The following is a 288358-nucleotide window of genomic DNA, read 5'->3' as shown; positions in this document are numbered from 1 at the left end:
GAAATCTCTTCGCTCTTCGTTCAGATTTTTCATGTAATTGAATTAGGCCACCTCCTATTTTCCAGAAACAGAATAGATTCAATTTAAATTTTTAGCACATTTTAATTAAGCGTTACATTTATCGATACTGTAGGCATATCAAGTGTTGCGCTTTACGAAAAACTTACGAAAGAATCTCATCTGGGTGCAGTCTTTAGGACAGTATGACCCAACGCCTTCGACCTACATTATGAAAGTGCTAAATCCGAACTCCTTTTCGGCCACTTCAAAACCAGCGCTGGTACAATTTGACATATGAAAAATCGAATTAGTTTCTTCATTTGTAACTTCATTTACTTTTACGAATTTTCTACATTCCATTCTGACGATTCGGCAAGCTTTCGTATTATGCAATGTCACAGGACAGTGTTAATCAAAGATGTTTGAGAAGCCAGATATCCTGAAGAAGAAAATTGGTAACGTCAAATTGGATTTGATCATATCTATTAAAGTTTTACTTTTTTTCTCTCTAATTCATAAAATGATAATAAGTGGGAAATTGTAGTTTCTATTTGATTACGGGAAGCGAAAATGTCACTTTCATTGTCATGGGCAACAATTGTTCGGTGCTTTATTATCTAAATCGCTCGTCTCGATATAGGAAACGAGGATATTCCTTCGATAACATTGGCGTTTCCATTAATTCTTTACATTTAAAACTTGAACAGTAATTTTTGCAATAATTGACTAAGAGATTCTAATTTTTACAGAAATTCTAGTTTAATATTTTTAAACATTAACTTAAATGGACGTAGTCTTAATCCGATTTCTGAAAGTTTATTTTGCACGAAGTCATTATCCATTACATAATTTGTTGTTTAATTTGCGACGATGTAATCTATTACTGTTGCTACAACGATAATCGATTACTTCGTAACATTACTCTGCTTATATGCTGTAACTAAAGAATAATCGATTATTAAAAAGCAATTATATAATATATGGTCTGATATTCGTCTTTTTAAAGTAAAATTTGAACGGTGTCGAATGAATGATTCATTTAACACCCATTAAAATGCGGGTCTTGTTCTATTTTTCTTCTACTATGTCAACATCTTTACGAAAACTTTCAAACTTTCTCGATCTGTGAAATGTTATATGTCGATAAATTTTGTTTATTGCAATGTTTTTTTTCTTTACTCCTCCCCTTTTAGACGATAAGATATTTGAATAATTGCAAAACATTCTTGCACATTTTTTATATTAATAAAATTAAGAACTGTATGTAATGAATAAAATTGAGGTTAAGGGAACGTCAACTTGGAGGTTAATGTATAGAATGAATCATAAGAAAGGAAGGGATATAGGTTCTTTGAAAATCTAGGTCTGGCTTGTGTTTTATACCTATTGCACGAACTATCCAAAAAATCTATCTGATTGGAATTAAGAACTCTTGGCAACTTCCTGGAAAAGTTGTTGAATTTTCTCGATTTAACGTTTTTCAGAAACCTTTTTCTAAACTCTTTCGATTAAATATACTCTATTTAAATGCTGCTCATATATATATACGTTTAACATCATCAATAATAAAATAAAATATGTATATATATTTTATTATTTTATTATTGATGATGATGTTAAACATTGTAAAATTAAATCAGAAATTTAATAGTTATACAGTTTAACAAATTATATACTTAAATATAATTAAATTGTTTTTTTTAATAGAATTATCAAAATATTTTAGCATCCGCTATAGTTTGCTATTGGCCTCGTACATTAAAGAAACCAGAAAAATGCCTGTATATATCGATATATATGCAATTCATTCGTTCGCATTCAGTGCATTTATTCTTTCTGCTTATAATTTTATTTAAAGTAATGTGGTGAAGCCTACCATCTCATCACTCGCTAGAAAGTTGGCTTATTGTGTATATAAATGGCATTTTTTCCAACGAAACACGTTAATCTTCTTATACGTCTGAAAGAACGTGAATTAAACTAGTTTCAATTTGTTACGAATTAATATAATCTAGCAATTTTATAATAGCACATTTGGTAATATCTGCATTAGATCTGTTTTCGATATGTATATTAAAACACCGATTCTGTGGAAGATGATATGTAAAACATTCTACTAGAGGGTTTTATAAAACTAGTTTTCAATTATAACGCTTTGCTATTTGTGTTAGCTTTCGTCTAATTATATAGAGGAAAGTGATAGAGACTCAAAAATCTCCAAAATGATTTATTCAATGTTCTTTTTGCGATGAAAAAATCCTCTTGCAGCGAATTGCCAGTTTAATGTTCTAGTTAGATTAAGATTTTATGAAAGATCGTATCGGTATCTGATTAAAACATGTCGTCTTAGTGGTTATTAAACTTGTTTTTTTTTTTTTTTTAAATCATAAGTTTCATCAGGCATGAAATTCCATTCATACAAAAGATGGGAATTGTCAATACCAATCTTCGGCGCCATTTTGAAACCTTAAGCACTCTATCGGAAATCACTTAAAATGCCAATTCCCTTTCTCCGATTTATGTCTTGTGGTAGTTAGCGCTGTCGGAGACTTTCCCCCTCTTTAAACTCTGTGTTTACTAGTTAATTATTAGATTAAAGGAAGTAGCCGCGGGGTTTAGGAGCTCTGACCGACTTGTGTAATTGTCTCGCAACGATATTTTTTACTATCGATCAAAAAATACATTCTGGCTCAAAGAATTAGTTCAGATATCGACGCTGCCCGAGGATGATTTCTAATGGTTCGATGTCTAGGAAACCGAATCCTCCTATCATAAACGTTGTTAAGTTCACGCGTGTGTCACCGGAGATTGAACATTCCTTCACTACTTTAAATTTGTGTTTTTCTTCAGAATTTTTAAATGCTTTTCTGCGTAATTTCGAACAAAAATGGCTCAAATAATCAGGCGGAACTTTGAACAATGGCGGATTGTTTTATATGCAAAAACATTACTTATTTTTTGTTTTAACGTTATTAATATGTAGTCGTGTCGACCGATCTCTCGCTGTCTCTCTCCCCTTCCGACCAAGAGAGAGAAGGTCATCGAATAGTTGTCATGGCAACAGAACCTCGCTGTTGCTAGGGCTTACTCGGTACGAATATAATCGAGAAAATGCGCCATCCGGTGTGTATTTCGTGTACTAATAGGTTCTTCTCTTCCTAGTTATAAGTGTCGAAAAGCTCAAATTTTCTTGCCTTTCCGTATTTAAAGGAATTCTTGCAAAATTTCTAGATAATTCGCGCACGCGATGTTCCAAGAAATTTGAACAGATTAATAAATCACGCTTATTATTTATGTAATAGTAAAGCGCATACTTCGATCGACGGGTTGGAAGATCTCACCTGTACTTTCAAATTTGTTATGTGTATCAAACAAGTAATAAATTTTTCGTACTGAAAAAATTATATCGTGACGAGTCGGTATTGATAGAGCTAATAAAGAATGTTATCACATAACACGTTATTTAATTGCATTTAAATGGGTTGTCGCAGTAACCGTGTCGAGTATTTACAAATTCAATATTCAATGGATAAAGTCTAAACGTCAAGACTGATTTTTATTGACTTTTCCCATTTAAATTTTTTTAATGGATTCGAATTAATTGAATTTAATTCGAATGAAGGACTTGCAACAAGTTTCTGTGGTGACCTTTAAATAATTAGTGTGTATCTTCTAGTTACTTAAATATAATTTACATAAAAATTGGGATAAATGTATGAATATATTAAGAAATTTCACAGCATAACTCGAAATCTTTTTTTTTATAACTTATTTGATTTGTCACTCTCGGGCCTGCTAGTATACTCTTGCTTGACGCTTTGGTACTGAGTTACTATGGTATTTGTATCAGAATCGACGATATCAACCAAGATTTCAGTTTCTTTTGGATCCTGAATTAGCATATATCAATATTTGGTATATAATAAACGTATTTTATGGAGTAATTCGTGCTTCTTATCGTTTTTTAAGGTGTGCTGCTTAGAAATTCGTTTATAAATATAATTTTTCTGATTCATCCGTTAATTACTAGGTGTAATTTGGATTTACACAATTTCAAACCAATTTCTATGTACAGAAACCTGAAAATGGCGGATGAGTAATGTAGAAATCGACTTGAGCGTGTATCCCTTTTTATAATAAAATAGTAAATTAGCAAAATATGAATTTAGAAAGTAGGGAAATTAAGTTGATTCGACTTTCCGTTTTAGATAAGATGACCAAAGAACCGGAAGATAAAACGCTTCCAGTTACGCCGTCCAATTCAATTCAACAAAGCTTATCGGCTGCTGCGGAGGCTTTACCACCAGAAGTTCAGACGGAAGAGGACGTAGCCGAATTAGATGATGCCACATCCGAAGTGGGGGAATGGGTGGACATACCCGAACCACCCGACGGAGGATGGGGATGGATGATCGTCATTGCTTCTTTTCTCAGTAACATGGTAGTGGACGGCATCACTTACACCTTTGGAATATTTTTTATGGAATTCGTCAAATATTTTAATGCGCCCAAAGGAAAGACTGCCTGGGTTGGTTCTCTTCTTTCTGGATTCTACCTCAGTGTGGGTGAGTATCTTCTTTATTTTGATTATTACTTATATCTGGTTTCAAAGTAGTAATTATAGAATTGTTCTTTACAATAAAACTTTCATACTCTAAATTACGGGTTTGCAATAATTTTATATACGAATTTATAGCAATATTTTTTATTCACAGTTGTAAAATTCGGGTATTTGTTGTTCAAATCAGTTTTATAAAACTACAACTACTACAGAAAGTGGAATTTATTCATACTTCATCACTGTAACGTGATGAAGTATGAATAAACGACACTAAATAATTACGTAAAATGCTTATTGCAAAAATGATGTAGTGGGTTTAATCACAAATGATGCTGATGCTGACCTCGGAAAAGAGAAAAGAACTCTTATAAGACGTCCATCAGCTAAATCTAATGTTTCCATTCTGTCATATTATATTGAGTGCTCTCTCTAACGATTTAATGAAAGCTACAGGTACGGATCTCATAACGGAGAGAGAAGCATCGAATTCTGTGCTCGTTTCCAAACGGAAGTGTCTCGTGCTATTGCTAATTTATGTGAATAACAAATAAGTACTGTACGATGGAGAATAATTATCCATTACAATAATTTTGTGTTTCTTACACGTAACACACTGGAGGTTTTCTTATTACGACAACAATTTTATAATCGCTATATGTCGTTACAAAGATTTTATCACTGCTTGTACGTGGAAAAATATGAATAAAGCTTTTAAAAACTGTAAAACGATATTTTAAATATAGTTAGGTATAATATACTTAAAATATTAATTTAAAAATTTATTTTTAAACTAAATTTAAAATATTCTAATCAGTTTTTTAAATTAATTTGTCTCGATATTTCTCATTTATTTTAGTAATATTTGTATAGTTTGTGTAAATTTGAATATATTAAGAGTTCAATGACTCGTGTTATGAGATTTCGGGGGAAGAGATTATGTTATGGTTTTTTAAGAATCAAGTAACTATATTTGTCATTTTGAAATGATTGATTGACAATTATGTTTTAGTCAGATTTAAAATAAAAAGTAACAAAAAATATTGAAAATAATTTTATTCTTGAGGAATTCTTTTGTTTTGTTTTTTATTTTTTTTAATTTAAAATCTCAATTATTAAAGAAAATTCTTAAACTTTATCTAATTTATTTTTAATAACGAAAAATTTTCCATTTAGGCCTATTTATTTTGTTTTTACAGTTTTATTTACTGTAATAATTTAAATTATGAGTAATTATGCCATAAATTATGAAATTATAGTTTTTATTCTTTTTCGATGATTGACTAATTTTTAAAACTTAATATCTATAATGTAAATAGCAATTCCTTAAACACTTGCGATTTTGATTTAAATTTATTACTTAAACAATTTATCTCACGAATTACATATTAATTAGTAATGATAGATTATAGCTAACTTGTAAAACTAGAATGAGTCGTGATAGCCCGAGACTTCTGTGATTGACGACAGATGGCAGTATATATATGCATTGTGGTGCTCAGTTTTTATGATTACCATAATGCTTTATTTGATCTTTTTGCCATTGAAAATTATACAAATATTTATTTTCAAAAATTTCAAATAAATATAAAAAATATAAAAATGATAAACTATTTAGACCAGAGTAGGCAATAAGATTTGAATCTTTAAATGTGCACATGATCTCCATAAAACTTCGAAAGATACTAAGTAAACATTTAAAAATTATCTATCTTTTAATAATTTACGTGAGCGAGAAATTGTAGAAAACTGTAATTAAAACGTAAATTTTACTTTTAAAATGGTTCTAAAATTGCTTTTGTAAGAATTGTTTTGATTGGTTAATTAACGCGCGATATCGGCACGTTTAATGCCAGGGGTGGACAAGCAAGAGTTCAGTGGGAGCCGAAATGTAGGTTTTGCAAAATGCATGGGAGCCGCAGTTCTGTACTGTCGTGGCGGATAGTATGGTAAGGCGCGCGATTTTATTATATAATATAAATATAATATAAAACAAATATTGAATTTTTTTAAATAAACATATTTTCACAAAATTATAAAAATAAATTTGTAAAAATAATAATATATAACAGAAATTAACACTTTCAGCAAGAGCCGCATGTAACTCAAAAAGAGCCGCATTTGCCCATGCCTGTTATATGCTGTTATTATTGGCCATCGTCACGCATTGCGAACCAATTCGACCCACAATACGGTCGACCAATATGGGTTGAGTGATGAAAAGACACTCCGACTCGAATTGCCTACAAGTTAAGGATCCTCTTTGGTAGTAGGTTAACTCCTTTAGGCTACGTGTGCCATCACGAATTAGTTGCAACGAATCTTTTATTAAGATTCAATCATCTTAATGAAAATTTGAAAAGGTCTTTATGGATTTCAAAGCGGGTGGTCCATATTGGGGAAAAATGAATAAGGTATTCGAAAGTAATGATTCATAAATTTAGAAAATTCACAAAATCCTTCAAGAAGAGCATATGTTGTTCTGCTTTTCTTGGAGGACTTTGTGGTCATTTTTAGCATTTTCCAATATATATTTTTAAATTTCCGATTATCTAAACAGATTTTAAATAAATCCTATTTTTGCAGGACCTTTAGTGAGTGCCTTGACTAATCGTTTCGGATGTCGTCCCGTCTGTATGGCCGGCAGTATAATTGCGTGTTTTGCGTTCCTGCTCAGTACGTTGGCCCCGAACGTCGATGTCTTGATGGTTACTTACGGAATGATGGGAGGTAAGCTAAGCTATTGGACCATATTGTACGCTTTACTTTATAAATATAGAATTTGATAACTCGAACGTATTCAATGCAATTTCAGTTAGATTCTTATGATTATTCTGCCGAAATTATTTCATTATCATAGTGATGATGGCATAATTTTAACACTTCGAATCGAAAACTTTAGTCAAATTTGATCGTAAATATTTGGAACTTCAGTTTAGTTTTTTTACGGCTTATGAAAACTGTTCTATTAAATCATTTTAAAAAATAATGTGGACCAAAAACGATTTTGATGGATTTTTTTTTATTGATATGTAAATTATGCCAGAAAACTTCTTTGTTACTGCTAAATAGTGTGTACAAGTTTTTAGAGTACAAAATATATAGGGATGAGCCAATTCTTAACTTTCGTCTCACGAAAATGTTTTAAAAGTTAGTATTACAGTAGATTCCGCTTAATGGACCACATCGGGAATAGATCATTTGGCCCATAAAATATATTAATTTGTTTGGTTTCTGCGTTTTGACCCAAATAAACGGCCCATATTAATCGTTGGCCCAATTAAGCGGAATCTACTCTACTTCCTATAAATTAATTCTAAATCATATAAAAATGAAAATTGTCGTCAGTTTAAAAAGAATTGGTATTTAGGGTTTATATTATACAGGAAAATTTATTAAGATATCGAAAATCCAAAGCGATTTCATATGATCTGATCTCCACATATGGTGAACTTACTTCGAAATTATTTCATTGTTATTTGAAATCATAAAGTCTATTTAAAAATTCAGTTGTCAGTTGTGATACTTAAAAAATACTTTAGCGCATCAAATAATATGAATAACAATGCTGATACCAATCAGGTATAAGCATTTTGCTGTTTAAATTGCAACTATCTCAGAAGTCTTGTAAATGTAGATGACCATGATGGGAAAATAGTAATTTCCTATTAATTTAAACTCTAACGTAATAAGGAAATACTATGATCAGCACTTCGAGTGAACGAATTAGTCGTAATATAAGAATGATATGAGATCTTATACATTGATTTAATTCAATTGTTCTCAACTTTTTGAACTAGTGATACATACAACTTTTGTTGGCATAAAAACCAGTTAGTGTCAAATTAAAGATGCTGTTGTTTGTATCAATGGCTTTGAAGATCTGCATTTTTTTTAATATAAAAAATATACAACCAATATTAAAACGTTAATAATTAGTATTTTTCAGTTATTTTTGAAATTTTGTGATCCATATGAGAATTCTGAATGAGAGCCACTGTTCTTTTTGGCTTAGATGTAATGTTTTAAATTTGCAAATATTGCATTAAAGGATTTACCGTTAAATTGAAATAACTCCTGACAATTCAGTCCCTTCAACTATTTGCAATGCACCAAGCTGCAATTTCCAATAATGAAAGCATTTCTGGAATTATTCGTTTTTCTGAACAAATTTCCAAATGTGTTTCACGATAAGACGGGATAATTAGCGAGGTTGAGATCGAAGTTTTAAACGCGAAAACGAGTACGTCGGACGTTCGGCGCCGCTTTTTTCTAAGCCTAGAGGTTTGACGACGGCGTTTGGAATGTCGAGCATGATTCCACTGACTTTACAAACGCCATCGTCAAACTTCTAGGCTTACAGGAAAGCGGCGCTGAACGTCCAACGTACACGTTTTCGCGTTTAAAACTTCGGCCTCAACCTCGCTATTGAAGTAGTCCTCACAGTGGCAGAAAGGAGGCAAAAAAAAAGAACAAGGACTTTGCAAGAAACTTTTGTTGAAACAGGTTTGTGAAGATCGATATCGTCAGTTGTCTATGATCAATTATTAAAAATTTACATTTTCATATGCAAATTTTATTGTAACTAAGTATGGTTTGCTTGCTTAATTTGGGAGATTGTCTTAAATTATATGCAAGTTGTTGAAGCATAAAGATATTTTTTTATTTATGTTTAATCTAGTTTAAAATTCTTAAATATAAAACGACGTATGCAAGATCATATTAAATTTAAATAAATAAAAATTTTTGATAGGATCTAATTTATTTTACCAAAAATTGCAAATAGATAGGAATAGTGCTACTAGATACACTTTAGTTTCAAAAATTTGCTACTAGATAAAAATTTATTTTGATTAATTTGAGAATATTCTTTATTAGAGATTGTCATAATTTTTGAGATGAAAATATTTTACAAGAATATAATTAATTGCTGATTAAGTAGAATAATTTATTAGAATTAGCTTCGAAATATACTCTAATAATTCTTTAGAATCGAGAAATCTAGCAACTACGTGAGAATGAAAGGATTTATGTAAAGTTAATTTTAAGAGTCGAAACGAACAATGACTATGCATTTACTCATTTCCTTGTTCATTCCTTTTGTCTTTAATAAACAGGACAAGTTTAGCATTAATTATTGGAATTTTAATTAGATAACTTTAATGAGGTATAAGTTCAAAATTAGATAGTTTCCCATCTTGTTTTTTTATTAAAAGATGGATGTTGAATGACGAACACAGAGAATGGGCCTTGTCGACCACCTTAGTTCGTATCATTCTAGATGGTCATTTATCAATGCTCCTTCTCAACAGGTATGACTGATATTTCTTCCAACGTCCAGGTGTTGGGCTTGGCCTCATCTATCTGCCTGCCATTGTCAGCGTTGGATACTACTTCTCTACGAAGAGGGCGTTTGCCACGGGAATTGCTGTCTGTGGATCCGGCGTCGGAGCATTTATATTCGCTCCCCTCTGCCAGAAATTACTAGAGATATACGGATGGAAAGGAGCGCTGGTAATCCTCGCTGGTTTCACCTTGAATTGCATGGTGTTTGGTGCTCTGATGCGCCCTCTAAATGCGACAGTCCCCAAACAGAAGCCATTGCTACAAAGAATCGCCGAAGAGAAAGAAAGAAGACGTCTTGACTCCCTCTGCGACAGCCAGTTCATTTTAATTCAACACGCCGATGGAACTGTAGAAAAGAAACCTAAATTGTTGCTGAATATGGAACCGGGTGTTCATTCGACGCTGTATTTAGACCAATTTGGCAAATCGCCGGCGGACACGCCTGTTATTACCTTATCTCCAATTGAAGAAGCTCATAAATCGCCTGCCAGTTCCAAAGAAGACGAAATGGAAGAAAAGAAACCAGAACAACAACAACCCACTACCCCTGATACTTCTTATCCCCCACCCGTAATTTCCAACGGTGGCTTAGCCATTAGAGAAATTGCCAAACGCAAAGGTCTTGTACCAATCAACGGTGCCATGAAACTTAGTCTCAGCAATATAACTGTTAATAACGACTTGAAGAAACATAATATATCCATGAAATATTCGTCGAGTGGTATCCTCTGTCCTGGACATCAGAACAATAACTATTTAGCCGAAGAAATGTGGAAGAGGTTACAAGAAGAGCAAATGCCATTGGACGGTAATCGTCGATCGTCGTTGAAACGTAACAAGAAAGATTATACTCGACCTCTGTATAGGAAAGATATATTTTATAGTGGAAGCATCGTTCATCTACCGGAATATATTCACTCTCAGAAAGACATCAGATCTTACGTTGCCAGTGTAATATCGATACCTCGAGAAGGTGGCCAAGGAAACGTAGAAAAACCTAGACCTCATCTATGCCCTACTTTCCTGAAGCTTCCTAAGAGTATGACTGATACCATCGACGAAATGTTGGATTTCTCTCTCTTAAAGAACCGAATTTTTCTTTTGATTTGCATCTCTAATGTCATCGGAATGGTCGGTTTCCCGACTCCCTTCATTTATCTCACCGATAGTGCAACGACAAAAGGAATATCTCCCGACAAAGCGGCATTTCTCTTATCCGTCATCGGAATCACGAACACCATAGGCAGGCTCATCTTCGGTTGGCTCTCCGATAGACCAAACGTTAGCGCCTTGTTTGTGAACAACGTTTGCCTGTTCTTATCCGGAGTTTGCATCTTCATTATGCCTTTTTGCCAAGATTACGTCAGCATTGTTCTTATTTGCGTCGTCTTCGGCCTCTTTGTTTGTAAGTAATGTTTCTTCTGTGTTTTCTGTAGTGGAAAAACAGTAAATTAACGAAGTTACCGTATTTTTCAGCTGCTTATATCTGTCTGACATCCATCATCCTGGTAAATCTGTTAGGTTTGGACAAGTTAACAAACGCATTCGGACTCCTCAGTTTATTTCGCGGAGGTTCCTGTATGATTGGCCCTCCATTAGCTGGTATGTTGAAACATTTATTAACATTATTATTGAAATTTATATGACGAATCTTTACAAAATATTTCTTTTTCAAGGTTCCATATCGGATTGGACTGGAAACTACAACATTTCTTTTTATGTTTCTGGTATTTTACTGATAATTTCTTCCTTGATCACGTTTGCCATTCCTTGTTTGGCCAAAAATGAAGCCGAACAACCTACCTGTAATTTGCCGACCGTTATCGAAGAACCGGAAGAGGAAGCCGAAGCAGTCGAAATCGCACAAGTGGAATCTGTCGTTTGAAATTACATCCGAGTTGGAAGAATTTGCATCCCGTTTTTCTTCCGACCGTTTTGTTTCTAATCGTGATAGTCGTCGACGACCACAAAAATTGCACAGGTTGACTACAACTGGCGATTAATGACAATTACCTTGTAACTTTATAAACAGAGCAGAACGAGGAACAAATGTATTCGTCAAGTAGGACTAATTGTTCTTCCAAATATAATCTTGTGTGATTTCAAAAAGTTCCAGTCAGATAATTTGAAGCCAAATAAGTTGCTGTCTTTAAGAGCTAGTAAGAAAAGAATCATTTCTGGCAATAACGTAGCACAAAACTACACCAGAAAATTCGGACTGGTGCAATTAAATCTCAGTTAAAATACTCTTATTTCAGACTTTAGAACTTAATTTTCAGGAGACGAAGAATGTTTTAACAAATTAATTTTTATGACACGAACTTTTTCTTTTGCAAAAAGACAAAGATGGAGTTTTCAATGTGAGGAATATTAGGAAGATGGAACAATCAGTTGCAGACTGTATCGAAGAAAGGACCAAAGAAGAGGCATTCAAAAGTAATCTGTGATATCAGAATTGCACGTAAATTACTTTCATATGACGCAGTACGAGTTCCTGCGCGTAAAAGCGAATATGCAATCCATTGGTCTAATCGAGTGCCTTGTTTGAACGCATATTTGCGAGAATGGATTAGACAGGTAGAAAAAGAGAATATATAAATATAAATATATATATTATATTCAGTATATAGATATTCACAGTATACATACATTTTAACATACATTCCATATACGAATATCCTAACATATGAAAGTATTCTCGGAGTAACTCCGTGGCTATTGTGCAATACAATATATTCACGATATGTGCGTAATGTGTTAATAAGGGCAAATAATGTTTCACTGTGAATTACGTTTATATAGTTTTATTGAAGTTCATCCACACCAATGGATTTGTTTTTCCTCTTTTCTTTTCGGCCAGCGTGCGTATGAATGCTTATGTATGATTTTTCTCATCCGCGATCGAATGTTGTGTATAAAAAAGACATGCTGCACAAAATCAAAATCATAAATCTACTACTGTATTTACTCCGAAATGTTCTTATCTACTTAATTCTAAACTTGTAGTATTAAATAATTTAAAATTTTTATCGTAATGAGTTATTAATTTTGTCGATTTGTTTTACACCCGTGGTTCTCAACCATTTTTAGTTAGATACAGGTTAGCAATTCAAATTTCTGGTGGTGCTCTGGCTAATTAATGTCGTACTGATGCGTTTATAGGGCCGACAAGAGGAAAGGAAACGGAGATGTAGCCCTGGTGAGCGATCTGGAATCTGTATAATAAAATTTAAGTATAGAAAAATGTTTAATTTCGAGTGCATAAAAGGTGAAAAAAGAAATATAAACAGATTGTGTCATATTAGAAAGACTAGAGGACCCGATTGCTCCCTACGGTCCCGTGCGCTTATAAACGAAACGAGATGTCGATTTGAATGTTTTGAATGTAAAAATTATACTAATTATATGAAAAAGGTACCAATAATTAGTTTTTTTTTGAAATTTTGTAGCACACAGGTTGAGAATCACCGATTTACACCATCCACAAAAAATTAATTTAATCAAATAATAAATCGACTTTTTGACACGAAAATAAGCAATTTTCTCATAGAATCTATGTAAAACTGCTTTTATTTATTTTTGACGAAATTTCAGTACTGCAGTTATTGGAAATAAATACGGTGGGTGCACAATTTGCGAGTACAAATCGATCAAAGTAACAGTAAAATTAAGATCTGTATTAGGTCTTTCAGGTGGTTTTCTTGTAATAAAGTCTATGCATAACAAATTACAGTATTTAAATCAATTTTCATAAATTTATACACTATTATTATTACATAGATTTAGAATTTTATTTCTAAATAACATTTAAGATTATTTTAAATCTTATAAATAATTCAGCACGAAACATATTACTTTAAACATTTATTCGGTAAAATCGCAGTTAAAGCATTTAGCCTGTCTGAAAATATTATGTAGAAGGGAAGGGAAATAACCTACTAATTATTTGATTACTTAAACTCTTCACATGATTTTGTAGTATTAATATCTTAATTCATGATATTTCACTGTTTATAGAATTCAAATCAAGTTTTTCCTTATGAGAATTTATTCTTGAAGTTGTGTAATAAATCTGATATTGTGTCAAAATGTATTATTACACATTTCAATCGTTACTTAACCTGAATACAAATTTCTTTTGCATTATTATATCATAGAATTAATAATTTCAGGCAACAAAATAATTTAAATTTTAATTTATGCTAATATAATCGCGGTTAAAGCATTTAGCCTGTATCGGTTAAACCATTCTTGACTTTTAAAGGCCTACTCTTGTTTCATTTCAATAAATGTATGATTTTAATTAAAATATTTAAATTATAATGGGGAAAATGAGTTGCAACTCGCAGAAAAGGCGCACTCGACAAAAGATATTAATTTTAATTTAAAACAATGCAATGAGTATAAAAACGTCAAGTTAGTGAAGAGAATCTTTTAGAAACACGTTAAGAAATTTAATTTGCATACCTGCAATTTACAGATAAATTACAGATTACATCAGACACAGCTATGTTGCCTTAACAAATGGAGTGAGAGCAATTAAAGTAATAACTTTTTATGTCAGAGAGTGAGTCATTCGTTTTATGGAAATTCGTCGAAGCTATAACTCCTATAAGCATGTGGTTTCGAAGCCTGTCGAAGTTAATGTTTGCGTCATTAATCATCAACGTCGTTATTATAAAATATTTGCGTTAAATCTTTGTACATTTGCAATCATTTCGACAAATTAAAAATATGTTTTTGAATTTTATTGATTTTACTTTATCGAAGTATAAATAAAAATATTATTAAAATGTTATATTTTGTGCAAGTAATTTTAAAGGGTCTAACATGCAATGGAAACTGAAAATAGAATATATAATTATTAATTATATAATTATTTGTTGAGAAAATATAGAATTGGATGTGAAATTTTCAATAAAGTTGAGATATAATGGAATAAGATGAGAGAGAGTTTAATTTTGAATATTAAAAAAAAAGTAAGAATTTCAATAATTTCATTCGATTTTGAAAAGTTTTCTATTGATCTTAACACGTTTATTAAAATAAAATTCAAATTTTATAAAATTTAGCCTAAGACTTTTAAGACTCCGTTTGGTGTTTTAAAAATGTTAAACACAAGTTGCGAAATATCCGGTTAAATTTCAAATTATAAATTAATTAAATTGAGAAATTTTCTTGAAAAACTATAATAAAGACATTTTTAGTTATTTGAAAATTGCAATTTTTAAATAAAACAAAATTTATTGCGCGATTAGTGTGATATTTATTTATCATAATCGAAAATGTTCATGCAAAATCTGTTGGTAAAAATTAAGTTTAGATGCTTGCTGATCTCTAACACAGAATAAAGAATGGTATAACTTACAATTTCATATTAATTGTTAATTTTATTCTGCTGCAAATTTTCATAAAGACTAATAAGATTATTCATATTATAGCTTGCTTTTACGTTAAATCCGATTCGAAACTTGAATTTGCAATTTCAATTAGTGGATCATTTGTGTACTTCGTAATAAAGTATCACTGAGTCAGAATCACGAAAAAATTATTCTCAATTATATCCACGTTTTCCAAAATACTGTACATCCATCCACGTGTTCAATGCAAAGATGTTATAATTGTAAGCATTACTTAACGAAAAATTGCACTTAGTTGAAAAAAATAATTAACGAATTATTTCAAGATATGACTCATTATTAATATGTGGAATGATTTATGAAATTTTGCATCTTGGTCAGACATTTTGAAAGTGTACATGAGTCGGTTGTTATAATCCATTACTGTAGTTGAACCTGTCTACCTCGAATCTCACGGGAACGAGGAAAACTTCGAGAAATAAACATTTCTATATAGTAAACAGTAATAGGTTTGATTGGTAATAGTAATAGGTCCAATAGGTAGGATTGACTGTATTTTATTAATACAATAGCAAGTACAGCACATACCTGAATTAGGTAAAAATAATACATTTTTGACATATTGCAAGAGATGTTTCTCAATTGCAATTTATGCTACCAAAATGTAGTCGCTGAGCTTTGAAATTGTAATTGACACTTCAGTCCCCAATTTTGAGATATAGAGGTTTTGGGAGAAAATTGTTTGAGATGAATATGGAAAATATGTTGAATTTAGACTGAAAATGCAGGGGAAAATTTTTTCTAATTTTTCTAACGGTAATGTTTTCAGATTTTGAAATGCTGAATTCTTCTGTTTTCTGTATTTGTTTTATAAGTATGTGTATCAAAATAAAAATAAGTATTATGTTTGTCATTTTTACGACTGTGGCTGTATTTTTTATTTTTTTTCTCCTAAATCTAAATAATACTTTTGATTTTAATTTGAAAACTGAGATACAACCTTTTTGAACTCGTTCTGAAAATAAAAAAACCTATATATTAATTGAAAGAGGATTTCACTTTGTCCAACTTAGTTTGAGGAAATTGCTGCGACTAAAAATACGGTTCAGGTTTCAAATTAAAACTGTTATCCTGTAGATGATGTCGCCGAAGAGACATTTGAGAAATGTGCAGTGGTTCAGGCGTGGCAAAGCGGCAAAGGTAGAATGTTAAGTCTATGAGACAAACATATCGCGGTCGTACTGCCCTGTCGACTTAAGCCCGAACAATTTTTTTGTTTTACAATTTTGTTATTGTAAATACCAAAGTCAATAAATGTATATTTTAGTTTTTAAGACCATTGTTTATATCACCCTCTTCCAACTCAACCTCCCTAATCTCTCAAAAGCCCAAGCAATGCCGGGTATCAACGAAAAAAACTGACTGCAAACTGAACAATGTGACGGTGTGTGCTGATCACAAATCTAGATTATTGTGTTTATTGCATCTATACGCCAACTTTTGCATTTTTCAATGAGAATAAAAGTAGAGTTGTTAGAAGGTGTGTATTATACACGGACTTTCTGTCATTCATCGGTAAATCGAAAAAAGAGAAAATTTTCTTGGCATTTAGAACTCTTAGCGTGTAGATACTGTTTTCGTGTACAGTTCATTTTATTTTATTTTCGCACATAAACCTAATAGTGTTTGAAAAAATACACAATTTTACATTGAGAACAGATACAGTATAAGATATAAGGCGTATAAACTGCTCAATCTCCCGAACTGATTTGCATTTTATTAACAGAACATCAAAAAGTCATCGCTAAGCACGAAGAGTTTTCCAATATTTAATATTGGAAAATTCTTCGTATAGTGATAATTCTTCACCGAGTTCCGTTTACAAAGATGATCTAAGTAACTCAATGATAGATGAGATGTCGAATTTCATCTTCTTTTCTGTCAACTTTTCCGGAAATTTAACTTTCTTTTTATTTGTATACTTTCCTACCAATCCCTTCCGTTCTTTTTTACAGAAAGATTTGCAAAAGCCCAAAAATTTCAAATGACTATAAAAATTCATTTTAGCAAAAACGAATCTATGACATCACAGCCTACAATCCGATCCGCTATCAAAAACCTGCAACACACTTAACTTCGCATTCCGTTACTTTCATTTTGGAAATAGCAAATTAATAAAATAATTTAACTCTTAAGAACATTTTATACAAATAATGACGCTGGACTGGCTAAAGTTGGCCGCGATGTCGTTACTATGTATCGATGTCCTTCCGCCCGAATATTCATGTAACATATCATGGAAAGAGTCAAAACTAAGTAAATAACAAATTTTATTAAGAGACGGTCCAAAGAAATACGACTAAATTCGTTGATACTGCGACGGAGATTGTGTTTTAGATGTAACGTTAATACACGTGATGATTAACATGATTGTTAGATGGCACTTAAAGACCATTTAAAAAATTATAAGCACAAATCATATTGAATCGTCATAATCAACGCATTGGACGATGTCTGTAGGACTAGCGTTCCTCAAATAATCTTTTCTAGATGTTTTGATTCTGCCTATCTGTATACATCCGTAAAGAGTACAGAAATCCATTTAATATGAATTTCATCAAATCAGACAAGCTCTTCCCCGTCAAATGAGTAAACGAAACACGTGTCATTAGTATTCCTGTATGAACGTCATATTTGTTAATCCTCCTGCGTACTGACGTTCTTGATGCCGTTAAGCGATCAAGAACGTCAGTATGTAGTTTTGCAATGGCCAACACAGTCTGCCATTTAATGAAAACTGAGTTTTCATTAATTGCCAGACTGCGTTTGCCATTTTCTGATTTGTACCATTTGTAATAAAACTCTTCTTCAATGACGTATCTTTGTGCTGTAATGTTGTTTGCAACCAGAAGTTTTACTCTATTCAGATTTGTTAAATACTTTGAGCTGCATTTAAAATTTATTTTTTGCTTATAATCAACAATTTAATCAATAAATATATTTTATGACAATATACATACTGTGTATATTAACTTAAATTTTTTCCAATCTAAAAAGTCTTATGCTTAGCATTGTGACATATTACAATTTTTCAGATTATGCTAGTAATCCCTAAATAAATATTATTCAAAACTAACACAAATTTTATCAAAATTGTAATTTTTTCATAAAGGAACTTGTAATAAATTACTTATTTTTTAAATATCATTCTACAAGCAGAATTTAATTACTATTACACGTCGACTTTAAGGTGTGTCGAGTTTTTTGCATCAGTGTTTTTGAGGTCATCATAAAGTTTTGGGAAAAATGCTTAAAAAATCTTTTCAATATTCATATTCGGACGTATTTCTTCCAGAATTTTCTCTAAGAAAAAAGTAACGGTTTGGCGAAATGGATCCGAAAATATATTCTCTGGATATAGTGTACGAAAATTCTATACATAGTATAGCTTGTTAATAATTACAGCCTTGGATGATATCCTGCAGATATCGTTTGTCTTTTGTACATTTATATATTGATATGCAATTTTCCGACCGTATGGCAGAGTAGGTTAAGGCATCGGCCTATCTCTCTGGGGGGATTCGGGATCGAAATAGCAATCGAAAAAGAATTTTTCGGGTGTTGTCTGTCCCAGATTTGTCGGGCCCCATTTCTCACCACTCGGCCGTTTTCATTGTGGGCCCGAAAAAGGTTTTCTTAGTGCCCACAAGGTGAAAAGAGTCAATATACGCGCACACGCATATATAATTACATAAAATGTACAAAACATGAAATTAAAATAATTAGAAAATGCTCTAACTTGGTATGAAGAATCATGTTCGTGAGTGATCACAAAAGAAAACTGTAAACTTCGATGTAATACCATCTTCGATGCAGTGCTCGCCCTCTGAAGTTGACAAACTAAATCGAGTGTACTGTTAAACAGAAGTACTTCAAATAATAAGAATTATATATAGTAATGAAGTCTTCATCCGAGTTTGAGTTTGAGAATCATAATTTGGTGATAATTTCATTTTTGCATTTACAATGCAAAATCGTACGTATAATAATTCACAGAAACTAAAAAGTTTTCTATTTAGCATTTACGAGGAAGATCAGTTAACAGTTATCATCCTCTCAAAGAGGGTAAGGCTGTTTAGGATAGTGCTAGATTGAGTTTGAGTGTATACAGCAAGTTCTCAAAGTCTTTTCGTTCGTTATAACATCGTTGAGAAAGATACAAGTACATTTATAATCATTTACAAATGTTTTAGTTAATTTTTTTTATAAACAGTAACATTGATTCTACTAGGTGAGAAATAAATGCTGGAGGGTGCAAACGCGATCCAATTATTACTAATATAAAAGCTGTGGTCTGTGTATGTGTGCGAATTCCTTATAACTCCTGCAATTTTGTCCAATCCAGATGAGATTTTTTGTTGCTCTTTATGTTACAACACAGTATAAACTACTTCGTTTGTATTAATATTAACAATTCTTCTTAAATCTCTACTCATCTCCATTCTTCAATCTCTACTTTCTCATAAAAAGTATTTCGTCATACTTGACGGGGAAATTTCTAGTTAGAATAATATTAACCAAATTTTATCTCATTTATATCGATTAGCATATGGCAGTGGTTTCCAACCTTTTTGTACCTGCGCCCCCCTTAAAAAAATTGTTGCGCTCCCTTAATTTTTCTAACAATCTTTCATAAATACTCAACTGATATTATAATTTATTTAATGGGCTACAAAATAATATACAATATTATGTAAAAATATACATAAAAAAATAATTATTTATTATAAGAAATAATAATTTTAAATGTACTAAAAATAATGTACTATTATAACAGTTATGAAATTTACCTCAATATTAATTTAGAAGTTACCAAAGCGAAGTGTTTCATTCTATATATCAACGTGGTTATCGCAAGCACTACTAACGAACTAATTCTGTTCATAGACAACAGAAAAAAAAAAAAACAGATGCTTCTGTTTACTGAAGTTTGGCGCGAGTAAGCACGAGAATACCCGGGATGTTCCGAGTGATTGTCTTGTTTCCTCGCCCCGCCGGCGCTCGGCTCCAAACGCGAAAGCGAGATGTTTTCGTTCCAGCAAGAGTATGGATGGATGTTTTAGCATTTGTACCCGAAAAATTCGCGGCGAGGATTGTGGATTACGTATACCTATTTTGCTGATTCATTTTTTGACACCTATTCGACTTTTTTGGTTTGTATTCGAAAATGATATTTTGGAAACAGCTGCATGCCCCCCTTGCAACAGTCTCGCGGCCCCCTAGGGGGGCGCGCCCCACAGGTTGGAAACCACTGGCATATGGTATTGTAAAATTTGTTTCGTTATACCTCGTATGTCGTTTCGCTTTACGTCGCAGTTTGAAAGAATCTATCGACGACGTTAAGTGACCTTTTATTTGTAGACCTATAAATAAAAGGTATTTAAAAAGAAAGAAGTGAATCACATTTTTGCAAACAAATATTCAGTTCAATTCTATTCAACGTCTACATCGTTCGAATGATATTAAGAAAATTAAAGAAATCGATATTATCCGAATGGTGTAGACGTTGAATTGATTTTATTCTTTTTCATAAAAATTTTCGAGTATATTTTATGAGGGATTGTTTAAAAGGAATCATGGTTAAATTCAATTATTGTTTATGGTTTATAATTAATTAGGATTGGGTTGACTTTGGTTATACATTTTTCAAGACGTTTTTCATTATTGATCATTATCGAACTTACTAAAATTTATTACGTTTTGTAATAGCATTTTAAGTGTTATAATAAAGATTTATTGTTCAAATGACTAAGTGAAAGTTTTATTTTATTATCCTTTATATATATATATATAAAGCTTTTTAATTTAGAAATATTTTTGAATGAATTTTTTTTATAAATATGAGAGTTATTGGTTAATTGAGACGTGTGGAATGAAGAGTATTTAATAAAGAATGATTTTTCGGTGATTAATTAACATAATATTTCGACTCGATTTTGAGTTATTTTGAGAAACCAATTTTACTTTTTTTCGGCTATTTTCTCAATTGCGGATTATTTAAAATATTCTTTAAAGCAAAATGATGAAAAACTTTAATACTTTGAGCTAGACTAATTAATTCATTGTGAATTAATTATATTACCGGTATTTGCTAAAGGTCTAGATAAAACGTATAAGAAAATATGGTTAATGTTACTTTAGGTGCCAAGATGGCGGCTCGTCTCTGATTCCAGCAAGGAAACAGTGGGACGCACGTTCTAACCTAACCTAACCTATTGTAATAATTTGGTTGCTAATAATTATGGTAATTTATTAGAATAGGTTAGGTTAGGTTAGAATGTGCGTCACACTGTTTCCTTGCTGGAATCAGGGACGAGCCGCCATCTTGGCACCTAAAGTAACATTAACCGAAAAGATTATTCCTTTTAACGAATTTTTATCTATACAGGATGGCCCAAAAATTAACTAACCAAAATAGAATCTAAGATTATTTTAAGAAATATTTAAAACCTGTTTTTACTTAAAATAGCTGCATGTTATCCGAGGTCCAAAACTCTGTGTGGATCAGAACTCACGAGTCAGTTGAATCATTTCTTTAGTAACCCTATATTATTTAATATCTTAATTAAGAAAATTTTAAATTCTATAAAACATATCTTACAAAATAATTTTAGTTACTGTTTAATCAATAAAATAATTAAAATTCGTCCCGTTATTTATAAAGGAAACAATATTACAATTTATATAGGTCTAATTAAGATTTATTACAATATTATAATATAGGCTTACATGTATTTATGTAATTATCGAATCGATAATCAATATATTAATTAATCTACGAGATATCCAATATTCCATTAGTTTAATAACATGTTCTTGGATTGATAGAATCGTGTTTTGCTTCATCTTACATTCATCACACGCGCACCAATTATTTATGATAATAATAAATAAAATTTAATAAGTATTATATTATAATTTAATTTAAAAACTATTTTTAAACGATAAAATATGAGATTAAACACGTTTCTCCTTCAAACTTCAACCTAGTGACATGATAGATTTCGACCGAATAACCCCGTAATATAATGGAACGATTAATCGACACTCAAGTTATTTCCAGCAATACACTCGATAAATTTCTATTAATAGAGACGATCTTGTTGTTTTCTAAGTGAAAAAAGAAGAAGAAAATTGTTCATAAACACCAATGAGGTTTTCCTTATCTTCAATTTTATCCAATGTACGTAAACTCCCTGTTTAACTTGTTTATCAACGAAGAGAAAGTAGGACACGTTGAAAGAAGTAAAAGTTTTGCTTATTTTTCTAGTTACTTATAGTAGCAATCACCAGAGAGAATATGTGTTTTCCCCCTTCTTCTTGTTTTTTGATGAATCTACGTAATTAAAATTTCGTCACGTACACCAATTGGATTACATGTTTCAATATTTGCGGTTTCTATCTAAAGAATTAAATGTTTTTGTTTTTGTTTCGTAATATAAGAATCGTTTATTTGTTAATTGATATAAATTATTATCAAATAATTTAGTAAAGATTTAAAGTTGAATAAATATTTTATGGATCTTTACATAATACAAATGACTAGAATTAGTAATTAATTTTTTAGAAATTTAACGTTAACATTCTTTCTTTCTTTTTTTTCCTTTATCTTTTTTATCCTTATCCTTCCCTTTCTTCATTCTTTTCTTCTTTCTTCTCCTTCTTTTTAAAATTTACAGTGGACTCTTTATTTAGTGGTCACTCGATATAGTGAAGTTTTGATGTAGTGAATAGTAAATGATTTAGATCATTCCTTTCAAAGTTTGCTATATCAAGACTCCAATACACATTTAGCTTTGAAACATTATAAGTTTTTATAGTTTCATCATTCTTTAGGGGAAGCATAGATTTAAAATATCTTAACATTTTTTCATAATGGCAGTTTGTGTTTATGTTTTAAAAGAAAAAATATCTTTATCTAGACATTCATTCCTCTTATTTTGCATGCCAAAAATAAATAAAGATAAGAAGATTATGTTGTAATTGGACGAAAATCTTTCTTAAAGCAATCATAGTTCACAATAACAATCCATGCCTGGATAATCGTGACTACCATCATTTTATAACACCAATAAATCAAAGGAAACGTAGTGTAGCAGTTGCTGCTACGTGACGGCATAGAAGTAACCACTACACTGGTTGGTGTTGATAGTGTTTATTTTATTATCTTTGTATTTTTCTGATGAGTTCGAGACTGTTTTCGTATACTATTGTACTATTTTACATCATTCTTAAAAGTTTCAAATTTTTTTTTTTTTTTTTTTTTTTTTATTTTTTTTTTACTGTGGTTAGAAAATAATATCTAAACCAAAATAAAATACTTTGCTAAGAATTGTTTAGCTTTCATGTAAAAGCATCAGTTATATAATAAATACGTCTACGGGTGATCCATTCATATTAAAGAAATTTATTAACAACATTCGTTTTTTGTACTGTACTGTATTTAGTCTTGTTCTATGAATATTTGTTAAATTTCATATCGAATCGCTTTCTTGTAAATATTACGAAGCATATTCTGTATTTAAACATACAAATATTACAGAAAGACGAGAAACATATACAGATAATTTTTATGCCATAGTTACCATAAAAATAAAGCTGCCATATTCGTGATAGATAATATTTAAACAACACCTTTTAATGTGTACAATTAAAAAATTATGTCAGCTAGACCTATTTCAAGAAAAGTGACACGTATGAAATTAGTGAAGTGCAGTCTGGATCAACTTATTGGTGCTTGCTGATGTATTTCTTAACGCGACATTTGGATTATTAGATTAGCTAAATCCATCTTATCAGGAATCACGGCAGTGATTCCCCGCCAAGTAAACAACAGACTGACTATATATATATACAGGAATCAGTTTCCGATTTTCGGGGTTCGATTTTGAGTTTCCGATTTTGAGTAAGTAATTCCGAAATACCTGAAGTAATTCCGAATATATCGTTCGAAGGAAAATCGTTTTCTTGGTTAGGGTGCAAAATTTCAAGATTTTCCATAAAGTGGTTGTCGAAATATAAGCAATTGAAAAATGCAAAAGTCGCCAAAAAAGCTCTATTTTCTTCTTTTTCTTCATCCATGCAGACGCTCGTAGAAAAAAAACTATTGAATCTAGAAAGCTCAAATTTTAAACTTAAGTCTTTCTTATTTTCAGTGAGGTGCTTGCAAAACTTCCGGGTCGATAGGTCAAAATTTATGGGTGTTTTCCATAGAGCTAATTCAGTTAAACGGCTTAATTTTTATGCTTATAAAGATAAAATTGCGAGGAAACAAATAAATTTTATTCAAAATGTTACTCAGAATTACAAAAGCTCAAATTTATTCCAATTAAAACTTTTTAAAACGATTTTTCTAAACGGCGTATCGAAAGCGTCGGTACCCACAAGAATTTTTCCTGAATTTACCTTACATTTCGCCTTTCAGCGCCAAACTTATCTTTTCCAAAGAAAAACTACTAAGAAAAATTTTGACCGTCGTCTAAGTTATAAATTGCTTGGCATAATTTTTTTACATTCCAGATGTTTTTGTTTGAATACAAATACAGTAATACCCCGAGTTACGCAAGTAATGCTCACCGTAGATCTTTACGTAACTCGAATTTGTAAATTGCTTAAGTGTAACTGCGTAATTAATAACTCAATACTGTATTTATTATTTTATGTGTATTGTACATATATTATTAATTATTTTTTGTATAAAAAAAACGATTTACAAGAAAGAGTGCCCTGTACGCTTGCGTACCTGCTTACAATTAGACCGAAAAGTAAAGGATTAGCGGAGCAATAAAGTAATAAATCGGTACAGTGCGAAAGAAAGAGAGGAAGAGAAACAGGGAGAGAGAGAGAGAGAGAGAATGAATGAATGTTTGAAATTCTTTGTAAAATTACATGTTACTCTTCAGATTCTTTTCCAATTTTTGAGATTTACATTTTATGCTGCGAATTTACAGAAGTCGCGTGTTTCGTAACTTGGGGCATTAGGCCGCGTCTCCACTAGCGGTAAAACAGCCGTAAAACCCCTCGCCGTAAAAGCTTTTAATCACGTGACCTATTTGCGTTTGCGCTCGGATTGCGGTGGAGGTCCGGCTAGCGAAGCTTTTTACGGCGACAGTATTACGGTGTATACGTGATATATCGATATAAAGACAATAATTATATTCTACAAGTTTTTTCGGTACTATAATTACAAATGTAGTAAAAGTAATATCTTTACTTTCATATATTGACTTTTATTATTATATTATTAAGATAATATACAGCACTTATAAGCTTAGCTTTTTTATTATATACTCCTCTAAATTGAAGGATTTTCCTTTGGCCGTTCATATCGCGTGTTTTAGGCATCCATTATTATAATCGGGATACCTCTTGTCATAGATACATGAATACTTTCGGATGTTTTCGATAAATCTTTCCAGATCTTCTAGAGTAGCCACGAGAGAACGTACACAAAAGCTCGTTTTTCCGCCGTTTTTGCACCGTGTCACGATGACCTAGATTTCACTGACTTCTGATTGGTGGATGGTACCGGTTTACGGTCGTATTCACTTCGAAAGTTGAACACTGCTCAACTCGCTTTTACGTTGGTTTTACGACCTGCTCAGGCGTAAAATATCATGGTCACGTGATTAAAAGCTTTTACGGCGAGGGGTTTTACGGCCCTTTTACGGCTAGTGGAGTCGCGGCCTTACTGTATGTTAGAAAGTCTTGATTTTTCGTCGAACTTCTGACGTGCTACTGTCGCAACATTAACTATAGTAACTTTTTACCATCCTTTCTTTTTTTTTCATATCAAAGATAATAAAATAACTTTTAGTTTGGAAACTTCGCATTTAAATGATTCTTCGGTATGAATAATCCAGTTGATTCAGAACTTTGAAAGCGTGGAAGAGAGTTCTGATATTGGTGATGATCATGCGATTTTTTTATTGCTATTTTATTTAATAGTTACAAGTGATCCAAACCTTCGTGCTTTGTCTATATACTTCAAATAGAATATCTTTTTTCGTCCGCAAAAGTGATTCTACTCAAACATCCGAAATGTAAGATACCAATGTAAGTAAATATGAATTGAAAATCTCACAAAATACCAATTTGTTCAAACATCTTTGGCATGAATTATTTTTTCAGTAAAGCAGTTAAAGTCGAGTAAATTGAAATAGCTTATAATATTGAGAGATGCCATGCAAATGGATAATATTTTAAAATACAATAATAACTTAACATTGGATTTAGCACGTTTTGGAATAAATCTCTCAAATATGAAAAAATTTTCTTCATTTGCATTTACTAGAAAATTATTTATTTGGCATTTATGTCATTGTGGCATTATGGTATTCGAGCATGTATCATCGCTGGAAGAAGAATTTTTCCAACAATTTCCATTCTTGTTTTTGACTTCTTTTTGTTGATCATTGTGGATCAGCAACATTTATGATTTATTACTTCCATCTAGATTTTAGTCTTTCTTCCTCTTGGTTTTTTATCAATTGGTTTCCATTTGGTTAAGGTCCCTCTTCATCGAACATCATCTATTTTCATTATGTCGCCTATCCTTCTTCATTTCTGAGATTTAGCATGAGTTATAATATCTTTTAATGTTTGTCGTCTTAGCCAAGTATTATGTTTGCTGTCTTTTAGAGTAATTTCCGAGGTGCATCTTTCTTCTTTTTTCTGTGCATTCTTAGTTTGGTAATAATTTTCTCAGCTAAAGACTAAGTTTCAATTCTATATGCCATCACAGGAAGTAAACTATAGTTTATTATTTTTCCCTGTAGGCTTAAAAGTAATTGACTCTTGAAAATGGAACTGATTTTCTATAAACTGCGCAGGCAACCAAAAAATAGTGTTTGACAGTTGATATAATATAAAAATTTTTTTTGTTTTTGCTTTCTCTATTCAGTTTATAAACCATTTCATCAAGTTCTTCAGCTGTACTTACTATTAAAAGAATAACATGCATATCTTAAATGTGAAAAGATTTTTGTTATTAATTTTAGTCCGCTTCTGGCTTTAGTTTAAGTTTTCAAAAATTTCTTATTGCAGACTATTAAATAATTTGGGGGAGAGTGAGTTGCGTTGTCTAACGCCTCAATAGACTGTAAATACACTTATTGCCATAAAATTACACATCGAGAAGGAATTGTCGTATCGCTGCGAAACTTGGCATGAAGATAAGTCACAATCAGATATGGAAAAGATTAGAGTTACAGCGTGATGGCTCATTGCGTAATGGCAACAGATGGCGTTAAAGCACGTCTTCCTTGGCCTATAATAAAAGCGCGTAAATGCATCCTGTCCATATTGCAAAGGGGCGCTGTATCATTAGAGATGCCTTTACGTCGCAATCAAAGACCATATGAACAACTAACTGAGTTTGAGAGGAGAAGGATTATCAGGTTGGAAGAAGCCAGATGGTCATCTCGCCGAACAACCCGCCACCTAGGTCGTTCTAACAATATCGTAAGGAGATGTTGGGACCAGTGGACGAGAGAGAAAGCTTGCACACACGCCTTCAGGCTTAGGACGCCCTCGACAGACACTAACTTGATAGGACTGCTGATCCGCTAACAAGTACGAACACAGCCATCCAGACACAGGTGGTGCCATCATTACAGGATCCTGTGTCTATCGGCACTATTCCAAGACGCCTGGGTGAGGAACATCCAGCATCGAATTTTGTGCATTCAACTTAATAATTTTTTCTTATGGCGCCCTACTTTATCAATCACTTGAATTTCTTCGTTGCGAGTTAAATTCCAGTCCTAAATTATGTCGAATAAAAGTTAACAAAAAAACAATACTTAAAAGACTTTATTTCTTTAGAATCGTATTTAAAAAGGAGAAAGCGTAGCATATGTAGCAAAAAGTTTAAATTTAAAAGAAGCAACAATCAATGTCATAAAGAAATATGGGGGAACAATTAGAACTGCTATTGCAACACGCTCTATTTCTTCAAATTTCACAGATTTTTGTTAATGTTTAATTAAACGTAACTCCTTGCTCTTACTAATATTTAGTCCCGTATAACAGTTTTCACTACACAAGATTTTATAGAACTCTAAGGCTGTAGACACTGCGATATTTGCCTCTGCGACGTTTCGTTGCTTGACCGAATTACATAGCAATATATGGGAGTGCGCACATTACGGCGACATGCAGTAACGGAGACAAAAATTCCTGAAAATGGTAACAATTCGGCGACGACACTTCCTCGTGCCCTATGTGAGTACGCGCATTGTGATTTTTTTTTTTTTTTTTTGTCGTCACGCCGAGTGTTGCAAGTGCCTAGACAAGCAACAAAACGTCTCCGAGACAAAATATCGCAGTGTATTCAAAGCCTATCAACCATGTTTTAGGAGGTTCTCTGTATTTAGAATTCGGTTTGAATTTTTGAATAAATTAAGTTGCACCTATATTGAAAGCGCTTTGGAAGTCTTCGGAATAATTTATTTTAATAATATAGCACATTTACATTTACATTTACCAAAGGATTAGAAGGCCTCCACCAATTGGTATAGCCTTGGAAATATGAAGAGTTATAGAAGTTAGAAAAATGAAGAAAAGAAAAGAATAACAGGAAAGTGTGAAATATGAGACTACAATGTGCCACCCGAGAGCCAATTGTATAACATCAATGAATACAAATTACAAACATATAGTTGTGTACAGAATGACTGCCTCTACAACTTGAGGCATTAGGAGCCCCATAACGGCTAACTTGCCTTGGTGCTCAACACACAAAACGCGCATGAACAGTCCCTTGGGGGGAAAACAGACAAAGCCCTCCATGGCTTAGGAAGTAACATAATAAAATAAAACAAAACAAATTAATACAGTTGCGTGTGTACACAAGACAAGGCTTCCATGGCTTTGGAGGTAACATAATAAAATAAAACAAAACAAATTAATACAGTTGCATGTGTACACAAGACAAGGCCTCCATGGCTTAGGAGGTAACATAAGTCCTCCAGTTTATTTTCTGAAATAATTTGGTTATTTCACTGGGACTAAAGTCCTTGTCTGTATCAGTGTTCAAAGTGGGGGGCACTCCTTCCTAATCTTCGCTTGACAGGGGCTGTCAGTGTCCTCGTGGTCCCATGGAAAGAGTTCTGAGAGAAGATATTCGTATGTCTCTGTTATAGTTCCTGTGAAGTTGCCATCAGCCTTTTTTACAGAGCACGGTATGTGTGTGTGCTTGTATTTATTGTATACTACTTTGAAAGGTTTACTCCATGGGTCCCTGTTGCATGCATTGGCACAGTACTCCTTCCATGAGGCAGACCTGGTGTCATTAATGAACCTTTTGTACTCTCTTTGTGCGTTGGCATACCCCTGACGAAGGGCCTCTCTGCGAGCGGGATCTATCGTTTTGCGGAAGTCCCTTTTCATTTTTCTGACTTTTCTTCGCATATCCTGGAGGCGCAGGGTCCACCATGGGACTTTGTTTATTTGGTCTTTTGTGGTGGTTGCCCTGTTGTATGCCTGGTGTACTATCACCGAAAGTTCCTCTATTATAGAGTCTATCTCTTCCTTTGTTTGTAGGTTGATAAAAGGAGCTGACTTCCATAATTCCTGGATTAGTAACTCAAAAAGATTCCAGTTTGTGCATTGTTTTCTAGTGGCATTGCCTGGCAGAAGGGTGTGTGATATTACAATCCTTATGTAGTGATGGTCACTATCCGTAATCTTGTCCTCGGTAAAGCAAGAGTAGATATCGCCAAGGAGAAGCTGTTGGCCAGGCTTTCAATCCAGCTTTTTCCTGTAGGAGCAAAGAATGTAGGGAGCCTGCTTGTGTTAAGAGAATATAGCTGTAACTCCTCCATAAAGTCCCTGGCAATCTGTCCCCTTGGGTCTTCATTGGAAGCGAACCAAATTGGGGATTTTGCATTAAAATCCCCTGCTATGAAAATATTGCCTTGTGATAATTGCCTGATGCTTTCCGTTACACATTCCAAAGGAGGCTCTATATCTTCAGAGGGAGGAAGGTACTGGACATCACATAACAGTAGAAGTCTCTGGTCTGGATTTGGATGGTGCAATGTATTGACTGCTGTAGTTAGGCAGGTACTGGACATCAATGTTTTTATTGGCAACCACTATGGCTGTCAGGGTTTGAGTTGTTCCTTGATGGTAGTAAACGTTGGGCTTGCCTAGTAAAGCTTTGTATATAGTAAAAATGTTAAAATGTAAATATTCTCTGTACCTCACCTCGGTAATGCACTGCGGTGCCGAGGCAATTTGTAATAAAGTCTTTTACAAAGTGAAAAAAGTGCCTAGTAAAGCTGGTTTGTTGCCAATTGTGTATGGCTCTTGTATTGTAATGATATCTATTGCCTTTTCCTGGATTTCACTGACTAGTTGAGTAGTGGCTACCTTACACTTCTGCAGATTTACCTGGAGAAAGCTAAGTTTGTGGTCTGAAGCTATGTCTCGGTTCTGCTGTTGTTGGCTGCCCAAGAGACAAGTAGTTGTGACTGTATTATGTGCACTGGTATGCCTAGTCCCCATAGTTGGTTTGTAAGATGATTGCTGTTTTAATTTTTTGCAGGACTGGGCACCTCGTCTGGAATGCATTGTGGTCCGGAGAGTGCCTCTTTCCACCTTGTATGTTCTTGTTGGTATCTTGACAGTTTGTGCACCTCGGTTGCCTATCCTTGTTTTGACACTCGGCAAATCGATGGTTCTGTGCACAGTGGCTACACCGTTGTTCATTTCTACAATACTTTGCATAGTGGCCATAGCCACAGCATTTAAAACATCTCTGAATATAGGCAAAATCATCCACCCTTATGTTATTCCACGCAAACGCCACATGTTTATTTGTTATCAGTATTCTCCTAATCTCTGGGGCTACTCTTAAAATAACATGCCTACTGCCTTCCTTCACATTTCCTTTTTTTAAAATTGTACTTATTCTGCATTTTTGCTGAAATTCCTGCAGGCTGGTTCCCGGCCATATCATATTTTGCTCGTAGAGAGTTTTGGTAATAGTCTCTTCCTGTATGTAGTTCGGAACATTGATCATAATGACTCTTGGGCGCAGCGGTTGGATGGCCGAGCGGTCAAGATGGCAGCCTACTGCTCTGGGGGACCCGGGATCGAATCCGAACGGGTCGAGAAATCCCCAGGAATTTTTCGGGGTGGTCCGTTCGGATATGTCGGGCCCCGTCCCTCACCACCCGGTCGCCCCATTGTGGGCCTGGCCGAACCTATAATGGGCCTACTAAAAGAGGCCCTCTTAGTGCCCGCAGGGCGGAAAGAGTTTTAAAAAAAATGACTCTCGGGCGCCTCCCATCTGAGACCTTGGTTTTAACTAAATTAGCAAGTTTGGGAATTGCTTCAACTGCCTTTTTGAGAGTATCCCCATCTTTGCGTGACGCAACTTTTATGCAAATTCCTTCTCCATTGACTGGTCTGATTGAGCGCACACTGATGCCTAGCTTACTAGGTTGAATTTTTTCCATGAGCATTTCTGTAACCTCTGTCATGTCTGTGGCATTTACTCCCTCTGCCTCCTTTGGATATAACAGGAGGGCTACTTCTTCCCTTGACCCTTCTTTGTTGTACTTCTGTTCGATAGCCCTTGTGATGTCCCTAGTAGTGGTGCTAGGGATTTTCGGGGTTCTAACTGCATTTGCATAGCTTTTAACCATTGGGGTGATTGTCGTGGTCTCAGCTTTGCTCCTCTGATCCTTCAGCTCCTTCAAAATCCCATACATTTGATGAACACATCCGTGGAGCTTTGACACAGTGTCGCGGATTTCCTGCCGTACTTTTGTGTTTGGGCCAGCCTTCAAAGAGGCTGGGCAGAGCCCCATGACCTTTGCCAAAAGGACTGAGGTTTCATTAACAACTTTCTCCTCAAGTGGTTCCATGAGTTCCCCTGCTATTACTCCACCACCACCGTCCTCGGAATTGGTATTAGCACCAGAGCCCATGGTAAATTAATAAGAACCCCAAACCTAGATCTCAAAAAGCCCCGGTAAAATATTAACCCGCCTAAGTATCTTTAAAACTTCTAGTAGTGAAAACCCAAAAACAAAAGAACTTTAAAGTAATCAAATCCACGTTAAACACTATGATTAAAGCAAAAGTACTGTGAGTGTAAAATATCCCCAGACTGCACCCTATTAAACTGTGGATCTACCCAAAAACCCGTTAAGAAGCAAAACTAAAAATTTAGAATAACAAACCCAAGAACTAGAGTGAAATTAAGCGTAAGTCTATTCGAAACCGCGTTAAAATGTCAAAGAAACCGGTACAGTTTAAAAAAAATATATATATAAAAAAACTGATGACAGTTGCAACAATGTAAAACTATTACAACATTCAAAAAGCTTAAAATTGCAACCGAAAACAACGACCTTAGACCGTTAGGAATCGATTGGTCCCGTGTATAACCGTTACAAAACCGTTAGAATTCAAATTTTCCCATTTAACTTAATGTATTGAACTATAATCGTGAATAACTCCTCAAAAACATTACCTAACCCCACCCAAATTTAGGTACTACTATATTTACGTCCCGTGAAAAAAACCCTCTACTGAAGCCCCCGGAAATTTGTTTCCCACTCGCTAGGCTCAGCCGAATTTACGGGATTAAAATTTAGTTACCTCGCCCCCTAATTAGCGTAATTAAACAAGTAACATACCAAATTCCTCAGAACGGTGAGCCGAGTGCAGTGTTACCCCCTGCAAAACCCTATCACATAAAGTCCCGCCGACAAATCCAAAAACTGAAGAGCACACACTAATACTACCTTCGCTCACGAGTCTACTGCTACACAATAATAATATAGCACAGTGCAATATTAAAATATTTTCATATTTATTTTCTGCCAATACAAACTTTGCATAATTTGTTCGATCGGTGACAAATCAGGGAACCGGGCAGGCCAAGGAAGTGTGAAAATGTAGTGGAGGCAGTCCTGTGATACCTTTGTTGTGTGTGGTCGAGCATTGTCCTATTGGAAAATGGCTCTCGGGAGCCCTGCAACGAGAGGCAAAACACGTGATGCAGGATTCACTAACATACCGTTGTCCTGGTCTCTTAGATCGTTACTAGCAAGGTCTACAAACACAAAGTCAGTACACCAATGTTCCCTATGAGCATATTGGATCCTCAGTTCCAAGGTCATGGTATAGATTTCATCTATGTACAGTACGTGCAGTAAACTGCACGTTCCTTCGAGTTCAAGCCACGAAATTCCTTTTATAATTTCAAATAGAGTATCTTTTTATTTAGAGGTTACTCTGACATATAATTAAAGGCTTTAACTAAATAGGTTTCAAAATAAAAAGCTGTCAATGATTCGTATGATAGAGTATAAAGACAAATTTATTTAGTTTTGAAATGCTAAATTAGAGAAGAAATTTGGAGATACATGTATTTGTTAAAATAAGAATATATTTAATTTTCTACATTCACATGCATTTTTGCATTAGACAAAACTGCAAATAAGAGCTCAGAGTAAACATTTTTATAGATTAAAATTAGATCAAGAGAAAAGTAAACCATTCTCACAAACTTTATATATTATGTAATGTAAACTTTCAAAAGTGTTTGCGAGAGATAGGAAGGTTCCTAAATGAGGAAAGTTACGCATGTAAACTAAATTTAATTATTTTTATAGATAATTAAATAAGTATATTTATAAAAGTTTATTAAACAGTAGACAATACCAACAAATAGAAATATCAACTCCATTTATTGTTTATTTTATAATAAAATGATTATTAAACAACATAAGAACATTAGAATATGCAATTTGTACTATGTTATATTACTCTCAATTATTAGGAAATATCAATTTAAATAAGTGAAAGTTTTAATTTCAATTACTGTATTTTATTTTAAATTTTAAAATGTTTTCGGTGCAAAAAACAACACATTATAACATTTTACCTGTTTAATAAATCTGTTATTCTGTTTAATAAGTTACATAATGTTATTACACAACTTGTCAGAAAACTAAAACTTTACCACAAACAGTCTATAGACTAATACTGATCTGATAACCATGTTTTGTTGTAATTTAAACAGGGTTAATTAAAACCATTTTAATGTTGCGTACTGCAAATATTTTAGAATAGTGTTAAATATTAAAACTTTATATACTGGATTTTCGTTTTCATCTAACCACATAAAATATCTAAAAGAAATCTCTATTAGTAACCTGATACTGTATTTTTCAATTTCACTAAAACTGTTACTTCAGAAAATGGAACATGTTCACACTAAAAGACAGTATATGTAGTAAATAGCATTATTTGTATCAAAATATAAAGTTATAAAAGCAATAATAATAATAAAATATGCACTAAATTTCAGTCGAATGTTTCTTATTGAGTATATCCAGGCAATCTTGTACGGCTGTTGTTCTGCTAAAGGAAAACATCCACTAGAAGAGGAAAATAATTTTCCATAGTTTTCTAAGCAAGTAATCATTTATTATATTACAAATTTCATACAGCTGAAATCTCCACAATAATAATTAAATTATTATTATTATTTATTAAATATAAATAAGATGTTTTGAATAATAATTAACTAGTGAATATTTCTTATGATATTAATATGTACTGTAAGCAGAGCATGTTTTTTTCTTAATGTACTAATATGGAATAAGAAAGTTGAGTACAAAATATCACCTTAGGACAAAAAATTTTTAAGACATTTCTTCAATTATTTACGATGAAAACTTATTATCATTCAATTCTAATAAATCTGGCTCTTCTGTATATAATCATTAATGAACCATTACTTAAATTAGAGTGAACGTTGCTCGTAAAGCAGTGGTCACACCTAGCGATTTCCAGCTGCACAGGCAACTACAACTGTAATGAGCGCGTGTTAAGCGTCTTGGTCGTTGTCACGTTGTTTGCTGAAGTTAAAACTCGGAAACACACGACCTTGTAATAAACCAACATCAACGCGAATGATGACACTTTTACTTACTTTCTTACCTATATTTAAAATAATGTTGTCGTTACTAAACTAATAACATTCAACGTTTTATATCCAGAAATCTAAAAATGATACTTACAATCAATGCCGAGACTTTCGCTTATTTCAAGCCATGCTTGTGTTCTTCGGTAAAATGAAAAATTAAAATTCCATAGGCATTCGTGAGCCTAAATCAGCTCGATCAATCTCGAGTCTAAAGCTGTACAGTTATTCTCATTTTCTGCCACGATAACTATATGATATGGCACAAAAGATATTTGCTGGTTGGATGCGCGGTTGTAATCGGCACTAGTAGAACAAACTTTTCTAGTCGCGGTTGCAGTTGTACAAGTTTTCAGAGGGGATTTACTAGTTATCGGAAACAGTCGTCGCGGTTGCAGCCGTCTGAGCGGCTGGAAAACGCGAGATATGATCAAGCTTAAAACAATATTTAATACAGGATCGGCCCGAGGTGAGCTGACACAGAACCCAGCGCTTACCTAGGCCCCGCGTAAATTGAAATATGTGAAACAGATGTAAGAAAATGCAACATAAATGAAATGGGGATGAATATTTGTTTATTTCGTATATAAATAAAAAAAACAATATTTATTTTATCTTATAAATAAAAATTAATCTTATTTCAAAATGTTTAATTAACTGTCTGATAACAAAAAAAGAATCTACTTTGCACAAGACTCCGCAGAAGAATTTTGCACAGAGTCCTGGTTTTGATTAAATGTCAGTGTGAAACGCACGGTTTCTATTCTCCACTTAAAATTTATGTAATGTCCTCTATATTTCATTGGAATTATCAATATTGCAAGTTTTGTTTACAGCAAGTTATAGCGATTCTATATAACAATCTTATTATTTTTTATATTGATACATTTATTAAATACATTGAAAACTCTTATATTACTCGAAAGCAAATGTTTAGGTTTTACTTTTCTTTCTTGTTCCTGATTTAATTCTTTGCTTAAAAACATCGTAAGGAAACCAATTCTATATCATCCATAATAGAAAATTTTCGACATCAATTAACGGTTTCGACATTTCGAGTCGGAATCGTTCCAGAGGCGAGTGGTTTAGGAACGATTTCAAATGGAACTGTTCTGGACTCGAATCTTTCCAAGCCTAATGTTGAAACAGTCCCAATCGGAACTACGAACGTGTTCTCAACTCCACTTTTATGAATACGGCTTTTTGTGAAACTGAACTAAATGAGAATGTTCCACGAGGTTTGAGAAATAATGAAATTAGTTTTGAGTATTTTAAATTTAAAAAGTATATTGGTTGGACTAATGCAAATGATTCAGTCAAATCAGAGTTAACATTTAACAAAGAAAGTTTATTTCTACGTCTAATCCATTCGAAAACAGGAAAGAAAGTGCGCGGGGAAGTGGACAAGTGTTTACATAAAGGTCATAAGTTATGTCACCCGCCTGACACCTGATCGAGGTTCACATACTTAGAGAAAGGGAGTGCAGGGTGACAACAAATTCCACGAAACTTGCTACAAACAATTGCTACAGATATTTGGAAAATTTATGTTTTTATCACAGTTCATAATTATTTGTTTCGATTAATTGCTAGCTGACATGCAACGCTGGCCAATTAAAAAGTAAGACGCAAACATTAAAATGAAAACCATATTAAAAGTTTGGTTATTTTAGACTACCATTACTATGTCTATCACAAAGTGTCAAAGAGATAAACTCGGGAGAATGGGCATTCAGAATTTATGGTAGCTTATATTTTTCGCAGGATCATAGAGAGTCAGTATGAAAAATTTGGTACAGATCGGTCAAACGGTTTAAAGTGTATAGAAAACGGATAAACAGAAGATATTCTATTTTACATAGGCTATACAGACGTATAATTATGACGCATATAAATTGAAACGATCAAAAATATTTTATTTATTATTACATTCTTGAGAATAATGTAATTTAATGTTTCACTTTCGCTGTTCCATTTTCACATACAAAAGTATAGTTTTCTATTCGTTAATTCCATTCCGTGAAACATATTCTTGGTAGTTCCAAGAAACATTCCGTCGAAACAGTTCCAACAATTCTAATTCTAGAAACGAAACTGGATTGCCCACCTCCAGTCTGCTTCAAATAAGTTTGCACTTTATCTTAAAAAAACCCATGTTACTCATGTTCTCATTGTTCTAATTTAAACTTCACCTGAACCTGACCGAAAATGCAAGTTCTAAATGAATCTGTAAAGTAGAGGATAAAAGAAATTTCACTACGTAAATATAAATTTTGTTTATTTGAAAAAAATTAAATTTTCTTTAGAATTTAGCACGATAGCATTCCAGAAATTACTATATACCCCGTATACACAAATTAAATCGTTTCTCGGCGGTGAAAATCATACTCTTCATCTACTGTATGTTTTTTTTTTTTTTAATTAAAATTACCCAATTACTTGAACCGTGCAAAATTAGCCATAATTTTACCCGTCCACTATAAGAAAAAATTGCAAAATACTGGTGTAGAGAATACAGACCGCAGAGCTGACAATTGATTCTGGCCTTCTGGTGATCAAAAATTTATAAATGAAGCGTGCAATACCATAACGGCTTATTTACATCATTTTGATATTCCAGAGAACTATACCATTTTATTGTAAAATTGAATTGAATTCATTCATTAGAAAAAGCGTTTTTTTTACTTCTCCTGAAAAGTTTCTTTTTTGACATTTACAATATTATGGAGTTGCACGCTTCAAATAAAAAAACTTCCTGACGAAGTTGTTATATAGTAAACAAAAAAGAATATATTTGGAACTTGTAGTCTGATTTAACTATTAAAAATTAGTTAAATCAGATTAATGTTATTACTGAATTTTTAATTTTATAATATTTTTAGAATGTGACGTCTTTGATCCTCAGAAGGTTTTATTTTTTTAAATTCTTTCCGCTAACAGGGCCTTTTTTTAGCAAACCTATTATCGACTCAGCTAAATGATCAGAGTGGGGACCAACATATTCGGACGGACTACCCCCGAAAAATTTCTGTTGTTTTTATACTTCTGGACCCTCACAGCAGTAGGCTGCCATCTTAACCACTCGGTCACTGGCCGTATCAGCGGAGAGTCAGAATGTGTTTGTTATTTTGCTCGAAACGAGTGATCCGAGAATGGGTATCACGTGACAGAACATACCGGATTGCTCTCGAAATTTTTGGGAATAAACAAACGGTACTCTTGGTAAAGCAACCTGGACGCATTAACAATATTAAAATGAAAGTCCACATTTATCTTCAATTCTCATATTCCGTTATTCATATTATACAAATAAACTATTTTTAAAATATTGCGTAAATATTTATTGGGCATAAAAATAATAATAAAGATAAGAAATATTAAAATTAATGAAAATTTTTTAAAAAAAGGACAAGAGTCCATTCGCACCTTAATTTCGCAGGTTCAAACTAAATATGCTAATAACTACGCTACTAGGGCCGAAAATAACATCCGCTTTCTCGGCCTAATACTCCGTACGCACCGAGCATTTCAATCTAGATTGTCACCAAGGTCGGCGACTATGTCTTGGTGTGACCTCCCTCGACCGTTTCAATCTCGACTGAAACGAAGTTCAATCGCGATTGACTCAAGAGAGTCCTTGAAACTAGATCCAGTCATAAGAGAGATCCCACAATCCCACGCGCGCGAGAAAATACAAGATGGCAGCGGAACACGTTTCGGGCTATCGACAGAGAAATAAAAAAGATGGAGAAAAGATGGAGAAAGATTGGAGAGACAATGACATCTGTCTATTATTAGATAACTGGCAAGAAAAAAGTACTGTATTTATTTCTAACCAAAACTTCCATTTTGTTTGTTGGTGTGTTCGTGACTTGCCGCGTAGTTATGTCAGTTTTATCATCACGTGTAATAGCCGGGTTGTTCTCAAGCAGACTGCCTGTGCGAACGGCACAACGTTCGACTAACGACAGTCACAATCCAGATTGTAGGTAAATCGAGATCGAAGTGAGTCGTGGATTGTATGCGAACGTAGTATAACATTCCTTTTACGTCAGTCCTGCGATAACAGAATTTTTGCAATTTTCTTATCAACATAACGATCTCATTACAATATTTTCCTTTTGTCTTCCAACTGGTAAATAACTGTACTCAAGATAAAGGGGCGAGCCCGGAAGCAACTAACGAGCTGCAGCTGTACTAATGTCAACAAGGACGCAAATTAGTATAGACACTGGTAGAAGAAAAGCCGTTTATGCCTTTTTAAATGTTTCTGTTTATTCCTATTCTTCACTTAAATTAAAGTAAATTAAGATGCAAGGGCTTTCATAAATATAATAGCACTGTATTTGCATATATATATATAAGATGTCACAAGAATAAACGGGAAAGTAGTCATCGGGCTCCTTCTGGTCAGTCTCTTTAGGTATAGAAAGCCAAAGCATAGAAAGAATGTAGTTAGGAGGCCTGAATTAAATTGACAAATTCAGAACTAACTAAAGTAACTTACTTTAGTTACACGAGATAATTAAAACAAGAAAGATATGAGTAACATAATTATGTAACATCTTTGTTTCATATGTGGACTTCATACATATTTAGCTATTTAATTTATTTAATAAAATTTTCATATACAGTATTTTTCATTACAAAAACTTTCAGCTTAACAAACATTTTTGGAGATCCTCTCAAGTTCGTTACATATACAACGAGATTCCGTTATATATGCAAATACAGTGCTATTATTACGGGTTGGGGAAAAAGAAATCCATTATTTTTATGTTTATTTCAAGACTTTATTTAACGTGGTTTGGATTGTCCGATTTAGGTCAAATATGCACTGTTTTGTTTTATAATTTGTTGCCATTTTAAAGGTAACTTCATAATGCCTCTCTCATAGAAGCCCTGGTCCCTATCGGCAAAAAACTGAACTAAGCGATTTTCACAATCTTCTCTTGATGCCAATTTTTTATCACTAAGGAAGTTTTGCAATGATAAAAAAAAATGGTAATTGCTTGGTGCCAGGTCCGGACTATAAGGTGGATGCATCAAAACTTCCCAACCAAGCTCCCGGAGTTTCTGGCGAGTCACTATAGACGTGTGTGGCCTGGCGTTGTCCTGATGAAAAACAACTCCTTTTCTGTTGGCCAATTCTGGCCGCTTCTGGTCAATCGCTAGCTTCCAATGGTTTAATTGTTGACAGTAGAGGTCCGAATTTAATGTTTGACCATATGGAAGCAGCTCATAGTAGATGATTCCTTTACAGTCCCACCAAATGCACAGCAAAACCTTCCTGGCCATTATTCCTGGTTTGGCCACCGTTTGAGCCGCTTCACTGTGCTTTGACCACACTTGTTTTCGCACAATATTGTCATATGTGACCCATTTCTCATCCCCAGTCACCATCCATTTAAGAAATGGGTCGATTTCGTTCCATTTGGCCAAGACTTCGCAGATGGAAATTCGATCCATCATGTTTTTTGCGTCAATTCGTGTGGCACCCAAACATCAAGCTTCTTTTTGAATCCAGCTTTAAGCAGATAGTTTAAAACTGTTTTGTAGTCAATCTTTAGCTCCTGGGCGATGCTACGACTGCTAACATGCTGGCCCATTTCAATCATTTCCATGATTTTATTGACATTTTTGATGACAGGCCTACCTATGCGAGGTGCATCTTTAACATTGAAATTACCAAAATGGAATCGACGAAACCAAAATTGTGCATAATTGACTGTGACAGTATCGGGACCATAAACATCATTCACAACTTCAGCCGCCTGGCTTGCATTTTCGCCTTTATCAAAGCAAAATTGTAAAACATACCAAATTTTCTCTTTGGTAACTTCCATCTTTTACACCCTATAACTCAACTAAATTGACCAATCAAAAAACTGTAACAGAATTTTTTTTAGTATGGAATGTCACTTTTCCAATGAGCACAAGTCTGAATTTGTTTGATCAATACTTTACGAGATATATATCACTACAGCCATCTAGCAACAAAATAATGGATTTTTTTTTCCCCAACCAATATTTATGAAAGCGATTTGTTGCTCGAAGAATATATCACGATTTTAAAAGATTTGATTCTGGTATATCGGAATCTCGTTGTAACGAAGATTCCGATATAATAAGTCATTTTCATAATTATAGTGAGTTAAACAGATTTGCTTATAAGCCTTTGCATCTGTTGTTAATATTTTTATCTTTATTTTGAGCCCGATCTTATCTTGCACTTTCCTCTTGGGTACTAAAATTTTCTAGATGAATCGACTTGACCAGTAACACGTCTCTGCCCCCTCTGGTTTAGAAGTGTCCCAATTTCGAATCGGAAATATAAGAGAAATCCTTCAGTGATCCGTGTTGTATTTGAAGGGTTTTTCCAAAGAATAAATTGACTTGAGAATTATCAGTTGACAGAGAGTAAGAAAAATTGTTGTTTACATCAACGGTAAGGTGTATCCATTAATTAATTTTATTTGTATAATACAACAGTGCTTAATTCTTGTGTATCTGCCGTTAGATTCATTGTTTCATTCCTTTCTGTCCTATTCACAATATTTTTTGGATTGTTATTGTTTGTAGTCATTTTAAATATTTTATAATAATTTGTATTATTTATATACATCATGTATTGATTCTAGTATCAATTTTTATTCAGAGTAAGATAAATTTGTTCTCGTTCGCAATGTTTTTAAACTTTCATATTCAAGACTTTAAAGATGTAGGCCCAATTACATTTAAAATTTAAGGATATTCCTTTATACCAAAAATATTCTAGGCATTTTTTTACACCAGAATAGTTTTATATTCCAGTGGTATTCTATATTCTACATTTACTTTAACTAATGAGCTTAATGAGTATTAACTATTGTTAATACTCATAATTATGACCAAATGCTGCTTTTTTTATTCCTGCAAAATATTCCTACTGATTTTCGTGGACTTTGAAACCTTTATAGTTAAAGACATGGTACTAAATTGTATAAAACATGCTCCAACTTTTTATTATTCAACATAAAAAACAAATATTAAAGTTTAAATATAAATAAAAGTATAGAATAAATAGAAAATTTATTCTATATTCCACATAAAATTCTGTAGTTATTTTATAAAAATCTGCCTTAAATATTCTTTTAAATCAAAAATGGTTTTAACAAATAAAAAACAAAAAAAGAAAACTGCACACTTTTAGGAAGATTTTTTTAAATCTAAAAGTATCCGTAAGAGAAAACTAATTAAGAATACGATTCAAATTATGTACGTACAGTAAACACCTGCTAATTCGAATTATAGAGGGTAAAAGTCTGAATTTAGGAAAGTTCCGAGTTAACGGGGGGGGGGTTTCTCGGACACATGGAAAACGAGAAGATGGATATACATACAGTAATTTATTACAATCTATACAGAAGTTTTACTGATCTTTATACGTTATACTGCTGAATTTATTACGTTCGGAAAAATTTTAGGATAGTTGTTCGGATAGTACAGTATAAGTGCTCTCAGGTTAGGTTCCCGAGATTTTTTCGTAAGTCGAAAATTCACCTACAAAGTACATTTGTACCCAGAATAACCACTTATTGTTAGTGTTTGATCCTTTAAAGTACTTAACAGAATACATTACGCTCGTTTACTCTCTCGCTACTGTTTAGTAGCAGGAGTTTCAAACACGGCTTTTTTTTTACATAACTCAGTTTTATAATGTCCAGTCTAGTTTAATTTCCATTGTAAAAGAGCGACACTTCTTGCATTTATTTCCATTGCTAAATTTACTATTACGTTTTGGACGTATTTTGAAGCACTAATCGTAAAAGTTCGTAAGAATTGCAAATAGCGAAAAACGCCGTTACTCCAACTTGCCAACTTCAACGCCACCTCACGAGTGGCAATGGAACCCTCGGAATTCGCGCGAAAACGAAAAATGACGATGCGCAATAGAAATAAGCCCACATTAATTATTTATAAAAAAATTTATTTAGTACTGGCCAAAAGCTTACTTCAACGCCACCCTACGATTGGAAACAGAATTTCAGAATCCGCGCGAAATTTAAATTTTAGACGTATGGTCAAATTTAAATTTCGTAAGCAGGGGAGCACCTGTATACAACAATGTACTGTACAGTAACAGTAATCGACTACAGTAATAAAATGTGGTATAGCAAAGACTTCCGGATATCGAAAACACTCGTTATAATTTGTCCAGTTAAATATGAAGTCCACATATGACACAAAGATGTTACATAATTATGTTACTTATATCTTTCTTTTTTTACTTTTCTCATGTAATTAATATTGGGATCTTTAGAATCTAAAGTTTACATCGACTGGTGTTGTTTGATAAATATGCAGGGATTAACAAACACGAAAGAAAAAGAAGTGTAGCAGAGCGGACAGTAAATCTCCTATCACTGCTTTGTATGTTACACATATAATTAATAAAATAATATAACGTTCATTATCCCTTGTGTGTATTACTCCTTAATGCAATTAAGGAGGTGCTCGAGGATAATGCATTCATTATTTTGAGCTGCGAGGATTAATCCAATGCGTTACATGATTTTAGGGGTGGGTATTTGCGACAGCATTAAGGAGCATTACAATGGACGGCAGTTAAATAGTATAAAAATAGGCGTTACATAATTTATGGACTACCCGTTTGAACTAAGTACAAAGAACGATAAAATTTTTAGAGAATTTTTTAAAATATCTGTTTAATGTCGATATAAAAATCACAAATTAACAATAAAATGTGTATAATTTATTCAAATATGTTCAAATTTTTAATAAAAACGCTTAAAGATTACTGCATATACGGTACTATGTTGACGACCTATACTTGTGCAAAGCCGACGAAAAGAAGGAAGAAGCTAGGACTGCAGTTCTAGAGCCAGAGTCTTCATAATGGGAAAGACCAGAGTCTGTGTAATAAAATTTCAATTGCAAAATGTAGAAAATCAGTTTAGTAATTTTAAGTGCAAAATAAAAGATAAAGAAATGTGAGAAACCGAAAAGTGTCACATTAAAAGGTATAAAACATTGACCAGATATCCTTGATGGCTCTATAAATTATAAATTATATATTAGGATAGGATGCGATTAATATGCTGAAAGGTAAGCTTTATCATAGATTTATAGTCTTAGATTTGATTTTTAGAAATTTTATTGGAATTTAAATAATTTATTACGCTTATTAAGAAATGAATATTATATTGTATTTTATTCCATTGTAACAATCAATTCTTATGTATATGTTAAATATTATAGATAAAGAATCACTCATTAACTTGTTAAATCTTGATAAACATATAACTTAGCACATTTTGTTTATAATAAAGTTGCGTAATATTTTCCAATGGTTTGTGAATCATATGACAATGAAAAAATAATAAAGAGAATAATTTATTTAATTTAAAATATATGCTCTCGCCTCAAATTAGTAGTGCCTTGCTCCTGTACATCATACTTTCCCTTTAACAATAGAGTCAGGCTGATCATCTATCTAACATCTTTCGGGGGAAAATTTTTGAATTGAAATAACGTGACTTCCAGTTCATATCGGAAGTTCTTATACAGTTGATCGGGGCTTCTTGCCTCTAATGATTCCGTGTCTGGTCTAACTCCGTTCTCGAGAATAAGGAAAGATAGACAGACGGACGACAGTGGAAATTTATAGGTCTATAATTTTTTCAAATTGCAGCCCAATTAATATTATTATTTTTCAAAATTCAAAATTAAAATGTTTAATTAAGTTTTTTATTTTTGTTAGTTAAATTGAAAAAGAACAATAAAATCACTAAACCTCCCCCCCAATAAAAGGTCCACAAAATCCTCTAAACACAGAGAAGAAAACAAAAATAGATTTTTTTTTAAATTATATTATTATTTGTTTAAAATTTCAACAGAAAAATATTTAAAATGGTAAAAAATTATAGATTTTAATTGCTATTTTTAAATGGCTAATTAAGGATAACTTAATCTTATTTATAATATGACGAGAATAATTACATAACATTTCAGATCAAATAACTTTCTTGAGTAATATTTTGACATAAATGACCAAACTCCTTTCCTTTTTTGTTTTTGATATTTTATTTAACATCTAAAAAAGTTCATTTCGAATGTCAAATTTGAAGGGTTGCCAACTTAGCATTCTTGTTATGATCCCAAGAGAAAACGTCCAATTTAACGATTAAGGATTTTAAAAAACGAAAGGAAAAACTAAAGAAAAATTTGTAAATTATTTTTAAAAATAAAAAATATAGATCTAAAATTAAAAATATGCTTCAAGTTTTACAAAATGTACATTAACCAAGGAAAACATATCAGAGGAAAACTTTCACGTGCCTGATTAGGGCTGCAATTTGAAAAAATTGTAGACCTATAAATTTCCACTGTCGTCCGTCCGTCTGTCTTTCCTTAATCTTGAGAATGTTGTTAGGTAGATGACAGAAGAGAGACAGTGTCTACGTCACTGTCTCTCGTATCCGAGAGACAGTGTCTACGTCAAAAGCCGGTCTCTGATTGGCAAATAATTAGTTTACGTCTCTCAAAACGCGATTCTGGACAACTTTTTCTCTCGAAGATTGTCTAGTCTCCAAGAGAAGAACGGATTGTCTTTAGTCTGTTGCCTCGATTTCGTTACACCCAATAAGAACGACTGGATGCTACTCGCTTTATACAACGTTCTCTATCTCAGAAAAGAATATTTTGAGATAGATAACGCTAATGATTTTTTAAAGCGGCTACTCGGGAACGCAGTAACTCCATCTTTTATTAGTGATCCCACAACAATTTCTGAACTATTGAATATGCTGGTAATCATATCCGTATCTCGAAGTATTTTTCGAAATATTACCATCTAATTTCCCCCTAAATAAGTACGCACGCTTTTCTAACAACAAAGACAAGATCGCTACGAACGACCGGAATCGAGACGAATTTCGTCTGTCGTTTTGACGACCTGCGGTCTCTGAAAGAAGAGACGAGAGATAAGTGACCAGAATACGGCCCCAGATATGGAATCCTTGGAGGCAAGAGGCCCCGATTAACTATTGTATGTACGAACTTCCGATGGAAACCGAAAATCACAATTATTTCAATTGAAAATTTGCTCCCGAAAAGAGTTAGATAGATGACCGACACAACTCTATTGTTAAAGGGAAAGTATAATGTACAGGGACAAGACACTACTAATTTGAGGTGGAGAGCGTATATTTTAAATTAAATAAATGAAAAATATGATTAAAAACTGCAGCCCGACGAAACGAGCAATTATTTATTGATGTCACAATGAACAATTGTTCGTTTCTTTTACATATTTTTACAAAATTAATAAAAGTTTTACTAAAACATATTCTTATTACGAAATGAAAAATGAAGCAGATTTCGTACAAAGATGTTTCGTTTAGAAGTTATAGATGTTTTAAATTGCGTTATTGAACTCTATTTAGAATACGTACGGCAATATCTGCTCAAGATAAAATGATTATAGCAAAAATATGTAAGATACTGAATAAGTGAATACCGTAATATCTAGTTTTAACGGATTTTTTCTCAGGTCCCGCCAAATCAATCTAATTTTATCTCTTTTTGCGGATCCGTAGCTCGGAATAGATTTTTTCTAGCTCCATTTTCGGTAAACATCATATTTTTTTCAACTTTTGATTAATAATTGGATGTATGTGGATACTGAATTAAAACACATACATCCAATTATTAATACATTAAAAATACATTGCACGCTGTGCAAACTAAGCGCATAATCGTTACGGTTCTCACTTCTAACGTGGCAGCCGCGCATTAAAGCCTTCCTTAGCGAGTTTATTAGTGGAGGAAAACTACTTTCTGCTTAACACTTCCAAATATGCACGTGTGTGCAACAAAGGTGCAGCACGCCTTTGTTGAAGACACGTGTTCGGGAATATCACACCTTTAAATCGTGCTCGCATAACAGTAGCATTTCGTACTGACGATGCCACCAAAAAGAGCCCAGAAACATCGCGTTATCAAAGCAAATCAAGACGGGCGAGCTTTTAACGTATCATGATCATACGCAGTGGCGTAGCGTAGTGGGGGGCAGGGGCGGCCCGCCCCGGGCGGCACTTATAGGGGGCGGCAAAATTTCACAATAAATAATAATATCTTGTAAAAATACCTAAATAAGCGGGCGGCGAAATTTTCCTCCGCCCCGGGCAGCTGATACCCACGCTACGCCACTGATCATACGTACTGTACTTTGTTGCTTTTTGGCTTATAATGTATGCAGTTTCTGTCAGCTTTGTTACGATCTTGTAATATACATGTTTATATAAAATAAAGGATGGACATCTCAAAAGACTGAATAATTTCGAGAACAGGTGTTTTTTTATGTAGGGAGTTTAAAAAACAAGTTTTTTCGAATAACTGATATTTTCCCGGAAGTGCCAGAAATCCGTTGTTCGCGATAACGGATTTTCGGAACAACGGATAATTTTTGGAGGCCCGAGCGATCCGTTAAAACGAAATTCTACTGTAGTTAACAAGGATCGACTGCAGTCTTTGAATAAACATTACAGTTATTTACTAAAACGTAACAATTTGAAAGCCCAGAAGCCTAAACTTACCAAATTACATAAACAGAAACGTTTTAATTTTGCCAAATGCTATAAAGACTGGACCTTAGAAGATTGGAAGAGGGTTGTGTGGTCAGATGAATCTAAAATTAATAGGTTTGGTTCAGATAGGCAAAAATGGGTATGGACTACATCGATGAAGTCTATAACTGAGCCGAGAAGTACAAACAATATTGAAATTTGGTGGTAGTGGTCTTATGGTTTGGCGCTGTATTACCTATTTTGGGCCTGGAATGCTATGTTCTATAGCTAATAGAATGGATAACGTTATTTACACTAAGATATACTAGACAAGATAATGATCCAAAACGTACAGCCAGGAGGGCAACGTCATGGCTTTGGGATCAAAATATTAGCCTGCTTGAATGGCCGCCTTAATCGCCTGACTATGCAGCTCCGCCTGAAAGCATCCACCAATTATGGGAACGTGTACAGGATGAGTGGAAAAAAATAACATTGCACGATTGCAGAATTATTATTAATTCTGTGCCTGATCGCATTAGGAAGGTTTTGAAGGTTTTAAATTATTAAACTGTACTTTTTCCACAAATATGATTATAGATTTTTGTCTCCTCCCAATGTATATGTTCTTTGTATGTTACTATTATTAATAAAATAATTACGTTCTTCAGATAATTATATTATATACGTAAACATATAAGTATGCAAATAAATATAAAGTTTTTTTGTACTAAATTTGCTTTGCAACATTTTCCAGTTTTTTAAAATAGTCCCCTGTGTTCTTTGGGTAAATTTTGACGCTTACTGTATCTATGTAGTTCGGCAAATATAACGGTCTAGTCATTGCAACAAGTATGTTTGCTTTAATCACTTTTAAAGAGCACATACCTCTATATGCAATCCAAATAAAATTTAGTCATGTATCTGCAAATATATGTAACTTCAGGCCGATTTTACCATTACCAGGTTCTGTCTATTGAATAAAACAAGAAAAGGCAGATAGATCATTAGAGTTCATTAAAAAAGTTTTAATGTTCATAAACAATTATTTACTGATTACACCCAAACATGGTGTATATGCTTCTGCTTATACCCTTATGCACACATATACCTTATACATTATATATATATGCATATATATGGTATATAACGTACTGTACATGTGCGCATAAATTTTCTTTGCCTAGGTGCTGGACCTCAGATACCCTTGCGCTGGCCCTGCATGCAACTTACGAACGAAGCTTCCATGCACAAAACACTGTTTCACCTTTTCATGGTATTAGAAGGAAGTGTTTTTGGTAATCTTACGAAAAAAATCTGTAAGGAATCGGACATTTACACTTGAGATACTTCCCTTGTATGAATGTATTGATATTTTGAAAAGATTATTTTTACTCAATTCCCACGAAATCTTAATACAGTGGACTTTTGTCAGCCTCAACTATCTTTAGCGTCACAAATTTTGACGTCCGGGCAAATAGCCGATACTTTAGTGTACAGTACACTTAATAGAAACCCGATTAATGATTACGTAAGCTTTTTCTAGTCCACAGTACGCTACACAATATCCGTTAACGTAAGTGCTTACGTAACAGAACTCATATTATTTCTTTCATAAAATTTTTTAAAATTAAAAAAAATTATGAAAGCAATAATATGACTTCTGCTAAATAAGCTTAGCTGATTTTGAATTCGATTTTTCATCATTTTTTCAGGAGTTTTGGCTATCGTTTTAGGGGGTTTAAAAAATTTTACTTGGTAGCAATATAGGTTATTTAATATGAAAAAAACTGAGTGTTTTCAGTTGAACATTTTAAGATTTATTTTAATGTTAAAATTTAAATATATTCAAGAAAGCGACAGTGAAAGATTGGTGGCTAATAATATGATGATACAGCAGTTTCTATTCAAAAGATGCTCTTGTTGACTCTTTTCGTTGATTTACTCAATTCAAGAAAATTTTCAATACACATTTATTTACATTGATAAATTAATCCAATACATCAACAAAGCCGTACTTAAGAATCTATTTGTCAATACATACATATATATATATATATATATATCATAAGGCTCGGTAGAGGCAAGCCATCAAGTAAGCGAGCGACGAACGAACGAACGAACGGCTTAACACACACACACACACACTATTATATATATATATATATATATATATATATATATATAAAAGAATCATTTACAATTCTTCATAACAGAATTTTAAATAATTTTTTCATTTTATTGTTATTATTATTTTTGTTATTTTGAATTTTTCCGCCCCAAACTCTTATGCCTCTAGATCCGGGCCTAGGGATCCTAATGAGCACTACTTAGACTCTAAGGTAGAGGAAAAACAATCGGTGTAATAATGATGAAACTCTGTGGGAATAATGCCGGGAATCTTCTCTAGATGGCACTTTGTTTCTAGGTATTGGTTTTAGTTCTTTAGTCGTAGGCTATAACAGCGCCGGATTAAGCCTCTAGCGGGCCCTAGACAAAATTTAAATTGGGGCCCCATTTAAATAAGTTGCTCCTAAACAATGGGCTCTCGTGGCGCACATTACTTCTGACGCACGGGTGGCTGTTGACCTTTTTTTTTTCAGATAATGACTAGTCGAGCGGAGTTTAGTAGGAATTGTTAGATACAGCCTTTTCTGTCCTATCTAATTTCTTAAATAATTTTTAACTCGTTTTGAAACAGAGAAATCTTCTGCACTGAAGCCGGGCCCCTCCGAATTCCGGGCCCTAGACATTTGTCTACTTTGCCTATTCGATAATCCGGCCCTGGGCTATAATGTAAACGCAGTATTTGGAAAAATGCATATCGTGAATAACTCACTGTTGAGCACATATACGAGTAATTTCCCTTAGGTTCATTCAAGAAACCGCAAAATTCTGTGCTAGCATCATTAGTTTTAAAGTAACTTTATCTGATTAAAGTAAAAAATTCAGCAATTTTGAAAATCACATACTTATAGGACATTAAGTTAGAATTTACACTTTATCAGGAATATGATTAGCTTATTAAAAAATGCTCTCAAGCAAAAAGAGACAAATAAGATGTAAAGATGTAAAAGTTTTGAACTAGTAGTTTCGATCAAAAAAGTACCTTAGAGTTGATGATGAAAAAGATGTGGACTAGAAGCTCTCAAAATAATGCCATTTTACTTTTTTGAAAGCTTTAGATCTAGCTCACAGTTAGGAATCATACCTATGTAGGAATGTGCATCTGAATGAGCAACTGAGCTGTTGGGCTGATCGGAAAAGCATATTTTGTTCCCTCCATGGAGCCACCACTAAAGATCTAATACATTACCTCAGCCTATGTACTTGAAAAATGATAGGCATACGGGAAAATATATGCGTATTTTCCCGTATGCCTACCATTACTATACAAGGGTACCATTAGGAAAGGAGAGATTATTAGATCTTCACTTTACCGGAAAAATGACTGGACTACATGTGCCTCCATGTCTGTAAGGTATACAAGATATAGCCTACAGTTGGGAGCAACATAGCTAGAGAAGTTTTCGGGTACGGGAGTATAACCATCTCTGATCTACAGCATTTTTGAAAAAAGGAGGCGCAAAGTATGTTTTTCCGACCAACCAAACTCGGCTTAGTGCCCATTCAGATGTACGTTCAAACATAGCTAAGGTGACCGTGAGCAGGACCTGAAGCTTTAAAGAAGATAAGCCACTAGGAACTTCTTTGAGAGTTTCTAATCTTTACTTTCTCACCATCAATACCTAGGCACCTTTTTATAGAAAACTATCAATTCCAAACCTTTATATCTTTATCTACTTTTCCTATAAATACTTATTCTACTTTTTTGCTAAAGATTATTTTCGGTAAGGTAGTTATAGCAGTGGTTTTCAACCGGGACGTCACAACGACCTTACGGATAATGTGAAATATAGTGCTGAGCAGCGCCATAAGACTTTTTACGTGTATTACTAAAAGTACGAAAAGTGCGTTGCACACAATTACCGTCTTATATAATTTCATAATATAAGACGAACGAGAAAGGTAGCTACTCTACAATGATAAAGAAATACGGATACCGCAAGAAAAAAATATATGAAGTTGGGATGAATTTATATTATTGATAGTTTAAGTATACGAAGCGATATACTACGCGTATTTCATTAAAACAGTTATTACCTGTGAGAATATCAATTTGTTCTATTTCTGAATTAAGGTCTCAATTATTGATACTTAGTCGTTAGGTCTCAATTTATTCTCAATTGGAAGGTAAATGAGTCAGATGCGAAAGTAGATCCAAACTTAATAGAATATACATGCGAACGTTGTATTTTATGTTTATATGTATATTCTACTTTTCGTCCTTCGGACACTGACAAGCCTTTTTAATCATACACTTTCGTGGATTCGCCCAGGCTTACAATGGGGACGACAGCTGGGGAGCTACGAAGTCCAACATAGTAGGGACAGACTGCCCATGAGAAATTCCTAGGTTTGCTCGCCCGGATACGATCCCGGGTTCCCAGAGCAGTAGGCGGATGTCTTTACCGCCTTGGCCATCGGCCATCGAGTTATTCGATAGAAATATGTTGGACTGTCACGTGGCATGAATCGTTCAGTGAGACCATTCACTTTTTCATCACGTGCACCATCAACACGTTTATGCTGCTACCTTCTTGACTCGCGATTAGACACTCCCATTACTGTCTGGTCTCCCTATAATGGATGAAATATAACCTTAATGTGCTAGTGTCCCGCGTTAACTGAACATTCAAAATCAATGTTCGAATATGTTTTTTGCGCAAAGCCATAGGAATAAGTCAAAGAATTTCATAATATAAGACGAACGAGAAAGGTAGCTATGATTTTTGTTTCGTTAGTAATGACTTTGACTCGAAATGACTAGTTTCGTATCTATTTCATACTTCATTTTTAAACAAGCGACTGTTTTCGGTAAGACACGCTTTGTTATTGGTTATCGATCTGTCGATAGCCAATAAAAAAAGCGTGAACAAAATATTGGAAAAATCGATTTCCTTCGTAAATTTCTGAAGGAAAAACACTCTGCGTGATACGGTATAAGAAAAGCATTGTCTCGATTAAAGATGTATTTTGAGGCAACGTTGACTAGTTTGCAGATAATGCAACTATAAACCAATAAGTATGTTTAAGCAATCTTTAAAAATACCCCACAACCAATAAAGCTTAACATAAAAAGTTTCTTATATCAAAAATTCATCGAATTTTTTCCTATCTCTGTAGAGTGTCAAAATTTTATCACAGTTTACAAATAAGTTGTTTACGTGCCATTTCCGAAATTAGACCACTATACCAACCAAAAAAAAAAAAAAAAAAATCGTGATGCAAATATATAAATATAATACAAGTGTACTATCGAGAAATTGATACTATTATAAACTAATCGTGTTTATTTGTGATTTTCGTAAACATATAATTTTATATACTGTATATGTGACGTGCCACATTGTAAACTATATTTTGATTTATAATATATTAAGTAACACGTAAAAAAGTCATTAAAATAGAATAACAATTAAAAATTTTATCACAAATTTCAGTTTTTTTTATTCATTTCAGCATTTTTAGACAGAAAAATAGGAATTTCGATATATAAAATAGAGCTATATATAGAATTTTGAACGTAAATAGAGGTATATACAGTGAGTTTCTGTACAAATAAAATAAACCATATATAAAGACCTTTATACGTAAAACAGAGCCATATATAATGGTTTCTATCAATATATAAAATAGAGCTATAAAATCTGCAAATTAGTATTAAAGTCTCTTTTTTTTTCTGGTTAGAATTAATGATTTTTCTGAGTATAGTGATTTGTGTACCCGGAAATCTCTGGTTTCTCTTGCGTGATTTACGAGTTGTTTCCAAATTGAATTGTAAGTCTTATATAAAAACAGTAATATTGTAAATTGAAAATATTATTTATGCAAGATAGAGTCTGATTACATGAATAAATTTGTAAACATAAAAAGTGGAATTGCATGGCAACATGTGAAGAAATATGTATATTTTTAATTTTATGTAAGAGGAAGTGAATGATTCCTACATTCTTTTCGATCTAAAGCCTTCTCTTTACTTTCTAAAAAATCTTTCGAATAGACAAACGGATCAACCAAGTTCTACAGTCAAAAGAACATACGTACGAACGAACGGAGACAAAGCGAACACAAATATTAATCTTTTAACGAATAAGTTTTTCAGATATTTTATAAAAATATCGACAAACAATCAAAAAGACTGAGCAAATGAATACAAAAGCTATCATTACTATATCTTCAAATCTTCAAAACATGCAAAATAAAGTTTATTCCTGTGAATGCATTATAAAATGAAAATTTCAGTAATGATTCAAGAATAATTTATCTTAACATACAATTTAAAAAACACACAATTTTGAATATTAAAATATCTAAATTTTTGTTTAAAAAACTCATTTATTTAGAAAGAAATAACTTTGAAATTAGAGATTTGTTAACAATTTTTTTGAAACATTCTTTACGAAATTACGCATTTTTGAAACATTTCTTTAATTACATAACTCTTAAAATAAGAATTTACATAAATTACATTTTAAAATATGCAAAATATTGTAATTAAAATTTCAAATAAGTTTTAAAACTTATACACTAAACCTAAGACCAGAATTTATACATAATCTAACCATGCAAGATTCTATTGTAGCCTCACGTTATGAGGCTACATTAAAGTTTAGGGCTTCAGGTTTTTTTAATATTTATTATTTGATAACGAAGAAAGGCCTCATATATTTTATAACTTAGGGCGACACTTTAACAACTAGACTATATTACGTAAGAGGCCTTTACATGTGTAGACTACAGCTCCGTTTATCGCCCATCCTACGATAAAAAAACAAAACAGTTTTAGTTAAAAAAAGTATATTACGAATAGACAAACGTGGATACAAAATTTTTGTTTAGTTTCCAAGAAATTACACAAACAGACAGTCAAACACACACCATTCGTCTGCATAAAATGAATTTTTTAAATAATCTTTTCTACAGATTTTAGAAGAGAAGCATCCATCTTTGTAAAATATTATGTAAACTTAAAAGAGTGTAAACATTTCGGGACGACCTATATTTTATTTTTTTAAATTAAAAAATTTCCAGGCCACTGGTCCAATGTTAATGAAGACACACGAGACGTTCGTAACAGCTGACGAGGGCATATTTACATACATTAGTTATAAAGAAAGTCGTCGTATGCCACACGTAGCATACGTGTAGTGATGATGTATATGGTTGTTTACGAATTCACTAAACAGGTCTAGGAGTAATACTATAACTCGTTAGCCTTGAGATGTTCAACGTTTACATTCAACACGCTTGCGCCATTTTTCTACTATTTACACGTGATTAAAGTCTTTCACTATATAACAACGTGTCGTTCTTCGTTATCTCTTTAAATATTCCAGCGATAAAACAGTCAAAATTGAATTTTATCCAATCAAAATCTTTGGCATATGTTAATATAAATCTTTAAACAACAGATAATACATTATTATATTGTTCGTAACTTATATATATAGGTTGTAACCAGTAACCTAATCAAGAAATTGTAAGTATGAGTGCGTAAATAATTTATTTTTGAACGTTACAATTTTAATTAATAGGTCAAAAATTGTTAGTTTTTTTGTTATTATTTATATAAAAATATTTACACAGATATAAAGAACGAGTTTATGCTATAAATATATAATACATCCCCACCCCTTTGGTATGTGTTATAACTATTATAGTGTATATTAAAGGGTGAAGTGAGAAGATTGCTTAAATTATAAATATTATATTACATAATTATAAAATAAATTTACGAACAGACAGCTGATTGTTCATTTCTTTTTCTTTTTTTTTTTTTTAAATTTCGAAGTAATGATAATTAAAATGAAGATTTTAATTAATAAAATTCCGAGATATTGTTGCATCTGTCTGCTTTTTTAAAAAATATATAATTACACTCAATTGCTTGATAAGTTTACTTTAATTTGACGTCATTTCGTTAACCTTTCTTTGCGCAAAAAAAGCACAAAATAATTGCTAGATCTTTTATGTTTTCTTCCTTTTCAATGCTGTTAGACAGAAGTTGATTTGCTTCTCTTACAATCACATCAAAGTAAGTCACTTCAATTATATAAAATTAATTCTCTTTCACTTTAATTTTGTGTAAATAGAAGGATAATTTGCATAATCTCTATTAATTATTTATCTATATTTTATCATTATTTTAATAATTAATTTATGGAAAGAGTATTTTAGAAATGTAAAATATTTTCTCCTGATTTGTTTCTCTTGCAATCTCACCAAAGTCACTTTAATAATATTATTTACTTTAGTTTTACATAAATATAAGGATAATTTGCATAATTTATTCACTATTTTCCTATATTTTATTATTATTTTAATAATATTCTAGGTGATGAAATTGAGGAAAGTATTTGGAGTTCTAAACTAAGTAATTTTCCTCAACTTTATCACTTCTATAAAATTTTTCAAAATAAAATAATTTAAAAATAATTACTTACCAATTTGTTTCCATATTCTATGTTAAAGTAATGATTTTATTAATTTTATTCAACAGGAATTACATAAATTAAATTAAATTTATTTATTTTTCCTTATTTTCTTGTCAATTTAATTATAAAAATTCATGTGTAAATTAAACTTTTATTTTGTATAAGTCAATATATTCTTAAAATTCGTAAACAAGGCGTGTAATGAATTAAAGTGTTATATAATAACTTGTATAATCAGTTATTCACTTCACTCTTCTTCTTTGATGTATGTGTAATTAAATAACCTTTATGCTAAACATATGTAATGGTAAACTAAGAAAATATAATAGGTTTTAAATATTTAAAATATAATTTAATGTATACTATATATAATTACAGCGTGCTTAACGTCATCACTTGAGTTTATAATGCCTAAACTGTACCTTCTGTGCTCTTCTTGGTATTACAGGTGGCATAGTTTAGGCATTTAATAAGTTAAATTTCTATATTTTTAAATCAAAATATCTAAAAAATTAATCGAAATTTTATCTCGTTATATGTCATGTAATTTGACTTATTTAAATTTAAATCGATTATGCAAATACATTAATTTTTGTTAGTGTATAACGCGAATACAGTGATTAATTAATGTTTCTTGTGGTCCTAATCGCCAACTAATTTGGAGACCTTTCGAAAAATATTTATAAATGGAATTTAATATACTGTATAATTATTACTGTTTGAGTTTCATAAGTTGGGGAATAGAGTAAGGCCTTGGATATCCTCAGTTTAAGAACTCGAATCCATTTATTTGAGATTCTTAAAGTTGATAAGATCAGAACCTGAGATAGGTGAAAAGGCTTGGAGTAGTCACGAATTCACTTTTTTTAATCATATACTTTACGTAAAGAATAAATTCTGGGTCCTCTATGTTCAGGGCCCTACCCTTTAAATTCTCGCTGCATGAGTGAGTGTAGAGTTCGGAAATTCGAACTTTTTGGAACAACTTGCAAGTATTAAGTTTCAGAATAACACATTTCCAAGTAATTTACATATTGTTTTGTTAGTTTTAGTCATAGTAACCGCAACTAACCGACTTTCTTTTGCCAAACAATGTCATCGTTTGTTTAAGTGTAAAGGTTGGATTTTTATTTGTAACACCAATTTTGACTCATCCATTATCCTTTAGTCTCATGAATACTGCTTAAAATATCAAAAGTAGGAATGATTCCAGTAACCTAGACAATTATTTGTCTAGAGTAAGAAGGAGTTTATTCAAAGGAACGTAAATTACTCCGGGGTGGTTACGTTTATTTATAATTGCGATATTATTTCAGATCTGCAATCGTGCAATTCACTTATTGTAGAATAAACAATTTTCCTAAAAATTATTTCATCAAATAATGTAATTTCTGTAATTTTCAAGGATTAAATAATGGTTTATGTTGCTAATAAATATTTGTCATTATATTTATTAGTAACATACCATTATTTAAGTCTTGAAAATTATCGAAATTACATTATTTGGTGAAATAATTTCTTAATTGAATTTTTAATGATAAAATATGCTCTCGAGAAGACATTTCATCAGTAAAATTATAACATGGACGGTAACGTTCCAAATTTATTATTATTTGCTTATATTACTACAAATTATAAAAAAATATATTTATAAAGTTTGTTATAAATTAATATAGACGAAGATGCTAGATTTTTAAATATGAATTATTTTTAATTCTCCTAAATTAACTGTAATTTTCTGAATTGTTAAATACCAATTTTCGTTACTTAACTGATAATAAAGTGTAGTAAATTGATTTCATCTACATTAATATTTACGTTTCTAAACGATTTAAGTGTGAATTATTGTGATTTGGAAAGTTTTTAAATCCCTCGTGATGTTTTGTACCGCATAATTCTACTTTTATGCCGTTATCAAATGGTACTTTCAACTAGACCCTACAATAGATTATTTTCTATGGACGTAAAACTGAAAGGCCTCCAATTTTGACTGTTGTTCAGGTCTTCATCTTTAGTTTCTCAAATTCTTAATTCCAATTATTAAAATTAACATTAACATATTATATTGCCTAATTCAGCCAGCAGATTGGAATGATTTCATATATTTAAATAAAGATTTCAATTGATATATATAATTCAATTTTATGTAAATAACAGGAAACTTCTCTAATTTTTATTTACTTTAACATAATTTTATCTGATAATCGAACGATAAAATTAATCTTTAAATCTTTATATAAATCTACGTTACGATACAATAACGTAGTTACTACCAATTTGTAATAACTGCAATAAATTATATCATTTAAGAAATTTAGAACGAAAGGAAATTAATTATTTTAAAAATAGATATATTAAGTATTATTATTTTACTTTTCTTACAGTTAAACCATTTTATTTTTTAAAGAAACGATCATTTAAATTCAGTTGTAAACCCGAATTTACCACTTTTTTGTAGGGTGGATAATGTGGCAAACGTCACGTAATAATCAATTTGGGACGAATTTATTTTTAGATCATCTGGTCGTGCAGCAATGAAGTTATTTTCAGATCACATATATTAAAAATACTTTAAATCGTATCATTTCCTCCCTATTATATCTCCTAAATACATCAAGCAGAATTAACCATTCTTAATATTGAAGAATGCTTAATTCTACGGCACGACTCAACTTTGGGGGTTATGCAAATTAAATTCAAATTAAGTAAATAATTATATAAATATTAATAATTTTAATTAGTATTTTTTAAATTAAATTCTATAAATATTTTTTATACTGTAAACTAGAAAAATATTGCTATTTTTAAAAACTTGAGTCGTGACATTCTTACAAGATCTGTAATTGCTGTATAGGAAGAATATAGGAAAGAGAGTGATAATATTCTTTCCTATATACTTTATTACATTATAAGTATAAGAAATATAGATATATTAAAATAATACGCTAGTCCTATATTTTCTGCAGTATATTTATATGGTGTAAGGTATAGAATATAAGAATATAATAATGTCGGAAATATACATTTATTATCTATATATTGTATGAAATAGACAGTATTGTGTAGTATATAGATGATGTAGGGTAAAAAACAGAGGAATATGGAAATATTTTATTTACAAAAATAAATGATAGTTTCTTACAAAAAAAAAATTCTTTTCTTAAAAAGAGAAGGGAGAAGTATTGAGGAAAGACGATATCATAATTCTCCAACCTTGATTATCGTTACAAATTAAATTGGACAAGGGATCAAATTTCATTTTGTTTTATATTGTTGTTATTATATTTACGATATTTAGATGGCAAATAATATACAAGTCATCAATACAGGTGATATACATCGATTGACGAAATCAGTATAAACTTTTTATCTTTGAATCTGGTCAAAGTCGTTAAAGTAAAAACTAAGTTTAGAAACGAATAAATATAAGATAAAACGTTATATCGAGGAAGTGGGAAGAACAAAAGCAAACATTCTATTGAATAGAATGCCATTTTCTTTGCCACTCCATGGATTTTTCGCTTTTTGATCCTCTTTTTCTTCATCTTGACGAAGTCAAAACGTCATCATCTTCCTCCAAATTCTTCACGTCGAATGGATAAATTCGAATTTTTTAAGGTAATTTATTCATTTCTTCTAAATGACTATTTTTAAGTGACTAATTTTCATCTCCGTTTATCTAAAATTTATTTTTAATTGTGAATCTATAAAATTATCTGCCAAAGCTTTGATACCATTAACGAGAGATTCGTCTTTATGAACTTTATCATTTGTATTTTCGTCACACTTTGATTATATTATATGAAAATGTAATAAATTCTTCAGATATTTATCTTCAGAATATGAAAAATTATTATAATAATAATTATTTTATAAAAAAATTATACGCTGATAACGTTAAAAAATTTTTTAAACAAATCTTAAACACAATTATATTAATTCTTAATATCAAATTCAATCTAATGAGGTTATTTAATAAGGTTCAAGCCCACAAAACATTATTATTTGAGCCAAATACTGGTATAACTATCATAAAATATCGATTCATAAACAATTCAAAGTAATATTTATAAATTTTTAAAGCAATTTTAATTTAAAAAATTTGAAAATTTTATTAAGCTTAATAAATAATTAAATTAACACAAATCTAATCACTTATATTAATAAAAATCCCAAAGAAATATTTAATTTTGTATATTATACATTATTAAATTCTGTTTAAAAATATTAATTTTTACCAAAGAAATAATAATAATATCAATTTTTGCTGCAATAATTTTAGTTCATTAGCATCTTTTATCTTCAGCATCTTTAAACATCTGCATTTTTTCGGATAATATTTTTGCATTTTTTAAGTTCTTAAATGCAAAAATAATTGCATTTTATTCTCATAAAAAATATTATTTTTTGTATTTGTTTTTAATTTAGTTTATAAGATATGAAATAAATTAAAATGTTTGTATCAGCGCTTTCTATATATAGCTATATTAGAATAAAGTAGATAGAAAGGGGGCTTAGATTTATAATAAAAGATAATAAATATCCAACCAGATTCCAAGTAATTATCAATTGGCGAGAAGTAACACTTTCGTACTTTGAATGTACACAAGTCATTCCAAAGGCTATTTCTTTGTAATTCTTCTCGGAAAAAAAATTAATAATACCGTATTTGCAAAATGATTCTTTGCGATATCCTCGATGTTTATTACTGATTCATTTTGTTTTTAAATAATAAATAAAAATATAAATATTTAAGTAAAACAAAATTTACATTTATGTCTGCGGCTTGAAGGATAAGGACCAATGTCAAAGGCGAATATCTCTGACATTGGTCCTTATTCTTCCAAGTCACATATAGAATACAAGGTGGCCCAAACGTCATTTAACCCAGTTAATTGAGTTTTTATATATTTTGGATAACTTGTAGCCTATTAGTAATTTAAGATTTAATGAATAACGACTTGAATTAAAGAAATTCCATCGAAAACTCACACCTTTTATCTGTGAAAATGCTCTAAAATTTAACAAATTTTGGAGCACTTTCTCAACCCAACATATCATTTTTAAGCAGTTTTATTAATTTAAAGTGCATCAACTATGAAATCAGATCTAACAGTATTAATTTTAAGAGGAGTAAATAATTCTATTGAACAATTACCGCTTTCAGGCACGAAATTATTATTTCAAAATTTCATAAAATAATCATTACTTAAGTAAAATTAATTGTTTAATATATAAAACATCAATCATGTGTCACTTAAAAGAAATGATTAAATTAACACAAAAACGATTAGATTTGGGAAGAATTTAATGCGTTCAAATTATAGAAAATATAATTAATTTTTTAAAATTTTATTTTGTATTTATATTAAAAGAATTTACTTAAATATCTTCTTTAATTCTTTAATCATTATGTATGATAGAATCTTCACATGTCATTTAGTAATTGGAGAAGGTTCAAAAGTCAACAGCTTCCCTTTGTTTCGTCTTACAAAATAAATAAATTATTTTATATTAGTTTTATTGTTCGAGGAAATTTTTATATTAGTAATATTTTTAAAAAATTAAATAAATTTAATTTCTAATCATCCTTTGATTGTCCAAAAGCCAGTTAATCCTGTGATTCGCTCGAACAATCTATCAAAGGATAAAAGCTATTTTTATTTTGTTACACCTTTGTCGATTTGTCTATTAAACAAGAAATACCTCATCTTGAACATTTTGTAAGTAATAAAATATTTCAATAAGACAGGAATTTAGTTTTTACGGTGATTAACTGACCTTTAGGTCATACTATATTTTAATGCAACAAATTTTAAATTTATTATTCAAATAATTAAAAAATAATAATTGAATTGATAAAATATGAATTAATTTATTTTAATAATATTAATATATGCAAAGATATATTGGAAAGATTTCGTCAGTGTGTTATTTTTCTAAAAACTAAACGTGCCATTTTTATGTAGAGTTGCCAAGGTCTGTTTTGATCTCGTGTTTCTATGGCATCGAAGGGATGTTGTCGGCATTGAGATCCTTAAATAGACAATAATATTAGTATCGAATCATAAACATGGCAATCAATTAGACTCTCGATTCACTACATTGATCCTTTAAGTCTTTTATTTACAAGCCATTTTAATTTTTATTGTGTGTTGTTATATATCCTATATCCTTTCAAAACAATCTTTGACTCTATTTAAATTGTTTTCTAACTTTTACCAGGAAATGATTTTGTTTGTTTGCTATTGAAATTGTCATTTATTTTTTTCTTACTCGAAGCTGTGTTAAATATATAACAATGAATTGGCATTGTTGTTCGAGTTGTTTTTATAATCGTGAGTAAACAACAAGACTTAAAATCCATGAACAATTTCTAATAAACATGCCATATAGTCCATTGTGAAGTACCTCTACATGGTATTTTTAACGATTATTTATTGCTTACTACTGATTTCTATGAACGCTTTTACTGTATATAAATATAGAGGAACGTGTAAAGGTAGTAGTTTGAATACATAAATATGAAAACATCTCGTCCTTGGTATTAAAAAACGAGATAGATCTGTGTTGCTGGACACCCATTCCATTAATAATCAGACCTTGAACTCTCGTCGAGTGACAACTATTACTCTAGATTTTCTTTTTTTCTTATCATTGTTTTGAGGTTTCAACATATCCTAATGACTTCAAATTACTTTGAATGATAGAAAGAATAAACACGATCATTTGGGACAGCTGTTCAATGATATTGCATTGGGTTATATGTTCATTAATAGCAATCGCCATTACGATGAGAGACGTTCGCAATTGATGTCTTCAAAGGATTCGCGAGTTCTTCATATGTAAAACCTCATTGCAACCTATAAATTACGTCATTTTTCAAAATTAAAAATGTTTTTTGTGCAAAATCGTTTACGCTAAGATAACTTATTCAGCCATTTTTTAAAAGAAAATTTATATCACTCTTTTGAAAATTATTAATAATTTATCGATTTATATCAATGATAACATTTCGTTTCTTCACACGATTATTATTTCTCAAACATAAAAAAAATTTAATTTCTTCCACGTTAATGTAATTTTGGGTCAACGATTCGTAAAAATCACTCGAATTTATATTCTGAGTATATGTTACTGCCTACAAGCCTAGCTTTATAATCATTAAAAGCATAAGTTTTGTAGTAAATAAGGAAATGAATATTCGTCTAAATGCATATTTACGTGCTTTTATTATTGTATAAATGATATTCATCAACACGCCACATTCGACCATATAAACGGTCTTCAAAAAACGGTACTATATTCAGCCACATGTACAACACTAACACTGAATATATTAAGTTTTAATTCGCATATTTTCTTGTTTACGTTCGATTTTCAATTTTGAAAGTCATCGCGTTTATTCTTGTCGTTTAGTTAATTCACCCGCAGATCCTTGATTGTAATTGAATTCTATTTTTATATACAGTATCTATAGCAAGTTCGAGTAGAATCAGCAGTTGCGAAAGTCTGTTACTTTCTTTTTTTACGTATTAAAAATCGCTATAATTATAAATTAAACAAATAAACCAATAAATTTACAAATATATAGCATAATATACAGCTTAATTTTTTATACACTCTTCATGTGCTATTACTGTTAAGCATCGATCTAAAAATGCTGAAAAAACAGTCGTTGAAAAAAAATGGAAATGCCCTTTAACAAATTGTAAATTGATAACGATATTTTAATAGCTTAAATCTAAGAAATCACAGCGGTTTGATAATTAAGAATCAACGACGTCGAATTTTTTCCGAGAAAAGTCAATGAACCTGTTTCTTAATAAGCTTGAACTATCGTACTGATTTATAATACCGGTGTGTTTGTAAGGTAATCGGTGCTTAAGTGACGTCAAATACCGCTCTAGATGTTTTTTGACTTATAAAAAATCACAAAAAAGTTTCCAGAAATCTAAAGATATGGCGAAATATATTTAATAATATATAAATTGTACTTATAACTCATTCACTCCCTTCAAGCAAGATTTATATGTAAGCCAAATAAGATTATAGCTTAGTATATGAATAGCTTAGGTCTTGATACAGTCTTGGTCTTCACTAAGCATTGGAACTTGTAAGCTAAAAGCGATACAGCTTAGACTTTCACTCTACGAGAATAAATTTTAAAGTTTTGCGCTTTTAAATTTTACTACAGATAACAGACATGATTACTCAACATGAACTAAATGAAACTGTTAGGCTATAAACATAATAATTTTAATAAATTAACAAAAATAAGAAATAGAAGCGAGAAAATTCCTGTGAAGTACAGAAATTTATATTTTCTTTTATGAAATAAACATGATTTGAAGAAGATTTTAAATAGATATATTTAATATTAAGTTATTTATTATTAATATTATATTTTTTATACATAAGTTGCTGTACTTTTGATAGAGTAATGACATAATTATAGCCATAAATTACTTGTTTTATAAACATACATATGACAAATAGTTGTTGAAAATAATTGCAAACTTGCAAAGATTTCTGTCAAATAAATGTATTAATAAATAAATATGACCGTAGATATCTTTTATTGATAAAAATGGCTTTATCAAGACATTCTTAGAGTTCCGAAAGACAAATTCTCAAGAGAAATTGATAGAGAGGGAGAAGTGGAATTTTATTGTTTACCCAAAAAATATCGAAAAGATCGCCGAAATATTTAGTTTAATTAAATTAAACAAATGTTTTTAGAAGACTTATAAAGTCTTCTTAAAACCTAAAACATAATTTTAACAGTTACAAACCTCAAAAACATAATTTAAATACCCTAACTGATGCCATAAATTACTCATTAGAACATCATAAATTGCTCACTTATAATAATTTTGCGTAACTTAAATGATATTAAAATGATAAAAATACGCATAAATCTATCATCTTGTAATTATATTTTATCGATAATTAATGTTTGTAACCTTTTTAAAGCTATGCTTAAATTAGTAAAACTATTTATCTGTTTGTATTCAACGAGAGGAGAACTTCAAAATTGTATTTACAGATCGATACTTTGATCGATTATGTACTAATTTTGATTATATTTTAAAATCTTTATCTATTAAGAAATAGGACCATCTTGATATCTTTAAAAAAAAAAAAAACTTTACTACAATTAACAGAAACGGTTACTCAACATGAACTAACTGGAACTATTATAAACATAACAAATGAGGCCTTTGGAAGACAACCAACAAGAACGTTGTTGCATCCTCTTAACGTCGTCACATCCTCAGTTACTATGACTTTTATAATTGTGTAGACACTGATCAACTTATATTACAAATTTCTAAAAAAAATATCTATATATATAATCTCCTCCCTGTAAGTATGTTTTCTTTATTCATTTAATATTCTGATACTTAAGGAATCTGATTAATTATGTACTTTCTAAGAATCGTTCAAGGACTAGTTATAGACATTTTAAGAATTAATGATAAAAACTGACCATTAGTTTAACATGTGGTTTTTGAGTTAAATTCTAAAAAGACTATTTTCGTTTCTAAAAACTTGATTATTATATAATATAGAAGGTAAAAGTGATATATTACTCCCTTTCGACACTCTTTCTGAGAAGAGTTATATACTCGATATATGGGTTTTCTTTTGTTAGAAACGCAATTATTCAAATTGAATTTCTTAGAATTTGATTAATTTCTTAATATTTGAGAGAAAATTTGTCATATATTGCTCGACCGAGTTCTCGTTTAAAGTATTGTATTTAAGATGACCGCATTTCCTCTTCGTTATCATCAAATTCCATCTTCGAATGAATGACACCAAATTCTTTCCCCCTCTCTCCAAGAAACAACGATTTGAACATTTCTATTTAAGTATTCTAGTATCTACAAGCTTAAAAATTCAGTAATTATAATTCATTGTCTGTGCCCATTTTTTTATTTTTTAACTAAAGATCTTGAACCTTCTGAATACAGCGTAATTATCTCTATACGTAAAATTAATTTAAATTAACAATTTCTTACATATACACAGTGTTCTTACCTGCACAATTTGAACAAACTGCATAAATTGTGCAGGTTATACGTAAGCAGTAGATTTTTTCAATATATTTTACATATTTATTTTAAAAAATAAATTTATTTCAGAAAAATTCGCTCGATTTCCATATTTTGGAGGGTCGAAAAATGTTCGAACTACAGCCTACTTGAAATTATTTAAATTTATTAAAGGTATCTTTGATAATTTAATACAATTAATTTAGAAAAATATTCGAAATTAAATTTAAAAAATAATGATAAAATAAGCGCGTGTGAGGTGACAAACTAAACACATCCCTTTGCCAAGTTACCAGCTGGTGTTAATGTTACATTTTAAAACCGATGACGTAATGTTTTTACGTAACTTTATTTTGAATAAAATAACACCTTTTTAAAACTAATTCCCCGCAAGTTTTTAAATTGTTGAACCTATAAATTTATTCATGTTAAAATTCTTTCTTCTCAAACTGTTTAAAACGTAAACGAGCATAAAATCATCGACCGTCATTACTAGAATTTAAACGTATTTAAGTTTGAATATTTCTAATTGGTTAAGAAAACCACGTGAAGTGGTAAGGTTACATACAATTCAAAGTCATCATACTTGTATGTCATCGAAAGTGTTAAATCCGTCTTATTATTTGTTTATAACCCTTTTTATAAATCTCACACGATACTTCCGTTGCCTATATATTGAGCAATAACATAACAATGTGTCTGTAACACGTGTTATTGCACATTAAAACGAAACATTACCAGAATAATAAAATCATTACTCTTCTCATATATAAAGAATATTATAAATTATTCGACAGCTCTTCGAAACAATTACTTCTATAATATATTTTATACTCGAAATTACTAATAATAAACTAAATTGACATTAAACCAATGTTTAAATTCTAAGAAAATGCAAAGCTAAAACTCACGTATATTATGTCTTTGTCCACTTCGTGAACTAAAACTTATTATACGGAGGGAAGTGAATCACAATTTCTTGGTAAAATACCTTTAATTATTAAGGACAAGAAGCAAGTATTTAAATGTACCAAACTCACGTTTCTTTGGAAAGAAATTTAAAATTCCTTATAAATAACGATAAAAGAATCTTTTCAAATTTATTATTGAGTAAATAATTTAATATAAATTAAAGCTTTTACTTATAATTAATATTTTAAATTCAATAAGTCTATAACAGGGACGGACTTTAAACTTCTTATGACCTTCAGATATAATATATAAGATGTTTTCCTTCTCCACTAAGTACTAATGAATTTAAAAGTGCGAAGCCCTAAATTTTATTCTCGTAGCATGAGGCCTTAAGTTTTAGCTTGTATAAATACATCTTTGTCTAATAGAGCAGTGTTTTTGAACTGCCGGTCAGCAGAAAAATATTTGACCGTATTAATCCTGGCGCAGTTGTTATTTAAATAGTAATCCAGAGTTACTGTACAGTACGTAACAACTCTAAATTACTATTATTTATATAAAGCTTTTAAGCATACCGGTAATTCGTAATCGCATATAATTACTTGGTCCATGTAAAATTATCCATAATTTTACCGGTCCGCGATGAGAAAATGGTTGAAAAACACTGTAATAGAGTATATCAGCTGTAGAATCTGGATTTGATTTCCTGATGAAAAGATTCTTTTTTATATGAATGGCAAGTTTTAATAACTTTTTTATGTTTAAAATGGAAATAAATTGCTTTTTAAAATATTTGCACTACTGATCACACCTATTTTTAAGAAATAATTTTGAGCATTCTGGCTTGTTTTTACTTTTTAAGGTCGAACATTATGTGAAAATCTCTTTAAACTTTAAAACTTTCTTTACGTTTATTTGATTTGATTTTAATTGAATTTAATTAACTCAAATATTAATAATATAAATAATTTAATTTTTGATTAGTCACGAACGAGTGGACAGTTGAAGTCGGATGAGTGATGAATCCGGTAGAAATCTTCGAGATTTTTTGTGGTTAATCAGACCGGTTCTCTAATTAAAAAAAATCACGAGAATTCGAAGAAATTCAATCTCAATCTGTAGTTAGAAGTAGGAACATCTGGCAGATGAATTTTCATTGTTTATCTTTATAATATTCAATATATCATTTGCCATAGGTAATTAATACGATAGAAAAAAAATAGAAATGTCATAAATAATTGGTTATTTCTAGCATCAAATTCTAATTACACGATCTAATTAGGAACTAGAAAATCCTTTCGTCTCACTCCATTTACTACGTATATCTAAAGAATGTCCATGCTCTTCTGTCAAAAAATAGAAAGTGCTTCATATAGAAAGTCTTTCACTTGTTATATTTTTAACATTAAAATAGAATATTATATACACCAGTTGACCCAAAAGCCAAATTACAACTCTTTAACAAATTCATATTTATAAATGCGCCAGGAATACACTAAACAAAACACGATTAACTGACGGCCATCCTGTTATTTTAATTTTTTTTCTATACAGTGGACCCCCGATATAACGCGCATGTCGGGCGGGAAACAACACCCGCGTTATAAGGTGAACTGCGTTATACCGAGCGGCGCGGTGTAACGAGGTTCACCTCTTTACTTTAGCAATAATGTCAAACTTTTCTTTCACACTGTAAGCTTTTCTTTAACTCATCATGCATACAATAATTAAACACTATTCAAAATACATGCAGAAACTCAATACATACACAATTACTCAATACGCAGTAACAATAAAATGCGCTACTCACTAACGCCGCACAGACCTGTATAAACGTGTTTGAGCTTATCGCGTCGCGAACATCGCCCGCGCTATAACTGAGTGCGCGATATAGTGAGCAGCGCTATAACGAAGGTCTACTGTATTGACAAATGATACCGGTGATTCTTCATTTAATTCCATTGAAAATACGCTGGAAGGTAAAATGTTTTCGTGTTTTAGATGCGTCTAACTTGTGTAATTTTTAAGCAGGACAATAGAAATTTCATTTTTCTGCTTTATGATATTACTATGAAACGTACGGTACAATCGTATAAAATTATGTTTCGATAGATGAAACTGTTCACAAAATATACTCGAATAATTCAAAGCACTGCATTTTCAATTTAACTTACGTGATTTCGATGAAGGATGTTTTTTTGTAATGAACTTTGACTTTTTAAAACATTTTTGCCTAAAATAATTTGATAGTGTGTAATTTACTATGACTCAAATTAGCCAGTTTCATTGTTATTTAAATTTTATGGTTTTTCTGCGAATGTTATCACGTGATATTGTTGTTATTCTCTATTAGTGAAGTCTATTTTATAGACTTCACTAATAGAGAATAACAATATCACGTCTTTTTATTGATGTTTATTTGATATTCCAAAACATTAAAATTCCATTAGTTATGCTACAAAATGATTCATTCAAATATAATAATTCTGTTGTGAAATAATTATTTTATAAGATAAATTTCATCTTTATAATTAACCTAATATTTTGTACATTACTTACAATTCTTTGTACTTAATCAATTCCCCCTGTAACAAGGGCTCCTTTATTATGAATAAAGACTATTATTATTATTATTATTATTATTATATATATATAGTTTTTTTTTAATTAATTACGTGTACAGTTTTTGAGCCACTTTTGATCCCCTCTCTCCCAGCTATGTACAATAATGTACTTCTTTCAGACCCGATCCCGTTTAATTACGTGTTCATGGATCACCACGGCATTGAAGAAATGATTTTAGAAAGTTCTGAAAATATTTTCTGATAATTTATTCACATGGCTAGTAAGTAGATTTACAAGGACAAATGCGTATGCCACTAATATCACTTAAAAACTGTAGGGAACCCGTTCTGAAACAGCGGATTCCACCCCGTCGGTTCGTCTCACAAAATCAAAACAGTCAGATAATCCACATAAAATAACTTTAATCTACACTCAGGGACCACCACTTCGTCCTTCCTCTCTCTCTTGTTCTTGTGTCCCGAACTCCTCTCACCGTCCCTCTTCCCGCCTTTTTTCTCCCTTCCTTTTTATGGTTCTTTGTCTACATTTATTATCCTCTTTTACAACCCTTTATTACCGCGTGTAGGTGGATTGCACCCTTTCCGACCAAACCGCAAGTGAGGGAGGACGAGAAGGTCCGATATCACTACAAAAACGTTCACGTAGACAATGCCTCGACCCCTTCCCCATCGTGTACAATGGTGTGCAGTACTTTACACGACCCTTCCTCCCCTGAAACTGTACACGTAAATCAATGGACCAACCCTTATCTTAACTAATCCACGTTATAAATCAGTATTTAACACTTGCAATATATTTGCATATTCATAATTTGTAGTACGATTATTCAATTATGAAACATTACTTCTTACAATTATTTATCAAAAATATAGTCAAAGGTAAATATTTAAATCGCGGAGAACGTTAAATATGGTGTCAACATGTAAAACTGGGGGATTTAACTAATAGAATGGTGCGGATATTTGTATAAAAAATTGTTTTCTAGAATATATTTGAACAGGTAAAGATGTTAATTGCTGTTTTTGACATATATTTTTCGACTCGATAACATAAATTGGTTCGATATACCTGGAATAATGTCACAAAACATGTTCCAAAAACTTTTATGTTACTCTTTCAAGTCATTAAGCTACCTATTACTAACTTGTACTGGAGTTTTTGCAATATTCTGCATATGGTCTTCGAAGTATTTGCACGAAAACATTTAAATTCTCAGAAATTATCGCATTGCAACAGATCTTAATTGATTTTCTTGATTGCCAACAAACTAATCCATTTACTTAATAATACATCAATTAGGCGAAATTTGTCATAAAAAATAAAGTTTAGGGTACATATATAGAGATTAAAATTTAAATTATTTGATATCAATCATCATTAAGATTCAATATCTTCAGTCACGAAAAACATTCAAAATTTAATTACTTACAATTCTTTGCATAAGAATTCTCTTATGAAAGTATTTAATTAAAACATAAAAAATTAATAAAAAATTCGAGGTTATTTGGTTAAATTAATTATAATATAATTTATATATACCGATAAGAATCTAATTATGTTAAAATATGTATTTATGTTTGTGTTAAGCTATTTAATACGTCTCTGTTAATGCATACTTAAACATAATTTAGATGCTATAGTGCTCCAAAGTTTGGAAATGTTATCTCGATCTCGGTATAACGCTTTTTTATTAGTTTTATTTTCTTAAAATATATATATATATATATCTTAAGTTACTATATAATTAATCCTTAATCGTTTATCGTTTAATTAATATATAATTAAGTTTAGAATATCGTTGTTATCTCGAGCTTCTCACAGGAGAGCGATTTCTCCAAAAAGCTAACGAATTTTCTGAATTTTCATTAATTATAAATTGTAATTATTTAATTAATTTATAAAATTAATTATGTTTAAAGACTATTTTAACGTTAGATTATGCTTCGAATAAAAGTACTATTGATCTTTTGCAGTAGTGGTGTTTAAGTTATGCGACCTCTTGACTAGCAAAGTTTCGTGAGGCACCTACTATATGATTTAAGTTTATATATTATGTGATAGGTACTTTGTACAATATCAAGTATTCTGTGATAGGTACAAAGTAATTGTACGATTTCTTGATATTATAGGTTCCTAACCAGTCTAAAATCCAGGTTTTAAAGCAAGACTCTTGACAAACGTGCGTGTCTGAGGCCTAAGTAAAAGTACAGGTTTATTATGCTCAAAACGCATTGGTTGAACTGCAATTATTCCAAGATTCTAGAAAATGATTTATTGATTTATTTTAAAACCAACTTCTCGCACAATCCCTGCGAAGGATAAATCAACAGACTAAAAACCTTTTCTATATCCCAGTACGAATAGCTTTAGATAAAAACTAACGTTTTCGACCAAAACTTGGTCTTCGTCAGGCTATTGACCAGTATAAAATTTGAAACTGGAATTCGAACAACGTGTTTAAAATTATTTTAAATTCCAAATTATTTAAAAATTGGAAATTAATTTTTACCGTACATGCTACAGAAGTGATAAAAATATTGTTACATCCCAACAAATAAATAATACGATTTATTTGCTGCTGTAGAAACGTTAGCAACAAGCTAGTGTTGTTTACGCTTTTTCTCATAGCACCAGCTCCATGCATACAAAATATTGGCGGCATCTTTCGCATTAATACAGTTGCCGGTTTTGTATATTTCTAACGCTTCAAGGTTGCGAAGATGTTGAACCTGATCTGACATTTTTACCAATTTGGCCCTATGGAGGTCGGCTTTTATTTCAGGATCTGTAGCATAGGCAGCTAGGACGGTGATATGCCTTTAGTTGGCGATATCATATCCGTGTTCCTGTATTCTTTTGCTTAGTGAGCGCTTCGTGAATCCGATGTATACTAGATCTCGCTGGAATCTCTGAAGAACCATATAGACACCCGGTGCTCGACTTTCCTCTATCCTGTCTTTATCATTGCATAGCCCATATATTGTGTTAGATCTCTTATATGCGCTCTTTGTGCCTTTACGGTTAGCAATTTCTTTATAAATTGAACTTAGGTGTTGGCTGTATTGCACCACTGTGCGTGATTGGTTGCAACTATGATTATGGGTGTCTACCTGTGTGCTGTGTGTGTGGCGTGTCGTTAGTAGGTTGGCGTATCTGTGCAATAAATTATGTATCATGCTTTGACCATACCTGTGCTTTACCGCTATGTTTTCAATTCGTTTTATCAGTATCCTGCCATCTAGTGTGGTGCATGCACGCCCTTCTAGTTAGTGCACGGAATGCAGAGATCTTGTAAGAAAAAGGGTCCGCAGAGTTTGATGGAATAAATATTGGTACGTAGCAAAGTTTGTAATGTATGCTGGTTTGCACTCTGTCTGCATCAAGGCGAAAGTTGACGTCTAGGAAATGTGCATTTGTGTCACTCTTCTGCTCCAGTTTGACAGTAAGGCCATACGGGTTGTTGTTCATGTATTCCAAGAAATCATTTACGCTGGGCTCAGTCTTCCAAAGAATGCAGATGTCATCTACATACCTTTCATAAACTAGGATGTTGGGTAGGAATAGAGGTATGACCTTTTGCTCCAATTGTCGCACAAGTCCCCTGAGATGGAGCTACACATAGGTACGCCCCGTTTTTGTAAATACGTAGAGTTGTTGAAGCGGAAGAATGAAGTATAGCATAAGAGGTGTGTTAGCTCTAATACATGCTTACGATGCATACCTGCCCCTTTGCGGCTTAGTAACAGATTCCTGAGTGCACAGAATCACGGGTTGTATTTTAATCTAGGGGTGTAGAGAGACAAAGACAGTAATGCATGCAACATCTGTTGCCTTAACTTGTCGTAAACTATCAATTAGATCATTGAAATTCTTGACATTCCAATCATACCCCTGGTAAGCGCTCAGATATAAAGTTGTGTACCGCATTGTCAAGCAACTTCGTAGGAGATCTGGATTTATCCAGAATTAGTCTCAGGGAAAGTATCGGTTTATGTGTCTTTGCGAAAGCAAATAGCCTAGGAGTTCCGGCGGGCAACCACTACTCTGTTCAACTTCCACTCCCTGACCAAGGGAGTTTGTGTGAATCGTTTCACTCGAGCCTGTACAGTACCTGTTTAAGTATGTATCATTGACGGGTTCACAGTCAGTGTCCATGATGTACTGCTGCATTAGTGATTTGTAAGTATCTTCCTTCAGTAAGACGAGATCTGCTTTTATCCGCTTTGTGCACGGTGTTCATTTGCCAACCATTTCCTGGATCTTCTTAGGAGACGGATTCGCTGGATCTTCTTAGTAATGCAGCACTACATCGTGAACACTGACTGTGAACCCGTTAATGATACATACTTAAACAGGTTACAGGTTCCACGTTCCACGAAGCGCTCACTAAGCAAAAGAATACAGGAACACGGATATGATGTCGCCAACCATATCACCGTCCTAGCTGCCTATGCCACACACCCAGAAATATTAATACAAGCCGACTTCCATAGGGCCAAATTGGTAAAAATGTCAGATCAGGTTCAACACCTTTGCAACATTGAAGCGTTGGAAATATACAAAGCCGGCAACTGTATTAATGCGAAAGATACCGAAAGATTTATGCGAAAGATAAGATTAATTGCATGTTAGATCATTCGCAATTATTGCACGCGGGAGAGGTTCGATCGTTTGAATTTTGAAATAATTCTTTTTGCATTCTATTTCAAAACCGTCGATAAAACCTGACGAAGATCGCGGAGGCGATCGAAAACGTTAGTTAATTAGTTGTTAATTTTCGTATGGAGTACCGGAAATTTAAAAGGCTTAGGAAGTGATATTGGCGAAAGATACCGCCAATATTTCGTATGCATGGAAGTGGTGCTATGAGAAAAAGCGTAAACAACACTAGCATGTTGCTAACGTTTCTACAGCAGCAAATACATCGTATTATTTATTTGTGGGATGTAACAATATTTTTATCACTTCTGTAGCATGTACGGTGAAAATTAGTTTCCAATTTTTAAATAATTTGGAATTTAAAATAATTTTAAACACGTTGTTCGAATTCCAGTTTCAAATTTTATACGGTCAATAGCCTGACGAAGACCAAGTTTTGGTCGAAAACGTTAGTTTTTATCTAAAGCTATTCGTACTGGGATATAGAAAAGGTTTTTAGTGTGTTGATTTATTTTAAGAATTACAGTAGAGAGTCGTTAATCCGAATCAATTGGGGACTGGGGTCATTTGTTCGGATAACCGATTATGTACGAAAAAATATACAGTATTAATCTGTCCGATGTTCAAATTTTTCTCCGTTGCGTGTCGCTTCGTGTTGAATTTTCGTCGATTTTAAGCCTAACGAAAATTTTTATAATAATAATCGAGGCTATTGTATCGTTAAAAATGATTTCTTTATTTCGTACAAACAAAATAAATATATCGAAGAATATAAAAACATGAAAATTATACTTTAGAAGTAAATCTAGTATCAAAAATGTTCGATTCAGTACGACACAGTCCGACTGAAAATCGTTCAGATAACCGGCGATTCGGATTACCGGGGTTCGGATTAACGACTCTCTACTGTAATTATATTTAAAGACTTGTAACATATATTCTTTTAGAATGCAGTTACATAACACTCGGAGATTAGAGAGGGAAAACATATCCTCAATTAAAATTAATCACAAAATACGATCTCGTAAATATTTACAGTAAGAGAATTTTAAATCGCGATAAGAATTTATTAATTAGTATGAATGGGAAGCAGAAAACTGATTGTGTATATATATTTTGTTAAAACAGCAATAAAGTGATTAAGTGAATTATTATCGAATTGCACTTCTTCAATGACCAACGATCAGCAGATGGAAGAACAGAAAAAGGAGAGCGAAGAGGCCGAACCAGTGGTAGAACCACCCGATGGAGGATGGGGTTGGATAGTTGTCATGGCATCTTTTATGTGTAACGCTATCGTCGATGGCGTCATTTTCTCATTTGGAATATTTCTGAAAGAATTTACTCCCGTTTTCAATGAAAGCAAAGCGAAAATTGCGTGGATAGGATCCTTGCAAGCTGGATGTTACCTCATGGCAGGTAATTCTGCTCTTTGTTTTATTAACTTAAAATAAGTTATTATAAAGTTATAATTATAAAAAATAATAAACATTCTTAATGATTTTATTGTTTATTATTGTATTAACCTTATCAAATGGATAATATATTAGAGTGGTTTCATTGTTGATCCAAGATGAATAGATAAAGATTGGTTGGATAACAGATGAGAAAATACATTATAGATCATTTCAGATGATAAAACTCATTAAATATTATTCAGATATTCTTTATTATAATTACATATACATATTTGTAATTAGTAGAAACGTGATTAATGCGTTCTTCTACTTGATATTCCAGTAGAATCATTATTTAATTAGGTTCTATGCAAATAGCTTCATTGAGATCATCCTGATTTCTTAAAGAATAATCTCATTGTGGCTTAAGAGTCAATAACGTATTTTTTATAAGAAAGTCAACAATTTCTGAAAGTATGCCAAAGTGTTATTCATAATTTGTGTTTTAGACAAGGATCTCATTTTATAGGGTATTAGTAAGATATGAACCATTTACACGATATTAAATCTTAATCTTTTTCACTTAATTTATCAAAATAATTCTTAGAAAATAAATTATATTCGAATATAAATATATATTGATTCATCGAAAAATGATATTTATTCTGATAATTTCAACTTTAAAATGTCTTATTTTGTTTTGATAATTGTTATAGATAATGATAAGTGCACATGATCCTGACATTACACTTATAATATATACAATCTCTATCTGTATATGTATATCTCGACCACTTATAAAAGGGAATTAGGATAGATTATTACTTGGTTTTAGAATAACTTCCGCTTCCTGTAGGGAAAATTACACCAGATTCTACTTGAAATCATCTGTATAAAATTTAGTTATAGATTGCAGTGAAAATCTAAGGTCGAGGGTCAAGGATTTCTTAATAGACTTAGCCTGCTTGACTTAATTATTTATTTTAATGTTATAGGATTTATGTGATCCAATTTACTAAACGAATCTAATTATTATGCTGTGTAGATGCTTAATTTATCACTAAGAGCATGCAAAATGAAAGTTTTGATAGAGTAGGAAAGACAAACTTAAACTAAAGATGGAGTAGAAAATGCAAAATTTTATTTTTTTAAAATTTAAGTAATAATTAAAGAACAAATATATTTACACATAACACAACTAATTTCATCATTAAAAATGACATTTTAAGTAAATTCATATATATATAACGTAGAATTGTATAGTATGAGAAGTTTATCTTAGTTCTTTCTGTTTATAGAATGGTGACAGATAACATTTTTGATAATTTTACAAATAACCGAGATATCGGGCATAATTCTCATTCCAGATAACGATTATATTCTATATTATTTGTATTATGATAATAATTTTTGTAATCGTATTCTTCTGTAAACCAATCGAACGATAATTTACCATTTACTACTTTAGAAAATGGATATTTTTTTATTTATTAATAATTCACTTTAGTGTTTTTAAGCTATTTTTTCCGTTTAATTTATAAAGAAAATTAATTAATTTTTAAAAAATGTTACTTTATCAAATTTTTTTTAGAAGTTTGTTAAAGGTAATTTAACAAATCATTAAGATATTCACGTCAGATTATAGTAAAAAAAAAAACATTTTAATCGGCAAATTGCTTGCGTTTTATAGTTTTATTTAAAATATATAGAACTAGATAGAAAAAATGCATAATATATAAATAAATACTTTTAATATCTAGCAATATAAGATTAGTTTCTTAATGTATAATAATTCAAAAATATGATAGGAAATTATTATAACTACATATTAGTTTTAATATTTTTCAAATTTTAATAAATATATTAAAAATGTTTCAATTGCATCATTGCATAGATTGATGCAACGAGGTATTATCTTAAATGGCAATTGAGTCTTTAAAATGGAGGTCAATGCTTCAAGTAGCAATGAATTCTGTGCAATAGAGTCCAATTTTCATTGCAGTAAATGACTCAAATGACAATTTATTCCATAAAATGTCTCAAGTAGCAGAGGAAATATGCAATGGAATTAATGCCACAAGTTGCAATTGATCCTATTGTAAATTTCAAAAACTAATATTTTATGTAGATTTTTAATCTTACATCCTATCAGATATTGAAATAATTTTTAGAAAGAAAGTAAATTTTAATGTTTTTATGTAAACTTTAATTTATCCGAAAGAAAAAAAAAATTCTTTAACACACGTGTACGTGCAATATTAATATGTAATTTCTATAATCTCTCTAATTATTGACACGATTATGCATATCTCTTTAGCGGTTTATTTCGAGATAATTTAATCCATAAAACTAGCAATTAAAGCACAAATTAAACATTATAATATATATTTATCAATTTGATATGTAATATATTACAATAAAATGTCATACAGTTTTGGTATTTAAATATTATAATTCTCTAAAATTCTAATTTTTTTTTAATACCACGTCTTGAGATTTTTATATAGAAATTTTTAATTCTTTTAAATTTCGAAATTAAATTGCACATCTTCAGACAAATTAATATACAAGATAAAGGATTATGTTTATTTTAATAACATTAAAAACATAAATAACATGAGATCAATTATTAAAATCTCTGAATCAAAGTACGATTCTTGATTCTAAAATTAGACGGAAAAGGTTAATCATTTTATGCCAAAAAATCTTAAAAATCTCATATCACATTTCATAATTTTACGACCTTAACAGCTCTTATCTACTCACTTGTCAGAAAAATTTTTTGATTAAAAAAATTAGCATATTGAGTTATAATATCAAATGCAATTGAGTCAATACTTCAAGTTGCAATTGATTTGCCATAAAGAATAATAAATTTTGCGAAACAAAATCGAAATTAGGACAGTTTAGCCTTTGAAAATTAAATATTTATCTTTTTAGATAAGTAGAATAATCTTTGATTATTAAATCGACGTCATTTTTCTGATGTTGACCATCTTTTTAATGTATATAAATGACGAAAGTTCTACGTAAATGTTAATTTCGATAGCCTTAAAATGGATACTTTAAACCTTACAAAACAGTAAATATTTTTTTATAATAGCATCATTAGCCAATGATAAATTTCCTTAAGTTTCTTATGAACATTCCTTTATATATATATATATATATGTATTTTTTTAATTGGAGTTTTAATTAATAATTAATTTTTAAAACTTCATACTTATCATATTTTATATTTAAAAATGTTAAAAGTTTATGTTAAATACTTCAAAATAAAAAAAAATGAAAATTTACAAAAATGCAAATTTTATGTATTTTAATGTATTTAATCGGTTGAAAAAATTAATTTTTAAAATAGATATGTTTTTCATGAAAAAATACTCGTTAACTGAAAGAATATATTTATTTAAATATATTCTAACATTTCTTTATCGTTTCTTGGAAGAAATCCTGAAACGTATTACAGTGTAGAATTAATATCAAATATTTAGTTAAATTGTGTCATGAAAGAAAATATTTCGTCACGTTCTGACGTATTTTATGTGCAAATTTTAAAGAAAATTGAATATAAACATTCGTTTTATATTTATTCAAATATAAAGAATTAGAATAACGAAAATTTTGAAGTATGAAGTATTTAAGCGTGTTCTCCATCTCTCATCCATATCAGACTTATTGTGGATCTGATCAATAATGGGCATAATTTTGACCAGTCATAAAGCGTAACTAATGGTGCTTCGCGTTGACCAATCAATCAATCACATAAAAATATGTTTCAAATGAAAAAAAAATAAGAATTTCGATATCAAAAGTCCACTTTTAGGCCTATATATATATAGGCCTAAAAGTAAATTTTTAAATGGAATATAAAGAAAATAAAAATAGGTATATATATATATTTTTTCTTCAAAGCCTCTTGAAACTAGAAGAAATTATTAAAATTTCTTTGACATTGTACAATTAAAGCATTTCATATTGAATTTTTAAATATTTCTGCATATTACATTCAATAATTACCATTTTTTATATAAAATCAAACGTTTGCAATAAGCAGGATCTTCACCATTCTTTAAGAATTAAATTCTCAGCAATTACATGAAAAATTAGAAATTAAATAGGATGCATATGAAAGGAGAGAAAGGAAGAATTATAAAATAGAAAATTTATAATGATCGATTGATTGTTTCATTAATATACGCCAGGCACTAGAACATATAGGCTATCTGCAGAGATGCCAATCTTCAGGAAAGTAAAATAATGTAAGGTTTGGAGAAAAACGCTGATTTAAGAAGTAAAACGCTGACCATAAAATCGTAATTAATACATGCATTTATTGGGCACAATATTGCATATCCACTACAATATACAAAATTCATTGTTTTTCGCTTCTGAATGTCGCTGTCACAATCGTAAGTGCTGCTTACAGGCAAAAGCATAACTCACAAGAAAAGGCATTACAGTGACAATGTAATAAAAAGTGTAACTTTTGTAATATTACAAAGCAGTAAAAAACTGAGCACAACACATTAAACCATTTAAAATACAGTGATAAAGAACCATAAATAATAAGACTATCTATACTTGAACGCTACAGAGACTTTTAAGCGCTCCCACTGACACACAAACATAAAAATTTATTTCTTCAAAATTCAAAACATTATTTTAAAAACATTTACGATGTAAAATATGGTTTATCTGACCATTCGTAATATAATCGTCTGGAATATTTTAATAAAGATCCTTATTCAAATATTTTTAATTATTGAGTTAACCCTCGCTTCTGGATCAGTCACTGATCTGAACTTAGCCTATCCCAACGGAGTTTACGAGTGCCTTCTCATTGGTGGCGATATTGTCGCTGCTATATCATCCTCCACCTTCCATATAGACTTAGCGTTATCTGCTTTTTCAGCCGTATATAAGTACATGGTGCTCTGTAGGTACTAAAACTCTTTTATCGATAAAACAGATGATGAGCGCCATTTTAAGTAACTTAAATCAAATTTAGTGCTTTGTAAATAGTTGGCCACTTAACTTTAGTAAAACGCTGGCAACTTGAAATAACGCGACACGCTAACAAAGTATGGAAACTGCCGTTGTCCGCGTTTATTTTTCCCCCCAATTAACTTTTGCCACAGTAATAGTTTTCTGTTCCTTAATTGGTCGATTTAGTATAGGCGGAGCTTTCCCGTTAGTAATACGTCACCATTTTACGTTGACGCTACGATACGTATGTTTAGATGTATTTCATTACTCCAAGATTACATCCGTATAAAATTACAGCAATCGCTGAATAATTCAACTGATTTTTGAGTGATAAAATATTTAAAAATTAAAACATACAGTTTAATTTGTTTTTTAAAGACATGTCGCCAATGCCAAAGTTTCTTATCATTCATATTTCTAATTCCATAAATCCTATTTCGAAGCTCTCAACACTCGTAAACTTATCATGAAAGAACAAACTTTTCCCTTAAATTACATATTTGCATTGAATTGCTAATTGGTAGTTGCACAATCACTAGTAACTACAAGACGTCCAAACGAAAATAAACATTTCTTCACCGACATCTTTTCTAAAGCGGAAGCCAAAGCCACCAACACTTATCAAAAGTATTTTTAAGTGAAGAGATTAGCGAGGTTGAGGAGCGGGCGTTCGGCGCCGCTTTCCTGTAAGCCTAGAAGTTTGACAATGGCGTTTGGAATGTCGAGCATGATTCCACTGACTTTCCAAACTCCATTGTCAAACTTCTAGGCTTACAGGAAAGCGGCGCCGAACGTCCGACGTATACGTTTTCGCGTTTAAAACTTCGGCCTCAACCTCGCTATTGCCAGTTTCCACAAACGTGAACTTTACGAAACATCAGTCTTCTCATCTAGAGTACTGTACATCAATCTCGAATTACATAACAACGTTTATAGTACTCAGATGAGATAATTTTTAAACTCAATTTATAGCTTCGTTGCGCTTCATTTTAAATGTAATTTTAATATATTTATTCTATAATGCCATAAGCTTGCACGGAAATATTTTCTCAAGTTCTGTTATCAACGAATAAATAATATGTAAATTTAAAATTTTTGTCATCATTTTATACAAAAATTAAGCTAGATCGTTAACTTTTATTTATTTAAATATTTAAAAATATATTCTATTAATAAATATTTATAAAAAATTACGTTTTAACAATTAAAAGTCCTATTGACAGTTGCTTAGATTATCCCCAAATTGTTTCAGTGGATTCTTGCAGGAATTGCTCTCTATATACAGGGAATAAAATTTTCGAAATACTGAATATCAATACAAAAATTAGATTTTTCATGATTTACAAAGAATGCATTAAACAGAATCATGCCTATCAAAAAAGTCCTCCTCTAAATGGCATCTTATAATGAATTCATTGATATATCGAATCTTATGCTTTTAATTTTTGATACGTTTAAATTTGCATATTTTTATCTGTAATATATCAATTAATTTATTAAATATAAATGAGTCTTTTTATTATTAAAGTTTTATTTATTTTTGTATAGGAGAAAACAAACTTGGCAATTATTTATAAAAGTAGAAAATTATAGTCCGTTCTGCATTTTACTTTAAAATATTTTAAATTATTTTTAAATAACTATACATTTAAGTTTTTTAGAGAATAAAAAAATGCAAGCTTTTCTGCAGAGCACAAAATATTAGCAGGGAAGCAGATGTGAGGCGCATCCAATTGCCACATAACGTTTATACAATGGAACGTTATGTACTTATGTATAATACATAATATTTGCTTTATATTATCTAATTATATATTATAATTCCATAATTTACACAAATTTATCGTCTGAAAAATGTTTTTAATTTAAACGAATTGCGAATTACAACATTCTTGCTGACAAAATTTAATCTAACACGGAAACTTTAAAATTAGAACTGAAGAAAGTGAATATTTTCTGCGTAAATTTTAAATTGTAATTATGGAATTTTATGTAATTTTTAATTACTAAACAATTTTCATTTGTATTTCTCTCTAAAACACAACTTTCAGCTGCAATGAATTGCTCTTTAATACTGAATTGTATGAAAAGGATTGAAGATCTCCCTCTGAGAGATTAAAAGGCCTCTCGCTTCGAGTGATTTTCACTTATATACTTCATTAAAAAATAAAAAAAACGTAAATTAAACATAAAAGAAGGATGCATTCACACTAAAGCAAATGAAATAATTTTGAATCATGAATGCCACTACAATGTGAATAAGCATTCAGCTTATCTATTTTATTAAGACTTGGAGTTGCAACATTCACTTTTAGATTTTATTAATCCTGGATTATCATCATTATAGGTCCAATTGTCAGTGCCCTGGCGAATACGTATGGTTGTCGGCCCGTAACCATTGCCGGAAGTATCGTTGCAGCTGTGGCTTTTGCTTTATCTTACTTTGCAACCAGCGTTAATTTTCTCATAGTCTCTATGGGATTGCTAGGAGGTTAGTATTTTATTTAATGCTTTTTCCTTAATCATAACCTTTATATTTTAAAATTTGGTAATAAAAATATATAAGTTAACGGTTGCACCAATTTTTTAATATAGTACTAATAGTCAAACATTAGCTCTCATATATTTATATGTCCATTGCATATTTGACTTATTTTTTATTTTATTTTATTTACAGGAATAGGATTTGGCTTCATATTTTTGCCAGCAATAGTAACCGTTGGTTTTTATTTCGATCAAAAAAGAGCATTGGCAACGGGTATTGCTGTCTGTGGATCGGGAGTTGGCGCTTTCACATTGGCACCCGTAGTTCAGATTATGGTCAATGAGTACGGATGGCAAGGTTGTTTGCTGGTTTTGAGTGCCGTAATTCTTAATTGCATGGTTTTCGGATCGTTTTTTAGACCTCTGGAACCCAAGAGAAAACCCGAGCCGTTACCACCCGAACCCGCTAAACCACTTTTGCTAAGGATCAAAGAAGCTAGAGATATGTTGAATAAATGGGATTCAGACGAATCCGTCAGCAATGGATTGCTCATAGGCCAAAACGGTTCTCAATTCGGTTCTCAGTGGAAGAATTCAAACGGTTCCAATTCGCATTCTGTGAAAAACAAAACATATACCGATCAGACTAGTGGAGGAAGTAATACCGATTCTACTATTTCTCATGCGGAAAGCAATAATAGTCCACCCCCTTCTTATAGCGAAGTCGTTAGCAGCGATATGCTTCCCTGTCTTCCCTCTAATCCTTACAGTGAAGTAGCGAGAAGGGCTTCTTCGAGATGGGAGAGAAGATCACCGTCTAAATTTTTAAGAAAGGGATCATGCCAGCCAGAAATGTTGCGACCTTTCTACAGACAAGATATCCTCTTCAGCGCCAGTTTACTTCGATTACCGGAATTTCGTTCGCAGCCAGACATGAAACACTATCACGCCAGTGTTACGAAAATCCCAAAGGAAGTTGAAAGTTCGAACAACGAATTATGGTATCACTGTTCCTCCGCCATGACAGATACCTTTCGACAGATGCTGGATCTATCGTTGCTCACCAGTCCAACGTTTATTTTACTCGCAGTTTCTGGTTTTCTGACCTTGGCAGGCTTTTTCGTACCTTTCATCTACATCATAGATCGTGCCGTGTTGATAGGAATATCAGACGAAGATGCAACTATTCTCCTTTCTACAATTGGTATAACTAATACCGTTGGACGTGTTTTTAGTGGATGGATGTCTGATAGACCGCACATAAATGCGCTATTTATTAACAATTGTGCATTGGTTCTTGGTGGTGTTGCAACTGCAATTAGTCCTTTCATCAATAACTATTACTTGTTGATTCTCTACTGTGCAATATTTGGATTTTCTATAGGTAAGTTGCTCCTTTATCTATCTATTTTTCATTATTTTACTGAAAGAAGTCTACTGCATAAATATACTATGAATATCACATATCATGTATACCAGACAGTCATTATAATCACAATACTATTCAATATTAACATATATTCAAATTACAACGTTAAAATTTTATGATTTAAATATAAAATTATACAATTTATATTCCATTTTAAAATAATTTATAAATAATTAAAATTTTTTTTTAATAATTTGACAAATTACATACAGTACTATATTTTATTAAATTTTAATATTAATACTTGGATATATAAAACAAAAGTAAAACAAAAATTACTGTATCAATTGTATGATTACTTTAAATGTCTTTCTTTCACATCTTTGCACATGATGTGAAAGGAGTAAAATCAAATTAAACAGTTAAATAGCTGTCATAACTGCTGATGATAACTGCTTGTTATTATTCTCAGCACATGATGATAACTATTTAATTCAAAAATTATTTTTTACTTATTTAATTTGAAGTTTTAATAACTATACTCTGAACGTGTTCAATAAACTGTATGAATTATTGAACATGATTTTAATTTTCATGAATTCCAGAAACTGTTTAAAGACTTCAGGATACACCTTAATCTTGGCATTACATTTTGAGTGTGATATTTACTTAATATCAACTGTTTTGAATAAGGTGGTGATGATAATGTTATTTTTTCATTAAAGAAAAAGATGGAAATTAACAGATTATTTAAAAAAATGTAGAAAGATAATAATATTGACATATGTAACAATAATGATACATATTACACTATTTTAAAATTTACTAACACCTTTTCTCCCTCTCTTTTTTTTTTTTAAAATGAAAGCTTATTAATTTATACATGCATTTAGTTGTTTGCACGTGGGAGTCAATGATCTTCCTTTTTAAAGATGCAAGTGCATTATCCTTTGTATGCATATTTTGTATCTTATGGAAATGTATTTTCATCCATTAGATCTTAATTCAAATTTCAAAGATATTAATTTAATTTTTTAAGTCATTGGAAGACACAAAAAGTAACTCCTCTCTATTTAAATTTGTCAATTAAATATTGATTTTGAGCAGAACTAAATATTCTATATTTATAATAACTTTTCAATAGTTATTGTAGATAAACTATTGTATTATTATTATATTCAATACTAACATAATAATAATTATAATTACTATTGAATACAATAATCATTGCACTAAATACTTTGTAGTAGTATTTGGAATGGAATATTTGCAGTGACATATTTAGAGCAATATGGCTTGATAACTTTGGAGTAATAATTATGTAAAACATACTTATTTCCTGATGATTAGTATTTTATAATCTCTTAAAACTTTCTTATAAATAAAATTATTGTAATAAATATTTTTATTTTAAAAATCTTTAAGAGATTTTAAAATAGAATAAAAATATTTATTACAATAATTTTATTTATAAGAAAGTTTTAAGAGATTATAAAATACTAATCATCAGGAAATAAGTATGTTAAATAAGTACAAGTGTACTTATAAATAAGTACAAGTGTACTTATAAATAAGTACAAGTGCTCTTCCTGTAATTCTATTATGGGAAACAGCTGATTCATAAATGTTAACATTTATGAATCATTTTGAATGACTTACTATGATAACTGAATTCAGTTATTATGGTAAATCATTCAACTTGATTCAGTGATTGTTAGAAAATAATAAAAACATTATATCTATAGATTTAGAACAGAGGTAGCCAACCCAAGGCCTGCAGGACAGTTCACCACCCACAGCTGCATTTGGAATGACCCCTTGTTATCAACCTCAAAAGTCAATCCTAATATTGAGAAACTGTTAACTGAAAAGCAAATTCAGAAACCACATTGACAGAATTTTAAATTCAGATTCTTTGTTTTTTTAATTAGAATTTCAAGGTTTTTGTTCTCCTTTCAATAAAAAATGTGTTTAGTATTTTGTCACTCAAACTAACCCTAGTAGCTTATTTAATATTTGTTTTTACTCCCACCTAACAACATATTTTAATGATTTTAATGTTTTTATTATCCTTGTTTACTTTTAATGTTATTTAGTTTATCTTTAGTTACAAATTTAAACTGGATGTAGGGGGTGGTAGGACAGTTGTCTGCCAAAAAATTTGTGCCCATTTACACACACATCTGTAAAAAAGGTTGGCTACTGTAAAAAAGGTTAGAATCTTAGAAATATTATATACTTAAATACTCTGTACTTCTAAATCCATGCACCTTATACTTTTATACTGTATAAATGATCAATTCATTTATTACAATATAAGATTGCATAGATTTAGAAATATAGAAGCAAATCATACTTTCAGTTTTCTAAATCTATAATCTTATGCTTCTATAAATTATTTCATATAATTCTTGATCTTTTTTTCTTCTTTAATAATAATAACAAATGCACTATTAATGTTAATGCACTATCAGAGTTTATTTCTCTTAATCTATCTGGCATTAACTTTTACTAGACTTTGATGGTTGCTGCACTTCCTTACACCTATTTAGCAACAGACCACCCCTCTTAACAACTAATGACACATTTTCTTGATAAATGCATCCGGATGTAATTTCATATCTTAAAATAATCAAAAACGTAAGTGTTTTTAAAATTATGACACAATTTATTTCATTTGATAATATAAAAAACACAGTTATATTTTTTATGTAAAGATTTATGAATAAATTATAATATGGTAAAATAAAATAATTATTAATTTCCATCATTAGGTCATAAAATATTGAATAAACTAATGCATCTTTTGCATGAAAATCATAATTATATTGAAAATGCTTTGAAATTAACTTCAACTTTAAATATATAAATTTAGTTTGTTTGAAAAATAAGGAGCTTCATTGTTGAAACAGAGAATTTTATTTCAAAAATGACATATTTGTAACAGGTAGCAAGAGCAGTACTATATGTTATAGTCAACGTAGCAAGGGTTGGTAAACTTTGTGGGGCACTGATATCCCACAAAGTGACAAACCCTTACTACATATTACTATTAGAAACATGTATAGTATCTTTTTTATCTTTTTCAGTTAATTCAATGAATAATTTTTTGTTTTTCTATGTATTTTTCTAATAATATATTGTATAATCTCATATACTTTCAACTTCTGTCTTCTTGGCACACATCACCAAGTGGCATCATCTCTCATTTCCTATTTGTTTTGATTATTACTCCTCTTAAGCTAAATATATGTATATGTATAAATTAATCTTTATTTTAAAAAAATAAAGCTTAATTTATATATATTTAACAAAAGACCTAAAAACACCTTTTAATCTTTAACATTTTTGTTATAACTCCTTACAATTTAAAAGTTATTTCTGTTTCCAATAAAATTTAATCTATACAAGAAATCCTCTTAGGTCACATTCTAACTATAAAATATAACATTAAAAATATAAAATAATATTTCTTATTTAAAAAATTTTATATTTAAGTAAAATTTACTTTTGTATTTGTGACACATTATAAATTTTATCACTAATATTAATAAAGCAGTTCATCTAAAAGACTGAAAGATAAAGAAATTAAACAATTTTCAACCCCCAAATAGATCATATTTTACATTCTATTAGTAACATCATTATTAACATCGAAATTTGATTAAAATTAAAGGCTGAAACTATAGGTAATCAACATAAAACATAATAATGATAATGCTTAATTATCATTAGTTAAAAATGGAATCTCTATGTTTGTCAACAGAGAAATTGGGTATCATTGTACACGTTTTACCGAAATGTAGGTCAATTCACGGATTGTTTCCGCCCGTCACTAATTAGAGAAGCTCCAAAACGTTTCCAACAACAAAATTTTTAAAATAGTTCATCTAAACAGTGAATATTTTTTATTTCGAAACTACTGAATCTATATGATGAGTCATAAAGGATACTCATTACACAAGTCATACACGCGTGAGCAACACTTTATTTGCGTCCTCTTAAATGTGTATTTTTTACATTACTAATCATTCTTTAAATAAAAATATTCGTAATTATCGTTTAATAAGTTTTTGGAAGAGATTTCAATAGCTAAGAAACGGATCAAGTATATTGATTGTTCTTAGTATAATTTTGCATATAAAAATGTACAAATAATTGCCTAATTCGCATTCTCAAATTAATAATTATCCTCCTCACCCTTTATATATATATATATATTATACAGGGTAACGTTATCGAGTTTAATGATTCTTACAGGGTATAAATTATTTAAATTAGCATTTGAAGTCACTTAAATGTGTTCAGTGTTTGTTCTCAACTTCAATTGTCACGGAAAGCATCAAAGAAAGGTCGACTGATCTGCACATTTTTCTTCAACTGAATGACGGTATCTCGAAGATCGAGTGTACTAAATCAACTAAAAAACCGTGGAGGAGCTCGAATTATCTGTCGAGTGTGAAATCTTCCCTATTCTTCAAAGCTAATATCAAATAAAGTTTAGATAAGATTGAAGATGATCCGCATTGAAGTCCACATCAAACATATTGAATGCATTACGACTCCAACTTTTGATTTTTATGATATTTGCGTAAGATTTGTATACCTTGTTTCATTGTAGTAAGGCATTAAACTTGTTAGATACATTTTGGGCCACTTTGAATATTTCATTTAAAGCATGTTAATGAAATGAATCTATTAATCTACGTATGAAATTCACTCTAAATATTCTCAAAAATAATCAATTAAAAAAATTCATTCAAAAGAGTTAAGGGCACTGGATCAAAGATCTTTTATAAAATTTTAATGGTTAATTTTCCATTTATTTTTTTCGACCAATCTTTCAATTAAAAAAATAATAATAATAAAACATTTAGACGTGGAATGATGCATAAATAAAGATCCAAAAGGAAGGAAAACAGATTATAAACAAAATAATAATAATTAAAATAAATAAATACAATAATAAACTGTGAGAAAGCAGGTCAAAGTTCGTGGCATCATTTTTATTGTTTAACATTGATTTATCGCTCAAAAACCTTTTATAAATAGAAATATGTTCAGCTAATACTGTTCTTCCTAAGGAAAAGGATCTAAAAGATCTAATGTTAACAAAAAGAAAATATATCTTTAAAATTAAATATAAATAGTTGAATTCAGTAATTGAATGAAAATTAAGAAAAAATGTCTCTATAAAAATAGCTACATTTTCAAATTTATTCGTTAACATCTTTGTTAATGGATATAGTTTGTTGGATATAGAAATTGCGTGTTTTTGTGAATTAAAATGGCCCTTCTATATCATTTCTGCATTTTAAAACAGTAATCATCTTCATTTATTCAAAATAAATGTTTAAAAGGTCTTTTCGGATTAAGTTTTTAAAAAATTCTTAAAACAGAGGAAATTACGTCACGAAACTTTGACCTCTTTATACTCCAGATAAGAAGTCCGAGGATTTTTTACTGAATTTATATTATACTCTTAATATATAAAATTAATTTTATTCAGTTTACTTGAATAAATTTAATGCTTACAATTATTTATTATTATAAATTTATTTAATGTAGCATTTAATTATCGAAGTAAATCAAAAAATATTCGTACTGTAATTAGTCTACATTAGTGTACGGTAGTTACGATGCTCGATTTAACGCCCTCGCTTTAACGACTGTATCGTAGCTTTCCTCTTGCTTTTTGGGCATTTGTGTGTAGAATTATAGTTAAAACTATTCAGAAAACGTATTCTCTATTTATGAAATTGAACATATATGAATGCGATGGCTCTCTTAACTATGATGTCTACGTAACTATGTCTCTTAACCAAAAAATTGGCTTTCTGGACCTCTCTTAACTTGTTAAGAGAGGTCCAGATTAGGTCGTTTTTTAGGTCGTTAAAACTTTTTTAAAATCAAATATAGAGCAATAATTACTATATCGTCAAATTTTGGCACAATTAATATATAGCCAAGATATAATTATTTCAAATTTGGCAAATAACAATGTTTCCTCATCATAATCATCATAGAGCCATCTAATACTGTTCTTCCTAAGGAAAAGGATCTAAAAGATCTAAAGTTAACAAAAAGGAAAATATATCTTTAATTTAAAATTAAATATAAAAAGGAGCAAAATTCCAGTTTATCTTCTTAGAACATCCTCTTATTCCTGTTAAAAATTATATTGTAATTTCATGGGACATATAATCTAGATAAAGCAAATATTCGTTCTTAACTGTAAAATATTCACGAATAAAACTAGAATTATTTTGAATAATTATGCAAAAATTTGTGTTAGTTAATGTTCAGACAGAGAAACAAAAGTGAGAAAAGATAGTAAAGATATACGTAATAAAGTCGAGACCACTATGCAAAAGATTACTTACTGTAGAGGTAAAGTATCGTTTGACTATTGACGAATTTGTTTCTTTACAGAAAAGTATTTTCTAATAATTTTTAATCAATCATATTAAAATAAAATGATGATGAGATTTTGGAATGTGATTATATTTGAAAAGAATCTGGATGAAAAGAATGAACACGCTTTCTAGAAAGATACTAAAGAGCAAGAGATCATGGGATGATCTAGGGTGGTGATGGAGAAAACAGTTGAAAGGAGGTGTTTAAAAAATTGGAACAGGGCGGGAGGATGTCTAGTTTAGGACATTGAGAAAAAAAAAAATGGAAAAATTGATTCGGCTGATCTGGGAAAAGCCGGAACAGTGGAATGATGATGATGAAATGTAATGTTAGTCTTTCGTAACATTACATTTCATCGAATCACCACAATCACTGTACTACAAGTCTTAAACAGTTAACTTGTCAAATTTAGACGATTAATAAACACCCGATTAATTCTAATCTCAACGTATAAAATGTGTTAATCCGAGATTAACGATATTACTAATCTCCAGATTAGTTTAATCTACAAGTAAATATTAGGCGAATTTTATTTAAAATTATTTTCTTATATCAACATTTATTTTTATTTAAAACAAAATATAAAAAGAATTGCATTTTGACCCGTTCGATAAGCACGAATCAGTTTGTTTTTTTGACTTGATCTGTGAACGTGTTCTAAATCCTAATTAAAGTCCATTTAGTAGATCACGTTTTAGCATATCGAAGCAATAAATTACGTATTTTGTCACGGTTCAAATTTCATTGTTAGGTCAAACGAGAGAAAGATAGAAGTAAATAAAATATTGCTCTCGATAATAAAATCAATTTCGAAAACTAAAATTTCATTCTATTCTTGCTTTTATATATATATATATATATATATATATATATGAACTGGCTGATTTTAGTCCTACTTTTTTTACGTGAATCGCCTATAATTCTAGTCTTACTTTTTATTATAAATTGCTTTTCAAATTAGGCAATTTATAATAAACAAGTCTCAGAGAGATTTTACGTGGTAAATAATCTAAAAATTTGGCTTAAAAACATTCAAAACATTAACTTTTATTAAAATTATTTTATATTTTGCTCGAAATAAAACAAAAACATTGTGAGAAACGATAATTACAATATGTATTTTCTTTATGAATCTAAAGTTCCAATTAAATATCGATGAATCATTAATTTAAATATCAAAGTATCTTTAAAAATTTCAGCTAAAATAATAATAAATGTGCCAAATAAATCAAAATTAAACTGGAAATGTTTAGTTAATTATCATTAGTAAGAGATTATCGTTTGAGTTCAAGGTAAAATCAATAATATAATACCATTTAAACAATTTATGAACGATAATTAAATTATAAAATATTTATTTATGACTTTTAAAACATATTTTTTAAATTCTTTAGCTTGTTTCGCTGCATTGAGATCCATCATTGCAGTGGACCTTCTTGGACTAGAGAAATTAACCAATGCGTTTGGATTGCTGCTACTCTTTCAAGGAATTGCAACAATTATTGGATCACCCGTTGCAGGTAATTCACTTTTTAAGAATTTTTATCGTTAATTAAGTATTTTTATTTAAAATTTATCACTTATTTAAGGTTTTTTCTTCGATTTAACTGGAAGTTACGATGCGTCATTCTTCATTGCTGGAACTCTGATTTCCATTTCTGGATTAATGTGTTTTCCACTTCCAAAAATTTCGCGATGGGAAAAAAGTAGAAAAAGTCGAACTGAATCGGTTCCTCCAGAAGTCATAGTAACATCCGAAATGGATTCATTGTGATCTTGCATAAAACACCATAAGAATCATTAAATGGCGAGTATATCCAAAGATACTGAAGAGTAGATGACTGCAAGAAAATACGAAGCAAAACTCGGATGGAAGCGAGAAATCGCCAATCTAAAAAAAATGGATTATTTAGCAAGGATTCTCTTCGAGAGGAATATCAATACGGACCAAAATTACTGTGATATGAACCATTGTACCTTTAGAAGAAAACGTTTCTTACAGGACCCTTGCTACAAGAAATTAGATCTAGAATCGTACGTAGGAATTAATCCGTTAAAAGGAAAAGGATATCCTTAAAATATTTAGCTCAAGAATTTAAGATTTATTGTATTTATTTTCACATTAGTCCACTGCTTCTAAACTAATCCAGACTTAAGTTGGAATCAATTGCTTTTTATTGCAATGTCATTTTACAAAATTCTGTAAATAATCTGTTGCGTATTCTTGCAACAAAATGCGGAAACGAAAAATGTATAAAAGTGGATCATCTTTAGCTCTTAGCAACCGAATCGTCAGTCAGAGTAAACATTTTCTAAAGATATCGTGTTTTTAACAGCTGCTGCGATGTTAAAAAGATAGCGGGTCGAGACCTTGACAAAGGGAACGACCGCAAATATCCACTTCTAAGTAGAAAATTGTTTAATTCAAGTACATAAAATGCAACAAATTTGCCATCTAGATTTATATTTTGCATAACAGTAATTAATTTTTTGGGTGCTTAAAACGTTTTAAATATACAGGGTACTAAAAAAACAATTGGGGTGCTGAAAATTGTTTTTTTGCTTTAAATAGATGTGAAGTTATATAAGAAAAGTCGGTTAAAAAGTCTAGAAATGGTTTCAAATATTTTTTTAAATTAAAGTTTATAGCATTGTTTATGCTTAGATATTAAATTTTATGCTACACAAATCACACTTGTATAGAATGTAAAACAATGATTTAGATCTATATAGAGAAAAAAATAATTCAGTATAGCCGAATCTTTATGCTTTATATCTATATATAATGAGGTGTAGAGGGTCCCGAATTTATTTACATGATTCACAACGTGTAATTCCTATCTCTTATAACATAAATTTCAACGATAGTTTGCAAATTTGCAATGCCTGTTATAAACTACTTCCAGCATCTTTGTGTTTTATAATATAAAAAATTGTTTATATAATGCTTTTAAAATGGCTAACAAAAATTTCCATACACAACAGTTATGTATTGCTTCGAGCAACATGCAACTGCTGTGTATGGCAATTAAATAAAAATCGTTTAAATGATTCTAAATTAAAAATATTTTTGGACTTTTTAAGTAGAAAATAACTTCCAGCACCCTGTATAATGACTCCTATCCACTGCCAGACTTGCATTTCTTGATGATCAAAACACATTTCATCAAATTTGAATAATATATAGATATATACATATATAAATATAATTTACATTTATTTAAAGAGGAAAAAAAATCAAATGTATTGTATATTAATGACTCAATTTTTCTTTTTCTCATCATATTTTTTTTTCTTTCATTTTTCGCTGGCGAATTAAGATAATTTCTAATCGTCAAATGTGAAAGTGTATTGTAATGTTTTATATGTATTTGTATACTCAATGTATTTTATAAAGTTATATTTCACAATAATTAGTAATTTATTCTTTCATTTGTATGTGTGTTTGAAATGATTTTCATCATTATTATTATTTGAAATTAAATACCCTAAAACAGGGATGGCAAACCTTTTTGAGTCTGTGTGCCATATTGTAAGCATACTTAGCTTTAAAGATATTAATGCGTGCCAAAGTCTTAGACTTCTAATAATAATATTTAAAGAAATTAAATGAATACCCTTTAATTCGAATAAATGTTAAAAATCTGATTGAAAAAAAGGATGATTGATAAAACAGAAATCATATGAGACATTACATGCCAGATGATTTCTCTTACTTGCCACTTTGGGCACGCGTGCCATAGGTTTGCCACCCCTGCCCTAAAATATTAAATTAAATAACCTTAAAAGTTGCAAAAATAAAACACAAATTGTCTCTAAATGTTTACTGATAAATCTTTACATCAATGTAATTGATTAAAAATTTACAATTTATCAATTCTTCAGTTAAATTGTTGTAGAAAATAATATTAAAAGATAATTGGATAGATTTAGCTTTGGACATATTGAGCATTGCAAAATAAATATATTTTTCAGTGTTCAGTTGCACTGTTTAAATAAAACATAACTACATATAAAAAATGAAATTATCATCATCAAACTTTACATCCTTTTTAAATGACCTTTTATGAGCAATCCCTAAAATTTTACTAATTTGCCCAATGACTATAAAATTTAAATCTAGATCATATATCATAGGATGGATCACATAAGCTATTGAACTATTCATGAAAAATGCAGATTCCATTCTAACTAAATTCTTGAGAAAAAACTCAAGAATTTGGTTAGAATGGAATCTACATTTTTCATGAATAGTTCAAATGGGTTTTATTCCTTATTCATCATCCTACTGGCAATCTTATGGTAAACTGGTTTGAGTAAAACAAGGAAACTTGAGGCTGTCAAATGCATTGATGTATCAAATAATAATGGCATACATATAAACACACATTTATATATTTACATTACAGCAAATGTGATCTATTACTACTGAATGTAAACCTTCACTAAAGTAATTAGTAAATGTGAAACAAATTGTTTATTGTAAAATAATAAATCCACATTCACTACTGTCTTTAGTGTGTTTGTTTACCTTTACTGGCTGAGATTATGAAAAGTAAATTTAAAATACAACAAAAACCCTTTTAATTAATGTTTTTATTTATTGCAGAAAGTCAGAGTTATGACATTTAGAAATGCTTAAATTCTTCTTGCATTTATATTTCATAGTCTGACATTTCAAAGTGGAAGAACATTTGAAAAAACCTTGTCTTGTACAGCAAGATTGGGCAGATGCAATTGTCCATAAAATAACAGTTTTGTCTGAGAAACTTCATTTTCAACCGTCAATTTTTCAGGACAAGCAAAAATTGAGATCTTTTAAATGCTTTAAGTACAGATTCAGTGATTACTTTATTAAAGATGTAAATTTGCTAGCACATTCACTGACCATGTGCTTTCACTGTAACACACACACACGAGAATATCACCTTCTGGCTAACTGCGACCACTTAGATCCTGATAAAAAAATTCATTAAATTTCTGACATTTCTTGGATTCTATGTTTAAATGAATAATGTTGAGTTTTTACATGTAACGTTCTCAACATTATTCATTTAAATTAACATTATGTTACAAGGTTTATGGTTCATCAGCCAAAATTTAAGCTTTCTGCTTGTTATTTTACTGTTTTCCTCCTCTAATAGTAATTATTAAAATTCATTAAGCTTGTCTAAATCAAAATTTCTTTCTTTTTCGTATTAGGATTTACATTATTTTATTGTTACATTCAGTATTTTACAATTTAGATTAATAAATCACTAATTTTCTAACTTTATGTTTGGTCAATACCTTTAACTCAGTTTACCTCAAGCAAATCAGATTCCCTTCTAACTTTCTATAAGACTTTTAAACAAACTGTTACCACAAGATTGTCTTTGAATCATTTCCTAAAAAATAAAATTCCAAAACAATCTTGACTTTGATCTATATATTATTCTAAAAGTCGATTCACGAGTAAATAGTGCAAAGAGCTTGATGATGCTATGAGTCAGACTTGGTGACACGATGAGTTGGCTGTTTATTCACAACTAGGTTTAGTGTCTTAAAGTATAACTTGCAAGGAGTATATCTAATTTACATTAATTTGAGGTTTGGATTATGCTAAATTTAAAACCTTAGAGGTGTTTATAATTGATGACTTTTTATATCAAAATATGTTCTTAGATATATTTAATGCCTAAAAGAAAAATCATGTAACTGAAATAATTTTTAATAATAATTCTTGAAATAGGCACTGAACATGTCTAAGAACTATTTAAGAATAAATGTAGAAGTGTACAACTTTAGATATATAGTTTACATGCAAAGTTGGTGAATTTATATTCCGATTAGTCTCTCTGCAATTATAAAGTGAACAATTTCATCTCTGTAGTAAACAATTTTGTATAGATATTATCAATCTTCAATTTCAATGCATAAACCTAAGTATTTTCCACTATTTCTATTAAATATGGATCTATTTTACAAATAATTACATAGTCAAACCTTAATTTAGTGTCACCATTTATTCCCTCTAAAAGTGACAACAAGCTGTGTGTGTGTGTGTATTAAAATCTGAAAGCAATGACAATGACACCTGTTTGATAGGAAAGCTAGGACAAGAAAGAAAAAAAATTGTCTTTAATGAAAACTGATGAAAAACACAAAATAATTTAAAAATTTCAATATTCTAAAATTCATGGACAAATTTGAAACAACATGAATGCTTACTTGAATAAAAAAAATATCAAATAATGAAGCTTACATTTAAAAATTGTGAAATTTTGTATGCTGGATTTCCAAAATCACGTTAGAGTGAAACCAAAAGTTGTGTTTTATGGAGAATATCCCTAATTTTGAAACCATTTTATATGAGGGATACCTATACATAATAATGTGACCTACACACAAGTTTCAGTTTAAAAATCACATAATTTAACAATAAGTGTCACTTGCAATAAAAAATTATATGTATAGTAATTCATAGATACAAAAAGATTCTCTACTTAATATTTACAGGAATGATCTGTTTTCAAGGATAATGTTTAAAAAATTAACAGTCTACAAAACCAGTAATGGAAACCTAATCAAAGGATAATGTTATTTTAGTAGGCCATAGTGAGATTTGACTATATTAATAAAATAGTGTTATTAAATTTTATTCTCTCTTTACAAGAAATCATCTATTCTAATAAAGGTTTTTTTGGATTAACATACCATGTAATTTATGTTCTTAGATGTAATAAATATTTCAATAAAGTTCAGTTTCAACCCTTAACTTGTAACTAGAGTTAAATTAAACTGAATGTTCTACATATATGTTCCAAAAAATTTTTTTCTTGCTCCAATTGTGTTCCATAATTGAACGAAAACAAACAATTGATTTAAACAACCATCCAATCTAGATGCTAAAGCATATACTTGAATCACTTATTCAAATATTACATTATTTAATTTAGATGTAAACAAACATCATTTTTATACATCAATCTGGTTTAATATAATCAAAACAAGATTTTTGCATCAAAAAATTAGATAAAAAGAGAATTAAAATATGATTTATATTAAAATAATGTTAGATGTTATTTACAATCTGTCATTGCTAGGCAACATCAAAAATTACAAAGAATAATAAACATATACATTAGCCAAATATAATCTAACTAATTAAAGTTAAAATATAAGGCATTAATAAATGCCCTAAAACCATTTTCTTCTTTATTGAATTTACACTGTTAAAAAGATTTAATTAACTGAATTTTATTAAAAATAATGTATGAGGCAATCAATATTTACTGATTGTAATCAATAATTGTTGTCTAGTAATGTGGGAATTGTAAATAATACTTAAAAGTATTCTGATATGCTTATCGTTTTGATTTTTGTTTCTGTTCTATTTATTTTTAATTAAAAAAAACCTATGTTTTAATTACATGAATCCATCTTGAAAGTATAAAAAATAATTTTTATTTTACACCCTAATAAAATAGTGTAATATATTAGTACTAAATATAAATTTCTGCTAGTGCAGCGCCACAGCACTAGTGGAAATCTGAATTTGCCAACTGAAACATTTTCAGTTAACCAATGTTTTGGTTGATTAGTATTTAGATAATTGATGCTCTACTGTAGTTTTAATTTAATTTGAATTATAAAGTTTTGATGTATCATTATTATAAATATGAAGTAAATGAAAAGAAAAAGTAAGATAAAAAGATGAATTTCATCTTTCTTTTTCACATATTACTTTATGATATATGAAACATAACTTCCAATAATGTCAATAAAATAATAATATTTTATTGTTTATTTAATAATAATTTAAATTTTTAACATGTGTTATGCTTAGTTTATTTAATATTAGAGTACTTAACTTTTACAAAATTATTTAAATTCAAATGAAATCCATCTAAATTCTTGTTTAAATTGTTAAAAAACAGCATTCTTATTTAAATTTACAATAGTCTCCAAATTACACAAAGTCCAATATATCATAAATATGTCTTTGTAGATTACATTTTGTTTAACACTTTAGTTTCTAATTTTAAAATCTACATATTTTAAACTAAGCAAATAAAACAAGAAGAGACAGAATGGTTGATAATCCTAAAACAGCATAACCAGACTTGTATAAGTTACTCAATTCAAATCCATAGCCTGCATCCCATGCCTGAAATAACATTATCAATAAAATGAATGCAATAAAAAACAATTTTAAAATGATTAATTATTAATATTACTTACTAAATGTCTTATTCCATTAAAAAAATGAAAGAAAAAAGACCATGCCAACCCAAATTTAACTACAGAAATTAATGGACTGATGTGTAATGAGCTTAACCATTCAATGTAATGTGGGTAATTAGAAGGCAGTAGGAGAGTCCCAACTGCAAATCCATACAAAGCTGAAATAAGACAAAATTGAAATTTTTATTAAAAACTTTTTAAATATTAGTACACTGATTTTAAATGATAATTGTGCTAAACATGGAGATCAAAAATAAATGGAACTTTTAATATAACTGTTATTTCATAATAGTAGAGTTATTTACAGAGGTTGATTTACTGTTCAAAATAGGCACTTTCTGTATCTACACATCTACCAATCTTTACTACTTACTAAAACCCATTCTGTGTTATTTCTTTATGAAATATATAGTGTCAATTTATTCATATGTTGAGTATTCAATCATTACTATTATTGTTTTATAAAATAATTTATAACAATCAAATGTCTGTTACAGAGAGTACTGTAAATATTATTGAGCAAATCAAAAAGTTACATTTCAATACAATATAGGGAGTCAGAAAAATGTATTTTATTGGTCTACAATGCTTTGGAATAATCAGAATAAAAATATAAAAGCAAGCAATACTTTTACAGAATTTAAATGCAAATTTAATTTAAAATTTACAGAATATCAGTAACTTTCTCAGCAACCAATTCATAATATGGTGTTACAAATATTCATAAAAAACATATTTAATATATTTTTATAAATATTTGTAACACCATATTATGAATAGCTTTCATCAATAATTTAAAATTTTTAATTTCAGTTTTCATTGCATACTAAAAGAGTGCATATATTATTTTCAATACATAACTTTATGATTTAATATTAAATAACTATTTATGAAGAAAATTAAATCAGTTTATTAAACCATTTAACATTTTTGGCACCTAGATGATTTTATCAGAATCAAATGATTACTAATTTAAATATATAATGAATTAATTTCAAAATAAGAAAACAGCAAACATTGTTCAAATGCAATGTTTGTAGCAAATCATGTAGAAAGAAAAAATAAATCATTTTATACTGTTATAATTTTATATTTTGTACACAATATAACAATATAAAATGGTTTGTTTTCATTTTACATATACAGATTCTTGTTACATTCAAAATATAAAATTTTCTTCAATTCAGTCCATAAAAAATACAGTAGAGTCCCATACAATGCACAAATAAAGCAAGCAACAACTCTCAAATTTTGTCAATCAGAGGTATACGTTTTTTTTTCAACTTATAGGCTAAGGTTTAAACTTTAATAAATTGTGTAATAATGCAGGTTTCAATAATGCAATTTCCTATAATGAATAATGAATCCCCCGTGTTGTATGGGACTCTACTGTATTTTTATAACAATGCTCAAGTGTTCAGTTGAATAAAGAAGTGCCGTATTTGAGTAGTTTGAAAAAGTGTTTTTCTTTTTGACTAGGCAGTACTTGGTAGTTAGAAAAATTTAAGAAAGAATACATGGATATCAAAACTTTGGGAAACACTAATCTACGTAAAAATTTGATTTCTTTAATCTTTCAGTGTTTATTTAGTTTAATTTAGTTTGTACAGTACATATGCATTAACCATTACAAAGATATAAATCACTATAATTTTAATTTTATTCTAAGTATTCATTCAAATGAAATATTCATAAATTTTCACTGAAGAAATTAATACCAAATACAGGTATAAAAACATTAATTCAAATTATTTAAAAAACTGTATATTTATTAAAATAAAACAAATAATATAATACAATCTAATTAATAAGTCTATATTTCTGTTGTTGTTACTAAAATCTAAAATTAATATCAGATAATAAAAATGAAAAAATAAAATTTACCTGTACTCAAACCAATGCCTGTTCCTCTATGAGTGACTGATAACACTGTTGTTATTTGAAAACTGAAAAATAAAGAATTTTTTGGCATAAAAATACTTATGTTTTTAAATAATAAATTAATATATTGCTATTTATATCATTAATAAGAATTTAGGTAAAAAGTTTTAAACATTAAATATGCATATTGACTGAAGCATCTTTATTATGCTTCTGAATTATCAAAATTTCATTATTTAAATGTAAATCTGATAATATTATGTTAGCAATACAATAATTTTCAGTACCTGAATTAAATTTCAAGTCATATTAATATAACAAATTTTTTTAATTTTCATATTATCTAAGAAAATATAATTTATAAGCTTATACAAATGTTATTAAAGCTTATTAATTGATAATACCAAGAAATATTTCAATTCAAATCTTTCAAAAATTAAAAAAAAATCTTTCTTTAAAATGATAGCCTGTACTTATTTTTCTATGAATTATGCTCCAATTAATAATAAGATAACCATTATCTGTCAGTTTTAAACAATTTTATTAGGTATAACATCATTGCAAACATTTTCAAAATTTTATAAATGTAATCTTTGGGTGAAGAAGAGAACATAACATTTATATTTAAATTTTATTATAATTAACTGTTTGAAAACAGAATATACATACAAAATGTTTGAAAACTGCAAAGTTACATTTAAGATGAACTTAGGCATGAGAATAGTACACTCATGGAAAGACATTAGCACTAAAAAAAAACAGTAGCAAATGTATTGAAAAAAACAGGAATACACTTTACAAGGCAATACCACCACCAAAATAAATCTTTACTTATTAATGTTAATAAACTTAGTATTACAGTCAATAAGTAACATCATGGTGACAAGTTATAAGTCCAAACTTTTGAAGAGTGATACCCAAATTCTTGGAGTTTCAATGTGGCTTTATTACTGGGTCCCAGTTTTTCAATGAATAAAGCCTCCTAGATGAAAGAAATTTTTCTGTCAACACACTAAATGAAGCAAAGACTCATTCCATACAGGTACATAATTTTGTTCCACCACACACCTAGAAAATTCTGTAGAGTGCTTGTTACAGATATTTGTTCTGGTATTCAGTTAATCAGATTTGTAATTTTCCTTAATGTAAAGATTTGTGTTACTATTTAGCTGTCATAATGAAAAATAAACACTCAATTTTTCTAGTGTGGATCATACATCTCTATCATTGTATAGGAGTCTGCATGCGGTTACTTGGGAGATTAGGCTCACATTTTATAAAATTTCTGGCAATTCATAATGAGATGGGCTCTAGGTATAGAATGGATGGGGTTATAAATGTAAGCTCCTCTTTCTTTGTAATTAATGCTGTATGTGAGAAAAGCAACATGCATACCTGGATATTCATATGCTTAAATTTTGCAGGCATATATTCCACTTTGTGGGCTGCTCTTGCAATAATTTGTAATTTCTTGTGTATTAAATATTGTAACAATGGAAACAAATCAGACTTACAGATAAGTGCAGCAATGACATTGTTAATATACCCTGGTGGTTGGAAAGATGTGGCAGGTGTTATGTGAGGGCATAAAATAAATTTATGTTGCATGCCATAGCTCAGGGGTGGCCAACAAGTCAATCGCAAAGTCATTTTGGTCAATTGTTCACAATGTCTTGACTTAATGTGTTACACTTGTAACCGAACGCAACACGCAAATGCAACGGTATGCATGCAGTTATTACTTGACTCATAGAAAAACATAGCCATTTAACTTGAATATTTGGTACTGTCATATGTCAACCGAGAAAAATATCCCAGTATCACCAAATGTAGCAAATATATTTATTCTTATTTTGGATCTACATACCTGTGTGAATCAGCATTTTCATACTTAAAGTTAACAAAGACTAAACAACATTCTGTCCTGACTGATTACCATACTGAAGACTCATTATTACCATCTTTGTCAGGATATACACCTAATTATGATTCCTTGCTTGGAGACATGCAAACTCAGTCCTTCCATTAATATTAAGGTAATAAAATAAATCTGTCTTTATCTGTAGCTAATTTGAATTAATAAATATTGTTAATAATTACTCATGTTGTTTTAATTTCCCTGGATGCGAGTTTATTGGCCCATTAAATAATTATGTTAATTTTTACGTAGGTAGATACACAGAATGTTTCAGTACAAGGTGCACTCCTGCTAGCTATTGACAGATTAGCAAAAAATAAGTCTAAAAATGATAAATTTTCCTAGCCCAAAAAAAATCACGAAAGTGAAATCTTATAATCAAATTATCAGCTATACTGTGCATTTTTTTAACTTTTTCATATTTACAAACAAATATTACCACAACTTATACATTGCAATTGATAAAAAAATTAAATTATATTTTAAGTTACTAAAAATCTATCTTGTAAAAGAGTCAAAAAATCAAATTTTTTAGGTACTACCTGTACGGAATGAACTCGTAGCTGCAAATATCAAAAGTTGGGTCTGGAAATTTGTTTTCATTATGAGCCTATGTCCTGAAAACTTAATAAGTGATTTAAAAAATAAAAATAGTTTTAAACATATATTTTGCTTATTTACCCATAGCCCATGGGAGTGCACCTTGTACTGAAACACAGTGTATAAACATTGTACGTATTTCACACCTTTCCCTCTCCACTTAGACTACGCCTATGACAACAAGTCAATCATGACATATTTTAAGATAAAAAATTGGCCACCCCTGCCATAGGTAATGCCTGTGGAAGTTCTATAAATTATATACAGAAATTTAATCATGTCTTTTTCACTTTTTATAGTAAAACTAATAGAACAGTCTACCAATAACAAAAGCTGTATAAACTATAATAATTTGTCAGTGTCATGATAAAAAATCTTTATATATCTGATGTATAGGAACACAGGTTATGAGAGAGGCTGAGAAAATATTAAATTCAATATTTCTCATAATTAACTCTACTAAAATTGCTGAAAGTAGGAAACCTATAGGTAAGCCTTGTTTCTGAATATAGACTTGGTTGTTAAAAAAGTAATTATGTTCTGTTATTAATAATAGGACATTACATATCTTATAATCAAGATGGGTTGATGATAATGATAATAATAAGTGCCAAGCCCAAATGGTTAGGAGTTGAAAGTTGAAATTTGGTACACAGTTAGGGTATGTTGTGAGAATGTACATGTACACTAAGAAGGGATTTTTTTTTTAAATTCTCCCCACAAGGGAGAGGGAAATGGTTCTCTCTCTGACTCTGAAGAACTGAGCTTCTACTGTACTATTTTAGATGCAGTTTTTTGTGTTTTTGCAGAAAATTAAACATATTTTTAGACCCATATAAAAATTCTATAATTAACCTCAGAAGAGGGAGGACCTAACTGGGTGCAAACCCAGTGAAAATGAGTAAGATCAGCTATATAACTATAAAGGTTATCTTATGTAAGGGTTTATCACACCAAATGACCAATCGCACACATTTTAAAAATTCTTTATTCCTCTACTGTACACAGTTTAAACAATTTTCTTAAATGTGTTGGATTAGGCACTCAGTGTGATAAATTCTTACATAAGATAACCTTTGTATAATAAATGAAATATTATAATACAGTAGAAAGGTTAGAAGTATGAAATAATCTAATAATCTTAATCTTTGCTGTTATTTTTTGCCCAAGCAACGCCAGGCTCATCTGTTAGTTTCCAATACTTTTGCTGATAAAACTCTTTTTTCAGCAAAAGGATATTATTTATTGATTGTAATTCTAAGTTTATTAACATCAATAAGTAAAGATTTATTTTGGTATTGATGCCTTGTGAAGTGTATTCCTGTTTCCATTAGCTAGCATTACTACTTCAAGGATCATATCCAATTGAGTAGGACAGAATAAATTTTAATAAAAAATTTTTTTAATTATAAATATAAATTAACATTAAAAAAACCCTCATATAAACATTTTTTAATAATATTTACCTTTACTTTATAATTTATATGATATTACATTAAAAAAAAATCACTTTCTACTGACACAAAGAAAACTGATACTGATACCAATACTAATTATTGATACATCTCTGTTAATTATAAATTCAAAATTGTATAAATTATAGAAATTTAATAAAGTTTTAGGATAAATTTATAATTTTTTGATATACTGCTAAATGTATATTTATGTATTATTTAGAAATACTATCAATATGGGATTCATTAAACTAATAGTGAAGACAGTGTCAATATCTATCAATTGGCTATACTTTCTGAATAGTATCAAAATAATATAAATCCAAAAATCATAAAAAAACTAATAAATTAGTATACTATGATAAAATTACATGATTTAAAACATAAAAATGAATATGAAAAAAATGTTAAAAATCCTAATCTAATTTAATTTAACCAAGACAAAACTAACCATTGTGTAAATCTTAACACAAGATTTGACTTTTGCTAATCTTTTGAACTCTTCGTTGACTGTGTTATATAATTAAATAAACTACTCACAAAACGTTTGAAGAGTAATAAAAATGGCTGCGGTTAAAAAGGTTTTGTGAGTAATTTATTTAGCTAATCTTTTGGTTTGCTGTTTCCAAGATCTGTTAAATCAAGGGTTAACTGTATATCAAAGAAGTATAAAATGTATGTAGTTGGTATTGAATTCTTAATTTTAGATTAAAGAAACTAGCTATTTAATTTCATACTAGAACGATGTACATGAAAAAAAATTTACCTATAAATACTAAGATGAGGCGAAAGTGGCCGATTTAATCTTGAATTTTTTTCCCAGAAATTTTCATTTGGTTTCAACTTTGAGGTTGCTGTAGCCATAGGTTGTAATCTATAAGAAAATTAAAAATAATAATTGCAATAACTCATACTAAAAAATAACTAAAGAAAATGAACTGTTTATGCAAGGTTTGCATATGCAGTTTGTTTTTTTGACAGTAATTTTTTCTTAACTAAAGAAAGCATTACATCATCCAATAACACAATCAGTAAAAATCATCTAAAAATATATTTTCAATTTATTCTTTCTTTAAATTTTAAAAGTTTTTACCAAATATCTATTTGTAATACAATCAAATAAACAAAAATAAATGAACTATGACTTTAATTTTTACCCAAATGTAAATTAATATATAATTTAAAAATTATTATTGATATTTTAAAAAAGTATAGATAAAATGTTTTATTTACATAAAATTCATCCATAACTTAGTAATAAAATTTCTGAAATTTATTTTCTTAAATTCTTCGTAACATTTTCATGACCCATATTCATTTTCTTTGATCTATTTACTGAACTGTAGATAAAGCTATGTTTACTTCAAAGATTTTTTTCAAGTACAATGAAACTAGATTATTGTAACAAGCAATACAAAATAAAACTCTAGAAAAACTCAGAACAATATTACAAAATGTTAGTATATAAAATATTTGATATGTACACAATTTATGCAAAATTTAAATAAAAATTAATGTGTAATACAATGTAAATAAAAATGAATGTACATAAAATTATTGAACACAAATTTTAATTACCGTTCATTAAACAAACTTATAAAAATACTTCTAAGAATTAATTGTTTTAAATCCATTATTTTCTAAAGACAAAAACTGAATCTGCCTATTAATCTATTCTAAAATATATAAAAACTGATCAAAAACCATAATAACCAAATACCTAAAAGTCTGAAAGAAATCTGTCTTTTAGTATTTAAGGGCTATTGTTAAGCAAATTGTTAATATTAAATTTAATAATTTTATCTATAATACATTTAATACAAGAACTTCATTCTATTCATATTAATATATGAATAGAATGAACTTATTTGTGTAGATGCTTAAATCATTATTAAAATTTTTTTAATCAAAAGCTAAAAAGAAATGATAATATAGATGGTTAATAAATGAAAGTAAATCTGAAGCCATTACTAAATAAATCTATTTTACAATTAAATAGACTTACAACATGATGGATAAATACATATATATATATATATATATATATATATATAGATTAGTGGCACAATGTTGATGCTCATCTTTTATCTTTTTACACAACCACATTTATGATATTATTACAGAAAATTTAGGAAAAACTATAGCTCTGCAGCTATTATAGACACATTGATTTATGTTTAAAATAAAAAATTAATTTATATATATAATGTAGCAATACAAATAACACATTAGAAATTTTAATTTTTCTCATCCTATATAAAAAAACAAATAATTAAAAATTTATTTTTATATTTCAAATTTAAAAAAATGTGTGTGTGTTTAAATTTTAAAAATTTATAATATTTCAATTTCTGGTTAAAACCTTCTAAATTTTATTGTTTTTATTACAACCAAAACAATTACAAATTTCTTTGAACTGAATTTTTAATAAAAAATTTTAACTTTTTATTCAAACCCATATTCTATTAACATTGAAAAATCTGTAAGTAGAAGAAAGACAAAAGTATTCTCAAAAAAGTTTAATTTTTACTTTCCCAGGTATTATGTATAACAGAGGGAAATTATGATGATTGGTCAAAAAGTGACCCCCAAGATTTTTACATTTTTGGACTCAAGGGAAACCTTGAAATGGCAAAAAATGTAAAAAAATGTTAGAGAGGTTTTTCTGTATGTATGGCTGTTAGTATGGAGTACATAATTTTGTTCACCCTTTTTGAAGCTTAATTACTCGTGTGCTTTTTGTCAAAAATTTCTGAAATTTTGCAAGGAGATTTGGATATTAGGAAGATTGATGCTATTAAATTTTGATTAAAGGTTGAGGGAACAAGGAAATAAAGGGGGTTGTATATCATATCTCAAGTGGGATTGGATTTAATGAAGATTTTACTTGTTATTAGCATTTACAATTTTTTTTTTTTTTATAAAACTCATATCTACTCTCAAAATTAAGCTTTTTACCATTTTATAACAATTAATAATATAAAAAGTTTTTAATAAAATTTTATGAGATAAGACATTACACAATTTTAACTTTATTGCTGGGAAAGTTATGCAACTTGTTGCTGGATTTTTTATTTATATATTGCTAAATTGATAAAATTTATTATTAAAAGACTTAAAGACCAAAAAAAATCTTCAAAAATAGAAATGAAAAGAAAAAAAAGGATAAAATAAGATCAAAATAAATCTTTTATATTTTGTTTAAGCCAAACTGCAAAGATATTCCAATACAATTCAACATATTCATTTTTATATTAAAAAAAACTTTGTTTTGTTTATGAAAAAAGAATATGTTAAATAAAATTAAATGTAAAGGCAAAAAGCAGAGTTATTAATAACAACATTTCAATATTTGCATACCAATATTTTTTTTTTAGATGTACAAGAATCATATCCAATTGAATAATAGCAATAAAATGAAGTAAAAATATCTTTTTCTTAATTTTCAATCAAATAATCAAGTTGGATTTATTATTGAGCTACATTTTGGCTAAATAAGTATATAGATACTACATGAGTTTGGACTAAAGGTCTGCAATTAAGTCACCACCTTGTACTAAATTTAATAATTAAAATTAAATAGATAATTTAGAATCTTCTAGAAGAAAAGATCAACCCAAAGCAGGACTTGAATCCAAAACTTTCATTTACCATACAGTTGTGTTGCCAATTTATCTACCCAGACCTCCATCCACAAGATTCAGTCACAAGAGTCCAGTGGAAATTGGAACATTTTTAAAAATTATTTAAAAACGTATAAACGAGAACTTTTCAACTAATTCTCTTAAAAGTTTAAAATAATATTTTAAATTTCTCCAAAATAATTTTTATTCAACTATGCATACAGAAAGGTATGTCAACAATATTTTTATATTGTGGAAAGAAAAACCAAATATAGAAAGTTTCATAGAACATATGAATAACAACCCTTATGGACTTTCCATACAATTAGACCAAGCCAGCAATTCAAGGACAGACTATTTAGATCTCAATATCAGTATTATAAACAGTGTTATCCATACCAATATTTATCATAAACCAGTGATTCTCAAAGTGGGGGTCGCGACCCCCAGGGGGTCGTGAAAAATATTTGGGGGGGCGCTGAAAAATTGATGCCAGATCAATTTTTTTTAAATATTTTATAAATTTACTATGGATTCATGTTTAGAAATAATAGAAATAAAAAATATATAAAATAATTTTTACTTAAATAAATTGCACATATAAATAATAAAAATAATATAAATATTTAAATACGAGCCTAACCCCCTCCCTCCAGGATGTTTTTTGACACATACTTATTTTTCGGGGGTCCTTTGAAATTTTTAAGTGCAGAAGGGGGGTCGCGGTCCAAAAAGTTTGAGAAACACTGTCATAAACCATCTCACCTTCCATTGTTTATACCAGCACACTCACATGACCCATATATCTACAAAATAGCTGCCTTTTGTGCCTTAACCAAATGTGCTTTTACCCACTGCACATACTATGAGGACACGTTAAAAGAGCTTAAACATCTCGAGGACATAACTAAAAGGCATGGTTACAAAAAACACCTCATTCGTAAATTAGCGAACACCTTTTCCAACATGGGTGCTCCTACTCCCAATAACATTGTATCACTAAGTGGGAACACTCACAACGCACGCCACATAGTTCTAGATTATAACCGCAACATAAAAAGCTTATATAAAGAGATTGCCTGTTACAGAGGTGATAGATTGGCTTATAGGAATGTTCACATTATTTATAACATCCTTAGAAATGAAAAGGACAACATTGACATGCTTAGGGTCCCTGGCATTTATAAGATTACGCTGAGAGACAATAGATTCCAGTGTGATCTTGAGTACATCGGTGCCACCACACAATCCCTCAAAGTAAGGCTGGCTGAACACAAGTATGATATCAATAAAGGAAAATACAACACCGCCCTAGCCAGGTATGCTGCAGACAACATTCAAGTCCATCTAGACCAATGTTTCTCAAACTTTTTGGTCCGCGACCCCCATTTTGCACTTAAAAATTTCAAAGAACCCCTGAAAAATGCATATGTATAGAAAAACATCCCAGAGGAGGGATTAATTTAAATTTAGAAGGAGTTAATTTTTTTTTGTTTAATTGCATTGAAACACTCATAATTTTAATAGCAGATTTATTTTTAGTATTATTAAAAATTAATAACTTATCTTTAGTACATATTTGAACAAAATATTCTATGTACATGTTTCGACATTAGTAAAATGAATTAGTTAAGTTAAACATATTTTAAATCTAATGTGATGGGTGAGGCTGCTTATTTTGGCACAATAAATTAAACCTGAGTTTAATATCAGTCAGTACAGGTCTCATAGCAATTTCTATGTTGCTAAGACAAGAGCACTGATTTGTTTTGATGTTGGTCATTACCGAAAATGCCATTTCACATAAATAAGTAATTGCAAATAGTAAGAGAACTACCATTGCTAATTCAGCAAGTAGTGGATACTCTGTTTTCACACTAAGTCAAAAAGAATTCAATGTTTGCTTACTAAACTTGGTTCCGAACGTTGTTCTATCATAGTTTAGGTGGGGAGTGGAAGCTTGGGAGATTCCCGAATAACACACAAATTTTTGAATGTTATATTCAGTCTCGTATTAAAATATTCATATTATTTTTATTATTTATGTGTGCAATTTATTTAAGTAAAAATTATTTTATACATTTTTTTTATTTCTACTATTTCTAAACATGAATCCATAGTAAATTTATAAAATATTTAAAAAAAATTGATCTGTCATCAATTTTTCTGTGACCCCCCCAAATATTTTTCACGACCCCAAGTGACCCCTACTTTGAGAATCACTGATCTAGACCAAGCTTCCATCATAAGACGATCTAAACATGACAACCAAATAAGGACACTGGAAGCTCTCAAAATATTTAAATCTGTAAATGTCTTCCACATTCCAATTTAACACATCCTGAGGAAGATCTCCTAAGTAGATTGAAAACGTTAGAGGTTGCAATTGATTATCGAATTTGCAATTAATTATCCTGGAATTTCTTTAAAGGTTCAATTTGTTACTATTTTGTATAATATATTCCAGGCTTGAAGAGTTTCAGTTGATTATTTGATTAGTAATATGAATCAGACTTAGTTTCTTATATGATTTTTTCAAGTTCTATTTCAAGAACATAAGTAGATTTTATAACTAAATCACTAATAATAAAATTCATCGTAAATAATTTCAATGACTGCTTTAGAATGAATTTAAATTTTATAAACTTAAATCATTCTTTTTGTATTCTAATAAGACAGAACTGAAGAAAATATTTAAAATATTTTAAAGCAATATAAACTATAAGAATCTTCAGTTGAGTTTCCAATTAAGTAAGGAATTAAAATAAAACAACTTCTCGCACAATCCCTGGGAAAGATAAATCAACAAATAAAAAAACCTTTTTTATATCCCAGTATGAACAGATTCAAATTATACTGGTCAATAGCCAGACAAAGACCAAGTTTATAGTCAAAAATGTTTGTTTTGTCTAAATCTGTTTGTACTGGATATAAAAAAGGTTTTTTTGTGTATTGAATTAAAATAAGTAATGACATCATCTCAGGTTGGGATCGGAAATTTGTGTTGACCTTTCCCATAGCCCAAGTTGGCCTCAAATTATCTCCTGGAAACAGGTAAAAGACCAATTGGGATATACTCGATTGTATATCCAAAATAGCAGAAAAACCGTGTCCCAAGAAAATCATAGCAAATAAAAGTGCAACCACTCCACAACTTGTGTAAAGTTTGCATACTGTGAAACTTTACACAAGTCAAATTTTATATAAGTTAGCTTAATTTGAAAACAAGTGCAAATTCTTCAATGCACAATTGAAAAGCCTGTCAGATTACATTAAGATTCAATTACTGAATTATTTTTGTGTTTCTTTGTGTTCATGTTGTGTATTAAGAAAACCTCCATTTCTGTTATTTTACATTCACTATTTTAGAAATATGCCACATAAATCCACGAACAGTGTGAATCAGTTCTGTTACATTTGTGGCAAAGTTATATTTACTTCCAGCAAACGTTGTATGACAGTAATCATATGAAAAGCCTACTTCTTATATTTTGCTTGTAAAGTCAGAGATGAGGACAAATGCTGGGCTCTGCATTTTTGTTGCAATATATGTTCAATAAATCTATGATCATGACTGCATGGAAAGGGATGTGCCATTCCATTTTCAGTCCCAATAGTATGGAGGGAACCAAGTAATCATGTTACAGACTGCTACTTCTGCACGGTACCCCATCATTAAGGACTAAGAAGACTATGACAACAATTTACTCTTCTAATGTCCATTCTGTATATCAATAGACAGTTTCCAAGCCATCCTTTAATATGGATTGAATTTCACAAAAATAGACTAATTTAAGTAAAGTTTTTTGATTTAAAGACCAGTCTGAATTTAGATGATTAGTTCTGGATTTTTCATGATGATGATACATTGTTATCATCTTGAGAAAAATTTTTGACAATGATGGAAGATACCATTTGAAAGGATGTTAAGTTTAAGCAAGAGTCAGAGTTTGAGAGCAAGACAAAATATAATGCCAATTGATATTTTTTGATCCTCACAGTATGATCATTGTAGTTTGATGATAGTGTAAAATGTGATGTTGAAATTATATTGTCAAAATACAAATATTCTGCTGAAGAAATTATGTTACTCTATGGTTTAACTAAATATTGCATCTAGTCTTTCTTCTATTTTGAAATATATAAAATTCCTTGTTGTTAAATACTTTAATTATTCTAAAAATTTTATTTTATTCCATAAATATGATTGTTTCAAGGATATTTTGCATGCTGTAAGATTGTATTCTATATTGTAACCATTTTTATAGACTTAAAATCTCAAATAGGAAAAAAAAATTAACTATTTGAAATAATAATTTTATGCAAGCATTAAACTTTATGTATTATTTTAAGATCAAATTGAATAACAGCTTAATTGTAAAAATCAAGTATTAAAAAGATATTTCTATCTTTTTAAAATGTTTTGAAGCAATTTTATGGCTTCAGAATCTGTAACATATCAATCAGAAACATGCAGAATCCAGTACTTTCATTTGTATTTTGAACCCATAAGGAACAAGGAACATTCAAAAATATTTTAAAAGCTGACTTCTATAAAGAAACTCTTATCTTTTTACATCTGGTAATTTATGGTAAGATTCACTCATTGCAATCATGAATTTGTTATCAATCATTTTGTGTTAACAGAATTAGTATCACAAAATACATAAGTTAAAATACATTTATGAAAGCTTACACTTTATTTCTTATTGCACTGAAAGTTTCAGTTATAATTATCATTACCTCCAATTAAATAGATATTTTTAAGCTGTCAGCACTATTAACCTCAATTTGTGATTGATAATGGGTAATCATAGGTTTTTACAATTTTAAATTGATGACATTTTTCAAGTTATATATTTTTTACTTATTTTAATGTCAGACTGAACAAAATCAAATTTCCACTAATTGTAATTTCATTTACTTAATCCTACTTAATATTTTCACTCAGTTATTGCCATCAGTGTAGAGTGAGTTCCCAAAATGATCATAATAAGTGTATTCTACTGTATACAGTATTAATAATAATAAGGATGAACTAGCCAGTTTAGTTTATCTGCTGTCAGAAAAAGTGTTGGTAATTAAACTGGCTGTTACATCAGATTGATATTTTTCTTTTGTTGTGTGTTGCAAGTTATGTATCAATGACAAACTGATCATAACTGATTTACAATTACAGTTTTACAAAATACAATCAGACTTTGTATAAAATTATTGAACAAATATATAATTGTTTTTGTTCTTACTAAATTCTGCAGATAAATTTAATTTGTCCAGTGTAAATTATTTGAATGTCATTTTTAAGAGAAACTTGGCAAACTGTTCCAAAGCAACATAGCTCAATTCTATTAAAAGTGCTTTAAATGATACTTTTTTCCCCCTAGTCCATTGACAACATAAATAGAGACAAATATTACTTTAGGACAAACACACCTTGACACTTTTATATACTACTTTCAGCACTGATATAATTTATCTCAGGACATTCCTATCTTGGCCACTTCAGTGAAATGGCCAGTGGCCACACGACCGAGTTTGACTTATATTAAAACTTATGCAGTTTTACAACAGCCGAATGTCAGCAGTGGCCACATGAGGTCTTACTGATTCTTCATTTTCAACTAAAGGTAATAAAAATGATATATAAAAGTTTTAATGAGTAATATATATATATATATATAATATAATATGAATACTAATATGTCTTTGATATTTTAATGACAAGATAAGACAGACATTAGCAAGATTTTTCTATTTTTTTTCTATTATTTCATTATGCTTATCACTATATATTAAATCAATACAACTAAATTAATATTTTTAATAAATACATAGATATATATTATATATATAGCTTGGATAAAACTTTAGTATAAAAATTAACTGTCATACTTACATTTGCATAGATTTTGGCATGTATATAGCATTCTTCCATAAGCCTCCACACATCGGCAATCTAAATTTTAAAAATATTATGCAAGACACATCAGAATTTTCAAGTTTAAACATTTAATATATTCTAATTTAAAATAAATTTAAAATGTTTAGAACTTTTTTCAAATTTATGATGCTTTATAGCTGTAATAATTCATACTTAATGAAAAATCTGTAGTTGCGGAATGTCATAATTTGTCAGCTACATTACAGACAGCAGAACAGATGCTGTATGGTGGCCACAAATGGCTGTGAGCTATTAAATTGTTCCAAATAATTCATACAAACAGAAGTGGCAGTTGTGCAGAAAATGCATAGTCAACACATTGTCTGCATAGTGTTGAATTTAGAAAGTATGGTTCTAGAAAGAGTCTCAATCTGATATCAGTGATTTGAATATAGAAAAGAAAGATGTTGATATTTATTGTGAAGGATAAGAAAAGGCCATATATTTTGGAATACTACTACTGAACAGTAGGAGCATCCATAGTGACTGGCTAATTCAAAACAAATTCTTCCATTTTCCATCCACAGAAAATACAATGCATGGCCACTCTTCTGCAGAAATTCACTCATCTGAACCAAGTTTAATGCTTCAAATAAAAATAATTTTATTTTCCAGTTTCCAGATGCATGTTTTTTTTTTAACATATAAAAGTGAATTTTGTCAGAATTGGTTATTTTAATTCAATTAAAATTATTTTTATATAGTACAGATACTCCTCACTTTACGACCGAGTTTCGTTCCGACGACTACGTCATTAAGCGAATTGGTCGATAAGCGAGGAGCTTGTGCTGGGAATATAGGATCGTTGTAAAATTATCCAAATTATGCAACAAACTTCAAATTTATTCATAAAAAGACTATTATAGTACGCTATTAGCTTATTATAGTACGCACAAGCCTATTATAGTACACTTAGTGCGCATGTCACCATTCGCCACTGACCGACACTCAAGCTGAGAAAGGGGATTCCCCTAATTGCAGGTCGAAACTCAATTGGTCGTAAGTGCGAGTGGTCGTTAAGCAGATAGGTCATAAAGTGAGGAGTACCTGTATTACAAATATCAAAAATCAATTATCTTAATTCAAAAACCAATAACCAAGTATCAAACTCAGCTTTTTAAATACTTAATGAACTATCAATACACCTTCTGTTGCTGAGAAATGTTTATTAAACAAAACACTAACATTTTCAACCTAATGATTAGGTTGAAAATGTTAGTGTTATCAAAAATCAATATCACTGAAATATTACAGAAAATATTAAAATAATTTGCTGAATGTTTAACCAAGAATGTTTCCTATATGAGAAATGAAATAATGAAAGAAATAATGTGTGGGTCACAACACTTTGGCAAGTGACCACATGATGGAAATTTTATCAAAAAATACATTTGTCTTGACATGTTGCTAATACCGTAATGAAATCTGCAAAAATTCAACAATTTACAGTTTGCATTATCCAAATTAATATATAATAAGAAATGCTTACTGGACCTAAGTAACAAAATTAAATATATTTAATTTTGTTAAATTACATTAATTTTTATTTAATTTTGTTAAACAAAATTAAATAAAAATGGAAATACACAAAGCGCATATTGTGTTTTACCTTTGGGTAATTTATATACGTGTGCTAGGATTATTTTGGATGTTTAAATTTTAAATTATTAAGAATGGATTTATGTTTTTTACCGTTAGATGCACGACCAGTTTTGAAATATTCGTTCTTTTTTAAATTTGAATTTTTTGTTCATTTCTTTGTAAACATTAACTGAAGAAGATCTCTTAAAGGAATCGAAAATGTTTTTATAGAATTGAACGTTATGCTGGACACGTCAAAGGTGTAAATATATCCAAATTAATTATTTTTATTTTAAATTAATTAAAATATCTATAACCATGAGACAGATAATAGTAAGGGCTTATCACACCAATGATAATGGGCATAAATGCTCAGGAATCAAAGTAAAAACATTTAATAAAACAAAAAAAAGGTATACAATAAGATGACTACATAAGTATGGACCAAAAAACCCAAAATGCATTTCGGACTATTTTCCAATAGAAAAAGAGTCCCTCATCACTTGGTAATAACTAAAGGTTTTACTATACTTAAAAATTATACAAAATGAAAAAAATAAACTGAAAATTAAACTTAAAACTATGCCTAAAGCTATACAATATAAAGATGAAAACGTCGCCATGATTGTATGAGCAGTAAGCATTATCAATGTAGAAAGGAGAGTAATAATTTTTCATAAAGTTGAATGGTAGCATGACACAGGGTGCTGATACAAAAACAGTTATGAGTTAGCCCAATTATTGGTTTACAATTATGAACTAATGCTATACGGACAGTTTAGGTTATACACATACCAAAAATGGTAAGACGACAGAGTTGCAGGTTCAGACATCACTACAAGATGTAGGGAGCAGATACAAAGGAGGTGTGTTACCTTCCACATTTGGTGCACAAGTGGTGACAACATGTGATGCAACCAGATGTCAGTGTTAATTTTATCTATTTCATCCTTTAATAGATGAGGGCCTATGCTCAAATATCAATAATTGGGCTAACTCATAACTGTTTCTGTATCAGCACCCTGTATGTCATGCTATCGTTCAACATTATGAAGAATTATTACTCTCCTGTCTACATTGATAATGCTTACTGCTCATACAGCATGGTGACATTCTCATCTTTATATTGTATAGCTTTAGGCATAGTTTTAAGTCTAATTTTCATTTTATTTTTTCACTTTGTATAATTTTTAAGTATAGTAAAACCTTTAGTTATTACTACCAACTGATGAAGGACTATTTTCTATTGGAAAATAGTCCAAAGTGCATTTTGGATTTTTTGGTTTCCATACTTATGTAGTCATCTTATTGTACACCCCTTTTTTCATAATGTTTCAAATTACAAGTATGGACTTTTACCAAAAGATTAATAACTGCAAATGAAGCCATGCTTGCAGGAGCCACTTGCTGTCATTTTCACCTGGAGATGGCACTGTGTCATTTTTGCCTGGAGACTCCAGTTTTGGTGACATTTATCCAGTTTCACTAGTAATTTCACAAGGAATATCAATGTTTTACTTATTATTCTTTAATATTAAAATTTAAAATTGGTTTGTTGATTATTCTGTAACATTCACATTATTCCTCATATTTCCAGATCGAAAACTTTTGTTGAAAATTTGCATACAAAATCATCATTACGATAAGCGCCATCTACATTTCATTACTATACACTCATGTCATCGAGATTACTGGAAGGGTTGCCATATTTCGCTACCATAGGCAGAGCTGCCAGATTTGGCTACTTTGGCTATCCTTTCATCAGTTTGGCAAAATTGGTGCAAAATTTGGCTATCCTTTTATCAGTTTGGCATAAAAAATATCATTTGGCGCTTTGGCTACTTTTTGGGCTACAGAAATTTGACTTGGCTGTGTTTTTGGCTACAAATTATTTATAAATATATTATTTGAATAAAAATGCACTTTAAGATGGTGTTTTGTCATTTTTTATTAATTAGAGACCCAAATAAAACAAATATGTGTTTTTCAAATAAATTTTTGTTTGTCTCCTTTATAAAAAATAAATTTATTTATTTCTAAGTAAAAATTGAAATTGTCTGTAGAAGTAATTTTTTAAAATATCCTTTTTTGTGATAAAGTTTTAATATTTATTACTATAATGAAGATATTCTATATGACAAAATAATTTTAATTCAAAATAACAATTTAGAAAAACTTTGAAATAAGGAGTTATCAACAGAAAAAATATGGGTGTCCATTTTTAAAACCCTTGATGTGACTGAAATCAAACAAATTGTTGGCAAAGTTCTAAGCATACCTGTAAGCAATGCATTTGTGGAAAGAATTTTTTCTATAATGGAATCTGCAATCTGCTTGGAGAAATGATAGAAATAGAATGCGAGTGGAGCTCGTTAATGCAGAGTTAGCATTCGAATTAATTTCGACATGAGCTGTGAAGCTTTTCATTCTTATTTATTTCAACATGACCAAAAAAAATTATTGCAAGTAGCAAAATCAGAAAAAAATATAATTTTAAGAAATAAGAAGCATTACAATTATACTTACTATATAAAATAATGTTGGATTGTTAACTGTGTAATACTATATATAAATATATATAATGTACTCATATATGATAATATAATTGTTGAATAAATAAAATATTGTGACTGTTTATTTTGGGGGCAATCCTCCAGGCGAGTAGTTGGCAAATGTTGGCAACCCTAGCTGTCACAAGTGCCAATGCCACAGTTTTTCCTGCAATGGTCACTGTACATGATTACTTACTCGCACAGGGTCTCTCAGACCTCAGCATTTTTTTTCTTAAAAATTATTTGTGCAGTAAAAAAGTGTCAATTGCATATCATCCAAGCTGAAAAGTTAGTAAGGTAGGAATGTTTTCTGATTTTTTAAACAAAACTTTAAACATAAGAAAAACTGAAAAAAGTGTGCTATGAGACTCCGTATCACTCCCAGAAAAATTATAAATTATCACCATGAAATTCAATTAGTATCTTCATTATAATAATTTACTCTGGTTAAGGATAAAATTAGTTTACATCAACTAAATTTGACTGAAACATGCATTTTGAGGCAAATATATTATTGAATATGCGTTTTTTTCTATTTTATATTTATTTCTTACAACAAATTAATTAATATTTTGAACAGCACTAGAAAAATAAAAACAAATTGAAATACTTTACCTCAAAGCGTACGCCATCTTGTTATGGCTGTTTAAACGTTGCCAGATGAATTAAAGCACTCTCGATCTTGTCACAAAGTAGAAAAGATATATTAATTTTAAAGTGTGCGGCAAGTCCTCGACTTCTTTATTTTTTTAACTTTTTCCCGCCCTATGGGCATTAAGAGGGCCTCTTTTAGCAAGCCCGGAAGGCCCATAATTTCCACCAGGCGTAAAAAATTGAAATTTTTGACGTCCGGTCGGTCATGGTGGCAGCCTACCGCTCTGGGGGACCCGGGTTCGAATCCGATATGTTGGGCCCCGTTCCTCACCACCCGGCCGTCCCATTGTGGGCCTGGCCGAACCCATAATAGGCTCGCTAAAAAGAGGCCCTCTTAGTGCTCACAGGACGGAAAGAGTTTTAAAAAATAAAGAAAGCTCGTTTTCCCGAGAAAGTGGAGATCGACAATATAATTCTCGGACGTCGGCATGTCTCATTTTTTTCTGAATGTATCTAAATAAATATTTCGGGGATACTATAGATTACCACCTATGGAATTTCGGGTCTTTGAGTATATATCTGAACTCAGGAGACCGACACGAGTTCAACGATACCCTACTTTTGGACCGGAGATGAAATATAATAAAATTATCATACTTTTTTCCAGCGATCGCGCGATGATAGGGAGTCGCGTCGCTCTCTCCGCTAAGTCAGCTTCACTATCGCGATCGGGAGTCGCGTCGCTCTCTCCGCTAAGTCGGCTTTGCTATCGCGATCGGGAGTCGCGTCGCTTGCCGTTAAAATTGTCTTTAGTAGCCGTTTCCCCTTTTTTTTACTTTGTTCAAGAACTACCGTGAATCAATAACTAGTGACGTTTAGCACATGGCGGCCTGCCGGCGGCACCCCTCCGGGAGATCAGTCGGGAGCTCGAACAGTGGGAACGGCCGCCATGTTCGCTGCCTTAAGTAACATTAACCGAAATGGCGATCGCGCGATGATCGAAAGTCGTGTCGGTCTCTCCGCTCTCGTATCGCGTGTTTAACCATACTGGAGATGACCGTAGTCCGACGTCACGGTTTGCAGACTTTACCGCAAGATGGCAGTAATAGCAACTATGGTGCCCAAGGTCTGTACAAGGTCAGGACACGCGTGACCTACTTCTTGAGCCGCCATTTTGGGGTATTTTGAGTCTCATGTTTTAAGCAAATTTGTACGAGCAGTCAGTTTTATACGACATTAATTAAACTAAAATTGCATAAATCCAGTGATTTCCAGTCAAAATTATAATAATAATTTCGAATGATTATGCAACCCCAATTTTATGCAACTTTTCGATCAAATAGTTTAAAAGAAACAATCATCCACATCATTTGCTGTCGTGAATGAAACTAATTAAGTAGGTGCTAAAACTGATGTAATTACATATATAAGCACTTGGTAAAGTAATACAATAACATAAGTTATCCAAAATTTTATTTTAAAGCATTTACCAATACAATATTAATGCATTAAAAAATAAATACTGGACTAACGTTTAATTAATGAACATTTTTTACTTTACAAAGGCTTAAACGTCTTATTTTCCTAATTCCATAAAATCTAATCAAAAAGAATAATATTAAACACAATTTGATGATATTTTTAACAGAGCTTATCTGAGATATAACTTCTTTCTCTGTAAACACACAAGATACAAATATAATAAAACACCATTTTCGGAAGTCAGCAGAAGTACGCATAAATGAGCTTTTGCTTCCATACAGTTTTTTTACATTCAAAGTACTGTTCATATCTCTGGCAAAAATATGTAATCTCACTGACAGAAAAGTTGAGATTAACAGTTCAAACTGAAATTCTTTCGAAATGAAGCTGAACAACAAATAATTTAATGTGAGCTTACGTATACATCTCAAAGACAGTACCTATAGAAAAATACATAATATACGCTATCCTCATATAGTTCAGAATGTTCAGTTGGCTGCCACTTATCCCGTCTGCAGTTCTGCATCCATTTCGCTTTCCTCTGCTTATCTGCAGGAAATCTAAACAATCGAAGGTCGGTAGACTTACTTTTACAATTAGGTGCCGCAGAATAACCCATTGTTTAACGTTTTGAGTATGTATATACGTAATAATAGTCGACTTACGCAGGAACCATGTGTGGTGATCTCTATTGATATGCCCCAACATGGCCGCTGCCGCATAGAATCACGGGAGCGTGTCCTGACCTTCTTACACAGACCTTGATGGTGCCGTCTTCATGAGAGCATTAAAAATGTATAGTAACTTAAAAAGTATGATAATTTTTTTTTTATTTTTCGTCTCCGGTTCAAAAATAGGGTACCGTTGAACTCGTCTCGGTCCCCTGAGTTCAAATATATAATCAAAGTCCTGAAATTCCATAGGTGGTAATCTATAGTACACCCAATATTTCAGTTCAATCCACCGTCTTATTTGATTCAACTTTTAATTATTTAATATTTAAAAATCAAACGTAACTTTCAAAATTATTAGTCAAAAATTATTACTTCCTAAGACTTGATTTATCCATAGTTTATTTACCGATAGATAGTTTCGGATGACGGCCGCCAGGGGTGGTTGTTAGACGTTTGTAAAAATTTTAAGAATTAAAAAATTATCGCCAGGTGGCTTGAGAAGTGCGGTAAGAGTTGAATTATTGATAGATTAATGTAAAGGTTAAATTACGACCGAGTATTGTTTTAAACACAGTGTTAATAAATGAAGGATTTCTGATATTCTAAATACTTCGTTTCTCGTAGAATGTAAGCAAATATTTCATAATGTAAACGTTTAATAACGGTAAATATTTTTTTATTGATCTAAACTTTTAAGACAAAAGATAATTATGTATTGTACCAAATGCAATCTGTCAAAAGTGACGGGAGGAGAATGAAAATCATAAAGTTTCAAGCTTTGTCATAGCATTGGATGTAATTTTTCTTCAATACAAGTCAATTGCAATTCAAAAGATATTATAAATTTAAAGGTTAATCACATATAATATTCATTAAATTTAATCAGTTAATATCTATCTTGAGGAAACCGTGTTTTGTATTTTCGTTTCTTTTCTTTTCTTTCGAAGACACAATGTAGTGACGTAAACTTAAACACTGGGCGAATTTTTCATCCTTTTTATTCGGTTGGAACGCTTTTTTATTACATAACGCGTTTCGGGCCGATGCCCCTCTTCAGCCAACTAAACATTAAAAAGTGAGAGATGACTATATACAAATATTTAAAATAAGTATCGTGACAGTATACATAATTAGTTTTTAGAGGTTGTTACCTTCTAAATCCTGGTAAGAGCTTGTATACCGTTAAAAGCTGGTCCGTACCTCATTCGGTAGTTTAGACGGATGTAATAGTCCAAGGGTACGAATCTTGATAAAAATTCCATAAAAAGTTCCATAAAAAAGGAAGGTTTAGTATCAGTCTGTAGAAGTATACGGGGTTATTCTTTCACAAATCATATTCGTGAAACCATACCTGAGATTCGTCTTCCGGTGTGTTGTCTAACACTGAGCTCGTACTCCTCCACCTCAACTGCGGAGCACGATCTGTTTTTAATTTGCATATGTCTGGTCGAGCATTAGCAGGGGAATGTTCCTTTTTTTTTAATAGGTTTCTTTTCCGATAAAATTATTCGGGGGGTTTAGCGGTGATTTTTTTAGAACATAGCACGTGGCCATTGCTATTTTTTCCAGCTTTTAGTATTTTTAATATTTGTCGCTATGCAAATGACGTAACAGATCGTAAAACAGTTTTTTATTTTATAGTATATTTTATAGTAATTTAATCCAGTTTTCATTGATTTTTATGCTTAGATTAGTATTTATGCAGGTCTTATTTTTATTTTTAATGATTTCTACACTTTCTTTGAATTTTCTGTTGTATGTCTTCTTTTCTCTATGTAAAATGCTTGTTTTAGTATCATCAATTTTACAGTTATTTAACACACAATGGTCATGGAATACTGAGTTTAGTCTGTTGTACTTTAAATCGGCTATATGTTCTTTCACTCTTATTTTGACATATGCAAATTAAAAACAGATCGTGCTCCGCAGTTGAGGTGGAGGAGTACGAGCTCAGTGTTAGACAACACACCGGAAGACGAATCTCAGGTATGGTTTCACGAATATGATTTGTGAAAGAATAACCCCGTATACTTCTACAGACTGATACTAAACCTTCCTTTTTTATGGAACTTTTTTATGGAATTTTTATCAAGATTCGTACCCTTGGACTATTACATCCGTCTAAACTACCGAATGAGGTACGGACCAGCTTTTAACGGTATACAAGCTCTTACCAGGATTTAGAAGGTAACAACCTCTAAAAACTAATTATGTATACTGTCACGATACTTATTTTAAATATTTGTATATAGTCATCTCTCACTTTTTAATGTTTAGTTGGCTGAAGAGGGGCATCGGCCCGAAACGCGTTATGTAATAAAAAAGCGTTCCAACCGAATAAAAAGGATGAAAAATTCGCCCAGTGTTTAAGTTTACGTCACTACATTGTGTCTTCGAAAGAAAAGAAAAGATTAATCAGTTAAGAAAAATTTTAATTTGAATATGATTACTGTATAAATACATTTTCCACCAAAAAGTACGGGTGTACTATAGATTACCACCTATGGAATTTCAGGACTTTGATTATATATTTGAACTCGGGACCGGGACGAGTTCAACGGTACCCTATTTTTGAACCGGAGACAAAAAATAAAAAAATTATCATACTTTTTAAGTTACCATACTTTTTTAATGCTCTCATGAAGACGGCACCATAGTTGCTAGTACTGCCATCTTGCAGTAAAGTCTGCAAACCGTGACGTCGGACTATGGTCATCTCCAGTATGGTTAAACACGCGATACGAGAGTGGAGAGACCGACAAAACTTCCGATCATCGTGCGATCGCCATTTTGGTTAATGTTACTTATGGCAGCGAACATGGCAGCCATTCCCACTGTTCGTGATCTCGACTGACCTCCCGGAGGGGAGCCGCCGGCAGGCTGCCATGTGCTAGACGTCACTAGTTATTGATTCATGGTAGTTCTTGAACAAAGTAAAAAAAGGGGGGAAACGTCTATTAAAGGCAATTTTAACAGCAAGCGACTCGACTCCCGATCGCAATAGCGAAGCTGACTTAGCGGAGAGAGCGACACGACTCCCTATCATCACGCGATCGCTGGAAAAAAGTATGATAACTTTATTATTTTTCGTCTCCGGTCCAAAAGTAGGGTATCGTTGAACTCGTCTCGGTCTCCTGAGTTCAGATATATACTCAAAGACCCAAAATTCCATAGGTGGTAATCTATAGTATTCCCAAAAGTACTTTGCATACAAATGCACAGGCAAGATATATTGTTAGATATCAAACAAATTATTATATATTTTGCTAAGTATCAATGTACAGTACTTAATCTATGTTTGTTATAGAATACAACATAGGAAAAGTATGGTGATTGGTCAAATTTTGACATCTCCAGTTTTTTTTTTCTTTTAGCACACTCCACTATATTAAGTCCTAACATAAGCACTGGTGAAGTACTTATGCGTTTTGTTTGTCTGTCAGATGTGTACACGTATGTCCATGTGCATGCACAAAAGGGAACTGAACATTTTCATTTACAGTCACTGTAAGCTATAGTAAAAACTGAATGGTTCCTCTGGAATCGTAAATCACATCCCTTACTGTATATTTAGTGACATATTCTTCTGAACAACTACTTGATTTCAAGAATTTATAAAATTTATTTTTAAAAAAATCAATATTTGATTTGCTTTTGTGGAGCATGCTATCAGCTAGGCTTGACCAAAGTTGTTACACTTAAGGAGCCCAAAAATTTAAAAAATACACTTACAAAGTTCTCTCTGTGTACATATATTTTGCATTATCACAATTGGATGAACTAAAAATATTGAAACTTTTCAGAGTTATTTCTATATATGGGGCATTGATACTATTAAATTTTAATGGTTAAAGGTCAAGAGCATGAGTCAGATGTCATAACTGAGATATGACACATGACTCACCTTAGATTTTCAACCATTAGGTCAGACAAAAATTTTTTAGAAACTCATCTCTAACCTCAAAATTAAGACTTTTGCCTTTTTCTGATAATTAATAATATAATAATTAGTAATAAAATCTCCTAACAGATGGTGCCACACAATTTTAATTTTGTGATAGTATGCCTTAGTTTTTTAAACTTAAATATTTTTTTTTAAATAAAAAAATTCTCAGAATTAACAAAATTACTCCTCTTAAGCTTTTGTAGTTATTTAAAGTTTATATTGAAGTATATTTTAAAATTATTGAACTTCCTAATCTTTAACCTCCTATTCAAATGCTGAGAAAATTGAGTAAGAATCCTTACCAGTTTTTTCATTGTCATTGTCACTTGAATTTGTTTTGGTGGCTCTGCAAAGGGGGAAATTTTTTATGCCAATGGATTTCAGAAGCTTTTATCAGTATAGGAACAAGTGTTATGACGCTTTCAGTTGTTTGATCCTGCGTCTGCAGCCATGAAAATTCAGTTTCTTTCATTCTCTACAACATGATCATACATTTACAGACATGTTGCTATATGGAATTGCCATTGCTTAAATGAGGCAGAATGGAGCATTTTAGTCAAGAGTGAAAGTTTTGCACAACAAATGTCAGCTGATTGTTTTGCATAAATCAGGCTTAAGACTTATGCCAGACTGGATGTTGCATTTTGTGAATGGTAAAACATAAATAAAAAAAAAATTAACTATAAAATTATTCATGCAAAACAATTTTCATACAACCATCAGATCAAATCAATTCATGAAATATAAGATTGTTGATTGATAATGACAACTTTTTTTTTTAATCTCAAATACTACAAGATGCATCTGGAATATATAATGCTTTTTTTAATCCTTATTAAATTATGAACAATATGATGATAATTCTATAATTGTACATGTAGTACTTCCAGTGTGAAGTCAGCAACAGAGCCCTCTGGTGTGTAACCTCCCTCAGCCTGTTCAGTTGTATGATGAGTCTGGAACAAAGATATTATGTGAAAATTGCTGCTAAGCATGGAATAACAGCACATTATTGTTATGAGCAATTTATAAAAGCTGAAGATACAAATGCTCTTTCTTATCATTTAGTGGCAAAATAGTTTAAACTGTTTACAGGAGTCAGAGTGCTGACAAACAATGCAGTGGATGTCTTGTTACTGAGGTAAATGATGTCTGTAGCTACAGTTTTTCAACGTCTGGAGAAAGATTAAAAATTAACACTTATATTGAAATTACACAAGACTAATCTGAGTTTTTATACATGATATCATATTCTCATTGAAGTATTAGGAAAATAAAAAATTGGTTTTTGGTGGATGCCTCATGCCTTCTCAGATGTTCTAAAATTGATTCATTTTTCAATGTGTGATCATTTGCAATGTTATGACAAACAAAGAGACTCATTTTTCCAATGAATCATTACAATGCTAATCAAACAAAGATTTTGTATTTGATTACCATTATATATACTACAACTGATGAAGATCTATAAATTGGATCAAAAACATTTTTGTGCATTAAACAATTCTTACTGGAGTAATTTAAGGTGTAGAGTAAGTTTTATTTAAATATTCCAATAAAATTTCTAAAAGCCAAATTAAACTTGAATTTGAAAATAGCTTAAAAATCTTTATATACATAGAATTTTTAATATAAATATATTAATAATTTTTTATTTTAACAGAAAAAGTTGTATTATAAATGCCTGAAAAACAGATTCAGTATTCTGAAAAATATTATGATGATGCTTATGAATACAGGTGAGAATTGTTTATAAATTTTATTGAAATTTGTCTAATAATAATCTCATGCTTTGCAGAGAATAAATTTGATTTATTCTCTGCAAAGCATGTCCAAAAATCACTTCATTTCATTTTTTCATTTTTACACATTGTTTGATCTTCCTCTTCAAGATTTGATAACTTTCTTTTTTTCTCAGTTGATCAAGCTGATTTTTTATTTTTTTTTTAATGCTTTTCTTTTCTCTTCTTCTCTTAATTCCTCTCTAAGAGAAAATAGTTTTTGTTTAACATAATCTATTTTCTAGAAGAAAATTTTCTCATCTACTCTTCTTAATTCTTCATGTGTTTTAATTATTAAATTATGAACAATATGATGATAATTCCATAATTGTACTGTACATGTAGTACTTTCAGTGTGAAGTCAGCAACAGAGCCATCTGGTGTAACTTCCCTCAGCCTTTTAATCCAGCTTATTCCATTTTCCTCCAAGTGTTATGATTGTTTAAATTAATAGTGAATAAATTATGGATTGCAAGAAAATTTATTTAGGTTGTGAGAAAAATTTCAAAAATAATAAAATACAATATAAAAACAAAGTAAACTAAGCTTCATTTAATATTATTGAATAATTAGAACTAAAATATAACTAGATTGTATCACACTTCTGCCTAAAAACAAAATGCTGTCAGTAAAATTGCATGCAAAACACTGGTTTAAACTGATCATTACATTGAAAACCATAAATGAGATGGTTTTTTATTACCTTCGTCATAGTTTTAATTTCAGAGTAGTATTTTCCTGTAATATTCTACAATTGAATGTAATTTTGAGATATTTAAACTTAACTCTAAATTTTTATTATTTAGTTACTATTAAATAGGACAGAGTAAATGCTTTTTGCATAGTATATTAGCATATATTAAATGGATAAATTAAATAAAATAGTGTGAACAAATAATTAATCTTGTTTTTATTAATGTTACCTAATTTGTTCCTTGGACAAAGAAAGATATAACGGAAACATTAAAAATTTTGGCTTTCAGCAACTTGTAAGCATTTCATTTCATAAAGAACATCAAACAATACAGGTCTCATACCAGGTCAATTTTTTTTAAATTCAAATATTCATTTATTATCAAAGCCATTGTTTTAAAGTTATATGTTTATTAAAAAAAAGTTTGAATGTAATTAATAATTAATGAATAAAATATCATTTTGTTAAAAATTTGAATAGTTTCAAGTAATTGAGGATGAGATTTTTAATCTACATATGGTTTGAATTATGTAATTTACAATGCTTTTCCATTTTGGCTCTCTCTGACTTTTAGTTAACTCTTTTGCAATCATTTGTCACTATATCATCAAGCAGGTAATTAATGACAACAATTACTTGATGATCTATTGTCAATCTAAAAATGTATGATTCTTGTAAAACATTCCATTCATAGATGGCACTACACTACTGTAAGTTATTCTGTACACTGTGTTTTACATATTTACTACCAGATGGCATTTTATTTTTTAAGTGTATATAATTTTTTGAAACAGGAAATTTCTTTGTGTCAAAAAACTGTTTTAATTTGTTTTGATCAAAATGTACAGAACAAAATAGCTGTTTGTGCAGGGTTACTCACAGAAATGAATTATATAATTGAAAAATTTTATCTGTGATCGAATTGTTGTAAATTATAAATAACATTCAAACTCATTTCTAACATTATTTATTTACTTTTTTTTTTGAAAGAAATTTTTTACCCTAGCAAAAAGAAACTTTACTACCTTAAACAACTAGAAGTAAAGTATATATGTGTATTTTTTTTATATGTGTATGGTAATAGTTGGATTTTTCACAAATTTTTGAATAATGTAAGTTGAATGACCTTGAGTGAGTAAAGTTTGCAGTGACAATTTTCACACAATGAACAGTGAAATGTCATGATTTTAAAAGGGTTAAGTTAATAGACCCCATTTTATGTTTGTTTTGATCATTGACACATTATGACAGATGATTTTATGAGCGAGATTTGTAATTGTTTAATTTGAAAATATTAATGTAAATAATGACAAAATTTGAGAATTTGATTGCTTAATTTTAATAACTTAAACTTCAAGAAGTTAATCAATACATAATTTATCTTATTTTTTTCAGACATGTTATTCTTCCACCAGAAATTGCATCATTAGTTCCCAAAACACATCTTATGACAGAAACAGAATGGAGAAATTTAGGAGTTCAACAATCTCCTGGTTGGGAACATTATATGGTCCATACACCAGGTAAAATAGAAATAAAGAATAAAATGTTTTAGTTTTATAAATATAATTACTAATAGTAATTAAAATATTGTAACTTGTTAATTCTAAAGTTGGAACTATTTTCTAATTATTAAAATTCACCTCTTCCTCTCACTTTCCAGCATTCACTGATTAAAAACTAACGTTTTTGGCAACCTTCAGTGGCTTGCGTCTGGTTAAACAGATTCTATATCAAATGTCTATAGCTAGTCGATGTTTAGAATAACATCATTTTTCTTTAAAGTAATTGTCTTTGAATTAAAATATACTGTATTTATATAAAGATTACTATAATTTTAACAAATTAAATGAATAATTACAAATAAAAATATGAAAATGCCTCTAATAAATAATATAAATGAAAAACTAAAAAAATTAAATTATTTGGAAGATGTAAATTGCTGCTATTGCATGTATTACTGATTGCCACTAATTTTTTAAGGGATTAACTAATATAGATTGCCATGCTTTGGATATGGATATAGATTTTTTACTGTTAATGCAGCTTCCTTTAAGTGTTCCGGCAAATATTTCAAACACACCTATGGTTCTTAGTTTATGGTTATCAATTGTGCATTTTAAAAGGTTTGCTTCTGTCCATTGTGGAGACACCCCTTACTTACTTGCATATTATGCTAGAGCTGTACTTTATTTGTTTTTACTAATATTGTAGTGGTGCTCTTTTGAGTCTGCATCCAAGATCTATTGTTGAGCCTAAATATGTTAGATTTCTATTGAATCTGTTGTCATACAGTGGTATGGAATATACCCTAGGAATTTTGCTATCTTCAATCTTATCCTTATTGTTGTTGAGTAGTTTGTATACAGTTAGGTTGTATTTATAGGCATAAACAGGTATTTAATTGTTTTGTTATGATCTTGTAAGTTTTACTCAATTTTGGGTTGTAGTCAACTACTATGTGTTTACGATTTTGAAGTTTTGTTTGTAGTGTGCTCCTATGCTCATAGCCAATCTTTTTAAGGTGCTCTTGTGATTGGGATTTGATATACCTATCCTAAGTTGATAATATGTTGTGTTCCTCAATTTTATGGTTATGTTTATTTTTGTATTAACTATAACCTTTTGAGATGTGATACTTGTTCTGATTCATTTACTAGTTTATTTTTTTGAACTATTCTGAACACTTGAACAAATGTTCAAACTTTTAAATGCAGAAAAAGCATTATTGATGTTAATGTTTCCTGGTGTTCTCAAAGGATGCATACTAACCTTCACATTGCATAATAATTTATACACTAGCATTTCAATGATAACTGAATGTTGGTGTTTAAATACTTAACTATTTCTTCATAAATCAATCGGAGCTTTGCATCATAATCTACCATTACACGCTATACACTACCACAAACTGATTGTGTTGTTTCATTTTGTTGTTGTCATGGGGGTTATTCTCTCTTATTATGATCATAATTCGAAGCCAAATTCTGAATTAGCTATCTTGAGTATCTACTGAACAGTAGAATAAATATTTGGATAAAAGTGGAAATTAAAAATGAAAAGAACAAATAAAATTGGATAGTTGATTTTGTGAAAAATAACTAAGTTGATAATATGTTGTGTTCCTCAATTTTATGGTTATGTTTATTTTTGTATTAACTATAACCTTTTGAGATGTGATACTTGTTCTGATTCATTTACTAGTTTATTTTTTTGAACTATTCTGAACACTTGAACAAATGTTCAAACTTTTAAATGCAGAAAAAGCATTATTGATGTTAATGTTCCATTTTTTCTTTTGTTTGTGAATTCTGATGATGGAGATTTATATCCTAAAAAATGTTTAAATCCCAAGTAAAAAAAAAAAAAAAAAAAAGATTTCTTACCTGTTCTAGCATTAAGTTTTCTGATAGTTATTCTTTGTTATTTTAATTAGTTTTTGTATTATGTTGGTTAGTTTTGTTTGTATGAGGTATCTTTGTCAAAATAAATGTCTTTTTTGTTGAACTGTTATATTTTAAGTGAATTATATTGCTACAACAACAACTTTTAATTTACTGTTAGACTAATCCAGTCTGGTTAAACTTTACATAGGTTTCTGGTAAAATGGCATATGCATGGGCAGTATCATGCCACCATTGGTATTACCACCAGGGCATACGTCTTTGATGTGACATATTACTATGGCCAACTAACCAATCTTCTACAACACAGTATCATCTGGAAAGGCAACTCACCACTGGAAAACTTTCTTGACTGCCTTAACAACAACCCTTAGTCTTTCCTTATAGATGAAACAACATAACTCACACTAGATCCATTTTCTAGACAATTTATACAGTTTTCATAAAACAAAATGTATATTTCATACATTCAAAGATTTTTTTAAATGATGAACAAGTGCAAATATTTTTTCAAATAAGATATTAAAATTTTTGCTATTAAATTAAATGGCTGAAATGTATTTTTAAATTTAAAAAAATATTAAAATGAAAACGCATGAACAAAATGATAATTATAAATTTTTTTAACTATTCTTGGTCCATTTTTAAGTGAAAGTCTTCATTAGTAATATCTGTTCCTTTCTTTGATTTGCTTTTCTCCATCATTCTACTTTAGCTAACAATTTTATTTCTCTAGCTACTGATTGGTTTTTCACTTCTGCTAGCATACGGTTATCATTCCATTGTCAGCTTTACCATTCTTGTTCCTCATTAATGAATTTGAATATGAACAATGATATATGCTATTTATATTCAAATCTTTTAATTTCTGATATATTGTTTTTTATTTCTTGAAAAATGTTTTGTTTTATTGTATTTCTTCTGGGACTGCATAATATAACTAAACACCTACTCAAAAACCTTTAAATAGTGCAGCCAACCTTTAATATTTTGAACGTTTTCAGTCTTGTTCAAAGACCTTTCTCAAGAAAAGAACAGTGTAAAATTAAAACGTAGTACGAACACAAACCGAACAAGCTTTAGAATGTTTTTAAAAATTAGTCCGTTGCAAATCACGTGCGTAGTCTTAAAACATAGCTAAAGTTAAAAAATATGCGCGTACAAATACATAAAGTACTGGAAAAACAAAATAAAAATAAAAATAAACATAAAATACTGGTAAGACATCGGGATTGAGATAACATCCACAGTTATACTACGGGTTCCGAAGTATACAGTAAAACAAGAGAGGGCATATATTAAAGTAAGCTTGATCGCCAAGCTGCAGAAACTTTAGTGAAGTCCCTGAAGTTGACAGAGCGACCTTTGTGGGCTGCTTTACATATCTGCCATGCTTCTGCGTAGCAGCAGTGCTTAATGTCTCGAACTACTTGTAAAAGCCGTGTTTGGTCCCATTCTGCTTTGACCTGTTGTGGGTCGGCTAACACGTAGGTGGCCAGCGCTGTGCATAGTTGTTCCTTATTAATGTTTATTTGATGTTCTGCTATCCTATCCTTGATGGATCTTCCTGTGGCTCCAATAAACACCAGGCTATTTTGTTGTCGTGTGTCGGTAATGGGGATTTCATAAACTCCAGGAAGTGCGTTTCTGTCAGCCTCGTCCTTATCAGATCTTAAGAGCTGGTAGATGGTAGGGTTCCTTTTAAATATGATCAAGCAGCAGCATTGAGCAAGCATTAGAGAGCCTCAGTGAGACGAAGAAAGAAATGTTTAGATGGGAGACTGCAATCAAAATTAAGCAGGATAACTGGAAAAGAGACAGAGACATGATCTGGTCGTATATTAGAAAAACTTGGAAGTGGCTAAAAGATAACAGTCTAGTGCTCACAAGGGCGGATAAATCCAAGGACCTCGTCATCATGAAGAGAAGCACTTATGACAACCTCTTATCAAAGTATATTAAAGATACATGCTGTACGATTGTGCACCCCAACTCTGCGCAGAAACTACAATCAAGAATTAAAAAGTTCGTGACCATACCGCTGGCCACAGAACTAGGCCTCACGAAAAAATAGTCCAATCTCCATCTACACCAAGGCTCTTTGGATTTGCTAAAACCCACAAAAATGATAAAGCCATAAGACCAGTCGTCGATAAAGGAAGTGCTCCTATAATATTACTAGAAAGATGGGTACACAGATTCATCCAGCTATACGCTGCCAAGAACATTTACAACATCAAGCAACCAGTAGAGCTTATAAACAGATTGGCTAATATAAACTCCCATGAAGTCAAATATATGAGTGTTAGACTTCAAACCAATTTATATATATAATTCAGCACTGTAACCATCCGTGAAACTAGAACCGTGCTTCTGTCATCTAAGGGATTTCCTTTTTAGCAAGATCAAATCCCCAGAGAAGAATAGAAAACATATCTTAGAGTTAGCGCACCTCACTATTTTTTCATCGACATTTAACTTCAAAGGCATCACTTACATGCAGCAGAAAGGAGTAGCCATGGGCAGCCCGCTTGCCGGTTCATTATGTGAAATGCTACTAACAACGCTTGAAAAGGCAGTGTTGCCTAAATATGAAAAGTAAATGTTAACGTACACTAGATATGTGGACGACGTAGCCATCCTATGGAAAGTTAAACCAAATATACAACATTTTATCAAGGACATGTTATCGTTTATAACAGATTCAGCCTCAAAATAGAGCTCGAACAAGAAAATAATAAGACGATACATTTCTTGGACATTTCCATACAAATTGACCCCCAAGGAGACTTCTGCACTAAGGTGTATAGGAAACCCACCTACAACCCTATATTTATTCTGTGGATCTCCCACAACCCCCCCGGCATATAAAATTGCTGCCTTCTGTACGCTCATAAGAAGAGCTTTTTTGCATTGTAACACCACCACGGACAGAAGAGATGAGCTGAATTATATATATAAATTGGCCAAGAACTACAGAGTCAATATTAACGCAATTATCCGACAAAACAAGACACCAAAGATATCCCACACGAAAAGTATTCTACCCATTAATGAGGAGTTTATAGCATTGGAATACCAGGCATCACTGTGTAACAGCTTCAGACGTATTGGACAGGTCATGAACAAACGAATCATATTTAAAAGGAACCCTACCATCTACCAGCTCTTAAGATCTGATAAGGACGAGGCTGACAGAAACGCACTTCCTGGGGTTTATGAAATCCCCATTACCGACACATGACAACAAAATAGCCTGGTGTTTATTGGAGCCACGGGAAGATCCATCAAGGATAGGATAGCGGAACATCAAATAAACATTAATAAGGAACAACCATGCACAGCGCTGGCCACCTACGTGTTAGCCGACCCACAACAGGTCAAAGCAGAATGGGACCAAACACGGCTTTTACAAGTAGTTCGAGACATAAACACCGCTGCTACGCAGAAGCATGGCAGATATGTAAAGCAGCCCACAAAGGTCGCTCTGTCAACTTCAGGGACTCCACTAAAGTTTCTGCAGCTTGGCGATCAAGCTTACTTTAATATATGCCCTCTCTTGTTTTACTGTATACTTCGGAACCCGTAGTATAACGGTGGATGTTATCCCGATCCCGATGTCTTACCAGTATTTTATGTTTATTTTTATTTTGTTTTTTTTGTCTTACAAGTACTTTATGTATTTGTACGCGCATATTTTTTAACTTTAGCTATGTTTTAAGACTATGCACGTGATTTGCAACGGATTAATTTTTTAAAACGTTCTAAAGCTTGTTTGGTTTATGTTCGTATTACGTTTTAATTTTACACTGTTCTTTTCTTGAGAAAGGTCTTTGAACAAGACTGAAAACGTTCGAAATATTAAAGTTTGGCTGCACTATTTAAAGGTTTTTGAGTAGGTGTTTAGTTTTATTGTATTCTGTATAAAATGTAGTCTTGAAAATGTTTTATTAAATTTTCTGATTTTTGAACTTTTAATTTATCAATAAATGGAAGAGGAGTGTTATAAATCTTACTCAGTTTGAATTAGTCTTGAAAACTAGTTCATTTTCAGTAAAAAAAAAATTTTTTAATTAACGCATAACATATTTTATGTACTGTACATCATGATAGTAAATTTCACAAAATGCATTTTGGTGTTTTGTATTCTTCAATTGGGAAGTTCTTATATATTATACATTAATCTTACCAAAATGTACTTAGAAGTCCCTGAATTGAGTTTTTTTTTTTTTTTATAAATTTTTACTAAAACAAACTAATTTGCAAAGATTCAATTGTTTGAGCTAAACAACCACCAGATACATGTAGCTCGATGTAATTTGGTGGTTGTTTGGCTTGGTTACAAATTTATCAGGTTTCATGATTGTTTGTCAATTGTTTTAGATTCTGTAAATTCAAATTGAGTGTCAATACTTGCTTATTCTAGGTGGAGTCATTGGTGATGAGAGAGTTTATAAAGATTCATTTTTGATTTCATTTTATACTGAAAGTTAAAATTATTGAAAGTATTTCATATTTAATTAAATATATTTTTAGCATCTTATGGAAAAAAATTGATAATAATGTAATATTTTTATCTTCATTTTCTTTCCTTATCTTTTCTTCAAAAATTATACTAATATGACAGCTTCCCCATCTTTAATTATAGAATAAAATTCAGAAAATGAATTTTTCTTCAATTATATTATCCTTTGATTTAGTTTTATTGAAAATTATTTATTTAAGGTGAAAAGTATTTATGTAAATTGAATGTTGGTAATTTTCAAATAAACTTTATCTTTTCAGAGCCCCACATTTTGTTGTTTAGACGTCCTGTGTCAAAAACACAGCAGTGAAGATTTGTGTGGATTGTTTTCAAGCAAAGTAATTAATTCCTTGCTAAACACAATTAAGCAAAGTATTTGCATTTTCTTAATTGTTTTGTAAAATTCTTATAGATTATACAATTTTCATTTATGTATCTTGTAAATTATAAATAAAAGATAATTTTATTTGTCATAATATTGATATTTTCTTTGTTATAATATGGAATTTACATGTAAATGTTTGAAGAAACTTAGAGAAGATCAAGTAAAAACATTAACAATTAATTTACTTCCAAATATATTTTTTTTAAAACTTATTATAAATAGTTAATAAAAAAATATTCACATAAGAATGAATTTTTATTGAACTTTATAATAAATTTGTTTGGATATTTTGCTACAAAATAATAATATAGTTAGGGATATAGCCATACAGGGAGACAAGGGATGGCATTTATCATACTAATGCTTTTCTGTTCCTCATTCTCTGCCAGTTCCTACTGCCGCTTCACGAGTTTAAAAGTAAACAGCATAAAAAATCAATCACAAGCAGTTGACCACTGGATGAAACAGTGATAAAGCATCAACTCATTTTTCTTGCAGAGTGTGCTGCTGCGTGGACATGGTTTTTCCCAGTGTTGGGTGGGCAGAAGTGAACCAGTGCAGACTCACTTCATTAGATTTTTTCCTGTGGGATCACCTCAAAATGTACAAAATCCCTATCAGCATAGCAGAAGAGCTGGCAAAACAAGAATTATTGTAACCTTGACCAGAGTTGAGAGACTCATCATTTGCAAAAGGATCTGACAATAATTGTCAAACCCTATTGCAAATGTTGAGTCTCCCAACTCAATAAGTGCTTTAAGAATTATTCTTACTGCACTTATTACAGCACCACAATATTTGCAATGAGATCGGGGGGAATATCTGTTTGAATGGCTGTTGTAATTGATATATTTAGGATCATTTGCTGTATTCCATCTGAGAATAAAACTTTTCTAGACCAACAGTGCATTTTCAGAAATTGTTAATGGGACCAAAGTTGTTTACCTATATTTGTAAATGATATGACAAAGTTTGCTACCATTATCACAAATCACTCTGTATAAGTAGGTTTTATATGGAATAATGGAAGCAAATACAAAACAACAGATACTTGATTTATAGTTTAGTACTATAAAACAAGCAGCTGTTTCATTTGATAAGAAAAATTAAAAGCTGGCTTTCTTATAAATTTGGCAAAAAATAAAAAATAATACTGTATGTAACTTTCCACCATCTTATTAACATCATATTTCAATTAAAAATTGAGCATTTTTTCAACTCTAGTAACAATTTAAATCTTTGGAGAAATAACTTCACACCAAATGAGACTGGAAAGTAATACCAATAAAAAACCTCCATCAACTTAGAGTACATAGTGTTTTCCAAGCATGATGCATTGATCCTCTTTAAAATTGATATGGTGGCCTTTGTTTTCTAATTTAAAAATTTCTATAGCCTTCAGGGTTTTTATGTACTCAGGTTGCCTAATGTTTTGATTTTAGTTAGAATAGCAGAACACAAATATGATATTAATAAAAAGAAAAACACCACCACCTTGGCCACTTGTGCATCTTTACATTTCTAATAATGATGTGCACACCCTACTCGACAAGGCAACTATAATGAAAACATTAGGCATTCTGAGTACATAAAAACTCTGGAGGCCATAGAACATTTTAAATTGGAAAACAAAGGCCACTGTATCAATGCTTGTCATGTGCTTGGAAAATGTATGTACTATACATACATGAGAATAATGATGATGGAAGCACATAAAGGGATCTCATCATCATAATAATATACTGGATACATCAATTTTTAATATTTTAATGTTTATTTTTATACTTTTCCTTGTACTTTTCCTATAGGTACATTGATACTACACTATTTTTTGTTTTTTTGTATTTGAAAGTTTCATTTTTTTTTTTAATTTGTTAACATTCAAAAACGCTGCCTTGTGGAACCATACCTATATCGTGATTTTAATTTTTTTAAAAATAAGTGTAAATATATTTTGTATTATACATAATGTAACTTTTGTTTTGCTATGTTTTTAATTTTTAGTATGTCTTTTTTAATTTGTTATTATTTTATTGGGAAACTTTTATTTCTTGTTATCTGGGATTGGAATACAATCGTCTTCTGATGTTTCCAATTGTACTAAATAAATAAAATGCATTCCATTTTATATAAACTGAGGAAGATCTTGCCTAGATCCAAAACATTTGTCTTTAAACATTGGTTTATCAGTAAACAGTACTGGAAAAAAAAAGGTTCTAAGTTGATTGAGGTTTTTTATTTGTGTTTATTGAAACAATAGATAAAAGATTAGAATCTACACAGAAGATGGTTGTGCTTAGAGAACTGAGTTTGGAATATGAAAGATTTCATCCATCTTGTGTTTCATATCAACAAAATATCTGGGGAAATTTAACTACTGAATCATCTTTATAAAGTTTTGAGTGAAAAAATAACCAAATAATCTTGCAAATGCATTTCTAGGATAATGCATAAGTAATCTCAAGAGTTGCCAGACAAAAATGAGTGTTGAATGAAAAAAAAAATTTTTCAATGAAATGAGCAATTATTTATTGTGACATCATCACAATGCCAGTTACAATTTTTAATCATATTTTTAATTTTTTAAATTTAAAATATTTGCTCTCCACCTGAAATTAGTACTGTAATGTCTTGCTTCTATACATCATACTTTTCCATTAGCAATGGAGTTGTGCTGGTCATCTAACACCTTTCAGGAAAAAATTTTTGAATTGAAATAAGGATTTTCATTGTGCATTGGAAGTTCAGTCTGGTGCATTTTATCACAAGTGGGAGAATGAACAGGAAAAGGAAAACAGAAAACTAAAAGGATCCATGTTGAAATTCATAATGTTCATGATGTTGACCCAACAGCATCAACAGCCACTTTGGAATTCATTTCAGATAATAATGATGAAATGGAAGATGAAAAATCAAATGACATGTCTGAAATTCATTTGAAATTGTGTCAAGAAACATCAGTGCCTGAATCAAGCTGTGGCAAATATAATTTAGAAAATAATATTTGTGCCGAATTGATGACCGAATGTGATGTAGATATAGGGGATCCTTTTAACTGGCCATTAATTATTAATAGTCTGTTATTAGAACTCATAGTTCAGAAGAGACCTTTACTGCTTGAAAATATGAAATTTCCTGAAAATAACAATAGCAGATCATTTTCTGTGTCAAAATATATGAGACTTATACCTAACAATGAAAACATTCAAAGAACTTCATTAATCTATTCTACAAAATCCATTAATGTGTTTTGTTTTTGTTGCTAGTTGTTTGCTATAAAGGAAAACAAACTAACAGATAGTCGGGTTTTCAGATTGGTGACATTTAGCCACTCATTTATTGCAGCATGAAATGAGTATAGAACATATGCAAAATTGTAAAAGTGGTACAAATTAAAAATACCTTGACAACAACTGTACAATTGACAAAGATCATCAACGATACTTTGATTCTGAAAAAAGATGATGGAGAGCTATTATTGAAAGAATCATTGCAATTGTCCAGCTTTTATCAGGGAAGTGTTTAGCTTTCAGAGGTAAAAATGATAAATTATATGAAACAAATGATGGAAATTTTTTAAAAGCTATAGAAATGTTAGTGAAATTTGATCCCATTATCTCTCAGCATGTCAATAACAATACAATCTCAACCTGCTAAAAGTCATATGACTCATTACTTAGGCCATGCTTTTCAAAATGAAATCATATCTATTTTAGCAAGTGGCATAAAATCAAAAATTAAGGAATTTATAAAGAAAGCAAAATATTTTTTGATAATTCTCAACTGCACACCAGATGCCAGTCACACTGAACAAATATCATTTATAGTAAGAATTGTAAATGTTGATACTTCTGAAGTTGCAGTTTGAGAATTATTTCTTGGGTGTTATCCAGTATTAGACACTACAGGAGAAGGTTTATGCAATTATATTTTACAGGAACTCTTAACAGATTATGAATTAGATATTCAAGATATGCATGGGCAAGGGTATGATAACAGGTCAAATATGTGTGATCAGCACACTGGCTTGCAAAACAAAATTAGGAATATAAATTCTAGAGCTTTTTTTGTATCTTGTGCATCTCATTCATTAAATTTACTTGTAAATGATGCTCCAAACTAACATTTAAAACAATTAATTTTTTTAACATTTTACAAGAATTGTACACTGAAATCTGTAAGTAATACAAGATGGGAGAACAGAATAAAAGCAATTTGACCTCTCAGACTGCAATTAAATGAAGTCTTAAAAAGTTTAAATGACATAATTTTCCATTGGGAATTATCATCTATTATTTTGATTCTTAGATAATCAAACACACAAAAGTATTATTGAACTTTTAATTATTGGCAAATAAAATAGATATATTAGAGTATTATGACATCAATATAATGAAGTATGAAATTGAAGTGAACATGATAATGAAATGAATGTTGGCACCCAGTAGTGAGTTAAGTAAAGATAAGAAACAGTTAATAATTTCAATGCATCAAGAAGGAAAACTACAAAGGATAATAGCAAAAATATTACAATGCTCTCAAGGAAGTTTTGAAAATAATTTCAAAGTTTAAAACATTTGAAACTGTGAAAAATCGGCAATAGATTGAAAGACAGATCTACAACCAAGAGAGATGACTATAACTAAAATTATTAAGGAAAACTGAAACAAGCAGGATTAATTCAAAATGGGGAGAGAGAAATACTAATGTGTCAGACATTACAGTAAGGAGGAGGCTAGCTAAAAAAGATTACCACTCAAGAAAAGTCAAAACAAAGCCCTATATGACAAAAAAGTAAAAGAAAAATCATTTGAAATGTGCCAAAACTCATAAAGACTGTAGTGTTAATGACTGGCAATGAGTTATGTTCACAGATGAATCAAAAATATGTATTGGCACAGATTTTTCATCTGATTTTCTGTATGTATATACAGAATGAAAAATTGAAATCAGATGAAAAATTCCATCCTGACTGCTTAAATTCATCAGCAAAATTTCCTAAAAGTGTAATAATGTGGGAATGTATAACCTGTAAAGGAGTTGGTGAAATGGCAGTCCTTGATAATGCATTGAATGATGATGGTTACTTGGAGTTATCTTAGAATCTTTGGTTATTAAAACATGAGATGATCACTTTGGTGATGAGGATTTCATCTATCAGGATGACAATGCATCATTCCATAGGGCTGGACCAGTGGTTCCAAAGTGGGTGCTACTGCCATTCTGTGAGTGGTGAGTAAATCTAGGGGGGCAAAAAGAAGCAAGTGGGTGGCAAGGGGTGCTGATGCAGGATAGTAAATGGTGGCCATAGGCAGGGTTGAGATCACTGAAAACCTTTCCCTTTCCTAAGGAGAAATGTTGCATTTAATGGTTTCCAGATAAGGAGAATATATGATAAGAACACAAAGTGCAAGTTTCATAGAAAAGTTTTTCTAAGAATATTTTCAAGCCTAGAAAGGCTTGGAAATATTCTTATATACAAGGGAAAATGGGTTAGGGGGAATTGGATATAACTTTATGGAACCAAAGAGCAGTCACTCAAAAAAGTTTGGGAATCACTGGGCTAGACAAATTAAGCAATGGTTTCAAGAACATAACATAGAGCATTTAGAATGGCCTGCCAACAGTCCAGACATATCTTCCATTGAAAATGTTTGGAATAGTCTGAAGAAAATGATTTCTAAAAAAAGAGCTACAGCAATATAAAGAATTAAAGACAGTCAAAGGATCATGATCACAGGTTGATCCAGAACTGTGTAAAAAACATTTCTACAATGCCATAAGGCTGTAATTAGGGCAAAAGATGGCCTTACAAAATAATAATTATTCCATACTTTTGTTTAATATTTTTTATGATTTCATACTTTTGTTCAACTTTTATTATGTTTAAAATGCTGTAATTTTAGAATTTATGCAGAGATCTTTATGAAGTTTGAAGTGTAAATACTGTAATATATTTGCCAATTATTAAAAGTTCAATATTGTCTGAAGTAATAAGATCCCTTGGAATTGTTCATGGTATTTGAATCTTTCCTCCCCTTTATGTCTTAGGAGCTCTTATAATTTATAAAATTTGGAAACATTAAAATTCATGATTGCATAATTTTACTGTACTGTACTTACATATTAATTTCCATTCTTACCATATTTTTGTGCAAATAAGAGTATGCCCTTTATGTGAAAATAACCTGTTTATCTACTCAAAACTGAATATACATTAATAAATACAAACTCAAGGAGTTAGCCTGATGATGCCTGTTAAACATGGACAAAAATATTTGCTTTCTTCTTCCTGGATATTGGTTATATGTGCAATATTTTTATTAAAATATCTTACTTTTGCATTTTTGAAATACCTGTCCTGCTTTGCTTATAAGAGCATTTCCTTGTGTGTGCTAGTTTGTTTTGAGTTTATAAGAGCACTGCACTGCTATTTCAATGTAAATTAAATGTAAATACATCTATACTAATATATAAAACGAGAATGTTTGTTTGTTTGCTAGATGTAATCTTGGAATTTACTGAACTGAATTTTAAAATTCTTTTGCTATTGGAAAGCTTATTCCTTCCAGATGAACACAGGCTATATACTATTTTAATATTAAAAAAAAAATGGAAAATGCAGGAAAACAATGATTTGTACTGTGGCATTTGTCTATCATTGTAGTTTGTTTACAATGATACTATAAAAGTTTTTTAAAATAATGAGTTTTTTAGGTACATTACAGAATATAGTGCTATTTTGCCCCATTAACAAAAGCATGTTCTAATACTCAGATATACTATAAGAACATACTCATATATATATATGCAGAAATATGCTATACAATCAATTTTATCATTTTATTGAACTAGCTTTTTACTTTTTCCTAGAAATACAGTAAGAGGCTAACTGAAAACAAAATGTGAACACCTTGCTCCAAAATTTCTGAATGCTCTCTAATTCATACTTGCCAACCTTTAGAAGCAGGTATAATTGGGACATTGGTAGAAAGACACTGATAGCATAAGAAGCCAAAAAATTATTTATTAACATTAATATTGTGCAATGCTTTTATTAAATACCTTTAATAAACAAGATTTAATGTTATCTCTGCATATGATATCTTATAAAGCTATTGCTATAAATGCTGTAAAGAGAATGGTGATAGCTTTATACTTTTAACATCACAATTTAAAACAGATCAAGTATTTTATGAGGCACATAAATGTACACCTAGATTTATAATGTATAACACCTTCATGTGCCTGATGAGTGTCTCCTGTTATATACGTTTGTGTGATGTTTTGCTTTCTTAATAATTTCTTTTGTTTTTGTCACAGTGTACTTATGACAGTTGCTATCAGTCAGTTTATTGACTTTCACTGCAATTATTATGGACAATGTTTTCTGGTTGTGATTTAGTTCCTATCACTGTCTTACCTTTACCTATCATACCGAATATCTTTTCCTTTTGCCACACAGCATTGCAGGAGAGGCCCTGCAATGTTGTGTGGCAAAATCATCATCAGACTTACTATTTTACAAAGATTTCAAATTTTAAATTACCTGAATACTGAAAGTAATGTTTCAAAATAATAGAATCAATTAAATTAAAAGTAAACATTACATGTAGTTTAAATACATAAGTTATATGAAATAAACAAAACTTTTTTTGGTGTTAAAATTCTTTAATGATAGTAAAATTAGCTCTTTACTAATAATAGAATAATCACTCTAGCAATAATAAAAACAAGTACTTTCCACATCACATTGAGGTCTTCTTTAAGTAAAATAGAATGTTTTAAAAATACTATTATAAAACTTGTTTGACCAAAAGAACACAAGTAAGTTTACAAATACTATATTAAAATTCAAATGTAAATATAAATGAAAGATATTAAAAATATAACAATTTTAAAAGCAGATAAAAGAATGATAAAAATAATTAATATAAATTAAGAAAAATTGAGAATAAAAAATGTAATAAGAATGACATTTATGAATAAAAATAAAAAGTTTTGTTTATTTTGTAATTAAATTAATTATAGGTATGAAGAATATATTTCATTCAATACATACAGTGTAGCTGAAAGTAGTGTGATTTGTCAATACTTAGACCACCTCTGGCATTAATCTTTGGCATGCTTTGATATCAATGAATTGTTTGCATATTTCAGAAGTGATGCTAGACCAAACTTGTTTTAGTTGTAACTTAGGCTGGCTTCATATATAAATGACTCAGTACTTTGCTAGTTATTTTTTAGCTACATTCCACAATGTTCAATAAAATTAGCATCAGTGAAAAATTGACAGATCAATCCAAAACAGGTATGTTATTCAATTGAAGGTATTGAAATATTGAGACCATCTTCAGGAGCCAAATCCTGTTGGAAAATGAGGCTGGGATAGACTCCTTTATTCAACACACACTAGCATCAATCTGCATATATATGCAAATTGATGCTGGTGTGATTGATAGAAAAAGTCCAAAATTGGAAATTTGTGGTTTGAAACTTGAGATAGGTTTTTAAAATAAATTGAAAAAGTTTGTTCCTTAAACCCTTTTGCTGGAAAAGTGTGAATGGTTTTGATTTTACAAGTTATCTCTTCCAGCTTTGATTTTGAATTTTAATCAGTAAACACAGCATATTTACCAGTAACATTACTGTCACTTCTTCCCTGAAAAGTCTAGCTAAAAAGATGTGAACATCCTTGCTTCAAAATTTCTGAATGCTCTCTAATGGAATGTAGAATACAGTATAAAAACAAATACAATAACATCTTACATCAGTTAACAGTACATAACATCTTAAAGTCAACCTCTGAAATTTGGTAGCTAATCTTAAGGTACATGGACATCAGCAGTGTCCATGTAGCTTAGGGTTAAAGATAGACCCTTATAAATCTTCCTCAAAATAGCACTTCCTTATGCAGACTGCTGCTCAAAAATGCTGTCAACACAATGCTCATTTAAATGGACTATGCTACTAATCAGTCCTGTTTACTAGAGTTCTGCTAATATAGAACAGGACAAAACTGGGAACATAGGAGAGTGCTTTTGTAAGCAAATTATTCCCTAATCTGGTGCTCTGTTAAATGGAGTTGACTGTATAATACAAATTTCAAATTTATTTTGATTAAAATGATAAGTTCTGTTAATTTATTATTGGATTTAACTATTATTTCAGTATTAGGTACATAATCTTGCATTTTATTAAAATTAACAATTAATCAATATGTTAATTACTAAAATATAAATTATTTTCTATGAATTTTGAGGAGTATTTTTTGTTTGGAAAATAATATAATAATAAAGATATCTTGCTTAAGTCTCAATTCATCCTATTGAACATACAATATTATTCATAATAATGCTGAACCCATTCTATAACAACAATGATGTGAAATGTTAAACCATTAGTAGCAAATTAACATAGCTGATGATTATAAGCATAAACTAATTTTAAGTTTTATATTCTATTTAATACACAATTATTTATAATAGGGATTCCTTAAAGAATTCCAATTAGAAATAATTGTATTATAAGTAAACTAAACTCTTGCATAATATGTCTAAGCTTAAGTTTAGAGATATAATGCAAGAGCTTAGTTTGCTTATAAAATAATCCACCACCAAGTAGACCAAATAGTATATCTTGTAATATTATAAACAAAACTTATGATACTAGAAGAATAATTGAATTATTTCTTAAATTATTTTACACCAACAATATTTAATATATAGTCATATTCTCTTTTTCAGTTTCATTTCAGTTATTGAAAGACTTTTATGTTTTTTTACTGTTGAATTAACCAGAACCAATTAAATTAACTAGTTTAATTAACTGAAACCTTCAGTTAAATCCTTTCTTTGGATATTGTTCTTCATAATACAATCTTATTATTATTTATGCATAATAAATATAATTTTGATTAAAAATGCTGACTGTAAAATGTATAATGATATAGTAGTCTATAGTTTATAATAATTTGTCATAATCTCATATTTCATAAATTTAGAAAATATAATAATAGCATTGATGTTTTCTGTTTTGTTATATTCTTAATAAATGAATTCAATTATTTAAACAATAAATCATTGAAATTCTCTATTTTTTATACAGAGAAAGGTTAAAAAGTTTTGTGCAATAGTTGTTAAGGAACATTATACATAACTATTACTGTTCCATAATCCAAATCAAAAACTGATAGTAGTTTATGGGAAAAGGTAAAAGGGAATTTTTATAGAAATAATTAGTTTAATTCAATTGTTGTTTTTTATATCATTAACTTTTTGTATCTTAAGAGTTTCTGAACATTTTTTTTAACATTAGAAATAGGAAAATATACTTCCAAAAATAGGAAATAATCAGAAATAAAAATAGGAAATAAAATTTGGATTAATTAATAACTAAATTGTTTTTTCCTATTGCGTTTTAGGCTTTTTTTTATTTTAAAAAAGCTATAAAAGCACTATAAATTTATATAACATTTTATAATAATAAAAAAGTAAGTTACTAATGCAATATTACATGAAATGGAAATAAATTCTAATGAAAAATCTGATAAAGTATTTCCTGTTGAAAACTTTTTCACTTTAAGAATTATTCATAGGGTTGATAATATTAATCAATCAGCCACCTATTGGCTAATAAATAACTTTATTAAACAAATTAATTAATTAATCTTATTTTTTTCAAGTAATTAAATTTTAACAGTTACATTATTTTATATCCCTAATTCTGTAACATTATTTCTAATGTAACACCTTGAAAATTACTTTTAAATAATTATAAACTAGTTAATTTAACAAGAAAAAAGCTATAAAGAAACCTTTTTTTTAAAAATTAGATCATCTCTAAAAAAATGAATGATGCAAGCTTTATATAATATTACTAAAATAGTAAAATATAATCATGAAATATATTTATAACATAGAACTATCCTAAAAAGGCTTTTTCTTAATTTTTAGTATTTATATACTGTATTTCTATAAAATAAAAATTGCTGAGTCAGCCAGAATTTAATTTAAAACTATCCAAAAAATAACTTAATTATTCTAATAATTTATCTCAATGTTTTTATGAGTCATGATATTTGAGAATTATCTGTAATACCATTCTAGTCATTCTAGTATATAACTGATATATAATATAGAAATCTATTGTATATATCCATATACAAAATTATTATTATAGAGAAAAAGATTCCCAAATAAATAATATGATTTTGCAACTAAAATTGAACTTTTTTACTAAAACAATTTAATGGAAGAAAGAAATAATTCCAAGATTTAAAATTCTATGTAACACATTCTATAAATAACAATAAATTAGCGTATTACGCTAGTTTGTAGCCTTTATACCCAGAAAAAAAAATGTCCAGACCAAAAATATACAAGTTTATTTTTTAAGATTTTAAACATTAAACAGTTAATTATGAATTTAAATGACGAAAAAGAAAGATTTATAGTGTAATCAACACAAACATAACAATAGAAACGGAGAGATAAAATGTCGAACATTTTAGTATTTGATAATTGAAGTAACATAGTTTGTCGATGACGAAATCTTAGCACAGAGCCAGAATTACTTTTACGTACTTCGGGGTGTCTAGTAAGTGAGATGAAAGAAGAGGCGTTCCCTGTCTCGATTCACAGCCAGCCATTTAACAATCGATTGTAGAAAGGAATATAGAATACAACAGACATTTAAATAAAGGGGAGAAAAAAGATTAACAAGTTTACTAGTCGAGTAACTGGGAAACAAACACGAAATGGATATAATAGTATAGAATTTGCATGGAGAACAATAACTTGCGTCATAGATAGAAATCGTAGTACTATTTTCCGATTCCCAGTGATAACGTAAAGCTCTCATTGGCAGAATACGTTTGTAGTTGGATGAGTAACGCGGTGCGTCATCGCTTTTTGGTGCAACAGCGCAACACATACCAGTTACCAGACCAGCTGGCTACGATCTGGATTTCGTACTGTTCGACTACACCTGCTGTGTCAATTGTCACATAATAGTGATGTTTTCTCATTCATGATTTTTATTCTCTTAGTAATACTAAACAAAAGGAATAATTAATTTTATATTGGTAAGTTTGTATTGTTATATATAGTCTTTAGTAATGTACGTTTTTGTATCGTTGACATCGTGAATGTCAGTAGTAAACAAGTTAGTACTCGCTGTAGGCGACATTCCTGCCTTTCACGGTTTGCTTACCCTGCTTTGTTGCAAATGATGTGATTGTACCTGATGTTTGGTGAACAATTTACTACGTTCGTATTAATTGCATATGCATTACGGATCGCAAATACTTGTATAACTCATATAATTTAGTGTATACACCGATGCATATTTTGTACATAATTTTTTTTTCAAGTAAATTTCTAATGTTGTATCTAAAAAATCTGAAAATGATGCAACTTTAGATAATAAGATTTTTATTGATAGCGCTTCTTTTCTGCATCTATATTAATTTTTGCACTTTATTATATGTATTAGCTTCGTCATTGCATCATCTAATTATACTGTTTTGTAACTTTGAGCGTTAAGAATTAATAGAAAAATCAATATATATATACTTACGTATAATAAGAATGACAGTTTAGAAGTTTGCATTTTTTTTCATGTAATATTTTTTTTTTCTTGCAAATTAATATATTTTTTTTGGAGAAAAAAGAGGATAAAATCTAAGAATAGTCAACCCTATAGGCCTCTATTTAAAACACGCTTGGACGCGCAATCACATTGTTAAATATTGACGAATGATCATGAATGAAGATAAAAATATATATATTAATAAACGTGATTCATGTTTTTAACTACTAAAATGATGTGTAACTAGCTTAGAAGTTATTCGATATTAATTAATTTATAAATGTAAAATTGTCATAACTGTAATTGTTTATTAATGTTGTTAAACAATTTTCTAACTCCCCAAAAACACTAAGCAGTGTACATGTGTTTTTAGTAGTTTTATCTGAAAGTTTAGTATATTTTGAAGTTCAATCTTATGATAGGAATTTTTTCTGTGGCTTCTTCATTAATTGTGTACCTATTCAAAGAAAAAACGAATGTTTTTTTAAAAATTATATATATACTGTATATATAAATTTGATTTAATGTTATCTCTGACGTATATTATGCAATTTTATTTTTCATCGATAACGACGAAACCAAAAATTCCATAGATTAATGACGACGTATATTGCTTAAGTGTGATTTTTTAAAAAAAAAAGGTATTTAACATGTAATCAAAACATTAAACATTAAATTTTGTAATATTTAGAAGTAATGTGTATATATATATATATATAAATGTTTATAAAACTTTTAACAATCTCGCATCAGATTTTGATTGGTGGATGTGAAATTTTGAAATAAAATTTTATTAAATATCACTATGGCTTTTTAGAAAATTTTAATTATCATTCATTTAAAGTCGTTAAAGGAAATTATAAAGTCGAGATTCACTATTTAAAATATATATATATATATATATATATATATATATATATATAGGCCTATATATATATCTAAATAATACTTTAAAATTTACAAAAAAAAAGAAAAAACAAAATATATATATAGTTTATTTGTTCCAGTTTACTAGTTTATAGGCAATAAATTTTATTTTAAAAAGCAAACTCATAGACAAAATTTTGTTAATTTATTTTTTTATATACGAAATATAAAAAATATGGCTGATTTTTAAAATTTTATTATTATAAAAACTACTCAGCTTTAAGTAAAAGGTGTTATTTTTTGTGTATTAGATTAATTATTGGCTGAGCTAGTATCTGCTTTATATAAAAACTACATTTTTTTAAAAATTAAATAATTGAAATTTCTTTGTTTCTTATTAAGTAATTCATACTTTCAGCAAGGAGTTATTTTATGTAATTTTTTACTCTAATGATAAAATAATGTTTATAAAATTCAAAATAAATCAAATCGATTATCAAGATTTGGTCATTAACATCCTCAAGTAACTATTTTTGTACAAATGTATTAATATACTAGACTGATATTTATAGCGAAACAATAAGTATTATTACTCAAGCGAGATTTGTAGCCTACTTTCAATTCGTAGTAAACATTTATTTAAAAAAAAGTATAAAGCAATTTTTAAAGTCCAAAACTGATTGCGACTATGCATAATTATTTAAAAAATCAATTTATATATTTTCGTTGCATGCGTGCAATGATACGACTAAATCAACTTTGTGTATATACTCTCTTAAAAAAAGAACTGATTAATACACTTGTACAAAGTCAGCACCCGTTGGATATTGAACCCGGGCGTAGCCTACTGTTCAGCCCACTACAAGTCATCTAGTAGATATTTTGTCGCAATATCAGCAAATTTCTCAAAAAAATTCTTAAATAAATATTAAGAAAATGGCGTATGTTTTTCAAATTTTGCGCTAAGCTGTGTTACTTTGTGATCGAAATTGACAATTTGATTTCCATGCCAAAATTTTGATTTCGTATTTAATGGATTCGGTTCCGAAAAGTCTACGGTTCCTATCTAAAAAATTTACCGATCAATTTTTAGGTGTTAGTGTGACGTAAGAAAGGAAGTCCCTCTCGTTGCCACTCGAGTGTAAACGAAGATATGACCCTTGGGTCGTGTACCGACTCGACTGGACCGGGTTTTATACACTTAATAAAGTTCAAAAAGATGATTTGAAGTAAGATGTAAAATAAAATTAAAAAGTACGTTTGAATTAATTATAAAAGGAATAATTTTTGATATAGGCTATAGCAACTCTTCTAAAAAAGTTACTAATAAATTATATATACAAATAATGTATTTACATACATATAAAAACTTGATATCAATATACATTAAAAGTAAGAATGACTTTAAAACGTTATAAATTATTTAATTAAATCAGACAATATTTAAAATACTAAATATGTATAAATTAATTATTATTAAAAAAGTTGTTAATAAATTTATAGAATTATGAAAATGGTATTAATGTACTAAACAGTACATATATGTCATAATAACTTTGTTTTTTCTTTCTTTTTTTGGGGGGGGGAATATAAATACATAACAAAATGTGCACGTAAATTGTATACAGACATTCGTAACAAATTGATTGAGGATGCTTTTGCAATATTATGCAAAAATATCTTCAAGTAGTTGGATGATATACAACTGACTTCTTCCTTTTTAACACACCACATATGTTACCAATGTAAAAAGATAGGACAATTGACATCAATTATATGTCATTTACTTTTTAATAATTCTGATTAATAAAGCCTTTGCTAGGTTAATACTCCTAAATATCAACTTAATTTGTCATTAATTTATTGATTTAAACGTTAAAAACTTTCTATAAAATCTTTAAATATATAAATATATATTTTAATAAATAATTCATGTAAGCACTTTTCAATTTAAGTAGAATTTATGTATAATATTAAAACACTTTTTATCATTTAAAAATAAGTAATTTAATTTTTTATACTAAATATAAACTTTTTTAAAATATTTTTCAGCATATACACTATATAAAAACTATATTTCTTAAAAACGATTAATATAAATAATGATAAGAGATTAAAAATCTTACTTAGAAAATATTTAAATTTAAATATTTAATAATAATAATAAAGCTATATTTAAAAACAAAGTTTTATTGCAATTTATGTTGTTATTTTTTTAAATTAGATTATTTTTTATTTTTAATATAGGCATATTTATAAAAAGTATAGATCTATATAGACTATAGATTTTTCTATATTATATATAAAAATATATAAAAGTCTATAAACTGTAGGCTTTTATGAGTTTCTGTATAAGTTATATATATATATATTTTAAATATTTTTACAGAATATATATATATATATATATATTTTTTTTTTTTTCTATATACAGTAGTTTGAATTTATTTTTCTGTTGAAAATTTTTACTTTATTTTAATTACAATCAAAATCCAGTGCCTAGATAAAGATTCTAAAGCGATGTTTTTATATTTTTTTAAATTAATTTAAATGATTTTCAGGTGATTAAATCCCTTCATTAATACTTTAAATTAGTTAAAAATAAAATTGGTTTTTACTTAAATCTATCTTTGTAATAAAAATAAAGAAACCAAAGGCCAACTTTAGTGAAAAGATATTCAAAGCTTTTATATAAAAATCGATTAAGTAGAAAATATCCTTGTTGATTGGTAGATATGAGTGGAGTGCAGTAGTTTTTCATGAGTCACTTTTGTTCGCCAGTTATTGTAAGGTGTAAGATCAATGTTGATTATTCCGTACTGTAAGCAGGAAATTACAAAGAATAAAATATTAAAAATAAAGTAGGAAACTATTACGCACTTTATGCTATTTTACCTTTTAAAATTTCAGAGAAAATATGTAATGTAATTTACTCCTATAATTATTAACTAATAGAGAGTGCGCGCTTATACATGCCTATATTTAGATATCCTTTAATAATGATAATTCTATATGAAATTTGTAAAAATTAATCCAGTGTATATTGAATTAAACGTAATTTTAAAATATTTTAAATTTTATACTTTGTAAAGAATGAATTCTTTAATGAGATTTTATGGATTTGTGACATAATTTGATAGAAATTTCTAAGAATAACGATCAAAGTTTTGATTTCTTGTTAATGTCATGACTATTTTTCTTCGACTATTAAACGGAGTCAACGTTTTCGATCTTCCTGTACCCCATTACACAATATTACACCATCGGCTGGGCTGTTGCACGTTTACTCTAGTTTCATTTATATATATACAGTTTATAAAAGATATCAAAAATTTGAGGATAATCATATAATAACAGTATTTTTTTTTGTTTATATAATAAATATATTTTTATCTCAACTCAATATAGCCATGAAAAAAGAATACATCATAAACATAAAATTTATTGATAGAAACATAAAAATTCACTTTAAAATAGTGAATTTCTAAGCTAAAGTTATTCTAAATTCTTATATAATGTACAATTATGTAAGAATTATGAGTCGCAATATATATATATATATATATATATATATATATATATATTCTATTAATACTTCAAGTTTGTCTGCAAATTTTTCTAGTAATATTTTACAAATTACATGTTTGAAATATTGAATTATATTATATAGGCCTATACATTTTTTTTTAAATTAAAAAAAAATGCTATTCTAAATTGATATTTTAGTTTATTATTTGCTACATTTCATTCATATTCTAAAAGCATTAATTTATTTTTTGAATGAGAGTGAAGTAAATGGAAAAAATTTCTGATATACGGTCAGAAATTTGAATGAATTTTCTTATTTTTGTATCTAGTTAAATTATGTTACATTTTGATAGATGCCAAAGATAAACTCAGCATCAATCAAGATACGAAATAACTTAACTGGGTTTAAATATATCAAATAAAAGTTGATTTTTTTCAGTTTTAATTGGATAGTGCAAACGTTTCTTTTTTATTTATTAATTTAAATTCTAAAAGAATTTCTTTCATAGAGTAAATACGCCTATTTAAGCCAGTTAAAATTTAATAAATTAAAAACAGAATGGTAATTTTCTGTGAAATTCTCAATTATATCTTATTTTCACTGGATATTTTGAAATAATTATAATTTATAACAAGGCTTGAAATGGAAAGTAGTTCAAATGTTTAAAGTTCAATATAGGCTAGTTTATTCCATTCATAAATTATTAAAATCTTAATTTCCATATTTTATATTTGTCACTTGAGATTTTTGTATTGAGTGCATTGCTTGTAACTTATACAACTTGTTATTTATGACTTTTTTACTTAATATGCACGCTGTGTATAAAAGATAATGGCCCAACCAGACTCATTTACTATTGATTTAAACAAATAGAACCATTCTCTTTAATTACGACATGTTAAATTTAGACTCTGCCGTGGTTTTTTTGTTTTTTTCATAATACCGATAATGGAAACGTCTCTGTGAATGGACGATCGAAGGCGTGGAAGCACATTCTACGACACCGAGCGATTAAGCATCCAATTGGCTGCCCCCATTGACGTCACGTTTCTAGTTGCATTGACATTTGCACCATCATCACAAAATATTTCCGATCCGTTTCAACAACAAACTAAACCGAACGTTGTAATTTTCGACGTAATCAAATAAATCAAACAGGAGACGATCGGATTTGATCAGAAACGATTATTTTCGATTCGGGTTATTTTTATATACTATCCAGGTGACTAATGTCAATAAAAACACCCGGAGAGCAGTCAATAGGAGACGAGACTAGGGTCACGTGACGGTGGCGGTCCAATGGCAACGCTCCTCTTTACGGTAATAGTCGCAGAGTTCAGACGAGTTGTTAAAGAAGAAATAGTAAAGTCGTCACCGATGAAAGAATAGTAATCACTTTGGCTTGCATGGAATTTGATTTAGTTTTCTCGCTATCTAGCGAGACGGGAATGAAGTTATTTTTATATATTCGACTTTATCGGTTCGTTAACGAAGTTAGGAAACTAAAATACGTACCGATCGTGCATCGAAAATCTGATGTTTGGTTTGCATTCTTGTCTCTTCGTTCTTCATGAAACTCGTTCGTGATAGCGAAATATTTATATATTTTCCTTCTTAGAAACTACATACAATCATGTATTCCGGCGATCAGGTAACCTAAACGTTCTCTTAACGTTAATTATATGTGCAACGACGATGAATGGTCTTTTAAGTTACATTTTTTATTTATTTATTTTTAAATCCTAGTTGCTGTTGGTATAAATAAATAGTTGCTTATAAATTGTCTGGAAACGATGCACGCTTCTTGTCTTAAATTGCGTCGTGCGTGATTATTGTTTATATGATAAATGCATAGATTTATGAGTGAATAAAATGTAATTTCATTCACCTAATTCACTGATATTTAATTTTTATTTTTAATATATAAAGTTTTTTTTTGTGTGTGTAAATAGATTATATATTTCAGATTTTACATCAGGTAATTTAATTATTAAATTTTGGTAAGCTCAGATTATTTATTGACTTGGATGCTTTCCTTTTTTGTTGCATAAGTATTTAAAGCTGAGAATAACATAGTTTAACTTTTATACTCTATATCAAGATTTCAAAAACTTTTTAAATGCTATTTGTAGTTTATTTAAACGTGTAATGGATAGATTAATTCTTGTACATGACCACTGTTTGCTTGAAGGTGCTTGAATATTGATATTAAAAGTATTTTAAATGTCGAGAAAGCGGTCTTATCCTTAGTTTACTTATGTTTTATTATTGTTATTTTGCATGTAAAATGGTATCGGACATTGAGTCTTATGTTACGTTAATAGTGCTACTTTTGTCAAGACTTTTACCCTATGCTTAATATATAATATTGTTTAGTTTTAATACACATTATCAAAATAGATTATTTAAATATATTTTTAATGTTTTAATTTTTTTTAAGATACAGCAATTTTAATCAAAAATAAGTTTTTGACAGTCTAGATCATTGTTCCGCAACCGGTGTGCCACACAGATAGTGACACAAAGTGAAAGGTGTGATGTGAACTTTCACATATTCTATTAATTTCAAGTTTTATTTATATATTTTTATCACAGTTGCTGTGTTTCTTATGCTTGTATTTCATCTCTGCCGCAGCACTGATGAAATAAGATGATGTTAAAGCAATAAACACATCCCAGTATTCGCCCAGTATTCACTTATTCTTTTGGAGTTATACATTGGACTCACACAGATCTTGAGCAACTCCAAATGAAAACAAGAAAAACACTTACTAAGCATAAACATCATCCTAAATCCGCCATAGAAAGATTAACCCTGAAGATCCACATAAAGATGGCGAATGTGGCCTGATCGACATACCGTAGTTAACCTCCACTACATACAAATACAGACACTGCGAGAGTTTTTCTACAAAAAACAAGAAACATCACAGTTACATAATGCAGTAACTCTAGCAGACTCAAATAATACACTATTAAATTTACATTTACAACATATTAGATAGCATAAACACCATTAAGCAATCATGGGTGTGAAAGGCACTCCATGGCAGATATCCCTATGACTTGGCCCAGGATTTTGTTGACAAAACTGCATCAAACAGCTGGTTAGCTCAGGGATACCTCTTTGGGGAGACTGAAGGATTCATGATTGCCATACAGGATCAGGTCATAAATACTAAAAAGTACAGAAAACTATACTCAAAGATACTACAATCACAAATGGCACATGCAAAAAATGTCACATTGTGCCAGAAACCATACACACATCACTTTTGGTTGCAAGCTCTTGGCACAGACAGATTATTTACACAGACATAATCAAGTAGCAAATATAATATGTCAAGAGCTTGCAAAGAAACACAAATTATTAAACATCCACAAACCATAGTACAAATACATTCAACAGACAGTATTGGAAAACAACATGCACAAAATGTACTACAACAGAGCCATAATCACAGATAAAACAATTTACCACAACAGATCAGACATCACACTCATTGACAAACACAATAAAATCACATACATTATAGACGCATCCATTCCAAACACTCACAATATACAAAATGCATGCACTGAAAAAATTAGCAAGTACACAGAACTCGCCCAGGAAATAAGGCATCTGTGGAGGATGGATAGGGTGCTTATTGTACCTGTTGTTCTCTCCTCTACAGGTGTCATGTAACACACACTACACAAAAGCCTGGGAACATTAAAATTGAATAGAAACACATACATCACACTACAGAAGGCCACTATATTGAATACATGTCATATTGTTAGGAAATTCCTGAATACAGACACACACTGACACATTTAATTTTTTGTCTTGTTTTGGTTACTGTGCCTTGACTCTGGTCTGGCATAGTACACAGCCAGTTGTGTCAACCGAGTATAACTTACAAAACCCAACATAATAATAATAATAATAGGTTTATGACATTACGAAATTCTATCAATAGTATCATATCATACATTTTTGAGGGAAATAACATTTTGGTGTACCGTGTTGAGTCATATCGAGTCATAGGTGTGCCACAGGTAGAAAAAGGTTGTGGAATACTGGTCTAGATCAGGAGTGGCATACCTTTGGCACATGTGCCCAAAGTGGCATGTCATGAAAAATCATCTGGCATTTAACAAATCATATGATTTTGGTTTATCATTTTTATTATTTTTTTTTTTTTCTGTCATCCTTTTGGTTTATAACCTTTTTTTTTTCAATCAGCTTCTTTACATTTATTCTACAGGGTGATTCACATGGGACTTTACCTAAAAAAAGTGCTATAATTTTGAAAGGGAAGACATTTCAAGCTGAAATTCAATTACAAAGTGCTTTATGTTCTGATATGTGCATCCATATCTGTGCCATTTGGCTCATATGACAGATGGTGCCACAATGCTGGCATCTGGTAGAAACAATTTCATACCGTTATTTTTGACCATTGGCTAGTGTTGAGTACGATAGTATCATAATTGCTAAGTGCTTGCTTATTGTTCAAAGTTATTAGATTTCTGGCTGTTTTAAGGAGTGTCACATAAGAGTTTAAGAAAAAATTTTCTTGTTGGGAACCACCTATGAAATCTGCTATTTCAAATCTTGCAAAGAAACTTCAGCTGACAGGAGCCTTGTTGATACATATTTAGAAGAGTAATCTGCAATGTCAGAAAACAGTGTACAGTATGTGAAATACAACTTGTTACAGTCTCCAAAGAAATCATTATGCAGACTATAGCAAGAAACAGGACGTATATTCCACTTGCCAGAGGGCTTCAAGAATGGATAAACTGAAGTCATATCATGTTACTGTTGTTCATGAACTGTCACCAGTTGACATGCTGAAATGAATGCATTATTGCTGTTGGCTTAAGGAATTTGTCAGTCAAAATCAGGCATATTAGACATTACATGGTTCATGGACTAAGCTTGGTTTCACCTTTCATGCTATGTGAACCCATAGAATACATAGATATATGGACAAGTAAGAATCCTCACGTTACTCATGAGAACAATGCATCCTGTAAAGGTTGGCATATTGTGTGTCATTTCTTGGAACAAGATAATCAGTTCCATTTTTTTTAAACAGATTGTCAACACAGAAGTGTATCTCAATATCTTCATGCAGTTGATGATATTGAACTGTAGAATGGCTTCTTTCAACAGAATGGTGTGCCTTGTCACACTTTTAATGTCAGTATGGCCCTGAGATTTGTTCAGCAATCGGGTAATCTACAAATATTTGTGACTGCCGAAGTCTCCAAATTTAAGTCTATCTGCTTGCTTGTTATGGGATCATCTGAAAGATACCAAAACCTAATACTATTCAGTAACTGGAAAACATCATCACCCAGGAAATTGAAGCAATAAATACCAACATGCTGAAGCTTACATTTGACAATATGCAGGGACAAATTGATCTCTGTTTGGATGCCAGTGGCAGACATTTTCAATATCTACTGTGATATTTATATAATTGTGAAGAGGTAAAACACTTTTATATTTAAAATTCAACTTGAAATGTTTTTCCCTTTCAAAATCATAGTACTTTTTTTGGTTAAAGTCTCATGTAAATCGCCCTGTAATTAAAGCATATTTATTTCATTTCATTTCTTTAAACATCATCGTTACAAGCAGTGCTGCCACCTGCTTCTGGAGAAACTACCTTGACGGCATCTTCGTTTTACCCTAGATTACCCTAAATTGAGAAAACTCCAAGCTCGAGCTAAAGCTCAACCATCATCAGGCTCATGCTCGGATAAAAAAAATAAAATGAACAATTCTATGATGCCGATCCCTGTACTATTACTGTGAAATAATAATCAGAACAATTCTTAATTTATTGTTTTTAAAAATCTTAATAACCAAAATGTCTTAGGATTTTTAAGCTTTATCAGAGGTATTAATTTACATCTGATATGGAGAGTGCCAGTGGCATAAAGATTGAGAAAAGCGAAATCCTACTCTGGTTTAATATACAGTGTACACCCGTGTGCCTAGCACCAATCTTTTTGTTTAGCTTCTGTTGTCCTATCCTAAACCTTTCCAGTTATAGAGGAAAACAGAATGGTTTTAGGCTAAAACTTTTTCAGGAGAAACTTGTGGCATGATGGGTAATAGCATCAGATCACAAAGCAGTTTCACCCTAGATTTACCCTAAATATAAGACTACCCTAAACATTACTCTCAGAGGCTGAAATTACCCTAGAAACGGCAGCACTGGTTACAAGTCTAAAACTTTGGTACCCACAAATGTCTTTAATGATAATTTTGCTCACTACATGGCATGAAGTTGCCATTCTTGGTCTAGACTTCATCATCAGAATACTACTGTGATCAAAAAGTATTGGGAAAGGTTCATTTAAACTACATGGATTGTTTCTTTTGTTGTTTCGTACGACTTTTATTGATATCTAGCAGAATTCGTATATCATGTTGGTTTTCATTTGCAAGTAAATGTTTATTTTGTGTGTAAAGAATTTTTGTGTTGATGATTTTTTGAAATGTTAAGAGTAATTGAGCAAAGAACGTGCATTAAATTTTGTTTTAGCATGTTTTGGAATTATTGCTACATAAATGTTGGAAATGTTGAAAAAAACTTTTGGTGATGATAGTCTATCAAAAACAAGAGTTTTTGAATGGTACAAGATGTTCAAGGAAGGCAGAGAATACATTGAAGATGAACTGTGTTCTGGTAGATCATCCATTTTAACTGATGAACAACATGTTATTCAAGTTGAATATTTGGTGCTTTGTGATCGTCAGTTAACAATTAGGGACATTATTGAACATGTTCCAGTATCATTTGGATCTTGTCAAGCAATATTAAAAGATCATTTGGGCTTATGGCATGTTGCTTTTCAAGTTGTTTAACTTGAAAAGCAACATGCCATAAGCCATGCCATAAGTTGAATTTTTTCCAAAAACAACAATATGTTCAAGTGGCAAATGCAAATGCTTTCTCAAGGTGAATCGTTCTTAAAACACATCATTACAGGTGATGAAACATGGATCTATGCTTTTTACACTGAAACAGCTCAACAATCAAGTGAAAGGCACTTGATAAATGAAGCAAGACCAAAAAGATTGCATCAAAGTCAGTCAAAAAATCAAGGTTGTGTTGACTGTTTCTTTGTTGACAGTTTAGCTAGTCTGAAGGAATCATGAATTCCTTCAGACTAGCTAAACTGTCAATAAAGAATATTATTCGAGCATTTTGCATCATTTATATGAAGCAATTTCTAGAAAGATGACCTGTTTTGTGACAAGAAAACTTGTAGATGCATGGTCACAATGCTCTTGTTGTTTATGAATTGTTGGCCAAAAATTCAATATGTATGGTTCCACAAGCTCTATATTTACTTTATATGGCTCTGTGTGATTTTTTTTCCTGTTTCCTCAATTAAAATTTCTTCTTTGTTGTCACCATTTTGAGTCAGTCGATGCCGTAAAACAAAATTCACTGCAAGTCATGAAAACAACTTTAAAGCATGTTTCTGGGATTGGAAAAAACATTGGTATAAGTGCCTTGCAATGGGAGGGGATTACTTTGAAGGGAATGAAATAAATTTTGATGAATAAATTCAAATCTTACATTTATTGAACCATTCCTGATACTTTTTGATCACAGAGGTAAATAAAAGAAAATATACTTAGAATATATTTTAGTTTCATTCTGTCAATTTGCTGGATGTTAAGGTTTGTTATGTGCTTCTTTTTAATTTTATATTAATTTAGTTTCCCTAATAAAAATAATTTGTTGCTTTCATTTCAATAATTATAGCAAATTGCAATTTATTACTAAAAAGATTCAATTATTAATATCTATAATACATCCATAATTTGCCTTTCAATATTTGTAATAGTCAGTATTCTGTATACCATTAATGATTTTTTAATTATCTAGCATGTACTAGAGTGTATGCTATCTAGTCAATGTTTGAAATTATAACATAAAACTGATTTGACTTTTATTAGGTACAACCAGTGGTGATATTCGAAATATTTAGCAAAGGTTTTGCTAGCAGAAAATTTTTCCCTAACAGTCACCGACAAACAAAACAGAAGTTTTGGCTAGAAATAAATACAATACCTTTTCTTGCGATATATCTAATAATCAGTGGCGTATTTGGAACGTAAGGGGCCCTGGGCGAAGACCAGGTAACAATAGTATATTAGTGCTGTCGACTTTTTTTTTTTATTTTTTTTAGGCAGAGAAATTTTTCACTCCGAATGGCACTGCTGATAATAGACAGATGTCATCATCTCTCGAAATACAATATCCTTTTTATTTCGCTGTCCATAGCCCGACATGTGTTCCACAGCCATCTTGTATTATCTTTCACGTGTGAGATTGTGGGATCTCTCTTATGACTGGATCTAGTTTCAAGAACTCTTTTGAATCGATCGCGATTAAACCTCATTTCGGTCGAGATTGAAATGGTCGAGAGAGATCGCACCAAGGCATAATCCCCGACCTTGCTCACAATCTATATTGAAATGCTCAGTGCAAACGGGGTATAAAGGCTTTAGTTTAGTAGTGTTACAGAGTATAATATGTATATTTTAATATATTTTTAAAAGAAACAAAACCACTGAGAAATGTTACGTGTTTAACAAGGTTCGGGAAACTGAAAATTTTACCAATGGGTTCGGCCGAATCTGTGCGAACCCGCTGAATATCACCACTGGGTACAACACTGATTACATATGAACTACATCAATTTTTTGTTTTATTTAATTAATGCAACATTCAAACATACAAATCAAAAGATAAACCATTATATAATTTACATTTATATAAACCATCTGCAACTGAGTTTGGGACTTATCAACCTTAATTAATAGCTTTGGAAGATTGGAATGGGTCCAGATAGTAATTAGCAATGCAATTGCATGGTAAGCAAGAGTTGTGGGTTCAAGTTCCACTTGACTATTTCTTTCCTTCCAGAATATTCTGAATTCAAAATTAAAATTAATTTATTTTTAATTATTAAATTTATCCATGAAATGGTGGAATAACCATCTACTTCTAGCCAAATTAATTTATATATAATTATTTACTAGCCTTATAACAGCCAAATAATAATTTGGAAGTTTGTTTGGAAACTTTAATATACATGTTATAATTTTTCAAATAAAATAAAAAATGCATTAATCAATATTAATAAAAAAGTAACTGTTAGAAAAATTTTTGTCAACTTAATGCCAGTAATTAATGTCTCTATTATTAATTTTAAGAAATATATCAATATTTCTTAAAAATAAATAAGCTTGGTCAAGCCGATCTGATCACACACTCCACAAAAGCAAAACAAATATTAAGTTTGTTTAAAGTAAATTTTATAAATTCTTGGAACCAAGTAGTTGTTGTGCATGCATGTGGACATGTGCAATAAATGGATTGAACAGAACATAACACTTAGGTAACGAAAGTGAAGTCATTACGCATGTACGTGGAAATCTGACAGACAAACAACGTTGCCAGACAGACAAAAGTCCTAATGTAAGCACTTCATGACTATAGTGGAGCATGCTAAAAACTGTTTTGTTAAAATCAGTTCAGAGAAGAAATTCGTTTTTGAATTATTTCAACAAAACTGGTAATCATGAAGTTAAATAAAATTGAAAATATTTTTGTAATGAATCATGAGAAGTACTGTTCTAACTGGATTTCTGGGGTTAAAGGTTTAAAGAATGTGTGTTTAAATCATAAGGCTTACTTATAATAAATTTCATAAGTTTTTATGAAGAATATTTTAGGATTTTTTTTAACTAATTTGTTTGATTTGTATGTATATAAACAATAGTAGAATGAGGTGAAAAGTCAGCTGAGAATTATGGAAGGCCGTGGATATAGTGGCAACAATTGAGCTTTATAGTCATATAAGTTCTAATTAATGTGTGTCTTGATGCCAAGATCTGAGTTTCAGATAGCATAACTGGTAATATTTTTATATAGTAAGCAGAAGTTGCAGGTTTGAATCCTGTTTCTGATTTTTTTTTTGTCAGAATTTTCTCAATTATTTAATTAAATTCATTATCAATTTTTAATTATTAATCATATGACAAGATGGTATGTGTACCCACTTTTAGACCAATTTACATAATCTAAATAATTAAAAATTAGATTAACCCCTTCTCAGCAGGGAGTCTTAATTAAAATCCATAAAATTCAAAAGATGTTAACTTTTTTGTTTATTATTTATAATTCTTGTTTGTTGCCATAGCAATAATTCCAAATAATTGGAATAAGAAATCTGTTATCAGTTTTATTAAAGTAACTGTGCTTTAAACAATGAATGAAATAGACCATTGAAAAGTAATTGTTGATAGATGGCTCGAAAATCCAGAAAAACCAACATATTTCATAGTAAAAGAGCTACAAATTTTCCAAAATACAGTGGATGGAATTGTTAAATCAGTATCATAAGACATTGTCCATTTCTTGAAAGCAAGGTTGCAGTGGAAAATGGTAGCAGTTCACAACTCAACCAGAAGATAATCAGAGTCATTTCTAAAAATCACAGTATGTCAGTGAAAGATGTTGCAAAAAATGCAAAACTGATCAAACAATAGTTAGAAGTGGGTTAAGCAGCATGCAAATATGAGATTATATAAAGAAACAGGAAATACCTAAAGTGACTGAAAAACAAAAGAAGGTAATTAAAACTAGAGCACAAAAATTCTATTCTTTAATTAATTGGCAGAAGAATGCTTGTTTGGTTTTAGATGATGAAACGTATATGAAGGTTGATGTCTCAGCATTTTCAGAATTGCTATTATAGAGCAGAGTTGTTCTTCCAGAATCTCAATTGGTATTGAAGAGTTTGGCTCAAAATATTTGGTATGGCAAGAAATTTGCCAGTGTGGATTGAAAGGTTTGTTATTTATGACAAAAGGAAATATTAATGCTGAAATTTATATTAATGAATGTTTAAAAAAGTCTCCTTTTTTTTAAGAAATCATGGTGGCCAGATTTGACAACCATACACTATGCAAAATCCACAGTAAGTTGGTTGGAACAGTATGGAGTCAGTTTTGTACTTAGAGACATTAATCCACCAAACATGCTGGAATGCTGATCAATAAAAAGATTTTGGTCTTGTAAAAAAATTAATTAAAAACAAAACAAACAGCAAAAGCCATTAAAGATAGAAGTGGAAAAGAACAGTTATTGAAGAAAATACAGTAGAGCATCGATTATTCGACCCCCAATTAACCGACTTATCGGTTAACCGACCGCATTCTAGTCGGCAAATTCAAATGTCCGCTAGTGATGTGGCACTACAATATTTGGTTATGTCTTGGCTACTTTAATATTATTTTTGTTAAATTTTTGCATGTTTTAGCTGGCAGCACTGGCTCGACCATAAAAAGAAGGCTAGTATTTAAACCAGGCCTAATACACTATACTAATAATGTATTTTTTCATACTTTTCGGTTGTCCGACCAACCCCAGTTTCCAATTAAGTCAAATAATCGATGCTCTACTGTACTGTCAAAAATCTTAATGAAGTGCATTCGAAAGAAACTTTGAAAGGATTGGAGCAAAACTTAATTGTTATAATTATTTTTTATTATTATAATTTTTTAATAGTTTGTTAATAACATTTTTAAACATTAAGATAGAAAAAGTGATCATACTTTGTAATAAGAAGGCGGAAAACTTAAAAAATTGAATAAATATAAAATATGTAATTAAATAATTAGAACATATTCTATTATGTTTAAGAAACAAAAAAAAATTAGTTTCCATATATATATTGATTCATAATATTTTTTTTTTGCTGTAAATAACATTTTTACTATAGTTATTTTTCAAAAAGTCAGTGGTTCTTAACCTTTTTATACTCATGGCCCACCAAATATTTCATAATTTTTTTGTGACCCCCATTTTTTTAATAATAATTTATATTTGTTAAATTATCTATAATAAATTGATTTATTATTATTGCTTTACTTTTTTATTTAATAAATGTAAATCATAACTTTATTATTTCATTATCTATTTAAATAACATTCAAACTTCACAATTAAACATGAAAACTCATTAATTTTTAACAAAAAGTAAAATAAGAAACATGTCCATAAATCAATGCTAAAACTAAACTAAAACTAAAACAACCACAACTTGTAAAGATTTTGCATATCTTTTGCAAAAATATTCAAATTTTCAAAGCCAACTACTAAGCCTTCTATTTTTCTTAATTATTTTTAAAATTCCAAGCATTAATAGTTTCTTAGAATTGCTTTGGAATAAAAGAAGTAAATACTGCGGTGTAAGTGGCATATTTGCATTTATTTCTTTTGTACTAACAAAGTTGTATGTAGGAAGAAATAGAAATTAAATAGGAAAACTTTATCTTTCTTATTTCACTTTTCAATACGATATTTGGTTATACATCAATTTTCTTTTTATTATATTCTGAAGGAAATTTTGCATAATTTGGCGGCCCCCGGCAAACCTCTTATGGACCCCCAGGGCCTCAGCCCCCCTGTTAAGAATCACTGATTTAAGTCTTGAATGTGTTTTAAAAACAAACTTTTGAATAAAAGTGAAATCTTACTGACTACGTTACAAATAAGAATGTTATTATCTTTTGAATTTTATAGATTTCTATTGTTATAGTCTTTATAGTGGTTAATAGAAAGTATATGAAAGTATATTTATGTTTAAGAGAAAATCAATATGATTTGAAAATAATATAGCTTAGTATATTAGATGGAATAACAGGATGGAATATGATAGTTCTTTTATGTAATAATCTTTTAATATTCTGAATGTTTAATTTTCTTTACATTTATTTTATTATATTGTTTGTGTTTATGTGTGTGTGTACATGTATGTATGTATATATATATTATATATATATATATTTATATTTATATTTATTTATTTACTTATTTACATTTATGTCACAATTTTTATATCTTTTTAGCTTTCTCAAAAAAATTATACTTATTTCAGTTGAAATTAATTAATATAATACATATTATCTAGCTTCTTAATGTCTCTATGTGCAACAAATAAATGCAATTCAAGATACATTTGACTAACTGTTTAATGATTCAGCACATTACTATTCATTACCTTTAGTAATGTTATACAGGTTATAGATAGTAAGTGGGTGCATTGAAACGAAACCTGAAATTGAATGATGCAGCTGTAGATGAACTTTCATCTACAGGTACATCATGCAATATTTTTGCTGCATTATAAGAAAGTTTGTTTTTCTGATTAAATTGAAGTTTCTCAGTATTAAGGTGTGTTAGTTTTATAATTATAAGAAATGCAAGAGAAGAGATTGAGGATATAGACACTATGCATGATCAGTTTAAAAATATATATAGTTAAAGTTCATAAACATTTCTGAAAGGATTTAAGAAGTTTAAGAGTTAGATAATATGTAACAGCAGAAAAAAATAGTATGCTGTAAAAATACTGTAAAATTTAATGCAGATTTTTTTTGTCTATAAATTGTATGCACTACTACTAATGAAATTCAGTTGCATCAGTGAATCAATTTTAGATGATAGATCTAAAGTTGTTACTTTTATATGCTATAAATAGTCATAAATGATTTTTATAATATAATAAATATAAAACATAATTTAAAAATTATTTTTTATTATTATAATTTTTTAATAGTTTGTTAATAACATTTTTAAACATTAAGATAGAAAAAGTGATCATACTTTGTAATAAGAAGGCAGAAAACTTAAAAAATTGAATAAATATAAAATATGTAATTAAATAATTAGAACATATTCTATTATGTTTAAGAAACAAAAAAAAATTAGTTTCCATATATATATATTGATTCATAATATTTTTTTTTTGCTGTAAATAACATTTTTACTATAGTTCTTTTTCAAAAAGTTATTGCTTCTTTTCAGATTACAAATACTATACAATACTACAATACTATAAAAATTTTACTTGCAAAATTTCTACTCATTAAATTTTATCAGAAATAGGATATCAACTTGAGACCTTGTTAATGAGGAATGATGATTTCACAAATTTTAATATGAACTTTGTAAAGTTTAAGAGACTAATGCTTAATAGATTATTGCTACAAAATGTTTTTACAGTATTCATATCTGTTAAATGATTCTTATTCTTTTTTAACTAAACTAGGCACTATATGATTATCAGAGTTCTGAATTATGAGATTATTTATTTCATGGGAATTGCAACTATAGTTATCTTAAAAATCAAATTTAATATTTTTGTTTTCACTTAGTTTCTACTAAGCTGAAATTCAAGGTGACCTTCAGCTGTACAACTGTCAGTAATGGTTACTGGACAGTGCAGGTTTCTAGTTGACAGTTGCCAATATAAATGCAACTAATACCTTTTTTTTGTTTTACTTTTAATACTTATTTGAAAAATTTAAGTTTAAATAAGGGATAATTTATGATTGAATTGCATTCTTGTTTTATGATTTTTACAATATCATTTGTTTGTTAAATATGTGATTTTATTGATATGATGAGGAAAGAGAGATTTAAAGACAAATAAAAAATTTAAATTAGTTGTAGATAATTCAATTTAAAATAAAAATGACAAATTAGTGAATAAATTTTTCATAGGCCCTATTAATTTCAAATTAGTGTTTCAAATTAAATGTAATTTCAAAATATTTTGTTTGCTTATTTACATTATATCATGTTTTATCATATTTTATAAATTTACACTTTTTTTAAAGACAATTAGAGAACTTATCAAACTGTTTCACTATATCTGTTAAATACCAGAAGCTACCCAATGTTGCAAAATTGAAACTGCAAATGTTTTCACTTCAGGCATTATCAGAACATTTATAAAGGTTTGACTTCCGCTACAAAACTTTTGTGAAAATACCTGAGGCTGGACAATCAAAATTGCAAATATTTTTGCAATTTTGATTCTGCAACATTGGGTGGCTTCTAGAAATGTTGAAAGGTACTAGTATATTAGATCAACACATTAAAAACATTTTTTATATCCCAGTATGAATAGCTTTAGATAAAAACTAACGTTTTTGACCAAAACTTGGTCTAAAATTCGAAACTGGAATTCGAACATGTTTAAAATTATTTTAAATTCCAAATTATTTAAAAATTGGAAACTAATTTTTGGTGTACGCGCTACTGAAGTGATAAAAATATTGTTACATCCCAACAAATAAATAATACGATGTATTTGCTAGTGTAGAAATATTAGCAACATGCTAGTGTTGTTTACGCTTTTTCTCATAGCACCACCTCCATGTATATGAAATATTGGCAGCATCTTTCGCATTAATACAGTTGCTGGTCAGGCTGGCTTTCTATATTTTCAATGTTTCAAGGTTGCGAAAGTGTTGAACATGATCTGACATTTTTACCAATTTGGTCCTATGGAGGTTGGCTTGTATTTCGGAGTCTGTGGCATAGGCAGCTAGGACGGTGATATGCCTTTAGTTGGCGATATCATATCTGTGTTCCTGTATTCTTTTGCTTAGTGAGCGCTTCGTGGATCCGATGTATACTAGATCTCGCTGGAATCTGTGAAGAACTATATAGACACTCAGTTCTCAACTTTTCTCTGTCCTGTCTTTGTCATTGTGTAACAGCCCATATATTGTGTTAGATCTCTTATATGCGATCTTTGTGCCTTTATGGTTAGCAATTTCTTTATAAATTGAACTTAGGTGTTGGCTGTATTGCACCACTGTGTGTGATTGGTTGCTACTATGATTATGGGTGTCTACCTGTGTGCTGTGTGTGTGGCGTGTCGTTAGTAGGTTGGCGTATCTGTGCAATAAATTATGTATCATGCTTTGACCATACCTGTGCTTTACTGCTATGTTTTCAATTCGTTTTATCAGTATCCTGCCATCTAGTGTGGTGCATGCACGCCCTTCTAGTTAGTGCACGGAATGCAGAGATCTTGTAAGAAAAAGGGTCTGCAGAGTTTGATGGAATAAATATTGGTACGTAGCAAAGTTTGTAATGTATGCTGGTTTGCACTCTGTCTGCATCAAGGTGAAAGTTGACGTCTAGGAAATGTGCATTTGTGTCACTCTTCTGCTCCAGTTTGACAGTAAGGCCATACGGGTTGTTGTTCATGTATTCCAAGAAATCATTTACGCTGGGCTCAGTCTTCCAAAGAATGCAGATGTCATCTACATACCTTTCATAAACTAGGATGTTGGGTAGGAATAGAGGTATGACCTTTTGCTCCAATTGTCAGACAACTAATTTGCACAAGTTCCCTGAGATGGGGCTGCCCATAGGTATGCCCTGTTTTTGTAAATATGTAAGAGTTGTTGAAGTGAAAGAATGAAGTATAGCATAAGAGGTGTGTTAGCACTAATACATGCTTACGATGCATACCCGCCCCTTCGCGGCTTAGTAACAGATTCCTGAGTGCACAGAAGCACGGTTGTATTTTAATTTAGGGGTATAGGGGGAGAAAATCAAAGACAGTAATGCATGCAACATCTGTTGCCTTAACTTGTCGTAAACTATCAGAATTAAATATATTCACACCTTTAACGTTATGCTGGACACGTTAAAGGTGTGAATATATTTAATTCTGATACTTGGTTCCAGTAAGCATTCCTTATTATATACGTAAACTATCAATTAGATCATTGGAATTCTTGACATTCCAATCATACCCCTGTAAGCGCTCAGATATAAAGTTCTGTACTGCATTGTACTGGCTTTTTTGTTGTTTTCTACATATTTCTGCTACTTTCTCTAGGACTCATTGCAGTAAAATCATGCTGTTTGTGGGGTATTGTGTAATGGATTCAAAATGCTCTTTGACCCTGAGATTCACTGATCTATAAGTGGATTTTATGTAAGAAAAATTCATTACTTCCTTTGCTTGATCTGATCGCATAAATTTCCAGCTTTTTAATTTTTGCCACAGCTTCTTTGTCTGTTCTAATTATCTGTATGATTGAGGGTAATCTTTTAATTACTAGTTGGACATTATATTTTTTTGTTAATGGTGTTATCATCTCTGCTATAGTTTTGCCCAACACTATGAAATACTTTTTAACTTCTTCATTTTTACTTTTCCAGCTTTACAATTTGGATGTGTTCAGCAGAAATAAATTACAAATTTATGACCACACTTATGCATTTGCTGAGAGAATATTTTTAATAACTAATGTTTTTAGCCTATTCCTATAGGTCATCATCAGGTTTCTTAAAATGGTTTTTAGAAAATGTTCCATGAATAGAACACCCCATTTAAATTTTTAATCAATGAAGTATTCTAAATACAAATTGAAACAAATAAAATAAATAAATTATGAAAAATATAAGGTTAACAATAAATAAAAATAAACTTAAAAAAATATACAAGGTTAATAAAATAAATGAATATGTGAATAAAAAGAAAATATATACACTAAAAACTATAAGAGTATAACACATAAGCCAAATATGATTATAGGGGAACACATAATTCAAGGTTTTTTATATCCAAATCTTTCTTCAATGATGCATTTTCAGGCTGAAGGTAGTGCATTTGCATCTCTTGCATTCAGGCACTGCTCTTTGATCTTACTTTTGTAAATGTCTATTTTTTTCCATATCCATAATGATGGTTGGGGAATGTACCTTTTTAATGATGTTTGCTTCATCCCACTTTATATCAGAGCCTTTTACCTTTGACATAGTCACTAAAATTGTACAGTATGTCCTTTTTCTACATTGTATTTGTGTTCCTTGAGTTACACTCATGGTGTGACTGAAGGAACCCAAGACTCAGCTTGGTTATGTTTTCTGCCTTGGGGTGATGTCATACTGTATATATAACTTTGTGCTAAATAGTTAGCACAAAATTATATATATATGATATGATATCATCCCAAGGCAGAGTCTAAAAACATAGTAGTGGAATATGACAAGAAGCTGAAATCAATATAATGTAGTGGAGGAAAAGAGTTGGCATATAAAAGAGGCAGTACTATATATCAAATGCTGAAAAATGATAAGGATATCATACATAGCATCAGAGCTCCTGGAGTTTATAGCATACCAGTAAAAGATGAAAGATTTGACAAGGATTTAATTAACATTGGAGCCACAAATAGATCTCTTAGAAGAAGGATTAAAGAACACAAATATGTTATTGGGAAAAAAACAAACAGTGCTATCCATATATGCCTTGGAGCTGGATATTGAAGCTAAATTGGAGCAAGCAACACTGATTAAAAAGTTTTTTACTAGAGAAGAAACTAAATTTTTAGAGACATTAGAAATATATGACAGCCTTGAAGAGAGAGAGTGCATTAACATACGAGATGTGAATTTTTATATGCTGCCAGTTTATGAGCAATGGAATCATTGGAATACCAGTGACTATATGCACTGATGTTGCCTGGCTTTCTGTACACTTTGGTACAATATTGCTTTTTTACTATAAAAACTATTACATCTAAAAAGTTTACTTCCGATGAACTTTTCTGGTCTATTTTAATGCCCACTTTATTGGCGTCAGCTGCTTTTATGAAGTCTCTGTTGAGCAGTCATTGTTTCAAATAGGGGTGTAAAGCTAGTTCGCCTCCTCGTGGTGCACCCTGGATAACATCTACTTGTGAACTAAATGAGCTAGCAACTTTTGGCATCCAAATAATCTGTAGGATCTCTTGGACAATACACATCTTTTCAACCTTTTCAACTGAACTTTTCAATTAAACTACATATGTCTCCTCATTACAAAGACCCTTATAAGGGTCCTAGTACCAAAGACCTTGGTCCTCAAATTAAGATATGTCAAATTAATATTGAAGGCATTAGTCAAGCAAAATGCCAATACTTACATAGAATTCTAAAGGATAACAAAATTGACATAGTTGTAATTTAAGAGACTCATACTGAGAATGAATACCAACTCCAGACAAGAGGTGTGATTCTTGGTTTTGAACTAATTGGTTCAGCCTACCACAAAATATACGGCACTGCAACATATGCCCGTAGTGACATTGAGGATGTCCTGTTTTGCAAAGCAACCACTGACAATAACATTCATGTGGTCACTATACAGGTTGGCCAAATTACAATCAGCAATATCTATAAACCTCCAGCTACAATTTGGTCACAACACGTCATACCACAATTACCTCATCCTGCTGTCTACTCGGGAGACTTCAACAGCAACCATAAATGCTGGAAATACCGCAACACTGATCAAATGGTGACATGGTAATTAAATGGGCGGAGGAAAATAATCTTTATTTTCTGTTTGATGCTAAAGATCGTTGCACCTTTAGGTCCAGCACTTGGGGCCGTGAATATAACCCTGATTTGTGCTTTGTGTCTTCAGATAAAAATACACAACTGTTACCAGCTACACGCACCATTTTAAATCAGTTCCCGCATAGCCAGTACCACCCAATAATTATCAGAATTGGACTTAGTGTTCCTACAGTAAATAGTATACCACGCACAAGATAGTCCAGTTAGCCTTATTAAAATTCTTTATTCTCAGAAGATCTTGACAAATGTTTGGGGTGGATCTCCCTACAACCAACAATTTTAAAAGGTTTGTTGGAGCACTGTTTAGTGTAGCCAAAAAATGTATACCTAGAGGACACCACAATATTTATATCTCCAGATGGAGTGAAAAAAGTGAATCACTGTATAGGAAGTTCCTAGAATCTGGCAATCTTGAAATAGGAGAAGAACTACTTCATAGCTTAGATGAGGCCTGTGCCTTAGATGGATAAACACTGTACAAAATTTGGATTTTACAAAGTCAAGTAGGAAGGTGTGGTCCCTGCTTAGAAGATTGGGAAGAGCAACTGTCAAACCAGGTAGAGAAATATTGATTACTCCAAATAGTATTGCAGAACACATACTAAATATATCTAGAGCTCTTAGAGATCGAGAATTCACAATTAAGATTAAAAAAGAGCTTATGCCCATCAAAGCTAAATGTATAAATGATACAGCATATTCACTACCCTTTGTTACTGAAGAAATCTCTGCTGCTCTTAAACAAATAAAAGCTGGAAAGCCCCTGGAAATGATGGTGTCCATCCTGAATTCCTGTTATACAGCGGAAAGTATACTAAGCAATGGTTGGCTTGCTTCTTTACTGGCATCCTACAGAAAGGTAATATTCCTTTTGCAATGAAACAAGCTAAAATCATAGCTATCTTGAAATCTGGAAAACCTAATGATAGACCTCAGAGTTATCGACCCATTTCATTCTTCAGTGTGATGTATAATTTTTTAGAGAAACTTCTTTACAACAGATTAAGCAATACAGTTTTTGAGAACATCTCAGTAGAGCAGGCTGGTTTTGACTGAATAGGAGTTGTACACACCAGGAACTAGCCTCCACTACTTTTGTAGAAGCTGGATACCAAAGGCAATTAAAAACATCTGCGGTATACGTTGATCTTACTGCAGCACATGATACTGTCTGGCAGCATGGCCTAATCTATAAACTGCTCTGAGTAATATCCTGCTTAAAAATAGTTAAAATAATTGATGAGATGTTAAATAACTGACCCTTTTATCATGGGAAATTTGAGAAGTAGGATAAGAAAACTAAATAATGGCCTACCTCAGGGTTCTGTCCTGGCACCACTACTTTTTAGTCTTTACATAGCTGACTTGCCTCAAACAAAGGCAAGGAAATTTGGTTATGCAGACGATTGGATGATTGCCATGAAACATAAAGACCTTGCAATTACTGAGAAGATCCTGACTTATCTACCTTAGGACAATATTTTTGCCAGTGGAGACTTCAATTGAGTAAGACAAAAACTGAAGCTACGTGCTTTCACCTTAATAACAAACTGGCAAATGAAGAATTAAAGACTTATTTTGAAAATAATTTACTGAAATATAATAAGAACCCAAAATATCTTGGTGTCACTTTGGATAGAACTTTATCATTTAAAACACATCTGATGAATCTTGCTGCCAAGATTAATACCAGAAACAACATTCTTCAAAGGTTATGTGGAACTACATGGGGCTCTTCGCTGTCTACCTTACAGATCTCTGCTCTTGGCTTGGTTTTCTCTGCAGCGGAATACTGTGCATTGGTATGGATGAATAGTACTCATGTTAAAAAACTGGATGTCCAACTAAATAATACCCTACGTATCATAACAGGCACTCTTAAATCTACTCCTATTCATTGGTTACCTATTTTGAGCCATATTCCTCCATCTGTACTACGAAGGGATCGCGCTCTGCTCAGGGAATATGGGAAAATACTATCCAGTCCACAACTTCCGATTCATCAGGATATTGATAACTTCAGCATAAATCGACTTAAATCAAGACACCCCCCCTCTCTTAAGAGCTAAATCCTTGCATTCCAATAATTTCAACCTTACTGAATCTTGGAAAAGACTTTGGGCTGATATCTCTCTGGTGGACAGTCGACAACTTCCTTGTATCACAAGGCAACCTCCTGGATTTGAATTATCCAGAAATCTTTGGAGTGTGTTAAATAGAATTTGGACCAAACATGGTTTATGTAGGGACAGTCATTTTAGGTGGGAAAAAGTCGCATTCCCATGGTGTGATTGTGGTGCTGAAAGACAGACTATACATCATATCTTGGAAGAATGTCCAATAAGATCTTTTCCAGGATAACAGAGTTACTTCCTGATTGTGACTGAAAGTATTCTAAGCTATATTTCTAACTTAGATTTACATTTATGATTTGTGGTCTTTTTTCTGCTTTCTGTTCTTTTTACTAATTAGATGTGTAGCCATGCACTAAATAAATAAATGTTACAAATAATGTTTAGACCATCAATGTATCTACAGATTATTTTAATATTACTTTTGTATTTCCTTATCACTGGTGCTTCTATCCATTCTACCACTATTTCTGCTAGGTTACCTAATACTGGTGAACCCATTAGTATCCTACTTCTTGTTTATTCCAGCTGAAATATGAGTTAGACATTATATTATCTAAGAAGTCTGCCATTTTCTTTCAGTGTGGTAGGTAGTAAGCAATCCTATGGACCAGAGCAGAAAATGGTTGCATTTTTTTTTGTAAGAGGTTGGTCAAAAAAACAGCTTACAGAATTTATTTTGCAGGCTGTTTTTTAAGTAAAGGCCGACTAGTAAATCTATATTATATGTTGACAAATAAGCCTAATTGTAATCTATTGATAGAACAAACCAAAAATGAGATGGAACAATAACTAAATTCAACCTCTAGTGAAAACTTTATGGAAGGATAGGTGGAATTCAAAAGCTCTATAAAGAGTAACTCACTCCTTGTACCATTCCATGCAATTAAGGTATCACGTACATATCTTGTGCTGTCACCACTTGAGCTATGTTATACCACCTCTTCTATCTTGCCACCCCTTGACTTTTAACCATCAAAATTTAACGATATCGTTGGATACAGTAGACAGTTGGTACTGTTGGATCATTGTTTCTGACTATTAATCCATTATATATGAATCAATAGATAATTAATACATCTTTTATTAACACCTGTATACCTTCAAAGTTTTACAAAATAAATCTTGTATTAACTTACATAAATTTAAATTATGAGATTTTATATTTTAAAATTTATATTTAATTTCTATTTCTAAACTTGTATTAAAATTAGAAGATAGTATTTATTTATTTATACAATACTATAAATAGATAGTATTTAATTAATGATGTCAACTTGTATTTTATTGGTATGGTTACAAGCAAAAGTCTTATGATACAATACTAAGCTGCTCTATGATATAATATAATGCTACTTATATTAGTATATTTAGTTTTTTACTGTAATATAATTTTAATTTATGGAATAAATTTGAAAAAATATATTAAGTGTTTTTTTTATTTTTTAGGGAAATTGCAAATATGAATGTTATGCAATTTGAAAGAGAAGTTATGATATTGTGATCTAGAAAAATATTAAGTATAATAATAATGAATCAAAGGAATGATACACGAAATAGAAAATCTGATAATGCCAAAAATATTACAGGAAACAAACATTCAGTTTTACAAACCAGACCATCAAGAAATAAGAGAAAGAAAATTACTGAATCTTACACATCAAATGAATTAGAATTTGATGATTCTAAAATGACTAAGCATTCAGTAATTAATAAAGATGATACAAGTGGAATGAAAAAAAATCTTTCAGATTTAGGTGAATCTGTCTCAGAAAATAAATCTGGAGATTTTACAATGAATAAAAAAGATGATATATTGACTCCACCATCTAATAAAGAAGAACAATCATCCATGATAATTAAAAACAATAATAGTAAAACGGTAGTTTCCCCAAATGAAAAAGATTCTTCAGAGAGCCTTCGAAAAGCTGCCAGAAAAGTTCCAAAGAAACGAAAGTTTAGTCCAGCAGAAGTAGAACAGTTTCAAACAAGCTGTGATCAACAACCAGTTAAAGATATTTCAGAGAGCAATCTCATTTCTGATCATTTAAGCAAAAGGAACTTAATTACTGGAACTGAAATAGATTTGAAAGAATGGAAAGGTCATAGAATTCTTGCTAAACGAGATGGTTTTTATTTGCCAGGAGTTATTAAAGAAATTAGATCTGACTTTGATGTTGAAGTTTTATTCGATGCAAATCAAGGTACAATTGTAATTAACGATGTTTTAGGACAGAGAAAATATGACATTGTAAGTGACCATAGTCCTTCTCCAGGCCAAGTAACAGTTGGAGCACGTGTATGTGTCAGAGATAATTCAGAAGAAAATATATTTGTAGAAGGTGTTGTAATGGTACTAAGTGCCAAACCTGTGCAATATAATGTGAAACTTGAAGTTCCTTCAAAATATGCCAATAAGGGTGAAACTTTATGGGTCTCAAGAGCAAATCTAAGATTATTATTACCTCCATGGTGGGAAGAACTAAACTTATCTGATGACCAGCCATCACAATTACCCCCAATACCACAAGTTCATTGGCAAAATCAATTATCTCCAGCAATTGTAACACATCAGTTTCAACCAGAACCTCCTGTGCCAACAGATATACAAACTGTTCAACAACTTTTACCACAAAAAGTAACTACAAATATATCTAGTTCTGAAATGTTTGTAGTTGATAATTCTGTATTAATAAATAAAAATAACAACATGAAAACAAATGCAGACAATTTGTTAAAACTTGCAAATAAACAACAATTTACAAATAGTGCAAGTCCTCACTTTGCAGATGAATCTTCAGATGATGACCTTAGAAAAGAAAATATTAGATTTGATATTGGTCATTCACCAAATTTACATTTAGCTATACCTGTTTCTAATAATCGATCATCAAGCAGTTTAAGAAAAGAAGATATTAGTCCTCCCAATGTTGGTTCTTTTGAACATGTTTCATCACTTCCTTCTCCAGCATTAACAGCTTTAAAATATAAAAAGGGAGATATTGTTTCAACTCCAAATGGAATTAGAAAAAAATTTAATGGTAAACAGTGGAGAAGGTTGTGTTCTAAAGATGGTTGCACAAAAGAATCACAGCGTCGTGGATACTGTTCAAGACATTTAGCTTCGAAAGGAAAGAACAATATGAGGTCACCATCTTTGATATTTCCTGGCCGTCGAAAAGGAACAATTAAAGATTCTGTTGGAGGAAAAGAAATTGAATGGGATGAAATATCACAGGAAGATAAGACAAGTCCTGCAGGTTCAATTGACAGAGATCACAGAGTTCAAGGACAGTTTGATGTTGATGAGACTGAGGCAGCTAATATGTTAGTATCCCTTGGAAATTCCAGATCAACTACACCTGCTGTATCTCCTAGCCATACTCCTATTCCAATTTCACCAATTGTGAAATCTCAGCATCAAAGTCCTTTACCAACAGTTGCTTTTTCAAATATTTCTCCATCAGTAAATCAGTTGCCAGTACAATCACAGACATCAATGCAACATTGGTCTCCATTACCTCAAAATCAATCTAAAATTAATACGCACATCCAAGAGCATCCTTCTGATCTGTATAAACGTGCAGTTATAAGAACTGAAATTCCAGTAACTCAGTCATATACTCTAGAGCAAGAACAACTTTCACAAAGAGAAATTAGAGGATCAGTACTTCATTTAGCTGATAATCCTTCAGATTCCATTCTTTCTCCTCCTCCTACATCACAGTTGCCCACTACCCAGCCTTTATTTGTACATTCTTCTTCTGTGCCTGTTGATCACTATCATCGAGAGTCAATGATAAAATCAGATATAAATGATGAATGTAACATGCCTTCTAATGCTGTTAGTGTGGTCATATCTGCAGGTCAGAATGGACACAAAACTGGAATGCTAAAACAAGCCTTACAAAATCCATTTGGAAATTCCAGAGAAATTGCAAATAATATTTACTCTGAAACTGAACAACAATGTGTGTCCAGTGAAGTAAAGCATATAGAATCTACTCAATCATTTTCCAAAGAAAAGACAGGGAATACTGAAATTAATGAGTTTGTTAATCACCCTACACCTGTTCATTTATTACCTGTAATGCCTATAAATGGAGACAGAGACACTCATGCTAATCTTGTAATGAATGGTTCAGGTCAGTTTTATTTATAACCTTTTTATATATTAGTGTAATATTAATATAAGTAATATGTTGAAAATAGAATTTTTTTTCTTTTTTGTTAATTATATTAAGTTTGCAAAGAACTTAAAATGTTTTATTGAAATTTTAATGTTAGTTATTTTGAGTTTCTTTATGTAAAATTAGCTTTCTTTTTGCAAATTTTCTTGTATTTGCTATCTTTATCTTCTGTAAGTAGATTTTTGTTCCAGATTAATTCATTTTTTTTTACTGAAAAGTAACTTACATAAGTCAGCAGTTATTTTTATACAAAAAGTGATACAAAGTGATACACAATAAACTGAAAAGACAAATGAACTCCTTGTTTACAATTCTGATTTATATAATTACAATAAACTGAATTAAATATTAATAACTAATAATTATTTTAATATCTCTTATGGATTAAATAATTAGGTAAATTCATCTAGATAGAAAACTAAAAAATTTTTTAAAATGTTAAGATATAAAGTTAAAAAATCTTTGATGCCATTGAACTGGTTCCATTTTGTAACTTTACTATAGCATACACCAATATACTTTGCTGTGTTTATATAAGTTAATATTTTATTTATATTTTCCTTGCTGGTTGGTTTAATTTTTTTATTTTTATATCTTTATTTGACATGTATGGATTTATAACATTTAAAGCTAAATTTATATTTTAATTCCTCTTAGTGTAAATGCATAATTTATATCAATAGTGTGGCCATATCTGTATATCTGGCCACATAAATAGTCACCTAGCTGAGGTTAGGAAAAATTGATATACAGAACTGTAATTAAAGTATTGAATCTGCTAAAAGTTTAATACAGATTATAAATGAACAAAAAATAAAAAAATCAAATAACATCCCTGCTGTATATTCTTTGCAATTTACTGTAGTTCAAACTTTCATATAGTAAACAAATAATCAACACACACCGGAGAAATATACAAATAATCCTACATTAAAACCTTTAACCGGTGTGGGGTAAGATCAAATTGTGTACGCAAACGTTTTCGGATGTAATGTTTTGTACTTTCATATAGGATAATGTATAAAAGAAAACTTTCATACATTATCCTATATGAAAGTATGAAATCCTATTTTCTTTCAATTACAGATAATTAACATTGAATAATAGAATAATGAAATAGTTGGTACTGTGAATACAAGTTGTTTGTAGTAGGATTCATTCAAGTACTGTACAGTATTAAACAGAGTTGTTTAATACCCATAGACTAAATTAATATCCCAACAGAATCCAATATGTTTATGACATGATAGTAAAGATAATATTTAAATGTTGTATTTAACAAGAAAATTCAGAAATTTATTAAATAGAAGTCACTAAATATGCAGAAGTATCCAAAAGTTGGAAAAAAGTATTAATAATTAAACCAGCTTTTACATTATGCTCATCAATATTTTATACAATATAGAAAAGACAAAAAGAAATTGTTTGTTGGTATTAGAAAAAATATTTAATAAAAAACAAGACTCACAAACAGTGTATTAATATTACCTTCAAGCAAGGTAAAATAGACTTAGAACACATACAGAAATCAAACAGCTTCTTTAACATATTCCAAAAGGATTTGAAAAATAATATCATATTTGAAGTTCAGTTTAATGGACAAAAACTCTTTAGAATTTTTGAATAGAATTACATCAAAGTAAAACAGATTTTAAATTTGTATTTTTAAAGACGTCTTTTTACAGAAAAATCTGTTTCTTAAAAACATTTACATGTTGAAAAAGAAGTAATAGCTGTATAGCTATGAAGATTTTTACATAACAACATTACTAAATGAAATTTTGTAGAAATTTAAAATTACATTCAAACAAACTTTTTAAATCAATTTTGTTAAAACATGTAAACAGTGACCAAACACAAACCATGAAGGATAAGGAAAAGCATGCTCTTTAACTAACTAAACTTACTTTGCAAGCATCCAAGATGAGCTGATTGTATACATTACTGATTGAGATGCATAAGGTCTCCCAAATTAATAAAATGTTTCTTTCTGAACTTGAACAGAGTATCTGACTATAATGGATCATAGATGTTTTCCAGTACCCTATTAGACAGTTATGAGTTGGGTCTGTTGTCTTAATTTTCAGAAATTGTACTTGCCAGCATTCTTACAATGTCCCAATATATGAAAAATAACAGTATCTGTGTCCTGTCTGAAAGGAATTTGATAGATTCATGACTTTTTGAGTAAAAAATGATGTTCCCTATCAATGGATTTTAACCTCTAGGGTGAGCTGCAGTTTGAGAGGAGAAATATAAATATATAATTGTCTCATTCCTTAAATAAATAAGTAATTACCTAAAACCAGCAATAATTCTCTTCAAAACGAATGTTTTCTTCTGTTTCTAACAGTCATCATCAGGTTTTGCCGGCCAAATCCTATAGAAAAGCTGTCGTGAAGTTATGCAAGACTTCTTCCAAACTGGACTTTCTTGTTAATTACCGTTTACTGGGGTTATTCCCTGCTTCAATTTATAGAATATGTTTACCTCCTGACTGTTCTACATTACTACTGGTGGTCAGACACTTGTGTTTGAGAAAAGCGATAAGATTTGCTAAGAGAAGAAGGTATGCATTAGTGAATGAAATTATCTGATTGGAAAATTATTTTTATGAAGAGAACCCCGACATCCTGACCAGGATTAATGCAAGCGTTATCCGATTGGCAGACTCTATTACAAGGAGTCTCAAGAAACACCATTGTAAGAAAATAGAATGGCTTTCAACGTTCCAATGCTGGAGTGAAAACCAAATACAGGGTTCTCTTGTATTTGGGACAACATATGACCTCTGTCTATGCTGGTTAACACAGCCAAGTTAAGCCCTTTGTTTGCTCCTTCTCCTCCAGAGGATTTAAATAAGGTTATACCAGATGTTGAAAGCATGGTTGAAGGTCTTAACAACATGCAAAAGGAATACTTCTGATGGAAAGCTTTCTTCTCTATTCATAACCACACTATCAATGCACAAGATGAAGTAAGCTATTGGAAGGCCATACATAATTCAAGGTGCTGGATGGATCATAACAGTATAGTTGCTGTAAGAGCAGACAAATCCAGAAGCATAGTACTAGTGAATAGGGACACGTATAGAAATGGCTTACGTGAATACATCCGCAACACTGAATGCACTAAGGCCCCCAGTGGATATTTGGAGAAGATTCAAACAAGAGTTAAACGTATAGCTAATTCCCCATTGGTTAGAATACTCAAAGTAACTAAGGCAACAGTCTCAGTGCCAATTTCCCCATGCTTATTCACTTTCGCCAAACTCCATAAAACCAATAAACAACTACGCCCGGTCATTGACAAATTGAGATCTCTAGCTATTCTTATGGAGCTCATGCTTAACTCTTTTATAAACAGAAACATGGAAGAATATCTGTACACTGTGTCCAATCCCGTGGAGTTGATTCACAGATTAAACACCTTTGGCAACTTGGATGGCATCTACTTCACCGTATGTGAGTTTGAGTCCATGTTCCCTTCCATTCGTATTGAACCATGTTTTTGTGAATTAAGGGACTTCCTCATTCGTAACATCAACGGCTCTTCCAGACATATTTTCAACATCTTGGAATTGGCACATCTTATGTGTCACTTGGCCTTTTTTGTATTTGAAGGAGATACTTTCCTTCAAACTAGAGGGGTACTTATGGGTAGTCCCATATCAAGAACATTATGTGAATTGGTGGTCAGGTGTCTGGAACAACATGTCGTACCTAGCATAAGTGATGACATTAAGTTGTATGCTAGATATGTGGATGATGTGTTGATTATTTGGAAGAAAAAAACCGGACTTAGCAGCGTTCATCAAGGCTTTCAATGATAACGCTTATGGCCTCTTGTTGCGGGCAGAACAACACAGCTCCACCAGCGTGCATTTTCTCGGTATAGACATCTAGTTACAGCATTGCCAATTAAGAACTAAGGTTTTCTGTAAGAACTCGTATGCTCTGCTTTTCATCCATGCGAAATCACATGATCCTTTTAGTTACAAGATCTCTGCTATTACATACAACAGGATCCTTACCAACACCTATAAACAAATAGCCTGTTTTACGAGTAAAAGGATCGCTTACAGGAGATTGCCGACAATTTTCTCTTGTTTAAGAAATGATAAGGATCAATTGGATCGAAATAGTATCCCAGAATATATTCTATCCCTATTTACGATCATAGGGTAAACCGTCCTGGCAAATATATTGGTGCTATCGTGCGTTGCCTTAAAACAAGGATCAAGGAGTGTAAATACTCCATTCAAAAAGGCCTTTCCATATGGCATTGGCCACAATGCCATAGTGGAAAGGCGTCATCAATGGCTTTTGCCATTGATGATGACATCAGAGTGGACTTTGATAATGCACAATTACTACATCGGTGTGAGGACCAGGCCAGCCTGAAATATCTCAAACAGCTGGAGATATTTAAAGCACTCAAGAGAGGGGAACAGCCATCAGTTTTAAAGAAATGCACTCGTTGGCAGCTGTATGGAGGGCGTATTTTGACATAAAATAGATTGTCAACAAATTAATATGCCTCAATGTCCTTAATTTATTATATTATTATTTTCGTCTACTAGTACGTATTTTCTATTATCATGACTTATTAAACTGGTTTTAAGGATTCTGCAAACAGTTTCACAGATCAGAAATTTATTTTATTTGATATACCTTTGATATAAGGTATATCAAATAAAATAAATTTCTGATCTGTGAAACTGTGTTGCAGAATCCTTAAAACCAGTTTAATAAGTCATGATAATAGAAAATACATACGAGTATACGAAAATAATATTGTAGATTGTCAACAAGTTTGTCTGCATAATTTTTATAAACATCAAATTTCTTAAAATAGATGGCCAGTTTGAAGACTAATTTTTTTTAAAGTGTTACATTGAGCATGCACATATCTTCAAGACATGCAATTTTTTAAATTTTTGGAATGGAAATTCTCATACAAGCATTTCAATTCATCAAGACCTGATGATGACTATTAAAAATTGAAGAAAACGTTTGTTTTGAACAGAATTATTGCTGGTTTTAGGTAATTACTTATTTTTTTATTGAATTCTACATAGGTAATATCATGGTGATTGTCTCATTTCTTACTAAATTCTGGAGATAAATTTAATTTGTCAAAGGTAAATGAATGATTTTATTTGAACATTTATTTGAAGATCAGCTGTCAGAGGGATCTCATGTCTTACTTTGCAAGAAATTATGTGAACACTAAAGAAAAAATGTCTGCCATGCATACAAATTATGCTTTTCTTCTTTAAAGTTTATACATTTCTCCTTTGCTTCTGTTTTAAGTTTCTAGTACCTCCTAGGCTTTGATATTACTATATTGTCATACCCATCCAATGAGGGTGGGGTTCAGGAATTCTGCATTTAACATCTTTGTTGAATGCATAAAATTTTTTCTTTAGTGTCCACTTAACATAATTTCTTGCAAATGTGAGACATGATGGGATTGTGATTACATTTAACCTTTTGATTACTATGCACAAGCTTTGTCCAATTTGTTTAATCAGAATTTAATAGATTATGTGAATGTTCTACAAGAAGAATGCGCAGTACAATAATTTTAAATTTAAAAATTCGTTCAATATTCCACAAAAAGAATATACATTTGAAACTTGTTAACACATTCGTTTTGGATTCATAATTTTCCAAGAAAAACTGGACCTGAAGAAGATCCGAAAAGGGAAGATCAAAAATGTTAGTCCATTTCAAAATGTTATATTGGAGTTACACAAGGGTTCTGAAGTTATGTTATACAGCACCTCCAATCTGTAGAGAGTTTGATATTTAACAGATTTAACAGACAAATGTTTTTGGATATTTTCAACATCCATCTTTAGGCCCTTTGATTAAATACTTCAATGTTCAAACACTAACTAAATACAAATTTTAAGTTTTGAAATTTTATAATTTTACAATGAATTTTATGTAAATTTTGAGTATCGTGCTTTGTGGAATGAAAGTATTAAAATTCCAATGTTTAAATTTCGTATATTCTAATGACCTTGTATTATCTTTATACTCTCCACTTGTTATTCTACAGATTCTGAATACATTTTCTAAAAGAATATTGTGATATCTGTTATCTTCATCAGAAAGAAAACATAGAAATGAAACTCCATAAAGAACTAGATGTATAAATAAAATATTTTTACCATTGAAAGAAATAATGTTTTAGGACCAATGAAAAATTATGTATTAATGTGTAATGTATAAACTGTGATACATTGTACAAGATTATGTTAATAAAGTTTCAGGAATGAGCATATAAAATAAAAAGTATCAAAAATACAATTTGTTTTAATTTACACATGTTTAGTTTCAAGCATTTGTTTAATAATAATTATAGTATGTTTAAAAACAAAAAAGAAAATCTAAAATCTTTTTCAAAACGTCATGGAAGGTTTAAAATAACAAAGAATATGAATTTATTTCTGGAGATTAAGCAATCACGTAGCATATTTATCTTAACATTTGTGTCAATTAAGAGAGTAATTCACATGAAATGACTTGAAAAATAGTAACAGAAAAAGCAGATACTCCGTCATGCCAATTCCAGGCTACTTAGAGCCATTATAATTATTATTTACTAGTAAAACAAGGAAATTCTATTTTTCTGTCACCATTCATTTCCCTGATCTACCTTCTAATGACTTTTGAAGTTTTTTCAATTTTGGTTAAAAAGAAAAGAAAATTGTTTTCTTCAACTCATTCAAGATGAATTGAAGAAAATTTTGCAATATTTGAAAGAAGTTAATTTTTCTAAATGTTTTCTGAATGGAGAAATTATTGGAGAAAATGTATTAAAACTCAACATAATAATTTATTTAATATTTATCAAAACATCTTTATATCTTAATATTCTTACATTTTGATTTTTTTATTCATTTCTAGAACTTCTTGAATAAATCCTGTATAATAATTTTCTCATATCAAAATCAGATTTGTATTTTTTACATTGATACTCTTATTTATTTTATGCAAATATATGACATAATAATTATTTTTAATGATAATGAACAAAACATAGTTAAATAGAAATAGTAACAAATTTTGTGTTTTATATTGTGGTGTGTTTGTAGATGTATGTACTTATAGAATATCTTTTTTAATTGTGAGTTAAGTATAAAAATGCTCATTCAAAACTGAGGATCTCTTAGGTTTTATGACAACAAATGTGAAAATGTGAGATGATTGAAATGAAGCGAGCAAGCTTCCTTGGCAGTAACTCAAATTCACAAATTGTTGAAACATGTTTTGCAAAGTAACGACTTGACCAACTTAAACAAAATTTTCACATTAAGAAAAGTAATAAAACAGCATGTTGTGACAGAGGGCAAATTTTAAAATTCAACCAACAATGGGAAATATCATGGGACAAATCTCATCCTCATGTTAAGTCAGTGGAAAAATTTTGTTCTTTAAGCTCACTTTCTTGCTTAAATATTTAGGATTTGTCATAGACCAATGATAAAGCTTTTAAATTGTTAAAGATATTAGAATAAAACTTCAAAATATAGTATTAAGAAAAAAATTAAATATATGAAATAAGATTAAAATACAGTATATAAATGTATACTCATTCTATATTACTATTATAAGTTTTTGAATGATGATAAATTAAAATTAATTAAAACTGATAAAACTAAACAAGTAATAGTAAAATATAATTTGATATTATAATTATAATTCAATATTAGATGATGCATTAAATATTACTGTATCTTTGCAGAATGACCTGCATGCTTCATAAAAATGGGGGCCGATAACCCCAGGGTTTATCCACAGTTTAGCCCGGCATGCCGGCTAAACTGTGATTAAAGTATAAAATTAATCAGATCTAACAAAACTAGTTGATTAAACGTTAAAGAAAACATTCTTCGGAGGGTACAATAAAATAATAACTTTGTAATTTGACTGACTTAAAATCATGAAGAGAGTTTTCATTTACAAGACAATAAATCAGTTAATGACTTATTGACATGTAGTAATAGTAGGTCCTTGTGGGCTACACTGATCATCTACCTAGACCTTAAAAATAACATCTTCCTCTCAAATTTCACGCAAAGCCAATGTTAATTGATTTAGGTTGAGATAATTTACTGCATCTTTCCTAAATTTAATATGTTTATTTTTGCATTTTTGAATCAAATAAGAATAAAACACACATAAAAGAAGCACCTTCAGAATTCCATAAGTATTTTATGTCATTAGAAAGAAGACAAAATGAAGAAATTAAACATATAATTGTAGTTTTTGATGTAATGCTGACAGTTTCAGTTTTAGAATAAAAACTTGTTTATTTTTATGTGATGTAATTTGTTCATTTTTTTTAATGGTCTTGCTACAGAGGGATTTTCTAAACAAGATCCAAATTTTCTGTTGAGGGCTAAAAGCCATAAAATCCGATTAAATGTAGACCCATAATTGACAAAAAGTGTATTCTTATATAATTTAGAATTATTTTTTAAAAGTTAATTGAGTTTATATGATTATTCTAAGTGTAGTATAAATAGTACAGATGTGTTGTGTCAACGATTAAAGACAATAAAAATCCATAAAAATATTAGAATGATGACATCAGCAATATGAACACATCTATAACATAATAAAATTAATGATTGCAGAAAATACGTAAACTGTCCAGATTGGCTAATAAATTTAGTTAGGATAGGATAGGATGTTAAAGGAAAGGCCTGACTCAATGGTATAGCCTTGGGAAAGAAAGGGGGATAGGTAAGGTAGTAGAGAGTGGGGTGGGTGGGGATGAGGAGGAGAAAAAAAAAAAAAAAAAAGGAGGAAAGGAGGGTTGTAGGGCGTCTGCCGGGAACTGAGGAGGATGCAATTGAAACAGAAGGGACCGCAAGTAGAAAGTAAACAAAAAGGGGGTAAGACGCGACGGTAACCGATTAGGGAGAGCGAGCTACAGGAATAACCATAGCAACAGGGAACCGGAGAGAGGAGGTAGAGGTTAGTAAGGGATAGGTGTCGGAAAATGATGCACCAAGATACAGGGTATGGCAAGGAAGTTACGTAGAACGGATGTTGAACATAAAACAGCAGAAATACAAAGACCAGTGGATAAAAATGTAACAGAGGATGAACAGTACAGGATACGGAGATTGTACATAATACGGGGGGAGACGAAATACAGTGGTTATACAATAAGCAAAGAATGTACAGTACATTATACAATGGTAGCCTTATGATAAAGGATAAATAAAATATAATGGTTAAACATGATGAGAAAGAGCTCGATGATGCCAAAGTTAAACAGGATACAACACACTAGGCTGAATAGGAGCATGGTAACACTGCAACGAGGATGTGGAATTATGAGTTGCTTAAGAAGGTCTGTTGATAGTTCATAAGATTAAGGTTGTGAACAAAGTTTGTAAAGGCACGGAAGATTTTCCTATTGTCGATGAAGGTGTTTAGTTTACAGGGCCAGTGGTGCCCGTCTTTTTCCACCAGTTGCCTCAGATGAGAGCGGTGAGTAACGTACTTAGTGCAAGTAAAGATAAGGTGATGAGGGTCATCACCTTCTACACCGCAGTCACACAGACCGTTGCCTTTCTTTAAGAAACGACAAAGGTAGGCCTTAAAGTTACCATGTGCCGTCATAATCTGAGTGAGAGCATGCGAGGTTTCTAGGTGTTTGTTAAACATCCTATTGTTAACATTAGGGATGAATTCATGAGTGATGCGACCGGTGTTGCTTTTATCCCACTCATTTTGCCACCTGTCCATGATGATATTATTAAGTTTGCTACAGAGATAGGACATTGGGAGTGACGAGTGGTTGCAATTCGTTGCAATATCCTTAGCTTTTTTGGCCAAGTGGTCAGCTCTATCATTCCCGACGTTTCCAGAGTGACCTCTTATCCAGTAGAAGTTTATTTTGGTGGAGTCTTCGAGTGCATATATTAACTTGAGGCTGTTTTCAATTATGGGGAGTTTGACATTTTCATTTTTAATTTGATGGAGGGCAATCCGGCTATCACTGATAATATTGATTGTCCTGTGTTGTAGCCATTGGATATTAGTATGAATATACTTTAATGAGTTGAAGATTGCTAGTGATTCTGCCTGGTTAATAGAGCAGTTTTTATGCAGTTTGTATACTGCTTGCCAAAAGTTCCTTTTTGAAGAATCTTCGAGGCATACTGAGGCACCTACATCATCTGACGTTTTCGAGCCGTCGGTAAAGAAGTTGAGGCCGTTCGGGATAGAGGTTTCTTTGAGGTAAAAGTTGCTAGAGATATTATTGGCTGGGTGTTTGTTTTCCATTTTCGTGTTAAGGTCAATACCATTCTTAACAATTTCATTGACAAGAGAGTGGGTAAGATCAGGAAGCTTTAAGTCGGAGATGTGTTTATGGAGTTGATCTTGATTGATGTCTGCTGTGATCATCTTTATGAAGAGATTCTTAATATACCTGTATAAGATAGTCAGATGAATAGGGAGTAACCCTGCAATAACCAATAGGGCATCCGTAGGAACTGTTCTATAGGATTTGGTAATTGCAGTGGCTGAGGTCCGTTGTGCTGAGAGGAGTTTACGGCGTATGTGGGTCTTGGCAACAGCATGGCCCCAGACCTCACAGCCATACGTGAGAATTGGCTCTACGGCCCCCTTGTAGATTGTCCTGCTGTTTTGATGATTTAAGCCCCAGTAATTACGGGCGATGCACCTAAGTGCATGATTAACTCTAACAGCCTTGTCGTAAGTGTAGTGGATGTGGTCCCTCCAAGTCAGTTTTGGGTCTAGGATCAGACCTAGATACTTGATATTGTTTGTCCACTGGATTTTTTGATTGTTAATTTTAATAGAAGGACGCTTCTGAAGGGGATTCCCTTTAGGGAAAACCATACAGTTACATTTATTATAATTGATAATGAGCTTGTTCTCCTCACTCCACTTGTGTACCAACTTCAGCAGATTATTAGTATAAGTCTGTAAGGTATCATGATTATGATGGCTTAGCAGGATGGCTGTGTCGTCTGCATAGCCTTGAATATATGGGTCTCCATTTAGATTTGTTCCTTTAGTGATGTTCAATAGACCATTATATAGGATATTCCAAAGGAGAGGTCCTGATTTTGAGCCCTGAGGGCATCCTCTGGAGATAAACGATCTATAGTGGATTTTACCAGTCTCAATTGCCATTACCTCCCTTTCCGAAAGGAAGCTGCGAAGAAGTTTTAGAATGTTGGCCGGACAGTTTGTTTTGATCAGAGTAGACAGGATGGCTGGCCACCATGCGTGGTCGAAAGCGCCCTTGAAGTCAATGGTGACCATCATGGTGTGCCTACCTTCGAGTTTTGCAGTCTGAATATATTGGATGATTTTTCCAATGGCCTGATGTGTATTCTTACCTTTTCTAAAGCCATATTGTGCTTCATTTAGGGCTGCCTGATTCTCGAGGTGATGGAGGATTCTTCCCGCCATCAGTGCATCCAGAACCTTCCCAATCACTGCTAGGAGAGAGATTGGGCGATAGCCGGAGGCGTCAGTCGGTGATGAGTTCTTCTCTTTTTGAATGAGTCTAACAGAGGCTTCTTTCCAAAGTTTTGGGAAGTATCCCAGAGATAAACACTTGTTGAACAGTATGAGAAAAGTGGTGGGGATGGCAGAGAACGCATGCTGGGCCATCCTCCAATCGATAAGATCTGGGCCTGGGGCCTTTCTCTTCTTTATCCTTTGAAATTCTTTGCCAATTTCGTTTGAAGTGAAAGGACAATCATTGCAAGTAGTTAATTCCTTTTGGCTTTTTTCCCTCGTGTTTTTATGTTCTGCGGAGTCGTTAATAGGATCATCAGGGGGGAAAAGAGCTGAGAAAATAGCTCTATATGTCTCTCTCAGGTTGGTGGTATGAATATTGGGATTAGAAATGGTGGCCGGAATGGTAGAGGCTTTGTTTTTTTTAATTACAGTATAATATGGAATACTCCAAGGGCCCTTTGAGTTAGAAGAAGTGCAGAAGTTCTTCCAAGAATTACTTCTAGTGCGATTTATGAGAGTTTTATAATCCCTGAAAAGAGTTAGGTACGTCTGCTTAAGAGAGAGTTTAGTAGTGGGGTCTACCTCTCGCACGTAGCGCCTCTTTGCCGCCCGGACTTTTTTCCTGTTTGTCTCCAGTTCCTTGTTCCACCAGGGAGCCGAGGGCTTTTTAGCTTTGATGTGGGTGGACCAATAGAATGCTTCCCTTAGAGCCCTTTGGAGCTGTTCAACAGCGATGTCAATTTCCTGACAAGAGTTGATGCTAATGAGGTCAGAGGGGTCCCACATACATTTGATATTTTCCTCATAATGATCCCAATTTGTGTTGTTACAGATGTTGATGTTAGCAGGGCAGTTGATGTCTGTTATCTTGGTGAGGATGTAAGCATGGTCGCTTGCAGAAACCTGATGCTGAGTCCTGCAGTCGATGTTAAATATGGTAGATTTCCTGTTGCCCAGACATAGGTCGATCCAACTTTTCCCGTTACTACTGGAGAAAGTTGGAAGCGTGCTGACGTTATAGGACTGAATGTCCAGTTCGGTCATAAGTTCACAGACTGCACGGCCCCTTGAATCTTCTACTGGGCTGTGCCAGATCGGTGATTTTGAATTAAAATCTCCACAGATGAGTATAGAGTTAGCAGGGAGTTCTTTAAAGATGTCTCTAATTTCTTGTAGGGGAGCCTCTATTTCCTCCGAAGGCGGGCAGTAGGCACTGATAATAAAAATTTGACGCTCTCCACAGTCAACACTGATCGTAGTGGTATAAATTTTGCTACACTGAGTGACTAGCTGGCAGTTAAGGTGCCTATTGGTTATCATGAAACCTGTGCGGATCGGGTAATTGTCTATTCGTCTAGTGAGGATTTTACCACTTCCAAGCATTGAGACCGTATTATCGCGAAGGTAGGGCTCCTGGAAAACTAGGATGTCTGCTTCTTTCTCAATTATTGCTTGTATTGCATTAGTGGAAGCAGCCATGCTCCGTTGGAGATTGATTTGCAGTATATTTAGAGAACTTTTTGTCTTGTTTTTATTTTTCAGATAGGTAGCTTTTATGTTATTGTCCATACTGGGGGATGGGATAAGAGGAGGCTGACTATTCATAATGGGTGTTGTGAACTTGATTAGCTCTGTGCCATTTTGTTATTGGGCAGTGTTTATCAAATGCATTATGATTAGTATTCATTGCCTTATTCTCTGGTACGGTTTTGTTATAATTGATACAGTTTATACATTTCGGTTCCTTCTGTAGGTTAGGACAGTCCTTAAATTTATGACGTCTAGTGCAATGGCTACAGCGTTGCCTATCCTCACATCTATGTGAGGTGTGCCAGTATCCCGAACAGTTAAAGCATCGGATGGTTGAGATGTAATCATCCACGGTTAGGGAGTACCATCCCACGAAGACCCTTTTTTCTTGCATAAGTATGTTCCTAATACTAGGAGTAACGCTTAGGATTACATGCCTTGAATGAGTTGTTCCTTTTGGTTGAAAGCTATGGCTCAGTTTGGTGTTTTCCATGAAGTCTTCCTGTGTGATTTGTTCCTTTATTTGATGGTTCTGATCATATATTTGCTGAATTAGCTCTTCATTTTCTGTGCTGTTTGGCACATTGAGTAGTATTATTTTCGGGAGCTTTTTATTTCGCTCTGTTACTCTAATTTGCTGTGAGAGGTGCTCATTGTTTTGTATTGCTGTTTTTAAGGATATTAGGTCCTGCTCGTCATGCAGCTGTATTGCAATATCTCCACTTGGGAGAGGCCTCACATGGTTTATTTTGACTCCAAGTTGTCTTGGGTCGATGTGAGATTGCACTATATTCATTGTTTCCTCTGGTAGAGGGACAGGCTGATTTGGGTCTTTGACTGCTGATACGATGATGTTGTGGTTAGCTTTCTTAGGGTTCTTTCTCCCCTCTAACTTTGCTGAATTTTCAGAAATTAATTTAGTCGTTTTACTCATTGATTTTAGATTTCTCTTTAGGACGTCCGAGAAGGATCCCTTATCCAGAGAAGATACTGGCTTTGAAAGTTCCTTGACCCTTTCTCTTAGCGCTAGGACCACTCCAAAAATTTGGTTAGCGGCCGCATGCAAACTGACGGCCGCTACCCTGGCATGGGTCCGTTCTTCTTTATTGACAGCTATGCTCATGTTTGTTGGAATACAGTTGAGAATGGTTTCCAGGTGTCCATTGATTGATGTTATAAGATCTTCTTCGATGAAGCTATTGTTTAAACTTTCTGCTGCACTTTCCCTTGACATGTCAGGAGAGGTAATTTACTCAGCAGGTTAGGTTGTATAGCACAAATAAAACGATACCCGGCAAGGACCGGCTTTGCAATAAGAGTTATGATCAGGGCTAAAACTTGCCACAGCAGCGGCTTAAGCAACTAGTGTGACGTCTGAGGTAGTTGAGAGGCGCTGAACGGCGACCTCACGCCGAATGGCTAGGACTTCCACGTGGCTGAGAACAATGCTCTTTGTTCGGTGCGGGATTTTGAGCGGCAATGATGTGGCTCTTAATTAATGGATTACCACGATATTTGCATGGTATATTAACTTCATATCAGAGCATACAATATCAGTCGTAGAAGAATGTAATCCAGTACGATCACGCGTAACGGCGACAAAGTCCAAAGACGCGTGCGACGATGGCCACTCAGTGCAACGTTCGATTCGAAGAGAAAAATAATAAGACAAGTGTACTCACAGAAACCAGGCTTTTTACACGTCCCAATGATATATAATTTATCGGTGTCTACCTCACCAATTATCCAAGTTTTCGATCAAAACACGGAGCACGTTAATCCAACACCACGGAACGACGATGACGTCACCACCTCTTTTTAAATTTAGTTAAGTTGATATTAAAAAGGAAATATTTTAAAATTCAAGAAGAATTTTATAAACTGATAGAGGGCATTCCAATGGGAAGTTGTATTGGCCCAAAATTAGCAGAATTAGGTATGATATATTGATAAAAAAGATAGTAGAAATTAAAGGAGTAATAGAATATTTCCATTATTTTGATGATTGATTGATATTTTTTGATATCATAAGTAATGAATATAATTTATTACAGTTAATAAATAAAATAGACAAGCAAATCTAATTTGAATTAGAAATTGAAAAAGATCAAAATCTACTGTTTTTGGATATACTATATCATTAAACAGATTAGATAATATTGTAATGGTTCAAAAATACATAAAAAGTTGTAATATGAAGAAAGTTATGAATTTATTCTAATGTCCCCAATTACATAAAGAAAAACACTTTTAAGATGTATATTGACAAAATTAAAAAGAAAACATCTTATCAAAAAGATCAAAAGAAAGAAATATCTGATGTAATTAATTATTCATTTATGAAATGATTATCCTTTAGTAGCAATTAAAAGATGGTTGAATGTAATAGAAAATAGGAACTTGACATCAAACCAAAGTACTAATAATCCAAATAAAACTTATAACATTGTTTACCAAAATGGAAAAATTAAAAGAATATTTCAACTTTATAATATAAGAATTTAATAATTCACTGCAAACAAAATTTAATTGAAATAATATAAATATTAATAATAAAACTAATATATTAGAATGGGATAAAGTAATATATAAATTTGATTGCTCATGTATGAAAAATTATATAGGTGAAACATGGAGAAAGTTAAAAGTTAGGTTTAATGAACATATTTTTGCAATCAAAAGTAACTTGTAGTCATCAGCAGTAGCTAAACATTGTATTCAATTTAATTGTAATAAAAACAAGGACTCATTAAAGATAATTAAAAGTGATCCAGAAGTAAAATATAAATTGTATGAACACCTCAAAATACCTAAACTTCCAGAAGAAAATAGAATCAATAATAATATATATCAAATTGGATGAAAATTGATGCCAGTTTTGATAAGGAAAACTAAATATAATATTAATTTTTAAGAAAAATTTTTAAAAACATTGTTTATGATATGTTCATTAAAGTAATATTTAATAGATGTCATTATCACAATACTTAATAGATGATGATAGTCATTTGTGGGAATATGCAAACACTATATTGTTGGGGTATGGTGATACTTGCTTTGCAGTATTGTTGGAATATCCATAAATTTTTTGATGCATAGATGTATTACATTATGTTATAATTTTAAAATTGGTTATATTCAATTGTCATGCATATTATGTTTAACATAGTATCAAGTAGCAATTTGAATTTACTCCATAATGTTGCTGGAATTTCTAAAAAATTTAAAGAAATATGTTATTTAAAGCATGTACCACATTATATTTTGAATTTTTAAAATTAGTTGAAAATATATTCTGTTAATAAATAATTTATGTTTAAATGTATTTTGTATTCACTGGTACCAGTACATTGTCTTTCATATTAGGCTGAAGAGGGATTGAATAGTGATCTCTACTGAAATTCATATGAAATTCAATATTATAAAATTGTAGGAATTTTTGTTAATAAAATAATTAAGGCATTTAAATTGTCATGTTGTTATTAATTATGTATGACAAGTTCTCAATATTTAACAAAAATGAGCTTAAAGAAAAATAGTTATATAAGGACAAAAGGCTTAAAAGAAGAGAAAATTTTTGCATTGTAGAAACTTAAGCAAATGAGCATGCACTACTAGACATTTGAAATATGACAATGCTCTTGCCAATTCTTTTTAATAGCATTGTCTTATTCCATTTTTTTCAAAAATTGATCATACATACCTTAATCTATATATGTTAATGTATTACATCTTGTACAACATTTATTATATTAGGTAAACCAGAAAGTAATGTCGTTTCTGCACATGTTAATACTTGTTCATCATTTATCAGCTCATTATGTACTTCAAAGCCGTGCAAAAGACATTTTAAGGTTAAAGTGACTTGTTTACTTGTAAATAATTAAATCTTAAATTTTTTTTTTGCAATTTTGGGTGAAATGGCCAGCCAAATACCAGAAGAGGTACATATCTGGCACTGTATGCTTTTTGAGTTTCACAAGGGTAGTAACATAACAGTTGCTACCAAAAACATTTGCGATGTTTATCCAAGTGCATGTTTATGCCAAAGATGGTTTTATAAGTTTAGATCTGGGAATTTTGATCTTTCTGACTCGTATCAATCAGGAAGACCAACAACTTTAGACAATGATATGTTAAGGGTGGAAGTGGAAGAAAATCCTTATCAGACAATCAAGGAACTGTCAAACACTCTTAACCAACCTTGCTCGACCATTCAAGAACATTTGTAGCAGATTGGTAAAGTATGCAGAGCAGGTGTTTGGGTCCGCATAATCTGTCTGAAGAAAACAAAGCTAACCGATCCACCTCATGCAACTTATTGCTTCAACGGCACAATACAGAAGCGTTTTTTGATCGCTTGATCACTGGAGATGAAAAATGGGTCCTCTATGATAATCCAAAATGCAAAAGGCAGTGACTCTCTCTGAATGAATCGCCACAAAGTACTGCTAAACCAGGTTTACATCCCAAAAAGGCGCTTTTGTGTGTTTGATGGAGTATTTGCGGAATCGTTCATTTTGAAGTGCCGAAAAACTGTGAATGCAGACCTTTACTATGAACAATTGGATCGAGTAAATCAATCTTTCAATCTTTAATTGAAAAGTGTCTAGCGATTGTCAACAGGAAAGGTGTTATTCTGCAACATGATAATGTAACACCACACTGTGCAAGATGAACCCTGGAAAAAATTAATGAATTGGGGTGAGAGGTATTTCCCACCCACCATACTCGCCCAACATTGCACCATTGGATATCCATTTATTCTGATTGATACAACACTTTCTATGTGACAAAAAATTTGAAAATTTGGATGATATCCAAAATGCCATCTCCAGATATTTTGCTCAAAAACCAATTGATTTTTATCGATCTGGCATTGAAAATTTGTGCATTAGATGGCAAAAGGTTGTTGATAACGAGGGTGATTACATTATTGATTAAAAATAAAAACAAGTTAAAGATTTATTTGTTTGATTTTAACGTAAAAAGACAACATTACTTTCTGATTGCCGTAATATATGTAAAGGAAGTTTTAGAACAAAGACAAGAACTTACCTTATGCAGATTGACAAGTCTATTTAATACCTCCCATCTAAAGTGAGCCAATGCTGCACTTTAGTCTGGGATTAAGTTCTAGTATGAGTTTGTGCTTTTGAAAATACTAATTTTCTGTGATGTCTGCCCAGTTTGGTTCTGGGTCTATTCAGCTTTTTTCAAATGTCTGAAATGATACTGTATTAAATGTGTCTAGATACAGTACTAGTCTTTCCATTTCTTTTTCATATACAAAGTCTGATAAAAAAATATCTGACCTGAAGTTAAGAAAAATTTCAGATTCAAACACTAGGCCCATTCACAGTAGGCTTCTCTTGAGTTTACACACTACCTCCTGTGATACTTCACTGTTTGAAGCAGTTTTCAAAGTTATTTATAGAGTTCTCTATCAGATGCTTTGTTGCATTAGTCTTGATCTCCTCTGTATTCTGAAATCTTTTCTTTGAGTGGCGTCTTTAATTTGAAAAGAGCAAAAAGTTGGCTGGATCCATGTCTTGGGAATAGGAGGCTGCTGAAAATGTGTAATATTATGTTTTGCATGAAATGTTTGGATGAATATGTTCTGTGGATTGGAGAGTTGTTGTGATGAATGAACTAATTACTAGACTGCTGAGCAGTGGCATCTTGCTCCTAACAACATTTTGTAGATGATGCAAAACAGTCAGGTAGTAGTACCCTTTGTCATAGTTTGTCTTTGAGGGGCATACTCATGATGAAATATGTCCTGGCAGTAAAAAATAAACAGTCACTATGACCTTCATATTGTTGTATGATTGCTGTGTCTTCTTTGACCATGAAGACCCTGATGTTTTCCACTGGGATGATTTGTAACAATTGCTTGTCATTTCTGTATATAAAATTAAATTGTTGGTTATGAAGTCTTTCTTTATAAGCTTCTAGAATGTTCCATGACCCATTATTGCCTGGGGCAGTAAACCCAGCAGGGGAGCAGAAGAGGGGATATATTGTGTGAATGTGTGGTTGAGAGAAGGACTCTTTTACTTTCAGTGCCATTGTGGAAAAAACATGAAGGCCACCAGCAATGATGGGACTGTGCAAAGGAAGAGTTATGAAAGTCAATGGACTCTGCTCCATTCAACAAGACAATCAGGAGAAGACACCGATTATGCAACATAAAAATTTGAGGAACTTCTCACGTACTAGCAATCCTCTCCTTTATATTTTTGATTGTTTACTGGTTGTAGGATTGTCATGCAAAAAAAATTTGCAGATTAGACGCAACTATCATGAAAAGACGAAATGTCTGAGTGTACAGGAACCTAAAGCATCGTAATATTTGAAAACCCTCTAATATCGTGTATATTGGATTTGATGTTATCTCGACTTTGTGTTGAGAAAATAAAAACCTACAGATTGTTCTTTTGTCTCAGAGTTGTATCCTTGGCCCAGTTCTCATATCTAGTTATGGTCTTGTTCAAAAAATCCAGATCAGTATTGGTACATTCCAACATGTCATGAGCAATGTGCAGATGATTTACCTTCTGATTGTGATTGAGGAGCTTTGGAATAAATTTTGTCACAACTCAATGCATGCCAAGATTGTCAATCACAATAGCTTGCACTGCACCATACCCACTAAATACCCACTTCATTTGCGATCTCTGAGTTTTACTCTATGATCTTCCATCATCAACCACTGCACTTTTTCAATTGTTTCTGGATTTTTGCTGGATGAAGATCTATCAGGACATTTTGTTGTTTTGAACTGATGTTCAGCCTTCTTTGAAATGATGATACCACTCTTCAATCTGTGTAGCACTCATACATTCCTTACTAAAAGTTCTCTTTATTTTCTCAATTGTCTCTGATTACCCAATTTTTCAATCTGAATATCGGTTTATTTAATACGTACTCACTTTTTGAACCTTTGTATCTGGTACTTCTTTACTGTCCAGAAAACAAACGTTTTCGGCCTCACTCGAGGTCTGCTTCAGGTTAAAAGAACACAAGAACAAAAGAAAACTGGCTTTCCAATTATTTGAATTATTCTTTGAGGAATGTTTAGCTTTAAAATATATTCAAACATAATTTTCAAATATGTGCGTGCGCTACATAGTGTTGTCGTCTTCTTGTTCTTTCCATACGAAACGCCATGCGTATGAAAGTGCGTTGCCGTCTTTAGAGTTTATACATTTCCCTGCACGGCCGGCCCTGTATATTTCAAGGGCTTCAAGGGCCCTGATGTCTTTCGTCTGAAAAGCTCTATTTATCAATCTGGCATTGGATAGGTCCGCGTGAATTTCTGGATCGGTGGCGTAGGTGGATAAGGCGGTGGTGTAACGAGCATGGTTTATATCGTATCTCTGCTCCTTGAGCCTCTGTTGGATGGAATGTTTAGTGGAGCCAATGTATACTAATTCACGCCATCTTCGTGCTCCAGGTGTATACAGTATTCCAGTGAGGGATGACAGATTTAGGCGTGAATTAGTATACATTGGCTCCACTACGTTTGTTCCTCAAGATTGTTCAAGAACCTCGAGTGAGGCCGAAAACGTTTGTTTTCTGGACAGTAAAGAAGTACCGGATACAAAGGTTCAAAAAGTGAGTACGTATGTCTCTGATTGTACATTACAAAATTTCTGATAAAATTGAATGCAAATTCTTTGTTGAACACGTTTTGTTATTTTCATTTAATCACTAACGCAACAATTACAATGTAAACATTTAACTATCGTGGCTATCTGACAGTGACTGCAGGGTAGAATAGGCTTGCCAAAATTCACACATGCAGTAGAATCCAAGTCACATGATGACATAGTTTCCTCCTTCAACTTTGCAAATATTTACAAAGAAAAAAAAAGGTCCAATTCTTTTGATCAGACTTTGTATGTGTATTCATTAGTCTTCTCATTTCATCTAACACTTAAGTATCGTCAACATTTCAACACTTCTGAACTGAAGAAATATATGTATATAATAACTTACCATACCTTTATCTTTGGCTAATGGTTTAAATAATCAAAACATTTTTGACCTCTTAAAGGTTATCTTCAATGTTTTCTAGATCCAATGTTTTCTGTCCTTTTTACACAGAAAGAACATCAGCTGTGGAATAAATGTTATTTTGGATTTTAAAAAATATCATGAAACATTCTTCAAACAAAATTCTTAAAAATTTAAAATATGGAACATTCCATAAATGGAAATAGAAAAACAAAAACATTTCAAAGCCTAGATCTCAACTAAATATCCATTCTGTAGAATTTTAAACATGCATAGGTAGAAAGCCATTTTAGTAAACAATGAGATGGATGAAATAAACAGAAATAGAAAAAGAACTACAAACAATTCAAAAATTCAACACATCATCTTCATATCCAGCAAAATAATTTCACTCAAAACTTTGCAAACTTTTTTTGATTTAATTGATAGGTCTTCATCAGGCCATAACTTGCATAAGAACAGATTTGGATGTGGAATATTCAAAATAGAACACTTTTAAACAGCATTCAATATGATGATAGTTTTCATTAATTCAAATATTGATAGAACACTTTAAAAGGCATTCATTATAAATAAAAATACTAACAAATTTAAATATTCAAACCATATTCCACTCCACATAAACACTATCCTAAACTGGATTATGTAATATAAGAACACTTCAAAACCATAATTTAGTTAAAAGAACAAAAAGTTTTCAACCTTTGTAAAGGCCATCCTCAGGTTCTACTAGTAGAACAGGAGACACCAGGGAATATCAGGACTCAATTACTAAAAACAGAAGCTACAGTCTTGGCCTTCTATGCATTGAATGGAGTTCATTTTGATAGAGTTCATCTTCTACGTCAAAATGCATTACCATTGCATCTAAAAAATATCTTGAGATTATTGAGATATATGGTGCTATCTCTAGAGGAACAGCTATCAATAGCAGGGACACAGCTCCTATGTCGCATGCCTGGAGAGCAGTATTTGAACACATTTATAAATTGTGTTGAGTTTTATAAGCACTTAGTATATTTATGATTTTTTGTTATCTATAGTTACTTAATTTTTTTTGTTTATGTTATTTTTCTTCCATTTTCATTTTTATTTACAATATATTACTATGCTCCTGTGCATGCAAACTTCTTATGCAATGAACATTTTAAAATAGATCTTGTTGTTTGATTTTCCGTTCTACCAGTACAACCTGAGGATGGCCTTTACAAAGATTGAAAATGTTTGTTTTTTGTTCTTTTAACTGAATTATGGTTTTGAAGTGTTCTCACATTCCACTCTTATATCCAAACAACATACATACAGTAAATACAAATATAAAGCAACACAGAGATAATATAATACAAATATAAAGCAACACAGAGATAATATAATACAAATAATAAGTTTAAATATGTATATTATGGGCCAAAATACTAACATAACAGTTTCTCACATAGGTCCTATAAATAGGGGCATATATCCACAGTAGGGGTGATTTGTTTTATCAGTAATTAACCTTGATGGCAAGCATATCACTCTTTGTCATAATATTTCACCATCAAAAGTGTGTGTCCATGTTTCTTTGTTTCTTTCTGCTTTGTATTGAGAGAAGCAGCATGATTCTCAAAGATGATGGCAGTATTGGGCAGCTTTACTTTCTTGAAACTCTCGTATCTTCTAAGAGTGTCCCCTGCTAGTTTCCCATCAGTTGGTGATTGGCTGAAGGTTGTCAGTCATGATTAGTAGGCGAGTTTGACTGTAGTTAACAATCTGTAGGAGATTGGCAATTTCTGAAACTAGGACTATGTCCCTCTATTGAGGGACCCAGTATTCGTTGGCAGAATTCTTATGCATTGCTGATTCTCCAATTTTAATGTCTCTTGATGTCAAGGAGAATCAATCATAAATGGAGTTAGGAACAAGATGTTATGCTGATGTGCACATTCCTAACTGGTTCATTTGTATCCAGTTATGACAGTCTAATATGTCTAGCTTGTCCACACTAGAAATAAATCAGAATGCAATCAGGAATGTGTCAAACATCAGTGTGTCTCATTCCAGTATTTGTGTAATTACATATTGTCAGGGGCTCTATAAGTCCACTTCCATTTGAAGAGATATTTCTGGCCTTTCCATGACTGTAATGATCACCTTGGGTCTAACAAAAGGAAGAATGACACATAAGATACATCAGCACCAATAAAGAAGATGGACTCATGAACATGGATCAACTCTGTTATCTGCTATCCTCAATTTGATGACAAATAGTAATAAAAGCAGCCATTGTAGTAATGTCTACGATGATAAGAACATTAAATAAGTCCTCCTCTACTCCTTTCATCAAATGATCAAGTTTATTGTCATTAAGCATGTTTGAATTACTTGGTGACATAGGGCAAACACATCTTGAATGTAAGACTTTGGGCTCAACAATCTAATGAGACTACTAAGTCTTACATTCAAGATGTATTTGCCCTATGTCACCAAGTAATTACATTGTTGAGTCCAATCTTTTACATATTTTCTGTTATGTATATTTTCTCACACAGTTCTGAAGGCCTCACAAAAGGAATCTGAAAAAGTTGTCCAGTTATTGATTTGGACCTCATTGTTATTAAATCATTGACAAGAAATATCAAGTAGAAAAAATAAATGGTGTTCAGCATCATCTCCATGATCCATTTTGTTGTAAAGCAATGTGTTTGTACTTATTCAGCCATTGATGAGTGTCTTCAAAGGTTCTCTGTATAATTATGGTACTTACACTACAGGACTAACAGCTTGTAGTCGCAAACTGTTGGCTGAATCAAATACATGCTGTATTTTGATAGAAATGGTAGCCATTCTATTCTATCCGGGATTAGATCAGTTTGAATGCTGAAATGCAGACAATAGTTCAAATTTTATGTTAACTCTCACCATCAATGACTAGTCAATACCTCTTTGGATACTGCACTTGTATTAAATAACCTCACCATGTAGAAACCTTAAAATGCAATAATGTTTTAATTTTCAAATATTATTGACCTTCTTTAGGATAAAATGGTGATTGAACAACAGTTTTCATTTGAAATGAATGGAACATAAATGTATTTCTGATGAATATAATTTAAATATTACATATATTAGTCAGAAATATGTTTATGTTCCATTCATTTTGAACAAAAACTGTCATTCGATTACCATTTTATCCTGAAGGAGATTGATAAAAAAGATCAAAAATGCTCAAAAATTAAAAATATCACTGCATTTTAAGATTTCTGTTGTGGTGTGATTAGTCCATATTAATTCCACAACTGTCCTTTCTATGGGAGAGATAGCCTTCTGGTAGAAGGATACCTGTCCCACAAATCTAACACTGCCATCAAAATGTCACAAAGAAAAAGGAATGAAGACAATGGTTTCTTCATGCACAGTTTATCTTAGTGAAGATAATTTAAAAATAAACAAAAAGAGGTTAAAACTTTTGAAATAAATACAGAAACACTAAAAGAAACATTCAAACAAAAGTCTCAGTCCAGAAATCAAATGCTGATTTGAGTTATTCTGAAACAGCATGCAGAATTTTAGAATGCACAATTTTGTGGTAGCAATATTTTCTTTTTATTTATTTAACTATGTTTCAAGATTTTATTAAGTAAAAATTAAAAACTATGTGGAATTTTTAAATAATGTAGATTTTATATAAAAATAAAATATTGATGATATCATATAATATTTGATACAGACTACTATTCAGATACAGATTCAATACTATATTTTTGAATTTTTGTAAAATTGTAAAAATGTAAATATTATTAAATATTTTTATAGGTTGGGGAGATGCAAGACCTATTCCGGTATTTCCTTGGCATTCTCTTGTGCCATTTCTTACTACACATCCATCACCACCTAATAGTGCACCTCCAACAATCAGTTCTATTCCAGAGCAAATACCTCCACCACAGCCAGAAGCTATGGGAGAAGAATTAGGTATGTATTTTGAAGAAGATTTTTGAAACATTAAATAATTTTAAAATGTATTAAAATTAATTTATAATGTAATTGATATTTTTAATTTTTAGTCATTTTGTAATTAAAACATGATTTCTTTCAAGTTTCCTGATCCTAAGTCTAAGTCTTTCTTATAAAATTAAACATTTCCAGCTTTATATGACTCCAGTTTGTTTTAATGTTATTTTTCAATGGAGTTGTTGCTTTTTTATAAGTGATTAAGAAATAATTAATTGTCACTTCAATACTCATTGTAAAATAAAAATATAAAGATTTTTTAAAAAATCAATAGGGTTAGTCTTATTTCACCCACTTTAGAATTTTGCTGTCACTCATAGCATTATCACTGTAAACTTCACAAATCTGATGGTGAATTTCCGCTGCTGCCAAGTTTCTTGCACTCAAGAACCAAATAACAGATCATATCTCACAGTCAGCAGGTGACTCAATTTTCTTAAACATTATAAACTTTTACAGCTCAGCACACAGACAGACGATACAGCTGCAAATGGTGTCTAAACGCACACAAAGCATGCTCGGAGCAGACGCACATATGCACTGCCGCAATTGCGCGTCATTCTCACTCTCATTCACAAATGGACCTTATTTAAAAATAGCCCTCGAATAAGTAAATATTTTGCAATGCAAAATCCAGCTGTTGAAAACAAATATTCATAATTATTCACTGAATATGATCACTTCTAACTAAAACACAAAGATATATTTAACCGGTCATTATACTCTAGTAATTTATTGTATATAATGTACATTTTTGAGCTAATGAGAGTTGCATCAAAAATGTCTTATACAGAGTTGATGCAACTCTCATTAGCTCAAAAATGTTCTTATATATAAACAATGTTGAAGATTTGCACTTTTTAATATAAAAAAAATAAACAAATAATAGTAAAAAGTGGGAAAATATTAAGCATTTTTAAGTTATTTTTGAAATTTTGTGGTACTTCATGAGAAGTTTGCATCACACTAGTTTGGAAAAACTGTTCAATAATGTGACCAACAAACACATGGCCTGGTATGTTGGGATAATATTCAACTACTGGAGGCACTCTTAAATGTCTTCAAACATGACTCATCTTATTTTTTGCCATTTTAGTCTAGTACCTTCAGCACGATGTCAAAAAAATGATAGAAGGACTAGACCACACTACTAAGGAATATTTCAGATGAAAATCATTGATAGCAATATGCAATAGAAATGGCAATATTTCATCCTGGACAGTATGGCGAAACATCAGGGCATCTAGAAAATGGTTGACTGACAATGACATTGTGATTAATTGATTAATCACAATGTTTAGAAGATTGATTAATGACATTGTGGCCTTAAGGGCAGATAAATCAAAACAAATCATGCTTATGAAAAAGGAATCATACTGCAATGCCATAACACAGTATATTTCAGACACAAAATGCACAATAGCACCATATGGTTTCCTTGAAAAAATATCTGTCAAGGTGTTGAGATCTCCAACACTCCCCTCGCTAATACTTTGAATCTCTCAGCAACTAGAGTCATGGTGCCAACACTCCCTCGAGTATTTGCATTTGCAAAAACCCATAAAAATAGCCGACAGTTATGTGGGATAGTGGATAAAACTACTACTCCCACTATTAAAATGGAGAAACTACTTAACAAATACATCACTAGCAATCTTGAGGAACATTCGTACACCATCACTAATCCAGAACAGGTACTTCAAAAATTATGGGATCTCGACAATTCAATGGTGGCCTATTTCACAATATTGATTATGAGGCATTGTTCCCATCTATAAAACTGAAACCCTGTTTCTGTGAGCTGAGAGATTTTCTTCTGGAAAAAGTGGAGGGTGCTTATAAGTATCTCCCTGGTATGTTAGATCTTAATGCACTTGATAGTGCATCGTCCTTCTTTGAATACGATGTCACCTACCTACAGATGAGGGGTGTACCTATGCCATATTACCTAAATTTCATGAGGACATAGCATTATATGTCAGATACATTGATGACATTCTCATAATATAGAACAAAGTACCCAACCTGGACTCAGTACTTAGGTATTTCGATGTTAACCCCTATGGTCTGTCGTTAAAATTGAACAAGAGAGTCATACAACAGTATATTTTTTGGATATTAACATCAATATGAAGCACGATCATCTGTCCACATGTGTTTTCCATAAGAAGTCATATACATCTATTTATATCTAACCATTCACATGACTCTTATTGTTACAAATTCTCTGCTTTTCGATATTTGGTAAAAAGGACCCACACACATTGTCAAATAAGGAGAACAGAACTATTCTACAAGAAGAATGAATGAAAGTTATTACATACAATGAAACACTTTCTAATATATATATATATTCTCGCCATGAGGATGAAGGAACATGAATATTACATAAGAATAAAGCTGACAACCATGGCATTAGCGACATATGCCGATAGTGAGGAAGTCTGAGTTGAACTACAAAACACAAAATTGGTACACAGAGTGTCGGATAAGGCACAACTCAAATACCTCAAAACACTTGAGATCTATTGTGCAATTAAACAGGGAGTCTCTATTAACTTCAAGGAAATGGACATGCTATCCACAGCATGGCGCACCATTTTTGAACTAGATTCTGCCGACATAAACTCTCATTAACAAAAATTTAAACTACAGAGGATAATTAAATCATAGGAATTAATGTGAAATTAATTGATTATTTATTCGTTTATCGTTTAAATAATATACATATATTGAAATTTTATCCTGAACATATAAATTTTAACATAAGGTATTCGAATTGTGTAATCAGTCCAAACTTTTAAAAAATATTCTATTTTCGTTGGCCATTTGTTCAATAATGTATATACCTGAGGATGTCTATTTTACATAGATGAAAATGTTCGTAAATTTTTCTTTTTTCTTGTTATTTGCTGGTGTTGGTTTTATGAGTGATGTGTATGTTATGGACAAAGTGATTAATCGGGCATTATGAATAATGACCAAAAAGGGCGCGCAGTGTGATAAATATTGATTCATTTATCAAATTGACCGGTCATTATGAATATTGCTACCACCTAGTCGGGCAAAGTGATGATAATACGTTGAGGAGTGATCATCCGACATATGCTAGCCAATCAGCACTCAGTTGCGTGTGTGTATCATGTTTAGTACCGAATTTTAAATTTGATTTAAAAAAACTCCACTTATTTTATTTAGAAATATTTATTTTTTGTGAATTATTTCAAAGTACTATTAACTGATATTCTTCCGGTAAGTTAGAAGTAACTTCTATTTTTGACTCTCACTTTTTCTATCATTAACAAATACGCTGATTTTGTAAAAATTTAATTGTTTTCACCTTTTTCTGCTATTAACTCGTTTAATCGGTTGTTCATGTCACTTAATGATTCCTCCATGATCGTTACTTTTGTCAAAGAAAAAAGATTAACTACTGGTCACATAAATTTAAAATTCGGTACTAAATGCAATACGCATACGCAACTAAGATGTTGATCAGAACTAAGTTCTACTAAATGCAATACGCAACTAAGATGACCAATCAGAACTAAGTTCCGATTGGCTAGCGTATGTCGGATGATCACTCCTCAACTTGTTATTATCACTTTGCCCGACTAGGTGGTAGCAGTATTTGTAATGACCGGTCAATTTGATAAATTTTTGAAATTTATTACAATGCCCAATTTTGTTGGTCATTATTCATAATGCCCGTATTAATCACTTTGTCCATAACATATATATTTACACAAAACCAGTTGTTTAGATCTATTAGTGTGAATTGGTTTATTAAAAGTGTGTGCACAATGAATTTCAATATCAAAAACAATGAATTGTTAACATAGCAATTTTCTTGTCTTAGTGAAGATATATTCTTTTTCAAAAAACATCAAATACTATCACATTATTCCATCTTTAAATTTAAAAGTCTAGTTAAAAACTGAAGTTGTAAAAATTGTTTATGAAGTTGTAATTGTATTTAGACCTATATTTAATCATCTATTTAAAATTAAATATAACATAAATGTATAAAAATAAGTATAGCATCATTAAAAATTATGTAGATGCTGAGGATGGTGATGATGATGATGTGTTTGAAGCATCAGCAGATACAGTGCCACTCTTAACGGCACAGTCAAAAAGAAGAGCACAGTCACTTGGAGCAATGCCAAAAGAAGAACCAAAGAGTCCCAAAAAGGTATTTATTTTTTTATAATAATTATATTTATGATTTTGTTTTTGTATATTCAAAGCACAATATTATGCTGAGACAGTTTCCGTTTAAACTACCTAGGACAGGGATGGCAAACCTATGGCACACAAGCCCAAAGTGGCACGTATAAAGAAATCATCTGGCACGTAACATATCATACGATTTCAATTGATCATCTGTCTTTTTCAATCATCTTTTTTTCAATAAGCTTTTTGTACATTTATTCTAATTAAAGCATATTCGTTTAATTTCTTTAAATATTGTTATTCGAAGTCTAAAACTTTGGCACACATAAACATCTTTAAAGCTAAGTGTACTTACTATATGGCACGCAGGCTCAGAAAGGTTTGCCACTCCTGACCTAGGACAATGTCTTATGCTATAAAATGTTTGCATTCATTTTATATAATGAATTAATGAATTATTACATTATTGATAAAGTCTAATTTTTTATGAATTAACTAGTTTGATTACTTTAATAGTAAGACTGTTTTTTAAAAATAAATTTTAATGTGTATTGATGCATATAATGTTATACCCTCATATATGAATAATAAAAGGCCTTATCAGACTTAATTTTTTTTAAAATTTAATTTAATTTATAATTAAAAATCAAAATTTCTTTATCATTTATTTAATTATTAATTTTTAAACTGTTGTTATCCATTCAAAAATAGTTAAATACAGTGATTCTAGTTGATGTTACATTGTTTCAAAGCTGTGTTTAATTGACATAATGGTTGTTGTTTATAAGTCATAATTTTTATTTGTCATACATTAATTTAATAAAATTGGTTAACTGTGTTCAAATTGTATTGAATTCTAATAGACAACCAAAAAGTATTTTTTTTATGGGTTTTATCAAAATTTTAGACCCTTTATCAGTTACTAAATTATACAGATTAAGTTGGAGAAGTCATAATTTTTATTGAAACTATGCATCAATATATTAAATGTTTAAAAACTATATCATGCAAACCAAAAAAATTATTAACGTTTCTATATATTGCTATTGTTATTGGTATATTGATGTCTGAACTTTGATGTATTATTTAAACAAATATATTTATTTGATGTTAATGCATATTAATGCATGAAGACATTTGTTATTCAAGAGTTAGTCATAATTTGCACTGGATATTGGTTGAAGTGAGTCTTATTTTATACTAAGGTTAATGCATTTAATGCCATATGTTGCAGTTATGCAACAAACCCAGCAATTCAACCAGGTCATGTGTTGCAGAAATGCAACACATATACATTGAAACCTGAGCTGTGTTACTTTGGATCAACACATTAGCCATATAAATATAATGGAAATAGTTAAAACATGGCCTTTAGAAATGGAAATTGCACTTGTCCTAGTAAATCTTTTTATGATAGAATACTTTTAGGAATTTAATTTTTTTTCTGATAAAAGATGAAAAATGAGCAAAATTTGCCTTTTCTAATGTTCTCACATAATGAATGTGAATAAGTACAATATCATGAAAATATAAAACACAAAAACAAATATTCAAGAAACTTTATTTTTTTTATCAGTGAACATAAACAGTAAAAGAACACTAGGTATGTAATTTAGTGATTATTCTGTTTCTCTTGGATTTGATGATATCTGTCCATTTATGCAATCTTGAATGTGGTAGTTTTGTTGAGTTTAAAAACTGATGAGCATACTAGATGGCATATTAAGATTAGAAAAAATATCATTCAGACCATATGTTGCAATTTTGCAACATGCCTAAAAATTGAGAAAAAAAAAATGTTTTTTAATAATGTAGATAAAATTATATTAAATATCCATCATGTTTGGGCTATATTGTTCATAAAAAGGCTGTGTGATAATCTTTGCCCCACTATTGTGGTGTTTAATATGTTAAACAAAAAGAATTCACAGCTTTTTGTGTTGAAAAGAAAAAAATAGTGTTTAACAAAGAAAATCATAAATGTTTTTTGTTTTTTTTTTGCTTTTTTTTCATATTTATTAATGAGCTACTTCAGATACAATCAAAAAATATTTGAAAGAACAAGAAAATGTTTTACATTCTTGAACTTTTGGAATTTATATTTTTTTCTTATTTTTATGCATTCTTTTGCTAGTTAAACATTTATTATTGAATTAATTTATATAAATTAATTTAGTTTTCCTCAATTATAATATATATATTATAATTGCATTCAAAAATTTTGTGCTGTCACTGCACAGAATAACATATAAGTTTTCCCAATAGTAAACTACTGTAATCCGACAAGAATGGTGTTTTCAATAAAGACTGGTTCTTGCTCTAATTATTAAGATGCATTAATATTTCTTATTGAATAAAAACATTAATGAAAAACATTTAATACAGCCTGGATAAGCATGGACATCAGAAACAAATCAAATGTAAAACATCAATATAGAAAATATTCATGTTTTTATTGGGGTAAACAAATAGATGATCATGCTGTTTTATTTTTCATAGTGGTTATAATAATATAGAAATATATTTAGGAAAATAAATTTTATGCTTACCAATATATGCACAATTATATATCTACAAATTCAAACTTATTAATTAACTATATATATATATTATATATATATATATATATATATGTGTATAGTTAAAAGTATATGTATTAAAATATTAAATTAATTAATTTAGTTTTTGCACAGTAAATAAATACTTTTACGATAATATTTGTATAGTTCTCACTTAATGATATTATGCATGCAATTAAACTTCATATAAAATTAATTAATTTATAATTCCATTTAAATTATCTTTAAGTAATTGAAAATTGTATTTGGAAGCAGTTGAAATTTTCAATAAAATTTTATCAATGATAAAGCTGAACCAATAAATCACTATCTTGTTGTCTAGTTTTTTTTTCCAGTTTCTGTAATAAGTTTTCATTTGCATGTATATTAAAATAAATAAGTTTTTATTTATTTATTTTGTTAGGAAGTGTATGCATTTGTGTGTATATATATATTTGTTTTCTTTAAACTTTGCAGGCAAAAGAAAAAGATCACATTCGCCGTCCAATGAATGCATTCATGATATTCAGCAAGCGTCACAGAGCTTTGGTTCATCAGCGACACCCGAATCAAGATAATAGGACAGTCAGCAAAATATTAGGAGAATGGTGGTATTCTTTAAATCCTGTAGAAAAACAAAAATATCACCAGTTAGCATTTCAGGTAGAATATATTTTCTTCTTTACAATGTAATAAAATTAAAATAAAATATAGTATTTTTAGCTATAAATATAGCATTGGTCGTGTGGTTCATTAATCTTTTAATTGTTTAAAAATGTTTAAAAGAAATAGAATATCTAAAAAATGTAATCTTTCTGTTTATAATATATTGAATAAATTATATTTACAGGATGATTATAATTATATAGTAGGTGTTCACAGCTCTCGGTAGAAAGAACTATTGGGCAAATCTCAATCAAATTTGATACACATACTGTCCTGATTATGTGGCTTTAGTTTTAAGAAAAATAATTTTACTTTAAAATTTAGCTGTTAGGGTTAAATGTGACCCTCCTGTGGTGCATTAAGGTTTTTCCTTAAGTGTATTTTATGTAAAATTTTCAGGAGTTAAGAAACAAAGTAAAAGTTTTATTTCAGTTCTACATTCTACAGATGTGTAATATAGAACTGAAATCCCCATATCTTTGACAATGGAGGTCAAAGTATGGGATGATGGACACAAAGATTCCTTCATCTCCATGTCTCCATGCTTTAAAACCTGCATTTGCTGGACAGTGGAACATGACAGACTGTGCAGAGTTGTTACATTTGTTGTGTTGCATAAAATTGTGTGAAATTCTGTCTTACAAGACAGAATTTCACACAAATTTGTAAGACAGGTTGAGAACATTTCTTTGATAAACATGGCTTTTTAAGTAGCCTCATAAACAAAAGTCATAGGGGTTCATATTTGATGATAGTGGTGGCCTTGATGTTGAAAATGATCAGTTAATCATATTCTCTTGTGAAAAATGTTGCAGTAAGTTACATGTTGCTTACACATTTATGTCACTATGTGAAGGTGCATTAAGATTGTGCTTAAAGATTGTGGTGTCCAGACAGTTTCTCTTCTCCATACTAGAATAACATTTCATGATTCATTTTACTATCAAAATTTTTTAGAAAACATATGTAATATGTACATTAAGTGAGACAGCAACACCAAATTTTACCCTAGCAGTTTATTTTTGAGATAAAATTTTTTTCCCCAATAAGCAAAATTGCATCCTCAAACAGTATGTATACCAAATTTGGTTGAGATTTACTCGCTAGGTATTTCTACAGAGAGTTCTGAACACCTATGCTTTAATTAGGATCACCATGTATTAAAAATATAAAAAATAATCATAAATAAAATGATTTTATATATTTTGTTAACTAATTATTTTCAATTTATGTTACAATTCTGTGATTTTTTTTTCTGGCTGTTTAATCATGTAGAATCACAAATATCATAAACCAAACTTTTTATTGGTTTCATTACAATTTTTTTTTAATAACAAGTCAATTTAATCAAAATAAATTGAATTATTTGTTAACTAAGAATTATTCTAGAAAATGTAAAGATGATTATTCTATCTATCAAATTTTTGTATGAAGTTTTTCTTGTAGTTAATTTAAAGAAAATAATTAATAGTTAATTAGAATTGCATTATTATACTTGCTTTTAGAAAAAGTGTATGTAAACATCATTTTTACTGGAATTTGTTGCTTGATTGCCGTTTTGAAAAAAAAATGAATTTTTCAATCATAAAAAAAGTAATACATCACTCCATTGTGACTCACATGCTGAAAGAACTATCAAATTATTGAATTTGTTATCTGTAAAAAATGAAAGGCAAGTGAGATGATTGAAGTGATAAATATCTTGTTAACATCAATGATTAACATTTGGCAACTAGATAAAAAATAAAGAACAGTCAACACTTTCTGCTGACTGAAAATAAACAAAACCAAGAATAAAAGAACACAAGAAAATTGGATGATGATAAAACAATGTTCATGATCATTATGCACTAAGACACTGAACTATGATAAAGTAAGATTGGAAATAATATAGAGAAGAAAAACTTTATTTAGATTGTTGCCGAATTGTGAAGATTTCTCATTTTCAACTCTTGATGAGTTTCAGAATAGCACTTATTGTGAGAATATTTACAGATTTTTGTTACATAAATAAAATATTTGCATGTTAAAAATGTAGTAATGTTTAATGTGATGTTAAGTTCTGTGAATTAATAGAGAAATAAAAAAATTTTTGTATGGAACAATGTATTCAGAGTTTTATCAATGATATGATTAACTGTGAATATATTCTACTAACTATTAAATTCATAATTATCAACAGGATGATTGACTTCTCTAACTTATATAGCATTGTTAAGTCAGGATAATATGTTTTTGTAGACCCAAATGTCTCATCATCAGATTGAATGTTGTTTTTATTAAGAAAAAAAAAAAACAAACATAAACTGATTTGATTGAAGAATGCTTTTTATATTATTTTATATCAGTTTCTAAATACATTTTTTTAAGAATTTAGAGTGGAAAACACTTTTTATTTGAATTAATTTATGGATATTTTCATGGTCACTATTTTTTTTTATAAAGAGAGAGTTTTATCTGATGATGACACAATTATGCTTTGAAAATCCTTTTATTACAGTTTAATCTTCAAATTCTAAAAGTTATTTAGAATTGTTTATTGTCTTGATTACAAATAGAGAGAGTGTTGCAGTTCAAATACCTAGAAAGCCTTATTACTGAGGATATAGATCCTGATAAAGAAGTAAAATGCAGAATAGAGGCTGCTCATACTACATTTAACAACATGAAATCCTGCAACGATAATCTAAACCTTAAGCAATGTCTAAGGATGGTCAAATGTTACATTTGGTCTATATATTATATGGTGCAGAAACTTGGACCCTTAAAGTTAACATTACAAACCAAACTGCAGCACTTGAAATAAAGATACTTAGAAAGAATGTTACGAATACCCTGGATGGAAAAGAAAACTATTGATGCAGTCCTACAGAGATCTAACACTACCCCCAAATTAGTGACGACAATTAAATACTGTAAGATTGCCTATCTTGGGCATATTTTAAGGGGAGAAAAATATCAAATTCTACAGACAATACTAAAAAATAAAATCGAAGGCAAACATAGAGTTGGCAGAAGACAAAAATATTGGCTCAAAGACATCCTGGAATAGACTGGTATACAAACTGCAGAGGAACTATTTTATAAAGCCAAAATAAGATCAATCTGCACTGAGATGATTGCCTATGTTGGGGACCAGACATGGCACATGAAAGAAGAAGATTGCCTTGATTATACATATTTCAGTTAACATTTATAATTTCTTCTTGTCTATAATGTCAATAGTTTTTTATTTTACTTGTATTATAATGAAAAATTATTTAATTTAGTTCTCATTTTGATCTAAAATATGAATGTAATTTTTACATTATCATCGTTTATTTATCTTAATTTTTCCTATTACATTTGTATTATATTAAGCTTTGCATCCTTTGAAATTCAACAAAGCTTTTCAAAGCTTTGTTGAATTTGCATAAAATCATAAATTATATTTTATAAATATATTTTTAATTAAATGTTTTTATATTTTAAACTTTAGGTAAAAGAAGCCCATTTTAAAGCACATCCAGATTGGAAATGGAGTAGTCGGGATCGTAAAAAATCTAGTACTACTACAACTACCACCACTACTACTCAAACTAAAGAAATTCAGAAATGTTTAAACAATCCAGATGATATTCCAAGTACTGTTACATCAAGTAAGGAATACTGATTTGTTAATTTTCATAATTTTGTATTAATATAAAATAATAGTAAAATATACAATTTTATATATATATATAAAATAAAAATAATTATAATTTATTTAATAATTTATAATAATATAATTATAATTATAATTTACTCGATAATTTTATATATATATATATGTTACAGTAAAAACCCATTTTCTCTAGTTAAAACTAGAATTTACTGCTGTACATGTTTTGATTTTAGATAAAACCAGTTTTAACTAATGTTAAAACATTAGTTAAAACTAATTTTAGCTACATAAATATGTTTGGGAGAAATAAATAAAGTGATGATTGGGATTAAAACATTTGTATTATTTAATACGATATTTATTGAAAATATTGGTCACACATCTGTGTTATTAACATTAATTAAAACTAAAGATATTAATAAATGTAAGTGATTTTTTTCATATAGATATAATGATAATTTGATTTTTGGTGAACTTTTAAAATAATATTGCCTGACTGACCTATATTGCCTTAGGAGGGATCACAAAATAAATGTAAACAAGATGTCAGGGGAAAAGGGTTAAAGCGATACGAAATTCATCATACACTATAGGAACGCGTTAGCTGAATTACCTTGGTCGAAACAGTTTTTACTAAGCCATTTTGTTAAAACTCGTTTTGTCTAGTTAAAACTAGTTTTAACTCAAATTCGTTTTTTACTAGCAGTAAATTCTAGTTATAACAATGACATTTAGTAAAAACTAGTTTCAACTAGTTAAAACATGTTTTTACTGTAACATATATAATATTTTTTAAGCCATTCATTGTAATAATAATCATATTCAAATTATAACTTTTATATACTGTATAAAAAATTTGTTGCCAGGGCCAGTCGAGGCAGAATTCAGAGATCAGACATCTACCATAATTGTTTATTGAATTTTGTTGCAAATCTGCCCATAATTCACAGTCAAGTGTTTTTACCCTGGCTGTAAATATCCCCAGCTGCACCCACGTGACAATTGGTTTTATTGTACATACTATCTTCCTGTTTTTGCGATCGTGGGAAAGATTAGTCAAATTCTCAATCTGTTCTCTCATGATATTTTATTTATTAAATGCATTTTACTTGAAACAACTTTTCTTTTAACACAGACTTTTGGTTGAGGGTTCAGCCTCTGGTTGAGACCTCACAAAAATCAGTCCAACCAAATATTTGCTATTTTATGCAATCATTTGGGATTCTACGTATCTTCTTGTGATCACAAATATAACATAGAACACAAATAGAATATGTTGAATATAATAAGAATATTCCTATTATTTAATAAAAATGCAAAATTTAGAGTTAGCCACTTATGGTTCTATATCTAATGATATGTATAGGAAGATGTTTGACTTTGTGTGGCAACCTCTGGCTTGCAATTGGATAAACCTTGAATGTTACATTTGTATTTTTGATACTGAAACTGTTAAATATAGAAGAATTTAATAAATTGTATTTGTTAATTTTTAATTCCTTATTAAATGTGTGTTTGTATGATTTTTTAAAATTTAGCTCTTCCTATTCAAACTTCAAAAACACCACCAGTTGATTCTTCAGACCAGTCTGCTAAATCTGTTTTAGAATTAACAAACAGAAACTTTAATACAGAGGCATCTATTCATGCAGAAGTAAGTATCAGAATAAAATCCAAAACTGAAATATTAATAATAACTATCTGGAAAAGAAAATCATTCATTACTATTAATACTTTGACAATATTGTTTTTACAGAAACGTCCAAGATCTCATTCTCTGTCTCAGTTACCTGACCCCTGGCATTCAGAACTTGGAAACAGAGATGCAGAACAGTCCAAGACCAAAATTTTGCCAGATGTTGGAAATAAAATGCTCACAAAAGAAAGTGAATTTTATGTTCATAACAATGAAAAGTTGAATAAAAATACAAAGAAAATTGACATTTTAGAAGATCAAAAAATGAGTGATGATGAAAATATGGTTATATGTGAGGAAGAAACAGAAGGTAAGAATATATTCTAAGTAATTTTGTGAATCAAGCAAAAATAATGAAATTGGTTATTACGGTTTTAGATAAATTTGATAAGTTTTTCCAGATGTTTGCATCATTTGGATTTTAAAATAACTTTTTAGCACACTCCACTATAGTAGTGAAGTGCTTATATTAGTACTTTTGTCCATCGGGTGATGTTGTCTCTCTGTCAGATTTCCATGTGCATGTGATTTCCATGTGCAACAGCTACTTGATTCCAAGAATTTATAAAATTTATTTTAAACAAAATTAATATTTGATTTGCTTTTGTGGAGTGTGCTGTGAGATCAGCTTGACCATGCTTGTTTTTTATTTTCTAATTAATTAGATAGTAGTAATTATGAAAAATTTAATTTAAAGAAACTATTCTATTAATGAAAAACAAAATAAAATAATAATTTGCAATTTCATGATAAATCTAAGATCAATTATAAAGATATAACTATGATATAAGTTTTTCTGCATTGTTCATGATTGATGTAATTGTTGAAGCTGCAAGACCTTAAAACTCTATAAACATTAACAAATTAGATAGAGTTAGATAACCTAATAAATAGGATTTAACAATTTGGAGGGCTTATCACACCAAGGCTGACAGAAAGAAGGACCAGATCTTTTACAAAAAAGTTAGTCTTTAATAATCACATTTCAAATTTAGGTAAGGATGCATTTTGGTTACAAAGACCTCTCATCAGCTTACAAACACATGACACCAACATAATAATTATAACACTAATTGTTAACCAATACAAAGGAATATCTAATATATACAGTGCACTGTATTTACAATTTTTAATGTAACCCCTATACTAAAGAACTAAAACTATCAAGCATAAAATTTTTCAATACAATGACAATGTGATATATCGTATTATTTGGGACCAGTGTTTTATTTTCTCCCACATTTTCCAAATTCTGGTAGATGGTTCCACTATTAATAATCAATATTGTTAAGTATATTAAAAACCAAAAAGGGAGGGAAACTAACAATGAACTTACTAATGTTAAAATGATTGGTTTCCAGTCTTTAAACAAAAACAAATACACCTGATCCATAAGACTGTGTGAAGTCAACTGCCTTATTACAATTCATTTTACAATGTGATGTGACTATACTCCAACATCTGTTCAGCATCTGTTTCAAGGTTATGTAAAAACAATGTCAATCCACCCCTCATGTAGCTTCAGTCCCACATTGTTATTAATTCTAATATGTTCCTGTATTTTCAGTTTCTAGGTGTTCCTGTAGTCTTCTTTTTAATTGATTGTTTTCTGACAGAATACTCTTGATACTATCTTTTAAAACCTTTGGTATTGCAATGTTGAGCTGATGATATCAAATTGTTTTTAATGGCATATATATGTTCTTTAATTGTTGTCTTTAATTATCTTCTGGTTTCACCAGTGTATCTTTTTTTATGTGAACAACTGCAATCTAATGAATAAACTACATTATCTTTTTCTAAATCATTGTGTTCATTATTTTCATATTTACTGTTAATCATTTTTGCTATGGTTCTTGTATGGTTTGGTACTAAAATAATATCTAATTTTTTAAATTCATTTTTTAATTTTTCAAAAACACCGAAAACATATTCCATTTTTAGATACAAAGTCTTAACAACTTTCGGTTGTCTATGTAATGTGACATTTTCTCTTTTCCTTTTATTTGATTCTAACCACTTAAACAATAATGTTCTAGGGTAATTATTTAAGCTAAACATTCTTATTATATTTTGTATTTCCATTTCTTGATCATTTTGCAAGGTTGTTCTCTCTTTAATTTTATTGAATATCAACAAATTAAAGAAGTGAACATCTGAAAGGTATTCTTTTTTTATATATAAAGATATATTAGATTTGAAGTGTATAATTTTACCGGTAGCACAATCTTTAACATACTTTTTAAATAATAATTTACTATTTAATCTAACTATAGTAAGTTCTAAATAATTCAGTCTATTATCTACTTCTTTTTCACATTGAACATTTTTATTTATTAAATTAATTTCATAAATGAAAGTGTCAGTATCTAGTATGCTTTTATCGTAGACAATGAAACAGTCATCTACATATCTTTGATAACTTATTATACCTCGGGTTTTATTTATTTCTTTATCAATTATGATCATACATAACTCTGCCAATCTAGGACCTATGCAGGATCCCATTGGAATACCTTCCAATTGCCGGTAATATTTACCTTGAAATTCAAAAAAGTTATTATTTAACACTAATTTAACTAATTGGTTAACCCAATTTGGGCTCTTCACATAGGACAGTGAATTTAAAATTAATTCTAAATTTATTGAGGGATACATATTATTAACATCTAGCAATGCCATCCTATAGTTTTCCTTCATAACAATAACTTTCATGTTTTTTAAGAATTGGTCAGTATTTGTGATACTATACTCAGAAACAGATAATTTAGTAAGTAAAACTGTAAAACTTTACAGAAAACTGTTGGTGCCATGTGTTTGTAAGCTGATGAGAGGTCCTTGTAACCGAAATGCATCCTTACCTAAATTTGAAATGTGATTATTAAAGACTAACTTTTTTGTAAAAGATCTGGTCCTTCTTTCTGTCAGCCTTGGTGTGATAAGCCCTCCAAATTGTTAAATCCTATTTATTAGGTTATCTAACTCTATCTAATTTGTTAATGTTTATAGAGTTTTAAGGTCTTGCAGTTTCAACAATTACATCAATCATGAACAATGCAGAAAAACTTATATCATGGTTATATCTTTATAATTGATCTTAGATTTATCATGAAATTGCAAATTATTACTTTAGTTTTTTTTTCTTTAATAGAATAAATAATGTAAATTGGTAAAATAAAAGAAATACAAGATCCACTGTTGTCTTATACTATAAAATTAGCCATATTCTGATATTAGATTATATATATTGCAAAGAAATTTTCAATATAATATTAAAAAATATATATTTATTTCATATATTTACATATATTTATTTATAAATTTAATAACTTTTAGTGTAGTTTATTCTACTGTTGTTTGTTTTGGTTTTAAATATTTAATTTTTTTTAAAGGTGTTTCCAATCACAATATTCCAGTTATAGATCTTGAATGTAAGGAACAAGTTACAGAAAGTGATAATGATAGCCAGACTGATGATGAACCTTATAATATTAACAAGGCTTTTCCTCAGCAGCGATTTTCTCCTAAGATGACTCATAATCAGTCATCTGAAGTACCTTGTTGTCCAAAACCTATTAAACTTCCTCCAATGACAACACCTCATACAACACAATCTTCTGTGGTTTGTGTAAATTCATCTACAGGGTTGTTTTTCAACAATAACAGTGAAAATATATCTGTCTCAAGACCTCTTTCTCTACAATCCAGTTTTCGGCCTACTGGTGCAGTGTTTAAAGAAGTTCAGTCACCAAAAGTTAATGGAGTGGAAAGTTTTACTTATGTACCAGAAGATCACAGTGACAGAAACAATAAGAGACTTATTCGAGATGAACATCATGTGCAAGGAGATGCTAGTGGTATTAATCAAACCATGTCCAGGAGTCCTCTTATTCAATTAACACCACCCCAGTCTCAAACTTCAATTAATTCTACCACTTCTCATAATGTAGAATGCAATATGCGAAAACAAGAAATGTCTCCCAATCACAAACAAAGCGATCTAAAAAATATAGACAAAGTTTGTAGGAAAAATACACTTTCTGTACCATCAAATGTTACTTTTGATGAAACTGGTTCAACTCAGACTCTCTATAATTTGAATAAGAATGTTCCCAGTCCAGTTTCAGTTATTTGTAATTCAATAGACAATGTTTTACAAAAAACTCAACCAATTTTAGTGACAGCCTGCAATACAAAAGATAACCAGAATAATATGGTTATCAGTCCACCCAATGTAGGTACTTCTCAAAATAGAATAGATACTAATGTACTCACTCATGAACAATGTAATTTAAGTACATCTACTCATGGTGTTACTAGTTCTGTTGTTACAAACTTTGTATTGAAACCAGCAAATCAAATACCTTCACAAGGATATATGAGTGGACAAGTTGTCGCCATGTCTGCTAGTCAGATGCAAGTTGCACCACAATCAAATGTTGGACAGGTCCAATATATTTTACCTTCTTTTATGCTACAGACTTCAGATGATACAAAAGGTAATATTTAATTTATTGTTTTACATATATGTATAAATTTACTAATGAATTATATTTGTCTTAGGAATGTACATTGAAAAATATTATTTATTACTCTGTAGATTAACAAATATTTGTATTATTTTAAAGTAATAATAGTAAAATTAATTTTTTTGTCAATTTATTTAAGGAATTTATGTTAATATATACTGTATTATTTGAACTCCTGGGCTATTTGTGGCCAGGGTTTGTTATAGAGCAATAGGAGACAAATGGACAAACACTGAAAGAAATACCCTGTACATTTTCAGAACTATCATAATTGTTCATTGATTATATTTATGGATTACAACATTTGAAAAAATTACTGTTTTTATAGCTAACTTTCATGTTTTCGTCAAGTTCATGTTTTCGTTTCACGTCAAGCTCACTATCTCATTTTGTTCTGTTAATTACCCTTTGGCTTATAAACTCTTGATTTTTGAGCACAATCATGACTTTTCCTTGATGAATATTTGACAATACAGTAGAGCATTGATTATCCAAATCAATTGGGGACTGGGGTTGTTCGGAAAATCGATTTTTCGGATAACCGATTATGTATGAAAAAATACATTATTAATATAGTATATTAATATATTCCATGTTGAAATTTTTCTCCATTGCATGTTGCTTCATGTTGAATTTTCATCGATGTTAAGCCTAATGTGAAATTGCGAATTTTATGCAGTTGTCAGAGAATTAATTGTAAACACATCCAATAGAAAAAATGCTCCTTGTGAGAATCAGTTTGGAGGTCACCATTTGTGATGGGAAAGTTGACAGATAGCTGTCAAAAATGCATCGTCATTGTCAACCTTTGCCAATCATGTGACTTTCTCACGACAAGGAGATGAAAGCAAGAGCTACCTAGAAGCTTGGGGCGATCGTCATAGAAAGTTATAATTGGTGATAGTGCCACCTGAACTCCCTGACCTCCATACAGCGGACCCAATCCAGCTAAAGGGAGAAGACACCAGTTAGAAGATACCGAGGACTCCTACTGCTTCCATGCATGCACGATCGTCGCATACCTGCCATTTAGAGGTATCTCGGGGTTGAACTCTGTAAACTCTCTCTGAACCGCAGATTAGACACGTGACATAGTTTAGAGATTAGTCGCCATTTTGTGTAAGTAGTATAGCATAACTGCATTTAACCATAGGATTTATATAGCCTCCTGTACTTTTGATTTAATTATTCAATAAATGCTTAGTTATTTTGTTATACCTGTCTCCTGTCACTCCAAACCACCTGTTGACTTGCTCACCTCCCTCACCATGCAATAAAAAGCCGTCTGAAACGACAATGTGGGCTGTCTTTGCTGACTGTTGCCGAGTAAGTTGTCAGTAGGGATTAACCCCTGGCCCATGGTTTCTCACACTAATGAAAATTTTTATAATGATAATTGTGGCTATTGTATTGTTAAAAATTATTTCTTTATTTTGTACAAACAAAATAAATACATTGAAAAATATAAAAACAAAACAAATTATACTTTAGAAGTTAATCTAGTATCAAAAATGTTTGATTCAGTACGACACACGTCCCAGCACAGTCCGACTGGAACGCTTTCAGTTAACCAATGTTTCAGTTGATCGGTGTTCAGATAATCAATGCTCTACTGTATTTATAATTTCATTTCTGAAAATGTTTCTGTAAACCTTGGAATAGAAAGTGCTGTTCAACTCTAGACAACTTCAACAGGTAGAATTTTAGTTATTTTCTTGCCTTTCACTCTAAACTACGGGGTGTCTATAAAGTCTCTTTACAACTCAAAAAATTTATTGCAAAGACAATTGATAAGATATCTTAATCAGACTTGTTCTGAATGATTAACACATCAGTGTTGTGGCGTTACAAGCAGTGATATGTAAAACTTCACATGTACTCGCAAGCACTTTCAACAGCTTACAGCTGTCATCTTCAGGCGACAATCAAATACTATAATTTTCGAACAATTATAGTATTCATTGTCGCCTGAAGATGACAGCTGTAAGCTGTTGAAAGTGCTTGCAAGTACATGTGAAGTTTTACATATCACCTCTTGTAACACCGCAACACCGATGTGTTAATCATTCATTACTGTAGGTTGGTGTGAAGTGTAATATAATTTTATGACAGACTTGTTCTATTGTACTCGGTGGTTTTCGAAGTTTTTAATTATAGTGCATTATGTACAATCGAATTTTTGGTCCATTTTTCTTCCACAAGAGATCAATTAACGCAGATGTCTACCTTGACCTTTTGACTGAATATGTGGCCCCACAACTGCAGGACCTTCAACCAATCATCATGTTCCAGCAGGATGGTGCCCCACCACATTGGCGACTACATGTTTGTGTCTTCCTTAATCAAAGATTTCAAGACCATTTGATTGGAAGAGATGGACCAATTCCTTTGCCACCACATTCACCAGATATTACACCTCTGGATTTCTTTCTATGGGACTATGTTAGATATCATGTATTGAACAAAGATACAGGACATTACTAAACTAAAGCAAAAGATAACAGATGCAATAGCAACCATTGATGAGGCTATGCTACAGTAAACATGGCAAGAAGTCGAATACTGTCTTGATGTGCTTCATGCGACTAATGGTGCCCACATAGAGGTGTATTAAATGAGGTAGAAAAACTTTGAAAACCATTGAGTATAATAGAACAAGTCTGATTAAGATATCTTATCAATTGCCTTTGCAATAAATTTTTTAAGTTGTAAAGAGACTTTATGGACACCCTATACATTCTCCTATATATTTTAAAAACTGGGTAATTGTTAATATACCACTCACCAAATAAACCATCACCAGTTCATAACAAAACAGAAAAGTTCTTACTATGAACGTTTTCATCTATGATGTCTATTCCACGTAAATGAAAACATTCATAGTAAGAATTTTTCTGTTTTGTTGTGAACTGGTGATGGTTTATTTGGTGAGTGGTATATTAGCATTTTCCTATACTTTGTAATACTTCAACATATTTTCCATTCTTTTTCATGGTTTATTTGAGGAAGTTTGGTATATAATTTTAAAATCATTAAGACAAGAAAACCAAGTGTGTATTAATAATGTTATATGTTCTGTTCAGCAAATCTTAATTTAAAACTAGGTAAGAAATTACATTTGCTACATTGTAGAAATATTAAAAACTGTTTGAATTAAGTCAGATGAAACTATATAACATTATGGAGTTATATGAAAAATGTATCTTATAGAATTTTTCCATTTTTTTTTAATTGAGAAATTTATTATCACAATACTTGAATTCTGTACTTAGATTTTACATTAAGATTTATTCATCTGAAAAATTATTTTTGTATTTAATGCCATATATAATTTTGATAGTTTATCTTAAATTAATTATTGGCAAAAAATGATAGCCAAGATAGAACTATATATATAATATTATTATTTAATAATGATTATCAAATGTTGCCATTAATAATTTCATAATTTCAACAGTACTGAAATGAAATATTGAAGATTTATCATTGTAATTTATGAAATTAGATTAAAAATACAGTAAGACCCCACTTAATGCTGATTCGATATAACGCGGTCTGTTCGAAGCCTAAAAAAGGCTCAAAATTTACACCGGCTTAAATTATTGCGGCATTTCATTAATTTGTATATATTATGATTATTTACAAACACAAACTAATCAGAAAAAGGTAGCAAAAACGTGTACTTTCTTTAAATCTATGTTTGTTTGATGCAATTTTGGAAAAACATCATGGATGCCATAGGCCACGTTTTCTCAACCTGGGGGTCACAGTGATATTAAAGGGGGTCGCAAAACAGTAATGAAATCATTTTATGAGAAAAAAAACATTTATTATAAACTTATAAACATTTTACTTACAATAAGTACTACACATGTAAAGAAAAGAAATTGATGTGATGGTTGCATTTGTTTTTCATTTAAAATTTTCTTCATAAGTGGATCTATGTTAGAAACACACAAAAGCAAATTGTTTTCGAGTGGTAAAAGACAATTCCTGTATTTAGTTTTTAGCACAACCATAGACGAAAAACTTTTTTCACAGAGATAAGATGTGACAAAAGTGATTAATATTTTCACTGCTTCTGTGACTAAATTTCCATATTCATGTCGACGAGCAAGCCAAAGTATATTTAAATTTTCAGATGTAAATTGCAGTTGTAGTGTTTTGTCGGCAGACATTTCTATGAGCTGGTCATGAATCTGAACTGGTAACTTAGCAGCGGCAACAACAATTTCACTAAATGGACTCAGTACCCATCTCTCTGAGAAATCATTTTTATCTTCTGGGAAATACTCCGTCAACTGAGTTTTTAGCTCACACAAATGCAAGCATCTCCATGCAATCCAAACTGTGGTGAATAACAGTGTCTTGTTCATTCAAATTTTTCTCAATATAATTTGAAGTGAGTGGGAACATATCAAAATTTTTGCTTTGAAGGCGAATAATCCAGTTATAAGGCTTCTTAATGAATGCATGAACTTTGTCTGTCATTAATAAAATGTTTTTATCACATCCTTGTAAATTCACATTCAAGTTGTTTAAATGCGAAAATACATCAGCTAAGTAAGCCAACAACAACATACACTCATTATTCTGTAAAAACAATGAGAATGGCATTTTGTTCTATCCTGGAAAAATATTATTAATTCATCTCGCAATTCCAATACCCAGGTTAACACTTTCCCTCACGATAACCATCTAACTTCTGTATGGAAAAGAAGAGATTTTTTATTTTTGTCCATTTCATCACATAGTTTAGCAAACAGCCTGTTCTCTAATGGTCGGCTTTTAATAAAATTAACAAACTTTATAGCTTCACAAAGAATTTGATTGAGATTTTTCAGCATATTTTTTGTGACAAGAGCATGTCTGTGAAGAAAGCAGTGCGTCCATTCCACCCTTGGTATAAGACGATCTCTTAATATTTTCATTAATCCACTGTTCTTTCCCATTATTGCCTTTGCACCATCACTACATACTGCAATACATTTTGTCCAATCTATGTTAGTATAGTTTCTCGTAGCTTCATAAAAAACATCAAAAAGACATTGTCCTGTTGCAAGACCCAGTACTGTTTTGCAAAACAACATATTTTCTTTGATTGATGTGTCCCTATCACATTCATACCTCACAAAACATAAGAACTGAGACATGTTTGCTACATCTGTTGATTCATCAAATTGAATACTAAAAAATTCACTTGAACTCACTTGCTGAATTATCTGGTCACGAACATTGGCAGCCATGTCATCGATTTGCCTTGATATTGTATTGTTAGAAAGCGGAATGTTTTTCAATTTTTTTGCTTCTTCCACACCTATTAAAAACACTGACCATATCAATTGCAGCAGGCAATAAGAGGTTTTCGGCAATTGTATGGGGTTTGGGCATCTTAGCTACTCAATGCTACGAGATAAGATGCTTCAAGTACACTTTTATCAGTATGGCTTAATTTACAAATAGAAGTTTGTTGATTTCTCAAGGTATATAGTTTTCTTTTGAAAAATTCCAAAGGTTTGTTTTTATGAGCCAGATGTTTAGTTTCCAAGTGTCGAACTAATTTTGATGCTTCATGCTTTCATCGGAGAGAACTTTAGAGCAAACAACGCACTGTGGCTTTTCATCCAATGAGGTGAAACCATAATTTAAATAACTGTCATTGTACAACCTTGTCTTTTTACCAACTGATTCACTGGATGTAGATGGTTCACTTCGTTTTTTCACAAATTTATCCATTTCACATTAGAAATTTTTAAAAAAAACAATTCAGTTTTATGGTTGACCGCACACTAAAATAAAACACCAGATGCACGCTTCACATTCAAAACTTAACTGAAGTGGCGCAATTGCCAGCACTTCTTTTACACTAGTGACAACACAACTTGTTCAAATGCATCCATATGCATGTTCAAACATGCTCTCATAACAAGTATTATAGAAGGAGATCAAATTACAAAGAGCACGTACACATTAAGTTGGAACTTGTAAATTGCTCATGTATGTACACGTCATACATGCATGTTCATACCCGTCACTATAAACGCAGCAACATAAAATAATAGGAATAGTTGTATTACATTTTTTGTACTGTTGGTATTTTCTTAATGTATAAAATTAGTGCAATGTGATTATATAATATTTTAAAAAATTTACATTTATAATTACAGTCAAAATTCAATTAGTAATAGTAAGGCTTACTGTTGTTATTCCTTTCAGTGGAGGGTCGCAAAATATTAATTTTATTTATATTTACTATTTGGGGGGTTGCGGAGCTAAGAAGGTTGAGAAATCGCTGCCATAGGCAATATCGGCTTTGCTTGGCAAGAATTAACTGATAAATGCCTGAACGAAGTGTGGAAGAAGTTATGGCTGAAGATATCCAAAAATTCTCAACAAGAAGAGCCTATCACTGTATCATTAGGTTGACTAAACTCAACCTAATTGATACAGCAGGACTAGGAGATGTAGATGAGCAGGATATTGAGGAATTACTGCAGGTTTCTAGGGAGAGCCTTACCAATGACGACCTTCAAGAGCTGGCAGAACAAGGAATTCATGTACAACTGGAAAATAGATTCTGAAAACGAAGAACCAAAAGAATTTCTCTACAGATTTCCTTAGTAAAAGTTTGGTAACGATAACTGAAATCATTGATTAAATTGTAGTGAACGATCCAGATTTTGAAAGGAGTGCAAAAGCAAAACGAGACATTTTGGATGCAATCTTTCGCTACCAACATTTGCTTAAGGAAAGAAACTTTGTGACTTTTCTAAAATTCTTGTTTTTTTGCAATAAAGTCAGGACCTTATCACATGAACTTTACATTTCTGTGTGCATATGTTTACGTGTTATTTAACATATATTATTATACAAATTAATATAAAAATAACTTAAAATTAAAGTAAAATTTGTTTAATTTTGGTTGCATGTTTCCCTATCCCTATTTACTCTGTTAAAATGACCTCGTTTAACAGTGTTTCGTTTAGCACTTTGTCGTCTAGGAATGCATCTTGTGTTAAGCAGTGTCTTACTGTAATCGCTTTTTTTAATGTTTTGATTTATAATGATAAATTAATTTCATATAAAGAAATTATCTTGTGAGAACATTTTAAGAGATACTATTAAAATAATAATTATTGTACAGATAAGCAGAGGTGCAGAATATGTCAAATTTCATGAACAAAGTTTAGGTGAAATCTAAGTAGTCCCAAAGAATTTGCTGTAGAAAAAATAATATAGCAATAACCAGAAAAATGATAGCATCTTGACTAAGCCTGTAGACATTAATTTGGGAAAATTCACCAAAATTCAGGGATCTTGTATTTTAAAAATGAAATTGAAATGTTTACTTTTTAGTCACTTGTTATCAATACATTGCTGCTTCTTTACATGGCGTGCACTTGCAGTAAGGATGAATTGGTCTCTGTTATGGAATCACTGTTTTGATTTTTACAAAAAACCAAAACCAAACAGAGCTTTATAGAGAACTGAAAAAGAGAATTTATTATTATTTTAAAACTCTTTTTGATACTATTTAATGGGTGAAATTTCTTGTTTGTTTGAATTAAACCCAAATATTCACTCATTTCCCATGCAGAAAATTTTTAAATTAGTGAACTATAGGTAAAACCTTTTTCTTGATCAAATAACTAAATAGAAATTCTATTGTCATTCTATATACATTATTTTTCATATTTTTTTCAAGCATTTATTATAAAATAAAAAATGTTAACATCAATATATATTTTAAAACATTATAAAAGTATGGTTGCATTTTCAAAGATATAATAATAATGATGATGATGAAAACTTCAAAAACATTTTTAAAGTTTATGTTTTTGCAAAAATGGTGTGTTTCTTATGTAGTTTTTCAGAAAAAAATTGTACAAGATTGTTGTCATAAATAAATTTTGTCTTTGAACATCAAAAAAGTTAGATCCTCATGCTAAAAATAAGGATAGTTCTGAATGTTCTATTCAGTAACCAAGAAACTAACAAAAGAACCACTCACTTTGAAAAGCAGATGTTTTCGTCCATTTTTAAAAGGCCATCTTTACGCCGGTGTTTTAAATTGAAATTGCATGATTTTAGAACAGATGTTAATCTCAGCTGCCATCACTGATTGGACCATTTCTGATTGGAAACGTAATTATCATGTTGCAATGTTGTAATTAAATGCATTGTGAGATTTCAGCTGAATGGATATATATTTTCCATGAGTTTGGAATTTTGCTATCCTCTTTATAGTTGATGGTTTTTTTTTTTTCTTGGACCACCTTATATCTGGAGTTAATTGGAAATTTACAATGCAGTCACAAGAAAAAAGCAACAGCAATGTAGAGATAAGATCCATTCTAAAATTGTGTGATTTCAATTTAAAACACCAGCTTGAAGATAGCCTTTTAAAAATGGATGAAAACATTTGCTTTTCAAAGTGAGTGTTTTTTTTTGCTGGTTTCTTGGTTACTGACTAGAACATTTATTAATATTAACTAGTAATTTGTTGTTGTCTTTTAAGGATAGGTAATTTGTAGCATCAGCTTTGATTTTATTTTTATTAATCAATGTATTACATCAAGTTTATAATTGTATATGTTATCCTATGATGAAGACACATGTTTAAATTAAAGCATTCTTTTAATTTAAAAAATCTTTACATTATCAGTTTAGTGTTGCACAGCAAATTATATAGTAGACCAATTTAACTATTTGTATGATTTAATTTGAATTTTTTAAACTATTAATTGGTTCATAAATTGTTGTTTTATTTTGTTTATAATAATTTTTTGGAGCAATTTTGGGTCCTGAAAATATTCTACACCTCTGCAATTAAGTATTTTATTGCATACACAAGTGTAATGTCTTTAGAATTAAAGACATTACACTTAAGTTTGTCCATATAAGAAATATTTATTTTATGTTAAAAGAAAAACTGTTTTTCTGTCTTTAGGAGGTTTTATACAAGTTTCTCTTCCTTGTCAAGATAACATTCAGTTTTCACCTACTTCATACAGTAACATTTCTCCCAATAATGCAGGTGTAAGGATTAACGAAAATAATCAAAATAGGTAATTTTTTAAATTTGTGGAAAGTTTTAATTTTAAATTATTATCAAATTAGTATTCCTATAATTTTTTCCCTTAACATTTTGTATATAGAAATTTTAAAAAATTTCTTGAGTATTATTATTATCATTATCTATAATTATAATTTAGAGATAAATCAAAGAATTCAGTAGACTTATAAATTTTAAACATTAAAAACTTTATTTAATTGAATTCTTTACAGAATTTTCATGTCTAAATTAATAATAAATTAATTGCTGCCACATTTTTTAAATGAAAATAATTTATTAATTAATAGATTTTTGATTTATGTGAAACCTTGTTTCAGAAATCTGAAACAAAGTTTCGGAAGATTTCTGAAACTTCTGAGAACAATTGAAAATTTCAATTTAGTTTATTAATGCTTTAGTTTAGTTTGTAATAGATATACTTTAATATGAAAGGATTTTTATTTAGAATTATTTTACAAAAAACATTAAATTTCTACAAATTCAAAAAATTTATATTTGACGTTTTTTGTTAACTTAATCTTTGAAGATAACTTCTGTGAATATTTTGCAAAAGTTTTAAATTTTTTTATATTGAAAAGAGTCTATGAGGAAGATTCTATAAGCTTGAAAATACTTGAGATATGTTGTAAAGAACTGTAATAAAACAAATTTATTATTTAATTGGATTTTCTGTTGCTGGTTTTGTTGTGGATTTTAAAGAATTAAAAGCTATTGGCTTTTTTCAGTAACACATCACACAAGGAGTATTTGTTGTTATAGATTTTATTGGAGGAAATGCATTTTGGGTCTTAATAACCCCTCTTCAGTCCTTAGACTTTACGAAGGAAGATAGAAAAGGATTACATGTTACATAATAATAAATATAATATTTTAAAAAATGTTTAATAACTTACATGGTTGATTGTTGGTTACAAATTGACATTAACATTAAAGAAAATGTTAGGTAATTGACAATGTTCCCTTTAATTTTTTTTGTAGATGAGCAGAACATATACTTCTCTAAGCAAAAAAAATTTTGCTGAGCATATATATATAAAATCTTATTTTTTCCTATAAAAATTAAAATAATCAATTATAAAGTAGAGATTAAAATTTATTTTAAAACATACTTCCATACAAAATATCTTTTGTCAATGATTTGATGTATTTAATCGAAATATACGTAGCAATAATCATGTTGCAGACAGAGTGAGAAATAAGTAAACAACAATTCAAATTGGTGTGCATGCTAGCCTGCACGGTGCACAAATTCTCGTGCGTGGCCATACAGCTTAGAGGGAACATTGATAATTGACTGTCAGTTACCTAATATTTTCTTTATGAAGAGGGGTCATTAAGACCCAAAATGCATTTCTTCCAATAAAATCTATATCAACAAATGCTCCTTGTGTGATGTGTTACTGAGAAAAATAGCCAATAGCTTTTAATTCTTTAAAAGTTTATTATTAGTTATAATTTCCTAATTGATTTTTAGCTTAAAATTATGAGAAGTGTTTGATTGTCCCAAGTAAAGTTACATCAGTGGATAGCCTAACAACAAAGTTGAGAGATTTATTTTCAATAATAACTCAAATAGTTATGAAATTATGTTTATAGTGTATATATGAGTATACTCACTTTATAGCAATCCTTGATTTAGCAACTCATTATGATGTGATCAGTAGAGAAGGCCCTGGTCATTTTCTCATAATCATAATGATATGTTACTGTTAATATAACAACTTTGTAAATGCTTAGAATTTCAGAGCTATTTGTTAGAATATTAACAACAAACCCAGGAGTAAACCAAACTGTTTTCTTGAAAATATGCCTTAACATTTAACATATGTAATTTCATTAAAAAAGGCTGACAAGAATTGAACTTTTGTGCTGATGAAAAAGTTCATTTACAATGTGACACTGCAGAGTTACATCAATGATACTGAGTGTGTAAGAATTGATGAAAGTTATGTTGACAAGTTACAAAGTTATGTTGTCTCAATGTTTACACAATCAAAACTATCCAAAATTTTGCATCTGGATGGTGATGTTATTGTTATTGCACTACCCCAATATGAATGGAGCTTAAATTATGATTTTGGACTTTAAATCAGTATATCTATCTATCAAGTTGCATTCTTGTTTCAGCATTTTGTGTGACTAGCTAATGAAGAAGATCACCAATCTGACACTCCACTAGCATATTTTGGAATTATCACACCTGTTATTCATCCTGCTTTCAGTTTGACCACAGCTTCTTCCTACAAAAAAGAGATGTCCCTATAGGAAGCTTCCTGTCAGAGGATGTTTTCCATAGGGATCTCTGTGAATTAGTTGTAGGTCTGCTAGAGAATAAAGTTGGTACTTTCTTCCTCCCTCACATGTTAATTTATAGAAAATACAGTGGTGCCTCATATAACGTACGCCTCGAATAACGGACTGGCTGCGAACAACGGACTTTTTGGCATAATTGGTGACTGCTCCATGGGTGCGTTCTTTAATAGCGGTTGCTCTGTGTCTCCGCTACTACAGGAGTGCGCTGCTGTTTGTAGGCATTTAGGAACGACGGTGAAAGAAAGAAAGATGGCAGCGCCCGCACTATCGATAGTATTGTGATGGAGGAATCTATAATTCTAAAATATGAGCTTTTAAAGGCAAAAAGAAGGAGTCCCAATTGTAAAATTCAACCATAAAATGGATTATTTGTTGAAAGAGCATTCAAAATAGCCACGAAAAAAATTAAAATGTCGGCTACCATTCGAAAAAAATTCGTAAAGACACTTACATCACCTCGTGCACTAACTCGCGCTTTCACAATTTCTAAATTTTCATTCATAAAACCACATAATGGACCCTGAAACGAAACTATCTGAGCCATGGAGGACGCCATGTTGCTTACTACTGCTACAAGGGGCCGTTTTTGCCGTTCGACGGCGTGCACTCCCACCAGAATTAAGGAACGCGTTCTGTGGGAATTTTTAAACGGATGTCACTCGTGCAGAGTTACGCGGAGGAATAAAAGAACGCACCCCGTGTTCATTTTTTTATGATACAGTATGGTTATTTTATGCTGCGGAATGAATTAGATGTTTTAACATGTATTTCTATGGGAAAATGCGTTTTGTATAACGGACGTTTCACTTAACAGACGTGCACCTGGAACGGATTAAGTACGTTATATGAGGCACCACTGTACATTAATGGCATCTGTATTATTTGGATATTGAAACCTGATATTGATAGATTTGTGTTGTGCATGAATTACAACCACTACAGCTTAAAACTTTAACTGCAACAAATGAGTGATTCAGAAGCACATGTCAGGAAAAAATTTATTTTTAAAGATTCAGAATGTACAAATATTTGTTAAAAATACCAATTTAACAAATATGAAATAACTACATTTATAATCATTGCTAAGTGACCAGCTATTTTCGGATCATCTCTTTAAAAGCAACATTCATCTTGACCTCAATAGCACTTTGCTATAATGGCAGCATGAACTATACACGGTTCACAAAAATGATTGCAAAAACGCAAAGGATCCTTCACTCGTGTGTATAGGGTTACCTAGGTTTTTGAAGCAGTGAAAAATGAATAAAAACCTCATCTTATATGCAAAGTAAATACAGTATTTGTGTATTTTTTCAGCATGGAATGCATTATCATATTTTACATTAATTTCTATGGGAAAAATTGTTTTGCTTAACGAGTATTTTGCATTACGAGTAAAGTTCTGGAATGAATTATGCTCATTAAGTGAGGTTCCACTGTATGTAATTTAAGTTTTATGCTCATTCATGAGAAACAATTTGAAAATGTTCTTTTTCTTGAATTCAATATTCTGTTTTCTATGAACAATATTGCCTAAAATGCTTGTTCTATTGTGTTCTTAGATAGAACAAGCATTCTAAATGGAACACATACAATGGACCTGTCAAGCTGTTCAAAAACTTTTGTTGTTTTTAAGAAATACTGGAATAAAACAAAGGTTACCAATGCAATTAATGCAATTAGAGAAATTGATAATATACATTCATTTTTAAAATCTCTTTTAAACTTTAAATTTAAATAAACATTGTAAAATATATTATTGTGTGTTATTACATTAAAAACATAATAAATGTAGCTTTAATGTAACAACATATAAAATTAGTTATGTGAGAAATGTAAAATTGATAATGATTATACAAATGATATACTAATGGAGTTAATTGATTTTACCTCTGAACAGCTCATGTGTTGTTAATAACAGGCAAATATTGTCAATTATTGTAAATAGCCTTTGCAAGTGCTTTAAGTGTTAATTGTTTTAATCATCATTTAATCACAATAAATAATTGCTGGCATGATATTAGCTGTTGAAGTTGGTAGCAGACAAACAATAATGAATTATGTATTAATTAATCATAATTATAATTATCAAATATTCATTATAAATTTTAAAATTGTTTTAACATGTCCTTTTAGTGTTAGTCAAAGAAACCACAATTTCCTCTAATTGTATTTTTATTTACAATTTCTGCTTAATGTCATCAGTTTAGGCAAGTTCAGAAGTGATTACAGTAATCAGTGTCTACTTATAGTTATATTTACAAATTTAGATTCTTTGATCTTTTTTATGAGTTTTGTATAGCCTTCTATACTAATATTTTTATTCTAATTATTTCCACTGTATTCTTTTACATAATTATTATTTTGTATACATACATTTATAAGATTTTTTTATTTATATTTAGTGGTGTCACAACAGGATTTTCAACATCAGCAAACATGAATATTTCTGGTAACCAGAGTACTTTAATATCACCTCAAGTCATTACTCTGTCTCCAGTGACAACTACAACAACTGCTACTCAACTTTATTTGGCTAGTCCATCTGCATCTGTTACTCCTCCTCAGCATCTTGTATTACCTATCAATGACAGGTAAGTAAATAGTTATTCAAATATAATAAATATAGTAATATAAATAATTTAATGCTTGAATTTTTCAAAAATAAAATATTCTTCCATTTCAACTATATGTAATATGCTATCTTATAAATATACAAATATCAACATCTAAGATCATACAGTTATATATATTAAAGTCAAAAAATTTGGTGGATTTTATTAGGCTATTAAAGCCAATTGATTATTGGATTAAATTGGACTACATTACCACTTCTAATAATTATTAAATACCAAATAATTTGGCACTAGAGGTAGGCATCAGACACCATCTCTTGCTAAATTTAATAATTATAATGTGTTGATAAAAATAATAATAATGATAAATAATAATAAGCACAGAGCTCAAATGGTTAGGAGTTAAAAGTTGAAATTTGGTACGTAGTTAGGATACGTCATGAGAACATACTAAGAAGGGGCTTTTCGAAATCCCCCCACGGGAGAGGGACAGGATTAAGGCTTACTGTGAAGAACTCAGCTTCTACTATACTATTTTAGATGTGGTTTTTTGTGTTTTTGATTGTGTTTTAATAGGGTATGTCATGAGAATGCACATTAAGAAGGGATTTTTTGAAATCCCCACTGTGAGGGAGGGAGAGAGAAAGGGTTAAGGATTACCCCGAACAACTCAGCTTCTACTGTACTATTTTAGATGCCTTTTTGCATTTATGTGGGAAATCGAACATATTTTTAGACCCTTCTAAAAATTCTCAATGATATTTAGTGTTCCATCATATATAAAGTTGACACGGGGAGTGTATGCGCATAAGTTCACTTCATTCGAACTCTTCATCTTAATGTTCCATTTTATGTTCAAATTTATATTTATGAATGATTCTGAAAGATCCGGCTTATTTTTCAAATTTAGTAAACCTGAAGAAGAACCCAGAAAGAGTTACGAAAATGTTTGTTATTCATCACTTAGTGGTACTATGCACTGGTTAGTGGTTGTAGTGAGTCTTAATTATTGATATCCTGGCGTGGTAAGCAGATATCTAAATATTTTCTAATTAGTCTCAGAAGAGGGGGGATCTAAATTCTTGCAAATGGTGAAAACAGTAAGATCGGCTATAATCTAATAATCTTAATCTTTGCTATTGTTACTTTTTGCCTGAGCAATGCTGGCTGGGCTCATTTGCTAGTTAAATTAATATTTAAATAATTAATGAAGAAGGTTCTAGAATGAGATATCTTATAAATAATTTAAAGTCTGTTTTTCACTTCTTAGAAGTACTAAATTTTCACATTTTTAACTTGACACTTAAAATAACAAAGAGAATAAAAAAAGTGACAGTATACTTTTTTAATGTATCTATTTGTAAATTCACTGAGAGAGTAATTTCATGTTTTAATTCAAATCTGCAAAATATTAGATGTACTGTACTTACTACACAAGTACAGTTGATTATTGGCAATTAATTTTGTTAATTATAATCACAGTTATTTTTGTTTAGCAAAAGTTATTTGAATGGAATAGAGTAGGGGTCACCAAACTATAGCCTGCAATGTCAGTTCATCTGGCTCATCACTGCCACACTGTGCCACAAATGAGCTAAAATATTATTTATATGGAAATACGAGGGTAATCCCAAAAGTAAGGTCTTCTATTTTTTTTAAAATACAAAGAAACATTTATTTTCAATAATGTTCATATCATTTTAAAGCTTGAACATTTCTCTATTTTTCTATATAATTACCATTTCGGTCGATGCATTTTTGTGTGCCCATGTCATACCAGCTCGCTGCCATGTCGTGTTATACTGATTGAAATTCATCGCCAATCGACGGAAGTGTGTGGTGAGTCATGCATAGATGTCAAAAAAATCCTTAAGTGGTGTAGGGAATTTGCAGCTGATCGTACTGAAATTCACAGCAAAGAAAGAAGCAAGAGACTGTCACAAAGGTTGAGAAACTATGCATGAAGATTGGCAAATTGCTCTGGATGATCTCTCTATTTGGTTCTTGGGGTTTCCCAAAGCACCATTCATAGTATTTTAACAGAAAAGTTGGAATATCAGAGGGTGTGTGCAAGATGGGTCCAGCAACATGGCGGCAAGCTGGTATGATATGGACATACAAAAACTGGAACAGCACATACAAAAACGCATCGACCAAAATGGCGATTATGTAGAAAAATAGATAAATGTTTAAGCTTTAAAATGATATGAACATTATTAAAAATAAACGTTTCTTTGTATTTTAAAAAAAATAGGAGACCTTACTTTTGGGATTACCCTTGCATCATAGATTGTAGATAAACATACACTTATTGTAATTTTTTTACACAGTAAGTAAAAATGCCAAAATTGGTCCAATCTGATTTTTGCATCTGACAATAATATAATTTTTAGAAAAATCAGTGAAATAAAAAATTCAATGACTTTTTGCAACTTTGTATATCAGAGCACTTTTTGTGAAAATATCTGCAATGAAGTTTCTAAGAAAAGTGATTACAAACTTGCTGCAGCAATCATGTTTGTGTATTGGTAAATAAATATGTTGATTGTCTTTATTTTTTGTGTATTCAGTGTACTGTTTTGAACAAAATGGTTATGCGACCTGCACTCTTCATTCAATTATCTGGCCTGCTGTGAATAAAGTTTGGTGACCCCTGGAATAGAGGAATACATTGAAACAGTAATATGATAATTTTATTAATTCAAATGTTTAAAATACTAGTTATACCTAATGCATAATATGTAATGAATGTTACATGTTATGCATAAAAAACATAAATTAAATATTTTGTATTTCTTACCATTTTCTTGTTCTGTTGTGTTAAAGCTTTATTTACTTACCTGTGAACACTTATGGATTCCATTGATATTTGATTATGATTAAATATATACATATATCTTTTATTTGTGATTTTGACTGGTTCCCCATTGTTTGTGTGTCACACAACCATTGAACATATTCTAGGTTTATTTTATTTATTTTTTCTTTATTATGAATTTGCTTTTCCTAGTTCTCTTTTAACTCTAAACTCTGAGAACATTTTCTCTTTAATTGGAGATGAAATTGTTTTATTTTTCCTTGGTCTACAAAGGGAACTTGTATAGAAAAACCAGTCAAATAACTTTCCATTCAGCTGATTTCATTTTGAACAAATTAAGCTGATTTTGGCCAATTTCATTTTAAAGAATTAAAAAGGGTAGAAAAGTCATAAAAGAATCCAAATAGTTGCATTTATTAATAATCTGCCTGACAACTTTTGACCCAAGAACGAGTTGACCGCGTAATTATTTCAAAAATTTACTTTAAGACAAAGTAGACAACCAAAAAGCTAAAGAGCTAAAACAAGACCAAAGATTCGCAAGACAAGACAGCACATCCTATTTTCATTCGTCGAGTAGCATAATTCAAAGTTGATCTACACATGAAAGCAAGTGACATATACAAGCTATACAGAACCGATGAAAAGACCATCCTAAATCGGCGTAAGCCTTATATAGAATAAGAAACAATGCATCATAGGCATGAAACTTACATCCAACAAACTAAGCAATAAAAAAGTTACAGGATACGGAAAAAAAATAAAAACCGCTGATCTTTAATAGCTTTGTCTCCAGTTAATAGAAAATTGCAGCTATAAGCACAACCAGCATAGGAAATTGAGAAGATACGATACCTGGCTAATTATCAAATAAAAAGCTCGATCACCTCTGACATTCATAGGGCTGATTTTGGCCAATTTCATTTTAAAGAATTAAAAAGGGTAGAAAAGTCATAAAAGAATCCAAATAGTTGCATTTATTAATAATCTTACACGAATGTAAAAATAAATAATTCGGCATAATTTCAACATCAATGGAATTATATGAAATCAAATTTCCAGACATAAAGCATTATTGAGTTTTTTCCATAACAGGAATATGTAAGTCACAAATAAATGTTTATCTTTGAAAATCAGATGGTACAGGAATTGAACATTGTGCAGTGGGAATGAATAAATTCAAATTTTATGAATGTTGCAAATTTTTTTTATCATTAATTCAGCAACAGTAATTTATTTTATTTTTATAGATTTAAGTTTTGAAAATCCATAATTCTCTTGTATAATTCTAAAAAATAAATTTTAGTTGTTATTCAAAATTTATTTTAAAAAGATTGTATACAAATAAATTATGAATGAAGCTTTTGTATGATTATATAGATTCAAGACAAAATTTCATATAATAAATTAGAAAAAATTAACTATATTCAGATTTTTATTCATTAACCAAATTTTATTTTTACTTGTAATTTTTTATTTTATGTTTAAAACGAGTAAAATTTTCTGAATTTAAACTATAGTTATAAATTTTAATTTCTGTTTCATTAAATCTGTTTTACTTATTATTTTACATAGATCTCATTCATCAGAGTCTCCTGCTTTAATAAAACAAAATAATACTGAATCAAGAATTTTATATCAGTCATCTGTTGGAACAAAACGTAAGTTAATATAGGTTTTGTATAGTTATATTGATTTAATATAAACACTCTCTTTATTGAAAATGAAATTTGTGTATAAATGTTTTTAATTTTGAAATTTTCTGAATGAAAATTGTTATATTCAAAATCATTTCAATATACATACTTAAGATTATAATTATAGCATTATATATACTGTACTAAATTAAATAATCTTCTTATGTGAATACTGGAATGCATATAAATTAACACTCATAAACCTTAAAAGTCCAGTAGTAAATATTTAATATGAAACAAATGTCAAAAGCATTTGTTTCATATTAAATATTTACTACTGAACTTTTAAGATTTATGAGTGTTAATATACTGTACTTTTTAATGATAATTCAACTTTTAAATTAATGTAATAAAATAATAATCATTTAATCTTAACTAAGCTGGAGGTAGAGGTCAATTCCCATTTTAAAGAAATCTCATAAGGCCTCATGTTTATATTACAGGTTGAATAAGTGTAAATGTTTAGCATATATACACAAAGCATATACTTATATAATATATTTAGATAGATGCTTTTATTGAAAAAAGAATAGAAAACATGTTTGTAACTCAAAATTCATAACAGTATAATTACTTATACTAGTTTTTATTTTATTTAAGTACACTAGAACCACAAATCTGTAGGCTCCCCTTCTCTTAACTAAATGATGTAGCTTAATTTGATATTAGTCAGCTCATTATAGTATCACTAATAGCAAGATTGACAAGTTGAATAAAAGAAACAAAAAACTAATAATAATTCAGTTGCTTTTATTGTTTTGACATGTTCAAATTACTTTATAAAATTATAATGTAATCTCTTAGTTTTAATATAGCATATTTAGATGATGTATTAAAAGTTGTATTAATATTATTTAATATTATTTATTTATTAGAAGTTGTATTAATATAATGATAATTAATTTTGATTATAATTGAGTAATTCACTCAAAATTACATATGTAAAGTCTCTTCCATTCAGATCTGTGACATACTGCTGTAATCTCAAAGGAGTATTTACAATTTATATACACAATTACAAATTAAGCTTTAAAGTCCTTGACTTTGAATCCTGTGGTCAGAATCCACATGAGATGCAAGTCTCTGACTCAACCTGTCTCTCAGGCCTCTCAAGATCTCATTCCTTTCTCTCAGAGCTTCCTTAGTGGAATGACTGAGAAGAGTCCTTGACTCAATTTGTTTCCTTAATAAATTGAGATTTCACATACTCTTTAGCTACAGTCTCCAATCTTTTTGCTTTTTGCTTTTTATTTGAACCACTGACCACAGGATGAAGTAATTAAAGTCCTTGACAAATGATGTCAGTCAAAGAATTACTGTTCCAGAGTCAAATGCCACTGGCTACTTTAAAAAAAAAAAAAAAATGAATGTAACTGTGTTAACATATATCTATTATAGTTTAAAGATTAAAAAAATAAATAAATAAATCTATTCAAAATAGAAACCAAAATGGAAAGCCAAAATGGAAAAAATATTTGGTACTATGTGATTCTGGTTTACACAAGTTTCACTATATTAAATTTCTAAAATATTTTCAACTTAAATCATTTTGAGTTTTCTACATAACTCTGAATTTGATTTGAGCTGCTTTATTACATCATTGCTTTCTAAAAGGAAATCTATTTGTAATTCATAAAACTTAAATACATGGAGTTATAAAAAATTATATTTTGTACAATATCAAATATATTTGATGTAATACTTGAAGATCGTATTTGATATAAATATATTTGTACTGATACTTTATTTGTGACTGATAGAAAAGTTTTGTTTATACTCAAATATGTATTATAGAATTAAATGTACTGTTTTTTCAAAAATTCAGTTGTGGATATTTATTTTGTAGAAAATGGAATCTCTCAACATTCTGAAAAATTAGACAGAAATAAACCAATCTTGATTGCAGAAACATCTCAAGATACAAGCAAAATAAAAGTTGGAGATTACAGAAGAGAAGATACAAATAAAGAAAAAAAGAAGGTAGTGTATAATTATTTAGATTACTGTTTCAGCTATATTTTAAGAATTTCTAACTTATGATATATCATATGTATGCATTGTTGTGATTCCTGAGTTCATAATATGGATTCATTTATATATTCTTGCCTTATTACTTATTCTTGCCGAGAAACGTAATTTATTACATTAACAAATGTTTTCAGCCTGATTTACAGGCCATCCTCAGGTTGAGAACAAAATGGAATTAAAACATTCCGTTAATAGAATACAAAATTCAAAATTTAAATTAAATAACAAATGGAATGACATAAAAACAAAAATTAAAATTAAAAGGAATATGTACAGAACATAGAATTATGAAATTGATATTAATTAACATATCTCTTCTAATAAAATCATTAATTTAACTGGTGAGAGTTCTGAGTGAGTTCTTTAACCATAAATTTCTATGCAGATGGAAGACTTTCTGTATCCCTTGCATTTAAACATCCTTCTTGCAGTTTGCTCCTATGTATCTGGATCTTTTCAGTGGTTTTTGCCAAAGATGGGGAATATAGAGGTCTGATGATGGCTGCATCGTTCCATTTGACTATAGAACTTTGCGTTTGCACCATTTGGGACAAGATTGTAATATTAGACTCTTTTCTGATATTATAATTATGCTCCTTGAGTCTAAGTCCCAAGTTTCTAGCAGCTACTCCAATGTAATCTTTTTTAATGCCCAACTGCGCATTTTCATAAGGAATTCTATAAACCCCTGCTCTCTCTTCTGGTTTTATACGACCTTTATCATTTCTCAGGAGTTTGTATAAATTTGGTGCCCTCTTCACAAGCATTCTCAAACTTTTCTTGCCCGCAACTTCTTTCATAACTTTATATATACTTTCGTTATAAGTAAATTTTACTACTCCAGTGGAAACTTTAAATCCTTAGAAGATTTTTTCTTGATGTTCGTCTCAAATTTCCTAACTAATCCCATAATTGTGCTTTTTTGGTAACCTAGGGTTTGTGCTACGTTCATTATTCTATCCATTTCTTTAATCCTGTCTTGTATCTTGTTACAATATAAGAAAGCCCTTCTTATTAAAGCGCAGAAAGCTGCAATTTTATACCTAAATGGATCCTTGGATTGGGATGGAATATACAACGAGCTGTGGGATGGCTTGATGAAAACACTAGTGGACAAATGGCCATTCTTGAATTTGATGTTGATGTCTGGAAAATGCACCTCCAATGAACTCTTCTGTTCTAATCTCAAAGTAAGGCCATCACTATTATCATTTATCTTAACCATAAAATCCTTAACTCTGGTGTTATTCTTCCATAATATAAACAGGTCATCCACATATCTGCTAAAATAAACTACTTCTTCTTTGAAATCACGAAGAATTCTTCTTTCCAGTCTTCTTACCACTAATTTGCACAGGATCCCTGAGAGTGGGCTTTCCATGGGGACCCTTCTTCTCTGCCTGTACAACTGTCCATTAAAAGCAAAACAAGATTCATGGCATACCAATCTAGCCATCTCTTTTACTTTGTTCATGTAATTAAGCAACTTTGCGTTCTTGTTGTATAAAAAATCCAAAAGTGCCTCCATACATGACTCTATTCTAACTGAAGGATACATGTTTTTGTAGTCGAAAACAGTTGCAACTTCATCTTCCATTAACCCAATATTTTGTAAGTCCCTGACCACCTTAAGAGGATCACGTGCAACTAGATTATCTGTGTCCAATTGCGATGATAAATACTCATATAATTTCTTTTCTAATACAAACGTGGGACCTCTGCATTTTTCAACAACGGGCTTTATTTCTTTACCGGCTTTGTGCACCTTAGCAAAAACAAATAACATAGGAGTCCCCGGTCTTGGATTCCTACATTTCTTCAGAAAAGGTAGAACTTTGGAGACCATAGAGACTTCTATTTTCCTAATTCTTCTATCTAAATTTCCAATTACCTTGGTGCTGACATTTTCACATTCAGTTTTTTCAATGTAATCCATTAGTGCTTTGTTATACATAAGTCTTTTCATGATGACTAACTGTTTACTCTTATCTGCCCTAGTCATCACCAGATCATTGGTCATTGCATTATACAAACTCCTGAGAAATGATAAAGATCGTATAAAATCAGAGGAGAGAGCAGGGGTTTATAGAATTCCTTATGAAAATGTGCAGTTGGGCATTAAAAAAGATTACATTGGAGTAGTTGCTAGAAACTTGGGACTTAGACTCAAGGAGCATAATTATAATATCAGAAAAGAGTCTAATATTACAATCTTGTCCCAAATGGTGCAAACGCAAAGTTCTATAGTCAAATGGAACGATGCAGCCATCATCAGACCTCTATATTCCCCATCTTTGGCAAAAACCACTGAAAAGATCCAGATACATAGGAGCAAACTGCAAGAAGGATGTTTAAATGCAAGGGATACAGAAAGTCTTCCATCTGCATAGAAATTTATGGTTAAAGAACTCACTCAGAACTCTCACCAGTTAAATTAATGATTTTATTAGAAGAGATATGTTAATTAATATCAATTTCATAATTCTATGTTCTGTACATATTCCTTTTAATTTTAATTTTTGTTTTTATGTCATTCCATTTGTTATTTAATTTAAATTTTGAATTTTGTATTCTATTAACGGAATGTTTTAATTCCATTTTGTTCTCAACCTGAGGATGGCCTGTAAATCAGGCTGAAAACATTTGTTAATGTAATAAATTACGTTTCTCAGCAAGAATAAGGTGTTATTTATATATAGTAATTTAATAATTACTATATATTTTGCTGAGTACTTGAGGATAGTATTGTCTTATCATATTTACGTCTGGAAAAAAATGTTAGTATGCATTCTATACTATTTTTATATGTTAATCTTTGGTTTACTGGTAATAATTTCAGGTAATGTATGCTTGTAATTGTAAAACCATTGATACTGATATAAACAAAACTTTGACTCTAAATTACTGAATAACAAAATGTTATTCTCTTTATTATAAAATATATTTCCATATACAAAATTTTTTACACCATTTACTTACCTTTTCAAATCTATACTGAGTTATATTTTCTGCCTATAATAATTCATTCATAATGCTATTTCTGAAAAATTGATTTTGTGTAATTTAATTTGTTAGAAAAATTTCAATTGTATTGTTTTAGTTAATTTATCCCTAACTGTTCTTGTTAATTTTTAATAATTTTTCTTATTGATAAAATTATTTGCAATGGCAATAAACAAAAATAAATCTGATCTTGATTGTTATGTCAAGTATTGGGAATTGCAATTGCAATAATAATTTAAAATGCATTTTCAACAGTTTCTTCTAGAAGGAAAGTAGAAATTGCAAACTGCATTTATAATTAACAAAATTCAGTTAAATAATTGAAAGAACTATTGCTAATTATTAAATTTTACTGTCTAGACACTTCCTTCTCCTCTTGGATTATCGCCTCTCAAAACAGTGCCAACAACAGTTGCCTCATCACAAGTAACAGAAAGTTCTCTCTCACCTAAATCTCCTAATCAAAACATTAGTTCTCCATCACCATCTCAGACTTTTGTATTAGCACCCACTCCTGCACAGTTAGGTTGTGCTCCTGGCCAACAAAGACAATCTCAAGGAAGAATATCTACTGAATCAAAAACTGAACAAATATCTGAAAAACAGGGAGGAGAGCAATCATCTCAAAATTCTTTACAAAAGGAGTTAACAAGAAAAACACTTTTTAAAAGAAATATTGATGATGGAATGAATAAGTAAGTATAATGTAAATTTTATGTATGTATGTGTGTGTATATATATATATATATAGGTATATAATTTTTATAAACAATATACTTTTTAAGTCATTTTTTATTTTAGATTTGTATTTTTATATAAAAATGAATAAAAATTTAGAACTTTTTACTGTATATGCAAGATAGCATTAACACTTACTGTGCTGGTCCAGTTGACCTAGTTCCTCTCCTGTGTGCTGACTGATTTAAGCAATTTTACAATATTTTCTACTGAAAATAAAAAACGATTGACTAAAGCTAGGTAAAAAGTAAAAACAGTTTCTGATATTGGAAACATTTATCTGTACAATACTCAATTTTGATGTGTTGGGCTTTATTTTAATGTATTATTCTATAATGTTATTTGGACTTGTTTTAGAGATAAAGATAAAATGAAAAAAATTGAAAACTGCAATATAGCTTTAAAATTTGTATTTTTATGTATGAAATGTATAGTACATCAATGAATTTATTCAAAATAATGATGTACTTATCAATATTATTAGTAGACTTTTTTCTGACCATAGCTGTTTTTCATAATTGAGTGAATTTGGAAAATGTCCATAAGATGGCATTAGCACTATCAGAAATTTAGGAATTCGACTTTTGTATTGGTAATGTCTAAAAAGTATATAAATTGTGTAATATCATATAAATTATTCAGGTTTAAAATAATAATGAAGTTATGTGCCTTATTTGTATTTTTTCAATCTCAGTTAGGCCTAAATCATAATTGCGACATTTTGTCAGATAAATCAATATAATCAACACTATATTTGTTGATTTTTTATTAATGAATTCAAACAATTATTAGTTAGTATGTCAATGTGCCATATCTAAACATAACTTATATATAAAAATAAAATGACTTGATATTCACTTGCAAAATATGGCGACGAAACTCCAAATCAGACGATAATCGTGATTGGACAAAATCGCTGATATTTCAAATTTCTGAATAAATAGTGCCCACTATTTATTAACAGACACACTAAAATACACAAAGAAATTATATTTTCATTGCTGAAAATGTATTGTTACATTTTGAAGTTAGAAATTATAGGCTATATTGAGAAACATAATAGTACGTTTTTCATATTTTGCGAAGGAATGCATAAAATGTAATGTTACGTTTCTAGCACAGTAAGTGTTAAAGAATAAGTTTTAGTTATGAAAAATATCAATGTAAAATTTAAATTGATGAAATAGTCACTAATTTTATTTTCATTTTATATCTAGCATTGCTTGGTTGGTTGTTACATCTTGAAATATCTGCATTTGAACAAAGACTTAATATTAAATCTTTCACAGAAGCTTTTGTAGAATTACAGTGTTAAAAGAATTGTCTTTAATTATGTCAGTGTTTTTCAAACTTTTTATAGTAATGGTGCCCAACTTGATAATTTTTATTTCTTCACAGTATCCCTATTTCTTTATTAATATAGAATTACTGCACTTTTAGTAATGCATGCATGAAGTGTTCAGCACTATATTTCATGGCAGTGAGGCCCACAATGGCCAAGTGTAAGAAACCACTAAACACTAGGAACCAAAAACTTTTTTGACAATGAATCTCTCTTCTTGAGCAGCTTTTGTGATCTGCTCTACTCTCTGAGATGAAGTTTGGACTGTCTGTATTTTTAAGTTGTAAAGTTTAAATTGAATCTTGTTTATAAACATTTATTTTAATTGATATGTTAGCATGAATAAGAACTTAGAACAACATTTTCTATTATTAAACAATATCCAATGTACAAAAAAAATCCTGTACAAAGTTATGTAGTGGATGAGTGACTCTCGAGTCAGTCACCTGGCACAATTGTTCAATGAGCAATACATAATTTTAGATATAACCATCCATGGTTATTCATGGTGTTGACTGGGGATGATTCCTGGCTGTGGGTATAGGAGTCATCTCCAGTTGGCACTGTGAGTAACCAAGCAATACATATTCTGCTATAACTACATATTTTATTGACAATTTGAAAAACTTCTTAACTGAATTCTTCCGTAGAATTATATTATACAGGGTGATTAACTTGAGACTGAGTACTTACTTTTGTTCAAACCTTATGATTGCAAAGTAACATTTGAATAACATGAAAACATAGCTTGGCCAACCAACTCCTCTGTCATGGAATAAAGAATTGTTTTGTTTGTATTTTATGCTCATTTTTCATTTTATGCAGATATATTCTGTGATAAGTGAATAAATTCCACAAATAGTCCTGGATGAATCTTACTGAATTTAAAAATTTTTTCAGGGGTCTATTCCTAGATCATCTTTTCCTGGAATATTCCTAATCCTGAGACCCCCCAGTAAAGCTATTTCATAATTTGCAGAGCCATATCTATAGTTGGTCTAGCTACACCCTTCATATTCACTACAGGAATGTGGCTTACATATAAAATCCATAATCATGTTATGTTGAATTAAATTTAAAAAATTACTTTACACAAAATAATATGCTTAAAATAAAATTAGGTATAATTAGTTGCTTCATATAAATTTGTTGATAATTTTAATTTTTTAAAGTATATTAGATGTGTAAGTTATTACTATTCTTCTGGTATCCTGCAAATTTTGAAATTGTGTTGAATCTATAGAAAAATTTTAAAATTTGGTTTAGCAATTGAATTTAAAGATAAATTATCTAAATTGTTTAAAAAGCTATTTTTAAATTTAATTCAACAACTATATTTAATAAATTTCCTTCAGTAATAGTGACTGAATAGAAAAATCATTTTAATATGTTTTATCATGTGATCTCAATATAGAAAATCCTCATTAGCTTGAAATTAAAGTGACAAAATAATCATGACTTTGAATTATTCAAGATTTATATATTTTTGTACAATATGTCAATGTACAAACACCATATAACTGATGTAATTTATTAAGCAAATGGAATATGGCTACTTATACAGAACACTACATTCATTAACTAATAGTTATTCGTAATATAAATAAAATGCAGGTAAACAGCATGTGTTTGGTGAAAACCTCACAGGTTGCCAGATCAGTTTTATAAAATGTTAAGCAGAATTCTCAAAATGTATCCCAAATTATTCTTAAAGTAGCCAAAAAAGTAGTGAGTTACCCAAATATAGTAGCATAGAACCCTACAAATATCTCAATCTGCTACTTTTAGCCCAATCTTGCAACCCTGAAACCCAGCCATATTTTATGAGATAAGAGAAAAAGGGTAGTCAATGTGTAAAGTGACATCCAAAAATGTTTTACTGTAAAGCAAAGGCATGTTGAACAAGTTAGATTTCTTCATGGTCTATTATTCTCTTATAGGATGAAGGCAAATGAACTTCAATCTAAACATATGCATATCACAGTTCAAACAGAATTTCACTTTAAATTTCAAAATAGCCATATTTCAAGTTAAATTTTCTTTAACACATAAATCTCTATATCTTTGGCAGTGACAAATAGTACAGTTATGAACTAATGGGATTTCAAACTATCTGAGTTCAAATTAATGAGGATTTCTTGTATATTATTAGTTTGTCAACTCATTACTGATTTGTTATTTTAATCAGTAAATTCTTTAAATATGCTTTAACACTGTTTATATAATTTATATACAATAAAAATAAGTTTTTATATGAAATAAGTATTTTCATATTTAATTTTTAAAATATTTTTAAAAATTTTGTTCTAGAGTGTTGAAACAAGTAAATTTTGAAGCACAATTTGCTCAGCTTCCTGAATATAATCCTGAACAGTCCCCATCAGGTATTTCTTCTCTTCCAAATTCTCCATTTGTACAGAATTATTGTAAAAAAAGACGATTGTCTAGTAAGTATTAACGAAAAGTTATTATTATTTAAAATAAAATAATTAATAGTCTATTTACATAAAACAAACAAACAGATCATTTCATAATAATTTCTTTTCCTTCAAATTATCAACAAATGATTCATCAAGAGTCAGTTGGAAATTAAAAGCTACATTTTTTTTTTTTATATTTCACTTATTCACTGAAATATAAAAAATCATTTATATGGACAAATAACATATGATAAACAACATTTCATGAAAGTTTGGTCTAATTTTCTGAAATATTACATCACAAATTTAAAGTTAATTTAGATCAAAGAAATAAATGAAAGATTAATGTATTATTATTCTTGGAAAGATGAAGATAAAGTTAAAAGTTCTTCCTGAATTTGGTTAAATATTTGAAATAATTTAGAAAGAAGAGAATTCTATTTTATGTATAGATTATGTCCATGGTTCCCAGGGTACGCGAAATTACATGAAGGGGTATGTGCGGAAATCTAAAATTGGTCGATTTAAAATTTAAATGACACAAATTCGTTTATTTATAACAAAATATTCTCAAAATTTCATCAAAAAAATGCATTTGTGACAATACCTAAATGAAATTCTTATGCAAGAAACAAAAATTGTACAGTTAACACAATTTGTGTTCATGAAATTAACAGACAGAATTACCTTCTAATTTATAATAATAGTAGGGATTAATATGAATTTCTGCTATAAGGGGTATGCGAGTTTGAGCTCTTTCTTGAAGTGGTACGCAGGAAAAACTAATTGGGAACCACTGAGTTAATCAAAATAAAAGAGGTTTGAAAATAATGTATAAAAAATAATTTAAATCTCATTACTTAATACATTTAATAAATCTGAACAAAGATGATGTGCTAGCTACTGTGGTAACTTAGCTGAATCACTTAATGCATTTTTAACAGTTGTATTTTTAAATAAGAGCAATTAATGAGATATTCTCAGGCATGGACAGTTAAAAGACAAATTCTAGTGTTGGATGAAGAGAAAGTCTTCAATAAAGTAGACAAGCAGGTGGGGTGAGCTATGATGATGGTGGTTGATGAGAGTGAGTGAGGACATACTACCAGCTATGGGAGGAATCCCTGTCCTTATTATTTATACATGTGTTGGTATAAGTGATTATAAATTTCACATCTCTCCACAATGCTAGCATGGGAGGGGTGAGAGACTGTTTGGATGATTTTGGTCATCTGCCAGTCAACCTCTGTGTTTGGAATTCATTATTAAATATTAAATCAGTTTGCTGAATAATATGATGGCTATCTCGTTGTCCATAAAGTAAGACCTGATTTCAAATCCAATTTATTTTTAACTATTCTTTAATTTGGATAAAACAACATGAAAGCAGAACAAGGAACAATGACAAACAATGATTTCTTTGTGAATCAGTTCTGTTTATAATAGAGGAAGTACAAGTGTGATATATAAATTATTGTTAATATAAATAAAAGACTAGATTACTCTGCATCAAATAAAACCTCTAACTTTTAACTTTAGTTTAGTGAAAATTATTGTTGTAAATTACTTTTCAATACAATACTATATAATACTGTTTAAACATAGCAAACACCTAAACCAGCATGCCTCAATAAACACTTTTACTAATTTTTTCATCTGTTTATAACAGACATCTTCATCTTCAGTTATATATAATGAAGAACTAAACAGGCAAAATTAAACTTTGTTTGTAAAAGCTTGTTCAATTTTAATTTTGTCCATTTGATTCTGTTATATATACCTGAAGATGTCTGTTATAAACAGATGAAAATGTTAGTAAAAGTGTTTATTTGAGGTATGTTGGTTTAGGTGTCTTGTCTGTTTAAATATTATTAAAAAAGAATTAAGAAAATTATAAAATAATTTTAAAAAAATTAATACTTTCTATAATAGAATTTTAATGTAACATATTTTACATAAAAATGTATTGATCACTGCTACAAGTTTCTTATTTGTTATTGATGTGATAATTTCATTCCTATAGAAGAAAATACACATCACTTAACAAATTTTCGTATAAATATAATTGTATGACTCGTACTTACAGCGTGTACAATTGTTTGAAATAAGCGAAAAGGCAATGGTAACAAAACTACTGAACTGATTTTAATTATACCAAAAGATTATATACAATGACTAGGCAGCCATCTTTCTTCTCTGTCTTAAAACAACAACTAGTACCCCCTGCTTTTTTTTCCTCTCACCTCCTCATGGGATTTTTCTCTAAAACTTCTTACAATAATAATTCTTTTTTCATTTAAAATTAAAAATTTGTCTTTAACAAATAGAAATTTAAATGCAGTCAACTGAATTATAAGAATATTAAAGATCTTAAAATTAAATATGGAATCTTTTGGAATTTTATCTCATACATAAATAATCAGCTCTTTAAATTTTGTCTCAAATATATTTCTATATAATCACATTAATGAAAATCAAGAAATTTGATAGTTTAACTGCTTTTCCAATATATATTTTATTTAAAATTATCAATTTTAATTTTATAATTTTTAAAAATTATAAAATGTTTTTGTATTATTAAACAAGTAAATTTTATTATTATTGTTAACATATTCTAATTCTAATACATATGTATTTAATTTTCAGCAGTAACTCAAGAAGCAGAAGAAGAAGGATCACCACGTTTTAAGTCATCTTGTTATTCAAGTAGTTCTGAAGCAGGAACGCCTAAAACACCTAAAAGTGCTAAGATCGAAGGAAACCAGTTTTTTGGGCCAACATTTAACCTAGAAGCTTTAGCAGAAGCAGCTTCTTTAAGACTAGGTAAATTAAAAAATTACACATTCATTTGTTTTGAATCTTGCTTATTTTTATTAGATGATAATTTTTTGAGTTCTGAAACTATTCAAAAATTAATAACTTTGAAAAATTGAACATAAAATAATTTTTCTATAATTTGATGAGTTAGAAACATTACATATAAGTAATATCTATTAATTTATTCATTTATAAATTAATACTTATAATATCTGTTTTGAGTATCTTAATTATATGAAATTCAATACATTAGTGATTTGATATAACACACTTTAATAAAATGTGGACGTTCTGTAGACCACAGTTTATTGTCCTCCTGGCTCCAGATTTTGCTGCTTTTTTTCATCTTATTGTAGAGTACTGAGTTCAATAGGCAGTTACTATTTGTCTTATATATGTATTTGTATACTTTTCATTTGCTACTGCATAAACATAGCTTAACCCTGGGTATCTTGATATGGAAAAAGCTGAAACAAAATGGGTGCCTGACATAGGGTGAACAGTAAGTTGATAATCAGTAGCTGTCATGTGACATGGGTTGTTTATAATTACACATGGCAGAAAAAAGAGTTCCTCTTTATAATGTGGCCTTGTCTACACAAAGGTGAATGCTTTGGACCTTAACAATTGTATTATATCAAGTCTCCAGTGTACTTGTTAAGATATTCTTTTTATTAATTAAAATTGGATAATCTTACATTTACTATATAACATGTATTCTATTCTGGATATCAAGTCATATTAAGTGAAATCTAATGCAAGTTAAAATATTTTATACTGCAATTTCTTTTCCTTGGAAAAGAATATATTCAATAGAAAATCATTTTAATTAAAAGCAATTATAATAAAAAGATTATATTTTATTATCAAATTAAAATTTACTTGAATATAACACAGGATAATTCAAAAAGACTCATCTAATTTCAATGTTTTACATTTTTAAAGATTAACAACACATAATGCTAAGTAATACATAAATGTAAATGACAAATGTCTGAGTTTCAGATTATGAACAATAGATGGGGCACTGCCCCACTGGCATACATACATACAAGAAAGACATCGGCCATACACAAAGTGTTTAGCTGGCAGAAAAGAGGGTAAGGGAAAGGGGAGGGGAAGAAGGAGGGAGAGGAGATAGACAGTAGAGAAAGGTAGGATCCTCTGAACGGCATACATAAGTCTACAGTACCCTCTATGTTTGATGCTGTCATGCAGTTTTTAGGCTGCAAGGCTGTAGTCCCCCGAAGGGTCTAAAAGAAAACCTGAGTGTAGCGAACACCAATAATTGAGTGCCACCACGAATAGCTAAGTATAGAAGTTAGTGCCAAGTGGCTGTTAGTAGGAAGACTTATATCTACTTAATACTAATAAATCTGAATGCAATCGCAAATCTTGATACTACTTAACAGCTAGACAAACAGAGCGAAAGCAAATGAACACAACGACAAAGTAGACAAGACAAAAGAGCAAGACCCTGAAAGTTTTTTTCCCCTATTTTATTTTATTTTATTTTATTTATTTATTTATTTTTTTAATATTAACTTACTCACTAACTAAACTAACTTACCATTACCTAAGACGAACCTAACCAGATGACTAAAGCTAACAAACCCTAATCTAATTTAACCTAACCTATCATAACCTAACCGCAAACCAAGCTAAGAGTCCCTAATCTAACTTACAACTAGGACTAACTTAAACTAACCGAATTTAGACTGAAAAAGAAGATGGAAAATAAGAATTAAAATACGAAGTTGAAAGGCAGCTATATACCAACAGTTGAAACAAAGCAAGGGAAAGCTAATTGCCATCCATGCCCCCAGAGTGAGTCTTTCAAGAGCCCCACTAAGGGATATGAATGTGAGTAGATGATGGAACATTGTACGCGTGTGAATGAGTTGGTGCGGGTTGCAAAGCCAGTTGTACTCTTCAAGAAAAGCAGCTCTCATTAAACTATCTCTAATGTGATTGTACCTATTGCAGCGAAAACTAAGTGAAGTAGTGTTTGGTTCTCCTAAATACCACAATCGCATTGCGGATTTTCCCCAAGGTTAAACCTATGCAAGTATTGCTTAAAGTTGCCATGTCCTGTAAGTAGCTGAGAGGTTGTAACTAAGATAAAAGTGGCAAAGAATTGCAGTAGTGTCAACCTTGGAGATGAAAGTGTAAGTGAGCCTACCAGTGGTGTCAAGGTCCCAGCTGTCTTGCCAGAGAAGATTTGCTTCTTGACATGATTGTTGATGTAAGGGGCCATCCATAAATTACATAAGGGCAATTTCGGCCATTCTAGACCCCCACCCACTCGTGTAAGAAACCATAATATTTGCTTTGATTCATCTCCCCTTTCCTATCTTACGTAATATTTAGGCACGATTTAAAAAAAAAAAGATTTTAACAAAAAATTTTTTTTATGAAACCCTAAAAATCTTAGGTCCAAAATATATAATTATTAATTAGTTAATTAATATGTACTATTATTTATAAAGACTTTATGTGAACAAATTTAAAAATATAAATATTTAATGAATTTGAATGAACAATTTATTATAAAAACTTTATTTTTTAATTATCAACAATATTTTCATTATTATTATCATTAATGTCATAATATTCATTTTTATATTAATTTTAATTTTCACAAAAGGACGCAAAAAACTTTGACAGTTGGATTGGTCATAGTGAACCAGATGTCTGGATGACTTGATGTTACACAGTATGTGAAAGATTGGGTGTTTGTCCCACCTATGTCCACAAGTCTTTGCAAACTTAAACAATGCTTTTCTGCTGCTTTAGAAATGGTTACCAATGACATATTGGAATATGTTTGGCAGGAATTTGCATATTACCTTTACATTATATGTGTGACTACATGAAGTCATATCAAACATTTGTGAAAAAAAATTAGACATTTTTCCTTTACATTCATGTATTACACATCATTCTGTGTTGTTAATTTTCAAAAATACAAAAATTTGAAATTGGATGATTCGTTCTGAATTACCCTGTATAATAATAGTTCTAAGACCTTTCAAATTTTTAATATAACTATTTATAATAAATTTATTCAACTCTTTTATAAGTAAAATTTGTGTTTCATTGAGCCTATGTTTGTTATATTTAACAGATTTCTCGGAATTTGATGTTAATTCTCCGCGATCTCCAAGAACCCCTAAAACTCCTGCAGATGGCGAAAAAAATCAGTCCTCACAACGCAGGATTCTTGATCAAAAAAGAAATCTTGTATTAAAATTATTTAATGAACAGGCCTCTCTTTTTCCAACAGGTAATTTCTTAAACAAGATTATAAATTAACAAGTATTAATTTATAATTTTTAGAATAAAAAAATTGTTAAATTTATTAATGAAAATTCAAATGCCATTCAATTAATGAATCAATTAAGTATTATATTTACTCAAATATAGCAACATAACATAAAACTGAAATGCTGCAAATAGGATCAAATTACTCTTCTCAGAAAAACATTAATTAACATAATCAGTTTTTTATGGTTATAGGTTCTTGAAAAGAAAATACGAAAGCTGTTCTTTTTCAACCTCTGATAGTCCATAAAACAAAGACAAGTGTAAATAACAAAATGAATTTATTATCAAAAGTTAGGTAAAAATATGGTTACTTTTTGACATAATCACCGTGAAGATTGAGGCATTTGTCTATCTGCGAACGAGCTTTAAAATCTCTTCTTCATAGAATGTTGCCACCAATGACTTGAGATGGGCTGTAATGTTGTTTTGAAGATCATCATTAGTCTCAAACCTCTGCCCTCTTAACCATGTTTTCAGTTCAGGAAACAAGTAGAATATTGCTTGGTGCTAAATTTGGGCTATATGCTGGGTGTTTAAAGGTGGTGAAGACTTCCACCTCTTTCCTGAACTGAAAATGTGGCTAGGAGGGCAGAGGTTTTAGACTAATGACGATCTTCAAAACAACATTAGGGCCCGTCTCAAGTCATTGGCAACAACATTCTATGAAGAGGGGATTTTAACACTTGTCCACAGATAGATAAATGCCTCAATCTTCACGGTGATTATGTCGAAAAGTAACCATGTTTGTACCTAACTTTTGTTAATAAATTCATTTGTTATTTACACTTGTCTTTGTTTTATGGACCATTGGAGGTTGAAAAAGAAACAGCCTTCATATTTTTTATGCAATAGCATAACAAATACGAGGGCTGTTTCTTTTTCAATAAATAGCATAAGACATATTGAATCACTCATATTATTTAGAATCACATCATTATGAATCACTTAGAATTACAAGATATGCAACAATTTATAAATCTTGTGTGCAGTACAATTGTATTGTAAGAAAGTATTTTTGTGATAATTTGTATATAATTAAGATTAATTATCTTCACAATTTTATAACAAAAATTTCATTTCTATGCATTCATCTTTCTTCATATAATCCTAATTTATTTAAATGTTATTTCAATAGTAATTTTTCTTTCTGAATATAAAATGTTTTATAATTTACTTCAAAATTGTGAAATAGTTATAAATTGTGTTGTGCTGTTTATGGTTAATTTCTGTAGATATTTTTAATTCTATCTTTCTTCTTGATTTATTGTTCAGCAAAAATGTTATTTAATTTAAACTTCTGATTTATACAGTACAGTCAAACCTGTCTATAACAGATCCCCAAGGGACTGAACTACTCTTCTGTAGTAGACAGGATTCTGTTATATACAGGTTACCTACTATTGGTATCCCTTGATTAATGCAATTAATAAATTTCTTGATGTTACCACATATATCAAAATTGTGTTAATCAAATACAGTTGTACCAGTGGTATATATGCAGCCCTTCAAGAGCTTGATTGTGGCTCAACTAATAAATAAAAGATATTTGTTATTTTTTAAAATTTCATTACAAACATTACAAATTTATAAATCTTCAACTAGCAAAGAGTAAATAAAAAAAATGTAATATGTAAAAATTGTCAAAATAAATACATTATGATTATGAAATTTTTTATTTTAATTTTATACCAAGAACACTAGGTGCAGCTCCCAATATTTTCAGGTAGGTAACAAGGATCTTACATCAAAAAGTCTGAGCACCCTTGGTATATGATATTATTGAAAGGATCAAATGTTCAAAATGGAAATGGTCTGGGCACATTGTAAGAAGACAAGACAACAGATGGACTACAAAATCCTAGACTGGTACCTTCTCTCTTCATGTGCCATATCAGGTCACTATGATGTTGATGAATACCCGGCACAAGTTAATACGGATTATGTGTGTGCCAAGTGATGTCCTGGGGAAGTTAGTATCAGAGTGGTTCCCCGTTGCCTTCTCTGGATATGCGATGTTACATGGGGGAGAAATGCCTTGTGGGAGGTCTTTTAAGGGTAACTGGCCCCTATTCAGGTATTACAGATGTGGAGAAAACCTGAAAAACTCCATATGACCAGCCTGTCTTGGCAAGATGTGATTCCATGACCAAACTCCAGTGTTCAGGGATGGAACTGCTCGGCTACTGGTGGGCCAGACTGGTACCCAGGAGGGATCAAATGCCCAAGACGAAGTCCCAAAGTATGGTGGAGCAATGAAATAAGGAAAGTGATTGACATAAATTGGAAAATCAATGTGTGACCATAGGGCCGGTATCTCTTTGATACCACGTCAGGATGACACCACTGTACCTTTAGATTGATACAGAAAATCAATTGCGCGAGCGGTTACGTATGGGTTAGACCCGGAATGAAGCGAGTGGAGAGGATGACGGAAAGAACGCACCCAGAGATTTATATATAAAAATATACCCGTTTATTTTTTCCATAGGACTAATTAGATACAAGCGATTACTTTACAGAGAGACACGTGATAAGGTACATGGCTCACAATCCGCGAACATAAATTCTACGCGGATTAGAGAGAGAGAGAGAGGAGCTTACAAATATTCGCGTGTAGGATAAATACCTTAAGATATGTAGTCGAATGTCGATGTAATAATCGATGATATCCTTATAGACCGTTGTAGGCGTTCGGGCTAAGAATAAATGATCTTGTAGTAGATCGTCGGTAATGACTCTGTCCACTAACAGGTAATAGTTGTTCAGATAGGAAGTGTAACGACGACAGTTCGGCTTGAATATAGATGATGAGGGAGGATCGGCGGCGACAGGTAACTATCCTTTTGAGCGCACAAACACACGGTCAGTAACAACTTCTCCGTCTTACTCATCGTACTCCCTTTTTATATGGGGAGGGAGTTTGCAGGCCCTTCTTTGATTTCGTCAGAAGAGATGATCTTCTTGGACCAATAAAATTATTGGTGACGTAGTCGTGTCACCGAAATTTGACTCATCTTAACAAGGAACTCAACTCGTGGGAATCGAGTTTAAACTGTTCTTATCAACAGAATTTATCAGTTGATTTCCCGTTTAACTAACCCTTTTTGGTCTATTTCGTTCCGTTTTTGTATAAAATGTAGAGGTTGTATAAAATATAGTTAAAAGATTATAAAGGTATATATAAATGATAAAGTTCACAATATCCCGATCGTCACATCACCCTGGGTTTTCTAAAATCAAGCTTGGTTTTATCGAGCAAGCTGGATTTTCACCTAAGGAATTGGTTTTACATATTCGTTCCGGCTCTCTCTCTTTTGCATTATATTGCGATCGCGTCATAACGTCACATATGTTACCTTTTCCATTCGCGGAGGTTATTAATAAAGTACGGAAATTGGCAATTTCCTCACGATATTTGCTCTCTCTCTTTCTAGTAGAATAGTGTAAGGAAAAAAAAGGAAGTCATGGAATAGGTTATCTGGAGTAAATATGATTTATTGATATATAAAGGCTACATGCATAGCAAAATTATAAGGATAAATCGTAGCAAGAGCTGTATATGCATAATGCCTGGAGTCTCGTTGGTCGGAGTATTCTGGATAAAGGGGAAAAGTCGTTAGATGAAGAAGGTAACACGACATATTATAATTTATATTAATAAAATTTTGATTTCATAGCTATTTCGTTTCTTAAAAAGGATTAAGTTTACGATGTAGAGAATTTTGCGATTTAGGTTCCCCTTTTCGTTATTTTTGGGGGTTGTATATTGTTCCTGCTTTCCCTTGGTGAGCTAGCTTTCCTTTTAGGGATTCGACTTCGTCGTGGAGTTGGAAGGATCCAAGGTCGATCTTCCACAGGTCCTTGACTTCTTAAAGCATAAGAATGAGATGAAGTCGGTTGTTCCTCTTCGATAGTGGATTCTACTTCAGTTTCCTGTTCTCCTTCAGATTCCGATTCCGATTCAGATGTGGGTTCAGATTGTTGTCGTGACATCTCGGAGAAGATAAATTCGTCCCAGGGGTCTAAATAGGAACATTCCTCTGAAAGAGATTGATTGATCGATGTGGTAGGGACAGGTTGATGTAGAGTGTTCAGCTCAAACTCTTGCCGCGCAATTGCGTGCTTGAGGCGATTAGCATGTACTTGCAGTCTTTTCTTGGTAGTTAGGTTTTCAATGATAAAGGTAACAGGGCTTAGTTCAGCCACGATTCGGAATGGCCCTGACCACCTCGGTGCCAACTTTCGTTTAAGTCCTTGAGGTACAATTACTTCGTTCAAAAATACTCGATCGTCAATATGATACGTAGGTATTTTGTGAGTTTGACGATGTCGTGTCTGTCTTTTTCGGGCAGCTTGTTCTGCATGTTTTTGTGCTACCTGATGAGCTTCCGTCATTCGGTATCTAAGTTCTGATGCATAATTGTCTTCAACATCGTATTTAGTTTTCGTGGGACTAGTTATTAGATCAAAAGGAAAGGTTGGATCTCTCCCGTATAATAGAAAGAAAGGGCTGTCGTCTGTAGAAGCATGTATGGTTGTATTATAAGCAAACAACGCATAAGGAATCCATTCGTCCCAATCTCGTTGGTCCTTAGCTACATAATGTGCAATGATATCGATAAGGGTCTTGTTAAATCTCTCCACTATTCCGTTACATGCAGGATGATATGCGGTAGTAAGAAGTCGTTTTATTTGTAATAATTCGCATACTTCCTTAAACATCTTAGATATTAGATTCGGTGCGCGGTCAGTAAGTAATTGAACAGGTGTGGAATGTCGTAGGACGATATGTGTGACAAATGCTTTCGCAATAGTTTTGCTCTGAATATTCGGTAAAGGTATGGCCTCGGCATAACGACTGAAATGATCGATGAAAACAAGTATATATTTGTTGCCATTTGACGTGACAGGTAAAGGTCCTACTACATCCATAGCGGTACGTTCGAACAATCGTGTTAGAGGAGGAAATAGCTGCAATTCCGCTTCTTGTCGTTTGTCCTTTCTTTTCATTAAAGCACAACGTTGACAGCTCTGACAATAGGTTTTTATATCCTGTTTCATTGTTGGCCAGTAGAACAGCGATTGAAGTTTTTGTTGCATTTTCTGTGATCCCAAATGGCCTCCAATAGGTGTGTCATGATGAATTCGTAAGATGTAGGGAATTAAGATGGACGGAATGACTAGTTGTTCTATGATTTCCCCTTGAGGGGTAGATTGTTGATGATACAACACTCCTTCTTCATCTAGGAAATAATGTTGTGTCTGATCTGGAGACGTATCGCTTTCTAGATAATGAATAATGGTATTCCATTTCTCTTCCTTTCTCTGAAATTCGCCAATTTGGGACTTTGAATAGATTGGGTCGAAGTTGTTGGCAGTCGAAATTTGTCGAATAGGAATTCTACTTAATGCATCTGCATTTTTATGACAACTTCCGGCTCGATGTTTGATATCAAAGTCAAATTCCTGTAAGAAAATGACCCATCGTGCAACTCGAGAATTTGAAGTAGAGTCTTTATTACTGATAAGCCATCTTAATGGTCGATGATCCGTTATTATAGTGAATTTTCTCCCATACAGGTATGGTCGGAAGTATTTGGTGGCCCAAACTACCGCCAAACACTCCTTCTCCGTAGTACTATAGTTCTTCTCTGGTTTTCTTAATATTCTGCTAGCATATGCGATAGGTTTTTCTCCGTCTATTTCTTCTTGAGACAAGACCGCTCCAATTGCTTCGTTTGATGCGTCTGTGGATAGAATAAAGGGTTTGGAAAAGTCTGGAGATTTCAAAAGAGGAGCTGAGGTGATTATTTCTTTGAGTCTCTCGAAACTGCGTTCGTGTTCTTCTTCCCATTGGAATTTGTTATCCTTTTTCAACAAATCGGTTAGAGGTTTTGCTATCTTTGCATAAGAATCAATGTGTCTTCGGTAGTAACCCGTTAATCCAAGGAAAGATTTGACATCGTGTTCGTTTGTAGGACGAGGGAAGTTCAGAACACATTTTATTTTATCTGGATCGGGTCGTATTCCTTCAGCCGAGACATCATGTCCTAAGAATTTTATTTGTTGTTGAAGGAAATGACACTTCTTGGGTTTTAATTTTAGACCCGCTGTAGCCAGTCTCTGAAAGATTTGTTCTAAACGAATTAGATGCGTTTGGAAATCGGAGCTAAAAGTTAGTATGTCGTCCATGTAAACTAGACAGGTTTTCCCCTTTAAGCCATGTAAGATAAAGTCTGCGGCCCTTTGCCAAGACGCTGGGGCTCCGCAAAGGCCCATTGCCATGCGATTCCACTGGTAATGACCATCAGGGGTTGAGAACGCTGACTTCTCCTTGTCGCGCAATCCTAATTGCCAGAATCCTGATAAGGTATCCATTGTCGAGAAGTATTTCGCCCGACCTATAAGACTAAGCGCTTCTTGCACCAAAGGTAAAGGATAAGGATCTGCCCTTGTCACTTTATTCAGCCTCCTATAATCTACCACAAGACGCCATGTTTGATCCTTTTTCTTCACTAACAAAGCGGGGGCTGACCAGGGAGATTTAGAATGTTCTATTATACCCTGCTCCAATAGTCCGTCAATGATTTTATTCATCTGTTCTCTTTGAGCATAAGGTATCCTGTAAGGTGGTTGATACACAGGAGAGGCATCTCCGGTGTTTATCTCATGTTCTACTACTGGACAATATCCCAAATCATAGTCATTCGCGGCAAACACATGCCTATATTGGTACAATAGATCTAATAAGGGACGCTTCTTGTCCTTTCCAATGCGGGTCCAATCGAATAGTTGACCGAATTCCTCTTTCGTTAGAGTTGCAGTTGCACTCGAATTCTGAGCGTCAGTAGATCTGATTGTGTTCGGGTTATCTTCTTCCTCTACTGCCTTGTGGAAGGTTCCTACACACTCGCCTTTGGATAATTTCCTTGGTTGAGTAGATAGATTCATGATTCGGATGGGGACTTGGCCTCCTTTTCTCGTCTTTACTAAGGAATCGACACCTAGGACACCCTCTGGATTAGATATTCCCGATTCTATAACTCCTATTTCTCCTCTCCGTTTTACTCCGGATATTCTCGCGGTAGTAATAATCTCTGTTCTTGGAGGAAGATTGCAGTCTGTTATCAAGATTACCTCTCTTGCCTGTTCTTTAGGAATAGGTTGTTGTGAAATATTAGATTTGTCGTTTTTCGATAATTATAGAGTTAGTAGGAGGTCGTATAAACGTACCCTTACGAGTTCGTTTCCCATTTCCTCGGATTGATCGTGTTGTCTCCACTTCTGGCTTCCGAAAATCTATTTCCTCTCCTCCTGGAAGTATTATTTTCTCTCTTGCTAAATTTATGAGAAGTTCTTGGCCCTTAATTATATCTCGTCCTAATAGACCGTCAAAAGGATGAGGTATTTGATCGTCTACTACATAACAGGAGTAGTCGAATTGTAAAGGTCCTATTTGAAACCGGAACCTTATAGTTCCATACGTTCTGATGCCATGTCCCGTGACACTTTGAAAGAGTATTCTTCTTCCCCTTTCATTAAAATTGATTGTAGTTGTTTTCTTAGCGAAGGTTCGAGATATAAGTGTTACCGTGGAACCAGTATCTATCGCCAGTCGAGCTGGATAATCGTTGATTGAACAACACAGACTAGGTTCTAGATTATCGCCTATCCTTCTAGCTCCTATTCGATTTCGCACTCCCAATTCATTTCCTTTTTCTTGTACATCTAAAGTCATGGTCTCAGATCGGATATTTTTTTGAGGTCGACGTGTGTGTGTATTATCGTTCCTCCATCGCCTATTATTCTGTCGCCAATTCATTTTGTTTATTCTCCCCTGTGGTGGGTTTTGAGATGGCGCTTGAATTAGATTAGGTTGGAAGTTGCCTCTTCGTCTGCCTGGTAGATTGTTTGATCGATACGGTCGGCTTCTGCCGCGCGCTCCCCTGACAGATGAATCAAATCGAGAATACCCATGTCCTCCTCTCGAGGAATAATAGTGTCTTCCCCTGCTTACTGGATGTGTGAATCCACGCCGCTGATGATCCTCCTTTAATTTTAGTTCGTTTAATTGGCTTAGTATGTTAGCTAACGTCGCTTCGAGGTTACTTGTGCGTTCGTCCTCGGGACTGGTTATTGCCCCGACTATCCCTTGTGATTTCCCGGTCAACTGCTCTATAGTTTCCTCGCTGATTGCCACTTTAACTGCTTTATCAAAGGAATCTGGTTCTCTAGACATCACCCGTCTTTTAATTCTATCGTTGAGACCGCTTAAAAATTGGGCGAGTAGCCGCTCGTCTCGCTCTTTATTTTGGCATCGCTTGATTATTTCTGTTTCGCGAGCATCGGCCCCTGTCTGTTCGATTATGGTCTCCGATACTAGGCCTTGCAACCGAACTGCGTACGTCTGTACGTCCTCGTCGCGTTTCTGAATGCATGCATGGAATTTCTGAAGTCTAAGCGAGTATGGTTCTTTCTCAAAGCGTAAGATCATTTGTCGTTTGAACTCCTCGTATGTATCAATTGCTCGCATTCGCGCATCCTTCCATGCGAAATCCCTCGCTATGCCCGTTAATTTTAACTTCGCGACGCCGAGACTTTGTGCCTTAGTCCATCCAGTTAGTTTTGCTATTTCGTCTAGCGAGTCAAAGAAGTCCCTGATGCGCAATCCTGATGTGTCGCCCGAAAATGAGGGGGTTAAGGGAATCATTCCGGATAATCCCGAAGGTGCACTTCCTCCCGGATTCTCTCCACCTTGAGCCTCCATTCTTTGTTAGATTATTTCCTTCAAAACAAAATCCCACTTCCGGGACACCACTGTGACCATAGGGCCGGTATCTCTTTGATACCACGTCAGGATGACACCACTGTATCCTTAGATTGATACAGAAAATCAATTGCGCGAGCGGTTACGTATGGGTTAGACCCGGAATGAAGCGAGTGGAGAGGATGACGGAAAGAACGCACCCAGAGATTTATATATAAAAATATACCCGTTTATTTTCTCCATAGGACTAATTAGATACAAGCGATTACTTTACAGAGAAACACGTGATAAGGTACATGGCTCACGATCCGCGAACATAAATTCTACGCGGATTAGAGAGAGAGAGAGAGCTTACAAATATTCGCGTGTAGGATAAATACCTCAAGATATGTAGTCGGATGTCGATGTAATAATCGATGATATCCTTATAGACCGTTGTAGGTGTTCGGGCTAAGAATAAATGATCTTATAGTAGATCGTCGGTAATGACTCTGTCCACTAACAGGTAATAGTTGTTCAGGTAGGAAGTGTAACGATGACAGTTCGGCTTGAATATAGATGATGAGGGAGGATCGGCGGCGACAGGTAACTATCCTTTTGAGCGCACAAACACACGGTCAGTAACAACTTCTTCGTCTTACTCATCGTACTCCCTTTTTATATGGGGAGGGAGTTTGCAGGCCCTTCTTTGATTTCGTCAGAAGAGATGATCTTCTTGGACCAATAAAATTATTGGTGACGTAGTCGTGTCACCGAAATTTGACTCATCTTAACAAGGAACTCAACTCGTGGGAATCGAGTTTAAACTGTTCTTATCAACAGAATTTATCAGTTGATTTCCCGTTTAACTAACCCTTTTTGGTCTATTTCGTTCCGTTTTTGTATAAAATGTAGAGTTTGTATAAAATATAGTTAAAAGATTATAAAGGTACATATAAATGATAAAGTTCACAATATCCCGATCGTCACAAATGCATTGGACAGGGAAAAATGGAAAATATTAGAGGAGACCTTCATCCAGCTGTGGATTGACAATTGTTGATCATGATATATATGTATATAATGTGTGTGTGAGTAAATATAAAATAAAATTATTTCACACATTTTTGATGGGAATTAAAGTGATTTTACAGTTAAAAGAATTAATGTGATTATTATTTAATGCAAAATATCTTACATTATGAAGTGTATGACATAATAATGTTTGGGTGATATTCAACAGCAAATATGTTTGTAGTCCCATAAGGTTATAATATTGGAGAATGAGAAATTTTAATTACTGTAAAAATTTTGGGGGACATTAATCTAATCTTGTGAAAAAATTTGATTGATATAGGAAGAAAACTTGCTAAGGCTTAACAACACATATCTCATGTCTCTTGTATACAAAGTGATTGCACTGTCAGATACATAACCAGGCAATTTATTATAGCAGTGGTCGTACCTAACAATTTCCAGCCATGCAGGCAATGCAACTACAATAAATGCAAGTAGCGCAGGTCTTGTTTTTTTTGTATCATTATTTGTTGGCAGTACAACTTGGAAACGCATGACTTCATAATAAATCAATATACACAAACATCCACTTCATATTCTTTAAGATAGCAGGTGAGTGGATGTTTGTTTATATTGATTTATTATAAACTCATATTTGCAAATGAATGTCGTTCACAAATGATGGTAGTTTTTACTTAGTTTTTTACATACATTTAAATTAATATCATCATTACTAGACCAAAAATTAATCAACATCTTATATCCTGAAATCAACATCTTATATCCAGAAATCTAAAAATGGTATCCACAATCAATGCTGAGACTTTTGCTTATCTCACACCATGCCTGTGCTGTTTTATCTGATGTTTATAAAACAAAGAATTAAAATTCCACAGGCATTCATGAGCATGAATGAGTTTGATTCTAAAGCCATTCTGGAATTCTCACTTTCTGCATTGATGATAACTATATTTAGTTATCATTGTATGATGTAAGGCAGAAAGGCATTTGCTGATTGGATGTGCAATTGCAATCAGCATGAGTAAAACAAACTTTTTATTTCTATTCGCAGTTGACATCATGCAGGTTTTTGGAATAGGTTTACTAGTTATCAGGAATAGTCATTGTAGTTGCCTGTGCAGCAAGAAATCACAGTGTGACCATAGCTTATAACAGCACCAGCAAGGTTCTAAAATTTAAAGTTTGCATCAAGTATTGCAAAAAAATTTTCAGGTTTCCTCAGATTTAAAATAAATAGTATACAACAGATAAAAAGAAATTATGATAGAGGAATAATTATGTAATAAACCTTTTAATTAATACTGCATGTGTGCAGTATCTTGGCTATTTAGTCAATACAGGTACACTACAGTATCCCATATAAGTATATACTGTATATTTCTGCGGATAAGACGATAGTTGAATCATAAAAAAAGACCCTGAAAATCCGGGGTTGTCTTATAGGACAGATACAAAAAAATTAGATTGAAATTTATATGAATTAAAACCATTATAAAAAAATGGACAAACCATAATTATTTACTAGTAGAGAGTAGGGCATGTCCACAAATAGAATAGCCCGTACAACGTTTTTGTGTATAGTCAAGGTCATTACCCGAATGCTCGAATCAGTGTGAAAGTTTGCAATAATAGCAAGGCAGAAAATAAAATTTGTTCATTATCGAAAAATTACGGAATAGGACATAATTCCGTATATGCTATACAGTATTATTATCCAGAAGATGATCGCTGATCTAAACTAAATTTGTAGGCCGTTGATAGTTTGGGGATCTTCTTATAGGACATATATATGCTAAAACTATAAAAGTTTTACGAAAATTTATACCTCGTCTTATCTGAAGATCATCTTATCCGCGGAACTATACAGTATATATATAAATAATATGGTATTTGTGTGTGTGGGCATTCAGAATTGTTTAACATCCTATTTCACAGAATATATGTGGACATTAAGCAATGTGTGATTGTTAATGATTGTAATTTAGTTCAAAATATTATTTTTGTATTTAGTTCAATGTCATTTGCATTATAACATTAACTTTCCTTGAAAAATTGGCCTGATTTCAAGTAGAATTGTGAAGTATTCAAGTGGATAGGAGAATATTTTACTTGTAAAGTGAAATATTTAAATATTAAAATATATAAAGTAAAAGGTTTTATTTGTAAAGTAAAATATTCTCCTATCCACCACAAAAAGGTCAAAATTCTGACCTGACTTAGAATTTTTTTAATTTATCCAAAAATCTGAGTTGGGTATCATTTTGTATCTTTGTGTTGTGCTAACCAATTTTATTATGCATTGGATATGTCCATAATATAGCAAAACTGAAGTTATTTATTTATTCCAATTCATTGGGTTTTATAATAAATTGCACAATTTATTATAAAACCCATCTTTGAAAAATTGTCATATTTTACCTGCAGAATTTGCATATATTCTAGAAAAATAATTTTTATAAAATATTATTTTGTTTTACTGAAACTTTTTCAAATTCTAATGTTTAAGCTAATCATATAAGGAAAATAATATATACATTTATTAAATGTTTTTAAAGATTTACATGTTAATTATTACATTTTTCCTCTAGCACAAGCCACCGCATCTTTTCAGTTATCTCATCAAGAAGTGTTTCCAACAAAGAATGCATTACAAGTCAAAATACGTGAAGTAAGACAAAAATTAATGGCACAGAGCAGTGCTATGACTTCACAGGGACCATCTGCTACTACTTCTGCACAGTCAACCAATATGTTGTCATCATCATGTCAGTCATCACAGGATACATCATCTACAACATCACTTCAGCAGAAGTAGTCATTTACAGAGTCATACACTTTCTCTACATAAAAATTAGTCAGCCTGTGCCTTTAACGTGTAAATTTCTGCCACCAGTGCAAGTGACATTTCTGGTATTGCTTGTCTTGGAAATAAATTATATCATATATTGTGATATTTTATTCTTTAACAGTGTAAAGAAACTAATCCTTGATGTAATTATCATGTAGAATCTTCAAAATAGTAGACATTTGCAAGTTCCAAGCCATCTACATTTGGATCTTTGTGCAATTCTGATGTAATCATATTTCTTTTTGTTTTTTTAAATTGTATAGTAATTACTTCAGTGGCTTTCTTGTGAAGATTTTTGGCTCTATCTGATCAGGTGTTAAATGAAATGCCTCAAAAGTATGTACTATGCTGTTGATTATGTCATATTAGATGTAATTTTGTATCTTTAAATGGAAATGCAAATAACAATCTATCACTGGTTATATTTTTGTTGATGAACCAGGATTATATATTTATTGTAATCGTGTTAATTTTGTTATGGCTTTCTGAATAGCTATAAAACGAGGAGAAAGTCTTGCAAAAATCAGCTATTTTGTGAATTAGTGTTCAAAGTCTGAATATCCTTAAAAAAAGTCAAAAACGAAGATTCCATCATTAGAATATTAATTTTTCCATAGAAGCATTGAATAATCCCTGCATATAATATTTACACCAGTGCTCAAAATGACAAATGTCATTTGCTCATATATATTTTTGTATGTTCCCATTTCCCAATGATCGCCAGTAACGAAGTGTTTACTTTTAATAACAGCACAAAATAAATGTTAATCATTACTAATTATATAAGCTTCCGCTAAAGTGCCTGGCATATAAATGCAGCATACAATTAGCAAATATGGATTCAATGCAAGTATTTTCGACATGTTTTTAACAGAAAGGAAAGGAATTTGAATATAGTGATCGAATGAAAGGTTGAAACGTAACTTATTAACTTCCATTCAAACAAGTATTTCCTGTTTTATAGTTGTCTTCCCACATAGTTTATTTATGATATCAATGGGTCATTTTTTTAATTTATATTGTTTGTGGTTTCAATATTTTTATAAATAATTTTGCAATAAACTTATTTCTAATAGGAATATACAGTGCAGCAATTCTATAGAATTATTTAATACAGAGATTGAAGGAAAAAAATTTATAAAAATATTAGGAGCATTTATGTTATGGACCACAAAGTTCCAATATTTTTTTTTTTTTATATTGTATGTACTTTAAAATTTAGTAATATACTTCATAATCAAAAGAGTGATTTTCCTCATTTCGATCTTATTTAAAGTGAGCCTTCTACTCATTAATTTTTTATATTAAGGTTATATACACACATTTTATAAATTCCATTTGAGTTGAAAACAGATTTTAACCATAAACTCTAACTTTTTTCCTCCTAAATAGATCTTCCATTTGAATCCAGTTAATAGGATCAGACCAAAATAGTTTGATAAATGTCTGGAAATCGTAAATAAGATTGTATTTTTGGCCCATTTTGAGCATTCTACCATATATCACCATAGAATACACGGGAGCAGCTTGTTCAGTCCAACTACGTAAATGTGGCAGTTCTACAATGCATTTAATTAAATATGCTTGAAATATTCTATTTTATAAGAAAAAATAAATAAAAAAATATTGTTAAATAGAATATTGTTGAGGTTTTATAGTCTTTCATGGGGGCTGATCAGGCTTTTTCTGTTATCATTGAATGGGGGATGCCTGTGATGATTTCAGTGCCAACTTTGTGATGCCCTTCTCTAAGTTCGTATACATACAGTACGTACATATATATATAAGTCGTTAATCGTCATTTTTCTCTTATCCTTCAATTCTCTTAGAGAAAATATAATTGTTGGACTTGTCTAAATTTGATTGCCAATATATATGATAAGTATCGCGTAGGAAATTCGGCCATAATTCATTTTCATTCTTGTACAGTTGGCATTCTTTGTTTTGTCTGCAAATTTATATTTTAAAAGCATTCCTTGTATCATTTATCATGTAAATTTTTCTTTTTTAAGTCAAAAATCATGAGTGTTTGCTGTACTATTTACTATATCAATAGTACAGATTATATTTATATATATATAAACACGAAAATTAACAAATTGTCAAATTAAACAAATGTTATGTTTACGACAATAGTATAAAATGATACTGTTGCCATTACATGAAAGTTATATTAAATAAAATATTGCAGGCACAAAAAAGGTCTTGTTGTTTTGTAAATATTATATGACTGTCCTTTAAAGCTGCTTTATTCAGTTTAGATTTTTAAAAAATTTAGATTAATTCTTATCATGTGTTAATGTACATAGTCTAATGTTCCAAACATTTTTTATACAGTAGTAAAATAGTGTTAAATCAATGATTGTTTGTACATTTATTTGTCATCTGATTCCATTTATTTTACATTATAAATAACCCATAATACTATGAACTATTAAATATCTTTAAACTGAATTATATTAACAAATAAGAAAGTTAAATTTCTCAGTTCATTTTGAACTGAAATATTTTTCTAAAAGTATACTTTAGTTGCTATACAGTTTTCCTGTATAGCAATTAAATCACTAGTAAAAGAATCATTTTGGGAATCATCTGATGTTTAAAAAGTAATAAAAAAATATTTATTATTTTTATGTATTAGTTTAATTGCTGGTTTTGATGGAAAGTATTAAAATGGCAATTTGATTTACTGTGATTTGTATTCAAATAATTGGTTAAATTTATCTGCAGATTGCATTCCTAAAGCCACTTAACCATATGTAACAGTAATAGTCAACTAATTTTAAGTCATCCTGAAGAATTGATGATTGTGAAATTTGTGTGTGTAAAAGTGGTTGAAAAGGAGAATTAAAAGAATGAATTAGAACCTTTTATTAACATTAATTAATAGTGAAATCGCTTAATTACAGACTACCATTTTAAATAATGCATTCAAGGCCTATCCCAATTCTATACAACAAAGCCAAAGTCAATACTTTTACCCATAATGCCATATTAGTGATTGCATCTGGATATTAAAGATTAAAGCACAAAATCTCATTACAAATTAGTATTTATTCAAAACAGTATCACATCTTAGCATCCTGTAAGTATACAAGCAGGTTGTTAGTTAAGACAACTAAATGGAAAGGTTTATTGATGGAAACTGGAATATTCAATGAAGTCTAGCTGTTGTTATTCTTACATTAATTTTGTATGAAATAAAATTTAATGTTACAATGAGATACTGAGTGGGGTGAAATGGGTCTAGTTATAATAATTTCCATTTTACTTAATTGAAATGAAGTTTTAATAATATATTAACATGAAAGATATACAGGGTGTACAGTCATGTAACCTGAAATAGTAAAATATCTGTGTTCCTGAGGAAAATGTTCAAAACAACGTTTTGTTTTGAAGGGGAAGGAAAACAAATGTACATATTTTTTTATTTTTTTATTTTTTTGACAATGTGTCAAAGGTCAACTTATTTTCAAATGGAAACCTATATTTTTTGTAGGGGCATTTGATTCTATGCAAAACAAATAACTTGTCTGAAACATTTCTTTGTTTATCACTCAGTTTTCACATTTCAATTTTAACAGAAGCTTAACAAAATTTCTCTGTTCAAAGCGAAAAGAAATTTTTTATTGCCAAAACATAAATCAATTGTAATGAAGAAATTAATGTTTTGACAATAAAAAATTGTTTTTTCACTAAAAAAAAATTAACAGTAAGTTTGCTTAACTTTTCCGGCAACATTTAAAACTGCGTGTTTGACGCAATCTGTTATGATATTTTATTAAAAATAATTTTTATATATTTTTTAATTATTATAAAATGGCAAAAAGCTTAATTTTGAGAGTAGGGATGGTTTTATAAAAAATTGTAAATGCTAATAACGACTAAAAATCGTCATTAAGTCTGACCCTTTATCTTCCCACCCGTTATCTGCCCGTCGACCGTTAACCACCAAAATTTAATAGCATCAATCCCTTAATACACAAACCTTCCTGCAAAATTTCAGAAATTTTCGACAAAAAGCACAGGAGTTATTAAGCTACGAAAAGGGCGAACAAATCGTGTTCCCCACACCAAATCCATGCATACAGGAAAAAAAACCGAATTTTTTTTTCTTTTGCATTTCTCGACGTTTCAAGATGCCTTGAGTCCAAAATTGTAAAAATTTTAGGTGCTCGTTTTTTGACCGATCGTCATACCTCCCCTCTGTCATATATAACAGGGCCGGGAAATGGGTTGTCCATAAATTACGATCGCATTTTTCTTGAAATTTTTACTCCCCTTCCCCTCTTCGGACGCCCAACAAAACTCAACTCTCCTCAAAATCTTCATTTTATAAATAACTAGCAGATGAGCCCGACGTTGCTGGGGCAAAATATAACAGCAAAGATTAAAATTATAAGATTAATTCATTCTTCTAAAACCCTATAGGCCTAATATAATATTATAGTATTTGATTTATAATTACAAAGGTTATCTTACGTAAGAGTTTATTACACCGAATGCCCAAACTAACACATTATAAGCACCCACAGTAGCCAAGCGGTTCCGTTTCCTGAACATTGGGAGTTCGATCGTGGGTTCGAAAACTGCTTAAAACATTTTGTGCAGGCCGGTAACCTCGTATTATGTAATTTTCCTATTCGAATGCACCATCCGCCAGTTCGATAGAAAGAAGGGATTGTTGCGTAAAGAGGTTGAAGTAATTCGATCAAAAGTAGTCGTTGACCTCCTCCCGGGAGAGATGTTCAACGACACTACTAATTAAATTTACCGGGTATGAGATCAATAGGAAAAGAATTGTGTGTTAATGTTGAAAACGAAAAGTTTTGTATTTTGTTTATTATTCTTCTCTTATTTTGTCTCCCAGTCGATGGTGTCTCCTCGGATCAACCATTCGGGAAAGCATTTCTCGCTAGCTTATTTAACCATTCCTTAAGCGTTTTCCGGTTTTTGTACAACGTCGTGAGATTTACAAGTGATTATATATAAAAAGACCCACGGAAATATCGTTTGGATAGTCTATTATGGGTCATCAGTGGCGCACTCGGGATTTAATCTCGGGAGGAGCCGAAGTGAACGGAAAAAAACATTTGTAATGCGGAATTCGATAAAATTCCCATCTTGTGTGAACGCTAATTCATAAGTAGTGTAGAAATGGAAGATAAAATTAGAACATAAAAAATTATTTTAATAAATTTAAATATATTTAAAAATCGTATTATTTTATAATAGCAAGAGAAATATGAATTTTCGGAAATATTTTTTCAATGTGTTTACATACAATCATAAAAGCTAAATTAGAAATCTATATTGGCATAATAGAATCAACACAGCTGAATTAAAACGCGTTCTTTTGTAGAAGAAACAAAGAATTTTCTAATTATTTCCTGTTCGAATATTGAATTTTAATTATTCAATGTTATTTTTAAAAGATTCGTGCAAATATGATAAAATGATTCTGTCGGACCTCAAATGACCGTCATCTCCGAACAAGACAGTTTTTTACAATTTAAAAAGTAAAACAGTTAAAATGTTCACCAATAAACCCATAATTAAAAAAAAAAAAATGTAATTTTAGAGTCAAAGCTCCAATAAAAGGTCATTTCTGAGAATAAAGATTGTTTTGTTCCCGTTGATTGGATAGGACGGAGTTGAAGACGATTTACTTTTTTTTTGTATAAATTGTAAAGATAGCGTCTGACATTTTTGGTATTCTCAGTGGCCATTGTTCAGTAGTTTGACTGTATTTTCAACATTGGAGTGATAATGGTATTAAGCTAGAAAAATTAATGAACAGTGAACTTGACATAGGAATTTTATATGCTAAGAAGGAATGTATTTTTTAATGGAATTAATAATAATTTCAAATTATTCTATGGAAGTGTTATTCGAGTGATAATAAAATATCTTTCTAGCGCAGATAAATTTCTTTTCGGTCATTAAATTATATTACGAATCTTGTTTTTCCCGGAGTAAAAAATCGAATTTTATAGATTTTTTAAACTCTGTTATGAGGACACTAAGAGGGCGTTTTTAGCAATCTGTTATGTGTTCGGGCCCACAATGAACATCAACGTGAAGGGGACGGAGCCCGATATATCGAGATAGACCGTCCCCAAAAAATTCCTGGAGTTTTCGATCCCGGCTCCCCAGAGCGGTAGGTTGTCCCTTTAATTGCTCGGCTATCCGGCCGTTGATACGAGAGGCTCGAAACTTTCCAGCACTAATAATTATACAATAGAGTCTGGTTAACTCGATCCGGGATAACTCGAAATTATTTTCTTTCCCTTAAATTTATCTTTGTATACTAAATACATTTATCGATTAACAGAACTTATTATACTGGAAAATTATGGATGCAGATATTTAGTCTTACTGATCAGAAATAATATTTTTTATTTAGTTCACCTGTTAATAAAAAATATTGTTTCTGATCAGTAAGACTAAATATCTGCATCCATAATTTTCCAGTATAATAAGTCCTGTTAATCGATAAATGTACTTAGTATACAAAGATAAATTTAAGCTATAATTAAGGACACAAAGGCATAATAATTGAATTATTTTCTTTCTGGATCGTCCAGCATAAGAACTTACATTTTAAATGAAACTGGTTATCTCAAATCGGATTTTGATATAGTATTTTCATAAATTGTCCGGAATTTTAATTTTAAAAATATTATTTAAATATACCGGGTAAGAGATCAATAGGAAAACGAATTGTGTGTTAATATAGAAAACGAAAAGTTTTGTATTTTGTCTATTATTCATCTCTTATTTTGTCGCCTAGTTGATGGTGTTTGGACGGATCAATCATTCGGGAAAGCATTTCTCGCTAGCTTATTTAACCATTCCTTAAGCGTTTTCCAGTTTCTGTACAACGTCGTGAGATTTACAAGTGAATCTATATAAAAAGACCCACGGAAATATCGTTTGGATAGTCTATTATGGGTCATCAGTGGCGCACTCGGGATTTAATCTCGGGAGGAGCCGAAGTGAACGGAAAAAAACATTTGTAATGCGGAATTCGATAAAATTCCCATCTTGTGTGAACGCTAATTCATAAGTAGTGTAGAAATGGAAGATAAAATTAGAACATAAAAAATTATTTTAATAAATTTAAATATATTTAAAAATCGTATTATTTTATAATAGCAAGAGAAATATGAATTTTCGGAAATATTTTTTCAATGTGTTTACATACAATCATAAAAGCTAAATTAGAAATCTATATTGGCATAATAGAATCAACACAGCTGAATTAAAACGCGTTCTTTTGTAGAAGAAACAAAGAATTTTCTAATTATTTCCTGTTCGAATATTGAATTTTAATTATTCAATGTTATTTTTAAAAGATTCGTGCAAATATGATAAAATGATTCTGTCGGACCTCAAATGACCGTCATCTCCGAACAAGACAGTTTTTTACAATTTAAAAAGTAAAACAGTTAAAATGTTCACTAATAAACCCATAATTAAAAAAAAAAAATGTAATTTTAGAGTCAAAGCTCCAATAAAAGGTCATTTCTGAGAATAAAGATTGTTTTGTTCCCGTTGATTGGATAGGACGGAGTTGAAGACGATTTACTTTTTTTTTGTATAAATTGTAAAGATAGCGTCTGACATTTTTGGTATTCTCAGTGGCCATTGTTCAGTAGTTTGACTGTATTTTCAACATTGGAGTGATAATGGTATTAAGCTAGAAAAATTAATGAACAGTGAACTTGACATAGGAATTTTATATGCTAAGAAGGAATGTATTTTTTAATGGAATTAATAATAATTTCAAATTATTCTATGGAAGTGTTATTCGAGTGATAATAAAATATCTTTCTAGCGCAGATAAATTTCTTTTCGGTCATTAAATTATATTACGAATCTTGTTTTTCCCGGAGTAAAAAATCGAATTTTATAGATTTTTTAAACTCTGTTATGAGGACACTAAGAGGGCGTTTTTAGCAATCTGTTATGTGTTCGGGCCCACAATGAACATCAACGTGAAGGGGACGGAGCCCGATATATCGAGATAGACCGTCCCCAAAAAATTCCTGGAGTTTTCGATCCCGGCTCCCCAGAGCGGTAGGTTGTCCCTTTAATTGCTCGGCTATCCGGCCGTTGATACGAGAGGCTCGAAACTTTCCAGCACTAATAATTATACAATAGAGTCTGGTTAACTCGATCCGGGATAACTCGAAATTATTTTCTTTCCCTTAAATTTATCTTTGTATACTAAATACATTTATCGATTAACAGAACTTATTATACTGGAAAATTATGGATGCAGATATTTAGTCTTACTGATCAGAAATAATATTTTTTATTTAGTTCACCTGTTAATAAAAAATATTGTTTCTGATCAGTAAGACTAAATATCTGCATCCATAATTTTCCAGTATAATAAGTCCTGTTAATCGATAAATGTACTTAGTATACAAAGATAAATTTAAGCTATAATTAAGGACACAAAGGCATAATAATTGAATTATTTTCTTTCTGGATCGTCCAGCATAAGAACTTACATTTTAAATGAAACTGGTTATCTCAAATCGGATTTTGATATAGTATTTTCATAAATTGTCCGGAATTTTAATTTTAAAAATATTATTTAAATATACCGGGTAAGAGATCAATAGGAAAACGAATTGTGTGTTAATATAGAAAACGAAAAGTTTTGTATTTTGTCTATTATTCATCTCTTATTTTGTCGCCTAGTTGATGGTGTTTGGACGGATCAATCATTCGGGAAAGCATTTCTCGCTAGCTTATTTAACCATTCCTTAAGCGTTTTCCAGTTTCTGTACAACGTCGTGAGATTTACAAGTGAATCTATATAAAAAGACCCACGGAAATATCGTTTGGATAGTCTATTATGGGTCATCAGTGGCGCACTCGGGATTTAATCTCGGGAGGAGCCGAAGTGAACGGAAAAAATATTTGTAATGCGGAATTCGATAAAATTCCCATCTTGTGTGAACGCTAATTCATAAGTAGTGTAGAAATAGAAGATGTGGCACAATAATATAAATACAAAAATGAATTTTAATTAAGAAAAGATATTCGGAAAATTTTCCAGTGCTCTTTTTCCTTTTCAGGGTGCCAAAGTCCCTTTCGGTGCGCTACTATCTCGGGTCATCGATAAACCGATGCACAGAATCTTGAATTTTAATTGAATCTCCGTAACTCGAAACTTTCTCTGAATTCGAAGTTTTTCCCTGACCGAAACGAGTTAACCAGGTTCAATTGTATTAGCTTTAAGTATAATTTCATACAAGATCGTGAAATCCTCATTTTATAAACAAGACAACATCCTGTAAAAAATTGTCTAAATCCTTTAAATTTATTAAATTTGTTTATAATTGATAGAAGAATAATAATTCTAAAATAAATGTAAAATAAAGCATCAATACTTATCCAAGGGATCAATGAAGGGGTGACTCAGCTATTTTGGCCCTCTCTACATAAGGGCCCGTACTGAGATATAAAGAAAAATATAGGTCAAGCATACACACACGTGTTCTATAGTATATTAAAGATTGATAGACATACAGTATATAAAATATGTAGTTTACAATGGCTTGTACAACAGATTTTATAGTATATTTCTACACTATCAATACATTATACAAGTATAGTATAAGATCTGTTTAAAGCATAACGTCATGATACCGGCTGGAATTTTCCCTTGAATAAAGGTTTATAAGATTAACTATATAAAAACATCTGATTCAAACCGAAAGTCACGCTTTTCAATTCAAAAACTTTTCCCTGAAAAAGAGTTAGATACATCACTGTCATGACTCTACTGTTAACAGGAAAAGTATGATGTACCAACTGAAAGTACATAGTTTAAATTAAATAAATTAAAAATATGATTAAAAATTTCAGCCCGGCACACAAATGTCACAAACAGTAATATGGATTTTCATGATTTACAAGTTACTTGCTGTTACGTGGAAGCATTCCGCCTTACTCGAGTTATGTTATTGATTTCCAAAAGTCTTCCGTTTTCACAATAGACACGTTTCCGATTTACAATAGTATTTTACACCGGAAATCTTTCCATCCAGAAATTTATTTTCTGTTTAGGCAGGTTTTTGTTTTATAGAAGGCCGCTTTAGACAGGTTTTATTATATAAACATACGTAGACAGTTATGAAGTATATTTATCGCATTTGTAAAGAATTCTTAATACATTAATTAATTTATTGGCTGTATTAAAACGTACAAAATCCGTAATTAGTAGTTCAGTTATTCCCACGGACAGCTTAACAAATAAACTCTCTCATTGGTTAAAGCTATGGCAGAATTAAATAATTTAATCGCGAAGCTCCAATAAATGGGATTTTTGTAGATAAAACAAATAGAGGAACGTGGATTTATAAAATTCTAAAGAGTATAAATATTTAAATTTGTAAAGGATCAGAAGCTATCTTCGTTCAACATGAAGAAATTCCTATTTTGCCTGTGTTTGATTCTGTTGATTGATGTCTTGAGTAAGTTCATTATCTTTCACTTATTTTACAATATAGTTTTTAATCTATTATAAACATATTGATTGAAACTGAAGAAATTTAATTAATTTTTTAAATAGGATTTTATATTGCTGTTTATGAAATAATTTCATCTTATAACTGATTCGCTACAATATATAAAATTACACTTAAGACTAATATAATTATTTCAGTTACTCATGTAGACGGAGGGGAAACGAGTGATGGAGGTGATGGTGAAAATGAAAGTGGCAGCAGTGAAAGCGGCGGCAGCAGTGGAAGCGGCGAAAGCAGTGGAAGCAGCGGCAGCAGTGGAAGCAGAGGCAGCAGTGGAAGCAGAGGCAGCAGTGGAAGCAGAGGCAGCAGTGGAAGCAGCGGCAGCAGTGGAAGCAGAGGCAGCAGTGGAAGCAGAGGCAGCAGTGGAAGCAGCGGCAGCAGTGGAAGCAGCGGCAGCAGTGGAAGTAGCAGAATGAAGAGGGAGGAGGTGGACTTACCGGCATTGGAGGCGGAGGTGAACATGAGATGCGTTTTTTATTCCTTCGCATAACTCCGCGCGAGCGGCATTTGTATAAAAATTACTGAGAAACGCGTTCCTTTATTCTGACCGGAGTGCGCACTGTCAGATAGCAAAATCAGTCCCTGGTAGTAGTAGTAGTATTAGTTTACTGTGGAAAGGAACATGGTGTCATCCATGGCTTAGACAATTTCGTTTCGGAGTCCATTGGTGATTTTATAAATGAAAATTTACAAGTTGTGAAAGCGCAAGTTAATGCACGCGGTGATGTTTCTTCTCGAATTTTTTTCAAATGGTAGCCGGCATTCTAATTTTTTTCGCGGTTACTTTGAATGCTCTGTTGGCAAGATAATTCATTTTATGGTTAAATTTTACAATTGAGACCTTTCTTTTGCCTGTAAAAACGCATATTTTAAAATTGTAGGTCCTTCTATCACGATACTATCGACAGTACAAGCGCCGCCATCTTTCTTTCTTTCACTGTTGTTCCTAATTGTTCACAAACATCAGCGCACTCCGTAGTAGCGGACAGGGCCGTTCCTAGGGTATCTGCCGCCCGGGTGCGAGAATAATTTTGCCGCCCCTTCCCCCAAAGTTGTTAAAAATTTACAAATAAAAAAGATAAAGTAAATTTAAGTTAAAAAAATTGTACAAATATACACAGTTTATTTAATAGAATATAATGTTACAACTTATTTGTAATGTAATAAAGAAATAAATACATAATTCATACATACAGGCAAGGATGCTAACATATCTACTATTTCTACTAATAAGTTATACAGTAAAGTTTGCTTTTCTAGCCTTTTTTAATGCAAATGTCTTAACAATGTTAGACACATCTATATTTTCTGACAGCTCTTTTTCAATACTAATAATGGATAAGTCTGAAAGCCTTTCTTGCCCCATTGTGGATCGTAGATAATTTTTTATTATTTTAAGTTTGGAAAAGCTTCTTTCCCCACTAGCTACTGTGACAGGTAATGTTAAGAAAATTCGTATAGAAATTACTAAATTTGGAAATAGATAGATGAGGTTATTTGTGAATAGGTAGTTAATAATAACATTCAATGCGTTCATTTCAGAGGAAATATAGGGTGCAACATTGTCAATTTCAACATATAAATCTTGAGCTAAAATATCTTTTTGATTTTTACATGGATCACATAAACTATTCTCTAGAGCTTTACATTTTGCAAATCTAATTGATTTATCCATTTGAAGGAAATTATATAGGTTGTTAAGAAAATTAAACAATGTATCATGCTGCTTTATTTGCTCGAACCTTTCTTCCAATTTTGATAATGCGGTGTCCAATATTACAAAGTAAAAATTAATTTTGAATTGGTCAGCCGGGTCTTTAGGTGCCTCGTCTTCACACTCGTAATCAAATAATCGCTTTTTTGTTCGGGGTCTCACAATATTAATCGGAGGAAACGAAGGGTCACAGTCGATATCATCGGCAATTTTTTTGGCCTCTTCTAAAATATCATTAAAACCTTCATTTGATCTAATATTAGATAAATAAGTTTTCGTCTGCTCCAAGATTAAAACGATATTAGGTAGTGTAGAATCTGACTCCTGCATCACTTTACTTGCAATATTAATTTTTGTTAACACAATATTCCATGTAATAATAGAACAAATAAATTTAAACGACTTGATTTTTAAGAGTAATGAATTTGCCATATTTCTGGTTTCAGGGTCTCTGCTATTATCAGAATAAAGTGCAAATAAAGCGTCATATATTTTTGCCAAATTGTATCTAAGAACTTTCAAAGCATCTATTCTACTTTCCCATCTAGCACTAGAAAAAGGTTTTAATGATAAAGTTGGGATTTCATCTTTTAAAACTTGCCAACGTTTAGTCGATGCAGAAAAGAAAACGTAAAGTTCCTGCACAATAGCAAAGAAATTTGTAATTTCTAAAGACGCTTTTGCAGCGTCATTAACAACTAAATTTAAGCTATGGGCCGCACAAGGCACGTAAAAAGCTCTAGGGTTTAATTCAAGAATTTTTTTTTGTAAACCATTATTGCGACCCTTCATATTCGCACCATTATCGTAACCCTGCCCCCTTAAATCTCCTAAACAAATGTTGTGAGTCTCCAAAAAATCCAATAAAACATTGGTTAAGCCTTGTCCTGTCGAATCTGATATTGAAATGAATCCCAAAAAATGCTCCCTAATTTCTATTTGCTTTGATTTATTATTTAATAAAACAAACCTTACTACAACAGTAAGTTGGTCTTTGTGACTTACATCAGGAGTCGAATCTAAAATAATAGAAAAATATTTACTAGCTTTTAACATAGATATAATTTCATGTCTTATTTTCTCTCCCAGAAGGGAAATTAGTTCGTTTTGAATATGAACACCTAAATAATGAGGCATATTTGATGGAGTTTTTCTAATCCTGTTAATATGATCGGATATCGTATCATTAAAGTTTGCAATTGTTTCAATTAATTTTAAAAAGTTTCCATTTTGTTGCTCATATATCTTGTTATTTTCACCCCTAAAACTCAAATTTTGACCGGCTAAAAATTTAACAACATAAATTATAATTTTTAAAACAGAAACCCATCTATCTTTTTCCATGTTTATTAATTTCTCATTTAGTGAATCAGTTGTCGTTTTAGAAGAAATTGATTGTTTTAGATCAATCCAAGATTTTGTATTACAAATGTGACCTTTTGATTTTTCATGTCGTTCTATAACCTGACTTAAATGTCTCCAATCATTATAACCCTCAACTAAACCACTAGAAAAAGTTTTAAATATTTTGCAAGGAAAACAATATACACAGTCTTTTGATTTAGAATACACCAGCCAAACTCTTGGAATTATTTCCCCATTACACAGTTTTTTTTATAATAAATAGACGAGAAACCTCTATTGTATTTATTTAAAGGAAACGTTATATCAGCTTCTGTCAGTTGGGTAGGCCCTAACTCTATCAGAGTTAATTTAATTTTATCCAATAAAACACCAGGCCAATAGTTAGGATCCTCATGAACATGAAGATTTTCATTTTCAAAACTTACTTCTTCAGGACTTTGTTCTTTTAATAAAACACCTGCTTCCATTGTAGTTTTGGTATTCGACGAGTCCTCCTTTTTTTCCCCGCTACTGACCACTATGAATTCGGTCTCCGTCACATTTACATCTCGAGCTTGGGAACTTGATGGTGCCTCCTGTGATGTTGTTGAGATTAAAAACGTTTCGAGTGAACCACTAGCCTTTTTAACTAATTCTTCCTTTTCACGCTTTCTTTTTCTGTACTGTGCGCCAGAAAGCCTTTTTCGATTATCAGACATCTACCAAAAAAAAAAAAAAAAAAATGAATCCAAGTTATGATTCGTCGAAAAAATTTTGTTTTCGAAGATTTAAAGAAGCATAAATTAATTAAGCTTTGTTTTTCGAAAAATACCAACTTTTGAAAGGAAACTTTACAAAATTTTTTATTTTGTCTGAAAATTTCAACATTTTTAATCAAAACAAAAAAATATTAAGATTATGCTAATCTTTAATTAAACTATATTTTACTAATAAAAAAAAGAAAAATGTTTTACTATTGTTATTATGTTGGTATTATTATTTAAGTTATAAATTTGTTACACAATATAAATTTAATTTAACAAAATATTATTTAAATTTTATTTAACCGCGCAAAAGCAAAATATAATCAAATTAATGTATGTTCTCACATTTAATTTTTACTGTCTCTCTAACCACGATATCGAACAAAAACTTTTTAAGCTGTTGCAATTTACACGATTACACGTTTAAAATTAAAATAAAAGTATTTTCCTGTAAAATCTTCCTCGCAACCGACGTGAAAAATAGCTTAAGACGAGTTAAAACAAGAAACTGTTATACTTGCCACTTGTTGTGGCCTGAATAAGTTGTGTATATAAAATTTGAATTTGAAATATAATTAATAATATTTAGAATAGATATTTATGTATTATATTAATTTAATGATAAATTAATTTTTCCCTTTTTTTTAAGGCGGCTTGCGCTGCCCCCTAGGCTTGCCGCCCGGGTGCCCCGCACCCTCTGCACCCCCGGGTCGGAACGGCCCTGGTAGCGGATACATTATTATTAACGAACACACCTTTTGTTGCTTGTAATGTCAAAAGCGCTGTAGTAACGAGCAATGTTCCTTCTAATTTTTTTTGTAGCTGATTGGAACATGTACTACTCTGAGCAAAAAGTTTTTCTGAGCATATATATGTTACAGTCAAAACCCGTTTTTAGTTAGAACGCGTTTTAACTAGTTGAAACTAGTTTATACTAAACGTCTTTGTTAAAACCCGTTTTGTCTAGTTAATACTAATTTTAACTCAAATTCATTTTTGACTAGCAGTAAATTCTAGTTTTAACTTGACAAAACGGGTTTTAACAAAGACGTCCAGTATAAACTAGTTTCAACTAGTTAAATCGCGTTCTAACTAAAAACGGGTTTTGACTGTAACATATATATATGTTACGCTCAAAGACCGAAATCGCTCATTGAGCGAAAAAAAAACGACCACAACGCGTTGTGGTCGTTTCAAAACGGCCATGACGCGAATTTCGCTTCGTGGCCGTTTGTAAAAACGACCACAAAGCGATAACCGTTTGTAAAAACGACCACAAAGCGAAAAACATTCAGAACGTGTTATGGCTTTTCTTAATCACCACAACGCGTCGTGGTTAAATATCATGAAGGCCACAACACGAATTTCGCTTTGTGGTAGTTTTGATTTAGCCACAACGCGTTGAGGCCATTTTACAAATGCCACTACGCGGATTTCGCTTCGTGGCCGTTTGTAAAAACGACCACAAAGCGATAACCGTTTGTAAAAACATTCAGAACGTGTTATGGCTTTTCTTAATCACCACAACGCGTCGTGGTTAAATATCATGAAGGCCACAACACGAATTTCGCTTTGTGGTAGTTTTGATTTAGCCACAACGCGTTGAGGCCATTTTACAAATGTCACTACGCGGATTTCGCTTTCTGGTCGTTTTTGCAAACTGCCACGAAGCGAAATTCGCGTCGTGGCCGTTTTGAAACGACCACAACGCATTGTGGTCGTTTTTTTCGCTCAATGAGCGATTTCGGTCTTTGAGCTTAATATATATATATAATCTTATTTTTTCCTATACGAATTAAGATAATTAATTATAAAATAGAGATTAAAATTTATTTTAAAACCTACTTCCATACAAAATATTATCTTTTGTCAATGATTTAATGTATTTAATCGAAATATACGTAGCAATAATCATGTTGCAGACAAAGTGAGAAATAACTAAACAACAATTCAAATCAGTGTGCATGCTTGCCTGAGCGGCACATAAATTCTCGTGCGCGGCAACAATTTGAGCAGTGCGCTGCCGCGCAGCCGCGCAGCTTAGAGGGAACATTGGTAACGAGTTTTGGTACTAATTTATTCTTACGGAAATGCCTTCTGAATGCCCTGAAATGTTACAATACCAAATTTGGTTGCACTTGGACTGCTAAATATCTTTCTAGACAGCGTTGAATATGGTGTTTTAATTACGATCTTTCAGTATATTTAAAATACGATTTATGAAATGACGCAAACAACCGAAACTTTATTAAAAAATAAGAATGTCGAATGTATTATGATCCTTAATAATTACTTATCATTAGTTACGTATTAAATGGTTATATTTTTAATATAAAATTTAAATTTACTGGGATTAGGAAATAGAACTTTGATTAATTTAATTTTCAATTGTTTTATGATAGGAAATATTTTAATATTAGTTTAAATAATTCAATTTAAAACGATTTTTTATAATAAATTATCACTTTAATTACAGGAAGCCGACTACAACCGAAGAGTAAAAAACTGAAACAGAAAACGTATGCATCTTTTACTTTCTATCTTTTATTAAGTTTATTTTTATTATTTATAATGTAAATATGTTAATATTCGCAAATGTCTTTTATTATTGCATATTTAAATATCCGTAGAAAATACTTGTACCGTAATACAAAATATATGTGCACTTCCAGTCAGCAAGCAATTTGCTAACTTGAATTCAGATGAATTTCATCATGGTTTCGCTTTTCAACTGAATGGTCGTCTTTACTTAACAAAATGGTCAAGAAAAGACAATAATCAATATCGAAAGTCGTGACAGATCTACGAAGTATCCTCACACATTTTATACAACTTCAATTTATTCTGGGGCATAACTAACCCATAGTAGCTCGTGTTTAATTCAGCTGAAACAACGAAGGTACAAACTACTGGGTATTTCAAGTTACAATAATTATAAAATATTTTGTAATTATGGTACGTCTAAGGTTTATTGTAATGCTGGCGATAGTTACCATAGTTTATGTTTTCTTGTTGTTGTTGTAGATTGCTATCATTATATGCAGGGTGCCCGTACATTGGGGCACTTGGGGCACATGTCCCTCTTTATCGTCGGGTTGCTCTTTTCTTAATCTCCAAGAAGCTATAAGGTTTCATTTTGTTTTAAAATTAGTTACTCATTTTTATCACGGAAAATGCTTTACTGATAACAAAATTAAAATAAAAATATGAATAACGATCTTTCCAATTTTACAACTTCCAATAACACATACATTATTATACGTGTGGGCATAGAATCTTCATAACCACATTGCGAGTTGGATCATTGACACACTGAGGACTTAATCTCGGGAATCCGCGTTGAACAGAGAAATACTTTTTAATCCGAATTCAATAAAATTTCCATTTTATGTAATAACCGAAACTTTGTTCTAGCGGGGTCATGATTGTTCGGTCGAGTACCGAGGAACCACTGTATCTGATTAACGCGATTTTTGATATACGCGGTAGCATCGTTGGATACCTCGGTACGCGACCGAACAATCACGATCCCCTAGAACAAAATTAAACATATATAAACACATGTACGATGCCCTTTTTTACAGCTTTTTTGTACCCTCTTTTTTTATAGTTTGTGGGCCACTGAGTGTATGTAATCCAGTAAAGCCGAAATGCATTTCGGTAAGAGTTAATTAAATATGCTGGGAGTATAACAAGCCTGATTCATTAGTTCTAGTTGACTATGTTTTTTTGTAAAACTATTTACATTGTTTAACTCGAATCGAAGGTGGAAAACTGCTATTGATCAACAGCTTAAACTAAGAGGTAATTCAAGTTCAAAGGTTAGTTAATGTTAGTTGTTAGTTCTGACTTTGTACGCATTTTCACGAAATTAGTTCTACAAATACGTTTAATAATAACGCTCTTAACTATCGACTATAGACGGCCATTTTATTAAGTAAATTCATCCAGTTGTTAAACTAAATTTATCGCTAGAAAAGTAAGCAAAGCACTTAGTAACTGGAAACACCAACTAATTAGCAAAGTCAGCAACGATGACGTCATTTTCGTCAGCATCTGTTCAATTGGAAGGTTTGTTTAACATCGTCTATTATAAATTATAAATATTATAATCGTCTATTATAAATAAGCAAACCTTCTATCAATAGTTTGCTTACCACAGCTGCTCGCGAACTGGAAGCACTCATCTGATATAAGAAAATACTAATACGCTGCACAATCTCTTCAAACTAAAAATATCGAAATTTTTGTTAATCCTCACAATATTTAAATTCATTATTTCTATTCTCGTAAACATTATAAATTTCCATTTAATACCCGATTAAATATAAGACCAGTTTAAGTATATACTTATTAAAAGAAACTACAAGAATATTTAATTAATTTTTTTATATATTTCAGATGAAGAAGAATAGAGTGTGGAAGATTAAGAATTCTTAATTTTCTCCTTACTTTGATGATCAATAAAAACGTAAATTAAAACTGATCAGTGCAATGTTTCTGTCGACTAAACTCTTTTATATTCCACAACAATTTCCAATAATACATACATTATTATACGTGTGGGCATAGAATCTTCATAACCACATTGCGAGTTGGATCAGTGACACACTGAGGACTTAATCTCGGGAATCCGCGTTGAACAGAGAAATACTTTTTAATCCGAATTCAATAAAATTTCCATTTTATGTAATAAATCGTATAGAATTAAAAGACACGACACAACGTAAATAAATATTTATATATTAAATAATTAAATAAAGAATTTTAATCTGACCGAGGATCGGCGCCATGTCAGAAATGCGCTCAACCATAATATTAACATTAATAAATACCCATCTACTTACATATCATTTTATAACTATTTACAAGTATAGGAGGATTTGTAAGGATATAAATTTAGGATGTAATTTTTAGCTGTTCCGATTATTATCTCTGGTCCCTCACCGCGAGAGAGAGAGAGTTCTACCAGAGATGATAATCGCGTTCGTTCGGGTATAGATAAAATCCTTTCGTATAATCGAAAAGATCGGTTCTTTAGTCGTCGGAGAATTCAGGCTAATCGGTGATTCGGAGGATTTTCAATTCGTAGATCGTTGGATATCAGGAGTGTTCAGTAGTTCAACGTGGATTGTCAATTTTAGTTGATAGAAGGAAAATCGCGTCGAAGGTCGATTCTGGACGAATTTGACGGTGATCGACGTAGTTGGTGATGTATCCGGAATGGGGGAAGATGATCAACAAACTCAGGAGATGGCGAACTTTCCATGACGACGAACGCTGGTTATCATCGATCCCTCCTTTTTTATTAGAGGGTCCTCCCGTTTTTCTCATGCCTTTTTGTGGAAATGTTATAGCTCGTGACCAATAGATAAATTTCGATCGTAAGTTCCTGGTGACACATTCGGAAGATGTGTCACCTTTGAAAGGAAGTGAATCCAGAGAAAGATACAATTACATCCCTTTTGTGATTTTTCTTTCTTTTTCGATTTTTCGTCAAGTTCGGGCCCGCACATTAATTAGGAAAAGACTTTTGGAAAATTTTCTAGTCTTATTCTTTTCTTTTTGGGGGGTGCCAGGGCCTCTTGATCCTCTGGGTGCTCCGTTGAACCGGATTAACAATTGGGCAGGAAGATAGTTTTGCTACTTCAATCATCTAATCGGAATTATAAATTCATATTTTCGTTTATTTAATGTGCTAAGATTAATTCACTTCGGTAAACCGTATTTTTATTTTTAAAATATCTGTAAAATTTAACA

General features: G+C 30.7%; 7 protein-coding genes across 18 annotated transcripts in view; 4 read left to right on the top strand and 3 right to left on the bottom strand.

Annotated features, from left to right (window-relative positions):
- LOC136979576 (monocarboxylate transporter 12-B-like) overlaps window positions 1-12939 on the top strand; it is a 20109-nt gene extending 7170 nt beyond the window's left edge. For all 3 annotated transcript variants that reach the window (XM_067275592.1, XM_067275594.1, XM_067275593.1), the window contains exons 2-6: window positions 4209-4565; window positions 7145-7288; window positions 9900-11309; window positions 11381-11506; window positions 11581-12939. In XM_067275592.1, coding sequence (XP_067131693.1) covers window positions 4209-4565; window positions 7145-7288; window positions 9900-11309; window positions 11381-11506; window positions 11581-11789 — 2246 coding nt within the window. In that variant the 3' untranslated portion in view covers window positions 11790-12939. The remainder of the gene's footprint in view (window positions 1-4208; window positions 4566-7144; window positions 7289-9899; window positions 11310-11380; window positions 11507-11580) is intronic.
- Window positions 12940-40743: 27804 nt separating this feature from the next.
- On the bottom strand, window positions 40744-41121 carry LOC136979481 (histone-lysine N-methyltransferase SETMAR-like). The gene has a single exon (XM_067275488.1). The coding sequence runs from the start codon at window positions 41119-41121 to the stop codon at window positions 40744-40746; it is 378 nt and encodes a 125-aa protein (XP_067131589.1).
- A 14092-nt stretch (window positions 41122-55213) lies between these two features.
- Window positions 55214-94689, top strand: LOC136979575 (monocarboxylate transporter 5-like). 5 transcript variants are annotated; one of them, XM_067275586.1, is made up of 6 exons: window positions 55214-55447; window positions 75749-76039; window positions 83354-83497; window positions 83684-84874; window positions 92671-92796; window positions 92866-94689. In XM_067275586.1, the coding sequence occupies exons 2-6, from the start codon at window positions 75793-75795 to the stop codon at window positions 93048-93050; spliced, it is 1893 nt and encodes a 630-aa protein (XP_067131687.1). In that variant the 5' UTR covers window positions 55214-55447; window positions 75749-75792; the 3' UTR covers window positions 93051-94689. The 5 variants fall into 5 exon arrangements, with proteins under 5 accessions (XP_067131687.1, XP_067131692.1, XP_067131690.1 ...); XM_067275591.1 differs by lacking the exon at window positions 55214-55447 and adding an exon at window positions 55929-56002; XM_067275589.1 differs by lacking the exon at window positions 55214-55447 and adding an exon at window positions 59692-60020.
- Window positions 94690-99094: 4405 nt separating this feature from the next.
- LOC136979529 (succinate dehydrogenase cytochrome b560 subunit, mitochondrial-like) lies at window positions 99095-119736 on the bottom strand. The gene is made up of 6 exons (XM_067275535.1): window positions 119668-119736; window positions 114875-114934; window positions 106122-106229; window positions 101387-101448; window positions 99500-99660; window positions 99095-99425 (listed from the first exon to the last, which is right to left on the bottom strand). Exons 1-6 carry the CDS (start codon window positions 119682-119684, stop codon window positions 99321-99323), a joined length of 513 nt encoding a protein of 170 aa, XP_067131636.1. The 5' UTR covers window positions 119685-119736; the 3' UTR covers window positions 99095-99320.
- Window positions 119737-122237: 2501 nt separating this feature from the next.
- LOC136979528 (cyclin-dependent kinases regulatory subunit-like) lies at window positions 122238-136628 on the top strand. 4 transcript variants are annotated; one of them, XM_067275533.1, is made up of 4 exons: window positions 122238-122308; window positions 127412-127487; window positions 129619-129746; window positions 136413-136628. In XM_067275533.1, exons 2-4 carry the CDS (start codon window positions 127429-127431, stop codon window positions 136460-136462), a joined length of 237 nt encoding a protein of 78 aa, XP_067131634.1. In that variant the 5' UTR covers window positions 122238-122308; window positions 127412-127428; the 3' UTR covers window positions 136463-136628. The 4 variants fall into 4 exon arrangements, with proteins under 4 accessions (XP_067131634.1, XP_067131633.1, XP_067131635.1 ...); XM_067275532.1 differs by lacking the exon at window positions 122238-122308 and adding an exon at window positions 122316-122429; XM_067275534.1 differs by lacking the exon at window positions 122238-122308 and adding an exon at window positions 127154-127273.
- Window positions 136629-148027: 11399 nt separating this feature from the next.
- cic (Putative transcription factor capicua) lies at window positions 148028-271097 on the top strand. 3 transcript variants are annotated; one of them, XM_067275597.1, is made up of 18 exons: window positions 148028-148622; window positions 176355-179050; window positions 203974-204132; window positions 208233-208366; window positions 211383-211568; window positions 215050-215209; window positions 216753-216868; window positions 216971-217220; window positions 220303-221409; window positions 230390-230507; window positions 235234-235422; window positions 239798-239883; window positions 241766-241899; window positions 245311-245645; window positions 249341-249477; window positions 252100-252273; window positions 255395-255553; window positions 267967-271097. In XM_067275597.1, the coding sequence occupies exons 2-18, from the start codon at window positions 176437-176439 to the stop codon at window positions 268191-268193; spliced, it is 6285 nt and encodes a 2094-aa protein (XP_067131698.1). In that variant the 5' UTR covers window positions 148028-148622; window positions 176355-176436; the 3' UTR covers window positions 268194-271097. The 3 variants fall into 3 exon arrangements, with proteins under 3 accessions (XP_067131698.1, XP_067131696.1, XP_067131697.1); XM_067275595.1 differs by having other exon boundaries at window positions 252097-252273; XM_067275596.1 differs by lacking the exon at window positions 148028-148622 and adding an exon at window positions 154251-155175 and having other exon boundaries at window positions 252097-252273.
- Window positions 271098-280010: 8913 nt separating this feature from the next.
- Window positions 280011-280922, bottom strand: LOC136979480 (zinc finger MYM-type protein 1-like). Its single transcript, XM_067275487.1, has one exon. It carries the CDS (start codon window positions 280920-280922, stop codon window positions 280011-280013), a length of 912 nt encoding a protein of 303 aa, XP_067131588.1.
- Between the last annotated feature and the right edge of the window lie 7436 nt (window positions 280923-288358).

This window comes from Centruroides vittatus, unplaced genomic scaffold, assembly GCF_030686945.1.
Source record: "Centruroides vittatus isolate TY-2023 unplaced genomic scaffold, ASM3068694v2 contig_628, whole genome shotgun sequence".
NCBI lineage: Eukaryota > Metazoa > Arthropoda > Arachnida > Scorpiones > Buthidae > Centruroides > Centruroides vittatus.
The sequence above is the reverse complement of the archived record's forward strand: the minus strand, read 5'-3'. Positions and strand labels throughout refer to the sequence as shown.

What these genes read in the sequence shown, in the direction of transcription:
- LOC136979528 (XM_067275533.1), top strand. Translation starts at nt 127,429, where the DNA reads ATGCCTGAAAAACAGATTCAGTATTCTGAAAAATATTATGATGATGCT. An exon ending in GATGATGCTTATGAATACAG is followed by an intron (nt 127,488 to 129,618) that starts GTGAGAATTGTT and finishes TATTTTTTTCAG; the next exon opens with ACATGTTATTCTTCCACCAG. An exon ending in TTATATGGTCCATACACCAG is followed by an intron (nt 129,747 to 136,412) that starts GTAAAATAGAAA and finishes TTATCTTTTCAG; the next exon opens with AGCCCCACATTTTGTTGTTT.
- LOC136979481 (XM_067275488.1), bottom strand. Translation starts at nt 41,121, where the DNA reads ATGGAAGTTACCAAAGAGAAAATTTGGTATGTTTTACAATTTTGCTTT.
- LOC136979529 (XM_067275535.1), bottom strand. An exon ending in CCTCATCTTAGTATTTATAG is followed by an intron (nt 101,449 to 106,121) that starts GTAAATTTTTTT and finishes TTTATTTTTCAG; the next exon opens with TTTTCAAATAACAACAGTGT. An exon ending in TTAATGGAATAAGACATTTA is followed by an intron (nt 99,426 to 99,499) that starts GTAAGTAATATT and finishes ATGTTATTTCAG; the next exon opens with GCATGGGATGCAGGCTATGG.
- LOC136979575 (XM_067275586.1), top strand. Translation starts at nt 75,793, where the DNA reads ATGACCAACGATCAGCAGATGGAAGAACAGAAAAAGGAGAGCGAAGAG. An exon ending in TGGATGTTACCTCATGGCAG is followed by an intron (nt 76,040 to 83,353) that starts GTAATTCTGCTC and finishes TCATCATTATAG; the next exon opens with GTCCAATTGTCAGTGCCCTG. An exon ending in CTCTATGGGATTGCTAGGAG is followed by an intron (nt 83,498 to 83,683) that starts GTTAGTATTTTA and finishes TTTTATTTACAG; the next exon opens with GAATAGGATTTGGCTTCATA.
- cic (XM_067275595.1), top strand. Translation starts at nt 176,437, where the DNA reads ATGAATCAAAGGAATGATACACGAAATAGAAAATCTGATAATGCCAAA. An exon ending in AACCAAAGAGTCCCAAAAAG is followed by an intron (nt 208,367 to 211,382) that starts GTATTTATTTTT and finishes TAAACTTTGCAG; the next exon opens with GCAAAAGAAAAAGATCACAT. An exon ending in GACTTCAGATGATACAAAAG is followed by an intron (nt 221,410 to 230,389) that starts GTAATATTTAAT and finishes TTCTGTCTTTAG; the next exon opens with GAGGTTTTATACAAGTTTCT.
- LOC136979480 (XM_067275487.1), bottom strand. Translation starts at nt 280,922, where the DNA reads ATGGCAAATTCATTACTCTTAAAAATCAAGTCGTTTAAATTTATTTGT.